The sequence below is a fragment of the Rhinolophus hipposideros genome, assembly GCF_964194185.1.
Source record: "Rhinolophus hipposideros genome assembly, chromosome: 13".
In the NCBI taxonomy this organism is placed as follows: Eukaryota; Metazoa; Chordata; class Mammalia; order Chiroptera; family Rhinolophidae; genus Rhinolophus; species Rhinolophus hipposideros.
Window position 1 is genome coordinate 65,170,630 of NC_138059.1, and position 288,358 is coordinate 65,458,987.

The 288,358-nt window shown below is 39.3% G+C and overlaps 1 protein-coding gene and 1 pseudogene across 14 annotated transcripts; both read right to left on the reverse strand.

The window, feature by feature from the left end:
* Positions 1-49,111: 49,111 nt before the first annotated feature.
* On the reverse strand, positions 49,112-50,627 carry LOC308506570 (small ribosomal subunit protein eS1-like; annotated as a pseudogene). The gene is made up of 2 exons: positions 50,617-50,627; positions 49,112-49,906 (listed from the first exon to the last, which is right to left on the reverse strand). The product of its transcript is annotated as a small ribosomal subunit protein eS1-like (transcript).
* A 14,207-nt stretch (positions 50,628-64,834) lies between these two features.
* On the reverse strand, positions 64,835-222,252 carry EYA1 (EYA transcriptional coactivator and phosphatase 1). 13 transcript variants are annotated; one of them, XM_081070351.1, is made up of 18 exons: positions 222,014-222,199; positions 216,796-216,845; positions 215,109-215,236; positions 195,118-195,195; positions 184,983-185,052; positions 184,512-184,657; positions 180,748-180,870; positions 166,808-166,890; positions 166,213-166,399; positions 138,285-138,424; positions 136,862-136,945; positions 116,683-116,772; positions 89,487-89,545; positions 89,219-89,379; positions 88,091-88,205; positions 87,840-87,961; positions 83,975-84,075; positions 64,835-66,829 (listed from the first exon to the last, which is right to left on the reverse strand). In XM_081070351.1, the coding sequence occupies exons 3-18, from the start codon at positions 215,230-215,232 to the stop codon at positions 66,749-66,751; spliced, it is 1,764 nt and encodes a 587-aa protein (XP_080926477.1). In that variant the 5' UTR covers positions 215,233-215,236; positions 216,796-216,845; positions 222,014-222,199; the 3' UTR covers positions 64,835-66,748. The 13 variants fall into 13 exon arrangements, with proteins under 13 accessions (XP_080926477.1, XP_080926481.1, XP_080926475.1 ...); XM_081070355.1 differs by lacking the exon at positions 215,109-215,236 and having other exon boundaries at positions 180,748-180,885; positions 184,512-184,654; positions 222,014-222,252; XM_081070349.1 differs by lacking the exon at positions 222,014-222,199 and having other exon boundaries at positions 184,512-184,590; positions 216,796-217,056.
* Positions 222,253-288,358: the final 66,106 nt, after the last annotated feature.

Consider the following 288,358-nt stretch of genomic DNA (forward strand, 5'->3'; position numbering starts at 1 on the left):
TCTCTGGGGATAATTACTTTTTAAACATCTGTTCCCTGTAGGTTTTCAACTTCTTCCTCAAGGAGGCCTGTGTGGACCTTCACACTGGGATATTCCCTCTTCTTTATGTTCTTTCAGCACCCCCTACTTCCTCTCTCAGAGATTAGTAGTCCTGCAAGGGACATTTGATTTGGCAATCTGGAGACAGTTTTGCTTGTCACAGCTGGTGGGGTTGCTACTGGTACTCAGTATATAGAGGTCAGGGTTGCTGCCAAACCTCCTGCAATGCATGGGACAGCCGCCCCCACCCCAGAGTTCCCCAGCCCAAAATGCATAGCGCTGCTGTTCAGAAAACCTGCTCTGAATGGCATTGTCTGTTCCATGAGGAGGCCACAGTAGGCACGGCTGCCTCAATCACATCTGTTTTCCTCGCATGTGAACAAGCCCCTGGAAATAAGTATTCAATGAGTGTTTGTTGAATCACTTTTACTTAACTGAATGAATGAACGAATGAAAAAGGATAGCAACCTTTCATTTTAGTGCACTAGCTGTTAAAACAGGTTGGTTTTCAATTGTAAGGATTGGTATTAGGGAATATCGTTTCAAGTGTACAGTCTCACTTTGCTTTTCACAGTTTCGTTGACAGAATTTGTAATAGAGCATTTAAAAATATAGGCAGGTAGGGCAATTCTGGACATGAAAAAATTAATTCTAAGATTAAGGAAAATCTCTGAGCTAGAAACTTGGACCACTGTGTTTGCTCTGCCATTTTCTGAGTTGCTTGTATAAACTGAATGGGGTATCACTGTCAACCTACAGTGCAAGAAACAACTCCATAAGGCATGTGTGTACTGTAGGGGATGTTGAGAATTTTGCTCACAACATTGCATAGTTGTTCTTATTAAGGATTCATGGGAGAAATTGCTCTCTTGTTTCTACTGTGCTTCTAACTTGATATTATCTTAGAAATGTGAATTACAGAATTGATTGTGTTTTAGTTGTGGCATTGGCTACTAAGAAGATTAAATATAAATTTCTGGCTTGTTTTAATCAAACGTATGGGGTATTATGGTATGTTAATTACACTTACAGCTATCTTAGTTTTTAGAACTTTTCCCTTTCCCTTTTCTTTAAGTTTTAATCCCTTCCAATTCCCTCCTTCCTCTCTCCATTCCTCTCTATTGTGCTAAATGTTTTGTAATTTTTTTCAAAAAGGACATTTGGAAAGTAATTTACTTAATCTATAAGTATTTGAGTGCTTCTTTTATTACAATTGTAGCTTTTTTGACAAAGAAGTTTATAGCATGCCTTGAACACACAAAACTGTTAGAGTGGTCATCACAAATAATGACAACCAGTATTTCTATAAGGTTAAGAAATATAAGCATGATATATTCACAACACGCTTTACTTGCTGTTTCTGGACCCTAATCCCAGAAAGCAATCCAAGAGATGCCCTTTACATATCTGAGAAGAGAAAGTGAGAGTAGCATGAGGTCTATAGTAATCAAATCGTCTCACAAGTAATGCAGCCAATTTCCTGTCAACTCAACACATGCCATGGTTTGTCACACATTTTAACTCATTTTAACCTTTCCAGGTTTTCTTAAATTCAGTTGGTTTGGCTGTCCTATACTTACATTATATGTGAATGGTCCACTTGCCCATTTTTTTTTTCAGGGTTCCTGGCCTCAGTTAAAAAAGTAATTACTATTAAAAAATAACTGATTTGAAAATTCAGCACATTGCTGGAAAATTTGGGGGTGGGGCTGGGTTTGGGAACTGACAAGTGAACAAAAACAAAAATCACTTATAATTGAATCACTGAGAGGTCGTGACTGCTATTATTCTGATAAATTCGTTTAGCTGTTTTATCCTATGCATGTGCAAGGGTACGTATTTTTTAATGGAAATGGGGTATTGTACATACTCCTTTGCAGTTTTCGGTGTTCTCTTGTTTGTGATGGTATTATCTTTCCATGTCACTGTACATTGTTCTACATTATTATTTTGCTGGCCGGCTGGTATTCAGTTCTATGGATATATCATAGTTTATTAACCAGTCCAATATAGACATTTAAGTTTTCTCCATTGTAAATATGACTAAATTATGGCACACACACGTGTGTGTGTGTACACACATGCTTTTTAAACAGCTTGACTCTGTGATCCAAAGTCAAAACATTCAATAACTTCAATTTAAAATTTGTTTCAGACATAGGTACCAAATTAATTCCGATGCATCATGATATAAAGGGTAACTTTGTAATAGACATTTACATTAACAACAGTTAAATACATTATTGTAATATTTCGTAGGAAAAGTAATAAATTATTTAAGGAAATTAAACTACTTCATCTGTGTATATAGCATGCATTTATCTAGGCTAGGAGCATGAAGAAAATGGGAAATCTTAATTTCAAACAACATCCGTGTTGTATGTTATAGACCAAGAATTTCAGGTGGACATTTTTCTTTTTTCAAGCAGAATGTAGGGTAAAGAGCTTAGAGATTAAATTTCAGCGAGCAAATTGTTGATCAAAATTAATGTGCCACTTTCAGGGCATAACAATCCAATCTTCTTTCACATACAAGAATTAGGAGGACTATTGCATTTTCACAAATAACTGAAAAAGAGGTTGAGATAAAAGGGATGGTGAGGGAAAAGACAGACAAATCCCTGTAGACATGCCAGATTTACAGGTGGGATTCAAGAGTGCCTGCTGTGTGAAAAAGGCACCATTATAAAGAAACTCTCCTCAAATTACGCGGTCAGAAACAATCAAAAAGGACCCTGATTGAGTACACCCTTTCAGTATTGTCACACTGCCACAGCAAATTAAATTCATTCAGGTTGCCTTCAAGGTATGCGTCACTTAAAAACTTTTTCTTGCCTGTGCTCCCAACCCCCCAGATGAACTAGTCCTCCTGGAAACAAGGGAAGAAAACAATGACTGATTCAAGTTCAGTGCTAAGAAACAGCTAAAATATATTAGAGGAACATTCCAGGTTACGCTGCTGCTGTCTTGGTTTTGGGGTCAGTTTTCTGGTTTGTAGAATTTGGTTAATATCTTACATCTGATGTTCTGGGATAAAGAGCTAATAAGAATGGAGGGACCAAAAAGCATTGTTTTGACGCTATAGAAAGATTGGGGTTTGACTGACACGTGGGTTCCTTTAAATAGGTTTTAGGACCAGGTGTTAAAAAATTTTTCCCTTTGCTTCCAGGAGCACAGGAAGAACCATTTCTACCCCATGCTGAGATTTGTAAGCAAAGGCTCTGGGGGGTTCCTTTGGTTGGGGTCTTTACTACCACTGATTTGCAAAGGGAGAGTGAGGTCAACATATGGGCCTCATTCTGGAAGCTCTGAGTCATTCCGTCTGCCCTCTGCTGTACCTTTTCAACTGTAGTAGCATTTTTCCCGCAGTGTGATGATTAGAACTGCATATCTTCATGCAAGAGGCAGTTCAGTGGTGCCTGTGACCTGGTCCCGTGGGCTTATCCTCTTTGTCCCTATTCTTTACTGCTGGAGAAACCTGTATGCTTTTACAGCATACACTAATAAGAGCATCAACGGGACATTCCTTTTTCTTTTTTTTTTTTTTTTTGGATGACACCAAAATGCATTGCATAAAATGAGCGTGCCATGAAGGGACTCAGCTGTCAAGACTGATTTTTAAATTACCTCTCTGCATACTGTTCTCCTTACAGCAAGACCCATGGCTTTTGGAAAGAATATCAAGCTGTTCAGGCTTTGCTGAACCCGAAAATCTATGTTAAATACGAAACTGAAAAAAAAAAAAAAAAAGAAGAAGAAGAAAGTCTCTTCGTCTAGTCTTTTTGACCTGTGGTTGATTTGCCCTTTTCTTCAGCGAGTCTCCAATGCGGGGAACTAGCCTAAAGGAAACGTGTTTGAAGACTGTGCAGTGTGTGTCTTTATTCCCGTCCTGTGTGTGTGTGTGTGTTATCTGTCCCAGGGCCCCAGGGCTGGAGGGGCCTTCCTGTGCCTCTGAGGTCCGGCTTCTGTTGGAAGGCAGGTATACAAAGCCTCCTTTAACTCGCCCGCCGTGAGCGGTAAGATGAAACATGCCTGCTGATGGTTAACAGATCTGTCCCCTAAGACGCAGCTCCTCACAACATGGCATTTGTTGATTCTGGGTGAAGCTTTCAGGATTTTCGCTCGGTAAAAAGATTTGGCCAGTAGCCCTTCTGTTGATTGTCATATTCCCCAGCCAGAAACGTCAGTTACCAGTGTTCTTTTTTCATCTGTTCATTAAGCCTTTTGTATATTTTCCCTCTGGTTCCTAGGAATTAGTGATGACATGTGTCATTTTCATATCCTTGAACTTCCTTACGGGAGTGAGGATACAATCATTAGCAATTCTACACTTGGTAGAGTTTCAAATGTTTGAGGATATTATTTCTTTTTAACTGAGAAAAAGTGAAAAATCGGTAAATTTTATAGTATGTAGCTCACTTAAATCCTATTTAATACAGAAATAAGAATCAGCGTGGCTATTTATCAGTGAAGTAAGTCCACAAGCTTATTTCCAAAATGCTCATTCTAGGCAATTACTTTGTTCTTTAACAACTTGTTAGAGGTAATAAAATTGGCTGATGTGGGTTTCCTATCTCAGGATCCATCTGAAAATGACAGCTCTATGGGGAATCCTCTTACATCTGTTGGAAATGAGATAAAAAAGGAGTTGGTAGGGGGTGGCTCAGTTGGTGAGAGTCTGTGCTCTTAACAACAAGGTTGCCGGTTCGATCCCCACATGGGCCAGTGTGAGCTGCGCCCTCCACAACTAGATTGAAGCAATTACTTGACATGGAGCTGATGGGTCCCGGAAAAACACACTTAAATTTATAAATAAAAGTTAAAAAAAAAAAAAGGAGTTGGTAGGAAGGCAGAAAACAGAACGGGGCGGGAGCCTCGGCAGTCAACAGAATGGCTGGTCACTTGGTGACTGGTTATAAATAAGCTGCAGTGTGGGAGATGTGCAGAGAGCTGGTTCTGTTGGGTTGTTACTATCTCTGACCATTTTCCCAGATGGCTTCTCCAGCTCTACATCTCAGCCTTTGGTTCTGGGAGCGTCCCTTTCCATACCTGGTCCACTCCAGCTTTGTGCCCCCTTTCAATTGCATGATTGTGGCTCTCCAGAAGCTAGTATTCCATAGAGATTTGAGTCAGCATAGAGCTCTCAAACTGTTCTGTTCTCTCTAGAATGGGGTGGATCGTCTCACCAGAAGCTTCCTGTGTTGTTTGGAGCCACAGAGGGGCCACAAATGGACTTTGTTGTGGAATACCAACCATATTGTATGTATCAGGGCAGTTTCAGAATTGTTCTCTGACTGAGACCGATCTTCAAAGAGAGATCGACAGATGTAAAAATTTAATAGGGATTTAATTAGTGAAAAGATCCAACTCCGCTTCCCCTCACTGAGTTCTTTGTATGTGTCAGGATCTTTATACTCTGTGTACGTTTCCTCATTGTCTCGTATCCTCTTGAGGTAGGGACTACAATTGTTCTTATATATTGGATGAGGGAACCCAGGCTTTGAAAGGTTGCATCACTTTCCCAAGGTTGCACAGCTGGGTAACGAAGGGTAACGAAGTCGTGCCTACCTCTACAACCCTGTGCATTTTTTCTGTTGGTTACACGGCCTCTATTTCCTGCTAAATCGTCTAAACCACTCTCTCACCTTTAATTTCCTGTCGTCCTGCTCTCCCACCAAGCCTCGATTTGCTACTCTACTCCCAAATAGGGGCAACTGATATCTGGGGGGGGGGGGGACCCAAATTATAAAACTATGCAGATTAATCCCACGAATGTTCCTTGCTTCCTACCTCAGCTGGGCCCTCTGCATTACCCATCAATGCTGTTAGAGCTCTTTGGTCAAGCCTACTCCCCACAGAGAACTACCAAACCATTACCCCTGTCCTCCAGCTTCCTTCCGGCCTCCAATCTCAGCAAAGCCTCAAACTTCTGGGAGAAACTGAAGCCATCAGAAAATTTTATCCACCCTACTTACAAGGTGACTTATAGCCTCATCAGTCCTTACCTTCTCATTGCCAGTTTCAGAAAATGAACGGTCCATCCTCCTCCAGGTCAAATCTGTCCCCTGGATCCTTTGAAACCCCTCATCTCTGGGACCTTGTTCCAATAATCAAACTCCTTCAATTCCTCTACCTTTACTCTCTCACTCTTCTCAGACATCTTCCCTTCAACCTAAAACCAAGCTCATGTCTTACCCAATCTATACCCCAAATTAATTTAAAAACAAAACAAAACAAAACAAAAACATAACGCTGTAGCTACTTTCAGGTCTCTTTCCTTTTTCATCCAAACTATGAGAAAAATATACTATGGATCTCTGACATCTACTTTTCCCGTTCTTTCTCCTATAACGTTTAACTTTTGTTCTTACCCCTTGTACTAATCAGGATCCAACCTGGCAAAAATAACCTACTTCCATAATTTGTTACAAAGAAAATGTAACACAAGGAATTGGATTAGGTGGGTGGTGGAGTAACTGAGAAATCAAACAGGATGGATGGTGAGGTATTCCACAGGTGGCGACAGCTGGAAGCCACTACCACCCTTAGAACGGAAGGATAAAGTAAAGATGGTGCTATCAGACTCTGGCCTTGGGATTACCCAGGGAGGCAGGAATCTTGGATTGGTTGACTTTTCCAGTAGGAGCTGAAGCCATTGAGTGGATTCAGCCCATGGACTGCCAGTCATGTCTTTCAAGGTAAAGAGGAGAAGCAGAAATACCTGGCCTCTCTGTTCCCTTTACCCTTTAATCGCTCATCATTAAGAGATTGCCTCTCCCATTGGCTAAACTCAGCCTAGATGGAAACCAGCTGGCATTGGAGCCTGGGAAGGGCAGCCTGCAGGGCCAGACATCTGGGATACCGAGTGAAAGGAAGGGTGAGGAGGGGATCTGAGGGCCAGCAGATCCAGGACCAGCACATCATGCAAGGACAACGGTGGCTTTAGATGCCAAATGCAGGGTCTTTTCAGTTTTTCAATTACCTTTATTTCAGTACTTCTTGTGTGACAGTGGTTGTACTGGTGGTTTCAGTTTTTCAGTTACACTGGTGATTACTCCCTTCTTGGAACTCTAGTTTCTTGGCTTCGAAGAGAGACAGGATCCTCATTCTATTCTGTCTATTCCTTTGTCCTCTTTAGAGACTTCCATGTTCCCATAACTACCACTTAAATATTAACGTGGGTCTTCATCCTCAAGGTGTCAAACTCCCGTGGGTGTTCTAATAATTTTCAAATATGTATCTATAGCCCAGACCTCTCTCCTGAAATAGAGATCTATGTTGCCAACTCTCTGCCTTCGCAAACATTTCAAATTCAAGAACAAAATCAAACTTATCTTTTCTCTACATTTCCATTTCATTCTTCTGTTTTCTATCTCGCTTGATGGAACCACTCCCTGCCTATCTGTTAACAGTTGTGAGTGGTCTGAGATTTTACCCTACTTATAAGCTAATGAGTTTGCCTGCCAGTTTCATGAATGCTGGGTCAGAGACAAAGGACGCTCTTCCAGCACAGCAAACAGCGTGAGCTTCAAGATCATGTAGGTTTCCCTGCCCTCCAAGTCCCACAGAGATAACATGAGGAGAGATTCACGTGGATCCTGTGCCCATGTTGGGTTTGAATCCCTGCTGAGAAACACCAAACCTAGAGTCTCCAGCCTTTTAGAATGAGCTGCAAGCAAACCTGGGCTCTTGTATTCCAGGAGACATTATCTTGTTCTACTGGACAATAAAAACATCTGCTCTTTGCTCTGGGGGGAAAACTAAAAGATAATTTGGACAAAGAAGGGGCTCACTGTTCCGCGAGGAAATTGCTACTTCACTCTGTGCCTTGTTTTCGTGAAGTCTGTCTCCCTTATCCGTTGGCTTCCTGTCCAGCTGAAGAGTTTTACTCACCTTTCAAGGCTTGGCTGCCTCACCTGCCACACACCCTTACCTGTGTGACAGCTTTCCTTCCTCATCATCCTAAGAAATTTGTTCCTTTATTTCAGTACTTCTTGTGTGACAGTGGTTGTACTGGTTTGCCTTCCCATTCAATGGTGAGTGCCGAGAGGGGCCACGCACTGGCTGACATCTTTGAAGCCCTCAGAGGTAGCGCTGTGCTGGGTATCCAGTGGAGTTCAGTGTCATTTCATGGTCTTCAGTGCAGTGCAGTCTGCTGCTTCCACAGCAGTTCCCCTCTTTTGAACAATCAAACATTAGTTCCGTTCCTTCTAAAATGGTCTCTGATGCTAATGAGGTTACCACATCTGTATTTCTAGGACTCAACCTGATATAGAAGGACTAAATTGTGGGGACAATTTTAATGGGATAGATAAGGAAAAAAAAAAGTATAATTACCATTAGTTCTTTTTTAGTACCTACTATGTGGCCCTGTGCTAATACCAGGTAGAAGGTCTACTACTTCTCTGAAGAGAGCTATTCACCTGGTTTTGGTTATTTTACTTTCTTGTCAACAATACTGAAGGATGTACCCATTTTTATTATAAAGATTTCAAAGAGTGAGTTTAGAGTAACCTGCCTTGAATCAAATTTGGATGACATTTCGGGAGATTTTTGCAGCTGGCAAGAAGAGAATCTGGCAAACACGTGTGCGCGCACATTTCAAAATGGCATCCGATCCCATTTTTCATTCTTTGTGCAGAATTCAAATTTGGTCAGGCTTCTTTCCATTTCTGCAAATTCTGGAAATTCCAAAATCATTTTGCTCTAACCTCATTGGAAAAACCATGTAACTACTTTCATAATGATTTGATAACCAGTCAAATATTTTGTCATGCATTTCACATAAAAAGATAAATCCCACTCACTGGAGGATTAATAGAGGAAAAGCATAAAAACCACACTAAATCCCAACAATGGTGACTTTTATGAAATTGCTTTAGGTTTTATAGGCCTCTTATATCAATCTGTTATTCATAAAGCACATTACCTGAATTTTTATTGGTACAATCATTTGGATCGTATGTGTTAGGCAGAGTATTTGAGTCAGGTTCCTGAAAAATTGCTTGATTACTATTCAAACTGATTAAAACTCAGGTTTTGTTTTTAACCAAGAAAATGAATTAGGAACTGAAATTTTTTAATGCTTCATAGTCTGGAGACATGATATATTAAAATCATGCCCTAAAAAAACATGTACTTTTAAAACAGATAGTGAAAGTTCTACATGTGGTTAAGTGTATGGATATTGTTAACTTTTTTTCCCCTAATTCAAGACTATGCAGAGTTTACGCCAAATTTTGAAGTTTGTTTCAGGCTGAGTCTGTGATATTGGCCAATTAATGAGTGAAAATTGAGGTTGCTCATGTGGTCCGATGGATTCAATATGACAGTTTCGATGAAGCTTTATTTCTGACAACTAGTGATTAAATTACATGATTATTTTTGTTTCGCCTGTACACAGATAAATAAGCTGCTTATATACTTTTACAACATTCTAGATGGATTAGCTACTTCCTGACCGGTGTTTCTCACTCCAGATCATCCTATATACAGTGCATTTAGTTTTTTAAGGAAGCTCTGTGAATGAATGAAAGGAAGAGGGGAAAAAGGGGCAGGAAGAAGAAGAGGGAAGTCTGTGCCATGACCAGCTGGGGGAGAGGCAGCCAGCCAGCCAGGACAATTTTGCTTCACTCCACAGCATTTGAAAATAATTGATGTACATTGTTTTTGGAGTTTCATTTGGGCATTAAAAAATAACTTTTCATTTTTTTATCTCCTTTATTTAAAAAAGCCATATCTACCTTTTGCAGAAAATTCAGCTTGTATAAATTAAAACAGAACTGAAAAAAATTGCAAATTATTGTTTTATTTAAAGGAAAAGTATCTTTTTGACATCAATATACATTCTGAGACTCTGGTTATCTCCTAGAGAGAGGTGTTCATAGCTTCAGGTTCCTGTGGGTTGGTTTGTTTTCAGGCCACGCTAAGAAGCTATTTTGAAAATAAGACCTAGCCAGACAATCAGGTGTCTTTTGGAGCAAAAATTAACATAAGACCTGGTCTTATTTTACTATAAGACCTGGTCTTATTTTACTATAAGATCGGGTCTTTAATGTAATATAATATGATGTAACGTAACGTAACATAACACCGGGTCTAATATTAATTTTTGCTCCAAAAGACGCATTAGAGCTGATTGTCCGGCCAGGTCTTATTTTTGGGGAAATACGGTAGCACAGTATTCATCACCAGGGAAACTTACTTAATGAACCTGTAATGGATAAAGACTAATCATTACCACTTTTTAAAGAAACAATTCAAAAACGCCTTTGATAGTAGATAGTTTAATCCTAAGGTATAAAAAGATATAGTATATTGTCTTTTGTGGTTTACGTAATATTACAGACTAAGGCTTTATTTCTTCTTTTATATGTATGTCTGTAAAATTTGCTCTCACATAAAGCTACTCAATGGAAGACTGTTAAATTCCCCAAGACATTTTTACCTGCGATTAAGGTAGTAGTTTCCTCTATGCATGTAGTGCCTTGGGTTAGAACACGTAGGCAAAAGTGTTAGAATGTCCCCCTGTGCGGCCAGATGAGGAACTTAAAACCCTTAATCAGTTTTCATTTTGGTATAAAACTAGAATTCTTCATTAATAATTTGAATATTTAACAATTTATTATAATTAGAAACTCATACTATATAGATACAGACAAAGACTTAAAGAAACACAAATATCAAGGTAAAAATCAGGTTTCTTCTATTGCTCTGTACTTACTTTTTGTGTCAAGCTCGGTTCTAGTCACAGTTTCTTGCCAGATACTTGAGGTTCTCATGATAATTACTACTTTGTAGTTTAGCTGCTGGGTTGGCTTTTTTTTTAATGCTATTTGTTGCTGATACCAGCTAACTAGTCTCTTTGTGGCTAAGAGAGAATTGCTGTCTACATAAAGACTGTCTCTCTCTTTTCTCTCCCTGAAGCTAAAAATATAGATGCTGTAATTATCCTTCTTTCAGCCAGTAACTATCCATGTTTAATTAGTGTGTTCTTCTAGCTTACTCTTTCTTCTTCGTAGTCAGTTAATGTAATGTTGGATAACTTATTCACACAGTTCCTGTAATTCTCTTGTTTTTTAATATCTTTCTTTCTGTTTACTGAATCTGCTGTATTTTTTAATGGGACGTCTATCTAGTCATGCACCCACCTACCCGTATATATCCCACTTTGTTTTAAAAAGAATTTAAGGCGGACTCTTAAGGGGGTATGATATATTTTATCTGAAAATTTTGAAATACAAGTTGAATTTAAGTCAAATAGCTCATTTGCGACAAATTACTTGCCTTGTACTTTCAAGCAAAGTAACAAGATATTTAATGATTCAAACATGAAAGTAAAATCCTTAATAAAGAATGATTTTTTATTGGTAGCAAATCTGACATTTTTCAAGAAGAAAGTGAATAGGTTCCAAATGTAAATAAGGCACTTTTGTTATGTAAATGACAGATATAAAAACACTGGCCTTTTATTTGAAGGAAGTAGAAATTAGAAATTTAAAAAAAATGTTTGAGATCAGTAAATCAGAATAAAGTGATTTAAGAGGGAAAATCACAGCTAAATGGTGATTATTGAAAAGGCAAATGACATTTACAAAAGGAAAATTTCAGTTCTCAGAGGTTAAAAAAAAAAAAAAATCAGCCCAGAGCAGCAGGAGCAGCTTAAAAATGGATGTGTCAGACAATTGTACTTGGCATTTGGGAACATAATGTTTAATCGCTTGCCATGGAAGTAAGCAAATACAGTTGACCCTTGAACAAAGTGAGGTAGGGGCGCTGACCGCCCATCCAGTCGAAAATCTGCACATAACTTTTGACTCCCCTGAAACCTAACTACTAATAGCCTAGTGTTGACTGGAAACCTTACCGATAGCGTAAACAGTTGATTAATACATACTTTGTATGTTGTACGTATTATATACTGTATTCTTACAATACAGTGACTAGAGAAAAGAAAGCATTAAGGAAATCATAAGAGAAAATACATTTATAGTATTTGTTAAAAAAAAAAATCCACATGTAAGTGAACACATAGTTCAAATCTGTGTTGTTCAAGGGTTAATTGTATATCTGTCCGTGAAGAGAATATTGATTAAGTGAAGGTACATAGTACTACAGTTTGAAATGAATAGCTGTTTTCCTCTCTAATCATACCAACAGAGCTTAAAAAAAAAAAAATCCATTAAAGGGATGAATGTAGGTTTAACAGGTAGGAAACGGCTACTGTGCTGGGTATTATGTACACCTAACCAATACATATCTCTTGTTACTACACAGTGTAATTGGTTAGCATAATCTATCATTATCTTTAGAAGAATACATAATTGATTAATATGTATGATGTATAAAATACATGTATAATGTATATGTGCATTCACATACATAATATATAAAAACATATATGGACTATATTATCTAGGACCTGTCAGTATTTTTACCTTCTAGAAGTTTCCTAGGGAAACTGCATTTCAGTAATTCGTTTATGTTCAAAGCAAAAGAAATATTATCTATTTCTGTTTATCACTGGGCACCAACGCAGCTTTGTTCCATTCCGATTAGGCTCCAATAGTATGACCTTCCCTATATGTCAGTCTCCTTCCTTCCCTCAGCCAGAGGCACCCCAGGGCTATGGGTTTGGGGGAGAAGCCCAGAGGAGAAGTGGCTCTGGGGTGGCTCTGGCTGATGGTTTTTCCTGTTGCCAGCCAATCCCAGATTATAATATTTGTGGATCCAAAAGAGAGTAATTGGCAAAACGGAATCCTTCCAGTTCCTGAGGCTGGTGCTATCATCATTTCCTAAAACCATTTAATATTTAGCACCCAGAAAATTGTCCATTAAATTATGACAGAAAAGTAATTCCATACCCTCTCTTTCCAGCCACATTGGCCCCGGATTTAGTCACTGGCACAGTTGAACATAAAATCAGATTGTCTAGAACACATGGAAAAACAGCACTGCACATCTGTGAAGATGACTCTCCTGTCACTTCTCTAAATGGACTTTTCTAAACATGATAAGGAAATCTCTACGGCAGGCAAGTCAAGGAAACGCAAAATGATAACAACAGTAGCTGTTAATTTGTCCACCTCCATTTAATGTTGGTTTAAAATGATGTGAAAATTAGTGGCTTTAACATCGAATTGCCTACAGACAATAGGCTCTTCTTGGCGACCAATGACTCTTTAGTTCGGTTTTTAGTTTTGCTCCCTTGGGACAAGGATATTCTAGTACACCTTCCACAGCTCTTGGCTCATTTAATTTGTGTCAATGCCAACAGTTTTTACTGTAGGCTGTTAGGTCCACCATGCTAATGCCCACCATGCTAATGTCCACCATGCTAGTTAACATGCTTATGTTAACTTTGGTACGATAAATTACAGAAAAGTTGGCAGTAAATGCCTGAAAGTCATTGGTCAGAACCTGTCTTCCAAGGCCTGCTCGCACCAATGGGGAAAGGAGCTCTTTGCCTTTGATTTTTCACACTAACGGAAAGCTAGCGAGTCTGAAAAGATCGTTTCTACCCCCCAATTCCTGGTAAAGGAAGAGGAAACCAGTTGATTTCCTTTAATAATTGGCAATTGGTAAACACATCACAAATGGTGAAAAAGTACAGATAACTAGAGGAGCATTAAAAACTAATAGGCTTGTGTTTCTCTATAAGATTCGCCTATGAGGTATATTACTAGGGAGTATAGGGCACAAGTGTGTGAGGGAAGTTAGAAAGAATCGTCCCAAATTATAAATTTAAGGTTTTTGAAAAACAATGAATAGAAGGAAAATACAAACTGGGATTTGGGTTTTGCAGTCTTCCCTCATCCTCAGATTTTTGCTGAGTATTTTGCCATCCTGGCTCCATCATACGATTCAGGTACAGATTGCTGAGTCAGCGAAGAATGCTGCTTGTACAGTAGAGCCCGGGGAGAAGCCCAGGATACTGCCAGTTCATGGACATTAAACAAGCTTGCATATAAAATAAGAAACCATAACTAATTAACACCAGGCAGGTGGTCTCGATGGAAATTTAAAAATCCAAACTGGGTCCGTGGGGAGTAGCCTTGGCAGATGAAACTGTAACTGAAATGCTCCCCCAAAGATTCGCCAAGTGAGCCTTGAGCCAACTGCCCTTCGAGAAAGCTTCCTGTGCCAGTCATTTCTGGGGAAAAGGAGCCAAGGACAAATGACTGTAGGTCTTAAAATGAGTGTAATTACATTAAGATTTCAAGGCCCTCACCCCCGCCCTCACACAGAGTTTTCATAAATGCCAGCATCATTTTGTGAGAGCAGAAGTGTGACCAGGACGAATGCTGCTCCACATGCATTTTTTAATAGCAGGGAAAACTGGGGCGGGAGGGGCAGGCTAAGCTCTCAACAAAGGAGAGGGTGTGAAGTTTTGCTGGAATGAGCTGGCCTTGAGAGGAGGAAATATTTAGACCCCCACTGAGTGCCAGGGCAAAATCAGATACCAATAAGAATTGAACTATCTAAGTAACAGCCAGAATCGCTCAAGTGTTAGGAGTGAAAAATAAGTTTTACTGTGAGCTGATTGGCAGGAGAAAGAAGGCTGAGAGGGTGAGATGAAATAGAGAAATAAAAGAGAGTTGTCTGAGATGTGATTTCTATCAGATGCCATGATAAGATGACTCAGCAATGTCCCTCTACTTTGCTTTCTTTTCCTCCCTTTCCTTAAAGGGGGGCGATGCCAATTTTGGATGGGCTCTTAGAGATGATCTCGTTCACACCTGCATGCAAGAGCCTGAAGAAGCTGCGGCCGGGAGGGGAGGGGACGTGTCTCATCCAAGGCCACACACTGAATTCTTGAGCAGAACTGTCTGGAAACCTGAGTCTCCGATCTTTCCATTTGTTGCCTTTTCTACCTCAAACAAGCAAATGCCACTAATACGTCCCTTCACTTGACTGGTCTTTCAACTTGAAGGCCAACAGGTGCTGAAGAAAATGGGAATTTGCGTAGCCCTCCTACAGTGGATGGAGCATGCCACAAGAATGCATCTTAACCCGAAGTCCAAGGTTTTTAAGCAGTCAGCACTGCTCTCAACTGAGCCTGGGCTCGGTGGGAAATGGCTCTTTTTAAAAATATTTTCCTTTTTCTGATCATGAAGAAAATCAGTAGACTGATTAGTAGGAACTGGACACTCCAAGACCGTTTAAAAGAAGCATCATTTGTAATCCGACGACTGAGAAATAACCACTGCCGATATTTGGATGTTTCCTTCCAGGTTTTCCTAACATTGTGTTTTATAAGGTGAAGATCACAATACACATACAATTAAAAAAAAATCAACCACGTTGGGTTATAGTTTACATACTGTAAAATGAACCCATTTTCAGGGACTACGTTGAGGATTTGGCAAGTGCAGTGGAAACCCCCTCAGCTCTTCGTCTGTCTAAAAACTCCCTGTTTGACTTGCCTAGACCAGTAGCTGCTCTAACATCCTCCATTGCTCTCTCGGGCTCTTAGGCTTCCTCAGTCTCAAGCTCTGTCTGGATCTGTCTGACTGTCTCTGCGTGGCTTTGTCTCCAGTCCTCCAGAGTTTTTCATAATCTTGATGTTGGGAAATTATTAACACCCTCTATCCCTTCTTTTTCTTCATGGGCTCATGGAGGGAGTGGAGAGGAACAGGAAAGAGGCATCATTATTTCCAAAGATGTTAGTTAGGTATTTTACTCATAAAAGACGTTTTTATCTCTCAGAGGAAGTCTGCCTCTCTATTCTTGCATGCACTATGGAAATTATCTATTTATTTTTTTATGGAAATGATTTAAATATTTTCAATATTTAGTCTTTCCACTAAGAAACCTGGTATGTTTCACCACGGTTTTAGTTCTGTTCCTCACCCCTCCACCCCCCGTCAAATAGCCATTTCTTTTTTTTTTTTTTTAATTTATTGGGGTGACAATTGTTAATGAAATTACATAATTTCAGGTGTACAATTCTGTATTACATCCTCTATAAATCCCATTGTGTGTTCACCACCCAGAGTCAGTTCTCCTTCCATCACCATATATTTGATCCCCCTTATCCTCATCTCCCTCCCCCCACATTTCTTAATTTCCTTCTCACTCCTACATCGTAGACGTACTATTGCCTTTTTCTGAGTTACAATCCTTCCCTTAACACCATTGCAAGTTTCTGTCCAGTAATAATACTAATACTGATGGTAATGATAGAATACAGTGCTTGCAACCGATTACATCACTTAATTCCTCTAGCAGGCTTGTGAGATGGGCCTTGTCATTCTCATGTCAGAGTTGAGGATACTTTTGTTGATAAAGGGTGCAAGCGTTTCTCCCTATTTTGTTATGAATATGTTCATATATCTTAAATATTTTTGCTTTCTTCTTTCTCTTATCCTCTTTATCTTCTAGCATAAAACGTATTACTGGCAGTGAACTTCATAGGACAGTATTTAAGTAGACGAGATATCAAAGGAGAAGCATTAGCCTTAAACAAGGGCTTTGCACCCTCCTCTGAGGAAAAGGTTGGTGTGTGTTCCATTGTAGGAAGGATTGTTGCATCATGGTAGGTAGGGGTATGACTTTGCTATTGTCTTTACTTGAAGGTTAAGTATGATTTTAGGAGATGAACGTGGGTGCCAAGTGAACAAGCGGTGGGCGGAGATGCACTTCTGATGTTTCAGCTTGGCTAGACTGCATCCCAAGCACTGATCTAGAAGTTGCTATTTTATAGACGTGGTTAAAGTCGATAACAGGTGACTTTAATGAGGGAGCTTATCCTCGATAGTGGGTGGGCCTGGTTTAATCAGTTGAAAGGCCTTACGAGCAGAGCTAAGACTTGTCTGAAGAGGAAATTCTGCCTTTGGACGGAGGCGGTCGCCCATACCCCAGACTTTCAGGCTGCCCTTCCTATGGCCAGTCCTATGAATTTCAGACTTCCCTAGGCAGCCTCATAATCTCTAAATATGTTTCTCCTGTTGGTTCTGCTTCTCTGGTTGAGGCATAACTGACACAGGGAGAAGAAACTCGTGCACAGCCAGGGGTTCAGTAAGCGGGACAGATGAGACTAACACCCCACACCCTGCTGCTTCCTTCCTAGCAGACCGCTCAGATGCCTTCCCACTCGGTGTTCTCAGCCCTGCCCTGCCGTCCTGGATCGTGCTTCATCCTGTTTGGCATTCTTTTCTTGAGCCATTGTTTTTCATATATTTGTATTAAAAACGTATATCTTCCCAATAGTTTAGGAGTTAGCTCATGCTCTTCACTTTAACCAACAACTAGTTAGTAATTACTTTATTATTTTTTGTGAATTTATTGCATTGAAGTAGAGAATATGAGATTTTCAGATTCTTAGCTTGAAATCTAAGTTACTACTGTGTGTGTGTGTGTGTGTGTGTGTGTGTGTGTGTGCGCGTGCTTCCATTCATTTCCATTAATTTTATTATAATCATGCATGCTTTTCTACCCCATCTGGTAAGACTCTCATTGGATATGGGTCCTTGAGGAAGTATTTCTCAAATTCATTAGACTGATGGGGACTCTAAGTTTTAAAAAGGAGGGATTTGAGGGGTCTCCTATCCTCAAAAGGCTTTCTCTAGAAAACTGTGTGGGATGAGGGTGTTTGCTGATGGCTGGGAGACAAAGTACTTAAAATGGTTAAGGAATTGATTCTCAACAGATCAGATGCAGTGCCCCCACTTTATAGGAAAGGCATGGTTTTTTATGTCACATTTACCATCTTGAAATGAGATTCCTCGATAATATAACCAACCAGACACACATTAAAAAACAATTTAATACTCCAACTTGAATGTAGTTGAAATGAAAGGAAAGCAGTACAATACACAACACCTATTTCTGAAGGAAACATTTGGGCATGGCTATGTGAGAAAACTTAATGGAGTCAAATGTTTGTCTGGTCTCAGAGTCCCGTGGCATAGGTACAAATGAGAACTGAATAGATGAGTTCCACGGATGGCTTAGATGTAACAAGGAGTGATCAATTAGTGATGTGGTTTACTGATACAGCCACCAATTCTTGGTGGACTCCAGTACCAAATTAATTACAGTTTTTCCCTTGATTTGCATGGTGGTTGAATTTTAGGAAACATACGGGCTATTAAGACAGTGCCAAAATACTCGCTGTTCACATGTGAAATTGAATTAGGTTCCAGGCTCAGAAAATTAAAACAGGTTTTTATAAGCTCCAGAGAGCAGAGAATTTCATTCACCCAGAACCCCTGAACGAGTGGTTAGCACACGGCAGGCATTTAGTTCACATGTGTATGAATGTATGAAAGTTTTTCATCTCTATGAAATTAAGCGGGGCCTTTATAAATCATCCCGGGTGAGTAATCCATTGTGCAGGACCGCTCCAAACACTGCAGAATGACTAGCCGCCATTGCCCATGCTCACTGCAGCCAATAGTGCTTCTAATTATTGTGAGAACCCAAAAAGCTGCCACCGCAAATTTCCAAATTGCCCCTTTGGGTGGTACTGTCGAGAACCACAGAATTAAGTAATGATGGGGGTTCAGTGTTGGTCTATCAGATGCCTGGGAAAACCCACTCCCAGGAATGATTGTTAGCCAGTGGTGTTGGAGCAGCCCTGTTCAAGGGACTGTCTGCTTTGAAGTGTGTGCACAAGTGTGGGGGTAGCTGAAGGTCATAGAGAGCCCCTCAAGGCTTTGGAGAGGGGTGTGTGATACACGGTGCAGCCATTGCCAGCTCACAAAGACTTTTATGTGAATCAGGGAAAAGTGTCCCCCATCAGCAAACCAGTTAGAAAAAGGGTGCTGTCTGCAGCTGGTGAGAGCACGTGGAAGTCACGTGACCTGGCAGGTAGACTGCTTACCTGCATATCAGGTGCCACTCCTGAACTCTTGGCCCCAGAGCATTTTCAGAGGCCTCAACTTGTACACACCTTACTGGGTTTCCACATGAGGCAGAAATCCAGTGTTAAGAGCAAGAGATAAATCTCCCGCTGACTGAATGGACGATTGGCTCAAGGTGAGATAGGCAGCTTTACATTACTCTGGGAAAGTTAATCATAGTTTGGATAAGAGGAGTTACGGGAAAAAAAAAAAAAAAAAAAAAAAAAAAAGAGGAGTTACGAGTACTAAGGGGACTAAGAAAAGAATAAATAGTTGAAAAGACGATCAATGTAATGAATTCCACTGAGACGCCTAGGGACTCACTTCCCCCATACTTTATGTAGTACAGATGGGTAATACTGGTGACTTATTTTAGGTAGATTTTTGTCATGGATGTTTGGAATTTGAGCGTTCAGTGCATTTTGGGGTGACGAAGTCCTGAGGTTTTTGTCAAATTCTACCAGCTAAGTACACACTGAATTGACACGTGTAGGGAAACCTATTTATAGTTTTCTATGGTCATATATATTTTTGTGAGAACAGAGATTCTTGTTCCTATCCAGGAACTCAAATGCCAGGATTAAAGGGCCTCCCTAGTGAGAATGAAACCAGAGAAGTTCTTGAAGGACATCTCCTTAATGCCCCCATAGAACCCACTGACCTATCTTACGTGAAGCATGCCCCTCTCCCCCCCCCCCCCTTTTTAGCCAATGACTCCTCAAGCTGTCAAGATTCTCTCCCAGCCTGACTGGACTAGCATAGAGAAACATTGGCATGTTCTTATTCTTTGTCTCTGGTTTGTTAAGCTCCATGTGGATCAGCCCCTTTGTTTAAACTCTTCATGTCATTGTCAGTTTGTTTCATTTTCTCATGATTTCGTTGGAGGGGAGAATTCCCACTTTGTGACAGCCCACAAGGAGACACTCCAGTACCACCAGGAGGCCTTCTCCCAAACACGGGTAGGGCAAGGACATCTGTAAAGGAACTGCTAAGTCATGCTGTGTAAAAATATAACATTAAAAATCTCAATGGCTTCACAACAAAGCTTATTTGTCTTTCGTACAGGTCCCCTGCAGAGCCAGGCCAATTCTCCAGGGACGTAGTGGTTTAAAATTCTGGGCTATTTCTGTCTTCTGGCACTTCCATCTCAGTGTATTCTCTGATCACCATGGCATGGAAGAGAGTTACGTAGTGCCTCAACCCAGCCATCGAATGCTTTGGCCGAGAAATATGATAGGTCACATCTGCTTACAACTAATTGGTTAGACTTGGGGGACGTGTCCTCAGGTGCCCAGGAGCAGAGAACCAGGTATGAGCGAGCTCCAGTAATGAAGTAACACCTACCATGTGCACCCCTGCAGGTGTGTTAGTGCTGCCATAACAAAAACCACAGACTCGTGGCTTAAACCACAGAAATTTATTTTATCCACAGTTCTTGAGTCCAGGAGGCCAAGGTCACGGTGCCATCGGGTTTTGTTTTTGAGGCTTCAACATTTTCCTAAGTTGCAGGACACAGATGACCTGTGGGTTTGGGTTTGTCCTCATGTGAACAAGTGGGATTCCTTTATTACATGATTTGATGATGGCCGGCTGGATCACACTAGACTCACTAACCAATAACTTGGATGTAGGCTCTCATCATGTCCTCAGACACGATGGAAGATTGGGGACTATTGTTTCTCCTGTTCTCCTACTTCTCCCATCAGCAGCCTGTTTCAATTTTCTTGTGCTTGTCTCTTTTAGTGTTCCCAAGGTAAGCTCGTTCTTGTCCCTCTCCCACAAAGAGGTTTATTTTTTCCTAATGAGTTCCCTCACCCTGAGATTAATACCATATATACACATATATGTATATACTTTATATGTATGTGTATTAGTGTGTGTGTGTTTATGAACCTCATGTGTATCTGTGATTTATACATAAAAAGGGTAAGATTTTTTTCATCTCCCAAGAACCAGTTTTGCCCCTTTATCGCCCCCTTTGAGAATTCACCTTCAAGGGCCAATTCGATGAAATGTGAGTTAGTGAGTGAAATTGTGAGCCTGGTGCCTTTATCCTTCAGGCCTGAGATGCCAGCCAAGCACTCACACGATGGCCTTCCGGGGGGACACAGATCATCCTGTGGGTATAATGCCCACCTTTCATATCTTCAATGAAACAGAGCAGGGATTTGTCATGGTTGAGGATGTGGCCACTTCAAAGAGGTTTGCAGAATTCCTTCTTATGAAATTGATTAGCCGCGTGCTGCAGCGTATGGCAGCTTCTGGCCCTGCAGGAATCGGGGGTTCCTGTGAGAGCGGTGCTGATGGATGGGCCCAGCCATCCAGGGCTTCATGTCTGTGGGCCTTGGTTTCTTCTCATGGTTTCCATCAGGAAGAGCTCTCACTGTGTTTAGTTCAGGCCACGATTTCAGTAACTCCTCAGCATGAAGTGGCCCCATCTCCCAAGGATAGTTGATGCCTAAAGCAATGCAGGATTTTCAAAGCGTATTCATCCAGTTGTTTATATTCGTTTTCATGAAGGAGCTATTCCAGGAGCAAGGCTGCTTCCCTTTATCCTTCTGCCTCGGCTCGTCCCTGCTGCCTCCCATACCATGAGCTCTGTAGAAGGCTCACTCTCCAGTTTTCGTAGGGTCATTACCTGTACTTTTAATCTTTGTGGGCCTGGAACTACCTTTGCAAACACAGAGCAGGGTCTTTTAAGATCGATGTGACTCTCTAACGTCAATACTCTTCTTTCCACCCCTCTGATGTAAGTCCAAGTGCAGGTTTAATGGCGTTTGGGTTTCCTAAAAAGAAGCAGCCCTGTGGTGAATCAGGTGCACGTACCTGTTCTGAGGTCTGGCTGGACTGATTCCCTTACGGTGTGTGTGTGTTGGGGATGGGGTGCGGGGCGTGGGAGGGGACTACAGTATCACACTGTCCATTTGCCGTGATTTACACAGTGCATGGGCTCTGGTGCGAACCCCTGACTGACCACTTCCTGTGAGACCTCAGACGCACACAGAAGCATCTGTGTACTGGCCCCATGCGTTCTTGCTGCCACTTCGTTCTGTCATTATGTGGAGCTTTGATATCAGTTGTTGCCTCATGGGTTTTTGGCATTTGTTACTTCACCACATTCTGAAAACAATCCAGTGGCGCAGGCAGACCGAGGTCCAAGAGATGGGGCAACCAGTGAAAAGGTGAAGGCTTGAACTTCACTCCACCTGATGTCCAAGCTTATCGCCATGACCATTCCATGCCACAAGACATGAGAGCGTCACAGGGCGATGTCACTCTGGCTGGTGTGTTCGTGGTTTAGGTGTGCTGGCGAGGAAGGCTGGGTGGCAAAGGTAGTAGCTTTTCGGCATTTCCTACCTGGGACTAGTGGGTGGAATTTATGTGGGGAGGAAGCATCCTGAGGAGTAAGACGAGAACAGAAGCCCCAGACACAGGAGGGGCTGGGCCTTTGCAGGGACTGGCATGTAATTTGTTTTGACCAAAACTAAGGGTATGGGCAGGGGAGATCCAAATGGAGACATCTGTGGAGTGGATATTCTGGAAGGCTTTGCGTGCCAGAGAAAGAGCTTGTACTTTTATTCAACAGGGCAGTCTGGGAGAGAAAGAGATGCTCAGCGTCCAAACTGGGTAGACCCGAATGCGAATAAGAAGGTGACCACTTCCTCTAGTCACTTGGGGAAGATTGCTCAAATTCGCTGATCTTCAGTTTTCTCATTGATTACTTCACAGAGAATTTGTTCATGCTGGTTTATTGAATGGATGAGGGGCTGCCCCCTATCTTTTATTATCCTTGTGAGCATGACGATAATTCAGGCAAAGCATTGAAACGTACTCGTGAGGAAATGGCAGCTGCAATTGTTCTATTAGGTAAAGAGGAGTCCTTGACGTGGCTGGACAAGGGGGTGGCATGAACAGAGTCTGGCTTTTAGAAGATTAACATGTGTGTCTATGAGGAAGAGGAAATAGTACAAGTAGGGAGATCAGTAGAAAGCCACGGAGTAATACAAGGGAGAGAGAATGAGGGCCTAACGGAAGGGGCCCTGACTGTTGGGGGTGAAGTCAGTGCTGTTAGCTGCCTATGAACAATGGAGAATAAGCCCAGGGAGTCTCTGTGTCAAAGTGTATCAGTGTACCCCTCATATCTTCAGTTCTTTTTAACCCATGGGATGCTTGTAGTCAAGTGGGGTACACTTTCAAGGTGATGCTTTCCCAGACATCAAATGCCTCCACGTTTGCATTCTGTCTTGTACCCGTCAGGACCCAGATTTCCCATTACGCTAATGGAGCGTAAGCCCTACGGGGTTCTCCCATCTCTATGTTTTCTCCAATTCAATGGAAGTCACATAACTATCATGGCTCAATGTTTCTAGTTGGGGAAAAATTCTATGAATGTGTTAGAGCCACTAATCATATAAGTATGACCAAGTGGATCCCCTCAAAAAAGGAGAGTTTATCGCAGCACTTCACTGATATCCTTACAACCAAGCTACCCATACTGCCCACATGGTCCCTTCCGGCTTTGTGGCAGTAGAAATCCACATGTATTATTGGTCATGCACAGTTCCTAGAACCAAAATGGGGATGGTGTCTTTAATCCCTGCCATGTTATTTGTACCCATGTTGTTTGTGCTATCCATCAAGGTTGCATAGTTTTGATGAGAAGAATAAATGCCAAGTAATTGTTTAGATTGACTGTAGAAACGCATCTGTCTTCTTCATGTTGTGGCGTCGCCACTGCATTTCTCTTTGAGGCAGGGACTGGCCTCTCGCCGCTTCAGCTGTTCTGCTCATGACTCAGTCACACAGAGTTCTTTGGGCATAAGCAAGGGTGAGGCTTGTGGGGCAGGCCCAGAGTGCTCTGTGTGCCCATACAATGGGGGGCAGGTTTGCCAATGAGAGGTCAAGTCCTGTGGCATGATGAGGCATGAAATATCAACAGCTGGAATTTTTGCTCCTGAGCCAATTAGGAAGGAGGCAAGGCATGTTAAGACAGGTTTTCGGGTGTGTGTGTGTGTGTGTGTGTGTGTGTGTGTGTGTGTGTGTTAAGACTGGGAATGTAGAAAAGCAGCAGCCTGAGCAAATAAGAGAGGAGAATAAGCATTTACCAGTAAGTCAGGATTCTGACTTGCCGGCTGGAGCTGTGTTCCAACAGCACTTGGATTCCTTTAGCTGAAACCACTTACATGTTATCCTAGACTCTGGAATCCGCAAAGGGAGCTAAAAGATTCCCTGAGTCCATAGCTGTGTGTTCAGAATCCCAAGCCTCTTGTCAGTTCTCCTCCTGACCATTAGTTTTATCAGGTGGTTTATTATTATATTATCAACACTAAGCACTGTAATCAACACCTGACACATAGTAGGTGTTCAGTCACCTAGTAGGTGTTCAGTCCAAATTTTTGACGTAAAAGGTCCCAAAGCCTGGAGTCTTGTCTTGGTTCTCATGACCAAACCCTGTCCTCGTCCTCTGAGCCAGCGTGGATGTCTCTGGCTTCTTTCCCTTGCTTTGCTTTGGACCATTCTTTGATTCCTTGTATTTGCTGCTTCCTCTGGGACTCAGATCTGGTTATCCCAATGGTCTCCCTAGGGCTTGAAGTTCTGCCTCTGAAATACCTCTCCTACAGCTGTTATATGTTGGCTGACTTCAGCTCTTCTCACCCTGCCTGCTCCCCATGGATTTTTAAGTAACTGCCAAATCAGGTCACTGTCAATGGGGGGGATGGGCTGATGGGAATGGCCAGAGCCTGGGGTTAGACAGCCTCACTCCATAGGAAGCTGAGAAGAGCAGGTCCCAGTGGTAAGAGAGAGAGGCCTAGACATGGCAGGTAGACGTGTGTGGAGGCTTAAATTCCTGTGGAAGGCAGTTGGACCTGGGGAGATGGGTGACCAATGAGTGTAAGACCTTTTGATGAAAGACATTTATCCATGACTTCCAAATTAGAGAATACTGTAAATCCTTACTACATGACCTGTCAGAACCTGTGCTATGGGTCCTTCGCAGTGAATACATCTTGGTAAACCAGTCTCTCTTCAATAGGTTAAATAAAGGTCCAACCAAGATTAGTATTGTGAGAGAGAATTAAAGGAGGAGTTCCTAGTCTTCTTTCCCCATTTCCCACCCCACCTCTCTCCACACAGCAGGGCAATATATGAGGATAATTTCCAATGTCTTAGTTGAGGAAGTGAATGAAAACCCTGGGAGAAAGCACTGAGATTTGACTTTATCGCCATTCTACCATCCCCCACCCTGGCAAAGACTAAAGCTCCAGTATTTCTCACTGAGCCCTGGGATGACAGAGGGCTGATTAACATGGCCCTGTGGGTTGGTAAGTAGGATCTGGAGAGTTAACCCAGCACGGCAGGGCATAGGCTGAGTTTCATGCTTTGACCTGGCAATTGCACCCCTAATTGGGCACACAGTTGTACTTTCATGGCATTTAAACACTTTAAAGAAGCCCTACTCAAGACAGAAGGCTACTGTGTGTTTTCCTGAGGGTGTAGTCAGGGAGTAAAGAATGCGGAGGCTCTTTAAGGATAATTAGGCATTTAATTGCACATCTAGACTTCACTGATGGTTTTGCACAAGCATGTGATTATAATTCACTTGAAAGCACTCCATTGATGATAGTCTGTATTCCATTTCTCTACAAAGCAAATTAAGAAGGAAAATATTCAAAACATTTAATTCTGAAGTCCTATTTCTTTAGTTTCTTTTTAGTTCTAATGTTCCTTCAAGTTTCGAGAGAGTTAAAACAACCACCACCACAGGGAATTCCACATCTGACTCTTATAAAATGCATAAAATAGAACGTACATAATTGTGGGTAGTTTACAATTAGAACCTAAGTATAGGACAAATGTGGTATCTCCCACCTAGCGACATTCCCCTTTGTCCTCTCCACCAAGTTTTCAGATGGAGGAATCAAGGCATTGGTGTCGAATCTTTTCCCCAAGTCACTGAGTAGCAGAGACAGATTGGGAATATAAGTTGCCCATGACATCATGTTCTTTTCTAGCGTGAAGCTGGGAGACCAGTGGAACGTGTGTGACTCCACTCCTATTGTACATTTCAGACAGTAAGCAATGGATGACCTCTGAGGCGTGGGTTATACAGAAGTATGGACTCGGATTGTGTGGTCTGATTTCTTTTTCATACTCATCTCCAGGGTAGCAGCACCAAAACATTTCCAGCGAGGATTTTGGAAAGAGAACCCATCCATTTTCTTCATCCTTTCTGCCTTCATGTTTTGCGTACTTAGTAGAGATTCATGTTACTGGAATTTTTGCTTTTAGTCCAAGTTGTGTTCCATACTTTGAAATGTGCATATTTCATTTACCAAAAGCCCCTCAAGTTGTGTTTGTGTCGATACCCCAACACCACCCACGGCTACCGCTCCCCTCATTTTTCACAACTTGGCCATCCTCGGAGCATTCCGTGAGGAGTCCTCTTTAACCTGGTTTTGGCTTAATCTGATGTTGGCTTTATTGCAACAATCAAGAATGTGTCAACCAGAGTAGACATCAACCGAAGAGAAAATCCTGAGGGGTGGTGGAATGCCCAAACCACCACATGAATCTAGAACTGTTTAGCCGTTACTGCTGGTTCATCAGAGGTGGATTTACATTGGGAAGACAACTGAGGCTTAATAGTAATATTAAATGTTGATTATTTTTTTAAATCCCTTCTCATGAAGAAATATGTGGAAACTCAGCCAGATACAGCTGAGTTTGTCAAGAAGTTTTCAATAGGAGGTGTGTATAAAGAATCACCAGTGTGTGTATATGCGTGTGTTGTGTGTGGTGGGTTGGGGCGTGGAGGGGGGGGGGCTTCTTGAAAATGCAGAGATCCAGGCCCTCTGAATCAGAAATTTCAGGGTGGGTCCTAGGCATGTATATTTTCAAAATGTTCCACAGTGATTCTGACGCTTTTGCTGTGAGGAACTATAAGGCAGGGAGAATGGTGTCTGTTCTGGTTCTTCCTGAGCTATGTTTCCTCTTGTCATGGTATTAGGGTGGGAGTCATGGAGTTTGAAGACCTGGATCCAGTTTGGGACGGTACAATTTATTAGAATTTGGGGGAACTTGGCAAGTTGCCCCTAAAGTCTTTCAGCCCCAATGGCCTTACCTGTAAAAGATGAGACAGTCAGAGGGGCTTCGGAGGTTAAGAGAGCATATGCGAGGCCTTTAGCAGTGTCCAGCCACGAGCGAGGCTCATCAAATGGACGATTCCAGTCATTGTTCTGATACACGTGTGCCCTGTCTCCTCTTGTCCATTTCTTTCTGTATCAGAATCCGCAAAATGTTTCACTGGGGTCCTTATTATATCTTGTCAGACAGGCGCTCCACCTTTTTCCTAATGAACAGTGTGAATGTAATAAAGAAGCATGACTTTCCTTAAACATGGTCTGTGAAGTACCTGCTGCCAGTGTTTAGTCTTTGCCCCAGCTCTCCTCTGTCTTGCTCTAACCCCAGCCTCGTTTTGTCAGCCGAGCCACTTCTGATGGGTCTGAGCAGAAGGTTGGTTCTCCCACTGGCAGGAGGTCTGGACATCTTAAAACCCCCCTTGTAACATCATTCTACTTCCCCATGTAGGACAAAGGGTCAGTGAAGATAAGACAACCATGTCATGTTCAAGGACTCTCTGCTCCTGGTGCGGGTGTTTGGGTCTTAATGTTTTGTTTCCCAGCTGTATTGGCGGCCCCTGCATAGCTGCCTTAGCCTGTCCAAAGCTTCGCAGAGCTCTGGGAGCGGGGACTGTGGGTGGCAGGCGGCCCTCTGGCACAGGGATGGCTTGTTTACCATTCTGGTTTCAATTGCCTCTTATGTACCAGTATTTATATGTATAACAAATGGGGGCTGCCTAATTATGTGGTTCTTAGTAGGAATCGAGTCTCTGCTGGAAGCAGCTCCGTCTCTGCCCACTATTTATAGCCTTCATATGTCCCAGATTTTCCAGTTCTGATTTCAAATATTCTATCCCACTGTCTCCAGAAGTACACTTTATGCTTGTCAGACCACATGTCAATTTATGGTTTGCGAAATATAGTCACAGTATTATAACTGCCACCCTAAACACCACATTTTCTGACTGTGAGATTGGAACCCTGCCTTCTAAAAACAAATTGGACATACTTAGGAAGTGCAGAAAAACTTCTTCAAATATTCTTCGTAAGCAATTGACTTGGGGCTTCATCTAAAAATGATGCCGATCTGCAATTAAATGACAATGTACAATAAAGAGCTTGACAGTTGACCTTGAGACAGTGACTTTCTCATGGAATGTGACCAGCAGATAGTAGAATGAACAAATAGGCTGAATGGTTATATGGAAACTTTCACATTACCATAAACTACAGAACTCTGATCTGAAAGTATTGTGCTTCTTTTCAATTATATGTGAAGGCAGAAATTTTTGCTGTATTATGTGAGAAAGGGACAGGCATCTAACACTATTTGGTTCCTCCTTTGTATTGGGCAACATGATGGGCACATTATCTATCTTACTTAAGCCTCAGAAGGACAGTGTGGCGTAGACAGCATAATCTTTCACGTCACACATGGGAGAATGGAGGCTTAGACCAAGCTGCTTGCTAGGGACACTCAGGTGGCAAGCAGTGTACTTAGAATTAGAACTCAGGCCACTGTGACTACAAAGTCTGTTTATTGATCAGGGTTTCTCACATGATTCTTCATTTCCCCCCAGAATGATAGTAGATGCAATTTAGCTAAAATCATTTTCCATTAGCCCCAAGCTCCCCATTATTTGGTTAAAAGATATTTATAATTGATAAATGCCCTGCTGCCTTCCTCACAGCTCCCGATCTCGTGCCTCCTGAGTGCTGGGGCACATGTGTATACGAGGTTGGACAATTAAGTTCACGAACTTGTTGCAATGATGTTGCTAACTTGTTCTGATATCAGAGACATTATTCATTATGAGTTTGTACCAACTGGACACACAGTTAACCAAGTTTACTATTTGGAAGTGCTGAAAAGGCTGCGTGAAAAGTTAGACAACCTGAACTTTTCGCCGACAATTCATGGCTCTTGCATCACGACAATGCGCCAGCTCACACGGCACTGTCTGTGAGGGAGTTTTTAGCCAGTAAACAAATAACTGTATTGGAACACCCTCCCTACTCACCTGATCTGGCCCCCAATGACTTCTTTCTTTACCCAAAAATAAAGGAAATATTGAAAGGAAGATATTTTGATGACATTCCGGACATCAAGGGTAATACGATGATAGCTCTGATGGCCATTTCAGAAAAAGAGTTCCAAAATTGCTTTGAAGGGTGGGCTAGGCGCTGGCGTCAGTGCATAGCTTCCAAAGGGGAGTACTTCGAAGGTGACTGTAGTGATATTCAGCAATGAGGTATGTAGCACTTTTTCTAGGATGAGTTTGTGAACTTAATTGTCCACCCTTGTATGTTTGGGGACATGTGTAGATAAGGATGTTTGCAGGCCATGTGGAGAGATTTCTGTACCCAATCTGTGCCCTCCATTGGCTGTACATGACGGGGCTCAGTCTTTCAGTGTTTAAATCTGGTATTTTCAATGTCACATAGCTAAGCCCTAGTCAATGGAGTTGTACCTCCACATGTCCCAGAAACCAAGGGGCAGCTTCCTCCACTATCTCCCTACCCTACCCTACCCTAGTGACCCCAATGAGGGTCACTAATGGAATCAGTACAAATGGCAGTTGCTGGCTCCAGAAAACCAAAGTCCTTTCAGATATGGCCGCGTCTATGCAGTCTGTGGACAGTGATCTCAGTAACATGCTTATGAACCTAAGGGTGTGATGTGCAGCGTCTGCAAAAGGAATGGCTCTAGGACCTAGGACAGTGCCTGATCCAAATGTGATGCACATTAGATATTGTTGAATAAATGAATGAATTCAGGACTCACTGGTTGTCTTTGAAAACCAATTACAGACAAGTCCATAGGCTGTTACAGCATCTCCTAACCTGGCAGACATAGCACCCAAAGCAGAGAAGAATCTCAGTTGGTGGTGGTGGTGGTGGTGGTCAGAGGTTGTCCTATTTTCAGAGGTCCCCGCATGTTATAGATAGCACGCTACCTGTGAAACCCAAGTACCCCAGCACCTAGCACACTCCTGCCATTTAACAGCCATGTGTTAGTGTAATGTCTGAATTGTGGCTTATCAATGGCTCAGAGTATGAATTGGAATTCTGCTCTTGGTTGTGGGATATCCATAAATAGAAAAAAACTATTGATTAAAAAACAGTGTTGTAGGCCTCATTGTTGAGTGAGCCAAGACTAATAATATGTGTTCTTCATAGTGATAATGACCACCCAATTTATATTTCTGGAAGCTTTGCTTCATGAATAATTTCCTGCCACCTCCCTATGACGGTACATTGAACTGGCTTCTTGGGAAAACTTTGGTAGGATTTAATGCTCATTGCTCTTAAGCTTCTGGAACAATTGAAATAAAGCAAGTTACCATTAGATAATCCAAAACATTCTTGGAGAAACTGGGGCTGCATCTGGATTCAGCTGTTACATCTTTTCATTTGAAAACTAAAAGTATGCCTGCCTCTGGGGGAGAGAAAGAGGAAGAATTTGAGCAGAACGTCCAAGGGAGTGACCCCGATTAATCAGACAAACGTGAGGCACTGCACTGTTTATTTTAGAAGGGGGAAAAAAATCAGACAATAGGGGCCTGCAGCAGTTGTCTTTGCTGAACTGTAAGATAGATTCTTTGAAATAAAAAATCTTAAGTTTTTGCTTTTCAAGGACGGCTGAATGTCTATAAGCAGATTGAAAACCTTTCGCCCCCCCCCCCGTGACATTGTGCTGGTAAACTTTGGGAAGACTTTGGGGCACAGAAGCCTGAGAGTCCAGCAAAGATGGCGAGAAAAGAAACACACACACACAGGCAACGTCCTGTCTTTATTTGCGCTGTATGTGGTATGGTGGGATACATTTTAAAAATCCCTTTGCTAGAGTGAAAGTGAGGAATTGTGGATTAACTCTTCCTAGAAGCTAATTAAACTTTCCCCTTTACTTCCTGGAGAGTGAGCCACATCGTAAGATGAAGTGATTCTTCACCTTGGGTTGGGCTTGACAGCTGCTGAAGGGTAGACACCGTTTGGTTCTGTAGCCAGTGGTCTCGCATAGAGGCAGTCACAGGATGAAGTTCCCTCCTGCTGGTAAACTACTATTCCATCTGGCAAGGAGCTTCGAAGGAAAGAAGGGGACGTGGAGGATGGGTACCAAGGAGGTGGGGCTGTGAGTGTGCCAAGCCGTACGATTCCCGGGCTGACGTCCCTTTTAAATTGGCAGAGTCAAGGTCCCGGGTTTGCATCAATCACTTTCATCACCACAAACCAAAAGATTGGAGGTCAGGGAAGTAGATCCAGTAAGGAATGAAACAAGTGAATTGTGCAAAGGAAAATCGATAACAAAACTGATTTGGTTCTGTGAAAGGGACTGAAAAATGACTTGACGATTTTACTGAAAACTGAATTTCTTATCACCTAATTACCTGTTTCCTCACCATCGTAATAGCTCAAAGCTCTCGCATTGATGCACAAATGACAAATTGTCTAAGATGCTTATTTCTTTTTCGAAGTTGAATTCAAAGATGCCTCTATTAAGTGTAAGGTTTATAAAATACGTGCCTTGCTTGATACTTCTGAACTGGAACGGCAGGTTTTTTTGAAGAGGGGGGCTATGTTAATGATCCGATGGATTCTATTTTAAATTATTCAACAAACAAACAAAGGGCTTTCTTTTCCGATCCAGAAACACTGGCTTTAGATTTACTACACCGTGCTACGTTTGTAGTTTGGTGGGAAAGGAGTTTGGTGGGAAAATCACATAAATTAGGTCCTAGCCTAGCACAATGCTTAGAAGATAGTTGGTGCTCAGTCAGGGTTTGTGGAATAAATGAGAGAATGGCTAGAAGCCTTTAGCATGCATTTAAGGACTAAGCACATCAATTCTCTTGACAGAGCTATGGAACTCCGTCAGCCAGTGGCCTGAGGGAACACTTTACTGTTACACTGTTCCTGAAACAACTCTCGGGGCAGATGCTCATTATAAGACAGGGAATCCACGAGGCCAAGGATCTCAATTTAATGCCTCTTGGGGCCAGTTATCTTTGTTCGGGTCCCTGGCTGCATCCACAGCCCATAACCTTTGCCAGCTGTCACTCGCCAGGGCATGCTCTTTGTCACACAGAGGCCCAGAAAGGAGCCTGTGAGTAGATGAGCTCAGACCCAATAGCGCTGAGGAGAAATAAAGCCAAAGGCAGGAGCTCTTCAGAGAGGTCCGTTGCAACAATGAAATGAAGAACAGTATAGGTTGTAGCCTACTGGACCGAGTGCTGTACCAATGTGTCGTGGTCTATGTGTGCAGTGTCCTGGCAAGGTTGGCTGTACACAGCCTGGCCACATTTGCTGAACATGGACAAGTTCCAGGGCCACGAGTCGAGCAAAATGCTCAACCCACAGAATTCAAAACGGACGTGGGCATATTACAACCACTCACCTCTCCCAGAAACCCCCTTTGGCTAAACCCATATATTTCAGATTATTCCAGCATTACCTAGTAACATTCTTTGAATAATAGACTAGTATATGTTCTCCCTGGCAAGCTGTACCTTGATCTGCATTATCATTTAGGCCCCATCTGAAAACACCATTCATTTAAATAAGCAATAGAGACTGAAATAAAATTCCATTCATGCTTAACTCTCCAATGTGGTTTGGAAATGCTTTCTTCTTCAGCCAGTCTAATGTTACATGCTGGATGGTCTTTTCTTTGACCACCTCATAAAAAAGGGCTCATAAATACTTTTCATGTGTTATTTAAACTAGCGGTACTCCCCGAGGCCCTGCGCTCCTATTTTTTTTTTTTATTTTTTTAATCCTTTGTGTATTTCTGAAGCATTTCTAAACCAGTAGCAGAGGTAAAAGCATATTCTAACTTGAGACGCCCATGTTCTATCACTATCAGGCCACAAATTTCCTTTCCTGATAAAAAGAATTCACTTCTCAGCAAAACGTTGCCTGATTTATATGCTTTCTTTCTAAAAAATAATAATAATAATAATAATCCTTTGTGAGATAAGAATGCCAGAGTTGGAATATACGTGTCTTTTCTTGATGCTTCTGATACCAGAATTGGGAGTTTTCAGCACAAAAGATGTTCTTTGACAACCTGGTCAACAAGAGCTTTATGTGCTCATGATAATCTATTAACTTCTGAATAACGGGGCAGAGAAGATAGAAGAGTAGTTGATGAGGGCATAGTCTTGTTATGCTCAGAATGGCTGGGAGCGAAAATGGTCCATCCAATCTTTCTAGCAGGTTTGGGCGCAGTCACGGCTGCCACTTCACCAGGGCCCGGACTCACATGTTTCTTTTCCCTCGAGTATCTTAGCTCTTTCTTGTGTTTTTATCATGCTTGTCTTTCTCACTCTGAAATCCATTGTGGTTGGCTCTACGGCCACATCCAATTACTCTGTTCTTTATTTCAATGTTACATGAACCCATCATTGCTCCCTACTCTTTCCTTAAGTCATGCAGTTGTAACTCCATTAGTTAGAAAGGAACTGAGACCTCACTGTGTCCTCCTGCCCTCAGTACAGAAATTCTTCCTCCAATATCCCACATAAGTTCCTTCAATACCTGTTTCCATAATCGTAGGAACAAGTGGTTTTCAGCATTACAGGTTGCATACTTCGTGCTCAAACTGTGAGAGACACTGAATCTGGAGTGCATCTTCACTTCTTTGCTGGACTTACCTATAAAGTTTATGAACTCAGGGGAGTTACACCAAATTTTGCTAGACTGGAGGACTTGAAAAATATTAGCTCTGGTGGTTTTTAACTGTATCATTGACAGTCATCCTTCCTTAATTTGTTTGCCCCAATCCATGCAAACAGATGTGACTTCTCTCCAGAATTCATGGGCCCATATTACCCGTTGCCTCCGCAGTCATCCCTACCTGGATTAATTTAACATTTTTTTTTATTCACTTAGAAAATCTTCGTTAGGTGTCAGGTGTGTTCCAGGCACTGTGCTAGGCTCTGGTGGTACAGATGTGAACAAAAGAACACCTTGCTCTTTGGGGTTCACATCTATCGGGATCATAAATATAACATGTCCCATAAGGTCCTCAAATAATACACGTCTAGAAGTTAATCCATTAGCTTATTTCCTTTTGAAACTAACTCTTCACCCCCTGAAATCCTACATCTGTGACTCTCAAAGGGTATTCCCCAGAGAAGCAGCAGTATCTCCTGAGAACTTGTTAGAAATGCAGACTCTCGGGCTCCACTAAGATCTACTGGATTGAAAATTTGGGGGTTGGAGCCCAGAAATCTGTGTTGTAACAAGCCTTCTGGGTGATTCTGATGCCTGCTCAAGTTTGAGAATCACGATATCGCTGCTCAAATTAGAAATTTCATAGCTCCCTTGATTTTTTCAGTCCCTTTTTCTTCCCCAGAGTCTTGTTAATTCTCCTTCAGAAATCTCTTCTGCCATTGAAATCTGCTGGGTTTTAAATGCACACCCTTATGTATTGCCTGATGTAACTTCCTAATTGGTCTCTTAGCCATCATTTACTTTTTCATGGAATTCGTTCTTCATTTGGCCAACACTTAGCTCCCTATGTTACAAATCTTGTCCTACTGCAAAACCAAACCAACCAACCAAAATTTCCTGCTGGTTCCTTCTTGCCTCCTGGATGACATCTAACCTGAGACAGGCAAGTAAGGTCCTGAAATCTGAATGGAACTGGTCTCACAGCCTCACCTACGCAAACTTTGTGCCGTTATTCATGGCTTTTCCCTAATCCCTGAATGCCACATCACACTATCCCCTTTTGTGATTGTCCCTACAAATAACTCTTGATTGTGACGACACAATCGCTCCTCCCTCCTAGCCCCACATTCCTATCCCTGTCTCTTTCCGATGGCGAAACTCGACTGAATTCTTCAAACTTCAAACACTAGACCAAATGTCACCTCCTCTGTGAAGCCTTTTCTGACTTCTTCTGGGATAGTTACTTGTCCCACAGCCCTTTGTTTATTCCTCATGGAAGCATTCTTGTATTCACCATCCTTTAGGATAAATGAGAATGTGAGACCCAGAGAACCTGTGGTTTGTCCAGCTAGACAGAGTAAAAAATTAACCGAGGTCTCCTGGCTACTAGTCCAGGGTATTTTTTTTTCTGCGTGTACAAGATCCTGCTTGGTGTGTTTTAGTGGTGTGGGTAGTGGGCAATTTTTCTTTTCTTGAGACGTTACCAGTGAAATCCAGGAGAGCCTTCACGAGCCCACTTAAAGTGGGAGCCTTTGTTTGTGCTATGTTGAGAGCTGGGGAAATTTGAGAATCATTTTATGCTGCTCGAGTCTCCTGCTGAATTCCCATACTATCAAGATTCTTTTACAACATCTGGCCACTTTACAGGACATTTCATGGAGCAAATCAATTAACATTAAAAATGTTGGGGCTGAGAGAAAATATTTGAATGGTAGAATAGCACTCTCCACATTCCCTACGAGACAGTTGATGGCTGAATTGCACGAAACCTTGTAACTAATTATTTCTATATAACACAACTTAACTCTTAAACATTGTACTTCAGTTCAGATCGGGGATCATCAGATTATTGGGCTATTCCACAAAACATAAAGAGACACCATTGATATGAATACCTTTAGCTTTTCCACTGATTTTTTTCCCTGACAGTGGGGTCTGAGACTAAGATTGTGAGTTGAGAATTTCCCGTTAGCCATTATGGGCCTGGGTGTGGTTGTTTCACGATGGAGTCATTGGCTCCTGGCTACACTGTGCAGGAAAATCTCTGCAGTGGTTGTTGTCAGCACTTGAGCAATGCTTGATGTACTGAAAACATAGAAGCTATTTCCATTAGTGACATTAAATCCTGGTAAATTTACTTCAAATAGTTCAAAACGTTGTTCCCATAGAGCTTCAATAAGTATGTACACACACACACACACACACACACAAGTGAAGTCATTAATTTATCTCCATTTTGAACACATAAACACCACAAGATGCTGACATATCTAAAGTGCTCAGAACAGTGCTTGACACATAGTAGGTGCTTAGTACACTGGTTGTTGAATAAATAAAGGAGTGTGATTAAAGAAGAGATTAAAGAATTTTACAAATTTTGTGATATGTTTAGAAGCACCTAATTTCTCCAATAAAGAAATCCTCGTCTGTAATGAGAGATGATGACACTTCTGCAGGGCTGCTGTAAGAATTAAATGACAAGATATTTACAAAGTGGCTGGATCACTAATTAGCAGTTCTGTGGAATAAAGGTACTGAAGTTGACTCTTGCTTTATTTGTGAAACGGGGCATCAAACGTCCGATTCATGACTCTCCTAGGGTATCAGTGAGGAGCCAGTACATCACAGACGTGAACATACTGAAATGCAGATGTCATCGAGTGTAAAATGCTGTTATCCTGTGCCTTTGGTAAGGGTTGTCAAGCAAATGACCTTCCCACGCACTTCGCCTTATTCTAAGCAAAGGGACGATCTTTAAGTAGAGTGACTTTGAGATCACAAGCCTATCTTGATCACAAGCCTCCATCTTGAATCACCTCTCAAACATAATCAAATGAATTTACCATTAGGGAAGACCTTGTATTTTAAAAAGGTACTTATCCTTTAACATGTAAATAGTGCTGAGAATAGAGGAGATGAGAAGATTCAGTCCTCTCCAAATTTTCTTCTATCCTCTTGGAATCATTTTGGTTCGTGCGTTACATCTAGTTATTTACCGAGCTCTTCCCTCAACCCCTCCCTGGAAGACTCCCCACCACACACCCAGATGTTGAAGGGACAGCTTCAGGCTTTTTCTCCTCCTCCTTCCTTCCCCTGAGCCTTTTCCCATGCTGTGATGGTAAGGTACTATGATCTGCTCAAGATGGGAACATAGTAACTCCAACACAGAGCCTCACAGGTTGGAAGAATTGAGTCAAGCTGCAGGATATTCTAAACATTCCATCGCGTTAATACCTTGTGGGTCTCTGGGGACCTTCCTCTAAATCTCCCCAAACGTTTGCCCGAGTTTGGTTAATCCTCAGTGTAGCCATGGTGAAACGTTCCCACATCGTGGAGGGGGCGTGAATGAAGCCCACACTCAGCCAGGATGCTCGCTGCTCAGAAACCTGGGTGAAAAAAGGACGTGCCTACCCTGACCTCTGCTTTCCCTTAACCCAGGCTGGCAAGCTCAGCTAGCAAACTGGTGGAGCAGGACCCTTGGAGAAGACGGGAAACTTAATTTCAAATCACAAGGAACTTGCAAATAGAACTCGAAACATCCTGCTTTATTTTTCATAGCTGAAAGATTTTCTAGTGGCCAAACAATGGCAAATGGAAAGAATCTGGCTCTAATCTGCTGCTCTCCGTGGCCCCTGTCTAGAATGCACGCCGTGAACAAATTAATAATAAGGTTATTCAGTCAATAGACAGTTACTGAGCATACTACAGGTAGTGTCCTGGGTGTTAGAAAACACACACAAATGTGGACAAAACAAGTATCCCTTGTCCTCAAGGAATTCGGTGTGTAATAATGAAGACAAATAGGCAAGTTATTGACATACCGTAATGTAATCATAGTATACATGTCACGTGTGTAAGTTTGTGAGCTCATTCTTCAACCTTAAAAAAGGACCTTCTTTCTGGAAGCCTCCCCTGAACAACTTTTCCCTAAAATTATTCCTTTGAATTGCCCTAGCATTACATTTGTACCTAGGTGCTACTCTTCTTATCCTGTATTGTGTTTATGCACAGGCATTGTTTTCCTTAGTAATCGCCAAGTCTCTTGAGTATAAACTGTCAGATTTATGTTTATATTCTGAGGATCTAGGACAGACAGGCACTTAATGTTAGTTGAATGAAGGAAGAATGAACAAGTCTTTTTCCACAGGGGCTGCACCAATCTGCAATCCCATCAACAGTGCAGGAGGGTCCCCTTTTCCCCCACAGCCTCGCCAACACTTGTTGTTTGTTTATTCTTTGATGATAGGCATCCTGACAGCATGAGATGTTATCTCATTGTGGTTTCAATTTGCGTTTCTCTGATGATTAGTGGGGTTGAGCATCTTTTCATCTGTCTGTTGGCCATCCGTATATACTCTTTGGAGAAATGTCAGTTCAGGTCCTCTGCCCATTTTTCAATCAGATTGTCTTTTTGGTGTTAAGTTGTATGAGTTCCTTATATATTTTGGATATTAACCCCTTGTTGCGTGTATTATTGGCGAATATTTTCTCCCATTCAGCAAGTTGTATTTTCATTTTGTTGATGGTTTCCTTGCTGTGTAAAAACTCTTTAGCTTGATGTAGTCCCATTTGCTTATTTTTTCTTTTGTTTCCCTTGCCCCAGGAGGCGCGCACACACACACGTACTAAAAACAGTGTGAAAGAGTTTACTACCTATGTTTTCTTCTAAGAGTTTTATGGTTTTGTGTCGTACATTTAAGTCTTTAATCTATTTTGAGTTTGTTCTTGTACATGGTGTAAGAAAGTGAGCCAGTTACACTTTTTTACATGTATCTGTCCAGTTTTCCCAACACCATTTATTGAAGAGACTGTCTTTACCCCCTTGTATAGTCTTGCGTCCTTTGTCATAGATTAATTGGCCATAGAGACGTGGTTTATTTCTGGGCTCTTTATTCTGTTCCATTGTTCTATGTGTCTGTTTTTATGCTAGTACCATGCTGTTTTGATTACTCTGGCCTTGTAGTAAAGCATGATACCTCCAACTTTGTTCTTCTTTTTCAAGGTTGCTTTGGCTATCTGGAGTCTTTAGTCCCATCTAAATTTTAGCATGATTTGTTCTAGTTCTGTGAAAAATGCCATAGTATTTTTAGAGGGATTGCACTGAGTCTTTAGATTGCTTTGGGTAGTATGGACACTTTAATGATGTTAATTCTTCCTATCCACAAGCACGCTATATGCTTCCATTTATTTGTATTTTCTTCAGTTTCTTTCCTCAGTGTCTTACTGAGTGTAGGTCTTTCACCTCTTTAGTTAAATTTATTCCATACTTATTCCAAAAATAATTTGATTATTTTTGATGCAATTGTAAATGGGTCTGTTTTCTTAATTTCTCTTTCTGTTGTGTAAAAATGCAATCGATTTCTGAATATTATTTTTGTAACCTGCTACTTTACTGAATTCATTTATCAGTTCTAATGGAGTTTTGATGGAGTTTTTAGGGTTCTTTCTATACAGTATTATACCATCTGCAAATCATGACATTTTTATTTCTTTCTTTCCAATTTAGAGACCTTTTTATTTCTTTTTCTTGTATGATTAAGATGTACACATTGCCAGTTATAAAAAACTGGACTTATTGGGGTGATCACTTCATAGGTTATGTAAATGTGTTGTATACCTGAAGCTAGCATAGCATTTTATGTCAACTGTAACATTTTATTTTATTGAAAAAAAAATTTAAAAAGTACATTTTATAAAAAAGAATACACAAGTCAAAACTTGGCCATAATATAAGAGATGATGTGCTTTAAAACTGAGCAGTTATGAATCTTTGTTCAATAACTATCACTCGTAGCTAATCAAGTGTCGGGAAGGGAGGGAGGAAGTCTAAATACATAAGAGCTGAACATCTAAAAGGAATTCTCAACTGTATTAATGAGAAGTGTGAATAAGGCAGTACAATGGTTAAAATGGGTTTTTGTTCTTATAATCCATTTCAGTAGATAAACCAAACAAATTTTGGGATTCCTACAGCATTCAAAGTTCAAACATAAACCCATATTGTGTGTGCATGTGATTTGTATTGTTCTTTCATTAACATGACAAACCCGAAAAACACAAGCTTATTCCGTATACTCTCCCCTGTTCCAAATTAGTATCTGTTGGGTAGAATGGGACTACTTTAACTTTCTAACAGTAAATCTTTGGTGCTACCTGAGTCAATCTCATGCTACTTGAGTCTGTAAAACTGGAGGAGAACTTGTAAGTAATTGATGAAAAGATATGAGAAAGAGTAGAAATCACAAAAACGTATATATGAAGCAGAAAAGCCGAGACATGCGTATAAAAATAGGCATAAACAAAGAAAGATGCTATTTGCTGGCATTTAACCAGCAGGATCCAGGTGAATAAATGAATTCCAGAGCCTAAGTGTATGGGTGATGACATAATATTATCCACAGTAGGTAAGCATGCTAGTAAAAGTGTCAGTTCCTTTTCTGGCGCTCCTTGCCAGTCTGGAAGCAGGCTTGCATAAACCTTAGTAACCAAATGTTTAATTTTCCTTCGATGGATGCAGGATACATTTGGAGCCTAGAGTTGCTGCCGCCAACTCTGCTGGGCCCTTCTCATCTTACTAGGCTGGGGAGCTGGCTTCGTAATAGGTTTTTGGCATGGCGGACTCCTGTACCAGATTGGGGGAGGGCATGTGTGCTCTCCCCTGCTGTGAGGATGGTTGGAGCTACTTCATATACTACTGGGATTCCCTTTCAAGGAATATCTTGGACTAAACTGTCTTTTTCTTGATGGACTATGTTTTGGGTCATCCTGTACCAAGGATATAATCATGGGCTATAACATTTTTTGGAGTTGGACTTGGCTGGTAACAACAATGTTTTTGGAAACCTGTTTTCGTTTAGTATCATTTCCTTTTTCCTGTTAAGTACATCATTGGGCTAGAAGGGAAGGACCTTGGAATTTTGGAAATCTTTGTTTTGTGCTGCTGCTCAATTCACATTGGATACCGGAGGAGTAGAGAACTGAAACGCACTCATGACTTCCGTGGTTCTCTCCACTGGAAAGCCAGAATCCATAGCCCGACCTGCCTTAGGTGGTTAGCACAGACATCAAAACAATAGTCATTTAATATTATCATAACATTACATAAGTCAGTTCTTTTCCTTCTAGAATGTGGAGGGATATATGAGAAGCAAAGAAAAATCTGTGACCCCACAACTCATATTTTCCACAGGCCTCCAATTATCCTTTCATTCTTACCAAAATAGGGAGCGTGATGGTAAAAACGTGTGTGAGAATCTGGCAGAGTTTCTGTACGTGCATGTTGTCTCTGGTCTGGTTTCTAAAACCATTTTGGTAATTTGGAAGATTTGTTAGCAAAGAGTCGATTGTTCAACAAGAATTGTCAGTTTAATTCTTAGACAGTTTCTGTGGTCTGTTTACTGGAGTTTTTAAAAAATACAAAACATGCACAACAGGATTCCCGCTTACCTTTTTGGCAAGTGTGTTTGGCATCCTTGTGACAAATTAGCAGTGTCTTTAGAAAACACAAGATTTTTATGATATGAGAGAAACATGATGAAAAGAAATGAAGAAGAGTCTTAAGGAGTAAAATTCATTCTCAGACATAAAGACATAATCTTGTGACCTAACAGGAGATTGCCTTTCCTTTGCTACCAAACGACAGGTAAAATATATTTCATTTATTCAGCATGACAGCAAGCCACACTTTTGGGGAAGCCCAGCCAGGTGTGGGGCCATTCCTTAATGCGCCAGCTGGACCCTTCTACCCAAACCTTGGCCCCAAGCGTTTGTTTCCAATCAATAGGCTTTGCCCTATGTACTGTCAGATGTGCTCTAGGCAAAAGGGCATCACTGAACAATCAAGTTCATCACGTTTTAGCTCCTGCCTTCTCTGAGCCCTTGAGCAGCCTACAAACCCCGCATCACATGGAGACATGTGTATTTATCAAACTCTTTGGGTATACGTAGACCATTCACAAAGCGATGAAAACATCCGGTGTTAAACAACAGCATGAGTGGCATATTTTGCCTGGGGGAGCCAAGGGTCAGAGTACCTGGGCTTTGTAAATAGCTTTTCTCAGCATTGCATTCCATCTCCCTGCCCCAAATGAGTGAACTGACAATGAATAAACCCACACATGCTCACAGTTTTTCCTCTTTCTGTTTCACCGTTTGGTAGATATTGGGACAGATTTGTTGTCCAATATACTTGCCGACCAACACTTTCAGTGCTGACGTGTTTAAGAAAGAATGCTGGTCTCTAATGGGTTTGACTGAAATACCAGTAAATAACACCCCTCCTTCCATAACGTTATTCAGCAGAGAGGAAAATTCGTGTCATCTTTGTCTGCCCTGGAGCCCACGCCAGCGTGCTCACTACCTGGAATATTTCTGTGAAGCGACAGTCAATATCAAGCTTGTGTAAATGGCTTTTAACATCTAATTTCCCACCTTCATCGTAGGGAAGGAGAATCCTATCAATTCTTTTTTGTCTGGAAAAGAATTGTCTCCTCATGAAAGAGAAAGGGGAGAATAATTAAAAGAAAAAACCAAACTCTTAAATAGCACACTGTCCCTTTTTCCCTATTGACGAGAAACTGGCTTCCCAGCTTGTTAATTAACTTGCAAATACAGAAGTTTCCTGGTTATTTGCTCGTGGGTTGTGGAGTTTGTGACTTTAAAGTCAGCCTCACTGGTGAGTGGTTGGACACTGAGCTAATGAGATTTTACTGTTTTGAACAGCTGGTCAAATTTGGAGGCCCCTCGAGCCGAAAGGCAACTGCTGATTTACAAGGCTCCTGTAATATAGGCAGTCTTGGCTGATGCTTTTGTTGTTGATTTAGGCTGGAGCAAAGGTGTAGATTTTGTGATGCCGTAAAACTGTCAAGCGATTGATTTGGGAATATGTAATACCTATAGGTAGCCCCCTACCAGGAGCCGGCATCTTGTGTGGCTCTTATTTGAGCATGTTTTAGGAAGGTTTGGGTTTTTAACGTGGCAACGTGTTTTACAGGGGGAGGGCCTGGATACCTTGACTGATCATAGCTGGGTGGAGCCAAAAAAAGAAGCCTTTGAAAAGCATAACTCCTGTTTGCGCCTTCCCTTCCTTCCTCCCTGCCTTCTTCCCTGGTCGGTAAATGTGTTAAAGCAAATTCCAGAACTCAGATCATGTTACCGCTACATCCATGCATCTCTAAAAAATATGGACATGTTCTTCAAAACATAAACGTCATCACCATTCTGTGGTATTATCTGGTACCCAGTTCATCTTCAGATTTTTTTGGATTGTCTCGGAAGTATCTTCTTCATTTCATCTCTTGTTCATACCAGCCTCCAAACGAAGTCACACATTATGACTTGGTTGTTAAATCTCTCAATCCAGAATAGTCTCCCCTCAGGTAAGTATTTTTATGTCCATTTACAGACAGGACAACTGAGGCTGAAGAGGCATTCCCTAGGGAATGAAGGGAGTGTGTTCCTGTACTGTCTCTGGTTGTTTCCTCCCAAATTCTTGCTGTTGAGCTTGGGTTTATTCCCTCTGGGTATCTTCCTTTCCACCTTACTATTTTATCCTAATTGCACCTTAGTAGAATTTCAGAAGATCAGAGTTTGGCTTGTGTTACATTCATGTTCTATGCGATTGTAGCTTTTTCCGGAATTATTTCAGAGGAAAGAGTGGCAGAATCACAGGAACCATGCAGTGAGCGCCAGAGCCTGGGAATGACGTCCTGCTGTTTTCCTCAGTGGTTTCTAATCAGTTCTATGTGGGAGAAGGGAGGGCTGCTGATAGTAGAAAAATGGGACAAGTTTATTTCTGTTCTTTTCAGTAGTTAGAGATAAGGCTTCAGGATTCAAGCCAGTAGTTGGCCTAGGTAGATATCAGAATATTTAAATTGTGGTGTCACTAGTCCAAGTCCAGAGAATAGAACTTCCTTTCGGGTAGCAGTAAGGGGAGTCCCTTAATTGTCCCCTGACCTTGGTGGAATGGTGGGATCAAAGAAAAACACAGGGAACATTTCCCACGTCCATAAAAACCTACACTTTACCTCTGTTCCTCTGGCCCAGCATTCCATCTCTCCCAGAGGGAATCCTGCCCCAGTCCTGCCCTCATTGGTGCCCTCGCACCCTGCCAGGAATGGGCAGTTTGTTTGAAACCCAGAGGCCAGTGTCTACCTGGCCCGACTGGTGGCTTTGCTGCACTGATGCACTCCCCTCCCCTCCCAGGTACACGCCTCTCCATCCTAGATTCTGAGCCATACCTGAGACCTGACCAGTGCTGGGGCACGCTGCCCTTCGGACTTGAAGTTGGGCTTTCACATCAGATAGGCCCGAATTTGAACCACCGGTTGGCTACTTACTCCCTGTAGCAATTTGTACAAGCCACTCAGCCACTCTGGCCATCATGCTGTGCCTGCTTTCTGATGACAAAAGCAGGGTGGTAAGATCTAGCCTCTTGGGTTAGAGCAGATTTTCTGAATTTTAGTCTCAGTTATCTTAGGGAAATTCTGGTATAAAGTTACTTTTTTTCCCCATTATCTAGGGGACATATATTTCAATTACAGTTGACATACAATATTAGTTTAGGTGTGTAGCATGGTGATTAGACATTTATTTAACTTACGAAATGATCACCCTGATAAATCTAGTGCCCATCTGACACCATACATAGTTAATACCGTATTTCAACTGTATTCCCTATGCTGAACTTTCCATCCCAATGACTATTTTTATAACTGCCAAATTTGTAGTTCTTAGTTGCTTTCACCTTTTTCACCCCTCCTCCTAACTCCCTCCCATCTGGAGATAGTCAATTTGTTCTCTATCTCTGAGTTTGCTTCTGTTGTGTTCATTTATTTTGTTTTTCAGATTTCATACATAAGGGAGATCATATGGTATTTGTGTTTCTCTGTCTGACTTAATTCTCTTAGCATAACACAATGTAGGTCCATCTGTGTTGTTGCAAATGGCAAGGTTTCATTCTTTTTATGGCTGAGTAATACTCCATTGTATGTACACATATGTACCATCTCTTCTTTATCCGATCATCCATTGACGGACACCAGGTTGCTTCCATATCTTGGCTATTGTAAATAATGCTGTAATGAGCATAGGGGAGCGCATATCTTTTCAAATGGGTGTTTTGGGTTTCTTCTGATAAATACCCAGAAGTGAAATTGCTAGGTATTATGGTAGTTCTATTTTTAATTTTTTGAGAAACCTCCATACTGTTTTCCACAGTGACTACATCAATTGACAATCCCACCAACCGTGAACAAGCTTCCTTTTTCTCCTCATCCTCACCAACATTTGTTGTTTATTGATTTATTGATGATAGCCATCTCCCTTCTTTGAATTTCCATTAATTGTTACTTGTGTTTGGTATATTTTCTGTGCTCTTCACTACATCCTGCTTTTCTTATATTCCCAGGTGTCTGTACCTTGTTTCTCTTACTGGGCCATCCACCCTTCAGGGTAGCGTCCTGTCATAGACTTGAACCGAAGCTCCGGCCCGCCTCCTAGTCTGTAGCATAACTCTTTCAAGCACACAGAGTATCCATTTATTAGTGGATGTGTGACTCCTCAAGAGCACTTCAGGAATAGAATAGTATTGATTTCCACTTCATCGCCAGCTTCGACTCATGCTAGTTGGGAGAAGGAATGAACGACAAGGGTTGGCCATAGTTGCACAGTTGCCTACCTCTGCACCATTTTACGACACCTTGCTAGCTTATTTCATTTGTTTGCCTGGGTTTCTTCAGCAAAAGATAATAAAAACGAATGTAGTTGTAGAAAACCCAACTCCTCTTAGTTGTACATGCCACATGCTCCAAACATTCTGAGTGGGTCTCAGTACGTATCAGTTGTTGGTACCTCCCTAGGAAGGCATTTCCTTTGTCCTAGAAACTGTGAGGCTGTTGTAAGCATGTTCTAGAAAGCAAGTGTAAGGCTCTGCTGCACCTGAGCTTCCATTTTTGCTAAGTTTCTTTGCACTCTTGCTGGGTGAACGTGGGTGTGAGAAGTTACGTGAATGGCTCCACCATGGGAAAGGTTAACTAAGGTATTGACTTAGCTTCATTGGAGTCCAGCCCACTCCTCCGTGTCGGTCAGGTGGCTTCCCATAGCTAGGATTGCCCAAGGGCAGAGGGTCTAGAAATCCTCTGACCACCTACCAGCCAAGCCAGGGGAGCCGATGGCCAATGGCCTGGGTGCTCCTGAGCTGTGCTCCAAAGTGGCTACACGGAGTCAGCCGTCAGCCACATTGTGACGTTAGGGTGCAGTCTACTAGACTGACAGGTCAGCCTAAGACTGCAAAGAGTGAGGGTCCAACAGCAAAGTTAGAGGGCATCATTCTGGGACTGCCTTACTTCTGACACCAACTGAAAATTTGGGGGACAGTTCCCCAAACCACCCTCCGGTTGGATAATTCACTAGAAGGACTCACTGAAAGCTTTCTACTCACAGCTCTGGGTTATTACAGGCAGAGGGTAACAATTAGTCAAAGGATATAAATGGCAGAGTCTGGGAAGATCTATTGTCCTCACGGACACGGTACTTTCTGGGTATGGATGTGTGACAACATACCTTGTACATGGGGTACTTCCAACCAGGAGGCTCTCCTGAGCTTCAGTGCCCTGGGTTTTTATTGGGCCTTCATTACCCAGGTGAGATTGATTGATGGCTCATGTGATTGGTCTCAGCCTCCAGGTCAAGAACATGATCTAAAGGCTTCACTCTGAAGCACGTGCTTGGTCTCTTTTAAATGACCACTCCCCCACTTCAAACAACAGCATGTGGCTGCCTCCCCCTACCCCCAAAATCTGGTATGGCCAGCCTCCTCCCTAAACAAAGACCTCCTATCAGGTATGACATCGGTTACCTCCCAGAAGCCAGATCTCTCTCTCTCTGGGCAAGGCCAAGTTCTTTATTAGTGGCTTAGCAAGTTGCTCCACTGTTCCTAGGTCTTTCACCTCTGGGACTCTTTTTCCTGGCAAATCCATTAAAATAAGCCAGCAAACTCGTCACTCTACAACACCTCTCTTTAATCCTCAGCCCCAAACATCATCACTTGCCATATTAAAGTAGTATATCACATCGTAGTAATTCACCTAACATAGTACGTAATACAATGTTGACACTCAATAGACCAGAAGTTCTAGTCTGTGAACCCCTGAAATCCCATCAAAAAGTTTGCAGGTATGTTTGGGTTTGGGTTGAGGTGGTGGGATCAGAGTCTATGTATTTGATCAGATTTCAAAGAGGCCTGTGTTCCTTAAAAGATTGGACCCTCCTGGCCTAGATAAAAGCGAATTCCCTTCCTGCACTTCACCACCGCTGGACTGTTCCGTCATGGGCTCCAGAAGATTTGTTTGCTAAGAGAAGGGGGCAAAGAGGAGACAGTGCCTGGGCTGGCGGCATAAAGGCAGTTTCGCTCTCTTGGTTTACAAGGCCTCTTGGGTTAATACTTAGAAGCATCAAAGCAGGCATTTCTTCTGTCTTTCCTGTGCTCTGCAGGCCAAGAGTTTCTTGTGCTAAAATAAACAACTGGCAGTTTCATTAGACTCCACAGAAGGAAGGAAGAGGTTTATGTTTCATACCTTTTATATTACATAACAACATTACTATGCGACCTTCAATTCTAAAATGTTTAGTTTATTTAAATTTAAAAAATAGTACTAATGCTATAAGTAGAACAAAACGTGTCCAATCCTGAGCATGCAGCCAGTAATATAGCCTCTGAAATAATAAACCACTTACCCGGATGATCAGGGTGTGTGTGTGTGTGTGTATATCACCTTTAGATTTTATCAAGCTGCAAACTGGCTGAGGGGGAAAGGTTCTACTTGTTTTAAACTGTAGGGGAAAAAAGAAACTGACACTTTATTTTGCATTCTTCGAAGCTCTTATATAATCATGGAAATTATGACATTTGTGCCAGCCAAGACTCAACTTCATTTTACTTTACTGAGAAATTTGAAGTCTGATTATAAAGAAACCTGTTTATTTTCAGTTTATTTTGTTCAGTTTTTAAAACATCTTGATTCTTATCAGACAAGGAAACAAGTATTTGATGCAATGTAGTCCTGATTCATTCAGAGGCATTAATTGAGCTCTTCCCAGCACATGCTTCCATCCTAGCTTCCCAGGGGGGATACAAATGTGAAGTGATTACCCTTGAAATGCTTACAGTTTAGTGGGGAAAATTCATGGCTCCCAACACTCACAGCATTTTATTACAATTAAGCAATTTGAATGCCTTTGTTGTGGCTTCTTTCAAAATCCCAATGACTTTTTTTTTTGCAGAAATAGCAAACTTCATATGGAATCTCAAGGGACTCCAAATAGCCAAATATATCTTGACATAGAAGAACAAAGTTGGAGGTCTTACACTTCCTGACTTGAAAACTTAATACAAAGCTAAAGTAATCAAAACAGTGTGGTACTGGCATAAAGACAAAAGCATAAGCCAATGAAATAGCATAGAAAGCCCAGAAATAAACCCTTGCATATATGGTCAAACGATTTTTAAGAAGGGTGCCAAAACCACTCAATGGAGAAAGAACAGTCTTTTCAACAAACGGTGCTGGGGACACTGGATAGCTACAAGCCAAAGAATGAAGTTGGACTCTTACCATACAACAGATACAAAAATCAACTCACTGAATCCAAGACTTAAATGGGAAAGCTAAAACTATAAAACTCTTAGAAGGAAGCAGAGGCAAAGCTTCACGACCTTGGATGTGGTAATGAGACTTTCATGTTCTAGTGGAGACGAACAGTCAAGCTGGAGGCTGAAGTCAGGGGCCTGGGTTTCAACTCAAGACCACTCCCTACCTATGGGATCTTAAGCGTGTGATCTGTCCTCTCTAGCTCTCAGATTTCTCATCTGTCAAAAGATGACAATAGTGGGCGTAGGATAAATGAATGCATGTAAAAGGATTAGCCTGCTGTCTGGCACGTGGTTCACTATCAGTCATTACTATCCACGTTGGGGGAGGGGACAGTGGACTAGTAATAGACTAGGAGTAGGTAATAGAGATAGATATAATAATAGATGTAATAATAGACTAGTTCAGTAGGTAGGTTTTTTTTTATAGATCGTAATTAATTATATGTTATTATTTATAAATGCCTATTACTTTATGATGATTAAATAATACTTTACTTATTTAGAATAACTGGATTCTTTTTTTTTTTACAATTTTTTTTTATTAGTTTCAGGTGCACAAGACAAAGTAATACTTCGATGTTTATCATTTATATCCCTCACACTGTGTGAACCCCCCACCCTCCAAGTAGGTAGGTTTTTGAGTCATATTTTCTAGGTTCAGATCCTTGTTCTACATTTACCACCTCGGTGACGTTGGGCCAATGCTTTGATATTTCTTTCTTTCATTTTTTTTTTTTTTAAACACCACAGACAGGTTTTATTTGTCACCATGAAAAGTCTGAATTTTAAACAGATTCTTGGACTGGGGTCTCTTATCCATCAGCTTGTTCAACTTGAGGCCCTGTCTCACCCCCAGTAGGTTTTCCAGACTGCTTCCTTCACCATGAGGCTTCATGAGTTTCCCCAACTCTAACTTGGGCTTCTTTGGCATTTTGACTTTTCTAACAAAGACATCATGGAGTGGATAAACAGATTGGAAAGCCTTTTCTATGTCTTTTCCAGTGCTGTCTGGAATCAACATACTGACCACTTCTTTCAAGTCATTTGTCTGCACCTCTTGGGTCATGATTTCCATTATCTTCTTCTGGATTTGGTGGACCTGTTGATGCTGAGCAGAAGGTCTTCCAAATCTGATTGTTGCATTTTTTAGTAAAACCAACACAGAATAGACGAAGCAAATAACCATCGGTAGTCTTGACATCAACATGAGCTTCAATCATGGTCATGAGCTTCAATCATGGCCATTTTTTGGCCATGGAGCACTGTTTGTCACGGGTAAGATCCATGCTGTGGAAATGAGTCCAGGCAGTTTTTGCCCTGAACATCCTCAGGCATTGACTTGAATTTTCTAAACGCAACTTAACCATTCTGCAGATCAGCTAGGCTCACTTCAAAAACACAACCTTTGAGACCATCCGATGCAATTTTGGTTCCTTGAGTGCTTGTGACTAGTTTTCCCAACATTTCTTAGATTGAACATAGTGGGTGCTTTCACAGTGTACCAATCTTTCTTAGAAAATGGGTCGGCCCCTTTCTTCGTGGCTCTGGTCTTGCTGCCTTTCTTGAGGCGCTTATTCTTGCTGTTCAGAGCCAAAACGCTGCATTTACGTTTCTATAACTGAGGACTTTTTTCTTTTTTAATCTGAACAATTGCATTAGTAATAGTACTCAACTCAATAGTTGTGAGGTACTCAATAGTTGTGAGGAGCAATTGAAACAATCCTCTTGTCCAACTCTTAGAAAAGTACTTAGCACTGTCCGGTGTTAGTTCCTGCAGCTGCCACTGTGCTTAGTACAGCCTCTGGCAAATAGTATGTGCTCGCTCATACGATGAAATAGTATGCTTCCCTACATGTCGGTATTTAGGAAGTGTGCTTCATGGTATGGGTAAATACCAAAGTGTCAGGAAAAACAGGATAAACAATTAGCCTGTCTCAACGATGTAAGAAAAAAAGATTAAAAAGAAATTTGAAGTATTCCCATGCCTTAGGTGGAAAAATTATGCATAGGTTTACTCTTCCTATGTTGTGTTCTTTTCAAAATATCTACTGCGAGCATGGACCAGACATTATTAAAATGTAGTTATTAAATATGCTGGAAAGAGGGACAACATTCAGTGCTGTGTACTGTCATGTGTGTGACACCTGTGTACTCTGAGCACTGTATTCAGTTCTGTGTACTGTCACCTGTGTACTCTGGCTTCTAGGAATAACTAGCTTCACCGGAACAGTGCAAAGACCTTGAGGAAGTGGTGTGTAGATAATCCTGCTCTTACCTGTCCTGCTCTTACCTGTCTGGCATGTCCGTATGTGCACCTTGCCTCCCAGGGAGTGTGAGGTCACCTTGAAGGGCTGGACTCCACCAGCCAACTCCTCAAGCTCTCCTTCTGTCTAACTGAGGATCTAGCGGGGGTTAGTATGAGAATCAGGCCTACACATAGACGTTCACTGAGTGTATGGTAACAACGTAAATGATACTTATTAGTGATGGAAAGAGAGTTTCCAGCCAGGGCTGTTGCAGTATGGGGCTGGCTGGCCTGCCTGGGCAACCCAGTGCTCGGCCACCCCACAGACTGGGTAGGTGGAAGAGAAGGCAGAGGTCATGGAAAATCAGAAAACGTCACCCCTTAACCTCCAAAGAAGATATGACCTCTTTGCAGTAGTTCTGGTGTTTGAACTGAATCTTGCTAAATGTAGTGATTCAAAAATAGGGAAATTTTATTTATAATTAAACTTCAAAATTATTTTAGATACAAAATGTGCTCGTTGGAAACTTCAGAAAATAAAGACATACTCAAGACGTTAAAATGCTTCAAAATTCTACAAGATTACCACCTTATATGTTAGTATATATTCATCTAAATATTTCATAATGCATGTATATACATAGACTGTACCTTGATTTTTTTCCTTGACTAAAAAATATATTTTGGACAGCTTTCTAAGAGTACAGAGTTCTATGTCATATGTTTAACGGTTGCATAGTATTTCATTGCATAGATATACCTTAGTTTTTTAAAATCGTTTGTAACATGGACTATGTGCTGGACATACAGTGGATAAAACAGACATGATACTTGTTCTCATAAAGCTAAAAGGCTACTAAGGACTTTAAGCAATTAACCATGGACAAGTAAAGTATGCTAAGTGTGATGTGGGTGAGTATTACAGAGGGTTCTCCTGCAGCACAGAGGAAGAAATCCTCAGCTTATAAACTCATTTAAGTATAATTCATAGTGCCTCTGTATTGGCCGTCACACATTCATGTTTTATCGAGGTATAATTGACATATAACATATTAGTCTCAGGTGTACAACATAATTATTTGATAGTTGTATATATTGCAAAATGATCACCACAATAAATCTAGTTAACGTCTAACACCATACACAATTACAAACATTTTTTGGCTTGTGATGAGAACTTGAAAGAACTACTTTCTTAGAAACTTTCAAATAAGCAATATGGTATTATTAACTGTAGTCATCATTATGTATATTGCAGCCTCATGATTTATTTATGTTATAACTGGAAGTTTGTACCTTTTGACATCCTTTACCCATTTTACCCACTCTACATTCCCTGCCTCTGACAACCACCAGGGCGTTCTCTACATCCATGGGCTCAAATTTTGTTTTCTGTTTGTTTTTTTGATTCCACATGTAAGTGAGACCATAAGGAATTTGTCTTTCTCTGTCTGCTTTATTTTACATAGTATAATGCCCTCAAGGTCCATTGCTGTTGTCCCAAATGACAAGATTTCATTATTTTTATGGCTGAGTAATATTCCATTGAATATATGTACCACCTCTTCTTTATCCATTCATCTATTGATGAGCACTTAGGTTACTTCCGTATCTCGACTGTTGTAAATACTGCAGCAACGACCATAGGGGTGCATATTTCTTTTCAAATTGGTGTTTTTCCCAACACCATTTATTGAAGAGACTGTCTTTACCTCATTGTATAGTTTTGCCTCCTTTGTCATGAATTAATTGACCATATAGGCATGGGTTTATTTCTGGGTTCTCTATTCTGATCCATTGATCTATGCATCTCTTTTTATGCCAAATCATGCTGTTTTGATTACTATAGCCTTGTAGTATAATTTGATATCAGGTAGTATGATACCTCCAACTTTGTTCTTCTTTCTCAAGATTGCCTTGGCTGCTTGGGGTCTTTTGTGGTTCCATATAAATTTTAGCATGATTTTTTCTAGTTCTGTGAAAAATGCCATTGATATTTTGATAGGAAGTGCACTGAGTCTGTAGATTGCTTTGAGCAGTATGGACATTTTAATGATGTTAATTCTACTTTCCCTGAGCACAGTATATGCTTCAATTTTTTTTTTGTATCTTCTTCAATTTCTTTCTTTAATGTCTTATAGTTTTCTGAATGCAGGTATGTTACCTCCTTGGTTAAATTTATTTCTAGGTATTTTGTTATTTTTGATGCAATTGTAAATGGGATTTAAAAAAAATTTTTTTTTAGTTTTATTTTATTTATTTATTTTTCATGTAGTTCATCTTTTGGGTTTTTTTGTGTGTGTGGGATTGTTTTTATTTCTCTTTCTGATTGTTCATTATTGGTGTATAAAAATTGAACCAATTTCTGAGTATTAATTTTGTATCCTGATACTTTATTGAATTCATTTGCTAGTTCTAATAGTTTTTAGGTGGACTGTTTAAGGTTCTACATATACTGTGTTTCCCCCAAAATAAGACCTAACCGGAAAATAAGCCCTAGCATGATTTTTCAGGATGACATCCCCTGAACATAAGCCGCAATGTGTCTTTTGGAGCAAAAATTGATATAAGACCTGGTCTTATTTTTGGGGAAACACGGTAATATCATGTCATCTGCAAATAGTTTGACTTCTTTTTTAATTTGGGTGCCTTTTCTTTTCCTGTCTGATTACTATGGGTAGACCTTCCAATTCGATACTATGTTGAATAAAAGTGGTGAAAGTGGACATCCTTGTCTTATTCCTGATCTTGTTTCTGATCGTAAAGCTTTTCACCACTGAGTATGATGTTAGCTGTGGGTTTGTAACATATGCCCTTTATTACGATGAGGTATGTTCCCTGTAACCCCACTTTGCTAATAGTTTTTAAGATCAAAAACTGCTTTGGGGTAAAGTGTCCTAAAAATATATATTAAATTCATCTGGTTTAATGTGTCATTTAAGGCCACTGTTTCATTCTTGATTTTCTGTTTGGATGATCTATCCATTGATGTCAATGGAGTGTTAACATCTCCTATTACTGTATTACTATCTATCTCTCCCTTCATGTTTGTCCGTATTTTCTTTATATATTTAGGGGCTCCTTTGTTGGGTGCATAGATGTTTACAAAAGTTATATCGTCTTAATTGGATTGATCCCTTTATCATTATGTAATACCCTTCTTTGCTTCTTGTTACAGCCCTTATTTTAAAGTCTATTTTATCTGATATAAGTATTGCTACCCCAACTTTTTAATTTCTATTTGCATGAAATATCTTGTTTCATCCCTGCATTTTGTCTGTGTGTGTCTTTCACTATTAAGTGGGTCTCTTGTCAGCAGCCTATGTATGGGTCTGTGTCTTCTGATTGGAGCATTTTGTCCACTTACATTTAAAGTAATTATTGATAGCTATTTAGTTATTGCCATTTTATTAATTGTTTTCTGATTGCTTTTTGTAGTTTTTCTCTGTTCTTATATTCTTGCTGTCTTCTCATATTTTGGTGAATTTCTGGAGTTGTGTTTGGATTGCTTTTCCTTTGTTTCTTGTATTCTCTTTTGAAGATTTTTGGTTTTGGATTACCATGTGCTTCATATATAGCAAGCTATGTTTATACCAGTCTATTTTAAGTTGATGATTGCTTAAGTTCAAACACATTGTAAAATCACTACAATTTTTACTCACCCCCCACGTTTATGTTTGTGTCACTATTTTTCACTTTTGTGTGTGTGTGTGTCCCTTAATTTATTGTTGTAATTACACATGGTCTTCCTACTTTTTCCTTTTAACCTTTGTATTAGCTTTACAGTTGATTTATCCACTGCTTTTACTAAGTGTTTTCCTTTGTCAGTGAGATTTGTTTTCTTTCCTATATTTTCTTATTTATATTTGATCATTTCTACCTAAAGAAGTCCCTTTAACATTTCTTGTAATGCCAGTTTAGTGGTGATGAACTCTTTCACTTTTTTCTTTTCTGGAAAATTATCTCTTTTTGGATGAAATGATCACCTGGCTGGGTAGAATAATCTTGATTGTAGGTCTTTGCTTTTTATTGCTTTGAAAATTTCCTTCCAGTCTCTTCTGGCCTATAAAGTTTCTGTTGAGAATTCAGCTTACAGTCTTATGGGAGTTCCCTTGTACTTAACTGCTTTTCTATTTGTACTTTTCAGAATCTCTCTTTGTCTTTAACTTTTGGCGTTTTAATTATGATATGTCTTGGTGTAGGCCTCTTTGGACTCGTCTTGTTTGAGGCTCTCTCCACTTTCTGGACTTGTATAACCATTTCCTTTGCCAGATTAGGGAAGTTTTCAGCCATTATTTCTTGAAATAGGTTTTCAGTCCCTTACTCTCTTCTCCTTCTGGTATCCCTATGAGGTGAATATTGGTATACTTGTTGTTGTCCCAGAGATGTCTTCAACTAGCCTCATTTTTTAAAATTCTTTTTCCTGTTCTGATGGTGTGTCTTCTGCTAACTTGTTTTCTAGATTGCTGATTTGATCCTCTGCTTCATCTTGTATGCTGTTGACTACCTTTAATGTATTTTTTTCAGTTATTTTATTCTTCATTTCTGCATGGTTCTTTTTTATGGTTTCTATCTCTTTCTTAAGGTTCTCACTCAGTTCATCTATTCTTCCCTTAAGTTCACTGAATATCCTTAAAACAAGTGTTGTGAACTCTGTATCTGGTAGATTGCTTGCCTTCATTTTGTTTAGTTATTTTCCTTGGAGTTTTGTCCTGTTCTTTCATTTGGGACACGTTTCTTTGTCTCCTCAATTTTGGCTGCCCCCATGTCTGTATTATATGTATTAGGTAGATCTGCTATGTCTTCCACTCTTGGCAGAGTGGCCTTGTGTAATAGGTGTCCTGTGGGTCCCAGTGGTGAAATCTCCATGGTCACCTGAGCCCCAGAGGAGTCCCTCATGTCGATTGCATGTGCCCTCCTTTGTAGTTGATCTTTGATTGCTGATGGCACATCAGTGGGTGGGACTGACCACCTGGTAGGAGCCAAAAAGTGATCTGTGGTTGGTGGCTGCCTATGCTGGGCTTAGAATTTCCTGGGACAGGCTATGTGGTGAACCAAGGCTGGCTTCCACAAGTGCCAGGCTTGGAGCCACTTAGCAAGAGGTGCAGGGCATGCTGAGGCCAGCACTGCTTGTTTGGGGTTTGTGGGCTTTTGAGAGATTTTAGAAAAGTCTGCAATGTGAGCTGAGGCAGTTTATGTGGAAAAGCCACTGAAAGAGGTTTGGACTGGGTGCTCCAGTTGGGTTGGGCAGGGTCTCAGAATCACCAGGCTGGGGTGAATGATGTTATCCATGTTAATGGAGAGCTCAGATTTGGTGTCTACCTACTTCTGCAGGCTGCTTGAGGGAAGAGCTCAACAAAGGAGCAGTGGTTTCTACCAGGACTTTTATCCCAGAGATACCTGCCACCTCTGCCTGTCCTGCCCTCACCCCAAAAGTAGTCAATTCAGTTCCTCCCCATGTGTTCCTGGCACTTTTTGAGCTGCTGCCCCTGTACTGGAGCTCCAATTGAGTGAGCTTGTGAGCAAGTAAGTTTATGCATGGGCCCTTTAAGACTAGCACCTAGGTCATTAGAAGCCTGTTGTCTTTCTTGATACAAATCCCACTTGTTTTCACATCCAGATGTTATGGGGATTTCTCTTCCTGAACTGGTGCCCTGGGCTGGGAGCCCAGTGTAGGGCTGGGACCCCTCACTCCTCAGGTGGGGACCTCTGCAGCCAAGGTATCCCTCCTAATTCTTAACCGGCCCACCATGGGTGTAGGACCAGACCATTCTGTGTCTCCACCCCTCCACCAGTCTTAGTGGCAGCTTCTTAATATCCTTAGTTATAGGAATTCTGTTCAGTGAGTCTTCAGGTGGTTTCCAATGATGATTGTTCTAGAACTTAGTTGTAATTTTGATGTGGTCATGGAGGGGGCAAACACAGCATCTACCTACTCTGCCATTTTTACCAGAAGTCTCTGGAGGTACACATTTTAAAAATTAATATTTGAAACATAAGTGTGGGGAAGAAGTTACCAAAACTTTGTATATAGCCAAGCATGGGACCACTGAATTACATGACTTTTAAAAGTATGAGCGATGCTGTCATTTGACCCCTTTTGACCTTTAGGCTCCTACATGAGGCCATTAATTCTGCCAATAATCTCATCAGAGGCCCATTTTAGACATCAATTCTTCCATGAAGTTTTCCTAGATACTCCAGATAGAAGTATTTCCCATTATCTGAATGTTTTCAATTGTGCCCATCATCATATTTTAATCCATCTACAACTTTTTTAAAATTTTGATCCGTAATTTAGAATATTTAAGATTCCTACAACAAAATTTTCACTGTATCAGGATATTTGGCTTCTCTTGAAAACTGGATAACCTGACACCACAGTGAGCCAGCATTCTTACGTTGCGACAACTGGTTAGCACTGGGACACAGCTGTCCATATTGTGGGGCCACACTCTTTTCTGTCTACATGGTCCCTGCCACTTTCTGCTACCTCCTTCCCTCTGAGGAAAAATGCTTAGTGTGGATTATAATATACTTTTTCTCATGTTTTTCTTATAGTGTGTAAATACTTTTCTGTACTTTCGTCACTATCAAAAGAAGGAATTATTTTTTAATGAGAGAGCCCTGGGATTTCTATCATAGGCCTTCGGTCATTCATCCCTTTATATTACTTACTGGCCCCTTGTTCTCATTTGAGTTTGCAACCCTTAGTGAACTTAATCCCGGGCCTTTATGTTCATGGCACATCTTTCTTGCTCTTCCGTGAATTTCTCACAATATGTAGAAAGCACTCCATAAATGGACGTTCAATGTCATGTTTAATTTTTATAGCAATTTTAAGGTTCACTCTCTGAAACTATTTAAGACATTATCCACTTTTCCTCCAGCTATATGCTTTCTCTTTCTCATCTGTGAAACTCCCACCTGTTTTTTAACCATTCAAATGAAATGTCACATTCTCCTAGGACTCTTCCCAAACAAAGCAACCTTTCCAGTCTATCTGTGCCTGAAGCCTTCAGCTCATCCTGCTTCTTACTGGTGAGGTCCAAATCACCCACTCCCTGCCTTTATTTCAGCAGCACCCCGTACCCCACCCTGAGAAACATGAGCGTCTCAGGGCACAGAGCTGTCAGCACCTAGAACAGGGCTGGGGCACCTAGTGGGTCTTCAGTACATGTTGAAAGATTACATGTCAATGGGGACTATTTTTTCAGCATCTAATTTTCTTTAAAGTCTGTTGATGTAAGGCTGTTTGGAGCAGTCTGTTGTTTTTCCTGATTCCTGCATTTTCCTTTGTTTTTCATGGAACACATAGCACTGATTTCCTGTAAAGCTTTGCAAATAAATATCAAGGTCAGGGGCTGGAAGCATTTCTGGAGCTATCACGGCACCTCTTGATTCCACTGGGCCAAGAAATGCTTTCAACCCCAGAGGGCAGAAGTTTTTCAAAACAAGACTGTTCCAATAAGGGCGTGTGCTCCCTCCATCAACTCCTTCCTTTGCCTGCCTGCATTTTAACTACTTTGGGAAGAATGGAAATTGTGCAAAACCTTTGCTGTCTTTGAACCACTAAGTAGACGAGGTGATGGGGCCTGCGGTGATTTCTCGGTGAGAGGTTCCAACAGACAGGAACATGGGGAGGCTGTGAAAGAGGCCCTTCCTGAAGAGCCAGCAGGGCGGGCAAGGCCTCCTCCTGCTCAGGCCCCACTCCTGGCTTCTCCTGGGGGGGGGAAGGGGGGGCGGCTATTTGGAACTTGTGCTCACCGTGACTTTGATCCCTGCAACTGTGGGCAGAGCCTGTCCAGACCTTTTTCACAGCACAGACAGAGCAAGTAGAGGAGGATCCTGTTCAATGGTTTGGCCCTTTTTATGCCCAAGTTGATGCAACAAACCTCCCCCACCCCCCGTCCTTGCCCACAGGCTTTGTCTTGTTTTTTTCTTCTCTTCCTTTTCCTTCCCTCTTCTTCAACACTTGGCTGTTTGTCTGAAGATGGACTCTGTCCTTCTAGAACAAGGGAGTGCAAGGGACACAGGCAAGGGGTCTCGTGTGAAGGACCTTGGAGCAGCCCGTAGGTGCTTGGTCATCTCAAAGAATGCAGAGTCCCTTAAAAGGAGGTAAGAGGAGTGAGTGTTTAGATCCGTGTCCCCCTAATGATGCTACAAAGGCTCTGCCCAGGGATCCTGGAGGTTAGGCCGGGGTCCACGTCCACCCTCCAGGCTACGTTTGGGAGGTTGAGAGTAAGAGCCTTCATAGGGAGTTTAGCTTCTTAATCTCCTTCAGTCAGCCCCTCTTTCCCCATCTGAAATGGGAAAGTGACATTTTCTCAATTATATGTAGAGGGTTTCAGCCTGCTGCTGCACTTTCTAGAACCATCAGGAAAACCAGGTTGTTCTTCTGGCCCCTCCAAACAGCTCACTGCAACGCATGTACACTTTCAATGATGTAGAAAATTAGTTCCAAAGACAGCAAAACCTTCTTCTTCTGGATTAGAAAGATTTAGAATGAACCGACACCTTTTCCCCTTAGCTGTAATCCTCTAATTATACACAACTTGATACATGACTGGATAGAGTCAGATCCTTTCCACTGTGGGAGGGTGGGTGGGGGAGCAAGAGGCTCTGGAAGCCCGCCCACCCACTCGTATCTAGCTCTGTCTCTGGGATACCTGCTATGTCAGTCCCACATTTCTCGCCCCCAGGGCTGCCCTACGACTGACCATCATTACATCTTGCCTGGATTATTATTGCAGCTACCTCCCACATGTTTCCCAGCCTCCAGTTACTCTACATTTCTCATTAATCTGGGGGAGGACTAGGTTTAGGAGCCTACCAGCCTCTTATTTTATTTCATTCAGTCTGTTGAAACTGTCACGTGGCCCTCAATGAGACTTCTGTTTCCCTAGCCAGCACTGATTGCTGTATCCTCTGGGCTTCCGTCATAAGTTCCATCAAAATTCTTTGCAACCTTTTTCCCCCTTGATTGCAGGTGTCCTTGCGACGCAGTGAGGTCCTCATCCCAGTCTCCTTTTTACATAGCTCTGTTTCCCCAATAGACGGCCATCCCTGGGGGACACCCCTTAACACTGGGCAGCAGTCTTCACTCACAGTAGTAACTCCATAGACAACTGAATGGAATTGAGTTGGGTCCTAAGGACCTCAGCAGCATAGATATGGCTAACTGGGAATCCAAATGGATTGGAAAGGAAAGGCCAAGAGCTGGAAAGCATACTTCACAAATTGCCCAGCCTTGCTGGGAGTGATTTGGTGGAGATATTTGTCACATGCCTGCGTCATCCTTAAGAAATGAAATAGCCAGTTTACCAGCAACATGAGTTTATTAAGGAATGGCAGAGAATTACAATTCAGGACCAGCGAGCTCTGGCAAAACCATAGGCAAGTCCAGAGAACAAAAGAGAGGTGCATTTTTGTATAGAGGAAGAGGGGTAGTTGGGAAGGGCTGTTGGAAACAAAATGACCATTGGAAGAAACCTGAAGTTCGAAGTGTGGGGACTTCTCATTGGCTGCTGCATGGCAATTTCTCATTGGCTGGGTCTGTTGCTAGGCAGGAAGGAAAATCTTCCTTCTGCTGGAGTAGAAAAGTAAGTGTCTTCCTGTCAAGAAATGTAAGGGCGTGCCTTTTCCCGTTGGAGTCTGCAAGGTGCAGTGAGTGGTACTGAGTAAGAGCTCCCTCTTCGGGGGCTTCCTGACTCCACTTTAAATGGCCTTTCCTGTTCTTTTTTCACACCTGGTTGCCACAAAGCAATGGCTCTTTACCTTGGCTGCTGCTCAAGACCAACCCAGACAAATTAAATTAGAATTTCCAGAGTAGGGCTCAAGCAGGGGTATTTTTCAAAGCATCCAGGTGATTTCAAAGGGCATTCAATTGAGAACCGCCGGCGTAAGGAAATTAGAACTTGCAGGGGCCTCCGTTCTTTTATGGAGTTACCCAGAGGTCACCACAGAGTCCTGCCAAACAGACAGCAGACAGGGAGGGAGAAAGTGAGGGTGACTGGTGGGTAGTACCAACATGAAACACATTAGGTGGCTTGTCTCCTGTCACACCTGCTACACACCCTGTCATCAGGGGGCCTTGCAGCTTTATGTTCAGCCAGGACAGAAGATGGGGCAGGCCATGGTGTGCTGGTAGAAAAGGGACTTCGATTTCAGCTAACAGGAGGAAATCCATTTTCAGGGTTGTCAGTTCAGTCTAACTATTGTCCCACGCAGCCAACTCCCCCAGTCAAAGTAGCCCACAAACACAGAGCAGAGCCACCATGCAATTGTGTAGTCACACACTCGGTGACTCTGGGGCCTGTGTATTGTTCCCCCACTGGAGAGTTCTCTTGGAAAGGCTTTCCCCTGGCAAAGCATCCGTTTTTCTTCTGTTGCCAATAAAAACCCCCAGTGCTGTTCTTTCTCCTTCTCTTCCTTCTATTGCTTCTGACAGAGTTTGCCAGTTAGCTGAGGTCAGGATTTCCTTTTTACAAACAACCTGCTTTCAGTCAGTGGGGCCAAAGGTTTCCTAAATTACAAACCCTTTCATTTCTTCTGCCACAAGTTATCCTGTCAGTTTGTATAATTGCACAGAATGGAGAGAAATGGAAACTTTCTGAGAGACACTGAAAGAAAGAAGTGCTTTTACTAACTTTTCTCCCTTTGGGTTGTGAAAACACCACCGGGAGCAGATGGACAGGACGAGTCCTGCCGAAGCTTATGTAGCTGCGTGTGGTGTGGGTACATTCCTGAGTCTGGAAAGAAATGTCTTCTTGGCCTTGAATGAACACACAATGTCCGTGGCATCGTCGTCTACATTCTGTTAAGCAAATGGCCTCCTTTATATTCATTTGAATTGGGAAACATCCATGTCATATTCAAATGTTTTGAAAAGCAAATTTAAAAAGTTATTGCAAAATGTATGTGTACTTGACATTTGTAAATGCTGATTGGGAGGCAAATTTTAAACCAACATCTGGAAGGATGCCATAGAATTGAGATGTTAAGGTTTAAAAGGAAAAGCATTGAGACATCACTGGACAATGGTACTACCTGTGGACAGGATGACAAACAGGGCTTGAAAACCGGAAGTGTTGCCTAAGCTCACCCTGGTGGGTAGTAAGAGCAGGGAGGCCGAGGCAGCTTCTATTGGCCAGAATGCTAATGATCTTTTCATGATTCTGTGTCGTACCCAAGAGTTGGTTGGGGCCGTGACTCTGCCTTATTTGGCTATGACCCCTCGAGCAGAGCATTTAACCAGAGTTTTGTAATCTGTAAAATGAAAGGGGCTGCACTAGACAGTACTTAGACCTAACATTTGAAGTCCAGAGCAGTGTAGAATCCTCGCCACGCCGACGGGCTCCAGGCTGTGTGCTAATGAAGGGGCCGGAGTGAAATTTATGTCTCTACCATCCTTTTTCTTTCTCCATGAAGGGGGAGGAGCCTTCTCACAGACAATGAAAGCACCAAGCCTGAAGTTTCACTGTGAGGTGAAGGGCAGCCCTCACCCCTCTCTCTCGGCCACTCTGACCAACACACTGCGTTCCCGTCCCACAATCCCATGGCTCGTCTTCCCTTCCCTTACTCCCGCCCACTCCAGGCCTCTCGTGTTCTCCCCACTGCTCAGGCCACCTTCAGCCTTCAGGTCTCAGCTCAGCCATCAGCTCTTCAGGGAAACGCCTCTTGGCTGCCCCTCTCTCACCCCACCACTAATGCTCATTGAAGCCTGTTTAGTCTCTGTCATTGATACTTTTTCAGTAGCCACTGTCCCCGTGCTTGGGGGAATTGAGTTGGATCCCAAGGACTTCAGCAGCATAGACATGGTCAAGTGGGCATCTGAATGGATTGGGAAGGAAAGGCCAAGAGCTGGGAAGCATACTTCACAAATTGCCCAGCCTTGCTGGGAGGTGATTTGCTGCAGATATCAGAACTAAACCTTTTCATTTTGTTTCCTATACTAGGCCAGAATAATGCAGTGTCCTTACAAACAGTCTGTGCGGCCAAGGAGCTGGTTCTTTAGTTTGGGAGGGGAAAAAAGTGTATGTGAATACTTAGCCAGCATAATAATAGACGACATTGAATAATACGCCAGTGTCCCATGCACTTCACACATATTAACTTACTTTGTCCTTGTAATAACTCTCTTTGTTATCTCCTTTTTACAGATGAGGAAATGAGGGCACAGAGAAGTTAAAAGTGGGTTAGCTAAGCCAGGGGCGCTGATATTAGAACCCAGGCGTTCTGCCTGCTCTTAACTACTAGGCCACACTGTGTTCCAGGGGTGGTGACAGTCCTTGCTTTGGAGGTGCCCACACTCCTCTCATGTCTCACCACGCCCCCCATCTGACCTATTACTGTGTTTCCCTGAAAATAAGACCGGGTCTTATATTAATTTTTGCTCCAAAAGATACATTAAGGTTTATGTTCGGGGTATATCCTCTTGAAAAATCACGCTAGGGCTTATTTTTAGTTGGGTCTTATTTTTGGGGAAACACGGTAGTCCTGTCATCGCTATCATTAAAAATAAGCTCTGCTTTCCATTTCCACGTCCTATCCTGAAGCTGGCCATTGCTCACTAATAACTTGTTGCCCTACTCCTTCTCTTATCCTTCTCCACCTGACAGCCAGAGCTATCTATGGTTTCAGAGAGTCTGTCAGATTGGGTCACAGCCCTGTGAAATCTCTCAGTGGTCTCCCATTCCATTTAGAAGAGCACTCCAAAGCCTTACCATGACTGCAAGTTTTTCCAGTCTCCGTTCCTTTCCCAAGTCATCTCTTCTTGGACCCATGGGCATGCTTTTCACTCTTAGAACACAGTAAGTGACAAAATGTTCCCGAGGACCTTTGCCTCTGTGCTCTGCCCCTGACCTTCACCTGCTGCCTACTTCTTAGCAGTTGGTCTCAGGTCACACATCTGCCCATCCTTTCAAGGGGAGCTCATGCCTTGTCACTTACCCATGTTACCTGTTGTAATTGTGTATGGGGAATGTTTCTGACTGAATGTACCTCTTATTCATTCATTCATTTCTTGTCAGTTCTCACCTGCTCCCCTGTCAACACCATCCTCAGGAGCAAGGACTTGTGGTCCTTAGGACCTAGGACAATGTCCCCCAGGGCGGGGACCCAGTGCATTTATTGAAGGGAATAATAGGAATTGCCCACCAGACTATAGACATTGGATGGAGAAGTTGAAGAGGAGGTACTTACACTGTGTGCCATGGTAGGAAAGGACGGCTGTGCATGGTGGGAAAGGATCCTGAGCGAGGCAGAGAGCATGGGAACTGGGCACGGCGTGGGAGGACTGAGGGTGGAGGGTCGTTATCGGGAAAAGGTAAAGCTCTGAGCAGAGATGAGGCAGGGATGTCTCCAGGCTGTGTGGTCCATTCAAGGACCCAGTTAATGTGTGCTGAGGGTTTGTTCAGAAAGGTACTGAGCAAGAATGTTGGGAAGAAAGGAGACTGTATTTGGAAACTCTAGAATGCCAAGGAGAGAAATCTGGGCTGTAATCTATGATCAACGGGAGGAACCTAAGCATTTCGGCCTGGGGGTGTCAGGGTGCTTTAGAAAATTCATCTTTTGAGGATATGCCTCCATTTTGCCTATTTGCATACTTTAACTGAAACCCTCCACTCCTCACCCCCACCTCTCTCTAAAGAGTTGCTCCAATTTTTTTTCATTCCCAGAGGGTCTGAGCATGCTCAGACCCTTCATGAACCCAGCTGCTGGGCCCGCTGTGTGCCTGTGAAAAACGGACATCGTGGGCCTGATACAAGGGTCAGACAACTGCATGGTTGATGTAACGTGTTTGTAGGCATGACTCTTGTGTGTCTAAGATGAAATCCCAGGAGGAAGCTAGTTGGGCTGTTTTATAGCTCTCTGACAGCGGTTAATCTGGCTGAACTTCAGAGGTGGATATGTTGTGGGCGTTCTTTATTGATAAAACTGCTTTTTATGGCTGTCCCTTGGGTACTTCAGTGGCAAATCTTGCTCTGCCATCCGAGATACTTAATGCTGAGTTCTGTTGGATAGTAGATAAATTTGAGTGAGGGGCCAGTTTATGTCGTTTCAGAGGAAGGAAAGAGCTTTCCCAGTCATCTGTTCTTACAGTGATCAAAGAGACAGCGGTTACGCTTCCACATTAATTAGTTTCCTCAAGGACTGATAAAGCCATCACTATGCATGCTTTATGTAGCTTCCTTGCACTGGACTCAGCCCTGCTATGTCTTATCACCAAGAGATGAAGAAAATACTGACATTCAAGGAGCTTACAGTACTTCACAAATCAATTTTATTAATTTAAACACAAAATGAATGAAGAAAAATTCTGTACACAGTTGTGGGCACAACACACCTTTATACAGTAAGGCCAAGATAAACTTTGTGTTTTCAATTTGCAGAGTACAAAATCCTACAATGAAAAGGCTGAAAAACTGTCAACTTCTGTTTGCTTCAAGCAAAAAAAAAAAAAAAAAAAAAAAGCCATTGTTAAACAATTTGGAGAATTCACAACTGACTAATTCTAGCAGCAACATGAAAATTCAGAAAAGGATAGAGTAGCTCTTTAGCTACTTTGGGTCAAAGCTGGTTTCCCACCCCTCCCCCTTACAATATTAAAGAAAATTCATCCAAAAAGTAGTTTCATGACAATGGAAGGCTTTATAGATGAGAGAAAGAAACTAGTACCCAAACAGACCACTTCTGGAGAAAATTTGTATGGTACAACAAAGGTGACAATTTTTATTTCCCATATTTATGCTTGTCGTGTAATATGTAACATAAATGAAGAGTAACATTGTTTCCTTGGTGATGGTGACCAGGCTATGTCCATTGCCAGCAATGAACATCCTTGGGAGGGTGGCAGAAAACAGGAAACATGAATGTAGGGAGGAATGCAAAGGTTTGCTCATTTCTGGCTATGTGGTAATGTCCTCCTTTTTCTAAACAAGGAAATGCAGACGCTAGAATCTGAGCACATGAAAACTTCGCTTTGCCAGTTTCCAATTCATGAACCATTTTATTAATAAAATATATCTATCATCTGCATTCTTTCTGGGAAAAGAAGCATTTGAATAATCATTTTTTTCCCCAAGTAGTTACATATAATACATTAGTGTTGAAGATGAAAAAGTGAGGTTGCAAGAGGACGTTTTTTCCAAATGACTTAAGACACTGTGTGTTCTTTCCCTAAAGCCCTCCGAACAGCATAAAAAAAAGAACTGATGGGGGAAGGAGGAAATCCTATTGACACTTGACATCCATGCTTTTGGTCTTGACAACATTATCTAAAAAACAACCCATTATCTACATATTTATACCCAGTATACTTGGATAAGGCACTGCACGTGATTTCGTGCACAGACTGCCTCATACTTCACTATCCAGGCATGGCTACCTTTCAATATTTTCTACACAATATGTAAAAGAATCATCCATTATTACAAATTTACACCCCAAATTCTTTCTGTACATGATTGTCTCAGTGATGTACATATTACACGTTTAAATTAGACATACGTTAAACTACTTTGCAATGTGCTAAAAGTCAAAGTACTTGCTGTGTCATGAGGCGAAGGCCTTTCCTCGCTTATTTCGTACGTTCTTGTCTCTTCACTTATTTGATGCCAGAAAGTCTGTCTGAGTGAATGGGATGGTGCACTGGGATTATACCTCCATAAAGCTGTTTCTTTAACAAGTCTGTTCATAAATAAGTACCGATTACCCTGGGTAGGAGACACCGAAAAGTAAACCTTCTTTACAAGCAAATTCCCCCACTGGTATTCAGGAAACACACTTCAGGCTTTATTGTGCAATCAAGTTTGCTGTACTGCAGAAGATGTTTATGTCATCACATTGAAGATGCAAAAAAACCTTAAGCGTTCGCAGGTCCTTTCTTCACAGGTTTGAACCATGTAGTTAATGTGGCAGAGACACATTATACTGTGCTAGAACATTCTCATGGCTTGTTTTCATTGAATTCACAGTACCAGAGGCAACAGCTGTTCTGAAGAAATAGATGTGGTCCTTCATGTACCACAAGGGCAGAGGTGGAGACTGACGGCAGCTGGGCATCAGTATGTCAAGATAGGTAAGTCACGAGTCGGGCGCTGATGCTAGACTCAGGCCTGCAGGACGTGTCTCTGGTCACAGGGCAGCTGTGCGGTTTCAAAGTGCTATGAGGCGGTCACAGGTACTCCAGTTCCAAGGCATGGTGCAGGGCCATGAGGTCCGAGTGACTGGAGACCCTCCAGAAGGGCATGGCGTGCTGCGAAAGGGGACACACAGGTAAGGACGGAGCTCTCCAGCACACGCCCTGACCTCGCCTCTGAAACCCACTCAGGGCTGTGAAGACCACCAGCTAAGGGCTTCCCATCACATCTGTTTAAAACAAAAACTCAAACCTAATCCTCCCCTAATAATACCGGGCTGCATTTTAAAATGTAATCTGGAGTCTGTTTCTTTTAAGAAGGTGATGGGTAGTTTTTAAGTAGATTTACACTGTGACCTTCACGCCAACTCCAAACTTGAAATGAAACACAGCAGCGATGACAGCAACTTTGTCAAAAACAGTTGCCTTTCGAAGGGTGTATCCGGTGGGTTTTTAATGATGGAAGTCTAAGCAGTTTTCCTCAGTTGGTAGTATTTTTACATTTTTCAGAACTTAAGCTACTTCTCGCTCATGAGTAAAATTGTTTTTATTTATTTCCATCAGGCATTCTTATGCATTGACCTTAAAGTGGCTTTACCATCTGGGAAAATTTTAAGTGAACATCTAAGGTGTTTCATTGTTTGTTTTGTTTTTGTAGTTGTTTAATCAATCTAAAAATTTCGTTTTCAATGATGGAAATGTTTACACAACACTTGAATTAACCAGAGGCTGCTTCAATCGTTTAGGATGGAAACATGATTATAACCTGAACTGCTCAAAAGTACTGCAGTAAGCATTTATGCATCCGCAAAATCTTTAAGAGAAAGATAATTATTGTCTTTCCGAGGACAAAATTCTATTTAGCTCTTAGGAAAGCAATTGGGTTTTTATTGCCCCCAAATAATGTTAGAGACCTGAATATAATTTGCAATTATAGTTGTAAGGAATTGTTTAAAAATTCAGACTAATAGAATTTGGCATGGAAGCAGTGAGTGGAATTGAGGGGTTTTGGGGGGAGTATCTATAGGTAACAGTGGAAGCTACTCACTATTTTGCTGTCGATCCCTTATGTGTTATAGTCTGGGAAAGCAAACTGTGAAGTTACTTATTAACAATGTCTCTGTCTTAATCTGCTAAAGCATAGACCATCGTCTAATATCAATTGTAGACCTTTCTGGACTCTAGATCTTTGTAATCCTTCAATAACTAAATAGTCCAGGACCGAGTACTAGACCTCTGTTTTCAAATTTTTAGGATGATCCACTTAGCAACCTTAGACTCTTCAAAAACAGGCTGCACTATTTTGCATTCATCCATTCAGGAATGAACTTGTTAACTTTGCAGAGGATGCAGCAGAAGAGCTGGCCCACCCTGACAGTCACAACCTCCACGTGAGTAGCGGAAATCTACAGTAACCACAAACATTCACCTGTGTTCAAATAGCAGGGGCCAATTCCCTTTCCTGGGGAAACCACTGATAAGAGGAGGTAATAGCTGAGCTAGGTATGAAAGAAGAGCACTGGAGTGGATGTTAGTGTTGGGACAGGGGATAAAGAAGAAAGTCATTGTTAGGATACTGGCCGTGTGTGAGAGAAATATATGGTCAGTGACATGATTGGCTGCAGGAACCAAATGAGGCAGTGTCTGGTAAAACCTATAAAAGGTTTGTCAATGAGAGTTATGATTTATGGACTATTGTGTCAGGCACTGTCCTAAGCCCTTTACCGAGATAGAATAGGCATTATTCTCACTAGTTCATGAAGAAAAAACTGAGGGTTAGAGAAGGAGCAGAGAGATTATAATAATAGCTGGTAAGGAGTAAATGTAAGATTCCCAGCAGGTCTGGTCTGTAGCCTGTTACTGGGATGTCTCCTAACTGGCCTTTTTTGTCCAGCACTATAAATTACAAGCACAGCTCCAAGTACACACAACTCCCTTCCATGCTCTGTTTGGTAAGGGACACTAACACATGTGAGTGACTAGGATACATGCATACATTGGATTTGAAAAATATTGGATGAATCACAGTACAGAAAGCTTTCCTTCTTTTTGTAGAATAGAAATACATGAATTGGAAAACATAGAGCCGTAGAAAGAGATATAAATCCCTTCAAATCCTGCTACCCAGATAATCTCCATACCTATTTTTCCACATTTCATATGTGTACACACTCATCTTTGACATTATGGCTATGTAGTACATGCATACTTCCTTTATGGTGCTTCGTTACACATCACAGATGTTGCATTCTGTACAAATGGAAGGCAAAACCCTCCACCAGCAAACAGATTGCCAGTACTCTGCTGGGGTGGTCGGGAACCGAACCCGCACCTTCTCCGTGGTATGCCAGTATATGCCACTCAGTGTCCTGCTCATGTTACTCCTTAATCACAAGCCCCTGTGTTCAACTGCACAGTGTTCTTTTTCTATTTAAACATCTACTTGACATCTTCTAATATCCCTCTATAGCTAATTAACTTCGGTTTTTAACTTTTGTGTTTATTTTCTCTAATTTCCCAGCAAGTCACTGGCCCCAATGACTGCTTCTCATGTACAACCGAGTAAAAGAGGGTGTAGAGAGTAGTTCTATGGCTCTTCTGTACTGAAAAGAGCGTGTAGAGAGTAGTTCTATGGCTCTTCTGTACTGTTATTTTAGGATGGAACAGATGATGGTATAGGTCTTTGGGATAGCCATCTAGAAACTTTCAGGCCATCTTCATAAATATATAGAAAAATACTAGTGAGAAGTGGAATGCTTTCTTCAGAGTAGGTTAAGTCAGATTCTCTCGCATGCCGAGTATCTGACGTTAAATGTTTCCCACAGACAACACTGAAAGCTCTTGGTGCACTCAGCAGCAGGTACTGCAGAAAATCCAGCTAATGTTTTGGTTAATGTATTACGTATAAATACATGATTAATGTATAAAGTCAGCGTTTAATTCTAAAGTAAACTAAGGACCTGCCAGGGCTGCATGTCTTACCTTTACAGGTATAGGAGCTGATGTCAGCCTAGAGAGGATTTAACTTCAACTGTTTTAGACCACACTCAAAACACGTAACGGAAGGTGAGATTATCCATCGAGATCCCTGAATCACCTTGTTTACTGCCACTGAAATACGGATGGCTTTAGTCTCCCTAAATTCAGTATTAATAAGAACCACATGGCTGAGCAGTCTCTGAAGTGAGTTCAAAGGATGAAATATGCCTGTGGTATATATATTACAGAGAACTCATCACCATGCAGTGATGATGGGGTCATTCATTTGAGCAAAAGTGTAAAATGTTCGAGAATGATAACTGGCAAACCTTAGGTGCATGTGAAAGAGAACAGGCGAGTTCTGGGGACACTCCCCCACAAGGACAGCAACTCCGTCCTCAGCGTTACTTCATAACATGCAGGGTAATGAATGATCCCTGCTATAATCAGCAGTTCCAATCTCACAAAAATCAGTGTCTTCTTCTCTAAGAAATGTATACTTACTATTAAGTGACTGATTATAAGAAGACTGAGTCTAGGGGAGAGTATAGAGGACTCAATCTCAAGTTGACCAATAATTAGAATTAATATCGCTAATAATATTTTCCCCAATAGGCACATATTGATGAGAAGATGTTATGGATCTACAAGAGCTTCCCAGGATAAGTGAATACAAGGTAAATAATTTTTTTTCTGCATTAGTGTTTAGCCTGAAACAAATATGTCTTATATGAAATCAGAGAGTTGGTGGCAAAAGAGTTAAAGCAGGTGCTAGAATGAGGAGACAGTGTTATGCTCTTAAGTCTAATGTTGGTTGCGTGACTTTAAATTATGACATAGCCTCCTTGGAGCTCTAGCTTAGTTATCTGTAAAATGGGCTTTCGGGGAAATGACTCAGGGTTGCCTCTATGTGTAATAAAGTCTATGAATTTATTATAAAATAGTATAAAATAGTCTATAAAGTCTATACTCTATTAGCTATATAAGCCCTATGGCTACAGATTTTTAGTATATAATACATTCATGATATATGCCCTCACGGACAGAACGAGCAGGCAAAGATATATCAGCTAAAACTATTTCCTTATAATGTAAGGCAGTGCGGGATTAAGAATCAAAATGACCTAGCCAGAGCAATCAGGCAAGAAATGAAATGCATCAGAACTGGAAAAGAAGCAAAAGTGTCTATTTTTGGTGACATGATCTTATATAGAGAGAATCCTAATCAATAAATTCAGTAAAGTTGCAGGATACAAAATTAACATAGAAAAATCAGAAGCATTTCTATAAATTATCTGAAAAAGAAATAAAAATATGATCCTATTTACATCAAAAGCAATAGTTGGGAATAAATTTAACCAAGGAGGTGAAAGATCCTTACACTGAAAACTATAAGACATTGATAAATCAAAGACACAAATAAATGGAAAGGTCTCCTGTGATCATGGATTAGAAGAATTAATATTGTTAAATTATTGACACTACCCAAATCCATCTATAGAGTCAATGCAATCTCAAGATTCCAAGGGCATTTTTTTACAGAAGTAGATAAAAATCCTAAAGTTGCTATGGTATCACAAAAGACCCAAATGGCCAAAGTATTCCTGAGAAAGAACGAAGTGGGAAGAATCACACTTCCTGATTTCAAGCTACATTAGAAACCTATGGTAATCAAAACAGTATGGTACTGGCATAAAAACAAACACAAAAACCAATGGAACAGAATTGAGAGCCCAGAAATAAACCCATGCTTGTATGTTCAACTCATATTTGACAAGGGAGCCCAGAATACTCACTGGAGAAAATGTCTTACATAAATGGTGCTGGGCAAATTGGTATTTCACATGTAAAGGAATGAAACTAGACATGTATCTTGCACCACTCACAAAAATTAACCTGAGATGGATAAGATGTAAAGACCAGAAATTGTAAATCTTCTAGAAGAAACATAAGAAAACAGTTCCTTGACAGGGTCTTTGCATGTGACACCTAAAGCACAAGCAACAAAATAAACAAGTGGGCTACATTAAGCTAAAGCTTCTGCACTGCAAAAGAAATGATCAACAAAATGAAAACCTACAGAATGGGAAAAAAATATTTGCAAACTGTATCTGATAAGGGGTCAATAGACAATATATAATGAACTCATAGGACCTGAAAGCAAAACAACAAACAGTCCAATTACAAAATGGGCAAAGGACCTGAATAGTCATTTTTTTCCAAGGAAGACATACAGACGGCCAAAAGCTATGTGAAAAGGCGCTCAACAGCACTATCTGTCAGGCAAATGCAAATCAAAGCCACAATGAGCTGCCTGTCACCTCATGCCTGTTAGAATGGCTATCATCAGAAAGACGAGAGATAACAAATGCTGGTGAGGATGTGGAGAAAAGGAACGCTTATGTACTCCTGATGGAAATATAAATTGGTGCAGCCAATGGACATTCTTCAAAAAATTAACAATAGAACTAGCATGTGATCCAGCAATTCCACTTATGGGTATATATCCAAAGGAAATGAAAATACTATGTGGAAGAGATATCTGAACCCTTATGTTCTTAGCAGCATTTAAAATCCCCAAGACACAGAAACATGCTGAGTGTTCATAGGCAGATGAATGGCTAAAGAAGTTGTGGGTTACATACACATTAGAACATTATTCAGCCTTAAGAATGAAGGGAATCCTGCCATTGGTGACAACATGGACCTTGAGGACATTATGCTTAATTGCTCAATTAAATTAAGTCAGACAGAGAAGGATAAATTTTGTATGATCTCACATACATGCAGAATCTAAAAAAACCAAAACCCAACAACTTCCCCACCCAAAACTCATAGAAAAAGGGATCAAATTTGTGGTTACTAGAGGTGACAGGTAGGAGAATTGGATGAAGGTGGTCAAAAGACACCAACGCCCAGTTATAAGATGTATAACACGACGACTGTAGTTAGCACTGCTATATGGTAGATTTGAAAGTTGACCCTAAGAGTGCTCATCACAAGGGAAAAATCCCTTTCTTTTTGTATCTCTATAAGGTGATGGATGTGAACTAAATTTATTGTGGTAATCATTTCACAATATAAGTCAAGTCCTTATGCTGTGCGCCTTAAATTTATACAGTGCTGTAGGTCAGTTACATCTCAACCAACCAAAAAAGAATCAAAATGATACATTCTGGGAGAAGAGAGCTTTGCTGTAAGCTGGAAAGACTAAGGTAGGCCTGCATTGAATTTGAAGAATGGGTAAAGGTGGTTAGGCATAAGGGAAAGGGATGGGACTCCCAGTCAGAAGATGGTATGTGACAAGGCTAACAGGTGGAATGCACAGAGCATTTAGTGTGGAGGTGATGGGGCTAGAAAGGGGTGTTCATGATAAAGACTAATAGAAGAAGATGTTCCCAGGTAGATGCTTTTGAAATATCTAGCTAGGAAGGAAGAACGTTAAGCAATTTAGTGCGGCACTTAGGGAAGGATGGGTTGGAGGTGGCAGCAGAAAAACTAGGCAGGAGGACAGTGGAAAGGGAGTAAGTACAAAGGATAGGAGACGTTGTGGAGAGAGAAGTCATGTGACTTGCTGATGGTTTGGAGGTAGAGAACAGCAAAGCAAATGTGAACTGGTTTGTGAAAGCTGAAAGCATTTGCTGGTATTGAGATGGGATGACCTGGGATATTACGAGAGCCTATACTAGAGCCCTGGGAATAAAAACACAGCTAACCAGAATATTAACAGAAATGATAGGTGCAATTATGATGTGTGTATGAATCGTTCATTAAGATTAGATAGATCGTGAGAAGTAGGTACCAAGGTCTACACCTTGGGAAGGAGCACATGTTTGGCGGTCATTAGAACAAAAATATTCCCTGAATAATGGGGAAATAATGACACATTCTTTCTGATCCTCCTGCCCATACGTGCACCTTTCCAAATTCCCTTATGTCAGCTTTCCATGTCACTTTTCCTCCTCATCTGACATTTGGCATTTATCCCTTCTGGTTACACATAAAACCAACAACACCAAAAGCTGGGTTCGCGGACACTCGCATGTAAGGGGAGTTATGCTGAATTATTAAAAATCTATTAGTAAAATGTTTCAAAAACATAAGGGCACATAACCTTTGGCCCCGTATTGCATTTCTAGAAATTTAGATACACTTGCCCATGAACAGACCACATAAAGACCATTTACTGCAGACCTGTTTATAATAGTAAATGCTGGAAACCACCTAAATGTTCAGCCCGAGGGCACGCGTTCAATTATATAGCACATCCGCATGATGCATTACTGACAGCCATTTAAAAGAGCTAGAGACACATGTACTGATGTGGAATAACTGCCAGGATGTCCTGTTAAGTGAAAAAAGTGTACAGTTACCATTTGTGTAAAAAAATGAACATATCTATGCTTTCCTATGCATACATTATCTAGAAAATTTGCATATGGAAGTACAAATACCTCCCAAATTGTAAATAAAGAGATCTCAGGAAATAGATTATTCCAAGAACTCAGCATGAAGGTCATTACACAACATTGCTCTTTTTTTTATTTGTATACCTGCTTCGTCTCTAAGCCTAAGTGAGTTTTATAAGCATGGAAGAAAATCTGATTCAAGACCTGGCATATGGAGTATAGTATATGTTCCTTAAGTACTAAATGAATATAATGGCTTTAGAATAATAAAATTCACTATAATCAGTGATAGTGATTTCTCAAATAAAACTAAAAGAAAAATCTTAAAAGCTGCTAGAGAGAAATGACTAGTTATGTACAAGAGAACACCCATAAAATTATGAGCTGATTTTTCAGCGGAAATTGCAGGAAGAAAGTGGCATGATTTATTCAAACTGATGATGGGGAAAATCTGCATAAAAGAATACTGTACCTGGCAAGGTTATAATTCAGAATTGAAGGAGAGATAGTTTCTCAGATAAACAAAACTAAAAGCTTTTCACCACTAAAATAGCATTATAAGAAATGTTAAAGAAACTTCTTTAAGCAGAAAACAAAAAGCCAAAACTAGAAATAAGAAATTAAATCTCACTAGTAAAGAAAAACGTAATACTAGATCAATCACTTATAAAGTTAGTATGAAGGTTAAAAGACGAAAGTGGTAAAATCATATATAGTAACAATACTTGTTATGGGATATACACACAAACACAATGTAAAATGTGACATTAAAACCATAAAATGTGAGGGAAGGGAAGGGAGTAAATATGTAGTGCTTTTCGAATGTGTTCAAACTTAAGTGACCGTCAACTTAAAACGGACTGTTATATACATAGATTATTATCTATAAATCTCATGGTGACCACAAACCAAAAACCTCCAATAGATACACAAAAAAGAAAAAGAAAGCAAAAGAAAGCATTAAAGAAACATTAACTCACAAGGGAGGAAAGCAAGAGAAGAAAGTCACAGAAAAAAAAAATTCGGAGAGTGGAAGTAAGTACATACCTATCAATAATTACTTTACATATAAATTGACTAAATGCTCCAATCAAAAGACATAGGATGGATTTTAAAAATGGACCATATGCTCCAATCAGAAGACACAGACCCATACATATGCTGCCTACAAGAGACTCACTTCATATTGAAAGATGCACAGACTGAAAGTAAAGGGATGGAAAAAATATGTAGCGTGCAAATGGAAACAAAAAGAAAGCTGGGATAGCAATACTTCTATCAAACAAAATTTAAAACAAAGACTGTAACAAGAGACAAAGGGCATTACATAATGAGAAAGGGATCAGTTTAAGACGACGATGTAACACTGCTAGACTTCTATACACCCAACATAGAAGCACCTAAGAACATCCATGAATACTGACATAAAAGGTGAGACTGACAGTATTGCAGTAACAGTAGGGGTCTGTGACATCCCACTTTCCTCAATGGCTAAATCATTTCCACAGAAACTCAACAAGAAGACAGTGGCCTTAAATGACACATTACCAAACAAGATGGACTGAAGAGATACAGAACACTCCATCCAAAACAGAATACACATTCTGTTCAAGTACACATGGAACATTCTTCAGGATAAATCACGTTAGGCCACAAAACAAGTTTCAATAAATTTAAGAAGATTGAAGTCATATCAAACATATTTTCGACCACAACGGTAGGAAACTAGAAATCAATTATAAGAAGAAAACTAGACAAACACAAACATGGGAGGCTAAACAACACACTACTAAACAATCAATGTTCAATGAAGAAATCAAAGAGAAAAATTGTAAAATTACCTCAAGATAAATGAAAATAGAAACACAATGGTCTAAAGTCTATGGGATTCAGCAGAAGCAGTTCTAAGGGTATGTTTATATAGTGATACAGGCCTACCTCAAGATTGAAGAAAAATCTCAAACAAAACAAACTGTATATCTAATGGAACTGGTAAAAGAAAAACAAACAAAAGCCAAAGTTAGTAGATGGAAAGAAATAAAAATCAGGATGGAAAAAAAACCATAAAAATATCACAACTAAGAGCTGGTTCTTTGAAATAATAAACAAAATTGATAAAACATTAGCCAGACTCATCAAGGAAGAAAGAGGGCTCAAATTAAAGAGAGGTTACAATAGACACCACAGAAATACAAAGGATCATAAGAATACTATAAACAATTATATACCAACAAAGTGGACAATGTAGAAGAAATGGATCAATTCCTAGGAACATACAACCTACCAAGATGAATTATGTAGAAATAGAAAATTTGAACAAACCTATTATCAGTAATCAAAAACTCCCAACAAACAAAAGTCCAGGACCAGAAGGCTTCAAAGGAAAATTCTACGAAACACTTAAAGAAGAATTAATTAATACCTATCCTCCTCAAACTATTCCAAAAAATTGAAGAGGGAGGAACTTTTCCAAACTCATTCTATGAGGCCAGTATTGCCCTGATACCAAAACCAGACAGACACTAAAAAGCAAGAAAATTACAAACCAATATCCCTGATGACCATAGATGCAAAAATTCTCTACAAAATATTAGCAAACTAAATTTGATATGTTAAAAGGCTCATACACCCTGAGCAGGTGGGATTTCTTGCAGGGATGAAAGGATGACTCAACATCCACAAATCAATACGATACACCACATCAACAAAATAAAGGATAAAAATCATATGATCACCTCAATAGATGAAGACAAAAAAAAGCATTTGAGAAAATTCAACATCCATTTATGATTAAAAACTCTCAACAAAGTGGGTGTAGAGGGAACATACCTCAACATAATAAAGGGATCAGGAACAAGACAAAGATGCCCACTCTTGCCACTTTTATTCAACATAGTATTGGAAGTCCTAGCCACAGCAATCAGAGAAGAAAAAGAGATAAATGACACCAAATTGGAAAGAGGAAGTAAAACTGTTTAGATGACAGGATACTACATATTGAAAACTTGACTCTACAAAAAACTATTAGAACTAAGAAATGAATTCAGTAAAGTCACAGGATACAAAATTAATAGGCAGAAATATGTTGCATTTCTAAACATTAAAATGAACTATTAGAAATAGAAATCAAGGAAACAATTCCATTTATAATTACGTCAAAAAACATATCTAGGAATAAATTTAGCCAAGGAGATGGAAGACTTGTACTCTGAAAATTGTAAGACACTAATGAAAGAAACTGAAGATGACACAAATAAATTGAAGGATATACTGTGCTCACGGATTGGAAGAATTAACATCATTTCAATGTCCATACTGCTCAAAGCAATCTACGGATTCAATGCAATCCCTATCAAAATACCAATGACATTTTTTCATAGAACTAGAACAAATAATCCTAAAATTTATATGGAACCACCAAAGATCCTGAGTAGCCACAGCATTCTTGAAAAAGAACAAAGGTGGCGGTATCACGCTACCTGATACCAAAATATACTACAAGGCTATAGTATCGAAACAGTATGGTATTGGCATAAAAACAGACACATAAATTAATGGAACAGAATAGACAGCCCAGAAATAAATCCATTATTACATGGTCAATTAATTTACAATAGAGGAAGCAAGAATATACAACGGGGAAAAGACATCTCTTCAATAAATGTTGGGAAAACTGGACAGCTACATTCAAAAAATGGAACGGGGCCACTTTCTTACCCCATATACAAAAATAAACTCAAAATGGATTTAAGAATTAAATGTAAGTATTTAAGGATTAAGTGTAAGGCCAGAAACCATACTACTCCTAGAAGAAAACATACTAGAAAGCTTATGCACAGGGAAGGTAACCATCAACAAAACAAAATGACAACCCACTGAAAGAGAGAATATATTCACAAATGTTTTATCTGACAAGGAGTTAATATCCAAAATATATAAAGAACTTACATAACTCAACATCAGGGGAAAAAAAAAAACAAACAAACCCAATCTGATTTAAAAATGGGCAGAGGACCTGAATAGACAGTTTTCCAAAAAGACATATAGATGGCCAACAGACATGCGAAAAGATGATCAACGTCACTTGTCATTCGGGAAATGCAAATCAAAACCAGAATAAGGTATCACATCACACCTGTCAGATTAGTTATTTGTTGTCTTTTTTTGATAATAGCCAAACAACAAGAGTTGGCAAGGATGTGGAGAAAAGGGAACCCCTGTGCATTGTTGGGATTACAAACTGGTGCAGCCACTATGGAAAACAGTATGGAGGAACCGTCAGTTTTTTCTCTGTTTCTGAGTTTATTTCTATTTTGTTTGCTCTTTTATTGTTCTTTAGATTCCACATGTAAAGTGAGGTCATATAGTATTTGTCTTTCTCAGTCTGACTTATTTCACTTAGCATAATATTCTCTAGGCCCATCCATGTTGTAAATGGTAAGATTTCCTTCTTTTTTAATGGCTAAGTAATACTCCGTTGTATAAATGTACCACAGTTTCTTTATCCAATCGTCTATTGATGGGCATTTCGGTGGTTTCCATATCTTGGCTATTGTGAAGAGCACTGAAATAAACATACGGGTGCATTTATTTTTTTGAATTAGTATTTTGGATTTCTTTGGATAAATACCCAGGAGTGAAATTTCTGGGTCATAAGGTAGTTCCATTTTCAGTTTTTTTGAGGAACCTCCATATTGTTTTCCATAGATGCCGGATCACTGTGCTATACACGTAAAGCTGAGGTAGAATCATATTGAATGTCAACTATAATTAAATATATATATTTAAATATATAAATATATAAAAATATATTTACACACACAGGGTGACAAAAACGTGTACACATTTTAAGAAAGTAAAAATCTTTCTTAAAATGTGTGTACATTTTTTTGGCACCCTCTGTGTATACAGTCACGGATGTAAAGTACAGCATAGGGAATATAGTCAATGGTATTGTAACAGCTCTGAACAATGCCAGAGGGGTCGTAGATTTTGGGGGGTGGTTATCACTTTGTGAGGGGTGTAAATGTCTAATCATTATGTTGTTTTTTGTACACCTGAAACTAATAAAAAATAATAATAAAATTAAAAAAAAAAACAAGTATGGAGGTTCCTCAAAAACCTAAAATAGAACTACCATATGACCCAGCAATTCCCCTGGTGGGTATCTGAAGAAAACAAAAAGAAAAAAATAAAGTCACTGCATTAAAAAAAACCCCTGGTATACAGTACTATGTGCTCATTCCCCAAGTACTCAATGAAAGTAATGGCTTTAAAATAATAAAATCCACTATGATCCCCATCTCATTGAAATAAAACTAAAAGCAAAAAATTGCATTAAATATGTTATCTTTTTAACAAAAGCACCTTATTTGTCTCCTGAATAAGCTTAGAATCGAGCATTAGATTCTCAGCTTCATCTTGGATTTTAATAAGTTTTTAGAGGACATTTAAAATGGATGTTTTTTTGGTGAAGCCTTTGTCATTATTTAGAATCACAGTTGCTTGCCATTTCCCCCCCGATATTATTCATTTTAAGGAGTTCCCTGAGAAATAAATAAGTTTAGTTGTGGAGCTATAAAAAAACAAGGCCAATTGTATTCTAGAAATGAAAACTGTAGGAGACCATTACTTAACATTTTGATTTAAAAAAAAATCCTATGGCTAATTATTTTCACTCAAGGTATGTTGTACAGGGAAACAAAGAATTTTATAGTTAAAAAAAGGCATAGCAGATTTTCACAACAAAAGACACATGTCAAAGAAAGACATTCACAGATGGCTTCCCACATTCTCTCTCTCGTCTTTCTAGGAACAGAGGTGCTCGCAGAAGACTCTTGCAAGAGATCTTTATGGAACAATGTTCTTCTTTTAAATAAACAAAGGTATTTCTAACGTTTTCTCTCTGAAGGGGTGTTTTTTAATGATAAAAATTATAGAATTAGATGAAATTGCTGAGGAAAATCCTGGGAACTATATTGTCAAAAAGAACAAGGATGACAAACCAGACTTCAGTTGTCCAGAACAAAACAGGCAACTGGCAGAATAATCACTGGTTTTCATTTCTGGGATTAAAACAACAACAACAACTACATACTTTAGCAAAAGAACATTATTTAGGGAGATAAAAGACATCTTCACAGGGAAAAGAGTGTTGTACTAGATTTTTACAAGGACATAGGAAATTAAGAGAGACCAGCTAAATGGTTAAAATCAGTTTAGGAGCAATGCAAAATGCTTTGATTTTGAAAAATATTTTAGTGCTCAAGCTGGCAGAACTTCACTGGTTCACTATTTTATTTAATAATCTAAACTGCTTATGAACTATAAATTATGTATCAGATATTCTATTTTTAAAATTTTAATCATAAATATAAAATCAGAGGAAAGAGGATACTAAATAGCTATATCTACTTACTAAAAGGAAAGACATGAATATTACACACTTTAATAATTTAAAAAGCATGAAAATTCCCTTTTGTAAGTCAAATCATATTTAAGATATGTAAATACCATTTATAATTTGAACAAATTTTGTGCTAAATCTCACAGACATAATTGGCTTACAGACTAGTTTGACCACACTTTCTAACTGTGTGAACTTGGCCAAATTATTTACCTTCCTGTGCCTCTTTTTTCTCATCTGTAAATTGGACCTAAGGATTCCTTTCTCATTGATTTACTGTGAGGATTTAATGAGATAATGAGTAGGAAGTACCTAATGGAGGGTCTGGGACATACTAAGGGCTTTATAATTGATAGGAATTCTTGTTCCTTACCATAACGATTATTAATGCACTTATAGCATGGATAACCATCTCTTTATTTCTTTAGCTTGAATTTTTATATGTACGTTTTAAACTGGAATACTGATGAATTTTAGTCTTTCCCCTAAGTTAAATAGTCAATATTCTCTATCTTTGTGTAGAACTCCACTTTAAAGATATTATCTATTGTGACTCATTAGGTCTTTGTCCCTTTAATTATGCACAAAAGTACTGCAATTTTTAAATACTAGTTAACCTAAAAAAAAAGGCTAGACAGAACGTAAGAAATGGGCAGCTTGTCACTCTGGATGATAGATTTGATGACATCTAAATCTTTTGTGCGATCATTTAGGAATCTGAACCTTTGGACAAATCTGTACACTTTACATTCACACATACACAGTCATTTAGCTCCTGGTCACAGTTTTGTCCCAGTTCCCACACATCCCAGGAAATCAAAACAAAAAGTTGAAGCTGGAGTACTCAGTGAAAAAATTCAGAGAGGATGTTCTTTGTAGGCAGCTGCCTACTACTTTTTGGTGTAGGGTGTGTGTGCCCCAAGTAAAAACAACACACAAAGATAAATAGTGGAAACAATTTTACCTGTTCTTCAAAGAGCACAAATACTCTTAGTCCTATGACTACTTTCATTCTAACCTCAGACCACGAATTCCTTTACTTTTTCCATGTTGTGTTCATCCATGCCAACCAAGCACCTAAGGACCATACTGCTCAGACAGGTTTAGGAAGGGACGCACCCACAGAAACCTTGGAGGGGCCCAAAGAATTGCATGTGTTCCTTGCATTTTAAGTCACCACTTTCCTAAGCATCCGTCTGCCTACCACAAGCTGAAAGGCTCCATTTTGGCAATCTTCTCCTGAAACGAAAACTTTCTGGTGAATACTGGAGAGAGAAGGTCCAGTCTGGAAGGCCAACTCCCACCTTTGGCCCTGGGTCACCCGGCAGGAAGTGCTGCTCTTCAGTTCTGCACTGCTCAGAGGAGCAAATCTATTCCAGACCCCTTGAGCCGCTAGGAGATTCTGTCTAGGAATGGCATGGGGATTCCAGAAGCTTCCCAGGAAAAAGACCCGAGTCTGGGTTCCCGCTGGAAATCCTCTTTAACTTTCCAGGGTTGAGTTTTGGGTATTCTACATGTAGTCTGGGAAAGATTTCCTCTTGTGAAGATAGCCCAAAGGGTTAGTGTATATACCTAATGACGATGGTGGTTGGCCATTGGTAAAGTTGGAATGTCAGAACTAGTCGTTACATGACAAATTCTGCTGAGCATCAAGGTCTACTGGATCTGAAGTGTGCGTGGGTACCCACCAGTGCCGATCACACTTGCGGAGCATATAATCCTGGGCACACTGTGGATGTAAGAGTATAAGGGAAAAATCTAATATTTAAAGGACTGGGGTCAGCTTCTATGTTTTTATTGGAATTCAGAGGCACTGAAGGAGAATGATGTCAGCTTTAGACTCTATAACAAGACGGACCATGTGTCCTGCTTAATGCTGCATTTATATTCTGGTGACTTTTTGTGCTACTTCTGGTACATACTAGAATATTCCAGAAAAACTGAATTGTTGCATCTTTTATGGAAATACACAGTAATTTCCATGAGTGTGTGGGGAAGGGAAGGGAAAATTGTTGATTAATCTCATAAAATATTTATAGAGTATGACTGTGTCAAGAGTTAGGGAGTTGTAAAATACTTTGAAGACAGTCTCAAACAACAAACCAAAGCAAAAGAAGATCCCTACCTCTCTGCAGCTCATACTTTCCTGCTGAAAACAGGCACATATACAAATAATTGATTGCACATTTGATATGTGTCAGGCTCTGTTTTATGGACTTTACATATCTTAACTAAATCTAATCTTTAAAATAGCCCAATGAGCGAGGTGCTAGTATTATCCCCACTTAGAGATAAGGAACAAGAAAAAGGTAAGTAACTTGTTCAAAGTCACAGAACTGGTCAGCGGCGGGTCCGGCTCAAGAATCCAAGCTATTTACAACAACTTCTCCAATGAAAGTATAAAAAAAGTACATGCTCCTTCAACTGAACTCTTACAAACAGGAAATAGAAAAGCTGGTGCATGAACTGGAATTTGAAAAGTAAGATGACAGTAGGGCACCCGGAAAAAATACATTCCAAGTGGAGGCAATAGCAGGGAAGAAGTGCTGGAAGCAGCCAAAGGAAGGTCAGCAGACCAACGTGACCCCAAAGTCAGGAGCAAGTGTGGGAAACATGGGAAACGTAGGTTATTACTAGATTGTGAAGACTCTAAGTGCCAGCTTCCGGAATGTGGTCCCCTCATCTTTTCCCCTTTTAAAAATGCTATAAAGTGTGAACACACAATGGGATTTATAGATGATGTAATACAGAATTGTACACCTGAAATCTATGTAATTTCACTAACAATTGTCACCCCAATAAATTAAAAAAAATAAAAATACTATAAGGTACATGAATGAGAAAGCTTTTGCTAAGGGACATGACGGAATGACACTTGAAAAGATGCAGAAGAATAAAAAGAAAAAGAACCATAGACTAGCGACCTCTTGTTGCATCGCTCCCTTCTCCCTTTCCGAGTCTCTCAGGAGAAGCAAGGCGGCGACCTCATGTTCTGATAAAAGAAGGCTCAGCAAAGAGTCCTGTAGGCCAACTCGGGCCACTGGCAGAACCTTTCTGAAGTGATGTGTGGAGGGTTCTTAGGTGGCATCCGGCTCAGGTAACACACGGTTTTAATAACCTGGCCATGTCTGCAGTGGGTGCAGAAAGCGGCATGAGCGTAGCACATGTGGTATCTCTATTCTGGCCTATGGCCACGGCACTAAGCCTTCTTGTCTGCTCCCGAACAGCAAACCAAAGTCTACACTCCATGAAAACCAACCATCCATGACCCCTGGGCTTGCGTACACCCCTCGTCCTAAAGATCACTTTGTATTTAAGTCTACACTGCCCTTTTTCAGTGCTTACGGTTCTGGACACATGCATAATAATGTGGTTCAGAGACACAACTTGTGGGAATGATCCCGCTCTGAGAATCTGGAGGACTCGGGCGAATGCAATGGCACAGGACACAACGTCTGGAACACTCACCTTTTTTGCTCCTTGTTCTTCTTCCACACCATCGCCTATAACGACGTACACCACTTTTCTTCCAAACCTTTGAATTATCCTCTCAAAACAGCTTTCTTTTCCTAATAAACAAAAATAAATGACAACAAATGTCAAGATGGGGTACCCCAGTGCTACAGCGCTGGACTTTGGTTATATGAAATGCTTTTCTCATACTTGTAATTCAACGCTCACCTACTTGTATGACTAGGAGGGTACTTTTGCATGCCATCTGGGTCGCATTTGGAAGAGCACAATACATTAAAATTGTAGGTCGGTTACCCGGGTGTCCCATTTTCTTGGAAACTGACAATTTTAGTACTCTTTTCCCAAGGATTCACTTATTAAACCGCAGTTTGGAGGGGAAAAGGACTGCTTTGCAGTCACACTTTTTCCTACAAGCTGAGATTAAACAAAGGCATGTGATTCTACAACATTTTAAAAATGTTTTCTGATCCATCAAACTCTGAAAATGATGTCTGATTCAAAAGCTGTTGAGAAGCATGAAAATCAACGAAGAAACCACACACTGGAATGAGTTTATCATCCCTTCATTTTCAGGCTGGGATTCTCTTTGGATTCAAGACCACTTCAAAGCCTAATGTGTTTACCTGAAATATTCTTGTAAACCTGTTTCTGAAATAAATGCCGGGTAATTTGGGGCCCTACAGGGAGGTCATGCTTGCCGTACCCAGGCATCTAATGTTCAGTAAAGCACTTTCCTAGAGGAAAAGTGGGTGCAGGTAACAGAATACCTTTATCTATCTATTCTTTCCCATGTCATGACTTGGCTACACTCTCAGGACATCCCTGCTGTTAATGCAGCCATTGTTGCTTCTTAGAGAAGAAACTGCTGTTCCAGGTCCTGGGCTGCCAAGAGGGTCATTTTAATGGACAATGGGGCAGTTTATAGTTTTCAAATGTGAATGGCTGAGCGAGGACTGCCTCTCTTTCAAATAAGGATCAGATATACACGCGAACAAATTGCTTGTTTGCTTAAACAAATGTCTGCTTTATATTTGTATTTTGCACTAAAATCTCTACTTTGCATCTGACCAAACGAAATAGGGCCTGCCTTATTCAAAGGATGTAATTTCAATGCTTCTTTAGTTGCCCACTAAACTGTGAAATATTAAATCACTTTAAGAAACAAATACAAAGTATAGTTTTCACTGCAAAAACATACAACCCAAAACTTGGATGTCATGAAACATTTTCCCTCCTTAGAGGGACATGTTAAGATGTTTTTGCAAAGTTTCCTTTTCCTGGAAAATGGGAAGGTAAACTTAATGTTTTGTAAAGGTGAAGCGATGGACAAAACAATTCCCACGTGTATGCCATCTCCTATAGGCTTCATTGTGAATTTGGGGTCATGTAGACATTTCTCACAATAAAGATTTAAAAACTGAAGCTGAATTTCAGAAGCTGATTTGAGGTCTTATCTGAAGTTTTCATTCTGATAAACCCATTTTTGTTGAAAGGACATCATAGCTCAGCTACGCAAGATACCAGTCATTTGCTCCCAAGGCTTTGCTATTTTGTCTACAAGGAAAATTCCTGGGTTTTCTGCATTGATCATTCTACAGTAAAATTAGCACTAACTATAGGGGTTTTAATCTTAACTTTGCTTATTAAAAATATCATTGAAAGGTATCCTACCTACTTCTGGTTTTGAGATAATTTCTATACCACCACATAATTTGAATTCTAATTTTTACTCTGTGCTGAAAAAAAATAAAAGTCCAATATTACAAACAAAATTCTCATTAAAAAATATTTACTTGATCGTTATTGTAATTTCCTGTCACCCTCACATTTTCAAATTATTTGGGATTAAAGTTCAATATATGGGACATAATACACTGCCTGTTCTTTTGTTCTGTCCTATATTCCTCTTTGGAATTTGTTCTGACTTTATGAATTTGTTCTGAATTTGCACTGATAAACCTTTACCTTGGATCCCTGTTTGCAAAGCACAATATGATTTTTCTTTACTGATACAGAGAGGGTAAACACATGACTGCTATTTTTATGGGACAGGAGAACATTTGAAAATTCTGGCTTTCTCAGGCTACCAGGAATTCTATTCTCTTCTATTTGGTATATTCCTTTCTTTTTATAAGAATTCCCTGGCATTCTGTTCTTGGCCCTTCTCAGGTGTCATCAGTCATTCTCAAATTCCAACTATTTCCACCTTCACAGGGCTATTGGAATATACCATAGGCTCCTCAAACTCAACATTGGTAAGATCAAACCTTTGTCTTTATAATCAACCCTGATTTCCCCACCAGTTAATAGTGTCACCACTGACCCAGTTGCCTAAGGAAACCTTAGTGGCAGCCTTCTTCAGAATAAATTACCATTATTCATATATTTCATTCAACAAACTGAGCACCTACAATGTACTGGGCACTATAGCTACAGTGATCAGCATGAAGACAGACTCAACTATCGAGGATATTATGGTCTCATAAGGAAGTCAGACTATAAACAAATAATTGTATAAGCAATTTGTTAGCAATGATTTAGTAAGTTCTTTGAAGAGGTATAAAAGTGGAGAGTTAGACCTACAGGAAATCCATTTCTGCCCCTTTCTTTAGAGTTGAGCAGCCAAAAACAACCTTCTTCCCACCTACCAGGATACTCCTCCCCCTTCCTCAGGACTCACTAAAATAACATCTCATTAGGGTGACATACAAGGCCATGTATGAGTAGACCCAGGTCTAACTTTTCAGCTTCAGCATTCCATGAACACTGAAGGGCCACTCAAAAGTCCCTCAGAAGGGAACATGTTTTAATTTCTCTGTCCCTTCGTTCTCACTAGCCCGTCGACCTGGTAAACTCGTATTTATCCTTCTATACCCAGCTAGGATGTCATTTCTCCCCTTTGGCTTTCACTGACACTTGACCTCAGCCTTCTCCTGGGTGGGAGTGAATGCTTCCACTTTTTCAATGGTGTGCTCATTCAGGCACTTAGTGGTAGGACCACTTCCCACCCCAAGCATGTGGAAAAGTGTCTGGATCTTGGAATCAGAGCTACCTAGTTTGTCCCTTATCTTTATTAGCTATTAACTTGAACAAATAAGTCTCCAAGCTTCAGTTTCCTCATTTGTAATATGGCAAGGTTGTGAGATCAATTTTAGTATGCAGAATGCTCATTATAGTTCTGGGTATCTAATAAATACTTGATAAATGCTCTTTTATATACTTCTTTATCATTTTCAATTTATTTAGATGTCTTCTTCCCCTGCTAGATAGTGAATTCTCTAAGAACAAGAGTTGTGCCTTCTTTTTTTACCCCACTTTTATTCTGTCTTGATTTATATTCTAACTAAATTTCACATTAGTGTTCTTTCTCCAACTATGTTTCCTTCTTGCAAAAACTTAATCTTTTCTTGTATCCCCATAACAAAAATGGAAACTCAAATGTTTATGCATTTTGAATTAAAATAAAATGAACAAAAATTAGTTCCAGCAATAATTTAAAGACATCTGTGATTACAGTTTTAATTTCTACTTGTACATCTCTATACTATTATTTGTTTTAGCTTATAAGATATTTTTGTTGATGTTGCCTAAAAGAAAAATAAGATAATCCAGAATCGATCCTGGCCAATGTATAATGTTGGCCAGTAGTGAAATTTTCTGATTAAAACTATGTGGATTATGATTTGTATTTCTCTTCATGTCTAGAGCCAATTTTAACAATCAAATTAGTTTAATTATTCTAGTTTTTCTGACACCCAGCATTCTGAAACAATGCCTCATTTACTGCCTTTCATTTTTACCAGCCTGAAGGAGAAGAGTCGATTGTAAAACAAATCAGAACAAAGCAAAAGCAACTCACCTATTTTAGTTGCACTGTAAATATTTTCTATTGGAAATACAATTCCTAATCCATAGAGCAGGACTTTCGCCAATGCCGGGATAAGCTGAGTAGTTGTTACTAAAATATTCACACAATTCGTCCTATGAGAACAGAGAGAAAGAAAAAAAAAAAAAAAAAGACTGTTGAAAAATAAATCTCGAAAATGAATGAGCACAAGCAGAGCCCGTTTTCCAGCAAAGGCACCACAAAGTGACTTGGGGAGAGCTTACCGGGAATGAATGAGCGTGAGTGCTTTCAAGGCCAGGGTCAGCCAGGAATCTGTCAGGGCTTCGATCTCAGCCCTCAGCTGCAGCCAGGCTTCCCTCTTGGCCGGACCCAGCAGCCCTGTGGATTTAAAAGCACAAACTACTTCCTTACCGACGTGTCTATTTACCTTTATCAATCATAAACATCCAATGCCACTGCTACTACCACCCTCAAGCTTTATAGTACACCACGTAACTTTCCACATAGTAGCATTCATTTGATAAATCTTTATTTAGTACTGTAGGAAAACACCTATGAGTTTGCCTTCCTAGCATCCCTCTTTCTGGTTAGAGAAGGCATCTCTTCTTCTTGGGGAGCCTCCTTGCACCCACTCCTCTAACCATGTAGTTTGGGCAGAGCTGACCCTCCCTTCTGGCTGCCAGGGTAGGCGTATGACCATGGCTTGGCCACTGCAAGTCTGTCTTGGAACTTTCACTGGATCTGTTGGGGACGACATTTTCCCACCCAATGGAGGTACTAAATGGGTAAAATATACACCCGGATCTACCAGGGGTCCTTTTGCCACCTTCTGAGAGGCAGTGATCTAGAATGACTCCTATCCAAAAGAAATCCTAGGCAAAAGATTCCCAGTGGTATGATTTGAGCCTCTGATTTGAACTTCTGCTGGAAACCAACACCCCTCCTTCCCAAACTTTTCATTATTAAGCCAATATATTCCCTCTTGTGTGAAAGCCATTTGGAACCACAGTGAAAAGATCCAAACTAATACAAATATCTGCTCAGTAGAAGGAGCTTTATGAGCCATCTCAAGTCATTTGGGCGAGGGTTGTTCAACCCACTGCACTGGAAGGACAAGTGGAGGTCACAGAGGTGAAGGGACTCACTCCAGCTCCCGCCTCTACTGGTAAATAAGGGGGCCAGGCCTAAACTCGTCTAACCAGGACTGCTGGCCCTAGGCTAACATTTTTGTCACTAAATTACGTAGAATAAATCACTGGTTCGATGACGCTATCCTAAAAAATGGCTATGATATCCAAAAACGTGTCACAGAAGAGTGTGTGGTCCTTTGAGAATTTTACCTAGACACTGTCTTAACTAACCCAGTGTGATTATTGGTGACAGTCACTTGCCTCCGACATTATTCTTGTAAGTGTTGTATATCTCTTTTACTCGTCTGTAGCGGAAAGCCAACTTTCTCATCCAGTCTACACCGCCCCGCACGCCGGTTGCCAAGCATAAATTAGCGCTGGTGGCCGCAGCAGGAAAGCCATCTGTTCCAAAGTTATATGTGCTATTTAGATGCAAGAGAAGCCCAAAGTTAAACCAAAGTTCATCTTAATTAGCTGAGCTGTTAAACTATAAAATGGACACAACCACTTTGTGTGGCTATGGGCTCACCTCAGGTCCTGGCCATTATCATCTGAAGAGACATCGTCTATATGAACTTGGTCACATTCCTGAAATGCAATTAAAATGATACATGTCAGTTTTCAAAAATCATTTCCTTTTATTATTATTTTTTTTAAAACCACACACGGCTATTTAAATCCCCCAAACCCCCCACCCCTAACTTTAATTGGACTGGTTTCCAACTATGTCAATCAGTAGGTGGCAGTCTTGTTAAAAATGACATTTTTTACCTACTTCAGGTCCTCTTTTAATAATATCAGAAACGAGCAATGTCATTAAGGACTACTGTGATTCGGCTTCAGAAAACACATTTTTGTGTTTAGAAAGGAAAGTGATTGAAAACAATTAGCATATGTGTCCCATAAACCTCAGGTACCTGAAGACATCATGCTGCTCCAAGCTGATTCAGTCAAGGCCTCGGCATAACTGAAACCAGACATTTCGGTAAACGGAACATGCTAGAAAAATTAAACCTGATGCTAACTGCCAATGAAATTATGACCTCTGATTGCTGTCGAGCCACACACCAACACAGCCTGAGGCCAGTGTGCCGACGAGCCCAGACAAAAAATCTGTTACTGGTTTGCCATTGATTTGAGAGATGTGAGTTTTATTCTCTCTCTCTCTCTCTCTCTCTCTCTCTCTCTCTCTCTCTCTCTCTCTCAGGAAAAAAGCATGGAAGACCTCAAAACCCAAATAGAAACAATCAAACCATGCCTTGTTTTAAATTTTGTTTACTTTATTACCCTTTTTTTGTTTGTTTATTTCATTATTGTTACATCTTCAAGTACTGGGTTTACGAGTTTATTTTAGAATACTGTTATTTGAACAGACCTGATTTGGACATCGCAAACCATGTGTAAACTGTTTAGAAGAGGAGACTGTAATGGTGGGCTAATGCTACATTGGACCGAGTTCACGTTTTTGCACCTGTTAGCATCTGAGCACCCTGTTTCTTACCTCTGGGTCCCCAGTCCCTGGCATAGTCGTGAGAAGAGCAGATCTCACAGAACTCAATAGAGCAGAACCCAACAAACATTTGTTGCACAAATGAAGGCACATTCATTTGGAGACGTCCAAGGTCTCCAATCCAGAAACAAGTAACATACACTTGGCATGTTTTAATATTTCCGTCATGATTCTTCTCTTTTCAGTCAGGCTCCAGATATCCTAGAAGCCTCTATGATATGTATTTCCATTAAAAGTTTTAGTTAAAAAAAAAAAAATTAGTAAAAGAAATTTCCAGGCACGCATCCTCTATATTTTCAAAGGTCCTTCTGATGAACGCTCTGGTCATATTTCCTATAGAGTTCATTTTATAAAATCCAACCTATGCCTATGGCACTTAACGTTCAATTTGTAACAAAGATGACACACGTCAAGCACCACCGTCAGAAGGTGTATTTTTATGTTCCTGGTTCCTTCCGAACAAATTCTTTTCTCTCCATGGATTTGTGAGGAAGGGAGCAGGAGATAGAAGTGGAAAGAAACTCAAACCAGCTGTTGCCTAACAGAATTAAAATCCTGACCCCCAACCTCTTCTCTAAAGCATCTATTTTCCAGGCAACCCTCTCCCAGCAAGCAGCAAGTTCCAAGGAGGAAAAGACTTTGACCTTGTAACCCTCTCCTGCTCTCCCGAGGTCCATAACCTCAGATAAGAAAAAAGGAAAAGCAAGTCCAGGAGGCCTCACGGGTGGACGGTGAATTTCACATTTTAAGAACAGGTCATTCCTGGAAAACATGTTTGGGAACTTCTCAGCGGTTTTCATTCGATGGTAGTTCAGAAGACAAACGCTAGTTGTGTTGTTTTTTGACAACATACTTTTTTCTGGGTTTACAGAGTTATTAAACCATCAGGAAGAATTTCTGCCATTTAAATATACGGTGACGGAAGGAGAACTGACTCTGGGTGGTGAACACACAATGTGATATATAGATGATGTACTACAGAATTGTACACCTGAAACCTATGTACCTTTCTAACCATTGTCACCCCAATAAAGTTTAATTAAAATAACAAGCAAAACAAAAGAATTTCTGCCATGTATCGAGTCAGAAATACAATTTTTTATGTTGTTGGTAAATGACTACCTTTAGCATGTCTGGTTAGCGTTAAAAAAAAACACACACAACAAAAGTGAACCTCAGAAAACCTCCCTCAAACAAACAAACAAAACCAAAATGCCATGGTGATTTTTCTCTCTTGGGAAAAAGAACAGAGAGGAGGAGGTAACTGAGGAATTAGAAGGGGAAAAGGTATGTTAAAAAGAATTTAATCCAAGGAATCTGAATTGACCTCAAGTTACAGGGTTGACTCTAGGAGTGGGGAGAATTCCTTGGAAAAGCAGGCTAAGAGGCTTTTCTTAAGCTAATGAAGCAGTAAATACCCATTACTAACAGAGAAGTCAGTTATCTAACAAACTGTGAGTCCACGGCTGCTGCTGTCCTGCCCTGTCCTGTGTTTCTTTTCTCCTGCTAGCCTGATTTGAGGCTTTCTGGCCCTGGGCTGAGGCCCTCGCTTGAAGAATTGTTTAGGATCTTGGTCAACTCTAATTAAGTACCAAAGGCTCCAAGGTTTTTACCTGCAGACACCAAACCCACCTCACAGGGATTTGATTAATGCACAGTTTGGTGTGGTGGCAACAAGGAAATCCTATGTCTGTATCAGGAGAATTTTTGTTAGAATGATTTTAATGGGAACTTAGATGCCAAAATCAGGAGCGTTTTGAAAAGGTCTAATTAGCACCTCAGGAATTTAAAAAAGTCATTAAAATGTCAGTGTAAAATGTGTTTTGGGAATTGTTGCCCCTTTTACTTAACAATAAAAAGATACCATATTGCACAAATTTCGAATCCATAACATACATACTGAAGATTCATTACCCATAAGTCTTTGTATGAGTTTACGAATAATGGTATAAATGTTTTGGGAAGTCTGCTGTGTTTTTTAAAAATCTTAATGAGAAAACATGCTTACCTACAGAAAGTTTTAATTCCTCAAAAATGGAGAATATGAAGAGCATATATATTTCACAGCAGAACTGAGTAGGTATATTCGCTCTCAAATTAGAAACTGCAGATCCCTACGTCTGATAGCCGGAAATCCTATTTCCTCCATGTTGATATCCCCTTCTCCCACTTTGCAGAAGGCATCTTGCTTTCTTTGTTTCTCGTAAGAGCCTAATTTTAGGTTGTTATCTTTGCTTTCTGGACCTGGGTGTTTTTCAGTTGCCACGTTTGTTTTAAACCCAGCAAATTAGATAACAGAGGGAGGGGAGCCGAAGGGGGTTGGCCACTAGAACAACAATGAAGTTTAAAGCCTCCCGGGAAGAATCTACAGACGCAGAAGACAAGAATGGAAGCTTCCCATCATTTCAGGAGCCAAACATAGTCCTAAAAACGGTACTTGGTACTTAAGACACGGATTGCAGAGAACATACAGAATTCCAGGGGAAAATGCATTTTTCTTCTCAAAAGACTGAATGTGCTGAAAATGTACTTTTGAAATAAACTTCCCAAAGTTTCAGGATAGGGTTTGAAGGAGCTCAAGTCATTACTGAATCCCAGTCTGAGGGCCCTTCACATGGCTCGCGGCCACCACTGCCAGTTTACTCACTGAAGCATAGGTTATGCCTTAATCTGTCCTCTTATGGCTTGAGATGCCCAAAGGACCCCTAATGTGTTTGGGTGTCTGGCCTGGGGCCCCATTTGGGGCAGAAGTAGTAGTTCCCTTGAGTGGCTAGTAGATTTTGCACACAGCACCCATCCGAACTGGTCATTTACTAACTCATGTATCTGATTATTTATGAAGGGGCTACTACGTTCTAGGTGCTTTTTTAAATGCTAAGGACATAACAATGTTTTGTTTAACAGACAAAAATCCTTCCCACTTTGTACCTGACAGTTTAGTGGGGCAGACACCCAAACAAGAAAATATGCAAAAAGTACAATATGTCAGATATTGATAAATGCTAAAGAGAGAAAAAAAAAAGTACAGCAGGCAAGGGTAATAGGCACTGCTGTGTCGTTATCTGGGGAAAGGCCCTTGCAGGCCAAGGAAAGAGCAAGTACAAAGGCCCTGAGGCAGGAAAACCTCCTGTGCTGGAGGATGAGGCAAGAGGGAGGAGCCGGAGGAGAGTCAGTTACTGGGGGAGCAGATGACAGCAAGGAGCTGGCTCTGGAAGTCACCTCAAGGTATGAGTCCTTGCCCTCAAGGCACTTACAGTTTAGCAGGAAAGACTGAAGTTAATTAACTAACTGCACAGGTGATAAATTATAGTTGTGGCACGTACTGTAGACCCTTCCTGGAACCCAAAGGAACACACTCCTGCTGAATGGCAGAACTTTTTAGTCCAAGAGGGTGGTGGAGGTCTGAAAACCTGAAATTATATGTTGCTACATCAGGGAGGGACAGCACGGCCCATCATTTAGCCTTATTGCTTCTGTGATGAAAGCAATAAAGGAAATAAAGAGATAAACGGTGGACTACTAGAGATGGTTCCCAATCACTGAAGCTGTGGTAATAGAAACAAAATAGAGCTTTTTGACCCCAGACTGTCAATGCCAGACCTCTACTTCTGATGGCTGTGGGGTGGGAGACGGTGGCACTTTTTGGGCAAATCATCCTTTTCTCTAGGAAATAGCCCAGACTCAGAGATTCAGTGCAACTCTGGAATTAGTGAGCAGGTCCTAGAGAGAGATGAGAGAGAAGGCTCTGAAAGACAGTTTTCTTTACCTCCCAAATTACAGATGAGAGGCTGGGCCAGGTGGTGGATAGGGAACCAAAGGCAGGAAAAGAGTTATTTTTTATTACCAGCCTTCCAAAGGGACATCAAAATCCACAACTTTTTTTTTTGCATAAAGACTCCTGTATCGAGTCGACAGTAGAGGAATATATACTTAATGCTTCTTTCACCAGTTTTCACAGACACAGCGCAAGGAGACCCGAGGAGGAGTCACTGTGATGATCCATCACTAGGAAACGTTTACAATTAATTACCGAACTTAGATCCAGCCTTTGGCCCACTGTTCCCATCCTGAGGTTGGGCCCTCCCCATCTGGAAGTCTTAAAGCACCAGATACACACCACATATTAGCACTCCATCACTGAATTGTCCTCTGCTGACACTGTGTGTCTCCTCCTTCCCCTAAGAGATGGCAAACGGTGTCAGCAAGAGTCCTTTCTTACACTTCCGTGGAGTTCCCACAGAGGCAGGCACATGGTTCTCCCACTCACACAGACACCTATTTGTTGTTGAGCTAAATCATGTTACTTATTTGCGATGAAAACAAAATAGTATTTCATGTTATAACCCATTGTATAGATGAAAAACGAAGACTCAGCCAAGTTGAATACCGAAAGGTAAGTGCTATGACACTGGGCCTTGGATCCCCTGATTCACTGTTCCTTTCCAGGCTCCCTCAAATTCACACGATGTACACAACTGTCCACTCTCGACAACTGCCGTGACCGAAGTCCTCTGTGGCTCTTCAGTTGTTGTCTGAACAACTGAAGAGCCACTGTCAATGCCTAGAGGGCTCTGGCTCTAACACGTGTCCTTCCCTTCATCTGCCCTAGCCCTCCCCATGCCCAGTAGGAGTGATCCCTGCCCCTTGCAGCCTGGAGCCTGGATGGGAGACCCCCCACCCCATCCTCTCGTACAGGCCCCAGCCCTTCATCTCACCACCAGGACTTGAAATGATTGGCACTTCACAGGCAAACCCTTCTGGATGGAGAGCTATGGTGGTAACTGGGTCTTTGGCAGGGGAAGAGGGCACACAGTGCAACCGTACGTGGTGAGAGCACAGGTATTACCCTGACTTGGACACAGCGTGTCCAAAGTAGGAGATCTGAGGCTCAGGAACAAAGGGCGTGGCCATAGTCACCACAGAGGAGATGAATGAGGGCAGATGGTGACATGCAGGGGTGCAGCTCACAGTGTTACCCGCACACCTCCTCCCTACACAACAGACTCCTACAACATCTTTCCCATAAGCACCACACACCAAACAGCCTGAGTTTCCCCTCACCTGGCCGCGCTTATGTATGGCCTGTGCTTCACAGAGGAGCAACATATATAAAATCAGCAAGCTTCAGTCACTTCTGCCCCTCCGTTCAGACATCCACGCACTCACGGGGCTGGATTAGAAAATGCTCACATGGATGCCTGGGGAAAACGGCCAACATGTGGAGCAGCCGAACAGAACACCAGCTCTGGGGTGGGGAGTAGGAAGCAAGCCCCATGGGGCAGGACCTCCCCGCCATGCGGGAAAGGCAGCTCACTGTCAGAACTCTCGTTGCACTGTTCTTCTGCCTTTTTGGTCCCTTCTGTCATTATATTTGGCATTGCAACTCACACTTACCTTTTTCTAATGCATCATCATCTCTGGCCTTCCCAGGCGGGGCCACAGTCACGTTGTTTTGGACTAAGCCCCGGGAATAACTCCGATTTTGTACAAGGACTCATATGCAAAATATTAAGTTATGGCAGAATTTTTCTGCAAATATTTATTCTGCTTTGATACCGTAGTGGTTGTACTTTTCCCTCAAGACTTTCACTTGTGCCATGATTATGTAAAAATATACCCTACCATTCAAGTGAATTTAAGAAAATTAATACAAAGAATTAAGACAGTTACAATGGGGCTCACTCCCTGTGCCAAGCTCAGTGACGTCACAGCCAGGGCACTGAGGCACTATACCTCTGAACACGACACTAGAAACATAAACTCCACGTAAACTTGAAGTCTTTGAATAAACAGAGACTCTAAGATGACTTTGAGGCTGGCTGCATGTCATGAAAGGGAACAATATGAAAATGTTACTAACACGTCTTGGGAGACGTTGAGTTACACAAACCCAAATTCTGCTGACCAAGGCTGTATTTGCTCCATTTTCCAAATTTACCACGAGAAAGTTAACACCATGCTGCCAACTAATTGTTTCAATACCTTCCTTTACAAAGTAAAAATGGAAGGAAAAAAAAAAAGAGTCGCTAGAGAGTGAGCTATTTTCCTTGTGTCTCTATCAGTGTCTATTGAGACCAGCTGGAGTTGGCCACAGAGGAGGAAATGACGGTTGGTTCCCTGTCCCCTCCTAGCTGTCATCGTGCAATTATATCCAGCCCACCCCCCTCCCCCCCACTCTGACCCCCCACCACTGAACAATATAGATACTTGCCTCACATATTAGACATCTCCAAGTTACTAGAAAGAAGTTTTCCTTTTATTTCTAAACAACAACAACAAAAAATGATTCATCATATAGAATACAGGAATATTTCCTGTATGTTAGAGGCAAGCTCACAGATTGTCTGAAAGCTTTGGTAAGGCATCAGCACATCCTTTAAAAAGGGAAAGGGGGTGGGAAGACATCCTTGTGGGTCTGGCCACACTACCCTCTTTCTCACAGACAATCTGTACTGTTCAGATGGCATTAGAGTGACCACTATTTGAGTGACAGAGGTTTCAAGGGACTGATTTCCATAGCGGGTTTGGGAAATAACTCCCGTCTCCCTAGATATTTTTTTTTATAACTTCTTTGGAAAAATAAGGTAAAATGGATCGTCCCGACAGATTCTCTGTGATTCAGAAATTCTACATAAGGGGAAAGGGCGGGGGCGAGGGGTGGGTGGTGGTTAAGAAACAAGCCACTTGATTGGAAAGATGGGAAAAATCAGGCTTCGAATCACTGACAATTAGATTCAGTACATCGGTCTTTGAAGTTAAGAAACTCTGTCCATGAGTTAGGACATCTGCAGAAACCCCGTTTCTACTTGCACATTTCTCTCTGCAAAATGGAGGCTGTTCAATCAATGCACTGTGTGTTTATACTGACTGATGTGGAATGATACCATTACAACGCGCTTTCTAAAGGTATGTCCGGACCCTCACTGTTCTTTCAGAGATGTAATGAAGAGCTTACGTGATGCTGTACCCTCGTGCCCAGCTGCAAGCCTGCCTCCGGGGCAGTGTGGAAAGGCAGGGGGTGCAGCGCACAGCCCCTCAACGGTGGCATTTGGCTGGGCTGGCAGGACCTGTCATACTTGGTTACCCACCACAATGCTTCCTTGAAGAAGAAACGCGTGCAGGTTACCTGTGGCGAAGGCACAGGAGATGAAGAACAAAGGGAGTTTTTGAAATCTGCCTCATTTATTTTGTTTGCCAATTTGGGGAAAAGTTAAGGAATTAAAACCTACCTGGACAAATTTATCTTGAAATTCCCACTCGAAACTATCTACTCAGCACACACAACGGAGCCAACATGTATTAGAAATCAGTATTTACGTAACGCTATTTGTTTTGATAGGAATAAGATGACACAATTATAGAAGCCAATGGGGTGGGGGGGATATTTTTCAAATCTTAGAAACTGATTAAGAGGAGTTTTAACATCTATTCTTGAGATTTAGTAATAAGATCCAACTTGTGGAGACACACACTGTTTTTAATTATGACTTCTTACTCACAAAGTGGTATTTTAATATATTTAATGTTACAATATCCTGTAGGGATTATCTAAACGAGAGAGATATTTTACTAGAATTATGTTTATATTAGCTAGACCCAGGTATTATACTTGCACTCAAAAACCAAGATGTGAATGACAGCAATTTCAACAAAGGTAAGATATTAGCTATTTCAATCTGATTCTGCTTAGACGGGTATTCATAAAATATTTAGACAATAAAATCTTTACTGAAAGTAACTGAAGACAGCATATATTCAGGCAAAAGATAAATTGAAGTGCTTCAGCTCTGTCGTCATCTATGCACAAAGTTATGATAAATATTTAGGATCACTAAATAAAACTTGACAGGACTCTTAAAGCTTATTAATAATTAAGAAAAGATGTTTTTAAAATTTTTAGTATTTTCTTATAATGTTAATTCCTTTTAAAATTTGCTCATTGAAAAGAAGACGTCATGGTAAAGCCATTTTTTGCATGTTGCTTCAAGAATTCCAGAGGAATTACATGAAGATAGTTCCTTCTTAGCAAGCGGCACAGTGTTAAAAAGTATGATTTGTCAGTGTCACACTGCTTGGAGTCCTTCTTTCTCACCATGAATGCCTTCTTTACCACACAATTATATTAAATGTATCTGTCTTTATTCACACTCTCAACCTTAGGGTGAGGAAAAGACAGTCGTATTAATGAAAGCCAGAAAGAACTAAAAGTAAGCATTTAAAACAAAAAGGGCTTATTCAAAATGGTTCAACGAAGTGCCTCTAAAAGTAACGGATTAATTGATAATTGTGGCATGTGTTACATTTGATCTAATGATACCAACACTTTACAATTCTCTTCATTTTTAAAAAAGGTAAGTATACAGTGAATACCTGATATCTAATGCTATGAGATCCATCTTTTACTGTTTATGTTTTGTGCAACAATAGCTCAATTAATTTCAGGGTGCTCTACACCCCCTACCACATGGTTAATATACACAGAAAGCTTATGCCCAAATGCATAGCTTCATTTATGGGTCAGCTGACGTAAGAAGATATGGCCTTTTACAAATTTGTATAGAAACCAGTGAAATTGCTACTACTTTCAAATACGAAATAGGGCTGTGCGTTGTTAGTATTTGTGTCTGAGAATAGGTCAAACTGTAGTATACAATTTTATCATACCAATATATTTTTAATTGTATCACATATTTAAAATAAAGTATTAAAGTAAAATATTAAAGACCAGCATAATTACAAAATAACTCGCAACCTTAAAAAACAGAAAACTCAGCACATATCTAATATAAACATCATTCTTCTAAATGTCAAGTCAGAACCGCTCTTAAGAATAAGCCTTTGATTTACTGCTGAAGTCGTTTCTCAGTTTTCCATGGGTTTGCTCATCATTTTGGGGAACATAATTTGTCACTGGCAACGGTGTTCTTTGTAACTCCTGTCACCTTTCTTTTAGATCTATTATTCCTGCTGAGCGTATCTACTAAAGAAGAATTTTTCATAGTGACACCAACTCTAGTCTTGCTGTGAATAATCACAGTCTCATAAAAAAATCATTCTTTTTATTGCAAACTTGCTGCCAGACACATGGAAAAATACCCAAACCAGGAAACCTTTTATCCTTTTCTGCACTCGCTTTCCTTTAACCCTCCCTGCCATTTGAGGAAAAATGAATCATATACTAATTTATTCACAAAGTGTTTAACAAGAAGTTTCAATGTATACAGACTATTTCTATTTTGACTACATATAAAACAATGAACTAAAGCTGTTATATTGAATAGGTCATATTTTTCAGAGAGGTTGCTTTTCTGGAACAATTTCTCACTCTAGAATTAAATATTTGTGACAAATAAAAGTTCCAGTTTATCAGAATTCCACGTCTATCGATTCCTCTTTATTTAACTGCAAACCTCCTGTCAATACAATTTTCAAAGAAATAGTTGAATGTAACCTGCTTTTTAAGCGACTTTTTCCTTTTTTCAGGGGTGGGGAGTGAAATTGGAAAGTTTGAAAGAGATCAGTTTATGAACTTTAGTTAACTTGTATCACACAGCCAGATGAATTTATAACGGTAAGAAATACTCAATTTTGTCTAAAAGAATGTGTAGCTCAGAATGACATCCTTAGTTAATAAACTAATAAAAATTCTCCAAGTCCGTTTCCTCTGCCGTATAATTATCACTGACTCTGGAGAGAAAGGTATGCAGCACCCGACACAAGCACTTAAAGAAAAAAAAGTTTGCCTTGAGCTGCATACAGGAAGGTTCCATCATCACCTCCCCTCACTGTCAGCCCCTCATGGGGAAGTGAGGACCTCGGAGGGGGCATTTGTTTACTTAAAATGTTCTCTTCTCTTCCAAGTATCGGTAGGTCTGAAATTCTACCCCCTGAAATCATTCCTTTTGAATCTTCTTTTATAAAACAAAGACTGCAGGTAATGGGAAATTAAGCTCCATTACTTTTGGTGTGAACTGTCCTATCTGATACATTTCCTCCAGCATGGGGAGGTCTGATGTGCCCCCAAAACATTGAGTGTCAGTCGGGGAAGAGGAGAAGGAGTGGATGGCTGGAAGGAAAAATCTGGTCCATACTCATATTCTCACTCCCTCTAAAACCACGCTTTTCTCCATGGTTTAATTTTTACAGCAACAAATAATTATGTTTGGATTATTTACATGTTATTTAGAAAAGTGCTATATTATATACCATTAATACAGCATTAATATTATGTTTTATGTTAACTGTGGAAATAGATTTAGACAATACGTAGGACACACGTTCTGTCTTCTTTCATTCATTTTGTCGTACATTCAACTAATAATGACTGGCCACCCATTTACATATACACAAGGCACCAAGCACACAAAAATACATGAGATGCAGATTTTTCCAGTAAGGTTTTATAAACATGGGGGAGGGCTGGAGAGAGAAGGCACAGGTAAGCGTCACCATAATTTTCTCTCAAGGAAGGAACTAAACGTTTTGCAAAGCCATGAGAATGGAAAATGGAATGCATCACGCTGCAAAGTCCTCCTTTCAACCCCTCCTTTGTGTCCCCTTCAGGTGCATTTTTCTCAAAGTGGGTTTCGCTGTACCAGGAAATACAGTATTTCTGTTTCTGTCTGTCTCTGCCTTTTAACCAGAAGGTCTTCAACAGATGCTTTAGAAAAATTAAATTGGAAACACTTAATACATCCCAATGCAATGGAGCACTCCAAGGATTCTATTGTGAGCCTTAACCTTGCCGATGCAATGTCGTGTCTGCCTGTCTAGCCTTCACATCCCATTGCAAACTGCATCCTCCTGCCAGGCTAGGCTCCTAGCCTGGCTTCCATGTCCCTCCTTTCTCCAGACAACAGTTTACTACTTGCTAGAGTGCCTTCTCGCTCCTTTTTCTCCTGTGAGGGCGATGTTCTCTGCTACCCATTAATTGGTTTCTTTACTTTTTCAACCCCAGATGCATGCTCTGTAACCAACTATCTGAATAATGGCAGTGACAATTATTGAGAACCTACTATGTGTCAGGCATTGCACCAGGTGTATTACATGTTATTTCCAATGCTCCCCAAAACTCTCCATTTGAGGGATAAGGAAATGAAGACATCTGTAGACAACTTCTGTGTATCCCACCGAATGATAAACTCTTTGAAGGAAAAGAGAACTTCTCATGTGTCTTTTTCTCCCTTTCTGTTCTCTAAACAGAATTCGATGTCTGTCTATTTATTTTCTATGTGGACTAAGTCCATAGATGATACTGAATGAAACCTTCCAGATTATCTGACTGACAGAATTTAGTTATGAAAGAATGGATGACCCAATCAGAAGTTAATCGATAATGTTACTACATTACGTTGCTGAAGTGTTAAATAGCAGTTTTAGGAAAATATATTTATTTCGTTGGATTATGAAATGATACATACTCATGTAGAAAATTCATGTAAATCAGAAAAGTACGTAAAATAAATTTCAATTCCATCCCTCAGAAGTCACCACTGTTAACATTCTGCCCTGACCCTTCTGAACCTCATATCGACTGACTTCATTGTTCCGTTTCTCACGTTCTTTGCAGAGCTTACGTTTTAGTAGGGTAGGGAACACACAATGCAGAAGCAGGTAAGATCCGACACATGTTTTATAGCCTCTGTTTCCCTACACTCATCAACATGTAAAAAAGATCTTTTTATGTCAACTAATCATCTATATTATCTTTTACATTGCTGTATACAATTCCATTTTCTGCACATTTCATATGTCTTTTAACCAAGCAGTGGCTGATAGTTTCCAATATTTTATTGGGCTATTAACGTTTGTAGAGCAACAACTGTCAATCCTCCTTACAATTCTATTCTGAGCATCTAGAAAACGTTTGGTGCACAGCACAGCCATTGCTTAATAAGTGTTTAAGTAAACGATCTCTGTCCTGAACCAACTCGACATGTTCATGACATTCAATTATCTCCCTAGGCTACACTGTATTTCCCTCAACTGATAGTTTTAATCACTCAGATCTCTGAGCCTTCTTCATTCTGTTCGTGATGCTGAGAACCCTCTTCTCTAAAGCCCACCCCCTACAGCTCTGTTGATTCCTGCCAATCATTCGACGGCAGTGTCCAATCACCCTCGTCTTTCTGAGGACTCCTCCTTACACTGAGCTCACGTGATGTTAAGCCTCTTGAGAACAAGACCATCATCTTGTGTACTGTCATTTCTAAAAACAGCGTTACAAAGGTCATTTGTTTCTTACCTCAACTTAAATGGTTATACATTTTCTCTTGGATTGTGGGAAAGCCCTTGTCCACTTCCCTAAGGCCGTGGCTGGTTATGAGGAGTGACATCAGCGCATGACCATTTGAACAGGTATGTGATTATCAGCAGAATGGATTATGCATTTTTGTCACTTAGAATTTAATTTTCCTTATATTTCAAAGAAAGTAAATGTTATGATTACCACTTTTAAAAAAGAGAAAATATTCTTATTTCACTGCCTACATGACATTCTCACCAATGTGCTAAACACTACCTTTCAACTGTTAATTTTCCAAGCCACTTACTTTGTTTGCTTGGTAGAAATGTCGTAGCTACAAGTCCAGTAGGATTGCATTAATATTCCCATCAACGAAAAAGGATGGCATCTTGGACATAAGAGTGCCCATTCCCTTTCTGACAAAACGCCAATCCCCGAAGATCATTCTTAGACGGTAATTTTCGAGGAGGCAAAGTAATTTACAACGTAATGATCAAAACCAGCATCTTCTCCCCCTGCCTGGCCCTCCACCTGCCTTACAACGGGGCGCGCCGTGAGCAGCCAGAAGAACCCAGGGTTTAGACAGCGTTTCTTTCGAAGTGCTGTTAGCATAGCGAACTGAACTGAGTCCAGATAGAGGCTCTATTGTAACTGCACAGAAACGGGAGAAGTCTCCAGGGGCCACAATTTAAACACATTTGGGGGAAGTTGAAGTTACAGGCTTTCTCTTGCACTAGTCAATTAAAAAAAAAAAAAAAAGAATTCCTTTCTCGACTAAGCAAACTTCCTACGAAGGTAACCGAATAAAACCTGGTTTTACAAAGTAGGGACTCTCTCCCAGATTGAAGATTAGTGAGCACCTGTCAAAATCAAGAATCTAAATGAAAGGTCTGTCATATGTGACACCAGCAGGTCAGTTTCACGGGATTTTTAAATAAACTGACAGACATCCAGCCAACTATCTGAAAGCTGGACAGGCATTTATTTCTCTTCAACAAGAAGGGGAAGGTAATTCTGTTGGGTGAAGGCCCACTGTGTGGCAGATAGTGGCCTGGGCTCCAGACTCTTGTCGTCTCCTAACTGCTCAGTGCCCGGTGCCATCTGAAGCTGGGTAGCTTGGCTGTGTGGAGGACACACACGAGTCAGAGCAAGGACTGAACTCAGGTCGCTCCATCCCTGAAGCCCCACCTCTTTCCTCAGACCACACGGCCTCCCAGCTGCTTCACCCATGGAATGAAGAGACACACTAGGGCAAAACTAGGAAGACAGCTTGTGGGGAGGGGAATGACCAGTTTGTTAGAATGACCACTTTCGCTTTACGTGAGTCCTTTAAATTTTGGAATCAGCAGTCTTCAAGATACACTTAGATTCTGTGTTTCCACAGGAAAAGTTCACCAAGGGACCCCTGCTCTGAGATCACTTTTCTTTTTCATTCAATACATTCCTCCTGGGAATCTTAACCAATTTCCAGCTCATTCCTCTTTTCTGAGCTCCAGACCTGCACTCACAGCTGCTCACTGCAGCCCACCTGGATGTCCAATGCACGCTTCACATTCAACGTCTCAAAACCAAATTTAGCGTCTTCCTTCCAAAGCCAGCTAATGTTATAGATTTCCTTTTTTTATGGCTACTTTACTGCTCAAACCAGAAACTAACACTCTTGCTTCCCTACCCCCTATGCTGAATCCATTTCTGCTCCTGCATTCTGTTCCTGCAAATCAACCCTGGTGGTTTTTCACCCAGATTATTATTCACTGACTCCACAGGCACGCAAACCGTTCTATAAGGATTATCCTTGACCTTCACTATGAAATCTGACTTCCCTAGCCAAGTGTGCAAAGCTTTTTAGGATCTTGTTCCAGTCTCCCTTTCTTATCTCATAACTGCTCTGGGTGTGCTCTGTATTTTACACCTACTCAAACTCCGTTCCTGAAGGCCACGCTCTGTCACACCAAAGATCTGTTTCTTGGGAAGCCATTTCTCTAACACTCGCAGCCTTGCCACCTCGCCCCCAGGCTGGGTGAGACGCCCTACCCTTGGAACCACTGCTGCCCTATGTATCTCTATCACTCTGGCGACCATCCTGTGATATAACTGTTCTTCTGCTTTGTCTCCATCAGGCATCTGGGCCCCTGGAGGGCAGTGAGTATGTCTTATCTCTTCTCCTCAATGCCTAGCAGAGCGTCCAGAATGGAGCCAACAGGAGTAAATTGACAGCACAGAGCTTTTTTTCTCTGTAATGTAGGGGCTGCTAGAATAATCTTTCTGTTGTTCCACAACAGGAATTTATAAACACATGTCTGTCTGTCCACTGCCTGCCTGCCTATCTAAGTTACCGCCCTCCCTCCCAACTTTTTCAAAACAGATTGCAGGTTGCTTGAGTAACTGCCGTTGGTAAGACATGGTGAGAAACAAAGCTTTCAAAGCACACGCCAGAGAAAACCCTGTTACTGGGCTCTGGGACATCACATCTATGTGTGACAGCCCTAAGATGCTGCTACTTCCGTCAAGCGGCTGAGAGGAATCACTGTCATGTGACACAACCAGAGAGGTTTTAGTGCAATGACATTGGTAACAGGAAGCCCTTGTTTCGACCTTAGCTTTCCTGTCACCTGACCAGGTGGCTTTGGGCAAAGGCCACTTCCCTTCCATGGCCCACAGGTGTCAACTGAGATGCGGAGGTGGAATCCAGTGTCCACAGAGAATCCAAGTCCACGCTTTTTTACTGATGTGAGTAGAGTTGCTCCAAAGCCGGTTTCACCAAGAAGGACCAGCAGCAGGAGCCAGTCATTGTGAGGGCCCCGCTGCCAGGGGAGGCGTCACCCAGGGAGGGGCCCCTCGGCTCAGCTGAGAGACTTTGGTTCCATGGGGCAGATGCCACCTGCAAGGTCCATCCTTCTGAACACTAGCCAGACGTGGATAAGGAGAGGGAAACTCAGTACAACCCAAGAAACACGTGTCTTTTTGACACGATGCCAACATCCTTCTTTCCTATGAAGGAACAGCACTGTGTGATGGAAGCCAGACACGGGAGCTACTTCACTGCCAACAGTCACCCCCCAACCCCTCGCAAAACTGCGAGTGGGAGGAGGATGTGAATGAAGAAAGCAAGAGAAGGACTCTGTGATGTGCCTGGAACCATCTGTACTTGCAACCTGAAGATGGGCTGATGTTCTTGCTATTTCTGGTGTGATTCTGTTGGAAGTCTACATGGGAATATAGGCTGCACCCCATTATCTGTCTCATACCCTTCATTTCCTAAGCCCTCACCCCCTCTTCTTCTGCACAGCCCTACTGCCCAGGGTTTTGCATCAGACGGCACTCCATAAACAATAACAAGCTCGCACTTCCGCATTGCTTCCTGAGTGGCCAGGCTAGTTCTGTGCACATAACGTACTGAGTCCTCACCCTGACCCCAGCAGGTGAGTACTTTCATCACCCCATTATACAAACTGCAAACTGAGGCACAGAGGGGTCCCTCTTGTGTGAATAAATTCATGAGTTCAACCTCTGCTACGTCTAGAACTGTAACATATTTTGTTTCCTCGAAAATAAGATCGGGTCTTATATTAATTTTTGCTCCAAAAGACACATTAGGGTGTATTTTCAGGGGATGTCTTATTTTTTTCATGTATAACAATCTACATTTATTCAAATACAGTCATGTCATCTTCTTCTGGAACATCGTCATAACGTACTAAATGCGTCCGTCTGGCTGACAATCTTAACTGGGGTTAAGATCTTTTGGGGTAGGTCTTATTTTTGAGGAAACACAGTAACAAACCACATAAATCATGAGTCAAGGTGGAATAATCATGGTTACATTCAATCACTATGTAATTATAGGACATCTTAACTGCAGAAAATAAAAATATAAACAAAATTCATAGTTTACTTAATGGTAGTATTATCCCAGTAGCCAGAGATAAATCTTTTTTTTATTGTAAAATTATGTATTATTTGTAACATTTTTAATGTAGAAAACTTTTTATCTTCTAGGTGCTCATTAGCGTCATTGACAACCTGTGTTCTTTCCAAATCCAACAGCCACTTGTCTGTCTTCATCTCACTCAACTCCAGCAGCATCGGACATAGTGCTACACTAATTCCTTGCTCCTGAAACACTGTTCTCTGGGATTCTGAAATTCCTCGTGCTTTTCCACCTACTTCATTGTCTATTCCTTACAGCTCTCTTGCAAGCTCTTCTGTCTTGGTTCTATTTCTAATTGTCTAATGTCTAATTAGACACCCTAGACTTCTAATTGAGTGTCGAATGCCCAATCTGAGGCCTTTTTTTCTCCTTTGTGATGTTATCAGTCTCATGTCTTGGTGACTCCCCAAATTGTAACTTCACATATGCCTCCTTCCTCTGAGATCCAAACCCACGTGAACATAATCTCGACTTGGATGTAGAGCACGTGTTTCAATCATAATATGCTCAGTGCAGAACACATGAGTACAACTCCTCCCTGACTCTTCCTCTCCGATAATGTGATCCCCCTCCCCCAACTCGTCGCTCAGGTCACAGCCTAGCGGCCATCCCTGATTCCGTTCTCTCCCACATCTGAGCCGCTAGCAATCCTGCAACTTCTTACTGGGTCCAGAACTGCTATGGCCTGAGCCCCAAGCTCCCTGGCTGGCTGCAGCCATCGCCTCATTGGTCTCCTTGTTCCACTCTTGCCTCAGGCCTCACAGGATAACCAGACTGATCTTTTAAAAATGCAAATGCTAGTCTGTCATGTCCATGCTTAAAACTCTCTCATGTCTTCCCACTGCTATTAGGAAACAAATCCTACTTTTTTACCACAGTCTATAAAGCTCTTCATGATCTGGACCCCGACACACTCCCCCACCACCCCTTTCACTCTGTCCCAAGCACATCGGTCTTATTTCTTGAAGGCACAGAACACGCATTCCCACCTCAGGGCATTTGCACTTGCTATTCAGCTGCTTCCCTCCCCACTTCCTGGGTTCCTCATAAGTGTCCTCTCCTCAGACACCTTTTCCTGAACATCTCAGATAAAGATGATCCACTCCAATCCATGCTTTATCCATTACTGTTTGACTTTGTTCATAGCACTTATCTCTACCTGAAATTAATTTATCCACAGTGTTTATTTCCTACTTCCCCTCCAGAGTGCTAACTCTAGGAGGAGAGTCACCTTGACTCAATCAGCACTGTATCCTCAGCAGCTGGAACTGAGCCTGGCCCTTAACAGTTAGTCAATAAATATTTATTGACTATTGAATGAAAGACAGAAGCAACAAGGTATAAAGAGATTACAAAATGCTACGAGCATCTACGTTTTGGAATATCACAAACAGCATTTATAACTTCATCCAGACTGGCAAATTTTTATATACAGAGGGTGCCAAAAAAATGTCTACACATTTTAAGAAAGAAAAAAAAAACCTGTTAAAATTGTAACACTCAGTATATACCAATAACAAAAGATGAATACGAGTCATATGTATACATTTTTTGGCACCCCTGGTATTTACCTCTAGTTATTTTTTTAATGTCAGAGGTGCTAAACTCAGGGTCATATTGTATGATTTATTTTGTAAATTGCTGGTTTTAAACTTCAAGTTATATCATGGTAGCTTTAAAAAGTATATTTCCCTCCAGTTTTTCTTAATATGCCGTCATTTAAAAAAAATAATTTTTTTTTTAAAGATCACTATTAGGTTCACAGCAAAATGGGGCAGAAAGTACAGAGAGTTCCCATATGTGCCCTGCCCCCACACTGCCCAGCCTCCCCCTTACTGCCATCTCACACCAGAGTGGGTACATTCGTGACAATCAACGAACCTGTACTAACATGTCATTATCACTCAAAGCCCATCATTTCCATTAGGGTTCACTCTTGGTGTCGTACATTCTCTGAGTTCTGACAAATGTGCTCACGTAATGTACGAGTATATTCACCATATGGGATCAGACACAGTAGTTTCACTGCCCTAAACATTTCCTTGTTCTCCAACCTACTTATCTCTCTCTGCCCGCAAGCCCTGGCAACCACTGATCTAAAAAGATCTAAAACTCTCTCCACAGTTTTACCATTTCCAGAATGTCAAATACTTGGAATCATACAGGATGTAGCCTTTTCAGTCAACATGCCATAAATTTTAACATTAACGCTGTGTTGTATTGTACAGCCTATTTTTTTAAAACTTGAAATGAACCACAAATACTTGTATATATTTAATAATCTTAAAACAATTTTCCATGAGGATGTACTGCATTTCATTATTAATCTATGTTTTGATATTTGAATTATTTCTATGGGTTAGCAATAAAACACACTATGTAGGAGATACAGCGTGGGGTTGAGTGGGATTCTAGAAAGTGTTGGACCTGGGTTAGAATCTGCCACTCAGTAGCTGTGCACCCTTAGACAAGTTTAGTTTTCACTACCCTAAGCTTCTCTCGGCTCCTCCATAAAATGGAGATGATAATGGTGCTTCTATCATAGGAATGTCAGGGTATTAAGTGGAGTGATATATGCAGAACACTGAAGACAAGTGCTCACTGAATGCGTATTACTATTGTATCAAGTATCTATCTACAACTCTCTTCTTAAAATATAAGCTACAAGTGGCATTAGTAAAAGGATCAGGACATTAAGGTTTGAACACATCCTATCAAACCACTTTTCGGACAACTTGTACGAGTTCTATCAGGAGTGTACAGAAGTGTTCATCCTACTGCACTGTAGACCGTATTACTGATTTTACGTCATTGCCACTTTGATGACCAAGAGGCTGATCACGTACTCTTTGACATTTCTTTTTTTTCTTCTTTTTCTTTTTTAAATTTATTGGGGTGACAATTGTTAGTAAAGTTACATAGATTTCAGGTGTGCAATTCTGTATTACATCATCTATAAATCCCACTGTGTGTTCACCACCCAGAGTCAGTTCTCCTCCCATCACCATATATTTGATCCCCCTTACCGTCATCTCCCCCCCCCACCCCCTTACCCTCTGGTAACTCTTTGACATTTCTGATTAGTAGAAGTGAAATCTCATTTCCTTTCGTTCCGTACGCTGACAATTTGAATGCTTTTCTCTTGTGAACTGTCTGTCCTTTGCTCATTTCTTCGAGGAAGTCATTTCTTTGTTACTTTATGTGTTGTAACAATATTAATTCCTTATTTTATTAGTTATAATTGTTTTGTATTTTAATATTATCTAGGGCTTTCAAAAATAGTATTTGTTGTCTTCCCTGATTACAAAAGAAATAAATATATGTTATAGAGACTTAGGAATACGCAGAAAAGTACAAATAGGAAAATAATAAAACCTCAAATCCCAGACAGAATTAATGTTAAAATTCTAGAATATGTCTTTCCATGTTTTTTGCCCCTCCTTTTATTTATTATTCAATATATATTTACTAGGTGCCTTCTAAGGGCCACTGTGATAGAGAGAAAATAGTGAATATATTATACATAGGACATGCAATTTTTTAAAATCGAGAGCAAACTATATGTGTATGTATACTCCTTAAAATATTACTTTTCAAAAATTAACTTTTTTACTGAAAAAAAGTGTGTATTACAGCTTGATGAATTTTCACAAACAGGACATACTCATGCAATCAGCACCAGGCTAAGAAAAAAAATGATGAGAATTCCATTATTTGGAAATATTTATTATAAATACTTTTCTTTATCTTATTAGTAAAAATTCCTGGATGGATAATTAGGCCAAATGGTATCACCCTTTCTTAAGGCTTTTGATGCTTGTTGCCAAATGGCTATCCGAAAAATTCCTGTAAGCAATGTGAGATCCCCTTTGGTCTACTCATATTTTCTGTGTACATTTTATTCTTTCATATTTTAACTCGCCTGTTTCAGCATATAAATTGAATAATCCATTCCTGCACTGTTATTTTGTTTGGTTTCATTTAACACCTGCAATATTTTTCTACAAGTTGAATCTGTGTGTAAGCTATCTCTTCTGGAATGACATACTGTGTTTCCCCGAAAATAAGACTTGGTATTATATTATATTATATTATATTATATTATATTATAGCCGGTCTTATATTAATTTTTGCTCCAAAAAACTCATTAGAGCTGATGTTCCAGCTAGGTCTTATTTTCAGGGAAACATGGTAGTTAGTCCAATGTCAAAGTTAGGCCAAAATAAATGTTCATAATATTGTAGAATTATATAGTATTTAACATTTTGTAATTATATTCAACATTTGGTTTTATAATTATATTTAACATTTATGTTTGACATTTGATTAAGCTGGATGTTATTACCACTCTTTGTCAAAAATTTTCTAGGCATTTTTGCCTATTTACCCCTTCAAATAGACTGTAGAATAATTTTTTCATATTACAGAAAAGGAAATCTCATTTATTCAAATCTTCCTTTATAGCTCTCAATAAGATGGCATCGTTTTATACATATATTTCTTACAAATATTTCTGAAGTAGATTACTTTTTATCTTTCCTTTTTATTTTCTTTTTGTCTTATAGTTACTGCTGTTTTAAAATTATAATTTAATTAAAATTTCTACATGAAGGCCTATATCAGAAGGCTACTGACTTAATTTAATTCTATAACCTTTCACTTTTCTGAAACCTACTGTAAATTCTAAGACTATTCCAATAGATTTTCTTCAGCTTTCTATGTATATCAAATCTCTGCAAAACCCAATAATTTTAATCTCTTTCATTTCATTAATCACAATTTATTCCTTATTGCACTGCTCCAAACTCCTAGAACAATGCTGGATAATAGTGCCTACAGAGGGCATTCTTATTTTTGTTTCCATGTGCATGACAATTGGCTTCGGTTATTTTACCGTTAAGAACAATGCTGGCTGTTGGTATTAGGTAAATATCTTTTATTCTGTTAAACAGCTATCTATTTGGACTGAACTTTCTGATGAACATCAGAATTAATTCAGTCTCTGAATATATTTTATATTTCTTTATTTTACGTGAGATAAAATCAAGGTGACAATCTTGTAAAAAGTGATAAAGAAACAGAAACACTTAACATTATTCATTACTAATGATAATGAATAAAATATGGGTATTGCTTCTTTTTGGCTATCAGTCACAATATAATTAAATACACATTTATTATGTCTAAAAATCATTTGTTGCTTGAAAACCTTATTTTGCAACCTACACTGGGGGTGTTGATGTTATTTTTGTTAACTAAGGAAATGGACAAAGCCAAGCAACCTAACTTAAAAATAGGGAGACAAAGTCAACTCTCGTCTTCCATGTGGAAGGAAACAGAAATTGATAATCCAGTCTATTCTATTCTAACAGATGAGAGTTCGATCTAACAAATATTCATTTAATGGTCAACATGTATAAGGTGATATTCTGGGTGTTATAGAGGATTTAAAACATTTAAAACATTTAAATGTTAAATGGTTAAAACAAAATGTGATCTTTCACATTTGCTAAATTTATCAGGAGACAATAAGTAAGTACACAATAGTCTATGGACTGAGATGAAAATAGCAATGGAGTTATATATACACATGTATATATCCATGGATACATTTATGTTTGCAATATAAGTACTGATATGCCCCACATGTTCATGTAGCTAGTCTTGGCTTGTGGAAAGGATGGAAAGCAGAAAACAGCTCCAGCTCTTCCTGAAGTGTTTTCTTTGCAAGTATCCCCGAGACCCTTCCTTAGGCAGCAGGGAGCCACAGCTTCCAGCAGCCATACCACAGCTGAACCCTGGGCATCAGAGTTTCTTCTTGTTTATTTACAGAGACTAAAGCACCTTCTAGGTGAATTATGTTTTCTAACTAAAAAAAAAAAAAAAAAGTCAACTTCTGTATTAGTTTAAAATGTTTGCACTTTTGAAAGCATGAGCATTAGGTCAGTATAGAATGCTTCACTGGAAATGGAAGCTATTTGTCATTGGCGTGACTAGTATTTTAAAGAAAGATTTTTTTTTCCTAGCTAAAAATAAATGTATAAACAAGAGACAGTAAAACAATTAACAGATGATAACCTAAGTTTTACAGGAAGAAAATATCATTGCAAATTTAAAGATTGAATTAAAAAAAGGGGCAAACTAATTTCTTTGCTTTACAAAAAAAAAAAGACAAAAAAAGACATGATTATAGCTGACTTCCTTTAAGCTATGTCATTCCTCAGAGACTGTCCACAGCTCTTTGGCTTGGCCGTTGACTCATCAAACTCAGGCTCTACGGAGATCAGAACCTTCTGTCCCAGGCCTTTTCTTAACAGAAAAGAAGAAAACAAGGGGCTACAGGAGCAGGTACTTAAAAGAGACCTGGGACAGGAGTCTACATATCGAAGGCCCAAGAAAGGGCGAGAGTCTTCACATCCTAAATCCTGACACCAGACCATCCTCTGGTCTGTCCCAACTAACCAACTCCCAGAGCACTTGATCAGGTGAATGTGGTGTATACACCACCTTCCCTGGCCTGGGTCTCACAGAACACAAGAGAAGGGTTCCTGCTACTTCCCAACCCTGGTCCCTGCAGGGAGGGAGTGTGGCCTGAGAGCAGGCTCTTAGAGACTACCATGTCAATGACACCGATAAGAATGACCACCATATCACCAGGGAAATGGCATTATTAGACAGAAAGAGAGAATACAACATAAGCGTACACTTGATTTCATCCATCAAGATATCCATCTGGATGAAATAGTTTCCTCTAGCTGTGGAAACAAAATCTAGCAGGAGAACTGACCAACGGCAAGTTAAACTGAAACATTTATCGTACGCTGAAGGTCTTTCCTCACTCTGTTTGCAGACTGCCTTTCAATAAAAATCCAACAGAAAGAACTCTTTCTCCATTCAGTCAGAAAGAGTCCTACTTTACTACAGACGCTGAAAACACACACACACACACACACACACACACAAAAATAACCCTCCAGTTCCATACTGTCATTCATAAAAAATGACTTCCACATAAGTATCATCGTATCGCACACAGAGACCTTTCGGTAAAATGATATGCAGGACGTTAGTCAGACTTAGAAATAGGAAAGGTCTCCAGTTTAGCAGTACACTGTGGAAGTAAAGTCTAAATCCTTCTTTCTGCTGGGGGAAAATATTATTTCCTTTGATAATTGTGTCTCCCTGCCACTCATGTTCCTTAATATGTCAAACATTTTTATTGGTAAAAAAAAAAAAAAAAAGAATAAAAGAAAAAAAGAAAATTTCTCCTTTGAATTTTTTCCTGCAGTGTTAACAAAATTATTGAAACATTGCTTTTATTAAAAAATGTCACTAAATGAGATGACAAATAGACTTTTAAAACTCAAAATGGTCAACGTTTTTATTTCTTAAAGTTTAATTAAGATATTTTTAGATGATGATTCTATCCTAAATTTCCTAAAGAATACCCTAATAATCATTTTAGGCACATACTTTGATAACACAAGGATTGTTACTGGAAGTCAGTCCCTCACATAGTGTATTTCATTATTCAGAATCTCTTAGAAGCCAAAGCTGTGAACTAACCAAATCATACAGAGGGGTAGCTGGCAAAAAAAGTTAAGATTTTTTTTTTAAAAATGAGGCTAAATATCAACAATGAGAGCTCAGAAATCACATTGAAAGCTAACTAACAGATTGTTAATCTCCTTGAAATTACTTGTATCGCTGATCTTAAAAAGCTAAAAACATGTCATTTAAATAAATATTCATGTCCCTACCACAGCACATTGCTAACTGGAGTGTGAAATCAGGCATTACCACATCATTGCTGCTTGATGAGATAATTCTGGTTTTCTTAGGAGCATTATGCCAATACATTTATTTTTGCCAGGAAATAATTTCACTTTTTATTTTGAAAGAAACTAATATTTGCAATGACCAGTCCCAGGTTGGTTGAATTACAAAACTATAAACTCAAAGATGGAAAGAAGTACAAGAACCAATTTATTTTCAGAATATGCAAATTTAGATCAAGTAAACAATTTCCAAAGACAGAGCCTAAATGAATCTTTCCTTTATACTTTTGCTGATACCTTTATGTTCTTCTCGAGTAAAATGACTGAAAATCAACTTTTGTAAGGTTATAAGCTTAAATAATTTTTCTACTGTTGCTTTTTATGTTTGGTTATATTATACCTTCATTCTCTTTCCCCTTTACTTCTCCTAAGAAACAGTCCTCATACCCAAGAACAGGATCTGATATTTCAGTTACTGTGGAGACCCCTTAGTTATTCTTTTCGTTTTTTTCTTTTTAAATTTGGATTTATAGAAGAACTACATCACCTCTCTCCGTAAACCAGAACTTTCAATGTATACTTTTGTGTCAGATACTCTCTCTGTACAGTTTAGCATAAATAATGTCAGTAAACAAATAAAACTCTGGCTGCATGACATCAAAACTGAGTTTGGAAGTTTTTCAGTTTATGTTATACTTGCCTACCTCTCCCTTGTCACCACACAGTTTTGGCACTGTATAGACAAGCATTGGCATTTTTAAGAAGGTAGAGTTTAAACACAATAGCAAATTACTGCTAATTTCTTCTTGATGGGTGCTATTAACACCTATTAACATCAATAAGAGCAACAGGTTGTACTTAAGACAAAATATCAGCCTAGTTTGTATCATTAGAAACAAATGGAAACTTACGAAAGGAATTTGAACATGCTAGTAAAATAAGAAATTTTTTTGTGCTGTTCTCTTACGAAGTGAATCACAACCACAAATCAGAAACAGCTTGTGAAAATAAGTATGATTATTAAGCTTTTCTAAAGGCAATTCTGAACTTGTCACTCACTTGGAATATTTCTACCTTAAAACACACTAATGCCTCACACGTAACTTCCTTAAGGAAAGCAAACACTTGAAAACGCAAAAAACTTTTGTATTTTACTCTCACTATAAAAATAAATATTTCAGTAAGGAATGGCAAAAAAAAAAAAAAAAAAAAAAAGCACATTTAAATAATTTCATTGCACTGGAAGTTGCCAATTCGTCTGTGAGTGGTTTCACTGCAGATGAAAAGAAATCAAAATACAGGACAGATGTTGAACAAACCGCATTTAAGTTCTGTCACACACTGGCATTTTTCGAATGATTTTGGCTCTTCTATTAAGTAAGGTGCATTTTGCTTGATTTTGAAAAGGGAAACATCAGGAAATATTTAAAGGCCAATTGCTGCCAATTAACTTTGATCAGTAAAAGTTCTATTTGAATCTTTCAGACTCTTCTCCTGTCTGAAATAACAGACTTGTATAAAATCTAGCAAAACAACAACTTGATGACTAATGCCTGTTAGCAGCCCTACCACAAGCGTGCTTAACAGCAGGATTTAAATAAACAACTGTCTCTATTAAGAAGGGAGTGAAGTGTAGTTATAGTCGTTTTCTCAGAATGGAGATAGGGAGAACAATATTCCTTATTCTTAAGGAACGCTGCCTGCCGAGATCATCGGGTGTCATGGCCGACCCCACATTTAACTAGCCATCTTACACAAGTTTCCCCCCCCCAATTATAATGAACAAATAAAATTAGCAGCAGTTTGACATAAGAAATCCTTGTGACCAGAGGCCTGACTAAAATGTCACCCAACCAACTGGGCCAGCCAGAGAGGAGAGCACCAACCCAGCATATGACAGTCTGACCCGGGCAGCCTATGCAAGGATCACAAATTCGGTTGGGTTCTAAAGGCAATCCATTTCAACAGTGATTATAGAACTGAGAAATCCGTAGCTTCTGCTAATCAACAGTTGCGTGTTTAAGATTCTTGACATCCAGTTTTAATCCTTATCAACAGTCACGTGGAATCTAACCTTGAAACACGACAGCCCAAGTAAAGCAAAGCAATACCACGAAGGCAAAATGCATTACCACATAATCGATAATGACTTTAGCTCATTATTCCAACTATGTATTAGAAAAACAATATCCCATTATTATAAGACCAATCATTTGCTTTCAGACGTGCAATGTGAAGCATGTATAAAATAACTGAACTTACTTCTAAATCGTTAAAAAATAGATGTGTGTCTGCCAAGTTGAAAATCATTTCTTCCATGCGCAATCCAAGGGAAACTGAAGTAGGTGGATCCTAAAGGAAGAATTTTACAGGTCAAAAATGTATAGACTTCAGGTTACATGAAATACAGTGTCACAGTGAGACGGAGTCAGTGTCCGGAAAAACCAAAAGTGACCCATTGGGTGGCTTGAGCTCCAGTTGCTTTTGGTGTGCATGATTTATTCTGTAGCGAACTTCAGTGACTCATTTTATTTAAAAAGTGCCCCCTGATATTTTTGGCACTTTGCATAAAAGAAGAAACAACTTGCTGCTTAAAGCATAACAAAAATGTAAAATCTAGGGTTACTTAGACATATAAAATTGAGGAAATTCAGCTTCATACATCTGTTTTAGGAGCACAAAAATCAATGAATCAAGAAGACATTGTTCATGTTATACCAAAACCCATTAAAAGTGTCTAAAAGCATTGTCCCAAATATCAGAAAATAGATACAAATGGGTTGATTTCAGAGGGGCAATAAATACTAATTTTACTGCAGATGATAACTATCCTTTTTATTTATTTATTCAGACGGCCTGTCAATTTTCAGAACACTTGAAGTGGGAAGTGATGGTCATTCTGACCACCTGGCACCAGGCCCAGCTCAGGGAGCTGATCCTGACATTCCTGTGACACTATCCAGTCATCAAACAGCCAGTACCATACAAGAGGGAAGTACCAGCATTCTGAGGTGTCTGGTGACTTCTACCCAACGTTTCACACAACCCACATTCTGATGACATTTACTGGCACTGAGTTGAAATCGGGGGAATATGGGTATATTTGCAGGTTTTTATGGTGTTACTGCATTTGTAATGTATCAAACCCGAGGAAGCAACATGGTTCATAGTTCATATCCTGCATAATTAGTGAAGAAAGAAAAAAATTCCATAGAGGAAGTATTCGAGTATGTGAGTTTTTCAAAGTTGTACTGGCGTTCTAATAACAATATGAACTTTCACAGGCACAACATTTTATATTTTTCCAAAGGACGACAATTTCTGATATACTCTTTTATTATTACGGTCAACTTTTGGAAGAAGTACAGAAACTACCTGTCTCATCACTTAATCAGGGAAATAGTAACTAGAGGAATTCTTCATTCACATAGGCCACCCATCGGGCTAGGGGTGCTTTGTGTGTCACCGGCTTTTGAGTCTTACAGTCAAGAACATTAAATCCAGAGAAAATAAGATTCTTGCTGTCTCATAGTATCCAACATAAACCATGTATGTTTTCTCTATTGTCTTCATTCCAAAGTTTAAGCCTTGCCTGTGTCTTACGATCTACTCACCACGTAGCCACAATCTATCATGCCCTTAAGTATTTACCTCAAGGGCCACCTCCTCATTGGGAAATAGCAGGAAGTGCCAGAGAAGAGCCCCTGTCCCCGAGCTCAGGTCTTATCCTTGTTTTCTCACTTTGGTGTTCTAGCATCATCGAAGAAATCAACAGGCCAGATGGCAAACGTATTGTTTTCATAATAGAGTAAAAAAACTCTTAGAATAAAAATATTTTCATTTGACACAAATTCTTAATCTGCCACGATTATACATGGCAGGGGCCTGAGATGGAGGTGGCAATGGAGATTCAACCCTGCTAGCCCCTCCCACCAACACCATAAGCCACACCCCCACCGCCAGCCCCGCCCACCCCACTAGCCCCAGGGACACTTTGTCAGCGCAGCCCAGGGTCTACTTTTCAAAAATCCCAGATAAGGAGCAGAGCGGGGGTTTGGGAAAATATGGCAGGATGGCATCACTGGTCTCAATTCCTCTTCTGCCTAGGCCTTCTCTGCCAGCTGACTGACAGTGGGAAGGACGCAGAGAACACAGCATCGCCAAAAGTCGGGGGTTCGATTGGCAAAGGGTTTATAAGAGGGCAGAGAGCAAAAAACGACATAGAGGCCAAGTGAATGTGTAAGAGCCGCCTGGAAAGGACGGATGAAAACACTTCCCTCAACTTTCCTGTGTGATGATTCAGACTCCTTAGCATTCTCAAATTGGCCCTGTTTAAAACCACCTAAGATCTATAAAATGTCATAGGTTGAGAAGAATTAAAACAGTTTACAAATAAGTAAAGAAAAACTCTCACTGAATCTTGGTTTTACAGGAAATTGCTCCCTCACTTGAATTCTAAGTACCAGAAAGGGTGCTGGAAAAAGCCACTGCTGGAATATCCCCTTGAGCAGAATTAACCAGCCGGGGGAGTTGAAACAGCTGTTTCTAAAACAAAACACCTGAGGAAGGTGTTTACTCCCTCTAGTTCAGGCCAATAAAAATACACTGACTTGTCTCATAACCAGGTCAATGAATCTTTTTATGTGGCAAGGCAGAAGAGACCACATTTATTTAATAGCTAATTCTGGAATTTATGTGCCATGGTATTGTTACTTTTGAGCAAGTATTATTTCTCCTTCCTATGGTTGCTTATTGATAGCTCCATCAAAAGAATCACTCCATTGTTTGTTAATATATAGCATACTTGAACTGTTCTTCATAAATTAGAGTAATGGCTTGCTAGTTGGAATACTAATAAATTTTAAAGGCTTGTTCAGTCTTGTGGTCAAATACGACACAGATGTTGGCCTTATTTACCTTTTAATGTTTTTTTTTTCTTTTGTTATTAGCTTTCATGCCTTAACAGTTTTTCTACCTGCCACTCCACGGTTATTGTTATGAAATATTTACTGCACTAAAAGAACAGTTTAAGAGTTAACTGGAATGAGAGAATTTTAGAATAGGAGGGAGCTGTAGTAGACAAGGCAGTGTTTCTCAAACTTTTGTTTTGAACCACAATGCACAGTAAAAAAAAACAACACATATTTTACACCACGATCTAGTAATCTCCGCCCCCCCCCTCCCACACACACACACAGTTGAAATAATGTAAGTTTAGCAAAAGAAGATTTTCCTCACTGTGTGGGGTATACTCTGATATTTTCCATTTCCTAGCCCACCAAAACGTCGCAGTCCAGTTTGAAAAGCTGAGCCCTCGAAAACACCTACTTCTGATCTGAGAGATAGGAAAACAGTGTGTCAGCTTTGGTGATTGGCTTGTGGTAACGAGGCTGGCAGGGTGCAAAGCCATCTCACCCACAGCAGTTTACCTGAGAGGACACCAGCAGAAGAGCAGACAGAGACACTTGTGCACAGCTGTGCTCACGCATTCTAACGCTGGGGCTCTCATATCCAGGCTCGATTTTCGTTTCCTCTTCTAATAATCTTTTCATGCCTTTCACATTTAAAAAATAGGTCTGGTACAAGTCAAATGTGACAACAACTTACACTGAACGGATAATAAATGAGTCATAGCTTGATGGCTTATTTTGGCATATTTAGAAGAAGAAAGAAAAAAACACATTTTTAAGGCCACTGAGACATTAAAATCACCACGTCTTTGGCTTAACCTTACTGTTCTTGCGCTTCACAGTAACGAATTCCAGAGCTGCAGTTCGGATATGGTTGCTTTCAAAACATCATGTTTTGCTATATCCCTTTTGAAAAATTATAAAACTTTGCCTCCACCTCAAAGAGGCTTTAAGTAAACCTGTTTGCCAAATATTTCCATTCTTCTCTGAACATGACCCCTCTGCGGCACTTGCCACCAGTGTCTGATCTCTTCTTGACATTTCTCCTTCTCTGGTGCCTGTCACATCACCCATCTTTTCTGGGCCTCTTCCTAGAATCTGACTGTCCATGACCTATCCCTTAAATGATGCTGGGCCCTGGCACTCTTTGCAGCCATCCCTCGTTCTATTCACCCTGCCGTACAGAGCCCGGCACGGTTGTGACTTCTCCCACCACCCCACTCCCCTCTATTAAATTAGATCTCAATGATTTACCCACATACCAACAACCTACTGGGCATTTCTCCTTGGATGCCCCGCAGAGCACCTGACACTCAGTGTGCTGCAAACTGGAGTCCTCGTATTTCCCCTGGAAACCTGTTGTTTTCCTTCTTTGGGAGAATGGCACCCTCCCAGCCCAAACCTTGGCATTATTCTAAACAGCCTCTTTTGACCCCCACAGCAAATCAATCTCGACATCTGGCCACTTGGACCTGGACTTCACGCCTTCTTTATATTCACCACCCTTTATTTTTGCCCCAGTCATGTGTCTCCTTTGTAGAAATTCACGTTAGGCTCCCTCACTAGCTCTATACGTGGGGTCTCACCATGCCCCTTCCGTTCTCCTGTCTCTTTTTAGGGAACATCCCAAAACCTCAACAAGTACAAAAGGCCCCCAAAGTGTCTGACTCTTGCTAAACTCCCCAACATAGGACTTATGTCTAGTTTCTCTTAACTATTTTTTTAAATCATGAAATCTTTTCTTCAAAAGATAACTAGGCAGAGGACTGATGTAAAAGTGAAGTGGCTCTCATGGAAGTTCCCACCCAAGACCATAACGAAAACTGGGGCACACAGTCAGTCTGCACTGTTACCCACATTCATCTACCGAGGTGCTCAAGCCTGCACGCTCGCGTCCAGCGTCTCTGCACAGCTTCTCCTGCTACCCCTAAGGCAGTCCGTGTGTCCTCCTCCCTGATGCTTCCCAGCCAGGCTCACGGGCTGCTGCGTCCCACAGCCCTGTGCGTTGTCTTAAGCGGGGCGCAGCTACACCCCTACATCCTATCTCTGCATCCTTGGGACCTAGCGCAACGCCAGGCACAGGGGTTTTTTCCCAAAGCCAGGTGGAGGAATAAATGAGTGAAAAGCAATACACAGAGAGTATTTCAAATAATTCCAAGGAAGAAACAATAAAATATGAATTTTTATCTTTAATTAGTTGTTAGTGTTCAGTGTCGGTAAAACGACAAACAAATCAAAGAGAAAATCCTAGATACCTACCTTAGGAAAAACAAATGGACATCTGAATGCTAAACTCATTTTATCTATCGAACATAGTGTTACATATGTTCATGAGCAATGCCTGATGAATTTGTACCTGGTTAAACAGCAGTGCATTCTTGGAATACTTGCTTATAAAACCTTACTCATCTACTTAATGAAGTGGAAAATATCAGCAGAAGATCAGCGTACAATTATTTATATTTTGAAATTCAATAGTGGCATGCATTGCATCATTCTGCAAAGTATATTCTTTCGTGTTCTGCAATTTAGTTCCTTTGTAAAAATTGAATAGTAGAGTGAAGAGGCTCAAAGAGAAAATACAGTCAACTGCTTTATCATCTACATTGCTTAATTAAGAAACAGTGTAAATTTACTGTAGCTTTTATGCCCAGAAAATTCTACTAGTGGAGACCTTCTCGAGCTGTTTCTTAGCCAAACTAAAATAAACACATCCAACACCACACCACACACACACACACACAAGAATGAATTTAATCCTGCTCCTAAATTATTTTGACATGATATTGAATTGCAAATGTATTCTTAAATTAATGAAAATAAAGTAAAAGAACTTGTTGCAATGCTAGGCTGTTGTGGGCTAAACCAAGACGATTATTTCTATTGAACAGAAAGCAACATCGGGTAGAAAAATTAAACACCTATGAAATCTGCTGAGGGTACACTCAGGCCTAAAACAATTGTTTTGCTTTTATCCTTCATCAAGTTATCTTTAACTTTCCTGTTGCCTCAAGATCATTTTCTCTTGCTTCTAGAACACAGAACTGCCCACAGAGAGAGTAATGTTATTATCGTCCTATACCGAGATCACCAGTATCAACCATCCTTACTTAGTTCATTGTCATTCTTTTCCTGTGTCTTTTTTTCCCTCCAGCCTGATCACTGCTGTTATACTAGATATTCATGTCATGAAAATGTTTTAAAAGAAAAAAAAAAAAAAAGAAATTCTAAATAAAATCAGCACATAGAAATGCTGGAATGCCATTAAATTCAATCTCTAGAGAGACTTATGTCCACCGGGGTTGAACTCACAGGTTAAAAATCCATAATCTAGTTTGAAGTGAATAAAAGGGTGTCTGTAAATACATGTGGACACTGGTACACTGTTACACTAGGATATTGTCTCTTGTTGCCCTGTTTTGTTTCCTAGATGAGCTAGAGCATTCGATAAACGTGAAGCGTCATTAAAAATGCATTTTTTAGTAAGCCTGACCCATAGCAATTAGAAATCTGACTTTGCCAAGACTCAACCACCAGATGAGGAAACTGTTACTCCTGCAGGGCGGTTCAATTGGCTTCACACTTCCGTCTGGTAATTCTCTTAGGATGACAAGTTATGAAACTGAGCTTAATGACGAAGCTGTCCAGCTCATCTCTCCACTGGACTAGGTCCAATACTAGTCCCCACACAAGGAATTATTAACAGGGGCACTCTTCTGCTACTTGGCATAGACATTTTAAAAGTTTCTTCTAAAATAATTGTGCTCATAACCTGCAGGCAAAGAACTGTTGCATGCTGGGCAGAGCACCAAAAAAATGCACGCTCTCATCACGGTCATGCTACAGGCTTTACTTAGATGAATTACACTACATCTAAAAATTTCTGGTCTTCAGGGTCCCAATTAACAGAGTGAAAAGGCAGCCTATGAAATGGAAGAAAATATCTGCAACTCATATATTCGATAAGAAGCTAATATTCGGAATGTAAAGGAACTCTTACAACTCAACAACAGCAACAAAAATCTAACTGAAAAATGGGCAAAGGACCTAGATGGATATTTCCCTAAAGAAGACAATATAAATGGTCAACAGGCACATGAAAAGATGCCCAGTATCATTATTCATTAGGGAAATAAATCAAAATCACAATGAGATACCACCTGACACCCATTAGGATTGCTACTATCAAAAAACCCCAAAACTAAACAGAAAATAATAAGTGTTGATGAGGCTATGGAGAAATTGGAACCCTTCTGTTCTGACGGGAATGTGAAATGGTCCAGCTGCTACGGAAAAGTGTGGCAGTGCTCAAAAAAATTAGGCATACAATTATTATGTTATCCCACAATCCTACTTCTGGGTATATACTCAAAATAATTGAAAGCAGGGTCTCCAAAAGATATTTGTACACCCATGTGCATAGCAGCCTTATTCACAATAGCTAACAAGGTAGAGACAACCCAAGTGTCCACTGACAGACGAACAAACAAAATGCAGTATATGCATACAATGAACCATTATTCAGCCTTAAAAAGGAAGGAAATTCTGACACATGCTATACCATAAATAAACCCTGAAGTGATTATGCAAAATGAAATGAGCCACTCACAAAAAGACAAATACTGTATGATTTTACTTGTATGAAGTATTTAGAGTTGTCAAAATCATAGAGACAAAACGTTGAATGGTGGTTGCCAGGTGCTGTGGGGAGGAGAGAACGGGGAGTTGTTCAATGGCTAGACTTTCAGTTTTGCAAGATGGAAAGTGTTCTGGAGATCGGTTGCACAACAATGTGAATGTATTTAACACGATGGAACTGTACCCTTAAAAATTGCTAAGAAAGTCAAGTTTATATTAAGTATATTTTATCATAATTTAAAATAAAAATGAGTGAGAATTAGAGAAAGGTAACTGTTGATTAGGCATACAATATTAGGAAATTACTATTAATTTTGCTAGATTGCTAAGATACTGAGTATTAGCTACTATTTATATTCTAAAAAAAAAAATTAATGGAGTCCTAAATACCTACTGAAATATATACAAATGAAATAATATGGTATCTGGGATATGCTTTGAAAAATAATCCTAGGACAGAGCAGGGTAGGGGAAGGCTGTGGATAAGGATACAGACACAATAAGATTAAACAGGACTTGATAATTGTTAAAGCTGGGAGAGGTCAAACTGGGTGTCCTTATCCTACTATTCCATCTACTTTTGTATATGTTTAGACGTTTCTATAATTCAATTTTTTTAAATATATAAAAAATATTCACCAAGACAAGACTGGTTGTCTTTTGGTGGTAAAACCATGGATTAAAAATATTCCTTTTGACAATTTAAAGCCCCCTCAAATCATACTTTTAAAATGCCCCCCCCCAAAAAAAAGGAAGAAAATTAAGTCAAAATTATAAAAGCCGTGCAAAGTTCCTCAGCATTTCACCGATTGTTGAAAAGAAAGTGTGACGACTTGCTCGGTAATCTGCACCCAGACTTAAGTGAAACTTAGAATATACACAAGAATTGATGTCAGACCCTGCTTTGCCTGTATGAACGCAACTAATGTGTATCCTATAGGATGTTCTTTTCTGGAAAACCAGAGGAACTTCAACATTTGTATTGAAGCCTCAGGACCTATGTCTCATACATTCAGGAACAGCAGTTCGCACAGCAGTGTTGACCAGCTGCAAAGGACACTTCCCCGAGTCATTTAAGAAGAGCAGTAATCCTAGACACACCTCACTTAGGGCCTCTGGCCTTTATTTTTTGGTTGTACAGCTCTTGTGGATCCTGATCTGTTATTCTGGTCCACAATGCTAGTGTAATCGTTTGACATCCTATTATGGACTATTTCTTACTAGTTCAATGATTGGAGCTACTAAAAAATGCTTGTCATGAGTAATACAGCAAGACTTCTGAGTGTCATTATTTCTCTGGAGATTCTGCGGTTTCCCTCTTTGTGGATTTAGAGTAGCATTAGTTCAGAATAGTTTGCCCCAACGAAGAACTGCTGTTGAAGATCCATTCATTTCCTACCAAAATCCTCCTTTATTAATTTATAAACTCACAGGGAGCAGGAATTACAGCTAGGTATCTACTACAATACGACTATGTATGAAGTCAGACAATTAAGTTCGCAAACTCATCCTAGAAAACGTTCTGCATACCTCATTGCTGAATATCACTATGGTCACCTTTGAAGTACTCCCCTTGGGAAGCTTTGCCCCAACACCTGTACCTAGTCCACCCTTCAAAGCAATTTTAAACTCTTTTTATGGAATGGCCATCAGAGCTCTCATCGTATTACCCTTCATGTCTTGAATGTCATCAAAATGTCTTCCTTTCAACATTCCCTTTATCTTTGGGTAAAGAAAGAAGTCATTGGGGGCCAGATCAGGTGAGTAGGGAGGGTGTTCCAATACAGTTACTTGTTAACTGGCTAAAAACTCCCTCACAGACAGTGCCGTGTGAGCTGGTGCATTGTCGTGATGCAAGGGCCATGAATTGTTGGCGAAAAGTTCAGGTCGTCTAATTTTTTCACGCAGCCTTTTCAGCACTTCCAAATAGTAAACTTGGTGAACTGTTTGTCCAGTTGGTACAAATTCATAATGAATAATCCCTCTGATATCAAAAAAAACGATATTAGCAACATCGTTTTGACTTTTTATTTGGACTGACGGAAATTTTTTGGTAGTGGAGAATTGGCTGACTTCCATTGTACACTTTGATGCTTTGTTTCAGGGTCTCGTTGGTAATCACATGTTTCATCACCAATGATAACACACGGCCCCAAACCTCATCTGGCCTCTCCAAAATATTTTGGCAAACTTCCACTCTCCTTTGCTTTTGTTCATCGGTGAACTCCTTCGGGACCATTTTTGCACATATCTTCCTCATGCCAAGATTTTCAGTTAAGATTTTCCTAACTGTTTATCTATGTTTACTTGGTCTGCTATGCTTCTCACAGTCAGCCAACAATTCTGACGCACAATTCGATGAATTTTTGCGATGTTTTCGTCAGCTCTGCTCTTTACTGGCTGCGCTGACCTCTCTTCATCAGTGACGCATTCTCTCCTCTTAGAAAAACATTTAGTCCATTTGTACACTGCTGTTTTCTTCATGGCATATCCCCATAAACTTGGACTAATATGTCCCTGATTTCACTTCCACTCTTGCCAAGTTTACCAAGAAATTTAATGTTTGTTCATTGCTCTAATTCAAGTTCAGACATCCTTGCGATGGCACACAAAAACACGCAACAATAATGAATGCCACTCAGCAAGACACCTCCACATGTCAACACGAACACAGCTGTGAGACACTGATGTACCCTGGTTTCATACCAGGTTATGAAACCTTACTGAGCTGTTTGTACAGTGCTGCCAATGTAAGCGCATAGTGGCAAGTTCGCAAACTTAATTGTCAGACCTTGTAAAACGCCAAATATTAACATTAGATCTTATGTAGTCCAAAAAGAACTGTAAGTTATTCGAGTTTTACTATAAGGACAACTAAAAATAGCACCAAATGCTAATAAGGAAGCAATATCTCTTTATTGCTCAGATAAACCAGTAAAGCATTAAAAGAAAAAGTTGTTCCTATTTTTAATGTAGCTCTGGTTCCTATTTACACGCCCTTGCACATTCTGCTCTTTTATTCCCTTTCTTTTACCATCTTATTTTTCTAAATTGAAATAGCAAAAAAATTTAATGGTTAAATAAACCAAGCAAACACATAAGGCAGTATAAATTTGTCCAATTTAAATTCTTTATGCTGAGACCTTTAAGAAAGATTTTAATACCCAAGTTAGTGTTCTAATTTTAGACAGCTCCAGAATTCTGAATTAGTAATTCAGAATTCTACAAAGTATGTATGGTGTTGGGAATTTGTTTTCCTGAGAGCCCCCCACATTAATTTTGCTTTAAAATTTTTATCTATTACTGTTTTCAATTTATAAGTATGTTTTAAATATATGATAAATGTCTTTTGCCTCTCCAGTTGAATATGTACCCCATTACACCTGTGAGATGAAACCACAAGGTTGCCAGTCAATTCCTCGACTCCCACAAGGGATGGTGGTCTGTGCCCCGCAACTAAGATTGAACACGGCACCTTGAGCTGAGTTGGCGCTGAGCTCCCAGATGGCTCAGTTAGTTGGAGCTCATCCTCTCAACCACAAGGTTGCTGGTTCGACTCCCACAAGGAATGGTGGGCTGTGCCCCCTGCAACCAGAAACGGATACTGGACCTGGAGCTGAGCTGCACCCTCCACAACTAAGACTGAAAGGACAACAACTTGAAGCTGAACGGCACCCTCCACAACTAAGATTGATAGGACAACAACTTGACTTGGAAAAAAGTCCTGGAAGTACACATTGTTCTGCAATACTGTCCTGTTCCCCTTCCCCAATAAAATCTTTTTTAAAAAAATGCTATTTAAAGAATTAATGTTAGTCTAGAAAGTGTTACTAGATGATGGTTCAACTCTTTCAGAAAGTGCAACATTCTGAATGTGTGGAAAAAAGATAAGGTTTCTAAATTCTAGCTGCCTTGATCCTTTGTGGGCAGCTAAAGTCTCCAGTGACAAGCAATTCCTGAGTTGTGGTGACCCAGGTGTGGTACTAACACTGTGGGCAGGTTTATGAGGATTTGTTTGTCAATGTGAAAATCTTGTAAAGTATGCTCAGATCAACAACAAATCTTTGGGTGGTTATCAATCAAATGCAAGACAAAAAAAAAAACAACACAAAAAGCAAACCCATTTGGGACCCTTTCAAGAATTCCTCATTTAGAATGCTAATATTACAGCCACAAACAGGGCCTGCGTGTCATTTAAAATAAATCCTCCCCATTCAAGAGCTTTTGTTTTGGAGAAAACAAAGCTGAAAAACAAGAATGGGAACTCAGAGGGCTTATTTTCAAGGCCCCATGCTGGTTGCTCACAAGGAAAAGGATTAAAGATAAGATTAGAAAAGTAGCTCCCTTATCTGAGAGAAGAAAAGAAATATATGCTAAAATGTTGTTTCTTTCCAAAAATATTAGGAGTGTTATATAAATGATATGGACAAACTTTGAAACCCAAATGTTCCACTGATTACCTTCCACCTCTCTAAAGTTATCAATGCCATCAATGAAATATTAGTTTTTTACAATTGTATAAGGTTCTGTCACTGAACAGCTGCTACGAAATGCCAAATTTTAGGAGATGGGTGTAGTTCTGATGCCAATTAAGAAATAATCTGGAATACCATGAGAGAGTGTAGACACATGGAATGTAAATCACGGTTGAGCTACTGGCTGATTAAAAAAAAAAAAAATCCAAACTTGTGGGGAGGCTAATCAGGTCATTTTGACTGATTAGATATGTGACAATTGACTGCTTTAATTTTCTCCTTACTTAAGAGACTCCCTTTCAACATCATGAAAATAATAGCCAAGTTGAGAGTCAGAGAAAGAACCTTACCACTCCAAAGATTAGTTGTGATTGTGGAGAAAACCCAGTGAGCCCCAAACATGGGACAACTGCCAAAAAGGGGTACAAAGAGGGAGGAAGAAGAAAGTCGGAGCAACCTGGCCAAATTGGCCTCCACTCATAGGGGCCCACGCAGTGCCAACGGAAAGGCTAAACAGCTAAATCCAATCAGAAGACCTATCTAGGTTTCATTTGTAACCAGTCTCCTATCTCTCTCTCCTTCCTAGGGTTACATTTTCTTAGGCCTTTATTATTTCCTACCAGGAACACTGCAATAATCTCCTTTGTTATCGGATTAATCTTCCAAATTGTACACTTCCAGCATGTCACTCCACCGTTTTAATATTGCTTATGGCATCCCCATGCCTGCAGCTCAAAACCCTGGCACTCAGTGCTCCCTGCAGCCCTCCTTGGAGGGCAATGGGCCAAACAGAAGATTCGATTATAGTCCTGGTGTGCGCAGTGAACAGATTTGTGTCCTTGGGCCAATCATTTCAGTGTTCGGAGCCACGGTTTCCTCAGGGAAAAAAGAAGGCACTAATTGGATCATAAATGGTAGATAGTATCAACTGGAAAAGCTGAAAGAAGAAGCGATATTTTCATTCCTGCTTCAACACATTTTCTGCTGCCCATCTCCTACAAGTCTGATCCTCTAAATATACTTTATAGACAGACATGCAGCCCTTTTGCCTATCATTTCCCTGCGTAGTTATGCTCTGAATTTCCTTCTCCCTCTCTGCTACCTGGACCAATGCAATATGCAGTATTGCCCCCTCTCCCCTGAACCCCCAAAGTAAGCAATAACAGTGCTATTTATGGAATGCCTCTGGGTATCTTTCCAGGTGCTTTGCAACACTCTTCCAACAGCTCTGAGATGACTTCCATCTTCTAGATGGGAAGGTTACGATGGAACAAGTTAGACTCAGATGTAGGTGCTTCTCCTGAGGCCACAGAGCAAGGACGCCCAGAGCTGGCAGAGGCAGGCCAGTGTGATGGTCGTCCACTGCAGGCCCATTCACATGGATGGGTAAGAAAAATAAGGTTTTATTCAAGAAGGTTGCAGGAACATACATTTCAGTTATATGCAGCAGGTCCTCGAATAATGTCGTTTCATTACAATGTTGAGAAATTTTCGGCTGGGCCACTGTCTGTGTGGAGTGTGTGTGGTCTCCCCGTGTCTGTGGGTTTTCTCGGGGTAAACTGGTATCCTCCCACATCCCAGTAATGTCCACGTGAGGTGAATGGACATGACTCCATTGTCCCTGTCTGAGTGGGTACGGGTGTGAGTGGCCCTGCGATGGAAGGGCGTCCTGTCCAGGTGGGTCCCACCTTGTGCCCTGAGCTGCCGGAACAGGTTCCTGCCACGTGCAACCCTGAGCTGGAATACGTGGGGTGGAAAACAGTTATCTTACTTGTTTTTTGGAATCTTTCTTAAATGTCTGTATGGTTGACATTTATTTCAATGTTTAAAAGTGTTTGGGTCTTTAGAAGTTTGGTGATGTTTCTGAGACCAGAAATACACAGTAGGAATTGAACGCTTGTTTCTATGAATTAGCCTATGGGTAAATTGGTCCATTCCGCAGTTTCCAAGAACCTATGGATGACGTAACTGAGGTCTTGCTGTATCACTGCCAGTTGGGAGAAGGAGCTGGTGGTTAAAGGAAAGAAGGCAACTGTCGGGATGAGAGCAAAGAAAAGGGAATGAGAAGGCTCTTGTAACTGAACAGCCCTGATCGTTGAAAGCATTGTGTTTTTGATTTGAGAGTTCAGATGCCCCGCTATTCCACAGTATCCACAAGTTATACTTGGGACCATAAATTATCTCATCATTTTGATCTGACTTGGCACTGATATATGAAAGAAGAAAATAAAACCAGGGAACAGTCCTTTGCGATTGAACTGGCCACTCGGCACTCGTCAGCACACCTGTCACTCAGGCCATGCCCTGCTGGGGTGGCCACGGCTACCACGAGGCTTGGGAAGTGTGCTGTGCGTCTCTTTCTGGTCAAATGGTTCTTAGCTGAGAACTATGGCTTTCGCGCTACCTGTCCACCACAATCCATCCTCTGTTTCTTCCTGAGGACACAGCAAGACTCCCTTTCCCTGCCTCCCCGGCCCTGGGCTGTATTAGCAGAGGTGTGCGCCCCTTCTCAGCCTGGCTTAGAAGCCTTCCATTCATACCCTCATTGCTTGTTCTCTGTGTGGGCTAGAAAGTAGAGCCTTCTTTCCTGTGACTGATCACAGGAGCCTCAGAAGCTTCCTGGGGAGATGGTACACCCTTACCTGCCTGACCACACTTTGCCCAGACCAAGCAACCTGGAAGACCCACTGAGACCATTAAGTAACAGGTAAATTCCTATCACGTTGGGCCTACGTGTCCCAGCCATTTCACTCACCCTAACAAATTCATGTGCTGACATGTGCTTCACTGGGACCCCAGCGGCCGACACATGGTGCCTGCACCCAGCTTACTGACTGGTTGGGCACAGAGTGTCCTGGTGCCCTGAAGCCAGGGTTAAAACTAATTAAAACCAAGTTAAGAGCCTGATCTAGGCAGAGACATGCAAACCGCTTCTCTAAAGGGATGGAAAATAAATATTTTAGGCTTTGTGCCGGCTGTCTACAATCTCTGAGACACATTCTTTCTCTTCTTTTTAAATAACTCTTGAAAAACGTAAAAGGCACTCTCAGCTTGCCCTACAAAAGCAAGCCATGAACCAGATTTGGCCTCCAGGATATGGTCTGTCATTCTCTGAACTAGATCTCTGCTCTAGATTTTTAAAAACCAAAGGAAGAATAATATTCCATGACACGTGACAATTACGTGAAAGTCAAATTCGGGAACTATAAATAAAGTTTTATTGGCATTCGGCCACATTTGTTTGTTGACGTATTGTCTGTGGCTGTGTTAGCTGAGGAGTTAAGACAGGCAGCTGGCCCCTCACAGAAGAGGCCTGCCAATCCGTGGTCTGGAAGTTCCCCAAGATCGGTCATTCTGTTTAAATGACCAGAGCCTTCACAGTCCGAGAAGGACACGGGGTGTCTGGATGCTTTGGTGCCACGTGAAGAGTTTAGCATCTTCACCAGCCACCGTAGAAGGTAAACCCTCAAATGATTCTGGAGTTTAATGTTGCCCCCTAAAAAAGGGTAAGCAATCCTTACTGGCTAACTGGGGTGTTCGGATGAAATGGGCTTGGTAAAGTGCTTCCGAATTTTTCTTTCATCAGTGAACTAACGACAGTATTAAACTAACTAGGAAGGTTTAGTTGATCTAAAGTTGCTGTGACAATTCCGCCCCTCGCAGATGCCCGGTGTGTTATGAAACCAGTGCTCAGACAGCAGCTATAAGACCAACAGGTGACATATATGCCGCTGTTCTTATTAAGCTATTGCTATTACTAAGGTGCGGTGCTGGGCCCTTCAAATTCGTGGCACAACTGAAATCTTTCTTTTCCCCCCAGCTTTATTGAAATATAGTTGGCACAACTTAATTCTTAAGACAATTCTGCAAGTCAAGTAGCCAGCTTTATGGATGAGGAAACTTGAGGCTCAGTAGGAATAAATAATTTGCCGAAGGTTAAAAAAAACACACACACACAAAAACCCTGAAAAGTCAGAGCTTGGATATGAGTCTAGTGCGATGTGGATTCACATCTGAGGCCCTTTCTATTACAGCGCACTATAAGGTGTGTCACATACCAGCATTTCATAAATGGAAGACACTACCACACATTGCCACTAGGTCAGATTCAAGTTTTTTACTGTCAAGGTTCAAATACATTAAAACATAATTAATATTTAATTGTATGCCATTCATAGTGCTCAATGTTCTACACATTTGGTCTCTAACCTCTTCTAAGCCTGTTTCCTCATCTATAAAAGGCTTAGTAATAGTAGTTTCGGAGCGCTAATGTTGAATTAAATGAGTACTTGGGCACATAGGAAATTCTTGGTGAGCAGGGCCTACAATGAAAAATGCTAAGTTTTATGTTGTCCTGAGTACTCATGTTTAGGTTTCTGTGTAAAATGAGGAGTGTACTTTTAAGACCTATTTTAGCCCAAATTCATATGATACAGTAAAAGGAAAGTATCGGAGCAGTAAAGCCATTGGCTATAGCTATCTCGGGGAGTCCTCCCACAGGAGGGGTGTCACGTTTGGGGCATCAGCATGACACTTACTTGCAATAGAAGTTTGAAGTGTGTGCTTTGATATGACAACTGGATTTTGTTGTCTATTTTAAGAGCATTCAATGAAAGAAAAATCAAGACTCATTTTCTTCAGATTTAGTTTAAAAGCAACTTCTAAAAATGCATTAAGCAAAGAAAGTGGGGACAGATATTGTTAACAACAACCTCATTTACAGTACCACCCATGGACTTTATTTTCCGGCTGATGTGCTGTGTCTTTTCCTTAGCCGAACCTGCACTGTACCTACCACCCTCTTTCAGTTCCCATCACCTTTGTTATAAAACAACACTTCCTGCTAACACCCAACAGGCCTGCTTCCCAGAGCTAGGATTACGCAGGAGGTGGGACATTCTCAAACTTTTTTTGGGTACATATTGCTGTAATATGCCCTAATTTTGCATTATATCAAGCAGATCCTGTATCCCCTTACTGAATGGCCGACTCATTGAGGTGCCTAAGCTGCTGTGACTAAGCTACTCAAGTATCTGGTTCCAATAGACACAGAACAGCTATCACATTGTCAGGCATTCCTGTCGTTCCGTGCCTGTAGAGTAAGGTCCAGCCGTCCACGCTCCTCTGGACAATCCTGGGAAACACCATGAAATCTGTGCTCCCACAAAGAAGGCTGGCCCCTGAGCTGCTTTAAGACTTCTCTCCTCAGTCTCGGGGGAACGAACCAAGGGGATACAGGGTGCTCTGATCAGTTTGCTTATTATTATTTTTAGGAAGAATCCTTGTTGAACTGCGGATATTTTACAAGGTCTCATCATCAGATTTGAGAGCCAATTCTGCCTGACTCTCAAGTTCTCCAATGAAGACAACATGAAGCCAGCGTTCTGGCATGCTTCAGGCTAGGATTCAACATCCTTACCAACTATGTCTTCCAAACCTATCTGGACAACGAGACAACAGGCTGACCTTGAGCAGCCAGCACAAAGAAGGTGCTTGATAACCGGTTCGGAAGCAATCAAGCTAAGAGTGTTTGTGGAGCTGGTGACCCTGAGCTGGGCACCGTCGCCTCTAACTCTAATATCTGCAGCCCTGACCACTGCCCCGTGTCCCGGGCTCACCTGCTAACTGCCTCCTTTGCTGGTCCAACAAGATGTCTAACAGGCATCTCAGACTGGTCAAACACCAAACTTTCCATTTCCCCTCCATGGCAACATTCTCGTATGACTTCTTCCGGTTGCTCAGGACCAACACCTGGGAATGGTCTTTCCATTCCTCCCTTTGACTTATTGCCCTCCAGCCCAATCCACATCATCTCCAGATCCAATTTCTCTACCTGCAACAGAATCTAGAATCCAACCAGTTCTTTCCATTTCTACTGCTAGCGCATCAGATCACTGCTGCCCTCTACGCCATTCTCCCATTCCTTTTCCTCTACCATTAATTCTCTACCATTGCCAAAGTAATCTAAAAATCTAAGTCAGATCTTGCCATGTCCTCCCTTGAAGTCCTCGAATGACTTCGTATGGCACGTACACTGAGATCAACTCTCTGGACTATGGCTGGGAGGCCCTTTACCCTCATCTCTCTTGACTGGCATCTCCATCACTAAGCTGGGCCACACTGGCCTCCTTGTCCCTCACGCATCAAGCCCTTTTGTGCCTCTGCACTTGCTGTTTCCTCCGCCGAGAACATGACCCATTGGCCTCTTCAGGTTTCCGACCTCAGGCTCAAAGTCTTACTCAGGAAGACCTTCCGTAACTAGGCATTCTGAATTTGCTCCCCTCCTCAACCCCCATCAACTTATAAATGAAGGATAAGCTTACATTGACATATCTCAAATCACCCATGCTTTAAAGAAAATGTAATTGTGGCTTTTGAGAATTATATGAGATGAAATGTTTTATCACGTGCCCTAGTATGAGAAAATTAAACTAACAAACAAAATACTATTTGATAAAGCCTTCAAATACTAACGGTTGACATTTTTTAAAAGAACACTCATGGTATTTGTACTGTTTTGGTTAGACATTGCGAGACTCTGAATGAAAAAGTCTAGGGAGTGAGCAGTTTCTAAGTTAGGTGTGAATTCCACGTGTAAACCGGTAATTTATGGTCAAAGATTGATGGGAGGTCGGTAGATCATAGGATGTTCATCACCTCCCTCTAAGTTGGCTCCTTTCAATGGCTATAGAGAACTGATGAAAACAACACCCTCTGAATCAATTTGCCTCTTACTAAGGAAGCTTTTAAAGACTTGAGAATTTCTGGATGGTTTTCAAATGCTGGTTTTCTAAGTGAATGCTTTTTCCAACACTTGTGTGTTTTCTTCCTTAGAAGACAGCTTTCTTCCTTAGAAGTTAATTATAGGGACATTACGATGGTTCCATTAAGATCTTCAAGAATCTTCCTACTAGCTACATGTTGATATTTCAGTGATTAATCTTTAATTAGTTTTTCAGCCGTTTTTGTAAAAACAAGACTATCACTATTGTTAGTGATAAAAAAGTTTTAGTATTGATATTAAAAAAAAAAACACAAAAAACAGCACAGCTGAGGAGGACTCCTTATTGTGCTAACCACACAGTAGAGACTTCCTTTAAATGACTGGTTCTATGGCTTTATTTTTGTAATTTGAATTTTTGTTAATTGTCTTCTAATAGAACATGTGTTTAACAATAAGATGGGACATATCTTGTCTTTTAAATACCTTACTTCTGAACAGAAATTCAAAGTGGTGGAATATTCTTACTCTTACAAATGTGCGTTTTCCAGCCTTTTTTTTGTTTTGTTTTGGTTTTTTTTTGATTAGGCAAATCTTTAGGGTTATGAGAAGGGAAGTTGTACTGTGAAGTTCAATTGATAATTCCCCTACTTTTATCTCTAGACTACACCTACATAGTGGTACTCAATTCTATTTATTGAAACAAAGAATAATTGGATAAAATCTGTAATGACAGCATGCACATTTTATGGGTATTGATTTTAACACTAAATTGTGATAAATCCCTGGAGCCACCAGACATAAGAATTCCGTTCCCAAGGCTTTAAACCAATAGCTTCAAGAATCTAAGATGTGTAGTATTATTTCTTTAAAGATTAAATATATATACATATATATATATATGTGTGTGTATGTATATCATATTCACAGAACAATTTCAGAAATTACCTATAGCCACTTTAAATAACATGATTTTTGTGTGGGAAAGGTTTATCAATCCATCAAGCAATGTAGCAAAAAGAATTTCCAAAGTTTTGGGAAATTCAGATGCAGAACATTGAAACTGAAGGTCTACTCATGGAAGGTGGTCTACAATATCATTTTCTTCCTACGACACCAGGTAAGTATTGTAACAACTCCAACATAAATGTATTGGTCCTATCGTCACCCTGAGGCCCAATTTCACATACCATTCAAAAAAATTTAGCCCTGTAGCAAAGGGACTTATAAAAACACTCATAACAGGTGCTTTGAAAACAAAATACTAACACTGCTCATCACTAAAGACAATAGCATGTGGCATATTTCCTCCATTGAACATGCTGTGAATAAAAGGAATAAAAAGGACATGGCAAATAAAAACATACAACCTAAAAGATCTACCTGCGTCATCTATACATGTTAATATTTCATCCTAGAACAGCACTCAATCACTTTTATTAATCAGAGTCCAAAATAACAATGAATTTAATTGCAAAAAGTTTATCTCACTTGGAAGAACCTAACAAAAATCTCCTTTTGCTCATTTACGAATTTTTGCCTTACTTATATATTTGACTATATCAAAAACTCAAGTTATTTTACTTTTATATTTTAAATTTATTATTTAAAGTTAAACCACATTCCCATTTGAACTAAACATTCAATTCTAGGCTTATTTACTCCAAAGAAAAAAACAAATGCCTTTTGGTACTCACCCTCCCATATCTGTTGGCGTAGGACCCAGTAAGCAAGGAATGGAAAACAATGATTGTCTCATCCAAATCCCAGATGAACACTCTCTGCAAAGAAAGAACCAAATCAATGTGTATTTCCCAAGGTTGAGAAACCTGTTATTCAGTTCACTTTAACATGAAGTGGGAGACAAATGAAAAATTTGAATTTACTATTTTTTTTAAATACAGCTGTTCCAGAGAGTATCCCCCAGTTTTTCTCTAGATATAACCTTGGATGAAATATCAATAGAAGAGAATACATTAGCAATATCACTATAAATATAGGAAAGAAATAATAATGTATGTCCTTTTTACTTCTTGAGTAGATTATCTGTCTCAGTTCTGAAGAAATGAAAAATGAGCTAAAGCTAGTCTTTTTATAACTTCTGGCTCACTCAATCAAAAATCATTCAGTTTTTATCTTCTAAACACTGCTGTCTGTCCATTAAAAAGTGTTAAAACAGCTATTCTTACATTTTATTCTTATTGAGGCAAGTATTAAAAAATTGTACACAAAAACTAAAACTTTATATCATCTATTCACCTTATATTACATACTGGGCTGTTATCAAATGGATGGGTTATGTATTGTTCCTACCAATTTTTCTTCAGATTTCATAGCTAACAATTTAAGCAGACACACCTGCTCTTGACACACTTCGGGATATTTGGAATAGGAGTTGAAGAACTCATTTTAAAAAGGTCGTTGAGATACGACAAAAGGCCTCAAGTCTGCTTTTCTTCTTCCAATTTCTACTCAGACCAGTACATAGTCATACATAGTCATATAGGTTCTGCTGAAAATTTTCCTCTTTTCGGCCCAAATAATCATGTTTTCCACCATCAGATTTTACTTTGGCAAAAACCCCCAGAAACTTAATTGCAATGGATTCAAGGCTAAGAAATCTACCACCCTTTAAGGTTTTATTTAATCCCTCCTGCTTTTGAACTCCACCAAAACATGTTTCATAAGATGATGACCATTTCAGTTCAGAATATTCCAGGTTTGCCTTTCTTAACATACACAAGTGTGTTTTTAATTTCAAAGTGGATTTTATTAAGCATTTTTAGTACAACACTTACTTGAAATGGCAATGATAGAGCAGTTCAAGAGAATTTTGTTCCAGCCAAGTTATATAATTTACTACATTTCCTCAGAGAGAACTAAACAGATGCTTTACTATCCAGTTAAATGGAACAGAAAAAATACACATAATTGCTTTACCTATAATTAACATGGAAGAGAGAAACTAATGCTTTACTTCTAGTTAAAATGGACAAAGAAAGCAGTAGAAAAAAAGCATTTGGACACCTTGATCACTGCCATTTACGTTGCAGGTATACAGAACCACCATTTAGCTGCTAACATGCCTTAGGATTTATTCCAGTGTGGGTAGTAACATACCTCAAGATCAGAATCCGGGGGAGGAGAAGGATTATTGTTTCTTCGGCCCCGACCACGTGACTTCCCATCTGAACCTCGACGTAATCGATCAGAGTCCGAATCTTTAATGGGTGTCGATGGGCTGTGGATTGTACTGTACTCTGTAGAAATACAGGAAGGAATTTCATGTCTTGGTTCTGGCACCATGGTGCCCCAGCTAACCTTGTTGTAATTCACAGGGAAGAGTAGAACCCATTTCATTCTGCTCAGATTCTCCATGATCTTTTACTTGCATTGGTAAATCATTTATGAGCTGTTTGATGCCCAGACTTGTTTGGAAAGGATGTGTAATCAGAAATGACTAAAATTCAACTGAAGGTGGGAGACAACAGGTTGTACTAAGTTGCCTAAATTTTCTTTGTGGTTCCTTATGCTCAGACAGTGTTCCCCCACCCCCCCCTTCTGCATTTGTTTCTTTGACTCCACAAACAGTGTCTGGCCATACTGAGAGAGGTTCACACATTTGCCTTATAGGCAGCTCTCCCACCTACAGAAATGGCTCCTGTTTCATGGGGAAAAAATGAAAAGTCAGCTCTGGAGCAGGGAAAGCTAAATCACTAGGCAGATTTTTCTCTGAAAATTAAAAAATCTCCATTTTCTCCTTCATTTCATGTGAGAACAGAGAGCAGGCAAAATAAGGAGAGATATATGGGCGATACCCATACTCTGTGCGGCATTCATCACAGGTTCTTCCTGTGTCTTTGTCTCTTTGAACCAAAAATCCGAAACCAGAAAGCGCATTAAAATTACTCATCTGGGTAACTCAGAGAAACCACAGAAATAATCAGATAGAAACCACAAAATAAAGAACAACCCCCAACCAGCTCAGAGGAATGGCTGGGCAGTAGTTGTGGAGTTGGGGAGAGACTCCTACCCTATTTCCAGAATGAACAAAAAACCATTTATGCTCACTCTCTAGGTACGTTTTTTTCTCAATCTATCCAGTTCACACATCAGACAATTTCTACCTCTCCAAATTCCAGATATGCGTGTGCTGGCTCTTTCCCCACAACTCTTCTCTAGATTTCTCTACTAGATGTGGGTTGGAATCTCTCAATCTGATATGAGAAATGATTATTCTGAGACATCGTTGATGTTACATTTCACCAAACAGAAAACTACCGAAGACCTAGTAGGCTTTATTGTTGTACTATCAGCCCCAACTCCACCAACTGTCAAATCACGTGGTCTCAGTATTACCTCCATGTTTAAACCTTATGAATCAGGGAATATAGGAATGGACTTTCACAGAGTAATTTTGTTTCTGAATCACATGAAACAGCTCTTTATCTCCTGTTTAACTTTAAAACCTAAATAGATGCCAGCACTTTTAGATGGGGCTTTTGTGTGTCCTCTGCCATAGTAATCAAGAAAGCAAACTTATATAAACTAGTCATGTGATCCTTGTGCCCAGAAACCACTTCAATGGGCTTACAAGCCTGTTAACTAAACCTATTATGGGCAGGAAGTCCCAAACAACTCCACTCAATGGGTCCCTGTTTGTTATTTGCATGCATTTTTAAGCTAACTCATCCCGTAAAACTGTGAGACTACAATGCTGGCTGGTCCAAGTTAAGCATTCTCGAAATCTACATTAGATCCCTCTTCTTGCAGAGGCAGATAAGTGGCATCCTGTCCTCAAGTTGTTTCAAACCAAGCATGTCTATTCCACACTCTGTAGAGAACCAGGAGGTCCAAACGAATATAATTTTTAAAGAGTCCAGTCAATTCAAAGCTATGTTTTGAAGAAAAAGTCTTGACCTTTATCTTTAAATATTCTGCAATCTACATCTCCATGCAGAACCTGGGCAGCCACCATTTGAGATAGAACAAAAGCCAATCTCTTGAATAGCTTCAAAACAGAGCATTTACTTGGTAACCCGCACAGCTGGCACCTAATTTGACCTGTACCTCAAGTACTTGAACAGAAAGTCTATCTTGCATTGTGAGTGCTCCAGCTTTCAGAAATTCGTGTTTGAGAAGCAGGTAAAGGACATCAAACAATGTATCGTATCACATTATGTCTTTTGACTTGACTTCCCAATAGCTTAGGTTAACTTTGTCCTTAAAGTTTATCTTAGCCTAGATTTCCTCTCATTGTTGCCCATTCCTTTATTGTTTGTGTTTATTTTTCTACCCCAGTTTTAAAAACCCAATTAAATCTGTAAGAGTGGATTCCATCTCAATTTTTTTGGAAATGAAAAAGCTAATTGATTACTCACTTCTGGAACTACCCACTCCAAAAAAAAAAAAAAAGAAAAAAATTCCAAAGAGTAAAGTATACAGGTAGATTTTAAAATCATCTTATCTAAAGTTTTCCCAGGTAGATAAAAAGCCCTAAAAAATGAACATCTGACACCTTTAAATGTTAAAATACACACACAATTTACAGGCCTCAAGATCTTAGAAGGAAGATGAAAGTTAAATGATGCAAACTAGTTTTAATAAATCTCTTCCTCTTTGTTCTATGAGGTGGAATTAAATGCATCTACTCTCCTAACCAGCTTTCCTGACTCTAACTTCTCCTTTCTTCTACCATGCAAAACAGCTTAACAAATAATTTAATCTTCTAATCCACTGACATCTCATGTTTCATTAAAATCCTCTCCCAACTGTTCAATGTTACCCCCACTGAGATAATGGATGTGAAAGTTCTCAGCAGAACATTCATTTCCTTTAACAAATGTTGACTGAATGCCCACACACTTCTGGGCACTGTACTAGGAGCCTGAAGCAGGATGATGGACCAAAGAGACATGGTTCCTGCCTTCCTGGAGCTCAAAATTTAGAGAAAGGCACTGATTCATGACAAAAAAAAATGAGAGATTACACAACAGTATGAAAAGAGTTGTCACATGGGAAAGGTAGAATGCTAGGAGGTCACACAGGAAGTCCATATAACTCAGATTTACGGGGTTACAGCGGCTGCTTCCTGCAGATGGAGGACACTCACCCGTAAGCAAAGGAATGTAAATGCGCATCGGGGAGGCACATTAGCATTGGGAAGGTGCAAAGAGATATGAAGAACTGAAAAGAAAAAATTAATCTGACCTGAATCTATAGAGGAAGAGTGCAGAGATGAGGCTGGGGGCAGGCAAAGAATTCAACAAGGGAGTGATGTAATCAAATTTCCATTTGCCATAAAGGACTCTAACTCAGTGTGGCCAGGGGTACGGACACAAGTGAAGACTGAGAAAGGAAGACCAGCCAGGGGATAAGTCAGTAATCCAGGTTAGGAGTATGAGGGGGGGAGGGAGAGTTACAGATTTGAGTGTCATTCGCAGGCAAAATTAGTAACCAACTGGGTAAGGAAGGAGGAGGAAGTAAGGATGATGTCAGGCCAGTGGTTTGGCAATTGGGCAGATTATATACTACTACAAGGTATAGGATTAAGGAGAAAGAAAGGATTATAGGGAAGAGGGTAGGTGAGAATGGAGATTCCACGTTGGACGTGTTGAACTGGAAGAGTCTGTGGCACCCATGACCAGCAGGCTGCCAGACTGTTCTGAAGCTCAGGAAAGGAATAGGCTTGGTGTAGGTTCGGGAATTGGCACCATAAAGAATTAAAGAAATGGGTGTAATTAAAAACATGCAGTATGTGCAGAAGGGATGGGCAGACAAAGACGAGTGGGGTCTGAGGAGAAAAACCAAGGTCAGTGCATCGCAGAGGAAAGAGTATGTCAGGAAGGAAAGAGGATGATCAACAGCTTCAGATCAGTAAGAGCTAAGGATCTGAGAGTACTTTACAATCAAAGAGGTCTCTGGGATAGCTGGCCAAAGTATAGATTGGAGAATTATTTGGGAGATAATTTGGTGGGATGAAAATGAGACAGAAGGTAGAAGGGTAAGCAGGGTTAAAATTCCTAAAATGTTACTGATGACCCTATAATGGCTAAATCCAAACATCATTTTTGTCCTCAATCGTTATCTGACCTCTCTGTCGTTATGCTGACCACTCAATCCTTTCCACCATGTACACAGTAGAACTTGACTTCCTCTTTCTTCTGCTTCTCATCCTACCACTCACATTATTCCTTCTCAGGGTCTTTGGAGACCTCGTCCTCTGCCCAAAGCTGAAATGTTTGTGTTCTCTGCATTAATGACACTCAAAGTGCTGATCTTAGGACATAAGGAGTTTGCTTCAGGATGTTAATCAATGCAATGCTTCCTTCATTGAAACTCTTGCCAAGATTAGAAGCACAGAATCAGCTAAAGACACATGTGCTGAGTGATGCAGTTGATTACATTCTGAAGCAAATCTCTTATGTTATCATGGGCTAACAATAAACAATTAGTGGACAGGCAGCCAGTGCACCTATTCTGAATAGCAGTTCACTGAGTTTTCTAGTCCTCTTATCTCCCTATAAGCTCTCAGTGGTTGGTAGTATCTGTATGAAGAATTTCAATGATAACCTTCAGGTTAATGATTCTAAAGCTTTACCTCCTGATCTCTAGACCTGAATACCCCACTGTTTGCTACACTTCTCTGGGTAAATATCCCATGGACAAGCACACCTAAAGTTGTCCCAAATTGAATCCTCCTTCTTTGGTAACAAGTCTGATTAAGGATATCAACATCTACCCAGTTTTCCAGCCACATCAAATCAACACTAAACTCTGTGGCTTTTATCTCCTAAATACTTTGGTTCTAAGTTCAGGCTCTCATCACCCCTTGTCTCAATTCTTGCAACAGGCTTTTTTCCAAGTCTGCTACCCACAGCCTTTCAACTATCATCTGTACCACAGTGTTAGAGAACTTAAACACCCTGGAAAGCTCCAAACTCCTGAAATGGAACAGGAAGGGCAGTGTAGATTTTAGGAAACTGAGTCAGGGACTCAACTGCCACGTTTCCAATCTTCATCTCGCTACTTATTAGTAGCATGGCTTTGTGCAAGTTATTTACCTTTTCTATGACTCAATTTCATTGTCTATGACATGGGAATAAATGCAATAAAATAAAACTAATAGACAGTAAAGGTACTTAGAACCATGCGTGTAGGTACTATGATGTAGCTACCTTGGAAAAAAGAAAAGTCCCGCTAAGTCACTCTCTGACAGCCTTCCCTCTAACTGCTGTCTCCCCTTCATGGTCTGCACATCGGATAGATACATCTACTTCAGTTCTCTGCAAGTGCCATGCTGTTTCATGACTTCTCATACTGTCTCCTTTTCTTAGAATGCCTTTCCTCAACTCGACTCCCTTCCTTGACCTGTCTGTGAAATTCCTACAGAAATCCCTAAAGATCAAGTTCAAGTATCTTCCTTGTGAATTCTCCATTGAAACCTTGGTCCCTCCTTTATAATTACATTTATCTCCATTATAGGGTTATATAATCTTTGCAATTATTTATGTTCACAATGGATAATACATAATTTGGTTGAATTATTTTGAGCAAATGTCCAGCAGTCTTGCTCTTGGAGGGCAAAATCTGGTGGCATTCACTTTGTATTCTGAGAGCACAGTAAGGGTCTACAGCACAAAGTAGACATTAAAAAAAAAATCAACGACTGAAAGAAAGGGTTTCTCAAGTTTAGCTTTTACTCTATTAAATCTATGAAGGTTATCTAATTATTTCTATTAGCTAGTCAAAATATTTTCAAATGGGAAATGGCAGTAATTATTTTTAAGGCTTACGTAAAAGTTAATTTTATATATGCAATCATAAAATGCTAAAATCTACATATCATTAAAATTCTACACTTTACTTGTAAATACTGCCAAAGTGTTCCATAAATCCTTGAATATGAAAACGAAAAACAGAGAACTGGAACTCAGAAGATTCCATCTAGTTTTTCTTGGTGCCTCTTGTTCCTTTCAGCTCACAAGCCCTACTTGAGTCTCAGGGAAGTTACCTCCATATTTCTTAATCCTCAGTCTCCTGGTTTGTCAGACTGAGAGCACAGCCTAGATTACTTAGCTTTAAAGTCCTATTATGTATGGAGGTAGAACATTTACCAAATCTTCCTACCGTGTTTCCCCGAAAATAAGACCTAGCCGGAAAATAAGCTCTAGCATGATTTTTCAGGAGGATATCCCCTGAGCATAAGCCCTAATGCGTCTTTTGGAGCAAAAATTAGTATAAGACCTGGTCTTATTTCTGGGGAAACACGGTAGCTGTTAGTCTCTCCCTTTTTAATAGTCACCTTCAAACTGATCTATGTAGAATACCTTGGGCGATTCCAACCCTCAGAAACCATCAGGGTGTACTGCCTACAGTATCTAGTCCAAATTCCTAATCCGGTTTTATGTCTCATGTCTCCCTCAACATGTTAGCTAATTTCATATACATAGTGCCAACTACTTTTCTAAAGGATCATGGCAATTCAAATTGTGTCAGTTTTTCCACAGCCTTACCCACATCATGGTTGTCATTGTTTTAAAGAAGTCATTAATAATTTGACTTCTTTATAATGAAATTGAGTCATAGAAAAGGTAAATAATTTGCTATTTTATGAGATGTAGAATAAGATTGCATGCTTTTAATTTGGAGGTACTGGAGATGCATATATATATATTTTGTGTATATATATATATATATATATATATATACACACACACATAAATATATTAGATTGGTGCAAAAGTAATTGCAATTTTTGCAATTATTTTTATCCCTTTAAACTGCAATTACTTTTGCACCAGCCTTATATATATGTGTGTGTATATATATGTGTGTGTGTATATATATGCACATACATATATACATATATGATACATATATGTATACACACACATATATATGTTTAAAAATTATATTCCCCTCTATGAACTGTCCAAATTCTTTGCCAAATTTTTAATATTCCTTTACTAATACAGGTATGGGGTATAGGGGTACTCACATCCTACCAAGTTCAAAATCTGCCTATAACATTTGACTCCCCCAAAACTTAACTATTAATGGCCTACGGTAGTGTTGACTGGAAGCCTTACCGATAATAAAGAGTTGATTAACACATATTTTGTATGTTGCACATAATGTTGTGTCTACTGTATTTTCACAATAAAGTAGGCTAGACAATCATGAGGAAGAGAACATACAATGACACTATCTATTGAAAGAAATCCACGTATAAAGGCAGCCACACAGTTCAAACCCGTGTTGTTCAAGGGTCAACAGTATGTACGTTTCAATCCTTTTCAGATTTCCAGACATTTTTCCAAGTCTGACAGTTCCTCAAACCACGCTGCCATTGCCTTAAATTATGCTTTCCTTCACGCATGATGCTTTTGATTTTTACGTAGTCCTGCTGTACAGCAGGAAGGCCTGGGTGAAGATTTAGGGATAAGCGTTCACATTTATTGTAAGGGTAGTAGGGAATCTCTGATCTAACTCTACGCTCTTGGGCCGACCTCTGCCAGAGGTAGTTGGGAAGGGAGCAGGACACAGGGATCCTGCAGGCCCCCTGCTTTGGGAGGGCTCCTTACTGGTTTCTAACTAACTGAGGTGAAACACTCCTCCTCTGAAACAGAATGAAGTAACCGGACTCCCTGCTGAGGGGAAGCTCTTATCACTTGTACAACGTTGGGTGGAGGCCAGGGCAGCTACCATCTCTGGCTGCTCCCTGGACCTATGCTACGACAATATCCATTACAAAAGGAAGTGCAGAGCTTTTGAGGAAATCCTTATAAAGATTATCTGAATTCAGTGAATATGAGACCTGGTAATCAATAATTAAATAGTCTATTTGCTGCTGTGGTGGACTCCGATAAAAAGAACAAAGTATATTCCTTCCCTAAAAGCAGAATTATCATGTTTGAGACTCAAGACTTAAGTACATGAGGCAATTATACATGTACAATTATACATGAAGAAGATACCAGACAGAAATCGACACCCAGGTACCCCTGAACTTTGAGACTCTGGAGATCAGAATAAATGTATGCCAAAGTCATCTTAAAAGGTAGCATATCAAGTCAAAATCAGGAAGATTGAAAGAGAGAATGGAGAGAGCTTAATTCTGATTCAAAGAGAAAACAATGCTATGGTTCCCTTGGTATTCCCCATAGGAGTTGCAGCAAGCTTGAAGCTACTGGCCAAAAGAATCATATACACCCATGGGGTCTATCTGTTTATAATTTTAAAAATTTGTTTTTTATGGGCAGAGAGGGGAAACTGCTCTGTAAAAGCTGAGTTCATCCCTTTAAGGTAAATAAATGAGATTGCATCTGATTCCATGGACGGGTTCTATACTCATGCACACAGTGAAAACCACATAGAATCACAATTATCCAGAAAGTCTGTCAACCAGCTGCACTGTGAGAAGCAAAGGTGGTTAAACCGACGTGTAAGATAGCAGGGTATGGGTCACAGGTACATGGCAACTCGCCCGCACTATTTCACACTAATTTTAATTCTTGTTTTTTGTAGCGGGTGGAAGTCTGTGCACATTAATGCAAGGAGTCAGAAATCTTTGTCTAGAGTCAGATAGTAAATAACTTAGGCTGTGGGCCATAGGGTCTCAGCTGCAGTGACAACTCTGCTGTTACAGCACAAAAGCAACCACAGACAATAAGTGAATAAAGCAGTTTCAATAAAATTTTATTTACAAAACAGGTCTGGCTTGCGAGAGCACAGAACTGTATTTCTTAAAGTAACTCTGTATTTTATGCAACTCCATGGTGACTCTGAGATTCAAGGAAGTGACTGTCACCTGATTTCTCTGGGTCATAACCATGTCTTCAAAACTGTAACATTACATGTTAAAATTGTGCAGTAAAGATAACAAGTGAAAATGTTGCTGAACTAAGGAGAACAAGATCCAAAACAAGGTGCTAATGTTTTTTTAATTGATACTAAGTAGAAAAGGAATTTCATAGGTACTTTCTAAAAGGCGCTATCCCACGTGGCCAGGGAGCAGAGTCACCATGATATCAAAATATATCTACCTTGAATATGCCTACAAGGCAAGAAGGGAATAAGACTTTGTTTTTCTCATGGTAACTTGACATGCATGATAGAGATTCTCTTCAAGTGGATACAGGCACCAGACACAACAATCTGGGGTGTGACTTGTGAGCTCATCTTAACAGAATGGCTAGGTACAGGCAACCCACACAGCGAAACTGCTGTAAGACGGGCACTGCTCCAGGCCTGTGGCCTTGGGGACACTTGTTACTGGTCTCTTGGTAGTTGACCGAACCTGGAGGACACAACTGACAAATTCCACAAGCAGCTAAGTACCCTAGTGACACTGGATGATCAGCAAAGCTGTGTTTCTGAGCAAAGAAAAATTCAAAGGCCGTTCAGGCTGTTCACTCTGCAGGAACATTAGGACATTGAGGTGAAAAGGCATTAAATGGAAAAGGGCACGGACACTTAAGATTTTCCGTGACTACAAGTGACCTCTAACAGCTGCATCTGCCAAGATGCCTTTCAGGCCCACCTTCAGCCCTCTGGCAACGGTTTGGAAAATAGAGTTTGCTCTCCTGCAAGGCAGTGAGAGGCAGCAGCGGCCAGGGTTCAACCCCTATAATCAGAGAGCTTCAGAGTTGATAACTGAAATTCCTATTATTCTCAAAACGCTAAAGAAATTCCAGTGGTGGCTCAAATCTCTTGCTTGAATTCTCCTGTGACAGAATGCAATACCATAGAAACCAAATGCTCACAACAGAGCATGTATGTATATGCACCCATTCATTCAGCTAACTTGCTTTTTTTCCCCAATAAAAGGGGAATAGTACTGGAAAACGTCTTTACTAAGATCTTCCTATAGTGTTTTTTAAAAACAATCTTTGACACAAATCAATTGAAAGCAGCTACAAAATAGCTCATCTTCTCCTTGTACTGGATGGAACTGCTTCAGTGCTCGAGTTCTAGGAATGAATGAGGAGGGTTTTCTTATGTTGTTTTTTTCTTTTATATAATGGTCATTAATGCCCCATCTATACTGATGATGGATGACAACCTCAGGTATTGCCGAGTTGCACTTTTCCCCATCCTCCCCTTCTTCTCACTGCGATTTGTGGAATTCTGACTCAGGAGACCCCATTAAAGAAGTTTTTGGTCATAAAGGTTTCTAAATAGCTCTGATGCATTGTCTGCTTCCTTTCTAAGAATGTTCCTGTACCTCCATCTCTGTGAATCCGTGAAGATGGCAACTTCTGTTTGGATTCAGTCTTTCTCTCTTAAACTTCTGAAAGACAGGTAAACATGCAAAGCTTCTTTCTCAGGGAGTTACATCTCCAGCCACTGTCCTTGGTCTGCTGACTGCTATTAATCAGATTTAACCAGTACCTGAGGCAAAGGCCAACTTCATGGACATGTGACCTATGCCATCACATAGGGCCTTGTGCTCAGATAGACCCAGAATTTGGATTAATGCTCTGCTGTGCTGTCTGGAAATTCTTTATGAACAAGAGGCCCATGTTTTTTTTCATTTTGCACATGAATTATGCAGCCGGTCCTGCCTGTGGTATCACCAACAAATCCCTGAGCTGCTGAAGCATAGCCAAGGATTGTGCAGTAAGACGGAGCACCCACAGAGACGTGGGGTGGGGGTAGGAATAAAAAACACAGAGCACCTACTATGTGCCAGGCAATGACCCAGCAGAGTAGGATGGCAGTTCCTGTCCTTGTAGCAGCTCGGTGTCACCTGTATCTGTTACGTACCAGGGTGTCACAAGCAATAGGAGACAGCTTTCCACTCAGAGGGGAACTCTAAGTAGAGTCCAACTCTACCTCCCAGCCACAAGCGAGAAACCTGGCTTCTCATTCACTGAGAAAATCGAAGCGTCCACTGTCTCCAGTCTCTCTGCTGGGTACACCCACCAAAGAGGACCTTTCTTGCTCAGTCTGCCTTCTGTCTTGTGATGGATGCGCTTTCTGTGCTCCCAAGGCCAGCCCCTCATCTGGGCATGAGATCGCAGTCCCCTCTCACCTTCCCCAGTAGCCAGTGTTCTCTTTCTTCTGGACCACTTGCTGCTATGCATACCGGCCAGATACATTTCTTGTCTAAAATATACTCCCAACTTCCCTCATGTTTCTGCGCCACTTCTCAATTACCTTGTAGTATACAGCAAAATTAACTACAAGAACTGTGACTATTTGTGTCTAATCTTCCTTTCCTCCCATTCTCCTTCGAACCCACTCCAATTATGCTATTTTCTCCAGAACCCCATCCACATTCCCCTTTGTCAAGATCATCAATGACCAGCTGTCTGTCAAATCCAATGGTCAAATCTCAAATGCCATTTTTCTCAAACGTTCACCAGCATCACACACAGCCCATCACTCTTTCCTTCTGCAACACTACTTCTCCCTCTGGGAGGCCTCCTTCTGAGTTGCAAGGCCCCGTACTCAGTGCTTGGCCCTCTCTCCTTCTGTGCTGACACTTGCTGGTCTGATCCACTCATCCAAGCACATAAGGTTTCAATGGTATTTGTGTTCCCCCATATCGGTCAACTGCAAATGCGCTTTTCCAGCTGTTTGGGCCAAAAGACTTGATGTCACCCATGCCCCCTCTCTTCTCAAGGCTCACATTCAATCTAATGACAAATCTTAGTAGCTCTCCTTCCTAATCTTCTCTCAAATGTGACCACCTGACCCCCTCACCCAACACCTGAGCCGTCCACCCCTACCACCCAGCCCTGCTGCCTGTCACCTGGACCACTGAAACCATCTTCTAGGTGATCACCCAGTCCCCCTTCTTGCCCTGAAATAGCTTCTTTTCTGCCCAACAACCAGATAGACTCTTTTTCAACATAATGACATCTTGTCACTTTTCTGCTTAAACACTTGTCACCTCATTCACAATGAAATCCCAAGTCCTCCTCACTGCCAGCGTGACCTGGTCTCTGTACCCCCCTCTCCTGCTCTCTACCCCCGCCCCCCCCCCATATGCGCCAACCACACAGGCTTCTTGTCACTCTCTCAACCCACCAAGCAGTCCCACCTCCCGGCCTTGGGAATGGCTGGTTCCTCTCCCGGGACACTCCCCAGATATCAAGGTGAGTCTCTCCTCACCATTTCGGGTGTCGGCTGAAATGTCACCTTGCCAGACCACTCTTCTGAAACAGTTCTCTTGCCCTAACTCTACATAATTTCACGCCTCTAGGCACTTCTGAGTGCCAGATGCATTTTACAGTTACTTGTCCTCTAGAACGTAAGCTCCCTGAGGACAGAGACTTCGTTTTGTTCATTGCTGAGTCCCCTGCATCTAGAACAGTGCCTAGAACATACCAGGGCCTCAGTAAGGACTGGTCAGGTGAGCTAAGAACCTGGCATGTGACATCCCTGGTTCACAGTATACACACGCTCACCAATAACTTCCAGATGAAACTCCATTTAACCACTCTCTTCAGGGATGTGTCCTAGGTAAAAACTTATCCATGTTCTTCGCGCTTGTTCAGGGAGGAGCTGACAGGAGAACGCAAACGCACCTGGCTCCTTAGTCCATATTCTGGGCTCAGTTTACTTCACAGAGTGCAGAAGTAGGAGCAGACCTTACCCCTCACAGAAAGAGAAAAGTGGGGCCACGTTAGGGCTGAGACACACGGGGTGGAGAGAACACGGCTTCCTCCAGGCTTTGGGACCGTTGATACCCCAGATATACTCAGAGATGCATTAGTGCCGCCATTCAACAGGTGAAAAAGTGAAATTAATAAAAATTAAGGGCTGCCAGCCAGCATGCACCAGCGCCAGGACTGAAGCCAGGCCTCCTGGCTCTGAAGCCCCTCACTCCATCCGCCTCCTCCTGCCTCACACACTTGACTGGACTGGACTTGACACCCTTCAGAGAGAAAGTCACTTCTCTGAGCCGTAAGTCTTGCTTGGCAGGGATAAGAACCAAGGTAGCTGGTGCAGCTTCCGATGGGCACCTACTGGGGCAGGTGGATGTCCACCACTCCTGGAGGTTTGGGGACCAGAGGAAAGGAGCTGCCCACAACCAAGGCTTAGCTGCCTGGATTACAGAACCTTCACGGACTCCAGAAACGTGACCTTGCCTCTCAATGTTTGGGAAATAACCCGCCTGCAGAGGGGCGTAGGTCTTGCCAATTCTGCTCCATCCCTACATCCTTCTGATTTACAAAGACAGAACATGGAAAACTGAGTAGTTCAAATGTCATCCCTGCGGACAGCATAACCCACAAATTCAGACGGTCGGATCTGCATCTACTTCAGGACAGGGCTGGTCACTTGTCATTTATAGATTTATCTGGACATTATCTGAACCTTCGTATCTTCAACAGTAAAATGGGGACAGCACCATTGTGAAGAGTATGTAAGACAATGCGCGATCAAGTATTTTGTACAAACGTGTGTCGTCATGTGAAATGAATTGTCCAAAGTCACCTCTCTGGCCTCAATTATTTTATTCATAAAGAGGATCATAAAGTGAGCTTCCAGCTCAAAAATGCTTTCATCCTTTAGTGAAATGGAAATGTAGTTTAACTCTGTTCTGATGGAATAATACCTTATTATCAAGCCCATTTAAAAGAGTCTCTTTTTCTAGCCTTGAATCAACTTTCCTTCTTTATCCTCTGTTCCTTGGTCATTCGTAGCTTTCAATGCTGATGATAAATTTCACCTCCTTGGTTACTTTCTTCTCCAAATACTTTACATTAAGACATCTCTGTTCCTGCATTCTACCTGAGTACTTTGCTGTATCTTCTAGCGTAACATTTATTTTTTTTTTCATTCAACCTTTCTCTTTATTAAGTTTGGCTGTTCATATGGTGTAACACTCCTTGAGGACAGAACACCACCCTCTCGCTCTTGGTATCACTACAGAAACCCACAGAAACTTCCTAAGTAAGAGACGCTCAATGAACAGCTAACAAAAAGGTGGCGAGCATGGTCCAACCCCATTCACATATGGCAGATGAAACCGTGCTGTCTCTGCCTTTCCTTCAATTAGGGAACAGTGTAACACAACTTAATAGCACAATTAAGGAATAAATCTCAAGAGACATGCTCTTCCTTAGGAACCTCTATCAATATCAAAGCTGAGTCAAGGGAGGTAATTAGATGCACAAATGGACAGAAAAAGACGCTTTAGGGAAAACGGTAAATGGGAAACTGGAAAAGAAAGAGGCTCTACAAAAAGAAAGTTCTTGGAATGCTTCAAGGGAGAACATTTAAAATGTTGTCAGGGATGGAAAGTAAAATAAACTGCAGAAGTAGTAAACAATGTCAGTGGTGGAGAAAATGAGTTCTTATGTTTGGGAGGTATCTTACAATGGGCAATGGCCTTTTTAAATATAAATTAGCTGAACTGAAACTAATAAGAAGCCTATTAATTAGGGCAGTTTTGGGACTTTGAGCAGAGAGAAGAAAAGATGGAGACGTGTGTGCTCTTGGGATGCTATACTCATGAGAACCCTGGAAAACTTTCTCTGCACATTATTAACCAAAATGGTGAGGTTTACAAAATTGTGGTTATAATTAATTTTCATGTCATTTGCAAAACAAGTGCTTCCTGAGCATGGAATGGTTGTGGTGAATCTTTTTTCTGGCACTTACTATTTTTGAATAGGCATTTTAATTCTTAATTTTATTTTCTGAACAATTTACATCCTACCTTTCTCTCAAAAAGGTTTAAGATATCCCACCAAATATACACACGATGACTATATAGCAATCTTTTAAGGACATGAATGAGTATATAAGAAGAAAAACTGAGGTGGGAAGGATAAGATAAAGCCAGGGGAGAGAGTGATCAGCACAGGTCAGCTTTTGCCCAAAGACCACACTCAATGCAGGCAAAGGCAGCAACCGTTCGGTGACACATGGGGCGCCTGAGATGAGACAAAGTGAGTTCTGTGCAGAAACACAGGTGTTTGTAGTACAGACACGAGACCGAAGTGCTTCCCAGGACTGCTGATGGAGGATGTTGTGTGATGCCCAGAACATAGCCTCATGGTCAATAAAATAGCAAGTTTCACAGCCTCCTTCCTTCTAAGGCTGATCACAACTGGCTTCATACTCAGTAAGTGCAGAGCCCTGGGGTCAGACGTCCTGCTTATTTTAAGCGTAAAACTGAAAATATCTAGGAGAAGAGGGCCGTTACTTATCCTTGTGGCAACTGACAGATGCAAGTTTCTCCTTGAGTTTTAAGCACCAAGGAGGTAAGAGGTTATACTAATGGGTCACTTGGAGAGGAGCGATGGTTGGTTGTTTTGTTGAATGGAGACCCAGAGCTTTACTAAGTTAGCTATGCTGAGAACAGGAATGACGTTTCATTTAAAAACTAAGACCTCTAACCAGGGAAAGCCACAGTCCTGAGAAAAGGCCCATGATACTCCTCAAAAAGCTTCTTGGGGTCCATGTAGACCTACGAAGTAAGGGGTCATCAAGCCTTCAAAGTTACATACCACAGAGTGTGACCAAGATAATTTTATACAGGGAGATTTTTTAAAGTGAGAGCTATCAGTAGTGTCAAAAAACAAAACAAAACAAAAACAAACCTCTCAAGGACTAGAATAAATTATTACATTGAATTTTATTAGAGTCACAGTGAATCTAATAAAGGAATTTTGATAGCTTCACGCTATCAGCCATAATAAACCAAAGACAAGTAAACGTGTTGACTAGTCTCCCAGAGTTAACCAGAAGCCAGAGAGGAATAAACATTAATCGAATCAATTTTAGAGAATCTCTTTGACTTTTCTATCTGTATTCCATAATTGTTAGCTCCCTTCCACACAATAACTAATTGAGGTCTCCCAGGTAAATGAATTTCCTCAGTCAAAATGTAGTAACTTAATGAATACAGCTTTCTCATCCCTGGAATATGGCCATTATCCACTTTCCAGTGGACAACCTCATAGAAACGTCCATCATCCTTCTCACACATCTCAACCTCACACATCATAAACCTCTGGTTTAAATCCCCCCCTGTCATTCTATGGAAAGGAAACTGGTGACTGTACTTCGGGGACTTTAGTTTCAGAAACAACCAACGTGCACAATACACTAGAATATAATCTTCAAGAGGGAGATGACACTGGCCTCCTGAGGCCAGGGATCTTAAGTTTCTTGTCACCTCCTACATCTCCAGCAGCGAGCCCAGTGCCTAGCACACAGCCAGTCTTTATAAACATCTGCTGAAGACGTGAGTGGAAGAGATGAACATTTGAATGACGGGTATGTGTCAGTCACTTGGCTAACCTTATACCTAATTTCATACTCCCATTCACTCTATGCACAAGAGTGGCGTTATCCACACTTTATAGAAAACGGACACCAAAGAGCTAAGTGACCGGCACAGAGTAAATGACAGAACCCAGGTTAGCCTCGCTGCAAGTCCCTGACCACCACTTCAGTTTCTCTCCATTGTACTCCGGGAAAGTGTGGTGCCCAAGAGACGTTCAGAGATACTCCCCGTGGGCGTGGGGCGGGGGCGGGGGGAGTGGTGTCCACTGTACATTATATTCAATGCCCAGTAAATCTCACTGTATCAAAGCATTAGAAAAGACTTAAAGTAAAAAAAACCCTGATAACTGCACCCCAACTCCTTGTGTCCCGAACTGATCCTACTTTAGGACTCATTAAAGGACATCCAGCTCTATCGTTGGAAGACGGTGCTGCACAGAGCAGCATGGGAAAGCCCACACTACATCATACTGTCTCCCAAGATTGTCACCCAGTGTGCCATCAAGAGATGCCACTAGTGATGATACCAGGCACTGCTGCTTTGGGAAAATGTAATCTTTCTGGATTCCTTATTCATAATCGCTGAAGCGTAGGTCTCAGGTAGAAAAACTCATAAGGTCATGTCTCAATTTAAAATTCAGTTTCCCTATTACCCAGTTGCTTCACGCTACAATTACTCAGGGGGATCTGTCGTGACAAGAGAGTAGTCAATTTACAAATCAGCTGTGTTCCCAATACTTTTAAGTCAGCTGTTTGAAACTCAGAAGGTGTTTTCTCACAGAAACAACGGTAGACATGATTTCCAAACCAATCCATGATTATCAAGCCAATCAGTAATCCAGGAAAATACTGCACATATGCAATGTAAAATATTAGAACACTGTACTTGAACAGCTACATGAAAATGAAAAACAGTCATGTTTTTCTCAAATTACTGAGGAAAATGCAATTTTAATTTTGTCAAGAGGTACGTTGTGAGGTTTCTACAGGGGTCATATAAATATTTTGAAAGCATTGGAAGGTAATCATACTGGATTAAGATGCTTACTGTCCCTTTAAAATGGATGGTTTCCCTTTTCCTTCGTACAAGAATATCATTATCCCTCTACTTAGCCATCAGTTATCAGCTCATCAGTGGTGAGCTATGAGTGTAGACATAAAGAAAAAAGAATTTAGCAAGGTAGAGAATGAATCCCTCGGTGGGGAAGAGGAGGGGCTGGTAAAGAGACATTGTGGAAAACTGTTTCCAAAACAAGTCCATGACAGATAATTATTAAATGGATAAAAGGGGAGTAGGGATGGAGCAGATTTAAGAAAGTGGAAGGTAAGAAAGAAAGTGTGCAATCGGTTATTGCATTATTCAAGCTATCCACAAACTGATATTATAATTCAGGGAATATTACAGTACAAGATAACCTTGACTATGCTACATAGCACGTCTCTGTAATTTCACATTTACGTTATTTTAGCAGCAAATAGAGCTCATTCAAACATTTAATACATATTTAACTGAATACCTCCTAGTATATGCCTTTGTTGGGTGCCATGAACGGTGAAAGAAAATGAATTCCATATAGCTAGCTACATTTCACAGCTCTTTGTTTACATTTTTGTTTTTCTGCTTGTTTGAAACTTCACACACAGGAGATTCAAGAAGCAGCTTACTTTCCTGAATAAGAATGCAAGTTAGAAGCCCAGTTTCTGGAAGTGAAAGCTCAGTGCTACCACTGACCTCTCCTTACCTTCCTCATCTGTAAAATGGGAATAACGGCCACACTTCCTGTCTCGTGGAGTTGGGTGAAAATGAGATAAGCTGCTGAATGAACAGTGCTTAGAACAATGTCTGGCACACAGCAAGAGCTCAAAAAATATCAGCCACCATTATTATATTTGTATATAAAATCCACACCAAAAATACTTATTGAGTTTTTCTCTATATATTGTTAAGTGAAAAACAGTAGGCTAAAGAATAGGATGTATGGTGTTCTACTTTAGGGAAAAAAATAATAAGTACATATACTTGAATGTGGAAAAAAAGTGACCAGGGCAGGTGATACACACAAACACACACACACACACACACACACACACACACACACACACACACTCCGGGGGTGCCAAAAAAATGTATACACGTGACACTTTGGTCAATATGGCTCAAGCAGTAGTTCACCGTAATCAGAAGTGTCTGGAAGCTGAGGGTAACCACCTGAGCACCTCTTGTAATTGCAGAAGTCAAACGTGACTTGTAGTCATCTTTTGTTATCAGTATATATTGAGAATTACCATTTTAATAGTTTTTTACTTTCTTAAAATGTGTATACTTTTTTTTGACACCCTCTGTATATATTTATATAAGCAAAGTTTATCCTTGGAAGGATACACAAGAAACTGCTGAGAGAAACCATGTACAGAGATGAAGGGAATTTTATTCTTCTCTGTAAATCCTTATGTACTTTTATAATTTTGACCCATGCTCTATGTTAGCATCCAGTAAATTAAAAAAAATGCATTAAATTTAAATTGTTTTGGCTCCCAAGCCATTAATTCATCAATCTTTATTTAAAAGTCTATCTCAAACTCATCTATTACACCATCCAATCCCAATTAAATGAAACGAAGGGATGGCAAACACAGATTACTCTCTTCCCAACCATCTCCAATTAAAAAATGGAATCAATAAATGCTGATGTCCTCCCACTTAAACGAGGGAACTTATTACATTGATTTGTGTTGGTGCCAGGAGATGCATAATGCTTTACAGAAACAATGAATCAATTAGCTACAAAAGAAGATAAAATAATAAAGATTTAGGAGGGTTAGTAAACGAATTGAATTAGCACAATAACATATGCCTTCCTATTTTGATTATTTATAAACAAATCATATGTTTTATATACATAGAAGAAAGAATTACATACTGGAATCCAATGTATTAGGTGGATGTTATCAAACAAGACTTCTGGCCAACTAACTGAGAAAAATTACTCAAACATGTAAAGAGGCTCCAAATGGGTAAATGCTAAAACACTGAAATTTTTACTTCTTGGAGACACAGTTCAAATTCAAATGTAAGAAAATTCATTTTTATTATATTCCTGACAACATAAAACAAAGAGTGAACTTTATTTCCAAGAATTGTATAAGCTCTTTAACACTGTATATGCTCTGAGGAGAAAAAAAAAAAAACACCCAAAAAAACCCAAATGCCATCAAGACAAAGCAACCCAACAACCCCAAACACACATCTGTTTTGCTTTCTCACATCTTAATAGCCTGGCTATTTTAGATACAAATATTTGTTTTGCTGACAAATGTTTCCAAAATGTCAGTGAAAATCGTTTCACTTAAATAGTTTATTTTTGAGCTGAACAAACTGCAAACTTCTCCAAGGTCCACGAAGCATCTGTGCAAATGAGTAAGTATGGCCTCAAGATTTTCAAAACCACTCACTCGGCAAAACATAGGACTCAGAGTTCATGCTGTTGCAAACCTCTCAGGATATCTACAGTGCACACACAGAGGCATGTTAGGTAGTATAGACGTGGCACAAATTCCTCACATTTATAGGGAAGCCGGCTGGCCGTTTAGTTTTTCATCCTGTCACACTGAATTCCTGTGAGAGCTCAGAGTCCTGCAACTTTGCACAAGAATGTTCCCGTTTTTCAGGCGCTTTGCTCTACTTTCGGGTGCCTTGGCAAGGATCAAAGCAGCAGAGGGAACAAATGGTTTCCCATGCATATTGAATTCCCTCTTATACTGATTTTTCCTCTGTCACTTGAAATTCAATATTGGCAAGATTCCCGTGCATCACCTTAACCAGTAAATCGTCTGAGTGCAGTCAGAGCATGAAAAGGTAGATTTCAACATCAAGTTTTTTGTAAGGAATTCAAATGAACAAATCCTTCAAAAAATTAACTTTTGTATGGCATTTGTACTAAAACTCATTCCTAATAAATAAATAGCTAGCTTTGATTTTACATTAACCGGAAATGTTTTATTTATCATTTACTCTGTTATTTCTCCCTGGTTAGTTGTATTGTTTTAAAACATAATAACAATCTTATAAGTGAACAGTCCTTTCATAAGAATTTGGCTTCAAAGTTCTTCATTAACCTTATAATACCTAACATTCAGTATTTAAGAACTGTGTGTCTAGTTTTCCTCGTCTGTAAAATGGGAACAAATAGTATTTACCTCATGGGTATAAGACTGCAAGTAATGTCAAGTTCTGAACACAATTGTATTTTTACTATGCATCATTATTAGGATAGCTGTCATAATTATTATAAGATGTTCTAAGAGGTTTGGGACAAGAAATATGTTTTCAAGTCAAATTATTTAAATATAGCATAGTAACTGGATCACAAATGAGTGTTCATATTTTGATTATATGTATATCACGTGATTAAAGAAAATCAAAAATGGCTTACAGCATAGAGAATAATGTTGCAACAACTATGTATAGTGCCAGGTTGGAACCAGCCTACTCGGGGGATCGCTGCATACATTATATAAATGTCTCACCACTATGCTGTACACCTGAAACTAATAAAATACTGAATATCAACTGTAACTGAAAAAGTAAATAATTTTTAAAAATGGCTTAAGTACTCTTTTGAGAAAAGTCAATTAAAAAACTCCTTCATGACAATTACTCTCAAGTGGTTAAATTATTTTACCACTTTTTGAAACCAATGTGTTATGTTGGTAATAATATGCCTTAAGATTTTAGGGTTCAGTACAAGGAAATAACATACTCTTTATATGTTAATGGCTAAGAAATGATAACATGTGAGTTTAGATATTAGAACAAAAGGAAAACATCCTAAAAATGTCATTTTCTTTATATGTTTTTAGACATAGAAGAAAATCATTGACTTTGTAAAAAAGAATTGTTTTAAAAAGTTTTTTGAATTTAAAAGAAATTTTTCTTTTCAAAATTGGAAAGAAATTTAAAATGAAATCCATCGTTGAAAAATTAAAGTAATCCTGGATTCAATTTTGATACTCTTACAGTCTTAAATTTTATTAAGAAAAAAAAAAAGAGTTGACACTGACCAAAATTTTCTTTCATAGATAGTGGAATTTAAATGTACCATTCTGAGAAAATAAACATGTTCTCTAATAATACAGTTACTTAAATGGAAAGATATGAATAACTGGACTATTGTCACAAATGGTACTTATTGTACACCATCAAATAAATGTCTAAGAGTTTTCTCACAGAGATACGAGAAAAAAACAGGATTGCTAGATGGGAAGGAGTGGGGATGAGGGAGAAGGTGAGGGGATTAGAAAGCACAAATCGGTAGCCACAGTATAGCCACAGGGTATGAAAGACAGTTTGGGGAATGTAATCAATAAAGCTGTAAAGATTTTGTAGGGTATCAGATGGGAACTTGTCTTATTAGGGAGACCACTTCATGGCCTTTGTAGATGCCTGATCACTGCTCTGTACACTTGAAGCTGAAGCTGAATAATATGGAATGTCAACTATAATTTAACATATACATATACATATAGTCATGGGATATAGAGTACAGCATGGGGAATAGAGTCAATGGAATTTTAACAGCTACATGCAATGTCAGAGGGGTAGTAGATTGGGGGAGGGGAGTTATCACTGTGAGGGGTGTAAATGTCTAACTATTACATTGTTTTGTACCCCTGAAACTAATAAAAAATGCATATATACATCTTTAAAAGGAAGGGTTTCAATGATAATGAAAATAAAAATATTTTGAACTAAATTAAAATTTTAAAAAGTATCTACCAAACTTTATGGGACTCAACAAACATTGCTTAGAGGAAACTTTATAGCATTGAATATGTATGTTAGAAAAGAAGAAAGATTTAAAATCAATAATCTAAGCTTCAAGACTTTGAAAACCAGAAGAAGGGCAAATTAAATCAAATTAATCAAAAGACAAAATAAAGCAGAAAAGGCAATAAAACTGAGACTAGAAATAACAATAGAGAAAAATCAATGAAACCAAAAATTGGCTCTTTGACAAGATTAATGAAATTGATAAACCTATAGCTAGGCAAACCAAGACAAAAAGAGAAAAGATGCAAATATTAGTATCAAAATTGAAAGGAAGGCCATCACTACCAACTGCATAGACATTAAAAGGATAATAAAAAATATTATGAACTCCAAATTACATATAGTCTAGGATATACGGACCATTCCCTAAAAGACAATCTACTAAAATTCACACAAGGAGAAACGATAATCCTAATAGGCCTAATCTATTAAAGACACCGAATCAATAATAATTAACCTTCCAAAATAGAAAGCACCAGGCATAGATGGGTTCACTGGTGATTTCTATCAAATATTTAGGGAAAAAATAATACTTATTTTCCACAACCTATTCCATAAAACAGATGCAGAGGAAATGTTTACTAACTTAGTCTATGAGGTCTGCATTACCCTAATACCAAAACCAGACAAAGACATTACAAGAAATAAAAACTACAGACCAATTTAGCTCATGAACATAGGTGCAAAGATCTTTAACACAATATTAGCAAAACGGAATTTTGCTAATATTTTGTATAAGAAGAATTATGCACCATGACCAAGTGGGATTTATTCCAGGTATGAAAAGCTGGCTCAATTTTTGAAAAACAATTAATGTAATCCATTATATCAACAGGCTAAAGAGGAAAAAGTGTTAAGATCATATCAACAGATGCATAAAAAGCATTTCATACAATCCAACACCCATTCCTGATACAACAAACTCTCAGCAAACTATGATAGGGAGAACTTCCTCAGAGTGATTTAAAAAAAATCTACAAAGAACCTACAGCTAACATCATACTTAGTGGTGAGAAAGCAGATGTTTTCTCCCTAAGACTTTCTCCCTAAGAGGCTGCCTCCTCTCACCACAACTATTCAATGCTACACTGCAAGTCCTAACTAATGCAACATGACAAGAAAGGAAATAAAAGGTATTCAGATTGGGAAGGAAGATATAAAAGTCTTTGTTCACTGACGGCATGATTGTCTATGTAAACAAACAAACAAACAAATACCACCACCAAAGAATCAACAACAACAACAACAAAACCTCCTGGAACTAATAAGTGATTATAGAAATATTGAAGGAGACAAGAATAATATTCCGAAATCAACTGGTTTCCTATGTACATGCAATGAACAGTTGGAATTTGAAATTAAAAACACCACACAATTTACATTAGCACCCAAAACCAGAAATCTAAAAAAATAAGTGTAAGATTTATGTAAGGAAAACTACAAAACTGAGGAGAAAAATAAAAATCTAAATGAATGAAGAGAGAGTCCATGTACATGGGTAGAAAGATTCAATATTATCAAGGTTCACTCTTGTCTATTCTTCCTAACCTGCTCTGTAGATTCAATGCAGTCCCCAAACAAAACCCCAGTGAGGTTCCTTTGTAGACATTGATAACTTGATTCTATAGTTTACATGGAAAAGGTAAAGACCCACAATAGCCAACACAATACTGAAGAATAAAGTCAGAGGACTGATACTATCCAACTAAAGACTTTAACTATAAAACAGTAGTAATCAAGACACTGTGGTATTGGCAAAGAAAAAAAAAAGCCAATAGATCAATGCAACAGAATAGGGAGCCCAGAAACAGACGCACACAAATATAGTCACAACTGATGTTTGACAAAGATTAAAGGCAACTGAATTGCTCCATTAACTGTGGAGCAAAAATAGGCTTTTCAACACAACAAGTGATGTTACAACCGGTCATCCGCAGGCAAAAAGTGAATCTAGACACTGATCTTATACTTTTCACAAAAATTAACTCAAAACAGATCAGAGTACTAATGTGAAATGCAAAATTATGAAACTTTTAGATCGTAACAGGAGAAAACCTATGGCACGGCAATTAGTTTTTAGATATAAAAGCATGTTTCATGAAAGAAAAAAATCATGTTGGACTTAACTCGAATTGAAAACCACTTTGCGAAAGATATTGTTAAGAGAATGAAAAGACAAGCCACAGATTGGGAGAAAGTTCTTTGCAAAACACCTATCTGATAAGGGACTTGTATCCAAAACATACTAAGGACTCTAAAAACTCAACAAGAAGACGACAAACAACCTGATTAAAAAGTGGGCAAAAGTCTGAATGGACACCTCACCAAAGAAGATATACACATGGCGAATAAGCATATTAAAAGTACTCATCATATTTTTTCATTAGAGAAATGCAAATTCAAACAACTAGATACCACTGCACACCTACTAGAATGGCCAAAATCTGAAACAATGACAACACCAAATGCTGACAAGGATGTGGAGCAACAGGAACTCTCATTCATTGCTGGGGGGAACACAACATGGTACAGCCCCTTTGGAAGACAATTTGGCAGTTTCTCATGAAACTAAATACATTATTACCATGCAATCTAGGGATCATATCCCTAGATATTTATCCAAATGAACTGAAAAATTATGTCCATATAAAACCTGCACACAAATGTTTATAGTAGTTTTGTTATTTATAATTGCCAAAATTGGAAGCAACCAAAATGTCCCCCAGTTGAAAGGGAGGAGGTTGGCATTGCTAGGTGAACAGTAAGCATGATTTTCTTGAATCCCATAAACAAATTAAAATGTTGCTGAATGACCAGGCAAATCTCACTGTATTTCTCAAGGTAGATGGATTCTTACATATCTCCAGATGATGTAAATTTTATTTTAAGATAGTCAAAACATAACTCACAAATTCATTTTAAAAAAACAAATGCAAAGGATTTGAAAGTTGCTAAGAGAGTAGATCTTAAAAGTTCTCATTACAAGAAAAAATCTGTAACTGTGTAGTCATGAATGTTAACTAGATTTATTGTAGTACTCATTTCACAATATATGCAAATATTGAATAATTATGCTGTATATCTGAAACTAATGTGTCAATTATATCTCGACAAAAATGAACAAGAATGAATGCAAATGCACTATTTTTAGTTTTTTAAGTGAATTAAAAATTGGAGAATAAATTTCCATATTCAAGGTATGTTGTATTATTATATTACATATGCCTATCTAAAGGAGAATACAGCTTTCAATAAATAGTTATAAACACATCAAAATAATTTTTGAGCTTAAGATTCATGAGGAGGTACATGTTTATAAGTAATACTGCATAGTATCATGGATTTAAAAGATACCTATTCTTCATATAATTTTTAAATGCCCAATATAAAAACAAATGAGTGCTTACATGTTTGCCCTGAAAAAACCTTACAAAGTTATTTTTATATGTTCATTATGCCATAACAATTCTATAAACAATAGAAAAACAAATCTTAAAATATGGGAGAAGGACTACATGTATTATGTACGCATCATCTACACTGCACAATTCCACGAAACTGAAAGGCAGAATTCTGGTCACACACAAATTCAGACAATGCTTAAGAGTCTAACTTTCTGGCATTAGAAAGTACTGACTTTAAATTAAAAGGAAAAACACTTCAAATTATTTTAACAAAAAATGGGCATTATTGTAACTATTTTTATTTCTATCTCAAAACAAAAACATTAGGTTATATGTAATTAATAATTTCTTCTAATTCTTTAATAAATTTATGTACTTTATCAACCAAACTTCCATTTCTTCAAGGACAAGTCTATAATTTTATATAAGACTAGTAAGAAAGGAAAGTTAACGCCAGAAAATTGAGGCTGAATCCACAGTCTTACCACAAATGTAAAACAAAACAAAACAAAAAATCCAGACTAAATATTCCTTAAATTTTTTAAGTAATCCACATTTCTTTTCCAATGTGGAAACTCACTGAACTTTCCACTTTCAACTATGTAATACAACAAAGGCTTATCCATACACATTCATTTTAGTGGGAAGAGGTGAATATAAGAAATCTGAAAAATATTTTCTCCCCAGTTCAATACATTCCAATTCTGTAGCATTAAAGATACCAAAATTGAAAAAAGTACCTAAAACACTAAGCATTTATTCAAATAAAACCTAAAATAGATTATAAATTCTTAAAATAAAATCACATCTATACCTTTTGAACATGATAATTTTGCACTGTTTTCCACGTGGCATGGCTTTGTGCTCAGTTATTCCTACTTTGATATCGCATTCCTTTTTATAAATAAAATTTCCTTAGAACAAAGTCAAATTTCAGAGACAAACTTTTATATGACGAAATGGTCTTTTCTAAAAAGCTCTAATCAACCTCAATTTAAGAAACATAATTAAGCTACCAGTTTGTTTTATACTGTACTCTTTACAACCCAAATGCCAGGAATTAAGTAAAATTATTCTCTTGTCTCCTTTTCTCATTTTTATTCCACAGACCCTAAAGAGTTTTTCTACTTCTCATTCACATAGCTGTCTTCATTTCCAAACTCCTTTTAGTCCTCAAGATTTTGCATGGCCCAGAGGGTTCATGAGAAAACTCAAGATCTGCCTAAAGTTGGGAGAAGCCTTTGTCTTTCCTCCTGCTGCCTATGTGAAGTTTATGGAAGTAGGGATGAAAATTCTACAATAACTTCTACCATAAATTCAGTATCTTCTATAACAAAGTTTACCTTGAGTGATATTACACAGATGTGGAATGTAAAAGACAGAAGAGACATGAGTGAAAAAATATCTATCAAGCTAGTTTTTTTAAAAGTAAATGAAATATGACGATCAAAGATAAAAATGTTTAGAGTTGAGATGTGCAGCAGAAAGAAGGCGTATTTGCAGTTAGTTGGAACACAAGTTTATGGATGATGTACTTCCTACTCTAGAATAAAACAGTATATTTAAGAGAAAGGGTAGAACACTAAAAACTGAAAGATTTTTTTTGGGGGGTTGCCTGCTAATAGTTATGAAATAAACCTACAGTCAAAATTTAAATTAGCATCTATTATATAAAACTTTCCCCCCATGATTTAGGATAACCACCTAGAATGAACACTCTAGGATCACAATATCATAGGATTAAGTCTTTCTCAATGTCAGACCATGTGAACCTGAGTTGCAGCAACAGAGTAGACTTTGGCTCTAGGAGTAAAGGGCAAAGGAAGAAAACTCTCTGACTCTTGGTGGAAAATAGCTCACCTCATAATCCATGAAAGGAGAGATTATGTTTAAAAAATGTGAAGACAAGGATGTGAGAAGTACAAGAGAAAATATAAGAAACTTAGGGAAGGATCAGTTCAGGAAATTAAGCATGCAACCTTAGGAGTTCCAGAAAGAACTAATAAAGGGGAAGAACTAGGAAAACTTCCCATCAAGGACCCATCAAGGGTTGTGCAGAAGTGTGGAAAACGCCCATGCTCAGGCCTATAGTTAGGAAATCCACGTGAGTGGGAAGGGATCTGCAGGGGTCTCGCTATTTTTCATAACCAACTGTTTGATGCTATTTGTTTTTTGGAAAAACATTAACGATTTAATGATGATAAACATTAAACTCAAGGTGATGTCACTTATTTTCATATTCAAGATGTCAGCAAGTTATAATTATAGTTAGTAAAGCTAAATATTTAGAATTATGCATCTAAAAACTGTACCTACCTTGAAAATTGTATACACTTATAACTAAATAAAACCTCTATTTCATGTGCTTTTGAAATGTACACACTTTGTACTAAAAATTTGAAACAAAGTCAATGCCACGACCACATTGTTTGACTTCTATGTAGGACTTGTGCAAATCTGCCCAAACTGTGCAACCACTGCATGAATATATGACTGTAGAAAAATGCATTGAAACCACTAGAAATAGAGCCTGCAGGACTAATAAAATGCACGTCATTACCTGCTGCGGGATCTGTAACGGCTTGGCTGGTGATGCCAGATGGTGGTTCCTGGAGTTGGTAGGTGGCATTCGTGGAAGGCGTGGCTGGGCTGGTGTTACTGCTCGTCATGTAATGTGCTGGATACGGTGAGCTGTTGTAATATTGTGCATACTGACCCTGGCCGAAGCTGGGGTAAGATGGATAGTCCTACCAAATCAAATCACACGAGAACCATCGGTCAGAATACAGGCTGCTTAATTCTCCCTCTTCAAAGTACAGCGGCACATGTGTGTGTGTTTCTGTGTTTCCTCTGAAGTTAAATAGGAACACACAGGCATACATTGGCCGATATGCTCAGGCTCGCAAACAAAGAGCTGATACACATTTCCTATTGCTTTTAGGCCATGTTGTATTACTAGGTAAAATTAAAGCAATCTGAAAATCAGACAACTCACCCTATAAGACTGCTAAAAAGATTTTTAAAAGGAAAAAAAAAAAAACTATGAAAGGCTTAGGAAAGCTCTCACAGTGTACTAGAAGCAGATCTTTTTTATGTAAGAACATCATCTGTTGCATTTTTTAAATTTCAGAAGTTAAATTGGCTTTTAAAATTACCTGCTGTGAACTGTTAAATCCGGAGGAATTTGTGAGCGAATTATTTCCTGTATATAATCCTGACGACGTTGTAAAACTGCTACCTAAAACAAAATGAAAAGAAATACATTGAAGAAGCCACCTAGAATCATGTGCCTATAGGAAATTATTACTTAGATTAAACAGAGCTGGAGTTCATTGCAAACGCATTTGGTTTCTCTTCAAAACCAGAATCCATTGCCATGGCTAAAATTTCATTTTCTTGAAATGGCTGACAATTTTAGTTTCACTATATTACAAAGGATGAAACAGCAGAGAGGTTTAAATTTCTGAGGACATTAATAACACATATAAACTACAAAGTTATACATTTGTGCCAAAAGATGAGACACTGAACTTTCCATTTTCATTTGCAAAACACAACAGGATTTTTCATATATGATATTAAGTATGCTGAATGTAAAAGGACGGGACCCAATGAGATGATCTTTAAAGTTCTTGCAAACTCAAAACCTGTGATGCTTCTTCCAAGAAATGGAAGTGTTCTCAGACTTGTACTTGTCCTCCCAATGGAGCACCCCAAAAATTAATTATTTCGTTTCACAGGCGAGAATGAACGGCAGTCCTTGAAGTATTTGATAAAACAAAGCTCAGAGAGGAACATGATCAATGTTTTAAGGATTACATGTGCTCTCTAGGTGGCATTCTATTTGCTGAATGGCTACATGTGTTTGACAACAAACAGCAGGCACTGTGCCGGATCCAAACCTACGACGTCCTTCGCTTCATTTACTATCTTACTGCTAAACTACTAGGCAAAAGCATGATGATCATATTGGTGAAGATTTTTTAAAAGACAAGATCAGGAATTGGCAAATGTGTAAAAGATGTCATTCACACATTCAAAATGGATACTAAAAAGGCACAACATTTCTGTTGTGCTGTTTGGTCAATGATTAAGAAATTTGTAGGGACGGCCCGCCAGTGGCTCAGGCGGTTGGAGCTCCATGCTCTTAACTCCGAAGGCTGCCAGTTCGATTCCCACATGGGCCAGTGGGCTCTCAACCACAAGGTTGCCGGTTCAACTTCTCGAGTCCCGCAAGGGATGGTGGGCTGTGCCCCCTGCAACTAGCAACAGGCAACTGGACCTGGAGCTGAGCTGCACCCTCCACAACTAAGACTGAAAGGACAACAACTTGACTTGGAAAAAAAAGTCCTGGAAGTACACACTGTTCCCCAATAAAGTCCTGTTCCCTTTCCCCAATAAAATCTTAAAAAAAAAAAAAAAAGAAAGAAATTTGTATACCATTTAACCTAGCAATTTTACTGCAGACATTTACTCTAAAAAAAAAAAAAAAAAAAAAAAAAAAAAAAAAGATTTATACAAAGAGATAGTTATCAAAGATGTTCTTCAGTGTTATTCCTAATAACAGAACTTCGCAGAAACATCGTCACATTTTTCATAGGTGTGAATCAGATAATCCAACACTATGAAGCTATTGAAATTGTATTATGTTATAATGACGTTTAATGACATGGGAAAAAACATGTCATACTATTTCGTTCAAGTAAACACTAAAACAAAAGTACGTTTTGTAATCTCATTGAAAATATCGTTAAAAGCATGAAACAATTTTTAAAAGCACAAAAATCTCAGAAATATCATCTGTGGAGAGGTACAATCATGGGTCACATAATATTCACGAAGCCAATATACCTTTAAACATGTTCTACTCAGAACCTGCATTGCTTCTGTAAATGGAGAAACCATTTTTAAAAAAATAAAAATTTTATGGCAAATGAGTGGTATAGGCAGTAAATGTGTTGGCAGCTCAAGGAGGAAGTCTTCAGTATGAATTAGCTATTCACAGAGGCCTTTGGGTATGATGTGGCAGTTCATATATGCCAATTATTTACTTGCTACTGAACATTTAAGTACTGGCTTAAGAGTCAGAAAACAAAGTTTCCAGTTCATCACTTATAAGTTGTTTGGACTTTGGACAAATCACCTAATCACTCTAAGATATAATTTCCCTACTTCATAGGGTTTCTTAAACAGATCAAATGAGGTAATGTTTTGCAAAGCACAGTGAACAATCTCCAGTATCAACAAAAGTTAGGAACTGTTATTGCTTATTCCAGAAAACATTTCTAAAATTCTCCACTGTATTTACGTATCTTTTCTTTCTTTTTACTTTCCCAAACTAGTTCAATAGGACTTAATCTCTCTGCATCTCTAAAATTATTTTTCTACTTTCTTATCAAGCATCTCTGAACTTTGAAAATCTGACTCAAGGATTTGTTGTTTTCCTAAAGGAGGGAAAATGTTTCCTAAGATTGTTTCAAATTTAGTTATCACACGGACTCATATCTGAGGTTTGTTCATTTGTATCTTTCAGGAATTCCAGCTGTTCAAAGTTCCCAGAACACCTATGACAGACAAGCAGAGAGTTCTCACACTCCTAGGACTTATTCTACTACAAACAGTGGGCTCTTGATACACAAATAAATCTCCATATTAATGTTCATTTTCACGTGCCAATCTCATCCCTCTTAATTTTACTGAATATGGCTCATGGTGATAGTTAGATGGGGATAAAAGGATGACTAAAACACAGTCTTGGAGGACGTCAGAGGACTTATCAAGATAACATTAGATTTGTTTTGTTTTTTTTAAATATCGGCTCTCATGGGTATATGACTCATTCTTTATGTATTTACATATCAGTGAACAAGTAATATGGATATTATATATAAAGCGAACTTATAATGAACATTTAAAAAATTCCTTGTAAAAAAAAGGTAAATTTCTTTCGGACAAGTGTGTGAATAGCAATGCTTTTTAAGACTTTATTATATAGGAAAAATTACTTTGAGTTATGACTTGTTCCTTTCATTTCAATGATACAATTTTAGGTTATGACTTGCTACTTTCATTTCTACTGCACATTTCTGAATAATAAATATTGACCTCAATAATCCCTCACCGCCAAGAAAATGAGTAAAATAAAGAAAATGTATTTTAAAAGTGGATGTTTTCATTCCATAAGTTATTCCTTGGAACAAAGCAGACGGGACCGTGGAAGCTATATTGGCACATACAGGCCACAGAGGTATGACCAAGTAAATCACAGTTCAGTACTCCAAATGGTACCCAAGTGACTTCCCAGACTTAATGCTACTTCCAAAACTGCACATTAGCTGGAACTCAGCATAAGTTAGACTCATTTGCTGGCCACTGCAGGCTGAACTCCTATCCATTTAATATGAAGCAGGCGTTAAATGGCACTCCAGCGGCCTAGGAGACTTGATGCAACTTCTAAAAGGATCTAACTGAGTTCAGGGGGAGGTGTATGTAGGAGAGAATCAGGCTCAGGCAATAGTAATCGTTCACCACCAGCCAGGTCCGCAGGGTTGCCCCATCTTCCTTCCCATGGGACGGAGGCACAGAGCACTGTTCGTGTCTATGCCAGCCTGCTCTGATGGGTTCCTGCCCACCTTCTGACCCGCTCCAGTTCCTTCTCCACACAGGCAGTACAATACATTCTCTACTGTGTACCTCTGAGGCTTCTCACTCCCCTGCTTAAAAAAAGGAACTGTTAGCTGCCCTCAGGATAAAATTCAAACTCCTTACCAGGGTTTCTTTCTTAGGCACAGGCCGGGTCCAGTTTATCTCCTGGACTGTATGGATTCTTCTCAGTAACCCCAACCCACTCAGATACACATTTCAGCCCAACACGAGTGAAGCAGCACGTGTTTTTCTCTTAAGGCGACTCCCTGCCTCTCTAACTTCCTCCCATCAGATCCTGGCTAATTTCTCATCAACTTCAAAATTCAGCATGAACTAGTAACCCCTTTTCTCAAAAAAACCTCCCCTGAATTATTCCACTCTTCTCCTCTTTGCTCCTAAGCCTGGATTACCAAATCAATGAACCTATCTATCTATCTATCTATCTATCTATCTATCTATCTATCTATCTATCTCTGTGACATGTATATATTATATACATTATTTATTTACATATATACCCATGACTTACTAATCGGTATTTTAAGCTAATTCACACTAATTAACAATTAATCCGTTAACCCCAAATGATTTAAATTAATTCATATGTAAATCAAATTTAATTATATTTAATCATATATTTATATATTTAATTATTACGTAATAATTATATTTAATTATATAATAATAAATATATTTAAATTAAATTGTATTAAATTAATTCATCCTTTCCCTAAGGAATAGGCTAAAAAGAAACCTTAGAGCTACGTAAATAATTGGATATCTGTAGTCAACCCAGACAAACATGCCCAGAATACAAACTGTAACAACACTCAAATGAGATAACATCGATTGATGTTAGGAGTATGCTTCCCTTTTACAGGCTCATCCATACTCCATAACAATGCAATGTTATAGGGAATATTAATATTTCCATTTGGCATATAAGGAAACAGCAGGTTAAGATGATATAGCTTCCATTGGGTGGAAGTGAAGGTCAAACGTAGTTAAGAGTCGGCACAATGCTCTCTCATGGCCTCTTACCTATTCTATATTGCTTTATAGGATGTTCTGAAATTCATTAACGTGTTCTCTTCTGTAGGATGAAGAACAATATATTGGAGGCAAAATACCAGTGACAAGAATGAAAGTACTTAAAAGTTATTGAGTGATACCTGAGCCAGGCCCAAATAAAGTATTTTACATGTCATTGCTCGCTGCGCCGTCACAAGCCCCCATGAGGTAGGCACCATTATATCCCATTTTACAGAAGAACAAACTACCAAGTTATGAGCAACTGTGGCAGACGTGGGATTCAATCCCAGGCTATCTGGCTCCAGTGTCGAAGCTCTTAATCTCCACAGGAGACTGCATCTCAAAGTAACTAAGGGATTTTTCATTTTCATTTTTACCAACGTATTAAATGCCAACTAACTGCCAGATTCATGAGGAAGTATTATTGAAAGACACGTACCTGGGCCTCTCCTTAGACACAGGAATCACTTACTGAGGTGGAAGGTGGAGGGGAGAAGGGGTATGACCTGAAAATCCACAGGTTTCCCAAACACCTGTAATGCCTGAGTTTTAGTACCACTGTGTGTTAATACCAATTTAGTAGGTGTTTTAGCAATGGCTTCAACAACACATAAGCAGTGTAAGCTTTCTTTTGCCACTGAGAAAGTAATCACACTCATCAAGCATTTACAGAATGGAAGCTTCTGAGAGACTGTTTTGGGTATTTTGGGTCCTTCAGCAGGGGTAAAGCTCACAGGGGGCAGAGGGTCCCACTCTGACAGCTGATCTTATGCAAATCTGGTGCCATACTAGCAGGGGAATTTTACTAAAGTTTAGAACACCACACCACAAAGCAAAGGCAAAATGGCAGCTTGGAGTGTCACTGCTACACCCACTTCCTGCTCTGAGAAGGCTCAGCAGGACAGGCCCATTTGTGTAGAAGGACACCGTCTACCAGGTTGGAACATGGACACCGTAGAGCAGAAAGGGCAAAACATGACCAGGAAAAAAAAGACCTTCTTCCATTAGGACCGATCCAAATGAGTTTGTTTGATTTACAGGAGTCTTCACTTATAACTTTAGGTCATGAGTCCATCCCTTGAGAAAGTTTAAACACTCTCTCTCTCTCTCTCTCTCTCTCTCTCTCTCTCAGACAACACAAAGAAACATCCACTTGCATCACGTTCGTGGGCACCATACATTGTGACACGGAGCTGCTCAGTGAATGAAATGACAACACCTGGTTAGGTTGGAAAGGAAAGCACAACCATGCACAGAAGAGGGCAAGAAGTAACCTTGGCAGAGGGTGAGCAGAAACTATCCAAAGATCAGACAGCAAATGGTTTATCGGGAACTGCATGGGGTGGGGGTGGGGGAGACTCAAGGTAGGTGGCAGAAGTCTCTCGATCATTTTTTAAAGGAAATAACAACAATTTAGGATAACAAATGACATTCTTCAACTGAAAAACCCAACAATCTGAATGTTGAACATACCATGAATATACCAATATGGACATATTGGAACACAGAACATGTTATGCTTCTGATTTCCCTTTTAAGAATTGGAGAGGTGGGGAGGAGCTATTATAAATACAAGGGTATGTATGTTTTTGTCACTGGGTCTGGAGATGGGGGCTGGGGAGAAGAGCTGGGATGATGGTGCAGGGAGGAGAATATGCTGACCACTCCATTATTTCAGGGAGGGTCACTGCTATCCTGGAAACTCATCTTATTCTTGCTCCTCTAATTTAATGTTTCACTCTATCAGTCCCCATTTCCCATCCTTCAAGGCTCATGTTCTGTCTTTCCAATAAGCTTTCACGACTCTTCCTCTGCACTGATCTCACCTTCTGGAAACTCCAGCTCAGTCATAACTGATATCATCATTTACCTCTTCATTGAACAGTACTAAACAAGCCTTCATTAGCCTTGTTTTCATCCTGATCATGTTTCATCCTGAACATGAACTTACGTTCCTTAAATTCCTGTGTTATATTTATCCTGCTGCCTCACAAAGAGAAGAATAAGCTGTGTCTGATTCAGACCTTTGAAGGGTTTCATCTAGGTTCAAGCAGGAGAGAGCACTGGTGTTTGAGTTTTTTTTTTTTTTTAATTTTAAAAAAAGGAATTCATTGGCTCATAAATTTGGAAAGTCTAACGTTGCATATAGCAAGGATGGATTTAGGAATTCAAATGATGTTATCAGGTCTCTGTCTTGCCATCTCATAATTATGTCTTCTTTTGCTGGTGTTTGAAAATTTCAATCTTGTGTGGTGAATGACAAAAGAGTCCAGTGAGAATGATTTCCATAAAGAACTGGGTGTATATTCTCCTCAAAGTATTCCCAAAAATCCAGAAGGAGGAAAGTCTCCCAAACTCTTTTTATGAGGCCACTGTCACCCTGATCCCCAAATCAGACAAAGACATTATAAAAAAAGAAAACTACAGGTCATCATCCCTAATGAACATAGATGCAAAGATCCTCAACAAAATATTAGCAAACAAAATTCAGCAATACATTAAGAAGATCATACCCTACTATCAAGTGGGATTCACTCCTGATATCAAGGTTGGTTCAATATTTGTAAATCAATTAATGTGATACACCACATTAACAAAATGAAAAGTAAAAATCATATGGTCATATCAATAGATGCAGAAAAAGCTTTTGACAGAATCCAACAGCGATTTATGAAAAAAACTCTGAAGAAAGCAGGACTAAAGGGATCGTATCTCAACACAATAAAGGTTGTATACAATCAACCCACAGCTAACACCATACTCAATGGGGAAAAGCTAAAACCATTTCCCTTAAGATCAGGAACAAGACAAGGTTGCCCACTTTCTCCACTTTTATTCAGCATAATCCTGGAAGTTCTAGCCACAGCAATCAGACAAGAAAAAGAAATAAAAGGCATCCAAGTTGGTAAGGAGGAAGTAAAATTGTCATTATGTGCAGATGACATGATTCTATATAGAGAGAACCCCAAAGACTCCATCCAAAAACCATTATAACTCATAAATGAATTTAATAAAGTAGCAGGATACAACACTAATATTCAGAAATCAGTTGCATTTGTATACACCAATAATAAACTCTCAGAAGGAGAAATTAAGAAAACAGTCCCATTTACAATTGCTTCAAAAATTATAAAACACTTAGGAATAAATTTAAGTAAAGAAGTAAAAGACCTGTCCTCAGAAAATTATAAGACAATGAAAAGAGAAATTAAAGAAAATATAAATAGACGGAAACACATACCATGCTCATGGATAAGAAGAATACAGTTAAAATATCTATACTGCCTAAGACAATATATAGATTCAATGCAATTCCTATCAAACTACGAAAGACATGTTTCACAGAAATAGAACATATAATCCTAAAATTTATATGGAACCATAAAAGACCCTGAATAGCCACGGCAATCTTGAGAAATAAGAACAAAGCAGGAAGTATCATGCTATCTGACATCAAATCATACTACAAGGCTATAGTAATCAAAACAGCATGGTACTGGCATAAAAACAGACACATAGATCAATGGAACAGAATAGAGAGCCCAGAAATAAATCCACATCTATACAGTCATTTAATCCACAACAATGGAAGCAAGAAGTTACATTGGAGTAAAGACAGCCTGTTCAATAAATGGTGCTGGGAAACCTGGACAGACACATGCAAAAAAAATGAAGCTGGACCACCTCCTTATACCATACACAAGAATAAATTCAAAATGGATTAAAGACATAAATATAAGACCTGAAACCATAAAAGAAAATATAACATGCAAATTTGTAGACCTTACCCTTAGTAATATTTTTACTGGTATTTCCCCTTGGGCAAGGGAAGTAAGAGAAAAAATAAACATATGGGATTATATCAAACTAAAAATATGGTTTCACAGCAAAAGAAACCATCAATAAAACAAAAAGCATCCTACTGAATGGGAGAAGATATTTGTCAATGATACATCTGATAAGGGGTTAATATCCAAAATTTATAAAAACTCATTCAACTCAACACCAAAAAAACAAACAACCCAATTAAAAAATGGGCAGGGATGAAGAGACATTTTTCTAAAGAGGACATACAGATGTCAAACAGGCATATGAGAAAATATTCAACCTCACTAGTCATTAGAGAAATACAAATAAAAACCACAATGAGATATCACCACACTCCAGTCAGAATGGCTATCATCAATAAATCAACAAACAACAAGTGCTGGTGAAGATGTGGAGAAAAGGGATCCAGCCGAGTTTTAAATCAAATAAAATTTTAAATGGAGCATCATGGATTTTGGACAGTGTATAAGAACCTCACTGATCTCAGATATGAGGACCACTGGACCCGAGATGGTACAAGGAGTTCACATCCATGTACCACACGGACACCCTAATAGAACATTGACTTTGGTACAGGTACAGGCCTCCTAAAAGGCTACTGTTAGCTCAGATCTTGGCATATCACGGGTATATTAATGAAAATATAAGTCTTGCTTACATATGAAAGATTTCAAATTCAGAAGGCAATAACATCCTAGGTTTTTGTGGTACATTTATATTTCAGTATTTCTACAGCTGTTGTCTCAGGTTATTTTCAAGATCAGTATGTGTGGTAGCTGAGGCAGACATCCTTGTCATTTTCCAATAGGCAGAGAGAATGGTGATTTCCTTGTTCAAGGATACTTGGTTGGGGAATGACCATTATCTCCACCCCTACCGGATCACTGTTTTCCACTCTACCACTCCAAATCCGCCTTTTAGATGTTCAGAGTCAGGAACATTAAAGGAGGATTAAATATTATGAAAAGTGGTATTAAGTTTGGTTATATGGACACAAAGGGTAGAGACAATAGCACCAGAGTAATTTAGTAAATACATTTAGACTCAAACTATCTCACTTTGGAAAGACTTCTTCACCGTTACTGACTTTTTAGGCTAGTACATAGTTTTAAAAGTAAATTACGTAACGCCACCCAGGGATTGTGTATCACAAAGATTCTGCTTTCTTCTTGTCACTGGCAGGGGTTCCTACAGAGAAAGGGTGATGGTCTTGTCAACCGTAACAAACAAGAAACAGTCTTGCTGGAAGACTCCGTGGGCCACCCAGTTCTATAGGTGCTAAGCAACTGTAGTTTAAAAATAAACCAACCCCTCAAAACTTTCATTAATAAATCCCTGCTCCTTTTTCATAGTGAAGAAGAACGCAGTCTCTGTTGCTTTATAACATGATTTAAAATGTTAAATCGAAATTTTGTGTATGGTTTAACCTGGAGAACACTGCCCAGCTATAACTTCAAAAAACTTCAAAAAAAAAAAAAAAAGGTAACGTGTAGGTCAAAGGTCTACTTCACAGAGAACAAGGACTCACATTAAAAAACAGAATCCCAGCCAACATAAGAATGCTGGAACCTGCTGGGGCCTGTCTGTACTTCCCATGCTTTAGAGCGTTTTCTAGCACTTACTGGGCAAGCAGGATGCTATGTGTCCCTCGCGTATTTTCACAGAAGTCCATTTGCTTTCCTTCCCTGGCCTCTTTGCCATGGGCTATGTCCATCATCAGGCGCGATCTCTGTGGCAGAAGTTAGCGCAGCTCCCCAGGGAAAGACCTCTGAAGGCCAGATGGGCTATTTAAAACCAAAGTTTCCCCCTTTCTTACAAGAAGGATTTTTATGACCAAGTTTTCCTTTCTAGCCCAGTAATAATTTGTTACGTTCTAAAGAGAATGCTTCACTTAGGTAACACGAACTGCAAAATCTTTACATTTCTCTCTCTTGATTCATTTCTATATATTTTAACTAAAAAATAACTCAAATGGACAATAACATTGGTATTGATCATTGATTAATTATTGCTATAACTAGATTTCCCAAGATTTCCATACAATTTTGAACACTTGTCACTTGAACTATCACACGGTCCCAAAAGAACTGAAATGGAATATTACTTAAAAAATATCAACTTATGCACACACACACACAAACTCTAGAATGCAAAAAAAGGCACCAACTAAATAAATGCAAGTAGACTGGCAAAGCAGTGATGGAGGAATTTTAAACATTAGTGCAAGTCGCAATAGCTATTCTCCAGTTCCAACTTTATCATGTCATTTTATGCCAGAAAATGCAAATCTCAAATGCTTAATCACTGCACATTATAAAATGGTTTAATATATACTTTCTGATCTGAAAACTGGACGTTTTGGAGTTTGGCATTTTTTTGTTTCGAAAAGTACCATTTCTGTAGATAATGAAAAACAGTACATTTTGCTAAGCACTTTTGAGGTTCTAAATGACTGATAAACTGACACATTTCAGCTTGTACTTGAAAACCTGTGGATAGGCAGACAAAAGGAAGTAAAGGTGATGTCCCATTAGATTATTATTCGATCACCCCCACTTCCTATCCAACCCCAGTAACTGGGGTGCAGAGAGAGGCGGAGGTGTGTGCCCTTCCATGCCCCGCTAACAACCTCTGCCCTTCATTTATTGTCACTCTTCATCGGTTTGAACCCAATCTCTTTAGCAGATCAAACAACATTATACAGAAAGAGGGAGTTAGCATTTGTGTTATTTTCTTCTCTAAGTGAGAGCAATACAGTCTAAAGGAAAATAAACGAAGTGGCGTTTCCAGAGCCCACTGGGTCTCGTGCATGAGCGTGTGTGTCTCCCCTCCCATTTATCATGGCAAATCCAGACCCTTCCTTCATCACGCAATTCCGTGATGCCGCCACAAGGGAAGGCTGGTTTGCGCATACCACGAGAAGAAACTAACCCAGATTTTCATTATGCCAAATTCATTTCTGCAAATGAAGAGAACTAGAGTCCTTATGAATCTTAATTTCTCACTGTCGTTGTGCCATTGGCCTCTCCACTTCTAACATTTGTGTATTTTAGACATGCTACTAGATAGTGGAGATGAAAATACAAGTTAAGATGATCACTACCTTCCAACCTTCTAGAAGCAATGGAACTAAGTTATTATGGAAAGTTGGGTTTTCTTCAAGGCTGAAGCTTCAGCAGTGAAGGGACTCGACATCATTTCAGTTGTTTTTAGTGTGAAAATGTTTTGCACTTCCTGACCTCAAACAGATTGCTAAACAAAATTTCATTTTCTTCATATGATTCAGCCTCAAAACGATGAACACAATTTCTTGTTTTCTGTGGTGGATGGGGGGGTGGGGGTGGAGTAAATGGATGGTGATGCCAGCAACTGGTCTGGAACTTGCATTTTTCAAAAATTATAACTAAAAGCTTGATTTCAAGTCAGATGCCTGTTTACATTAAAGGAGAATAAAAGTTGCTTATAACAAAGTGGGCAGATAGTCTGTGCAACTGGTCAATAAATCAAAGCTGGAAGCAGATTTTCCTAAGTGCTTTTCTTGTCCTTACTACACATACATATGCACACACACTCCTGCTTCATTCTTGCTGTCAGTACTCTTTGATTGGCGAGTAGCATTGAAAACACTATCTCCACTATTTGCACCGTTGACCCAGGGGTCTCCAGGCACCTTTTGTCAGTCCACACTCTCCCATTCAGCTAACTTATTTGCATAAGGTTTGTCAATGGTGTGTGAAGAAAAACCCCCCTCACCTCATTCTTAAACTTCCAGAAACAGTGAGGCTGACCTTGGGAGCAGAAAGATGTCAAAAACTAACAGCAAGGATTTCCCTTCCTCGGGGTGAACTCTATAGTTGTCTATGAAGAAAAACATTTTGTCTTTCTCGGTGAAACTTAAGTTCTAATCTTTCACTGGATGTACAAAAAGAGATAAAGCAGAAAGAATTTTCTAGCAATCTTGCAGCAAAGGTGAAAGCAATCAGATTTCCCAGTACCCGAGGTTTTACTTCACCAGCTTTTAGTGTTAGTGCCTGATGAGATTGATGAAAGCAAAAATAACTGCTATTAATTAAAAATAACAGAACTTGGAGGATTTTAAAAATAATCTTAGACATTAAATACATTTTTATATTAAAAAAGATGTACTGAAAAGATACTCTAAGGTCAAAATAGACTCCCACAACTGGGCACACAAAATCATTTAATAATGGTAAAGTGTTTTTCATAACATATTTAATATTTAAGAAATGCATATTAAACAGAATCTAATTATTTATCCAAATTTGGCCATAAGGAATCTATAGTATATCATTATCCATCATTATATTGGCCAGTTAAGTTTCAAGTTCATAGCATATTATCTGGCTTATTTGTGGAAATCACATTTTATCCAATAACCTAAAATTGAGTGAAGTGCCATTATAGAAATACCCATCTGAAATAATAACTCAGTCATAGAAAACGGGTTGTTAGAATCCCTCTGGAAAGGTCATTCAGCAAAGGGCCACACAAAAACACAAAAAAGTCTTAGATAAGTCCCAGATGCAATGAAACCTATGGGTACCAAAGCAATGCTAAATTTGAAGCTATACATGTCCTTCTTTCTTTTTTCAATAAAGAAGTTTTTTTTCCCCTCTCCAAATTAACTTTCTTTTCCCCTCCTTCCTTTCCAGTCTTCTCTCTATTATAACACTATACTTATACTCAGATAGCTGGTTAGTTCTCTTAGGCACTATTTCTACTGCGTAAGCTTTCAATCTGAGAGGATAGAAAGAAAAACAGGACTCTCAAGTCAACTGTTCCTTATACTCTCCAAGGTGCAGGACCAGTGTTTCCCCATAATCCTTCCTGGACTGACAATTGAGCAAAACACATAGGTCCTTGTATTATGTGTAGTCTACAGTTTCAAAACCAGAACCCAGGGACTGGTTCCTGGAAGCACTATCTTAAAGCTGTATGGAGTGTATGTCCATTTCATCTCCTGGTCTTTGGTCGATCCTTTCGTTAACACATATCACATATTCTATTACTAGAGCTGTGTCTGACCACAACGAGAACAAGAGAAGTTTTTAGCATATCATTCCTCAACCTGTTACATCTTGACATTTGGTTTCTTTCATTCCTTTTATAACTAATAGAAGCCAACGCAGAAAGCTTCAATTTCACAAAGAATCTTAGAGCTTTTCTTTTTTCTTTTTCTTTTTTTTTTAAAATTTATTGGGGTGACAATTGTTAGTGGAATTACGTAGATTTCAGGTGTACAATTCTGTATGACATCATCTATAAATCCCACTGCGTGTTCACCACCCAGAGTCAGTTCTCCTTCCATCACCATATATTTGATCCCCCTTACCCTTTCAATGGTGTGTGAAGAAAAACCCCCCTCATCTCATTCTCTAACCCCTTGATGTTAGCATTGTGGAAAATTTAGGCCTGGAGAGTAGCTAAGTGAAGAGCCAAAGTAGGTATGAGGAACGGGGCCTCTAAGCCCAGTCCACTTTCCGCCATCACCTGACGTGTACAGAAGACATCCGATTCTAGTTTTAGAACGTACCTACATACAGGGTTAATGAAAAGAGCGACGACAGACCTTGCATCTGGTAGCTGTATGGCGCTTGTCCAGGTTGAGGTGTACCGAAGCTTGTGCCATAGCTGAGAAATCCTGTCTGTCCAGGTGACTGAGACTGTGACAATCCACCTTCAGTCTTGATGCCTGCCCACAATGCACCTAAATCAGTTAGTGATAGCTTATCTATCTGTTCATTTTTAAAAGCTGGTAAATACACAAACACATTCCCACCACTGTTGACTCCCCAATATTATCTCAGTAATCAAGGGGATATGTGCTGAGCGTGACACCCCCTGACCGACGACTTCGATTAAAAAACAAAAAAAAAAACCAAACAACACCAAACAGGATTATTAGATTTGAATGCCTATTCACATTGTTCTTTCTTGTTTTCCTGCATTCCATTTTCTATAAAATTTAATACCAGTGACATTATTTCTGTACTTAGTTTCAAGAGTTTAAGATCATCTCCTCGATAGTCAAGAAATAGCCATAGCTAACTTGAACTAAATTATTCCAAAACTTGCCATGCTGATGAGTGTCAGAATCAAAACCTTTTTTTTCTAAAAAGTGATTAATTAGAGTCTCTAGCCTCACAGCATTTTTTCCCTTTGTTTCTTTTTTCCTTACTTTTTCTACCACAAAGCTAGTTTGAGTACACACTCATTTTGAAGTCAGAGGAAGCAATATCGGGCACAGAACTAAGCAACACAATGGGAAAACCTTCTCCCATATTCAGATCCTCTCAGAAAGTACGGACAAAAAAAGCAGAATATTAAGAATTGAATCCTGTAGACCAGCACAGTAAATTATAAACAAGTGAAGTTGACTAATTGTTCCCTTTTTGTCCCTTGCAGTTTCAATTATCTATTTAAATATAATTGTTTAAAGTATAGCCTAAAGTACACTTTTGTTTTATCACATTGCAATATAAAAATAATGTATATGTGCTCCCCCCCAATACTCCCTCAAGTGCCAGGTTAACGTCCTGATTTTAGTATTTGGGTCTGGCAGCATTATGTAGAGGGCTCGGCCCTGAATCCTAAGTAAAGACAGTCATGAAAGTTAACAACTGTCCTTAATTTTCACAGAGGGAGCGGAGGACAATTTCTGCCAAGGAAATTCACATTTTGAAATAATTTTACTTTGCACTTAAGATAAACAGTATCTTTGGGATCTAGAATACACAGTAGTCTCACTGTTTATTTCCATTTTAGGGGAATTTCATCAGTAGAATGAAGTTAGGTAACTTTCCTAAGGCAGTGGAAGAATCTGACTCTTGGCCGAGAGAGAGCCTTCTCTAATTCTTGGAGTGTCTCTAAATAACCTCATAATGGCCTTAAAACTGAAGCCTTGACACAACCTTAACATTTTAAAACATGTAATTTTCCCTGGATAGGCAACCCCACACCAATGAATAACCCAAACTTATAAGGGGTCCCTGGAAAAACAATTGCCCCGACGGTGATTTGATGGCTCTCGAACCTATCTTTCCTCCTCTCTCTCCATTTGATAAGGATATGCTTCCAGTCTCTACCTGGACCACCTCTGTTTTTAGCCTGGAGGTTCAGGATGGGTATCTTTGTGATAAGAACAGGTAAGGAAAAGCAGGAAGAGGTAGAAAACACCCATCAAGACAGCCACACCTGTTTCCGTGGCTTCTACCCACAAGCCCGCAAACTCATCTCACTGAAAAACTCAAAGCAGATCTGGTGAAGAACAGTATGAGCTCTTCTTCTCCACTGATCTAGTGTTCTTACTACGAAAAGAATTGCCTATCTTTTCTTACATGGTCTTAATAAAAAGTCAGGGGTAGCAATCCTTAGAGAAAATCTTTTAAGGCTACTGGGACCTTGACCATCAGCAATTAAAAATCCTCAACTATGTGCTCTTCCTTCATGAGAAAGCAGTGGGGAGAAGGCTGCCATATTTTTTGATACACTGACCCAAGAACAAATAGAATGTCTGGTCAGACGCACTGGGGTGGGGGGGAGGGGAGACGGGGAGCATCTCCTTGTACTCAAGTCCCCAAAAGAGAAGAAAGAAGGTGATAATGGAAAATGCTTAGGCTTGAGAATTATTCTCAGAAGATTTATAAGGATGGAAGGCCTTTACAATGAACCTTACACTTACCACCTACCCTGTCACATTACAATCTCTGTTCTCACTCTCCTAGCTCTAATTTCAGAACTTCTGCTCACCTCACCCTCCTGAAACAACTATGGCAGAAAACAGGGACATTTGCTAATAGTTTAGGACGGGAGGAGTCCCTACCCCACAGCACAGAGGTTGGCAAAGGGCTCTGCCATGACTAAATGAACAAGAGAAGAGCTGTGAGAGTGGCACCCAAGGCAGTAAGAGGGATGGCACCTTCCCACAGCAGCACTGGCAGGTCTACGGCACTTTAGTATTGTTTGTACTGCAAAATGCACTTCAACTTCAAATGATCAGCCTACAAATACATTTTGAGAATATAAATTGGGGAACCCTTAACTCATACTATGGAATTAAAGCTACACCATCCAAATCATAGATTCCGCCCCCTCTTTTAGCAGAATAGTTTAAAACTTAATTATATATAAATTCAATCTATTATTATTTTGCTAATATTATTTTGAGAAACCTTAACTAAAAGTTATGGAAATGAAGAGAATAGTAGAAAGTCTATTTTATGGATGCTGTTAAAATCGGGTTAGTTTTGAAATAAAACTATCAAGGGTGAAGTCATAATACAATTTAGATTTTGATTTCTATTTATTCTATAAGAAATTTATATATGGTCGATTTGGTTTGGGGTAAAGGAAGAAAATTAAAGGAATGAAATAATTTACATTTTAATTATTAAGGACATGCTTCAAAAACTACATTGGTTCTTTCAATAGACTACAGAAAAGAATAGCACAAAACAACAGAAGCAGAGACATAATTAGATCACAAAACATAATTCTTATATTCTATCAGTCCTTTCCTCCAATGTTCACGTATTGTTTTCTTTATCATTAGGTTTTATGTTTTTTTAATAAAATGCCAATAATTCGTATTTTTCTACTCAAGCTGTAACTTGTGGAAAATTACAATTGATTTGAAGCAAAGGTATTTTGAAAGTCTAAATCTCTTTAAAACTAAACTTTGGGGTTTTGTTGTACTTATTTTTAGCTAACAGGTATTGACCCTGTAACAATTGAGTTAAATTATACCCAGATAAAGCTAATCTCCAGGAGGGAAGAACAAATGGGGAGGTGAGCTTTAAATGTTTCCTGATTTGCCTCTTTAAAGTGCAGCCCAATTCGAGATATGTAGATCGCTCTTCCTACTGGTTGATAATGCTGAAATTTGATAATACCACCACCCTCAAGTTTAGGGTTTGTTGGATTCCGCTTGTACTCTCTTAATCATAGTGAGGCATCTGATAAATAGGAAATGCATCTTTACCCCAAAAGACTTTATTCACAGAAGTTTTATCACAAATATGCACCAAAATACTTTGGATTCCAGAGCCAAGTGCTCAAATGGCAAATTAAGAGCTGAGATATAAATGGAATAAACTGAGAGCAAGAGAGCCTATGAACCATGCAATCTATTTGCCACCTCTGACCTCAAGATAAGTAGCCACCAGTTCTCACAATGCTCATTAAGAAACAATCACATTAAGAATGTGGACGGAAAAGGTGACAGGGCTTCCTAAAGTGGCCCAAGATGACAATCTTTCAGTACCACTCCTGTGAGACTTTCACACATAAGGGGTATGCCCACTAGATAATGGCCCCATAAAGTAGCAGACTCACCATATGAGGAAATTCCGTACGGCTGTCCCGGCTGTGGGTATGTGGCATACGCTGTCGCTTGTTGCATTCCTGTGGTAAACTGTGTTTGCCCATATGCAGCCATAGTTTGTGAGGAAGGGGTAGGGAGAATATGTGGGTATGCTCTGCTATTTGTCAGAAATGACAGAAAATGAAAGCCCATGCATTAGATGGAAACATGCAAGGTCATTGATTCACAAGCATATCACAAATTCCAGTAAAAAGACTGTCTCTTAAAGCACAACTTTCAAATAGAAGATACCAAGTGCTGAAAGCCTTCAGTGTCTCTACTAGATAAGGCCCAGAATAAATTTGCATAAAAACATTTAAGTCGCTATGAAACGCACTTGAGTTTAAATTAAGATGTAACAAGTTGGCACAAGGCATGACTTAAAATAAGGCAAAAGACTACTCAGAAAAGCTACTGATTGATTAAGAGAAAATACATCTTACTTGGAAGGATAGATCTGTGGTGGGGAGAACTGGTGAGTTGGTCTTGGGCTGAAGCTACTGCTCCCAATTGCTGGAAAAAAAAGCACAAAATAACGCACAATAATCAAAGCAAAATACAACACTAAGTATACAGCAGAGATACAGTTTGAATTACAGGCTGACAAGATGAAATGGCAGCTATTCGATCTTTATGACCTGCAGAAATGGGAATTGCATACAGTCGACCTAACAGGAAGTGGAACTATATTAAGAAACCTATAGGAACTGATTAAGTGGTTCTAATTTAATATGAACTCTTAGAAAACATAGTCGCAATCTTCTTAAGTACCTGTCAGCATGATGTGATGGATTTTACAGCGGCATGCTAGCCGAGTACACAGAGTCCTGCTACTGTCTGGAGAGATGCTAAAAGTGGAGTTGAATTGCAGGGCTGGGCAGGACCCAAAGGTCACCTGGCCTATTGTTTCTGCTCCACGGGAGCGCACACACCTGAGACTATATTACCAAGAAACAGGGTCTAATCTTCTCTCTGGTGAATAGAAATAGGACAGGCCCTCATCTGCCTGCACCGATTTAGCAATGTTTTTTGTTTGTTTGTTTGTTTGTTTATTTGTTTTAGTAAAAATGCATTCCTATAACTATCTGAAATTTCTCAACTTGCAAACTACGCCTGTTTTTTCTCGTGCTGAGTGGGTGCTCCTTTGCCTTCAGTGCTCAACTTCAGTGTTCTTGTCAAAAAGTTGTTTTTTAAGAGATCATGAAAGCACTCAAGCAGAATTTTGTTTGTTTTAAGTCCCATACACTTAATTCAGTGTGGCTCAGAAATGCACTAAACTCTCCTATCACACGTTCTTTTATGCTCACACTGAACTAAAGAAGCAGAAATCCATTTGTGCTAACATTAGGCCTTAAAATGGTCGTTTTCAGCTTCTTTTACTGTAAATAAGAGCTATTTTTGTACATATATATCTATACACATTTATATTTATATATATATACACAGATATATAATACATACATATATGACATATACATGTATATATATATATATATATATATATATATATATATATATATATATATATATATATATATATAATTTTATTATTTTTCCCCCTCAAACTCTCCCTATCCTCGGTCTACGATGTATATTCTTTGGGTACAATTGTTACAAAATGTAATATATTTATTTCTTCTTCACTAATAATCCCTGTCTCCAGAGGCTCTATTATGTATTAACCGTATTCTACATTAAAACCCCTTAAAAGGTTCCATGCGCTCAAAGTTTCATGCATTGTTACATGACGTCACCTCAGTACATTTACGCTTCTCAAATGTACTTTGCTAGCTTGTGGCTGGGAGAACAGTGGCGGGGTCGAACCAGAATCACAAAACCCATGACTAACCCTTTCCTGATAAAACGCACAGGCCCAACCCAGTGACAATACAATAGATCCAGATTGTCACCGCTCATTCCGGCTGTCAGACTCCAACCATCTGGCAGTCAGTTTGGCAGAGACAGAGTCCTTATTAAAGGGATGGCAGGTCACCTCAGCTGTGTCCCTCAGCCTTTGGGCACATGATGAGTCACTGCTCTGTTCCAGGTACTGAGTTTGGTGCTGCAGACGCACAGACAAGTTCTGTCTGTCACACGTCGGGAGATGACACACAAGTAGCCACGAGAGGATTAAATACTGCAGTTTATAGAAAGGAGGGATTAATGACAGAACACTCTGACCACCAGGGACTACCCCTTGCCCAGGTCATCTGTGATTACAACCTCTTCTCCTCCCCTTTTCTAAGCCCGAACCGAGACCAAGGGCAAAGTAGAAATTCTCCTACAGAGATGCTGGAGAAGCAATATCTTCCTTGCAGAATCTTAGTTGAAAATAAGTTTTAAAAAAGGAAAACTGAAGGAAAAAAACCAACTGGTGCCTGATGACAGGAACAAGAGAAATCCCTTTTGCTGTTTTCTAGCTCTGTCCCCGTGTTTTTCAAATTGTGGGTCAGATCCCACAGCAAGATCACAAACTCAACTTAACAGGTTACACCCAGCAATGTTTTTTACAAATAGAATAACAGCCTAGAAAAAGATACCAGGGTTATCACACAGGGTATGGTAAATTCTGCAAAGTTTTGGCACAGAGTATATGCCTAGTACGTGTGTATACATGAAGAAAGATTTGGAAGGCTTCAAGTAAGCACAGCTCCTAGAGTCAAAATTTAATTTCAGCTCAGATTCAAGTTCTAAGTCATCTGCATGGTATTGGTCAAGTTCCTTGATCCCTCTAAGCCTTGATATGTTTTCTATAAGACGATGGCAGTAATACTACCTGTAGGATCGTTGTGAAGACTAGATGAAATAATTGACAAACTATGTAACACAATGTCTGTGTAATAAAGGTTTCTCTTCTCAGATGCCCAGATTCCCACTCTCTGTCCCAAATTTGCCTTTCCTTCTGTATTTTTAATTCTACTCAATGTACAGCGTCACCATCTGTTCAGCCAAATGCTTCAAAGCAGATTCTTTGCCTCAATTTACATATGGGGATAGAAATTAAGTAACACATCCAAGCGAATAAATGGGAGAGCTGGTATTTGAACCCATGGCTGCCTGACTCTTTTCATCAAAATATACTCTCTCTTGACATCCTACACAGAAACTAGAAACCTCAAAATCATCTCATTCTTTCCCCCTTCTATTTGATGACCCTCTCAAGTCACCCATCCAAAATGCAGAAATTTGCCTGTGGAGCTTCCGGCATCCTCCATTCCGTCTCCCTTCCCGGTCCAAGTCCTCAGTAGGTCTCAGCTGAACGAAGGCAACAGCCAACTAGCTACCGTCCTTGCATTCCACCCACCGCCCTTTGACTCTCACTACTGCGACCACAGTGCTCATACTTCAATGGAAATTTCTTCATGATCATTCTCCAGCTTGCAATCTCTTGACTGAGCTCACACTGGCCCTAGGAAAAATTCCAAATTCCTTGGCAGAGCACACAAACAGTATCAAGCTTCCACCCTGCCCTGGGCTCAGTGTCAGGGGGCCTCCCTGGATGTGAGGACTCCCCACATAGGTCCCCACATTTTCATGTCTGTTGCAGCTGTTCCTCACACCAGACCTTCTGCCTTATAATGCTCTTCTTTCCTCTGTTTGACAAACACTTCTCCATTGGGGCTAAAACATCTTTTCTCTTTAGGATAATGGCTTCCTTCTCTGGACTTTCTTCCAAAGTTACAAATAGTGGCAAGCCAGTATCACAGCTAGCACATGCAGCCTAAAGATGTTGGTTTCCTCTGCTAACCATGAGCTTCCGGGACCAAAAACCTTGTACTCTGCCTCGTCTCAGCCCCTGACAGGGCCTTGCAGGTGATAAGTAATCAATAAACAATATTTGTTCAGTGAGAATGTGAGATTTAGGTCATAAACAAAGTAGATTTTTAAAAAATCACAGTGACTTGAAGAATGGTTAAATTATTTTATTTATACACATACAGAATAAACCTGATTCAGCTCTTTGGGAACTGGAGTAAATAGTATCTTATGAAATAAATGTGAATAAGAGCCTGCAATGCTGCCCTAGTGTCTTCTGGCTACTTACCTAACTACGTGTACCTAAAATTATTGAATATTTAACGCCATATAATAAGACGTATCTTTGGGGCTTTCTCTAAATCCAAACCCATGCAATCTCTCTGCGGCCTAAAAACTCTTCCATTGTACATCTCAAGCATTTTTCCCCTGAATTGCCTAAAACACCTTGAATTTTTTAAACAATAATTTAGGAATTCAGATTAATTTTAATTTCCTGGGACCAGAATAACCTAACGCAAAAAGAATGTCCCCAGGTCATTTAGCAAGGTGAGCAAAATGGTTAACTTACATTAGTCACCTGCAAGTTACATATGCCTGAGACTTGGGAATGTATGGACCTCTGACACCAAACGGTCTTAGCACGTTTACTTCCTATTACTATTCCATTCTTTCTCTTACTTCTAAAACGTAAGCTGAAGAAGCTCCCCAAATCTTGTAGGAAGGGCAAGGTGAAACCAAGACAAATAACAGTCACAAGCTTGGGAATCCACAGAGAAGATCAATAGAAATCTCACTTAGCAAGTTCTCAGCTCCCTCCCCCCTCCCCCACCACAGCTCCCATCTTATTAATGTCCATCCCCATGACTCAGCCAAACAATTAAGTCAAAAGCATAGAAGTAAGTTTTGATTCTTCTCTTTCCCTCATACCCTTTTATCACAAGTCAAGCCAGCTCTCCCTTCAAAAATATATTCTAAATCTGGCAACGTCTCACTTCCTGTGTCTACCACTGTGTTCCAACCAGCAACGCTGTGGCCACCAGAGAATGGAATGGCAGTCAGGACAACCCCTCCCCCCCAGCACCCTCCCCGTCCTTCCCTCTCTCCTCCACTCCTTTCCCCCAACAGAATCTGGCACATTTCATCCTGCCTTGGTGGCTCTCCTGAGAAGGGCATGGGCTGACACAGTGCTCTTTCTTCTGAACCAGGGAAAGGCTAATCTCCCTGCTTCCACTTACCCCCTGCCCACTCTTCTCCCATAGAGCATTTTCCACACAATGGTGATCTCTTAAAAACATAAATTAAATAATGTCACAAGGACCGCCCCAACCCCTTCCCTCATTTCTAAGTCCTATGATCCTATTATATTTAGATTAACCCAAACTTATTCCCTCACTGCAACAACATCTGTACTCAGATGCCCTCTCCTCATAGAAGCCTTCCCTCTGAAAGGGCTCTCCACCTACTCTTCACTGGTTTCTTTGATGTGCTTTCATTTTCTTCACAGAACTGGTCACTATTTATTAACAACGATCACTTACCTGTCACTGCCCCTTTTTCCCACAAGAATGAAAAGCCCATGAGGCAGGGAACCTAGTCTACTTTTTCACTGCTATTTTCTCTGCCTAGAACACTGCCTGACAAATAGTAGGCATTCAATACATAACTGTTAAATGAATGAATCAGACCCAAAAAGTTACATCTTTTTATGAACAATTTTAAAACCTTAAGGAAAACATATTTGGCACACAAGTATCTCCTCCTCTAGAAGCATTCCTGTTTCTATTTCCAGGTTCCAAATACCCCCAAGACATCAACTTTGTATGATCGGTATCACAGAGGGCATTTTATTTAACAAATTAGTAACACATTTAGGCTTTATGGAAGTGGCGGCAGCAGGAGGCAATGACATTTTGGGATCCCTGAAAACACATTATTTTCAACCCCCAATTGATTTTAACATGTAAATCATTAAAATACTGCTTTTCATTGCTAAATAGCAAATGACGACCGCCTCCCTCGCTTTTAAAAACCTAATAAATACCCTTGCAATTTGTAACTCAGCCACATGCCTTGGAAAACCCAATCCTTCTCCTCCTCTCTCCCCACGCCAGGATACCTGGAAGAGTGAGCCTCCCGCCTCCTTCATGCTTTGACATGCTAGGGTTCCTTGAAAGACAGGGGTAGAGCTATCTATGACCAATGTCAGAATGCCTCTGTTTCTTCTTTATCCTTGCTCTTTCCTTAACACACCCAGGGTAGTCAGGACGTAAATTTTTAAGCCATCATGGAGAAGGAAACAGGAGTGGTGACCACGGATACAAAAATCATCTTGGAGTTAAATGCTTGAAGACTGCTTTCTCCAGCCTCCTCTTTCTCTGACAAACCCTAAGTCCTGTTCACAGCCACTTTAGCCTGCCATGGTTTATGGAAGGAAGGAAGGAAGGCAAGCAGGAGAAAAGGAGAGGAGAAAAGAGAGAAAGAAAAAGGACATGAAAAGAACGTCCAGCCCAGCTTCCTGATCCCATCCCCCAGCTCACCTAATCCTTTCCTCTGCATCCAACACAGAGAACCAATCTATGGACGACAAGATCCTCTACAGCTTCAGTCTCTTCACCAAACTCTCCCTCCACCTCAGATTAGCCCTTCTCCAAGGCCCTTGCTCTCCTGCATATCTTTCCCAAGTAGAAGCTGCTCATTCTCTCAGATTCCAGACACCACACAAAGACCTGAACACCCATCCTTACTGTTGCTTTTTCCAAACCATTGCTTTCCTGCTCTCCCACAAAGCCCTTCCTTCTCTGAGATTCGTGACAGCCCTTTCCACAATGGCCCACCTCCTGGACACTGCCTTGCATTTATCGAAAACTTCAGTATTTGAATGTATCCCCTGACAAGTTCCAACATTATCTGGGGTTATGCATTTAACAGGTTTCTCATCCTGTCTAGCCCTCAACGCTGGCCTTTTACTTCAACCATCAAGCTCAGGGTCACATGCTGGACCTTCTCTCCCATTCCACACTCTCAAACCGCAATAGCACAGACCAATTCAGTTGGTTACTTAACAAACGTTTACTGACCATCACCACCTGCTCCATTCGATGGTGGCCACTGGGACTGTGAGTGTGAACGAGACAAACAGAATCTCTCTTCTTATATGGCTACAGCTTAGTAGCAGGAAGGACGATGAGAAGTAGTTTTACAAGGGGTGATGAGGGCCGAGGAAGGGCAAGTATAGAGAACTACTACTTCCAGAAGCATGGGGTGGAGGCCTCGCTGGGTTTTGAGATTAAGAAAGGAACATCTGTTTCTAGAATTTTCGTTCCTTTATTTCCATCTCATTTGTTCTCCAGCCGCATCAAGAGAGGCAGGACCCCTAACATCCTTATCTTCCCTCAATTTATTCTCCCCTACCTTTGCTTTCTTTCTACTTATCCTAGATCCGTGAGTTGTATTTTAAACCATTCTTTTACTGATACTTTCAGTTCTCTTCTCTCCATATTTTCTCATGCCCAACCTGAAAAATCCTCAACCCTGAATCGAGAGAAATGTCTTTTTACCCAGACAGCTGAGCTCTCGCAGAGAAAAATTTGTTTGGACCTTCAGCTCAGCTGTCAATCCACCTTTAGGTTTCCAGGCAGCCTCATGCTTCCCGATTCCTCATGGCCTCTGTTTCAATCTTCTGCTTCTCTTCGAGCTCATAAGCCTATCACTACTCTCATTTTGTCTCACTTCAGAGGAAAAAGTAGGAACTTCCTCAATTTACTGCCTCCCCTGCCATTTCAAACTCATCTGCATTATTTCCATTCCATCTTCCCTGAGGTTTTTGTGGAAAAGTTCTTTCTTTTCTAGGCTGATCCTCTTCTCTTCTGGATTTAAGCTACTGCTGTCCCATTAGAGACTTCCCTCCATCAATTATCCCCACTTTCTGCCTATAACTTTAACCTCTACCTCTGTCAAGTTTGCGCTGGCAGCAAAACACCCCTGACCTTCTCAATGCCATCCTCAACCCTCTTTCTAATCTCTACCTTCTCTCCTTCTTAAACACTTACGTACTTGAAAGACATTTTTCCCTTCCCTGTCACCACCTCCTCACCATATTCATGAACCCATTCAGTAAACGTTATCAGCACCTACGTAATATATGCTAGGAACTATGTTGGAGACGCAGACAGGGCATGTGGGCCAGTGGATACAAAGGGAAGTAAAGCCCACCCATCCACAGAAACTGCTGTACGCTAAATCCATTGATGTTTTCATTGTTAAATGTTTTGTTTTTGACATAATTTGCCACTTGCACAAAAGTAGAAAAACTTCCCGCAGTATCCTTTACCCAAATTCCCCAAATGCTAACATTTTATTACATGAGTTTTATCCTCTATTCTCATTCTCCCTCCCTGCCTCCCTTTCTCCCTCTCTGTAAATATCTCACAGATATGATGTCCCTTTACTAATACTTTAGTGTATATTCCTTCAAAACAAGGAATTCCTTTACCACAGTTATTAATATCAGGAAAAACAGCAACATAATACTATTATCTCTAGCTACTTTCAAAAAACTTAATTATCTCGTTGCAGTATGTGATTTTTAACTTGCACTTGAAAATTATTCCTATTTAAAAAGTATGTTCTATATATGCATGGTAATAAAAAAATTTGGAAAAAAAAATTAAAACGATATCCCACCATCCAGAGAGAGCCATCATTAATTTTTGTGCATACAACACAAAGGTGCATATATCTACCCATGCACGCCTTTTTTAAAAAAAGAAACAAAACTGTCATAATGAACACACTATTCCTTGTACTCTGCTTTTCACTTACTATAGTTAACGTTTTCTCATGTCATTAATTTTTCAAAAATATATTTTTAAAAGCTGTTTATGAAATCTATCACATAGACAGAGCTTCCCTGAAATTCCTCCCCACTTTCAAATCCACTTCAACACTCTTCCTTCCCCAATCACCTTTGTTCTCATTTGATCCCCTGCCTGTCTCTTATATATTGGTTTTCCCTGGGTTCTGTCTTCAACCCTGTTATACTCTCTGTACACTTTCAGAATTTCCATTCCAGATCTTTCCTGATCTCCAACAGCTTCAGGTGGATGTTACCTCCCAATCCACAGGCCCCAAACTGAAGCCACCACCTTTCTTTCTCAGTCATGCTTGCCTTGCATTCCCTCACTCTGATCTTCTCTCTGTGCCCACTCATTCCCCATGCTCGTTGGTTACTAAGACCATAAATTCTATTTCATAAATATGTTTTCATCTGTCACCTTCCCACACCCATTGTCAGTACCTGATCTCAGGTCTGCAGCATTTCTTGCCCAAATTAATGTAAAAAAAAAAAAAAATCTCTGACTGGTGTCTCCACTTCCATTCACCAGCCTTCCCTCCATCCTGCCCCAGTCATGATTCTGTCTGTGACTCTGATCGTGCAACCCCCTTCCCCTGATGCCTCCCACTGCGCTCTGGATGAAACACAAATACCATCCAGACACTCATGCCTCTTTAAACTCTAGCTCCTGCCTCCCTTCCACCATGTCGCTCACTGCTTACACAGTACACACCGAGAATGGTGAACCAGTAACAGTTCCTCTGAGTTCTTTGTCTCCTTCCATGGAATACTCCACCTGTCCATCTCCCTTTCCCCAGTTCTACGTGTGCTGTATTCCCACTTATTTTTAAAGGCTGAGTGCAGGCACCTCCTCCAGGAAGCCTTCCCTGACCACCCCATCCCAACCCAATCTTTGTTGGGTCTTCCTGGGTTTCTTGGGTGTCCCTGGGCTTCCCTCTGCCATTATCAAACTATTGTGAAGGTCTACTCATATTTTCACTTTGTTAAGCCCCAAACCAGGACCATTCTCATACATATTTGAAGCCATAATAACACAAAGCACATTGCCTGGCGTGAAGTCAAATTCTGTACGTGTTTTACAAAAGAACTAATGGCTATAACACCCTTTGTTATTTCCTTATTGCTTCCATCTGGTATCATTAGCATAAAAGTTAGCCATTTGCATTTCATTACATATCTATGAATAATTCCTTTTAATTGTGGTATGTATTAAATAAATGATCTTGAGAGCTAGATTAAATCGATCACAAATTTTTGTTAAGTATAGCATTCCCATTGAGAGGTTTTATAAACACAGCGGACAATATGAAAATGGTTAAACATTTAAGAGTTACATCTGAGAGAAATAACTTTTAATTGAAACAGTCCAAGCTGGGTAATTTGACAAATTTATAATCACATCCTCACAGTTAATTTACTATCACAATCACTTTATCAGTAATTTCGTTATCACAGATGTGACATTCGAATATTTTGTGTGTTGGAGGCAGACGTTTTTAATATGAAAGAGATTAAAAACTAACTTGAGGATTTAAAGCTGCTTTACAAATCTATTTAATTTAGATCTATAATTGATATGACAGTTACTTGGGAGGTCTGTGTAGGGGGTATTAGAAGCTAACTTTTGGCTCCCTGAGTCTGAATGATTGGGAAAATCATACAAATGAGAGAAAAAGGGCAGGAGTTATTAATATAATAAAGATAATTTAGCAGAAGAAAAAGAACAATGCCGCTTTTGAGTTTATCTCCTTACAGGACACCAATATTTTCAGCAAACACTTTTTCATACTTAATAAAAACATCAGAATGTGACTCTGAGACAAGCTGCATTATATATAATACACACATATATACCATACATGTGCATGTACACACATATATATATATACATATTTGTAGAGATAAATAAACTAGGAAAATAATGTTTTGTATTAATGTAAAAAAATCTAATATTTCTTCCTTACCTGAACCTGAGAAATTGTCTAAAGACCCGTCTGCTGTTGTTGAAACTATTTCACTGCTGCTCATTGGCTCTGTTTTAACTATAAAAATAAACAACATGTATCATATACCCAATTAATAGTTATTCAAAAGGCAAGGTAGAGAAGATGCAACATTTAAATACATTACATAGAAAAATCATTTCCAAAATCAGTCATTTTGTACTTGAACATAACTCAGATTAAAATTCCTATTAGGTTGGTGCACAAATAATTACAGTTTTTGCAATTATTTTTAACCTTTTAAACCGCAATTACTTGTGCACCAACCTAGTAGAATCTTTTCAAAAAACATTCACATGGTAAGTATTTTCTCCCTAAGGAAACAATCTATTGTGACAAGTTACCCTTTAAAAGAATTGCTTTAAACTAAAAGTAGTCAAATTCATTGTTACCTTACACATTTACTGAATTGCTGATTAATAAATAACATCTTAATATTTGTAAAACGTGGATGTGAAGTTGTTTCCTTGGTAGCCATTTGGCCAAACAGAGTCAAAATGACAGAATAAAAAACTTGAAAAAGTGGGAAATGACGCCATTGGGTTTTCATGATGCTCAAGATCAGGTGTGTGTGAACACACACACACGTGCACACATGCACTTTCTCGGTGACCCAGCATGGCTAAAACACAGAGTACTCAATTTGATGCATTACTACCAGCCAGCCATGTCTGGCTGCCAATTTGTCAGTATCCAAGGTACATGTTGTACCCAAAACACACTAAATGTAAATGAAGCAGAAATGTGTCCATTTCAAAATAATACTGATAGCAGTCAGTTTGTGGGAAACACATATGACCTTTGAGAAAGTCCCTTGGGGCTGCAAAATAAAAACATTTAGATTTATGCTACAGGTTCTCCAAGGCAACTCACTTGACTGCAATGATGATACTATTGCACCCCTATCAAATAGATAAGCCAGACCACCTTACAACATTTGTCATTTCTCCTAGGTTCAGCTTATTTTTAAGTGAAGAGAAAGCATTACTGTCTTCCCTAGAAACTACAAGTGATACTGTCATCAGAATTTGCCTAGCCTACTTCGTGGAAGTTCTCTGTCCCCATTAGTAGGTTTTCAGAGAGAATGCAATGATATTTTAGAGGCTACCCCAAAATCAACAACGTGCTTTCCAAAATGAAAGCCCTAATGAGAGAACATTTGGGGAGGCTTCTCTCACAAATACTTTCTGCAATGGGAAAGGGTGATGGAGAACATGCAGGTTTCTGTTCTCTCAACATCGCCAATCTCTTAGAAATGCCAGGCAAAGGACTAATTCACCCTCCTGAGCCTTCAAAACTTTCACTAATGCATAATGAGTGGCTTTAAAATAGGCATTATGAATAGTTGCAGCAGATAATCCCTTTCAAAAAATTAATTATTTAGACTGTAGCAAAGTTGAAAAATAAAACCAGCGAGACTAATGGGAATCACTCCAACTGCTTGCTTTAATGTAGACCAAACAATAGCATAACTAAAGTTTTCACTTTCCCGCCACTTGTTTGGGGTTAGAAGACTTAGTTCATGCTAATCAATTCTGACATAAGCCTGTGTTTCCCTTCTCTCTTCACACCTCCTCCAGGCAAGCTAATCATCTTCTCTTTATAAACCAGTATACCGCCATCGAGTTAGGGAAGCAGGTATGCCACCGAAAGTTTCCCATTCAGTTGTCCACATCCTATTTTAACTTCCTTAAAAAAAACACCTCATACAATGCCCTGTATGTAGAAAGCAATAGCTCTGTTTCACTCTGTCCTGGACAGATGACCACTGAGATTCTGAACACAGAATCACATACCACATGCCTAGCAAAAGATCAGAAGTAGACCCACAGGGCACAGGTCATGTAAAGTGCCTACTATGTGTCAGATTCTTCACAGATGTTATGATTCATCCTTTTAAACCATCCTATAAGTAGGTCTCAGAACACAACTCACACTCCCCAGTTAGATACCGTCTTCTTGTTTCACATGCAAAAAAACTGAAACCAGAGGGGATAGGCGTCTGCCCAGAGTCACAGGAAGTGGCAGAAATGGGATTTGAGTTGGGGTGTTTTTGATTCCAAGGCTTGAAGATATGGCAATAAGGGGCACTTCCCAATAATTAGAGCTACTCTGTGACAGAGCAAGGCAACTGAGTGGCAGTGTCACTCAGTTGCCATCCTCCTGGTGAGTCAGCACTTCCAGGCCAGTGAACTGGTTAGAAGATCTCCAGTAGAAGCTGAACTGTCTGGGAAAGACAGTGAAGAATACATTTTCCACGGCATGGGACGTTAAGCCCAGATTGCTTCTAACTCTTTGCAAATACAAGGTCTATGATTCTGTAGACTGGACCATAAAATGACTTGGTGAAAGCCCGACTATATCAAAACCCCTCCTGTACCCCTAGAACCTACCCCAGCTATTCTCCATATGATCGGCTTAATCAAATGTAGCTTTCACTCCCAAAAGACACATTCAATTATACTTGAACTGCCACTAAAAATAGGCAAAAAGAATAGGAAGGAAAGAGGAAACTTTTTTTTCTTTTAGGCCCCAAGTACACTGCTTTTTGCCATTGTTCCAATGTACCCATCTATACACTAAGGAATAAAGACTCTCTTTTGCTAATGAATCCATTTTTTTTTTTTTAAAGACTCACTGTTGAAGAGAAGAGGATGTACATAAGGTAACTACCAGGATATTCATGATTTTATCAGTTGCTGTAATTGAATACTTTGATCACCAGGGACCTTAGGCTAAAGAGACTGGTGATTTATTGTGATGGAAAATAGTTTCTGAATGAAAGCCAAATGAACAGAGATCACTTCTGGCTTTGTTGTTGCCAAGCAGACAACCACCAGAAAGTTAAAGACAAGAAAAATCCTTCGTAAAAAACTCTACCCTTTGCCCCTAGTGCCACCATGCTTATAATATGCTGTAGATATAATAGAGCACTTTTCAAGGTTTTGAAATGAAAACACTTTTTTTTAAAGTCTTAGAGATTGAACCTACTTGTCACATCTGAGAACAATTATGTCATCTAAACCACCTATCTGGAAAGAAAGATCTGTGAATGATCTGTTGCTCTCTTCCAAATAATCGTAGAATTCTTTTATCTCCACCATATTTATTCCTTTATCACATGCCTTTAGACTATGAGAAAACAGAATTTTTTATTCTCTTTTGCCCCCACTCATGGGTATTTTTTTCTACCACGCCAAGTTTCCCATCTTCCATCAGATACGTAAGGGCTTATTATCCTTTAAAAATATTCACCCTTTTAATGTCCCTGATACCTCCCCTCCCCTCCCCAACTCTTTCACTTGGCCATGCACTGTAGGCCTGAGCTACACTGGGCAACTTGTGACTCTCCAGAGGTACCACAAACATCCCATCGATCAATGCCTTTGAGCTTTGGTTTTGGACTCAGAGAATCCAGTTACCTGCCGTAAGCCTTTCTAAAAGTTCCTTGATCTCTTCAACCTTAATCATCTCATATACACAAATTTAAAAATGATGCCTCTGTTCCAGGAATGCAATAATTCATAAAAATGTATGTAAAGTACCTGGGATGAAGTAGGAGCTGAAATTATATTTGTCATCATCATTAGTCCTAGCAGCATTCTATTTCTGCTACACTGAATGCCTTAATCCTGGGAACAATATGCAATACAGAGTTGAAAGCACTGACTCTGGAATTACCAAATGAACCTCAGTCTAGCTTTGCCATTAACAGTATGAACCTGGAAGAGTTATTCAACTTCTGCATGCCTCAGCTTTCTCATCTGTAAGTGGGGATAATATACTCCTGAGCAGATAAAAAAAGAAAAATGCTTATCAATCATTTAGCACTGTGCTAGGTGCAGAGGCGATATTTTTATAGTCATTCTATCATTACAGTGTCTCTTTAACCAAGAGAAACCCAAGTCTTTCTTAGGGGACAAGATCTATTATAACCTTCACCTTAAAGATAAGCTTACTCTTTAAAAGCAAATTAGAGGAATCTAAAGTGACTTGTGTAAGATCAACCCTGAGGCTATTGCCTCAGGAGAGCCCAAATCAAATCAAGGTAACTTGGCTGTAACTCAAGAAGGCAGGACTAAACCATGATTCAGAAAACGGATACTTTGGTCATTACAATCAGTGTATGTTCTTTCTGAAGAAACAGGGTAGCGGGAGGAAGGTGGTGCACGTGGCAACGGTGATCGGCGATTCCAGGAGAAAAAGGTGGGCATCTTTCTCCAGCACTGTTTAAAGGGAATATACTGAAACTGGCCCATGAAAAAGACACCTGTCTTCCTTCACCTTAAATTGAAATGGAGACACCTATCAGACCACTGGAGCAGGTGACATTAGCTTCCAAAATCACCCAACTAACCCAACACACCCTGAGTGTGCACACCAAGCAACTTTTAGCTACACTTCCAATGTTGTGGTCATATAAATCAGTCAGGAAGACGACGGGCTCAGCAGGGGAGAAAAGTATTCAGTCCATTTGATCAGTTACATTTCTCACTGGGTGTTAAGAGGACAGTTAAAGCAAGTTCACCCCCAAATGACAGCTCTGCCTGCTGGAGCGGAAGCCTGCCTCAGTGTTCTGAAGAATTCACCCAGGACGGCACTAGCCTGAGTGAGGGTGAGTAGCAGATACCCCTCAAGCAGGCGCTAAGCTCACCTCTTAACTTTTCCTCCAACTCTAACTGTCCAGCTTGTCTTTGTGTGCCACATGCTTGGTCTTCCTTTCTATTTTGCTTCCCGCTGTGAATGCGCAAGCACTTTAAAAATCCAGCTCACCATTCTTCTACTACCCTATGATCTTGTCATCTCTTCTGTCTCAATGAAACGTGCCTTCCTTCCACTTTGATTCTTAAATGGTTCAGCAACACCACTGGCCAGCACTGTGTTACCTCCAAGAAATGTCACCTTTTACCTTTTCCACATGCTCACTTCTGTCGGACTGGCTCATCAGGACATCCTGCACAATCCCCTATCCATTCTTCCACTCCAGCTTCCCCAGCCCAGTCTGGAATCTGGAGCTGCCACCCGAGAAGCCTGGGTTGTCTCACTTTTCCAAGCTATCTTTTTTGCCAAGCTCAAATCCCGGGATGGGCATTCTCCAGCTGTTCACTTTTCGGCCGCTGTTCTGGATGACCACGATCCGCAAGCTGACCGACTCCATGAAAACGCATGCTTCCATATTCTTTTGAACAACCCTGTTGCTTGAGAAGCCCCCTGTTCCATTTCTTGAGCCTGAAAGTTTCCATGGAGTCTTTCCCACTTCCTTCAAGCCCTTGAACCACATCTCATCTGCCATCACCAACTGTTTTATAAAGAATGAAGCTGCATTGAATCTTTCAGTTGTCCTCCTGCAACATTTCCCAGTTTCCCACTGGTTAATCTCAGTGGAGGCTGCCTTTCCTTTAGTAAAGTTAACCTCTACAGCTTTGTCCTTAGTGCCACTTCCACACCTCTTTTACAACAATACTCCATTGTTTCATTATTTGGTCTCTCAACATCCTCAATCATCCCATCCAAAGAGGCTGCTTCCCTTCCACCTACAAAAACAGACGGGTGTCCCTTCATATTTATGTTTTCTCTCCACCATGATACTTCTCTTCCTTCTTTCATCACCAAGTTTCCTGAAAATGTGTTTCAAATGCTTATCTACTGTCTCTTTAATCCTTTGCACCATCCCATTTTACCCTGTTTCCCCGAAAATAAAACCGGGTTTTGTATTAATTTTTGTTCTAAACGACACAGTAGGGCTTATGTTCAAGGGATGTCATCCTGAAAAATCATGCTAGGGCTTCTTTTCCGGTCACGTCTTATTTTCCGGGAAACATGGTATTGAAAGGACTTTCCAAATCTCCCAATTCAAACTTTGCTCAACCCTGATTTTCTTTCATTCTTCTGTGGAGTGGAACACTTCTGACATTTTTCTCAGCACTGATCAACACAAGAAAGCAATTATTTCCCTCTTTCTTCCTTCTATGGGTCTATTTCTCTGATTTTTCTTACTTGGTTGACCCCGTGGTTTTTGAGTTCTACCCCCTCTTACCTGTCTGAATTTTCTCTCACAATTGTTTCTTTCCTGGGCCACACATTTTTTAAAATCACTTTCATGTAACTGACTCTCCCGAATCTCTGTCCACATGCACATCTGTCTCCTAGGGACCAATCCCCACATCCCAGTGATGCAATGCCCTGCCCAGACCAGGTCAAACTCAATCTGCACAAACATAAAATCATTACCTTAGCCCTCTGTCATGGTCACATTCCCTAGACTGGAAGTTTATTTTCACCCTGATTTCTCTCAGCTCTTCTTTCTCTACACCCTAGGACCAAGTCTACTCTAATTTTTCACAACCATCTTCTTTCTAACTTCACAGTCACTATACCTCAGTTATCTTATGGCTCTTCTCTTGTGAAAACGGGCAAATGTGCCTTTCAGCTACTACTTTAAGTAGAAATATTTATCTTTCCATAGCCTAGATTTGAGAGTCACTCCTGGCTCGGAGATTTTCAGTAAGGTCCCTGTTTTCTCCCGAATTCAGTTACCATTCCTTAATCACGTTTTTAATGTCCTCTACCACCAACCTTTTCTTCTTCTTCTTCTTCTTCTTTTTTTTTTTTTGCTTTACTTTCCAATTCTCCCATCACACACTTCGTATCTGTGTAACAACTAGTAACTTATAAGAACTCAAGAGTGTCTCAAAATACACGGTCACATGTAGTTGTCCTACCTTTCCCGTGTAACACGGTTATCTCCATTGCACAGGTAAACAACCACGTGTACCTATATATAGTCAACATTTAAACCAACCTGGTCTACCAAGACATTTGTTTAATGCTGCCTCATATCCACAGTACAGCAGTGCCTTTCCCTCTGGCATCAAATGTTCTACAAAACTTCCATCTGACAAAATCCCACAGCTCCTTCAAGGTCAACTAAAGTCCCACCTGCTTTGTTAAGTTCTGCCTGATTTGTTACTCAGGGGTGATGGTTTTTTTCCTTGAGCTACTGAATCTGAGCTTTTATCTCCTTCAAAACATATATCCTATTCTGCCTCATTTTACATTTCCCAATCTTATCCATTTTAATATATTATAAATTTGTTCACAGGAGAGTCAGCATTGTTTTATATCCCTCCAGATCTTAACACAATGCTTAATACATAGTTGGAACTCAACAGCCATTGAGGGAATAGATGAAGGTAAAAATGTACAGCTGACTTAAAAACCAGATTATAACTGACTTTATGGTCCTGGGCACATTGCATAGGGCTATTAAAAACTGTATATGTTCAAACATAACATAATGTTTTATTCCTCCCAAATTATCACTCAGTCAATGTATGTGCCGGTTCTTATAAAGACTCTGACTTACAGGACACGTGTCTGTTATGTTATTCTGAACAAACAAAGTGTTCTTTGGAGAAGACACATTAGCATAAAGTAAAATCAATCGTTGGAGCGTTTGTATGTTTAGAGAGGACCCTGCCTAAATCAGCAAAAAGAGAGGTAAATACAACACAGAGATTTAATAATTCATGGGGCACGACCACCCAAAGGCAAGTATTAGAAATTGCTGTAAATAAGCCCTAAAAGAACCCATTAAAAAGCTACACTGCACGTGATTATGCTGTAGATAACCAATATAAACCTAGAAGACAAAAGAAAAGCACAAGCATTGTAATGTTGTGTTATCGTTTGGACTCAATGAATATGTCACTCACAGATTCAATGAGTACTCTTTCTCAAGCCAAGAGGCAAAAGTGGACACGTATGTTTTTAAAACTATGTCAAATGACTCAGAGAGTGTCATCAAAGGATACCAAAGGCATATGTGAAGAGAAGGAATAAAATTACTGCAGGAAATATGAAAGTGGAAAACAGCAATATTCCTCAGTTTACATGTTCCATGTTATATCTTCTTTTAAAGATGTACAATTGAATTAATAAATTAAATATAAGTAGCCGCATAACTATTTCTTCTTTATCTAACAGTGGGTATATCCTTGAACCTAATGTATTCTCTTTGGTCAGTTCCCATTTGGAAAATGAGCCATCCTTTTATATTTGGATTGGCTCTATAGCCTGGCATGGCTAATTATTATCTCTCCAAAGTTTTAAAGTTGAAGCCATCCCCTTTTTCTTAAAAGAGGGTGGAAAAACTATAGCTCTTCAAAAGAGCACATCTGGTACAACCTTATGAAAACCACGTCAACACGTCTAAACCAAATTTGAACTTAAGGGTATATATACGTGGCCAACAAGAAATGTGTCAATTTCAAAACTGGTTATTCCCAGGAAGTATAGCCTATTGGAGTGGCATTTTGCAATGACTGTAGAGGTCTAGACTAGTCGATTTTTTTTTTTTTGGTCAAAGAAATGATATGTGGTAAATGATGACGGCTCCTTTGAAATGTCTCTTGCAAGTCCACTTTCCCTGTTTTGCAACTCTCATTCTTGCCACACTAGCTCAGGTTCCTAACACACAAAATCTGGGAAGATTACATGAGGCTCCGTAAGGCTGCTCATCTCTCCCCCAATCCACTCTCTTCTTGAAATTGCTGCCAGATTAATACCTAAAACACTTTCACCGTATCAATCCCTTGGTCAAAATATTCAGTGGCTTTTCTATTGGCTCCAGGATGAAGTCCAAATTCCTTAGCCTAGTATTCAGGGTCCTCCCCTGCTTGGCTCTACCGGATCCTTCCAAACTTATCTACTATCAATTCCTTCTTCAGCTATAACTGGTTTCCTCACAGTCTCCAGAACTATCCTACCTTTGTTCCTACTGCTCCTTCATTTAGAATGCATTCCATCTCTTCTCAACCTATTCAAATTCTACCCATTTCCCAACACTCAGCTCAGATTCCATCTCCTTCTTGAAGCCTGGCCAGACCTCAGGGAGCTGAAGAGCTTTTTTTTTCTGAATTCTGAGAGCACTTTTGTTTGGATCAGTGGCTTCTAACCTTCTTGAGAATGAAGCCCTCTTTCTAACACCAAAATATTTCAGGACCCAAATGATAGTCCAGTTTGAATCTGTTGATTGAGAAAGTGCATAATGACAAAAGCCTACTGCAAATTTTCAGACAAGAAAATCCATCCTTAAAAAAAAACATAACAGAACAGCTACATGTAAAACAGAGTTTAATTGATATGTGGCCTATTCATTTCCTCATCCTACAAAGATTCTGCACAGAAGAATTCGCTGACCTTTGGTACTAGTTCTGTACCTTCTGGGGATCTCCCAGCTACAGATTAAAAATCCACGTCTTCATAATTTAATCGACATACTGTGACCTTTAATGTTTGCCAAATTTTCAAAAAGTCTTGTCTCCCTCAACCAGACTGTGGTAGATTCTTCACATACAGTAAAAACTAAATAAATGGTTCCTTCCTAGGACACGTTAAGTATTTTAGGTTCACTTTTTTCACTAATATGTTCTTGTAAAATTTTTTATAAGTACAGAAAAGTTAAAAGAATTATACAGTGAATATCTATAAACCTACCATCTAGATTCCGCAATTAACAGATTACTATATTTACTTTTCCATATCTATTCCTCATAAAACCATCTTATTTTTTCATGCATTTCCAAATAAGTTACAGATGTAAAACATTCCTACCACCAATGAGAGTTCATATTTGTTTATAGATCTTTTTTACGTAAAATGTATATATAATTAAATGCACAAAACTTAAATGTGCTATTGGGTGACTTTAAACAGATGTCTACCTTTAGATTCCAAAGGGGATCTAAATATTTTTAGGTTGTTATTATAATGGAAGCAAGGCACAGCAGGGTGAAAAGTCTGCTCCGATTTGAGAACTAAAGTAGCAATATAACATTCTCAGTTTTGGACATAGGCAACACTGAAGTAGAATTTTAGCTTGGAAAAGTAAAGTTTTTAAAGTAGTTTATGTTTATTGAGCACTTACTACATGGCAGGCATTGTGTTAAGCTCGTTACAAGCAATGGAGGGTTCGCTCCTCGTGGCCAGTTTATGAGCAATTTATTGCAATTATCACATTTCAAAGAGGAGGAAACTGCAGCTTAGAGATGCTTAAAAACTAACCTAAGGTCACACAGCTAGTTTCAAATTTCTTTGATTACCATACCTTTTATGAAACCACTGAACAGTCAAACGTTTTCTGATCCTTCATCATTGCTCAGATGGAGATCTGAACAATCAGTGAAAGGCACAACAATAGCAAAGTGCCAGAATGCCTGGGTTTTGAATAGAAAGTGTACCGGTGTGTGCTGCAAATTAGCGGATGATAAAATCAACGATAGCATGTGCAGACTGGAAGCAGATGAGCCAGCTTGGACTCAGAACCTATCAATGTGAAAAAACAGTCCACTTGACTAAAACGTAATCAACCTACCAAATTTACATCTCAGGTCACACACCCTTTTCTCATCTCTTCCCTTTCTTCAGCAACTCCCAGGAGCACCCAGACAAAACCCTACCCGTGTTGTGTATTAATTGAGCATCTACTTACTGAGTCCCCCAGGTACTCACAGTACCTGCAAAGGCTATGAGGCGATGGGAGGTTGTCTCAGAGGAGGAGGAGGAATAGCCTCTCCTCCCATGAGACACTACAGTAGCCAGTCCCAGTGGAGATGTTTTTATAAATATAACATTTATTATCACTTAATAATAGCTACAATTTTTGAGCGTATAGATGCTAATGACTGTATTTAGTATTTTAGATAGACTAATTGTCATAACACCTGTGATAAAGGTGAGACCCCCCCCCCCCATTTTACAATGGAGAAAGCAGAGGTTCAGAGGCTCTAGATGGTGATGGTGATAACAATGACAGCCAATGGATATTAAAAACTTCCTAAGAGCCACACACTGTTGTGTTTTTCCAACTCATGGACCCATCCTCACAACCCTCTCTAAGTAGGTACTCTCATTATCTTCCTTGTACAGACCAGGAAGTAGAGGCACAGAGCTGATGAGTAATTATTTAGCATCACACTGACTAACTGGTAAGTGGCAGAGCTGACAGCCTGACTTCAGAAGCCTCTCCCACCCCCCTGTTCTGTTGCCACTCGAAATCCACAGGTCAGTTACATGGTTAGTAAACAGTTGAATTGTGATTTACTAGCTCAGGTTAGTGTGAGTGTGAAATTCATGTTCTCACTATCATGCAACTCTGCTTTCCTATGTTTTTAAGATTACTCGTTCCCTACATTCCTGAAGGCAAGTATTGGACGTAAATTTATGCTGAGAGAAATAATGATATATATGAAAGTACATAATTTCAGATAAAAATACCCTCATGACTTCTCACCCGGAGTCTCCTCACCACCCACGACAGCTTCAAAATACCGCCCAACTATACTTCAGAAACACAGATGCAATTACATCACTCTCCTCTTTCCAAGCCGTCAAGCTGCCCAGCTCTTGCAGCACTGAATGCAAACTCCTGAACCTCATACATCGTCCGCTTTGGGTGACTCAGCTCCATCTCTGTGCACTTTGCACACGTCTGTCAACACACACACACACACACACACACACACACGGGATTAGGATGTTTTTGCTACAGCTGGGCAATCCATGCTCGCTCTTCCTTCCTGGCTGGGCACCCACTGTTTTTCTACCTCTCCTTCAAGACTCAGTTTAAGCATTACCAGCATGCAGAAACCAACCTCCGTTCTCAGTCACCTGAATCCTGATTAAGTGCCACAGCTCCAATGCAGTGGTCCTCATCCTCAAGTATGGTGGTCAGCTGACTACAGGTCTGCAAATCACCGGAGACTATGAACTTCTCCGGGCAACAATGGTATTTGAGCCAATTTCTAGACACAACCACTTAATAAACATTTCTTGAATGAATTAGCAATGCAATGGTGGATATACAGTGTGATATATATTCTTCTGTATCTTATGCATATATATAATCTCATGTGTTAAACACATATATATTCTTTTCTCTGCAGCTTACCTACATCATTGCTCCTGCAATTTTTCTCCACCTTAAAAACGTTTACCTCCAATCATGACTCTTTCTTATTGTGTAAGGATACTCAACCTAAGTGTACTAACTGCCTGATCTTTGTAACATTCAGTTCTTTCTTGGACTGTGTGGAAGTTGCTTCATCGTTGCTAAATACTGTTCGGTTCAACAGCTGAAGTTTTCGTTTATGAAACAGTTAGGAGCATAGGACAGACGTAGGTCAGTTACTACAGGTCAAATTCAGATGGTGGGTGTTCTCTGCCCGGATGGACTACTGTATGACCCGGTCTGCGACATGATCATTTTCAAATATTTGAAAAATGGGCTTGAGATACTTATTCAATTTTGCAATGCTTTGTAAATAAAATTAAGGAGTCTCTTCTCTTGTAATTGTTCACCTGTATTATTTGCTTAGTAATATGGGGCATTCATTCAACAAGTATTTGTTGACTGCCAAATCATGGGCAAGACTTCTGCTAGAGCTGAGGACATAATAATAGGTCTGTCCCTGCCCTGAAGGAATCTAGAGACCCTACCAGGTAAAACACACATATACATAGACGCTTCCTTCACTGGGTCATAATCTTAGACAAGGTAACAAAAAATGTTTAAGGCAGGTCAATTATTTGAGTAAGAACCAAGCTTCGGGGCTGTTGGGGAGTCCATGTCCTAGAGTGTGAAAGATGTGGGCTTTGAAATCAGCCTCCAGTGTCTTTGAAAGTGCATCTCCAACACGGTGTAAACACAGACGAGTCACTTAAACTCTTTAAAATGAGATGCATAAAAGTCACCCTGACTTTTCTGGAGGATAAAATAACTAGAGGGCATAAGCTATGTGTTCAGTAAATAGTGGGGGCCCTGTCAGTTCAGCTTATATGCTTTCTTTTGCTAAAAAGTATTCTTTCCATGAAAAATTCCCCTTAATCACTCATGGATGCAATGATAAAATAGGTAAGCATTTTAGATATTGATTCATTTTATGTAAGAAAAAAAACAATGTTTGCAATTTGTGTTATGGGAGTAATAAAACATACCTTCTTGGAATATGTTTGGTAGAGTTTGTCTACCTTTTTTGGTGTAATGGGATATTGGAGGAATGAAATAAAACTGAAAAATCTGCAAAACGGCAAATTACCAGGAACATAATCATAATAAGCTTTCACTTATACACAATTGTGGGTCCTAAAACTTAATATCAGTGAAAAGCGAATCCTTGATTCACTTCTCAAACATGGGTTTTGTTTTCTGGTCATTCTCAGTGATGACCAGCAGAAAACTTTTTTGCTACCCTAAGTGAAAATGGAAAATTTTTAATTACGTGCATATTTTTTATATTACATTGTATGTTTGGACCCAAAGAGAGGAGAATGAATTCCTCTTAGACCTTCTCAAAGTAAGCAAAGAAAACACACATGCACATACACGTGCACACACACACACCACTTTATCTGTATACTGCTCACCCAAAAATATCCTTCACCATCGCAAGAAATTATGAATTACTTACAGTAAGGAATCCATGACCGAAGGGATAAGAATTCGCCTAAACACTAGCACTCAATAAAGGTTCACTTATGTCCCTGGAAGGAATCAGAAGATTTTTCCCAGAAGATAGGATGCTCTTAGAGAAATGGGCCACTGTTTGTACCCAAGTTCTGGCCCACCTCGGGGAGAGACGCTACAGAACTGTGATTCTCTGAATTATCAGGTATTGGGAGGAGGTGAAAACTGTCTATATCTAGTCATTAGTTCATCAAGAAACCTGGCTCCTAGAAACTCTGAGCCTAGTTCCAGGCAATAAGCATTGGTGTCCCTATTCTTACAGTGGGAGGTACAGTCAGCTATGTATGCCAGGCTCGAGTATGTGTGCCAACGTACGAGGCCCTCCACTCTCTACCCCTTCATTTCTCTGACTGGCCTCTTACACACTCTGTCATTCTCTCTCCTCCAGCCACACTGAGCAGCTTGCTGTTCCTAGAACATACGCCGCAGGTCCCTCACTGTCGCCTTTGGCGACTGCTCTTCCTACGGAGCCCCACAAATACCACTTAACCTTCTTCAAGTTTGGCTTCGTTAATGTCACCCAGTTCTCAAAGCCAAGAGAAATATGACCAGAGTTATCATGTACTTAAAAATACTTTCTGAGGTAGAAAAGGTATATTTGAACAGTAGCAAAACTGCAGCTACTTTTTAGATTTTTACTGTAATTCAGCTCCAATCCAAATGTGCACATAAGAATGACGTATAATGAAGAGCAGAGATGACTTCCCATCTCCGTTGGAGCACAGAGAGGCTGAATATAGATGGCTGGCCGACAGAATTATAATTAAGTCTAAAGCTTTGAAAACTGGTAAGAGACAACTGCCCTAAAAGTTAACCTACTGATGGATTGTGTTGTGCCCGTGTGACATCAGAATGGAATCTCACACACACAAGGACTTACAAACCAGAGCCCTCCTACTGAAGTTTTTTTGTCATCAAAGCATCTGCCATTGGTCCTTTTACAGCTCTTCTGTTTGCTAGAGAATGGTGTCCTCGAGTCATGAAGATACCAGTATGGCAGAGAAGCACCGATGTTTAGTATGAAGGTATCAGAAAGAGCACTGGCAGGGGATGGAGTCCACTTTTATTATTCTTCACAGAATAATAAAGGCATTTTAAAATCCAGCCTCTGGACTCAAAACTTGATTCAAATACCAGGTCAGATACCCGCTGTGCCAATTATAAACCATATACTTTTCAACTTGTCATTTATTATAACTTTCGAAGACTCATTTTCTTGGTGTAAAATAGGGATCAGTACTATAGAAATGACTACTACTTACGAGTTCTACGAGTTAATACATAACAGAGCATTTAGTATGTTCCAAATGTGCTACAAGTTTTCCTTATCCTCACAGCAAGGCTGACTGAGTTCTGCTATTATCCCATTTTACAGATGAGGAAACTGAACCACACGAAAGCTAATTTGCCTGAGCTCACCGCTAGTAAATGGAGCTGGGATTCAAACACGGTCTCTTACACACGATGTTGGCAATCTCAAAGGAATTTTCTGAAGATTAATGAGATAAATGATGGGTTCTGGTCAGCATAATGACTAATAATAAGTTATTTATAAAAATTAGTCATTATTATTAATTAGCAACAGGCATGCGATAATTATTCTCATACACTATACAGGCAAATATTAAATCCTAACAAACTATTTTGTTCCTCCTGGCTTTTGCTAAAGAACAATTTAGAAGAGGCTAATCCTGTGGCTACAGACAAACTCTAAAAATGTCATTTAGAAAAACTCCTTTACTCACAATGTCCCTTTAATCTTCCAGAAACTAAATCAGGTGCAGAACACAAACAACAATACAATTGGATTACCATTTTTCTATTGACAACAGAATATCTGACCACAAATATATAAATATAGTCTTGAAACTACAGCCTCAAACCATAATTTTATACACATTCACTCTAGTTTACATATTTCTCATAAATAAGATTTCTTTATCACACTCTAGTTGGATATAACTATTTTACTAAATTAAAATTACAGTGAGAAAAACAACCTCAGATCACTTGTATGTGTTCTAAGCTTTGGAGAAATGATAAAAATAACTTTAAAATAACTTCAGATAATATAAATTTGTAAAACTGAATTAACCTATGATCCTAAAATATGCAATACACAATTAAATAAATCTTAAGATGCAGAAAGTGAAGCCACCTAATTCAAGATCGTATCTCTTATCCTCTTGGAAATCTGATAGGCCAATTCAAAATTACTATTTGAATTACCACCAGAATTCCTGAAACCCTATTTGTAGTGAAGATTTCAATTGCATCTGGTTTTATGCCCCTGAAAGGCAAATTCATCTGCCTTAAGACAAGTTTAAGCTTCTTCTTGAGTCTGAATCTACATTTTCAATAGAGAAAACAGAATTAGAGCTCTTAGTTCCGCTTGCTTCACCTCTCTTCGGCCCTTCCCCACTCCTCACCCCCAGACAACCCAAAATAAACACTCAAACCAGCAATATATGAACTGACCAATCTTGGGATCCCATGGACTTGAGAAAACCAGAAAAAACAAAGATGGAAAGAATCACTGCTTTGCAAACAAGGCCTTAATTAGGTACGTAAATAACAATCCTTTTACTGCTGTAGCCCTGAGTCCTCTGACGGAAGGTTCCCCCACGACTTCTCACACCTACACAGTACAAACATCAACACTACAGCCTCTCCCAAATTTTGAGGCTTGAACACCCACACATTGCGAATGCTCTCAGATCTGACACTTTAATACTTACCTGAAAAAGGCATCACTACCAAAAAGGCTGTCTTAAAAATTATGCTTTGACAATCACTCTAATAAGAAATTCCTATTCCACCCTGTCCTGAAAGACTAACTTCCCCAAAGACTAGGAAAAACGGTTAAAAGAAAAACCACAATTGGTGTTGTCATAACCATCCATTAGTCTCCTCCAGGTCAACCTTTAATTGTTCAACAGTAACTAAAACATTATTCACTTGGAAACATAGCACTTCTAATAGTGCTTTCCTGAATGCAAGTCAAGCATTCCTTTATGCTACTATTTTATCTTTTTACCTGTTTATGTTTTATAATTCTAAGATTTATAAACTGGGTGGAACCAACAGTTAACTGCAACAATAACAATTCACAGAGAGGTTGGACTCGAATATGAAAAATATGAATAGCTGAAACTTTTGAAACATGAAACAGTCAAACAACTCTTCTAACTAAAGAACATTTCATCTAGGAAATGAAAAAAGCACAATATGGGAGGCTGTAGCTCAGTCTCTTTCTGTCTTTATCCCTTAGATGAACCATAAAAATAGGCACTAGCCTGTGAGTACAGAACCTACAAACACTGAGTCTTATGATAATTTGGCAGCAGACTTAAGAAGAAACTTAATATTCTCTGCCTCTCCATTCCATTCCCTTCTTGTTTGTTCTTCAGATGAAGTTATGGTTTTTGATACAGGAGATTTTCATGTTTTCTTAGCCTCATTAGAGGGACAAGTGGTGGCAGGAAGTGAAAAATGGCTAAGTGAGAGAAGACAATCTATATAAATGTGGGCAAAGCCAACAACTGTGTAAACTAACTGGAAGTTTTGTTGACCTAATTAAGGAGACCAGCTTCAATTGGGCTGCAGTGAAGTCGCTGAAATATAAATCATGGCATATATAGCTAGAAATATTTGTTAGGGAGCTAGGGGAGGTGATTGATATTTTAAGCAATCTTTGAAATTTTAATGAGTTTCTTGTTTTTCAGTCTTCTAATTCATTGGTAAACACCACTGATTTCAACATAAATAAGATTTTCAAAGAAGGAATAGGAAAATCTATAACGATTATATCCCAGAGAAGCTTGTCAGATATTATGACTTGGCTAATTTTAAGCTTAACTCCTCTAGTGGTGACTGAGAAGAATGAAACCAACACATTATGGAACATAGAGGTAGCATGATAAATTGAATCACAAACTTAATAATAATCCAGAACTCTCTGAGACTGTTTGCATCAAAACATGTGACATGGATGGTGAAGAAAGTTCGAGTCCATATTTTCAAAGTATATACTAAAATAAAACTGAGTATCCCAGTAGATTGACTACAATGCCATTAATTTTTTGGATAATTTATACTGGTATCTTCTAACTTCACTTTCTAACTACTATAACCCTTGCAAAGTATACCACTAAGAATGCCTGAAAACAGAGTGAGAGGAGTAACTGTGTAAATGCCTGAAACTGGCCTGAAAAATTCACTTCTAAGACATAAGACAGATTTTTTTTTTTTTTTTAGGATATGGAATAATTTCTAAGCATTTTCCAAATTGAGTGGCTCAGCAAATTATACAATTATGTAAAATATTTTTATTTTGAATTTAGTTATGCAAAAATGTTACAAAATATATATTCTTGAACATGAACAGGACATCAGCTGTTAAATGTAAATACTCAGAAATATAGTACCACTCCCTTAAAAAACAAACCACGCATCAATTCACACAATGCCATCCCCGGGGGGGGGGGGGGGGCAGTCCCCAACCCAAACTCGGTTTCAATACAAATGGGTCTTATTTTGTTGGAGACGATTTGCCAGTAAATGATGACAACATGAAACGTCTTAACCCTGTTTCATTCCTTCACATATAAGAAAACTGACTACCATTATCTCATACTTACTCCTACCAATATGTATTGGTGTACTCTAGTAAGCAAAACAATGTAAGATACTTAGCCTTCTTTATTTTTAAGTTACTTTACGTGACTGTCTTATTTGGCCTTTTCAGTGATGAGAAGGATTGTCAGACGTCTGCACCTCTGCTCCCCTTGGACGCCCCTGTCAGTGGCTGCCTGCACAACACTGGTGTGGACCCACCGGCCCAGGGACCTGCAGTGATTTGCACCACTGCACACACCCAGGCTCCACCGTGCAAGCCCAGCGTCCACCTGAAGCCAAATTCCAGAGGAGAGGAAAAAACGACTGCTTGCTTTTTTATTTGCTCTATAAAATCCACTTAAGCACTCGAATTGCTTTCCTTTAAATAATTTAAATTTCGTTTTGATCACCTATCAAAATGGGAAGACAAGTTTCAGGTGAAACGGAACCTTATCCAGAGAATAGTTTTTTTTGCCAAATCAGCAGTTTCTTACTTTTGACAGTGCCCCTCTTTCATAAACACTGGAAATGAAAGTATTTATTCAAAAAGGAAAATACAGTCTATTTACATGTTAAAAACAATCACTGTTGGTATAAAAATTAAGATGTCTCATATGAGAAACAACGGGTTTTGTAATTTTTAGCATAAATTTCGTAACTACTGGTTTTAAAAGCCTTCACGTATACATATTGGAATACTCCACCAAACACACACTTTAACGGCATTTGCTTTTGTTTATTTTTAAGAATGGTGATAAAAGATCACCATGGTGATTGGGGAACGATGGTTCAGTGTTTTGTTTATGGATTGAATTCTAACCACGGATAATTCATTGAATTTCTAGTGAAACTTATGCTCTAAGTTCATCAAGGTCCAGAGGTTTACTAGGAAATAAGTAAAAACATCATCTGTGAAGTAATTTTTCAATAAGCTAACATAGAAATAAAGACAGTGCAACATGTAACATAGCTTTCCATATGCTCAAGTTTTAAAAATATACACAGTACCTAAATAAATGTGAATAACAGCTTAATATATATATGTGGGTATATGTATGTGTATATAGTCTTGCTTACATGTTTAGGCTTAGGGATGTGTGGATTAAAGTAGGTATTTCTATTTACATAAACTATACATAAATATTCATGTATTAATTTTACAAAAAAAAGAAGTATGATAGTGCTATGTTTAAAGTATACTATTTAACCTTTAAGACAGCAACTCAATATTTTGTGTCTCCCAAATGAGGACGTATATTTGTAAACACCAAATATACTTTTCTGTCGTTTCTTTTTTTACTTATTTATAACTTAATGGCCAAAGCCACAAGAACAGTAGGCACACAAATTATTTTACTGGTATTCAGAAACAATCCAGTCCAACGCTACATTTAAATAACTGTTTCAATGTAACAAACGGTTATACTTAGTAACACACGGAAAAGTTACCATAAAGGAAACAACTCCACATTTTCATTACTCATGAAACAAAACAATGCAAACTGACACTGTGCTGTGCAGAATGGTGGACAAGGAGATAAAACACACTCACACATTAAAAGTGTTCCACACAGGCCACATGTATAATATGGATATATAGGCATCTATGCAAAATAAAACCAGTCTATGTCGTGTTATAAAAACCTAGGCACGTGCAGCTCCTCACTAAGGATGCAAACTGATTACCTAAAGAGGAAATAGAACAGCAGTTTCATGACTTTGACAACTGAACTCATAACCACCTAATAACAAAGTGTACACTGATGAAGAAACAAGGTGCAAAGTAAACAGTGACAAGGCAGACACTCACCTTCGGTGCCATTGGGAGTCATGGAATTACTATTTATATGAGAGTTATCGAGTTTGGGGCCACTGGGGGATTCACTACTACCACTCAGACGGCTATGTGGGCTGGTGAGATCCTGCATTTCCATAGACCTAAAGACAAGAAGCCTTCCGTTGGATCGTTGTACCAAATTCATGACACCACCATTTAATGCGCTAACGACTTCACACCTTCTTTGAAACACAGTCACATAAAAGTCCCATTGTATCTACTTTCTGAGACTCCAAATAGTTCATCTCACATTTTACCTGCAGTCATCCTTTCCTAACATGCAGTATAGAAAGGTGTCACTTGCCTTACCTATCCAGCCAAACCGACATTCCCAAGGAGCTTTTCCAATCTTTTTCTCTGATACAGCTCAAGTCACAGATGTAATAAGACAATGACATCGATTTTAATTTTTTTTAAAAAATCACTAATACTTCTTTTTTATTAAAGAAACATTATTTTTCTCAAAAAAAAAAGACAGATACGTAAACAGGTATGACAGGAAAAAAAAATCACTTTTCTTAGGAATCTGTTTCATCTAATAAATTAGCAGTAGGTACTTCCTTATAATTTACCACCCAATTGTAATTTAATGGGTCTCCAAACCAAATAAAACACTTGAAGCCTATAGTCTAGTGACAGGGAATGAGACAGTCCTGATGCATGTGTTTACTCTGGCAAACTGCTTAATTGTTCCTCTGTTTCCCTTGAAACAAATGCAGCATTAAAACGTTATGATGTCGGCTCACTTGTTTGCTTTGTGGATTACATACAGCCTGCCCAATTGAAAAGGGATCAGGGCAACAACACACAGTGAGTCCCTGCAGTATTAGCACTCAGAATATCTCAACTGTCACTCACTCAGGGCAACAATTCTGCTGCAACGCTCTGGTTATGCATTTTTACCAGATACAAACGGTTAAATCCCCCCCTGAAAGTTCTTGAGCGTCAACACTTATTCTATAAAAGGTACAGAAGCTACTACTCATGTTCACAATTGTACAACTATCCATGTATGGTTCCTATTCTCTTAATGAAGAGAGGAGAGGATTTACTTAAAGTGGCTAAAAACGAACCTAGATACGTTTTGGTTTCGAAGTTTTGAAAATCTAAGGCCCATTCACTTTATTTTAAATGTATGTGTGTTGTTTTTTTTTTGAAGGGGAGAGGGTATTTAATATTACATGTATGAAGTGAAGACTGTTTGCTCCTCAGCCTCACCAGGCCAATAAAAGCGAATTATTTTAATTTGGATGCACTTACTGACTGTAAATACTAGTTTTTAGAATAGCTTAATATGAACCATTTTGCTTCTAAAGTGAATTGTTACTTCCCCAGCTCTTCTGCGTTCAAACTAGAAATGGCTTAAAATCCAAATTCTGTCTCCTCATTCTCATTACACATTCAGGTTTCTGAACTCCAGAAACTACAGCCCATAATCATTTTCAAGCCTAGGCTCCTCTTCCCTTTCTACTCAAAATGTTTTACAAGCGCGCGCACGCACACACACACACACACACACACGAACACACACAAATTGCTAAGTAATTTCCAACCCAGGCTGCTGCTATTAATAGAAATAATTAAGAAATACTAGACAAAAATAGATATGGGTCAGAGAGAGGTAATCTCCGAAAATGTCAAATATCAACAATATCCTTACCTGCAACTTGAGGAAACAGCAACATCTGAACTGGTTGGAGATGTTTGCACCTGTGATCGGGGTAAAAAATTAGAAGCTGTTGTTAACTCTGCTTCAGTGTCAACTGTGGATTATACAGAGCACATGGCTGAAAACGACAATGCTCTCTTTTAACCAAAAGAGAAAAAGGAGGATACTGCAGCAGTGAAAGGCATATTGTCTTTAAGTTGAGGTCTCTGCCGCTGTTTCCTCCTGCAGGTCTACCCTTCTCCTCCCCTTGTCAGGGGGGAAAGGCAGCCAAATGACTGGATAGTGATTCATCACTAGCCTATGACAGCTGCAAACAGGATCACCCCTCCCCCAATCAACATGCAAAGCAGCCTTGCCCAGGCAGCTCGGAAAAGGTGCTTGGAAAACAGAAAAGAAAAAAATCGCTATTAGCAAAATGAGTGTTTCACAGCAGCAGTTCAAGCAGTCACTTTCCAGCATCCTCTGAAGAGCTTTCATCTTCTACTATCACCAGCTGAAACGGAGTTCCCGCCCACCCCTTTGACTCCCCACAGTTTCTTAACCTTATCACGATGGTTTTCTCTTATATTGACTAGTTGTCATTTAACATTCACGGAAACAGCTTCCGGGCAACGTCCAGGTCATGCTGGACTAACTATACACGGCAAAGGCAAGTTTTCACACCCCAAGTCCCATCACGGAGCTGTGTGCTCACTGACCCACAAACATTTAAAGTTTGGTGCATGCTTATTCCTCACTGCCTGGTAAAATAGGAAAAGCAGTTAGCTTTTTGTTTACTTTTCCATCTTGGAAACCCTGAAAAGGAATGGATAGCTTAATAATAATAATCAATATCCCAGTTAGCCAGCCTTTGGGTGTCTTTTGTCTCCAGACAAACCTGTATTTCGGGACTTCACTGAACAACTAATTTAACAAGCTTGCAGGCTTTGCTAGTCACTGCCTCCAGAGGCAGCACAAACTGCCAGCAGGTGATAAGCTCAGGTGAAGGTGGTCTTGCAAGCTCAGGCTAATCACGCTTTACAGTAACGAGTATTCTGCACAGTGTTTAAAATGACTCAAAATTCCCAATCTTTGATGTGCATTTTCATTCAACCTGAACTGACATCAATCAGGGTTACAGAACAAAGATGAGAAGTGAAGCATCTCAAATAGCATTAATGTTATCCAAGCAAATATCTTCTACTGAGTCCTGTTATTTTTTAATTATGATTTATGAAATTAAGAACTCCTACCTTTTGGCAAGAATAAGGCACTGCTGAAGTCTAAATATCTTGGTGCAATGTTACCTGAAATTTCTAGGTGTGCTTTCCTACAATACGGGTAGGATGAAAAAATAATTTTTGAGATGCTTGAGCATTAAATGAAAATGTAATTTTAATGCCTGTAGATATGTCATTTTGTGATGACAATCTTCTGTAATTTTTGTTAAAATTAATGTTCTCACACAAGATTAAATGTTTTCCTTTAGAAACTGCAGCAATATACCTCAAGGATAAATTTTTTTTCTTTATTTCCACTTTTATACACCTGGAATAAATTATAGGTGAGAACTAACTTAGTTTTAAGAACTCTCTTGGCTTGACTATGTGAAAGAGTATGTAAAACACACTTTCTGTTCAATGTTAAAATACATTCCTATTCTAACATGAGCTACATAGTATAATCTTGGACACGTAATTTTAGTTTCATTGTATAGTTTGAAAGTCTGATTATATTTATATTTGAGCTTAACCTATCATTTAAATTTCAAAACCAAACTGTTAATTAAAAAGTGAACTTCAAAATAATTCTAATACATTTTCTCACTGACAAAATAATGTATTTTCACAACATATTTCTTTTATGCTGACTCGACTCAGTTTCTACTGTACTTTTTATACACTACAATTTTTGAAAGTCCACATCCATGATCTTCGTTTCATTAAGTATACTTCAGATATATTCTTTTGTGTCTCAAGGATTATTTAAACCATGTGTTGTGTGTTACTGTATTTAAAAATGACTCTTTAATCAAAATAACTTTAAAACAACTAATCCTCACTTAGGCTGGTCAGCTGAATCCACATCGTGGTCCAGGAAAAATAAATCTACTCTCAAGAATGCCAATGCAGACAACAATTAGACACAGATGTGAGCAAAATTAGTTACAGTTTACAAAATGCTACACTTCACATGCTTTTAGTTTTTTATGTGTAGTACAAGATTACAATGCAGTAAAGAAACATACTCTTATAATGACTTATCTAAAAAGAACACCTATTTCTGATCGGTGTTGATTTTTCTCTTATGTCTGACAATATCTCTGGAAGTTTCTGTGCTTTCAAGGTCTAAAACCATAACGGGTTTCAAAAATAATTAGGCATATTTTCATTCAAAAGAGAAAAAAATATTTCATGGTTTTCAGAAAAAGGCGCTCAGTCAGCTCACATTTTCTGCTTTACGTCATTAAACTTAATTTGTTTCTTGTCTTCTCCTAATCTGGTCTTTTTAACTCAAATGCTCCTATGAGTACAAAAAAATATTTCCCATAACATTATAAATGGCCATTTTAGATTACAAAGAAGTCATTTCCCTTTAATGCTTTTTAAACCTCTTTGTATAGTATACCCATAGTAGCATACTGACAGAGTTGTGAAAATGCAGAGAGAAAAAAAGATAACCGAACTTCTTAGAATTTAAATTCGAGAATCCTAAACTAGTAACTTTGACTTCTGATTAGTTAATGAGGTCTTTTAAGTTTGCCTTTTTTCTAATTAAATTTATAATTCTTCCCAGATGTAACTTTTGTTGATGTTCAATTTGTCTCTCTCATTTTGTTAAACCTCACATAGTACTTCGCCAATCCATTGAATAGCCACATTAAATCTGTTAATACCACGCTCTTCAACCCCAGAAATTATTTCCAGAAGGCACACTTGCTTTGAGAGATCATCAAACAAGACTTAAGGTACACATTTTATCACATTTTCCCTACCACAGAGCTCAGGATACAGAGCAAAATGCATGACGTTTGCACTGTTTATTATACTTTGCTAAATGACAAATCAAAAGCATCTGACAGAAGATCATGTATGAAAGCCAAAAAGTTAATAATGTTCTGTGAAAAGTAAACTGTAAATGGAAAGGGACTCTAAATCTCAGCAGCACAGAGCAAATAAAATGTAGGTACTTGTCTAAATTATGGGTTTTCCACAGGCTTTTCTGCTTGCTAGAAGCAATTTTTATAAAATGACTATAATTTTAAACTTTCTTTTTTTCAAACTAAAAAGAAAATTTCAAAGTGAAAGTACTGAACTTATCTAAATAAATAGAGTTGGCAGGAGAGCGAGTTTTGCCCAACCACAGATCAACCTGAGTACTCCCAAATTTGAAAGACAATGGCAATTTTCTAATCAGAACGTATTTTATAGGGGGGGGGGGGAAATGTGCCTTAGGCATAAATCTGCTTTTTAATCAGAACATATTCTTGCTAAAATTCTTCTCAGTCAATATTTCGACCGAGGTGTCCATGCTGTCATAAAAACCTAAATCTAAAATTGACATAAACTTTTGTGAAGAGATGGATGCCTTTTAAATGTTAACACTTCCTTCCGTATCAGTGTCCCTAACATGACTGCTTTAATGCTATTACTGATTTTTAATAGAATATACTGTATTCCTTTTTGAAGTATGTCATTTAAAGAGAATGACAAAATAAGAGTTCCCTCGAACACAAAAACACGTATTTAAATGACACTGATGCTACCTATAGCTTTAAAGGATTGTTTTCAAAAATAGCACTTTTTGAAATAGTTGAATGAAATACTTTTGATATCTGATTAAATGGAAGAAGTGGTTTTATTCTCGATGCACGTGTTTTTCTTCTTTCCAAAGTTTTCTGATAAATTTTTGCATTCAAATGAAAATTTTCTTTTGAGAAAATCATTTATCATGTCTACGAACCTCATATAGCAGCTGACTTCCCTTTGGCACTCTAAAATTTCAACAGTCGTTCAGTTAGGCTTCTCTGTCACCGCGAAGAATTTCCAGGATTGAAAATCCATGGCTGCTTGCTCACTGACTGAACACTTTGGGCCTTGGGAGAACTCAAGCAGTGAGCAAGTCAAATATCAAATATTTGATAATGCCAAAAAGCATGACTATTCCTGTACCATTGTTCTCAAATCCAAAAGGTGGGCAGAAACATTCCCAGAAGCCTAAAATAAAACCTACTCTGAAAGACACATTACAAAAAAACAACCCCAAACCTATAAAACTACACTATATGCTTATACCGTCTTTTTGTTACCCCTTGTCATTTTGAGAAATGAAACATAAAAACGCTTGTCTAAATTCAATGACAGCTCTGAACTTACTGAATTCTTGCAAACGCTATGCTTAAATGTGTTCAAAAACTCCTTCCAAGACATAGAAGCTCATGAGTCATTAGCAACTCATAGACTGAACAACAAATATTGTAAGTGGTAATTCAAAAGTTTAAGAATCTAGAATCTTGTTTTTTTTTTTTTTTTTTTTTTTAATTTCAAGGTCCAGTCAAGTCCCATAAAGTGTCAGTAAGTGAAAAACACATCAATTTGGCAAGTGTTTATTATTTTACCTTTTGAAGATGAGCCTGTTTAATATAATGCTAGGGGAAATTTGTTTACTGAAGCAAAAAGATTTCCTTCCTTAAAAAGTGGTATCTACTTTTGTTATCTGTTGCCCTTTCAAAACGTTAATTCCTTCCTTCTTTTCTCAGATCAACCTAGTGTGTAGGGAAAGTTATCTGCCGGTTGCAATGAATACATCTATGTAGCTACATAAGTATCTATCTATCCGGCTTTATTCAGTATCGCAAATAGTTGAAGTTTGTGCAGCAACTCAGAAAAGAGACACGAAGTCATCTCTCTCCAAGACTATAGCCATGCGTCGTTCTATTTACTGATACAGATCACAACAAAAGTAATTGCTAACCATTAATTTGTCATGATCTCTTAATGATGCTAATCGCTGAGATGCTTTGGGGGTGAAGAATTAATACTTTGACGCTGGGCCCCTGCGGCTCAGAAAGGACGAGGGACAAAGTGTCATCGTCTTCCCCCAGGCTGTCCTGTTTTCCTTTGCAAGGAAACCAAAACAAGACGAAAAGCGCCCCCGGTATCTGGAGCTTCGCCCCCAGGACAGCGGTTGCCAGTCACCACAATTTCTCAAACAGTCAGCTTGTACTTACAGCGCTCACATCGGCTGCGTCCACCCGTGTAACGCGCTCCTGCGACTTGTCTGGGTTAGCAAAGCTCCACGCCTGACATAGTTTTGCTCCTGGAGAAGGGCGCGCGGGAGGCTGCGGGGAGCGCGTCTGCAGGGCTGAGGCCGGCCGCGGGGACCGCCGCCTGGCCGCTGCTGCAGGCTCGGGCTGCCGGGCGACTGAGCGACAACGCGTGCCCCAGGAACAAAACCGCCACAGTGGCCGGCCACAGGAAGGCTGAAAGTCGGAAGTGGCACCGGCGAGTTTCTACCTCGCCCCAAACTGGGAGCCATCAGCTCCCACCGTGGCGTTTAGAGACCGTTTGGAGCCAGGCGCTCTGGCCCCACCGAAGCGCAGCAGCTGATAGCATCTGAGCACCCTAGACAAAGAAACAGCAGAATCGCATCCCTCGGTTTGTTTGCGCAGCCTTGTAGGTCTGCCCGTGGAGCCTCGGGGCTTTTTTTTTTTTTTTTTTTTTTTGGGGGGTTGTTGTTGTTTTTGCAACGCCAACCACAGCTATTCTCTTGTCCCAACCTTATTGGTTTAAATGCAACAATTGGAAGGAGCACTGCTCGGGCTGACTCAACCTTGCTGCTTTAAAAAAAAAAAAAAAAATTTATTATGTAAATGAACGCGCCCCATGCTATCAGAATAAACAGCTGTGTGCGGAGAACTTCTCGGAGACACTGTCAACACACATCTCTGGCTGCAGCAGCTACCAATTACGAGCTTTGGGGAGTAGTTAGTTACACGTTATCTTTTATACTTTTCCAAAAGGTTTTTTTTTTTTTTTTTTTTTCCAGGCCCTGAAACTTGGGGAAGTGATACTTTTCAAAAAAAAAAAAAAATTTTTTTTCCGAATGTACCAACTGACAGGTCTGGGGAAGATAAAAAAAAAAAAAAATAGAATGGCCATTTCCACATTAAGTACGCAAAGGGAGGTTTTAAGCAAACGTGTAAGCTGTTATCAGTTTAACAATGGAAGCCTGAATGATGATTCTGCACTGGTTTCTAGAATGGCAAGTTTTACCTGAACAACGTTTGTGGATGGGAACCAGCTAATATTTCAGTGTTAATACTTTAAAATGATTTGGGGGAAAAAGGTTTATTTTATCTAGAACTCTTTCTTTACAGTCTGTTCTTTTTTAAAAAAAAAAAAATTTGAACTCAACTCGGAATCTATGCATGATAATCTATAACACCTGGAGAGTTGAGCTATTCAGCTTATGACTAAATCACAGCTCCAGTTTAAGTTATTTACTTACTGTCCTATTTTAGGCAAATAAATGACTTCAGTTTTAGATTGATGACTTTACTATTTTATCGATCTCAAATATTTAAAGAAGGCATCACTTATGTGACTGGTTATTATATTTCTGTTTGCCAGCCCTCTACCACAGTTCAAGTAACAATGTTTATTTGTGATACTACTCACTCATCATAACCAATTTTGTACTCTAAAATCTTTATACTCATTGGATTGTCCTTAAAACTGTTTTGTCACGACCCATAATACTATTCTATGTATCTGGGCTTTTTATTAGTAATAAAAAGCATCTTTTCATTAAGGCTCTTGCCTTGATATGCAAAAACATTTTAAAAATCACAGTAATTGCTTAAATAATTTTAAAATACATTTCCAGATCATCAACTAATAAATCAGACAGACACAGCCTTACCTTATCTTTGCTAATTTGTAAAAAAGCACCATTCTGAGGCAAACAAAACACAAAGCTTCTAATGACCAAAATTCAATATGGACCGCCCCAGCCCCCGGAAAGGATGCCAATCTGAATTCCTCAGAAAAGAACGCTTTGTCAAACCCAAGAGACAGCTCAAACTGCAAACTCACCTAGGATTTCATTTTGTATGGTAGCGGCAAGGAATCATGGGCTAGTCATCTACCATATTTGGGAAGCCGGGTCAAAAATCAGTTGATTGCTATTGGATCTGTTCATATATGCAGCAGAAATAGAATTACGTTACCACCTACAGCACTTTCTCAGACCAGAAGTCTCACTTATTCAATATACTAAAGTATATATGCAGAAAATAAAATTCAGCACGTAATGGAGGTTTCTAGAGCTGTGAGGAAATGTAATGTTACACTAACTCAATCTATATCATACAGTAACTGCTTTTGCTATCATATTTATTTCTAAGCTCCATAAAATATAAAATTGGAGGTTCTGGTTGGAGAATTTAACCCTATTTGAAACTTCACATTAAACTATTGTACCCATGCTTCCCCTAATTTAAAATTATTTTAGACATAAAGGGTACAATATTATTTTTCTGATCCATGAAAGAGTATATTGGCAAATCCAGAAGACACAAACTACATGAAGTCAGAACCAGAGGGATATCATGTAAAGTATCTGACTTTTATACAGAATTGCCTACATTGTAATAAAATTTATTACATTCATTTTTATATTGAAACTGAATTATTTTTGTTTATATAACCAAACAACATACCATGACAGAAACAATGTATGCAATTAGGAAGAAAATTATGAAAAGCATGATGAATGTAATGTGACCACTAATTGACATGATATAGGTCATGCTTCATAATTATATAACGAAGAGCTAAGTCATTGGCTAAAAGAAACATCTATGTGCACATATAGCACTTTTAACTGGTTTCCTTCCCTAAATTAAAATTAAGTGGATTAAAAACAATCACGTGCTTATCCACAAATTGCCTGTTACTACTTTGGATATCAAATATGTAATAATTATCATACAACTTACACCTAAAATATAGCCCAAATGTAAGCCATTACTAATAAGACACAATTGACAGTGCACTGTTAACTTCCAATTTCTAAATTTTCACCAACTATAATTGCATACTTAACCACTAACTTTAAGGACCAGGTGTTCCCTAAATAAAGTCATATACATTACAACAGAAATTGGAAAAATTTGCTGAAATTTTGCCATTAGTAAAGACAGGTAATAGTAGAAAACATTACTATATGATAGTTCCTGCAGGAATTTCAACCCATAAACATGAATAGGAGTAAAAATTTTTCTAATATGTTTTTTTCTTACTGAAACAAAATTACATATATAATTTTACCTGGTAAAGGAAAACACTTGAAATACTCAACTGTAACAAAATGTCTGAATACCCTCAAAGAGACATACCTTTCATATACTGTATCTCCAAACAGGTTTTATCTTACAGAGCAAGCTGTTGCCTAGATATGTGCCTGGTTACATAAAAGCCTGTAATTTTGATAGAAATGGTTTGTGCTTGTCAATTAACAGAGAATTTTAAATAAAGGCACAATTACAAAAGTAAACACAAGTGCCTAATTTTAAAAAATTCAAAGGCAGATATACGGGATTCATTAAAACAACCAAAAAGGTAACTGGGAACTTTGCTAAAAAAAAATAAAAAAAAAAATGGGTAAACAGTCGATGCCACCAACTTAAATATAACAAACACTGAGAAAACAAAGGATAGAACACGACTGTCCCTCTCCCTATTCTATTCATTCACAATCATAAAGTTCTTGAGTAGTTGTGACATTTCCAATAGAAGCTATACTCAAAAGTTCTTTTTCTTCCATTTGTGTTTGCTTTTAAGTAATTTCCAAATTAAGCATGCATGCTATTACCTGGTCCGATGTAGACCATCTCTTATCTCTCTGTTTCTCCCATTCATACGGGATTATTTCTCAAAAATACTAGGCTGGTACATGGCACAACAGAATTAGCGCTTAACGACCAATGGTTTTTCTTCAAAAGCAGCATCCGAGGTATTATTTCTGCCACATTATTCAAACCAGTATTATCTGCAACTAAGTCCACATTTGCCATTCAGACTGTTCAAAGTGGAACGGCAAACAGAATATTCCAAAATACTGTACGTCTAGTCCTTCTGTTTCCAGGTAGCTCTAACTTCTTGTGGTCTTGGACATTGTACTGTTAGGTTGGTGCAAAAGTTATTGTGGTTTTTGCAACTGCTTTTAACCTTGTAGATTGCAATTACTTTTGCACCAACCCACTACATTTCTGGCTGTTTTATGGAACCCTTGGAACAGTGTGTCTGGAGAGCTGACATTAGGATCCTTGCTGGCATCTGGAGTGGTCACTCCCATGACCTCCTCTTTCCCCACTGGCACGAGACCTACAATGAGAGCCCTGCTCCCAGAAGCCTTCTGCTGAAACGCAACCAAGTAAAACATCCTCTATTTATTTTAAGAATGATATTAAATCCGCCAAACTGAATGTCGACCAGCATTGTGCTAAATGTTTTCCATTCAGACTCCAACGTGAATAGCTTTTAACAGTAAATTTAAGGAGGCAATTACTAACTAGTCACTGTACCACGGAAAATTATTTTAATAAATATTGCAGCCTTTATACCAACACAATATGGAAATATGACCTATGTCCTGGCCCCTTAATAAGCACATTGGTTATTATTCATACATATGAGTAATAACCATTTATTTATGTAGGGTGGAAAATGTGTTATCGTATGTAGTAATGACTGCCCATAGGATGTGTTTTTTTTTAATTATTACTCTTAATAAAACTTGGAGCAACATTTCCTGAAACCAATCATGATAATGAGGGCAGCAGTAGATTTTTAAGCAAAGAGAATGGGATGATAGAGGTACTTAAAAAAATACGACATATTAGGTTTTTTATTTTTAAATCAACTGATTTTCCAAAGTGGCAAACAGAGTTACTTTTTTCTACTTTCTGCCAAAAATGTGTAAATAATTGGGCTAGGAAGCATATGCTTAATCTCAGCAATATGCTATTTTGCTTTCTCACATGGTAAAATGGATTTCTGTTGACATGAAGCAACTTAGAAAACCCAGGTTGTCTCCTCTTCAGCCTCTTTTTCCCCCCAAGCCCTGGGCAAAACCAATCTTGTCAGCACCTCCCAATACATGTAAGAGGATCTGGAAACTTGCTTTGTGTTTTCCAGGTTTCATGACAGCTGAGTTCACAGTTTTTAAATTCTCCAGAAACAGTGAATATCACATGGAAGAAGGAAGGGAATGATCATTTATTGAGTGCTTACTATGTGCCAGGCACTGTGCTGGGCTTTTGATATTCCTCCTTCATTTATTTTAACAAATAATGTCCCAGCTTATCTGTATGGGTCCTAAAATTGGTTTCTAAAAAATATGTCATCCTCCTCCTTTCCCCTCCCCCCAACTGTTTTGGGATCTGCCTCATTTCTCCAGCAGCATCCAAGTTACCAGGAAATGGCAGACGGAACACTGGGGTATTCATACATCCTGGTTACAATATCATTTTGGAGCAAGCTGAGACCCAACAAGGTTAAAAAGTCCAGAAAGGTATGTGATATATTGAAACAATATATACCAAGACGATATATTCAATATAGAATAGACATAAGCACGATACAACATCAGCTTATTTACAAACACATTTGCAAGTTAGTTCACAGATTCAAAACTAAAAGCACATTCAATGGTCGACAGGGAAAAATAGCGATGAATCCTTAAACTTGAAATGATCAAACCAGGAGGTGGATACTTTTTCTCATTATTTATATAACAAAAAGGTGAACTATCTTGCTACAGTAGGGATTATAAATATTCCCAACTTTTTCTTTATAATAAAAAAGAGAAGCTGAAAGTCCGAGTTCACAACAAGCAGTTATACGGACAACTTGTTTCACAGTTCTGTTCATGTCTTCCCTTTTGAATTACTTAATTTCAGTTACCCAGTGTGCTATGCTTTGATCTTAATAGCTATTACATCATAAACACTTGATTTGTTCACCTAGGAAATAATTACATCCAAAAGGCCCTCCAAGTCTCCTTAGGCATTGGGAGGTCCATTTCAGGTATTCTGAATCAAGAAGCTCTATTACTGTAACAAAGGAAATGCCAAGAAGAGGAAAAATAAAAAACCAAAACCTAATAACCTATAGGATTTTTTTCCTCCTTCAAGCAGCATTAACTTTTCCCCCCTCCAGTCTCCCAATCGAAAAAAAAAAAAAAAAAGTAACCTCTAAAGCTGTTTTAGACAGAAGGTCAGAATTCAAAGGATTGGTAACTTAATCCACAGTGTGCTGCAATCACAGCACTATTGGAAACACAACCAGAAGCACCATCATTCTAGATGTTTTTATTAAGCAATGTCAATAGGTATACAACCTGGAGACCTCCCTACTGTAAAGATTCATACTTGCAGGCGATCAAGTTGCCTTGGGTTCTTGAATTTTACTTTACAAAGCAGTACAGTAAGGAAAAAATAGACTCCGGTGAATACAAGGGAAATCAACAGCTTCAGTTTGTTCAAATACTGAGAGGCCCTTCTTAGGGTCAACTGTTAATAAAGATAAAAGTGTTTTAGTCTTCTAGATGCTTACAAATAATGAGAATTCTTATTTCAGATGGTTTAATATTTGGAGTATTATACTGATTTTTTTATTTTATTTTAAACGTGTGGTTCATGTTTTTTAAAAAATTGGAAGCCTGGAAGTGTCCCCAGCTTCTTTCAGGGATTCCGTTTTAATATCACCAACAATCTGGTTTGCCTGAATTGCAGCGTCCAACAAAGGCAAGGATCCAGGGTTTTGTGAATTTGTCTATTTTAAATGTGTGCGATTCTTCAAAGCAACGCCCTTGATAGGGAATTAAAGGCTGGTGGCTTGTTTTTGTAATCAATGCAAGGAAAAACAAATAGTTTACCAAAAGGTCACAGAGCCGGGAGAGGGGACCTCTCCCACACGGTCATCAGTGACAGGCCCTGCTGAAAGATCCACAGGCCCCCATTAGCTCCAGCCTCCTGGGAGAACAGCTCCCTCGCCTTCCTGCCCTTGCCTGAGGACGATCCCCTTCCCCAGCAGAGAGGGTGGAGAGGGGTAAAGAGAAGGTGAAGGAGAGACGAGACAAAAAGAAGGCGGAAAAAAAGAATGATGGTCCTCAGTCATCACAAAACCAGCTCCAGGGTCCCAGGCCTCTTTCAAAGAACATGGGTCTATGACTTAGAAATTCTAAAGGAATAAGATAATGTGGTTGGAGTTTATATGTTTTACCTGTACAGTACCACTGCTAGTGTACCCATCTCTTTGGAGATGCACTGTATTTGATAAATTTAAAAACCGTTTTTTATAAAAGGAATGGCCTAACTCACCAAACATAAATGAATTCATGATTAATTATTGAAGACTATTTGAAAGGAGAACCCACATCTCTCAGCTCTGCGTGTACAATTTCCCCAAATCATGCCTATTACCAACCAATGAACAACCTATATTTGAAAAAGAAAAACCAGATATTTTAAATGAGATATTTCACATGAAGACTTTCCTGAATAAGCATAGGGTAACCCGGGTTTCCTTCTCTCATTTTTCTATACTTTTGGATTTTATGTCTATGAGTGTTCAAGGTTTACACATTGTCTTTTTCCTCAAATGTGTAGAATTATTAAAATATATAGTCAGGGGTACCACTTACTAGACTAAGATGAATGCATCAGAGACTCGAGTTCTAATTCTGGCTTCAGCATGCGTATTCTCGGAGCCCGTTGTTAGCGCGTTACTCATATAGTACTTTCAATTTGTCATCTGTAAGCAGGTTAACTAGAAAGGGATGTAAGGAGGTGACACACCTTTCCAAAATGGCATAGGGATAAAAATGTCTGCTACTACAATGAAACTCCCATGGACATTAAAATAGCAACAGAAAATTGAACTTCAAATCAGTTTAACTAAATAAGTGTAGAATGAGTGCCCAGACAGGGTATCACAAGTTTCCAGCTTGGTATACAAAATAGATGCTCAATAAATGTTATTTAAATTAATGAATACACGCATACTTGACTACTTGATGGGACGTGGCTCTGGTTTGTAAAACAGAAATGATTCCCCTGCATTTCCTTTGCTTCTATGTTTTCTTTTGTTTACTTTACGTTGTTATATTTGCCCACATACCCCCATTGGGAACTCTAAAGTTGGTTATTATCACCATGGGAAGTTAATGTCCTTTTCATGTTCAAAACATATTTAAAATACTTTTATGGAACAAGATGGACTCATGGAAACTGCTAGGAATTTGCCATCCTGACAACAGGGAATCATAACCAAACTCGTATGGAAATTAAAAAATTGAAAGAGATCTAAAATCACTGTATTTACATGATATGTGTGCTTAGGGTTTCCAGGTGGGAATTCCCACCCATTTTCAGGAATTTTTTTGCTTTCCTGTTCCCGAATCCCGAAAAAAGTTGGTCAGAAAATGGGCTCCTTGAACCCAGGTGGTTGATAGTATCGGCCATCACTTTGTGGAAACAAGTCATCGTGGAGAAGAGAAAACAGTTTATAGCTCGGGATTCGAGAATGGGAAAGCGGAAAAAAATGCCTGAGAACGGGCAGGAATTCCTGCCTGGAAACCCTATGTACGCTTGAGTGTGACAGAAAAGTGGAATAAGAAGTTATGGTTCAGTAAAATAAAAGCTATCATACACTATATTTTAGTTGTATCCATCATATTCCTCCTGAAGTACTCTGCTACAGCAATTCATATTTCTCTTTTACATTCTTAATGAAAAATCCAGAAAACATTAATAAAAAAATGTAAAAGGATACACAATAGAATGACAGTATCTTTAAACAAACCCTACATCTCCTGCCTTTAGACATACCTCATTGTAAATGTAGCCACAATACTGTCATCTACAAATTTTGCAGCTTTTAGGCTATTCAGAAATCTAACCAAGCTAGTTAGTTGGCCTGTCAACCAGCCAATCATTCAGCAAATATTTATCATATATCTAGTATGTTCCAGGTACTGTGGCACTAGGAGATATAGCAGTAAACATTACAGACAGAATTCCTGCTTATCATCTGTGCATAAAAGTGTGAATAAAACACAGCCAACTGAACAGATGGATTCATTTTTGCTTTCTCTACAAATCCCACTAGAGCAACCATGAATGGATTTTTTTTAAAGCATCAGTCCCAGAGAACAAAGAGGACAGGTAATAAGAAAACAGTGATAAATTTTGGAAGTGAAAGAACAAGCAGACCATTAGTAACGGATTGAAAAGATCTGAGAAAGCTGAATCCAAAGTTGGCAATGAGGAAAGCTGAAAAGTGGTCCGACTGACACCAGCAAAGCCCCCCATGTCTCAGCAATGGGTGGTACCAGGTACTTCCAGAACTGGAAGTAAAGGAAGGCTAAAAAATGGATGTTTGGGTACAGGTCAGTATAAGAAACAGATTCCTTTTGCCACTCCACATCATCAAATAGATAGGCTGAAGGAGAAGGCCTGTAGAATATGTTGAGGAACGGGCACCCTACTCAAAACAGGTAGGTTGAGTTTCCTGAATGCTGAATGCTGGGACGCACTGAAATCTGGGAAAATGGCCTCCACTCCCCTTCACCATCCTTTTCTCCATTAGAATTCCTAGAACACTGGCTGCTAGACCAAGGTTATCCAGGCAGGAGCCTAAAAGAGCCTTCATTATGAGTTGTGACCAGCCCAAGAGATAGACTTAAAATACTTAAACCTGAGTGTCTCTCAAGGAAAGAACCCAGCCTAATCGCCACACAGTAAAAACCATGGACTATAAGTCCTCACACATCAATCAATTTTAAGGTGCCCACTTTTACAGATAAGCCAAATGTCAAGGATCATCTATCTGTGTCTGAGGAAAGCCTCTACCAAGAAATGTAGAAATCAACTGAACAGAGAAAAGCAACTTGCAGGAAACAGAGATTAGGCAAAGCAAGAAAAACAAGAACAAACTCTCATTAATATCCCCGGAGATATAAGATACAGCAGCCATGACACAAGATAGGAAAATAACAATAATGATTTTTTTTTTTAAAGAGGAACATCCAGCAACAAAAAAAGAGCCCTGAGAAAAAAAACGTAGGATAACAGAAACATGTAATTCAGTAATGTTTGAAAAATAAAACAGAGGAAGTTTCCCAGAGAATAGAGCAAAATAAATGAAAAACAGCAGAGAAAATATGACAAGAAAATAAAAAGCTGTAAGAAAATATGGTCCATAATCCAAACAACTGGAATTTCAGAAAGAGAGCAGAGAAAAGGAAGGGTAAAATTTAAATAAAAAAATTCTAAAATACTTCTTGGGGCATGACTTTTCAGATTGAAAGAGCTCAATGAGTACCCAACAAAATGGATTTTAGAAAAAGACCCATACCACACCATTGAATATGGTTGAGAAATTTCTAAACACTTACAAAAAGGGTAGCTTATATAAGTTTCTACAGAGAAAAAGAAAAAACAAACAAACAAACAAACCCAGATCGGATCCATTACAAAGCATGGGTCATGACTTCAGACTTCTTAATTGGAACATGTATTTCACAAACTTTATATAGGAGAAAAACTGAAGATATTTAAAGGAAGATGTTTGCAGGAATGTCAAGTCTCAAAAAATGTATTTCCCAAATATCCTTTCTCAGGAAGCTAAAAGAGGCTATGTCCCATTACAGGGTGGGAGCAAACCTCCTTTAGGAAATAAATAAACCAAATAGGAGAGAGAAGACTCTAATCCCTGGTGTTGGCAGCGGTAAAGGGGATTTCTAGCATTGATGGCTCTGCACCAGGCAGCCCAGAGTGGACAAGCTCAGGAGGCACAAGGGAAGTTTACAAGATGAAAAAATTGAATAGTTGATGCATCTGGACATATGGGAAGGAGCACTAAATAATCGAAGGAGTGTGAAATTGAATTGTGAAAAGGAATCATATTAGAGTATCACATGCTGCTGCTGTAAAGAGCACACATGTAGATGCAGCCATTTATACAATCACTTGACTTTTAACATTATGTACATCTAATAATTTTGATTAAAATAAGAATAGAAAAATAGACATTTTCTTGCTTCCGTGTGTGTGTGTATCAGTTATTGACAAGTAATATTTTCAGGTAAAATTTCGTAGAGGGGGGCATGGGGAAATGGTGGGTGCTGTATTAGCTAGCCAGGGAAAGCCTCTTTGAAGAAGTGTCCTTTAAGTTGAGACATAAATGATGAAAAGGTGACAGACTTATAAAAAATTGGAGGGAGGGGAGTGTGGTCTACACATAAAAAACGTTCGAAGGGAACAAGCTTGGCAAGTAGGAAGGAAGAAAGAAAGGAGTATGGAGGATAGTGGACAAGAAGGAAAGGACAGGACCAGGGCTGGATGTGGAGCGTGGGCTGTTGTAGCTACTAGGTGACGAGTTGGGATTTTATTCTAGGTGTAACAGGAAGTGACTAGAGGTGTTTTTTGTTTGCTTGCTTTTATTTGTTTTGGAGCAGAAAAGTGACACTAAGAAAGTCCCCGCTGGTCACTGTGTGTAGGAGACTAGAACAAACACAGAGGCAGGGGGCGGGGGGCAAAGGAGGGGGCTGTCGCAATGGCCCAGGTGAGACGTGGTGGTACTCCAGGATATTATGGGGAGATGATATGTAGTCAGATTTAGGGCCTGGTTTGGAATTAGATCCAACAGGACGTGTAGATTGGATGTGGGTTTGAGGCAAAGAAAGAAATTAAGGAAGACTCCAGTCTCTCCGCACAAACAATAAACACCACTGATGGGACTTTCATCTCCATTCATTTCTTCTTTCTGCTTTTTTGCTCAGACAATAACATGGCATAAACCCAAAGAGCCTGAATAACCAGAATCTGCGTCTTTGCTGAAAGTTAACTGAAAGTGTAACACAAAAGGGCTAAGAAACCTGATGAATTCAATAGAGGCCATTTGTGAAAATGAGGGTGTCACAGATAGGTCGCTTGATAGGAGGCCATGGTGAGGACAAAAGACTTGAAGAGAAGGAACAAGCACGAAGCTGGACAGGACCACACAGACCAGCCACACCTGTGCCCACCATCGGGCATGGTTGACAGTGACCAAACAGGACAAACATCCCACGTGGGCCCGAGACAATACTCAGCACAGCACGTGTACCTGAGGCAGGATGGTACATGAATGAGGTCGGGACACTCAGACCACCCCGGGAAGCAGGCTGAGGGCTGGAGCCTCCAGAACTATCAAGGCTGACATCCAGAAGGACCACAGGTTTACCTACGAGATTCTGTTACTTTGAAATAGTCACGTTTAAAGACTTTTATTGTTGTTGTGAGGTTTTTGTGTTGCGACTACGTACCTGGCAGCAGGATGCAATTGGTTGTGGAAAAAAAAATTAACTTTGATTTCACATCTGAGTTGTGCACAAACGATAACAGCACTGCCCTAACAGACAGCTTCTGTGCTCCAAACCCATCGGATCCACCTGCCAGACCATCGTCACAAAATGTAAAGCACATCATATTTCTCATTTTAAAATCCTTCATAAATTTGAGAGTGAAGTTCAAAGTCATCCGCTGATCACAGCACCCCTGGACAATCCCGCGCAAGCCGCCCCCTGCAGCCTGAGGTCCTAATGTGCTGCATATCCTCCTACCTTATAGCCTTTCTGACGCATGAATAATTCCCAAACCTGACCTACGGTGCGTGCCTTTGTACTGTTTCCAGCCCGTCACGTCCATCAGAGTTCAGCTCGGTGTTACCCAGGCCACACAGCTCTCATAATCTTACCCCTCTTGAGTGTGGCCAGCCAGCTTTCCCATAAACACGTCGAATTCAATCTCCACTAAAGTAAACTCTTACTCTGAGCCCTAAAGCAGCTTCTCTCTTTCACTTGGGGCACAACCCATAACCCAAACTGGAAACCGAAAGGTTTTCTTTGACTCTTTCTTCTCCACATCCAAATCCAGTGCCAGGTCCAGCTGATGCCACCTTCACATATCCTGCACTCAGACTCCTGGTGTCTTGCCCAGTTTCCGTTGTCCAGCTCAGGTAGCTCAGCCGGCCCCACTGCCTCCAGCGTTCTCTTCCATCCAGGCTGCGGCAAGCGTGGATTTCGTGCACTGTAATTCTAATTACATCACTGCAAATCATTCAGCAGCTACCCCTCCAGCATCAAAGATGAGAGACCAAATCTAGAAACAGCTTGCAAGGCTCCCCGTCATTTAGGTGCCATCCAGGACCATCTGCCTTTCCTTTATGCTCTCGCTTTGAACTGCCTGTGGTTCCTCTGGACACACAGGCTTTTTTCTCAAGATGCTTGTACTCATGTTGTCCACACCACTTGAAGTGTCCTTGAAACTTGCGGTTAGATACCACATTAAAAGAAAGCAAATTAGGGCCTTGGTGTACCTTGTGATACATGTCAGTGGAAACAAACACAGAAGGAAAGAGCCTTCTTCTTTCTGCACTTCCTGTGTCTGCATGAACCACCCACCCCTTTCACCTCAGTCTACACGCATGCCCAAGTCTTCCCACGGCAACAGGATGTATTAGGTTGTTGGTGCAAAAGTTAAAAGGCTAACAATGCAAAAAACGCAATCACTTGTGCACGAACCTAATAAAACTTCCCTCAGCTTCTTGTGCTATCTTACACTCTCCTGGAAAGAGAGCATACAAGGTCCCTGGAAACCTGGGAGGAGAAGGTAGGAGGAGACTATACACGGGGCAAGCAGTGGCCTAGGACACGGCACATGCAAATAATCACAGGAGCAACTGGATTGGCAAGGCTTGGGGTTGTGGAAAGGCAGCCAGAAACTACAATTCATTTTTATCATGGCTAAATTTGTTTCACTGCAGTAGAACCACCAGCTCTTGTTCAATGTATCCTATGCCCTTATCTCTAAAGACTGGGTTCTACAGCTGTACCAGCCATGCAGACAATATTAGTGCTTTGGTTCTAAAATTGCTTGGACCATTTCCTTCCTTGCTAGTCCTCTTAGCGGAACGTAAAGATATTCCAACATATGCCCCCTCACACTCACACTCACACACACAGACAGCCCCCATCACACACGCTCTGGTGTGCAAACACCATTTATAATTGTCACCCTCCATGTGTCATGTGGGGATTTATTGGTGTTTTAGTTAACAGGTTGATTCCAGGCTCTTATAATAGAAAAAGCACTTTGTATACACAACATGGGCACAGATCCAGCATAATGTCTTTAAAGCCCGGGGCACTTTAAAATTTGTTTTACATCAAGCTAATCATGTTCTGAATCTACATTTTCATTATATATTACAACCATCCTTATTTTTACTAATGACATACACGATGAGAAGAAACAGAATGCATATATTAAGGCTACCGTCTGATCTTCCTCTTGTTAGAGTAAAATTAGACATTTTAAGTAGAACTACAGATGAATTACAAAATATTTATGAAGGGCTCTTATAATAAAAATGAAGAAATCAAAACCAGATGAAAGTAGATAAAAGCTTTGTTTTCATAATTAAAATTATATTACAGTGAATTGAAGTAATTCTCGTGCAATGGTAACAAATTACTCTGTTGAATATCGAACTACTTTGCATTACAAGTTGCTAAAATATACACAAATTTATGACTGAAAAATATCTCAAGGTTCCCTACCCTAACAGACATAAATGCAGTTAAAAGGATCAAGTATACCAACTGGGTCCCAATGGTTAAAGGAATATCAGAGGTAAAATACCCACATTTTAAGTACATTAAATTTAAATTTATATTCAATTCACATGTATTTCGGCACCCAATTACATTTTATGCTACAAGGATTTCTTTGAAGTTCTTTAAAGTTGCAATTTATCTCCTTTAGAGAGGTATGGATTAATAGGAAACAGATAAGCAATGTTTATATTTTAAAGGGCAGGGCATTTTTCTCCTTTACTACTAAAGGATATATATTCTTATTTCTTCAGTAACTACATAGAAAAAAAGCAGAGTTGGTGATTAAATAGGGCATCTATATAGCATGGGGAGTCAAACTAGATAAATCTAGACAAAATTTTGCTCTGGTTACTCATGAAGTCAGACTGTGTGTCTGCAAGGTCACCTTGGTTATGGACTTCTATGATTTGGTCCCACAAACTTTCTAAATTCATCAAATCCCTGCTTCAATCCCTGCTTCAATCAAATCCCTGCTTTAGGTTATAGTACAGAGTAAACGGAGGTCTCATGGAAAGTATGCACATTGCTAGGCTCTCAAGAAGATTCTCTAGCAAAGGAATAATTTTAATTCTTAGTACTATGACAGTAGAAAATTTACATCAGTCCACATTTTGGAAGAATGACATCTAAATGGATGTGGCATGTCAGAGCAACAAGAACGGAAAAGGTGATTTTAAAAAAGATTCAATGCTTTCAATAATGTTATTAACCAATTACCTTAGTAGAAAAATTTCTAATGCTATAATTTTGGGGGGAGGTTGCACTTTTGCTTAAGTAACTTTTCTCAGTTACATTGTTTTCTAAGAGCACATTTTTTTCATTCATAACCAATTTTTAAAATATTACCTTATTTAAGGTAATATTTAATAATATTTAACATTTAAATATTAAAATTTTAAAATATTTAATATTTAAATATTATCTTATTTAATATTTTCTTATTTAAGAAAATGCAAATTAAAATAGCATACCATTTCAAATTCCCAGCTCAGCCAAAATTATAAATTCCGCGAATTCCAAATGGTGGTGAAATTGGAGCAAAAGAAATTCTTATCCACTTTAGGATAAAGTGTTTTGAAAAGGAGTTTGAAAAGGTATACCAATTTTGTTAAAGGTAAGGATACCCTTGCACCCAGCAATTTCATTTCTATTTCCTATAGAAATTCCTACACATGAGCACAAAGAAAAGTACACAAAAACATCCACCGCAACATTGATTCAAATAGTTAATTTTTTTTTAATTACAAAAAGAAGAAACAATTTGAATTTCCATCACCAAGAGAATCAATTTTAAAATAGTGGTATACTCTCCATTCTATGGCGGTAAAACAAATGAATTAGGTGCCAAAAAAGTATACACATTTTAAGAAAGGAAAAAACTATTAACATTGTAATACTCAATATATACCAATAACAAAAGATGAATACAAGTTATGTTTGACTTCTGCAGTGACAAGAGGTGCTCAGAGTGGTTCCCTTCAGCGTCCAGACACTTTTGATTATGGCGAACTTCTGCTTGAGCAACATTGACCCAAGTGTCCACTTGTGTACATTTTTTTGGCATCCCCAGTATGTATATGTGTGTGTGTATTTGTATGTATGTCTATGCACACATACATACATACATACATACTTGAGGCAGTAAAGCAAGCTTACGGATGTAACAGATTATAGACTACTTTTTACTTAAGTTTCAAAACATGCGGTAATGTGAGTTGTGTGTAGATACAGATTTGTAATGAAAATATAAACACAGGAATGAGAAGAATGAACACCAAATTCAGAATAACAGTCATTTCTTGGGAAGGAAGAAAGGAGAGTGAAAATGACAAAAACTCACAATGGGATTCAACTGCTTCTTTTGTTACTTTTTGGGGGGGAAAAAGAAAATGATGTTTGAACATCACAGGACAAAAATGTTACATTTTCATTTTCTCTATGTGGATGTATACAGCTATTAATTCTTATTTCTAATTTTTAGTGTATATAAATTACTTCCAATTATAAAGAGCAAAACAATTACCTCTTCACCCCAATACATATTACTAGAACATTTGTTACCCAGCTTACATCACTTTTTAAAATTCACTGCATCTCAGAGGTAGCAACTACAATTTTTCATATCCATCATCTTCTCCAGATCTTTGAGTGTGTCCAATTTCCCAACCTCAGTAAGAGAAAAACTTAGACCTCTAATGATCGTTTTCATGTTTGCAGACATTATCGCCCTGCATGTATTTTAAATTGGTGTGTCTGTTCCCTCATTGAAACAGTTTTAGGAAGGTTTATTTAAAGAGCTTAACCTCCCATAGAGATTTCTTCTGTTCTAAGCATTGTAAGATCCAGCGGGGGTGGGGGGGAGGGGCTGACTTACCCTTCCCCAGATCCCACTGCCCATTCACGTTGGCACTTCCTAGCTGGGCCCCACCCTGGGTTGCTTTCTCTGACCAGCTGAAGCCAGGTTGGGACCCATCCCCGGAAGGCTGTTCTGGCAGTACCCATCTCCTCTCTTGGAATGTAAGCTTCCTGAAAGCAGCAAGTATATTCTGGTTTTACCAACTCAAGGCCTTAGTGCGGTCATATATTTGTTTGATAAATGCTTGTTGAATGACTAAATGAACGAAAAGCTGTAACAACACCAGCATCAATCTTTTCCCACTAGGATTCTTCTTCTTCTTTTTTTTTTTTTTTTAATTTTTATTTATTTAAGTGTGTTTTTCCAGGACCCATCAGCTCCAAGTCAAGTAGTTGTCTCAATCTAGTTGTGGGGGACGCAGCTCACAATGGCCCATGTGGGGATCGAACCGGCAACCTTGTTGTTAAGAACATGGTGTTCTAACCAACTGAGCTAACCGGCCGCCCCAGGATTATTCTTTAGACAGTGCTTTTGTGTCTTAGAAAGATGAAGGGCAAAAATCAACATTGAATCCTTCTCTTAGGAAATGGCAGTGCTCTCTCAGGGAGAAACACAACTTACTCTTGAATCCAAGGAACATCAATTACAGTGCTTTGATCTGAAAATAAAGAGATCCCAGAATGGCATGTGCAGTGACACAGTGATTTTTAAGTAGGTATTCCACACTCATATCAGCCTGTGCAAGTAGGCCGTCACAGGTTTAAAATACTAAAACATGATCCAAAAGATTTTTTGAACTTACTCTTAGGAATTGGAGAATGAAGGTAATGGCGTTCTAGATAGAACGTTAGTGCTTACTTCATTTCTAATATACACGTAAATTAAGAATTGTTTTTTAATGAAAACGACTAGGAACATATTCAAAAGCAGACAGACAGCAGGCAAGTGATCACCTCCATCTGATAGAACAAACACCCTCGAACCCTAAAGGAATAAGGGTCCACCTCATGCTAGCCATTGTGGAAAACAGGAACTGGGAGAAATGTAAGTACAGAGGAAGAAAAGAGTTAACAGAAGGAGCAGAACAATAAACATGTTACCTGTTTCAAGAGCTATTGACTAAATAGCAAAATCTGGAGTTGACTTTTGCTTTATGTATAAGGCACTTTCCACATGTAATCTCATTGAAGGCGCCCAACAGTCCCGTTATTAGAAAGATCAGGTGACATGAATGTTCTACAGATGAGGAAACTGAGGTTCAGATCGGCTGAGGACAAAGGGACAGTGTCAGAAGTGATACGTAAATCCAATATTTTTTACTTTTAATTTCAACCCTTTTCAAAATACGGCACTGTAATTTTTCCTCAGTTAATTTCCCTCCGTTAAAAAAAATGCATCTAAGTGAATGTAGTGGCACTGGAATTTAGAAAATCTTGAAATTCTGCTATAATTGAATAATATCTATCTGGGCTATACTTAGCATTTTACTTCTGATTGCATAAATATTCATAGAGAAACACCTAAGAGGAATATTCAAAGTGCCGAGCGGTGTGGTTCTTATTAACACTAATAGAGATCAGGTTGGATAAATTCCTATTTAATGTTTTGAAAATCTGTCCCTGACATCTCACCATTTGGGTAGCTATAAAATACACTCCTGCTTATTTGGGTTTTGCAGTGAAAAATACGCCTACCTGTATTGCTCTCACACCACTTAGAAAGATTTTCTGTGTTCGGTAACGCTAATTCTCTCAATTAGGTCAAATTATTCAGTCACACTTCTTTAGTTTCTTTAATTTTACCAGTTTCTCTAAATCTTTGAGTCTCACAAATCTAGAAACTTCCATGGTTTCTGAGATCGGCTGTGTCTCCAAGACCAGGCTCAACACCCACGACGTGGTTGGCCAACTCTAATGCTTTTGGAAGCAAGGAGTATGAGTGAATGAAAAATCGGAATGGGGGCCACAGTGCAGTGCAAGCTCTCACGAGTGGGTCATTTGCTGCTCAACCCCAGTGGGCTATGGTCATGCCGGAACATGGATTCGCTGTTACTGAACCTCCTGAGTTTTTGAGAGAAGCCCGGAATCCATATTTTTTCCTAGAAAGTTTCCAATCTCTAAATGGTGTAATTAAAAATAATTTTTTAAAAGTAAAGCAGGGATTAGTTTATTTAAGCAGAGGGGTAGGAAGAAGCGGGCTACTCCATAGACAGAGCCGCCTAAAAATAATTTTTAAAATAGTGTATGGAACAACATTGTCTGGAGCAAACAGCATTTGGCGGTTATGTGGGTTTTAAGTTTTCAACTGCTAATTCAGTTTTCTATTCTAACAAACAGAACGGGTGACCCAAAGTCACCAAGCTTTATACTGTTGGTGCCGATTTCAGCAGGAAACACTGTTTTCCTTCATTGGTTACAATACAATTCCTAGGCAGATTTAGGGGAAAAACAGGTTGATATCAGAATTCAAACGTTAGAGACCTTCCGAATGAATACGGCGGAAGAAGTTGCTTGCTCATCCAACATAAGTGAATGTTGATGGAAAGCCAAGAATAAGGAATTTTTAAAAGGAAGAGATGTAACCTTCTTCTATCTTGTAACAATCTGATATGAAGATTCAAAAAATAACAAAAACTTTCATTCTTATTCAGACACTTAGTATCATCTTAGTGACTAATGGCTTTGTGAAATGATTCTTAACATGAAACTTATTGGGCAGATGAGGGTTCCCTCAATTCATGTCAGTAAACATCTTTTGGTCCCTCACGTGGGTCACCTGTGCCACATGCCGAGAGTACAGATGGAGGAGCTATGTTTCCAGCCCTCGTAGAGCGCATGATCTAATAGGCAACCAGACGTAGGATGCGATTGAGTTATTTGAAGACTGCTAGGGAAGAAGACTTAGGGGCAGGGGGCATAAAAGAAGGGGAGTGTGACAGCCAGTGAGGACTTTCTGCAGGCAATGATGGAACTGAATACTGAAGAATGAATTTGGGTAAACTAGGAACGATGAATGATACAGCATTTGTGAAGAGATGGCAGATGGAAACAATGCAGTGTCTTTGTCAATGTACAAGCAAGGAGCCATTGACAACATTTAAGAAAAGGACGACATTCCCATCTATTTTAAATACATCATTAGGGTGGGCTGCATGAAGGATAGAATTAAGAGAGAGAAACAAGGGGCAGAAACACCACTTAAGAGGCTATAGCTGTGGTCCAGTTGAGAAATAAGGACTTAAACTAGAGAAAACAGAGGTAAGGGCCTTTGAGAGAAAAGGGAGAGACCTGAAACATATTGGGAAGGTGAATTGTTGATACTGAATGATGTATATGATAGTAGAGCTGAGGGAAACCAACACCAATGACTCACAGATTTCTACCTGTGCGTCCCAGTGTAGAGAATGATAGCATTCAAAGGATAAAGAGGAACAGGTGACACATTTAGCTTGGATGCTTTAAGTCTGAAGTACCTGTGGGATATTCAGGTGGAGATTTTCAGTTGTCTAAATCATAGGGGATAAGGTGTGAGCTGGAAATAACTTCTGAGAATTCTCAGAAACCAGGTGGTGGTTAAAGCATGAGAGCAGCAGAAAACATTTAGGGCGAGTGTGTAATGAGAAGAACAGGGGCTGGCGATAAAAGCCTGTGGCAACATAACACAGACAAGGAGTCAATCAGAAAAGTGGATGAACTCACAGAAGACGTGATCAGGCTTCAAGGGAAGAAGTGCTATCGCACAGGGATTCGCCAGGAATTGTGCTAAACCTGTACACTGTCTACAATCCCAAAAGTTAGTTACCCTTGTGGTGTACTCTTCTAATGGAGAAAATGGAACTACCCAAAATGGTAGAGTATCTTGTTCAAAGTCAGTCTGGAATGAAGACACCTGCAACTCAAACCTTGTCTTGCCATATTTCAAAGACTGAACAATTTCTATTTGATCATGGTGCCAGTGATGCCCCCAAAATCATACAGCAAAGTGATCCAGGAAGTTACGGATTGAACAGTGTCCATGGGATTTGCAACGGGAAGGCCACTGGTAACCACAGCGAGAAACATTTTACTGAAATGGTGGGGAGTCAGGAAGGAAGTTAGCAAATGTACAAAACTCTTGTAAAGAAACTTGGTTACATTGATAGGAAAAAGCAGCAGAGAGGGGTGTGGGTTACACAGGGAGGGTGCCCATAGTTACTAGGTTGTCTGTTAAAAATTTTACCATTATTATAATGGCGAATGCTATAGTTAAACACACAGACAGAAAGATGGTCCAGAAACCTTTCTGGAACTATAACTCCACTGAACATCCCCACTTAGCTTCAATCTCAGCTACTTAGGACTAGGAAAAAGAGAGAATGACAATACTATCCAATCTTCTAATTCATGCTGCATTTAACAAACAAAAATGCAGAACTGCTGTGACAATCTACGATGCTGAATTTCTATCACACGTGTTTGGGAAAAGGAAGTGAGCAGGTCTTTCTTGGCAGAGTAGCTCAGATAAGAGGAAGTATATTTTAATAAGCATGAGGATGACGGTCAAAATCAGCTTGGAAAGGAACTAAATTATGTAAGTCAAGTCTTACGCAGACTGGTCATTGTTATCAAACATCATGCTGACAACTTCACAGCGTCCAGCTAGTCCCATGGATGTGGGAAGCCAGCCAGTTCCTACACACGAGACCCTCTGTAGACTAAAATATGTAGCACACTCCTCTCACCCCTCCACACCAGGATGCCTGTCAATCTGCTTCATCTCAGGACATTGCCCTGACAACCAAGTCACAAAAACAACCACCACTAACAAACAAAAACCAAAACCAAACAAACAAACTAAACAAAATAAAAGAAAAGGGAGAACAGAAAAACAACAAAGTTTCTTCCGCCTCCCCTTCCCTTTTTTATAGCGGGGGAAAAAAATTCTGCCAGGAAACTCTCACGATCATTTCATTCTTTTTATTCTAACAGGATGTATCATTCAGTATAGTAGGCTTACTTGTTTGTCTTTTACTTTAGTATTTGAACATATTATAAATATTTAAAAATATAGCAAATGCTATTTAATTATGTTGTTAAATCTCTGCTTTAGAGCAAAAATGTCAGGATATGTGTTCTCTCCTCTATTAATTATTAACAACAATAAAAAAAAAAAACAGCTTCACATTGTGCAGGTTAAATGAGACCTGCAATGCATTGGAAATCCCCTTTAATGAGATGTATTAAACACCCTGCATTTAACCACAAGCACTTGGCAAGATTTTCAGAAAGTGAGTATTTTCAGAAGTGAGATACTGTATTACTTAAGCAGCTCTTATCAAAGAGCGTCAGTCTAGAACTTTCACAATCTCTTACTGAGTTTGGTGTTTTTCCTGCCCATCTTTATTGAAGTATAATTGACATATAAAAATATTTATATTTAAGGTGTATGACTGAATGTTTTTATATACCTATGCATTGTGAAATAATTGCCACAATCAAGCTCACTAAGATATCCATCATCTCTCATAGCTACCATTTGTGTGTGTGTGTGGGGGGGGGGTGAAAACACTTAAGAGCTATCCACTTAGCAAATTTCAATCACACCATATTACTATTGTTAACTATAGTTGCATTGCTGTACATTAGATCTCCAGAAATTATTTATCTTGAATAACTGAAACTTTGAATTTGTAACTGCACTGTGGATTTTAGAATTGCTTGTTCTACTTCTAAAAGCCACTGGGATTTTGAAAGGGGTTGCTTTGAATCCATAGATCACTTTGAGTAGTATGGGCATTTTACCAACATTAATTTTTCCAATCTAGGACTTGGGATGCCTTTCAATTTATCTGCATCTTCTTCAATTTCCTCCATCAATGATCTATAATTTTCAATGTATAAGTCTTTCACTTTGGTTACATTTATTCCTAAGTAGTTTATTCTTTTTATTGCTATTATGAATGGACTGTTTTCTTAATTTTCTTTTTGGATAATTTGTTGCTTGCGTATAGAAATGTGACTGATTTTTTAATGTTGATTTGGTATCCTTCAATTTTACTCAATTTGTTTTAGTTCTAACAGTTTTTCGGTGGAATCTTTCGGGTTTTCTACATATATCACCCACAAACAGATGTGGTGTAAGTTAGGTTGTTTGAGATCTTTCCTCTTTTTTAATGTAGGCATGTATTGCTATAAACTTTCCTCTTGGTGCTGCTTTTGCTGCATCCCGCAAATTTTAGTGTTTTTGTTTTGTTTTGTCTCAAGATACTTTTTAAATCCTCTTTTGATATCCTCTTTGACCTGCTGGTTGTTTAAAACTGTGTTGTTTAGTTTAACACTGTGTTGTTTAGTGGTCCCATTTTCCTTATTCTTTGTATGTCAGGTAATTTTGGATTATATCTTTGGTAGTTTGACTATTGTGTTGTGAAATTCGGGGTCCTGGGAGAGTGTTGATTTTTTAGTTAGTTTCAGACTGCAAGTTCTAGCTTACCTTTTGTTGTGCATTTTCCCATTTGCTTACTGTTACTGATTTCTAGTTCCATTCCATTGTGGTCAGATAAGATACTTGGAATAATTTTGTTCTTGTTAAATTTGTTAAGATTTGTTTGTGACATAAAATGTGATCTATCCTGGAGAATGTTCTGTGTGTGCTTGAGAAGAATGTGTAATCTTCTGCTGTTAGGTGGAAAGTTCTGGACATATCTGTTAGGTCCATTTGTTTTCTAGTGTTGTTCAAATTAGCTGTTGGGCTTGGCTTTTGAAGGTCAAACAAATCAATACTAAGAAAATTCCTCAAAGATACTAATACCTGGAAAAGACTGATTCCAAAAATATCTGCTGGCCCATGTATGAGTGACAGATTCATACTAAAATCTTTTTGAAGCCAACTTTGGTACAAATTCTAATCAATTGGTGTCCAGTCCTTGTGGAGCTTTTGTGGTGTCCACCAGACTCATTTACACTCTAACGCCAATACTTCAATTTGAAACCTTGAAGATCTCTAGGTATATATTCAATTCTCTGCATTGCCCAGTCAATCCTTCTATTTACTATAGTTAACTGTATTTCATATATATCTTTTCACTAGTTTGACACTCAATTTTTTTGTAGCATCATTGAATGTATAGAGGGTGCTAAAAATGTATACACACTTTAATAAAGGAATAAACTATTAAAATTGTAATACTCAATATATACCGATAACAAAAGATGAATACAAGTCATGTTTGACTTCTGCAATTATAAGAGGTGCTCAAAGTGGTTACCTCCCGTGTCCAGACACTTCTGATTACGGTGAACTACTGCATGAGCAATGTTGACCAAAGTGTCCGCTTGTATATATTTTTTTGGCACCCCCGGGTAGTTTGAATACAATTGAATTTATCTGATTTTTTTTTTTTTTGGCATTTAGTGATATATCATAGTGTGTTTTTTCCTTTACATTTTTAATGTAGTGATTTATATTTGATAGATTTCCTTATGTTAAACCATTCTTAAATCCCTGGAACAAACCTCATGTGATAATGGTATATTATGCCTTTAACACACTACTAGACTTTATTTGCTAATCAAATTCCTTTAAAGATTTGGAAATCTTGCATTTACAAGTGAAATCAGTCAGCTTGCACTTTTAAAAATTTAGATTGTGATATTAATCTTAAACTGTTTCATAAAATAAATAGGAGAGATTACCGTCTTTTTATATGATGTTAAATAATTTTTAAATTATAGGAATTATACTTTCTTTAAAGACAGAGCCACCAACTGTGGTGCCTTTTCTTTTCAGTTATATTTCTAAACCAATTTCTCTTAACCTCTCCTTTTAGACTCCACTGGATAAAAATGCTGGACCTTTTGAGAGTCCCATAGATCCCCTATGCTCTGTTTTTTGCTAATCTCTTATCTTCCAGTCTTTCAGATTGAATGATATCAATCTATTTCAAGTTCACTTATTCTTTCCTCTGTCATTCCTATCCTGCTATTGAGTCAACACAGTAATATTTTTAAATTTCAGATATTCTATTTTTCAGTTTTTAAATTTCTATTTGTTCTGTTTTTAGTGTTTCTGTTACATTGTTGAGAACTTGTATCTTTCTAGTCATTGCAACAGTTTTTACCTCATGTAGCATAGTTACAACAGCTTCTCTAAAATCTTTGATTATTCTAATATCTCAACTTAGAGTTAGAATTTATTGGTTGTCTTTTTACTTGAGAAATGGTCCCATTTTCCTTATTCTTAGTATGTCAGGTAATTTTGGATTATATTTTTGGTAGTTTGACTATTGTGTTGTGAAATTTTGGGTCCTGGGAGAGTGTTGATTTTTTAGTTAGTTTCAGACTGCAAGTTCTAGCTTACCTTTTGTTGGTGGTGGTCCCGAAGTCAGTTTAGGTTTCAAAGCCTTTGCTATGCTCCTTTGGTACTTCCCCATATGTGAGCCCCTCAGGGGCTAGTCTGGGAATTGGACAGTTGTTTACATAGTAGTGCAATTCTCAAAGCCTTTTCTGGGTTCCTTTTGGTCTGTTCCAGGCATGGAGAGCTCAGGTGTGAGCCCAGAATGTTTGCCAGTTCATACACAGAATTAGAGTGCCTGCTTTTCCAACTTCTTCCTTTCTGGGATCCCACCACACTACAACTCTCAGGGATCTCTTTTATCTATACTTTGGCTGAAAAACAAAGTTTCTCTCAAAACTACATCGGCAGCTTCTTGACAGGGGCCTAACCAAGAGGCAAAGCAGAAAGATTTAAGTGAGAAAAAACAACAACAGGGATTTCCCCCTCACTTTTCAGTCTACGGGGGTCTGTTTGCCCAGTTCCTCTGGACAGAAAGACAGGGTTTCTCTGCGCTGAGTGGTCTGCACCTTCTACTCCCATAGCTATGCAACTGGGGCTGCCATCAGGAGAGGGAGGGATGGACAAAGAGACAAAAAGAAAAACTCCTAAAGATTTTACTTCCACACTTTGTCTGGCCAGAAAGATTTTTTTTTTTTTTTCCATTCTTGCTTCCCGTATCTCTGCAGCTACACAACCATGACTGGAGAGTCACCCTCAAGTTATAGCCATGAGAAGAAAGAGAAAACATTTAAGACTCACTCCTATATAATGCGCTTCTTAACTTTTGGCCTTCCTCTCCAATGTTCCTGCATTTATTTACTTTTCAGAGTTCTATTTGGCTGCTCTTTGTATTTTGTCCAGAGTTTCTCTTGTAATCAGTGGGAGAGATAGGCCAGAGGGGGCCTACACCATCTTGGTTGTCCTTGGAAGTAATGATGCCTTTTAAAACACAGAACTTGATTTATCTTTCCAACCTGCTGTAGGGTTTTTGGTCTTTTCAGGGTTTTAGTGTCTTCTTGAGTCAATATTTTTAGTTCATATTTTACTAGAAAATCATTCATTTCTTCTAAATTTTCAAATGTATTGTCATAGATTAATCAAAAGAAAAATGTTTTTTTAAGTCTATCTCTTCCATGTATGTAGTTATATCTCCTCATCATTTAATGGGGCATATCTTTGCTTTAACTCCATTTGCAAAAAATCAGGCATAGGAAAAGTTTTTCTACTTTACTTGTCTTTTCAAAGAGCACATTTCAATTTATTCTTTTTATTTCTTTAACTACAATCTTTATTAATTACTTAACTCCCAAAATCTTTTGTTTATTTTGTTAGTTTCTTGTTACTACAACTAAATAATTTATTTCATACTCTTTTTAGAATAAAATCACTTAATGCTATAAATTTCTCTCCAAAACATACCAGTATATGAATATTACACAGGTCTTTCTTTTTCTTTTCTTTATTTTTTTGTCTTCATCAGACAGTATTTTTTTTCCTTATTAAATGTATTGGAGTGATATTAGTTAGTAAAATTATATAGGTTTCAAGTGTACAATTCTATAATATATCATCTATCTATTAAACTGTGTGTTCACCACCCAATGTCAAGTCTCCCTCCATCACCATATGTTTGACCCCCTTTATCCTCTTCTACTACTCCCTTTCCCCTTACCCTCTGGGTAACCACTAAACTGTTGTCTTAACACAGGTTTTGCTATGAAGTATTCTTATAGTATGGTGGTTGAGAATCTAGGTTCTTTGGATTGCAACTCTTATCCCTTTTTGTATTCCCCTGGGCAGGTTACTTAATGGTTTCAAGCCTCAGTCTTCACCTGTGAAATGGGGATAATGATATACATAACTTCTAAGATTATTCTAAAGATTGAGATCCTCCAGATAAAAGGGCTTAACTGTGCTTGCATTGAGTAAGCATTCAATAATTGCTGGTGTTACTACTACTACAGCTACTACTACTACTACTACTACTACTTTCTGAATAATTTTTACTTTCAATTTCATTTCCTCTTTGTGTTACTGGATATTTAAAAATTGATTTCTTAATTTCTAACACTTAAGAGTTTTTTTTGGTCTTCTTTTAATTATCTGTGTCTAGTTTTATTAGGTAAGGATCAGATATTACAACAGAGCAAATGTTGAAAATCCTAATTATTTTACTCTTAAAGTTTTTTTGGGATGACCAAATATATAATATTTTGTAAGTATTTCATAAAAATTAAAAATGTAAAAAGGCTTCTATAAATGTATATATTCTACTAATTCATGCTTATAGACTGTATAATTCACAGAATCTAGTTATTTGCTAATTATTTTTATTTTTTAGATTTGTCAAATTCTGAAGAAAGTTTATTAAAGTCTCCCATTGTCGTTGGGTTTAATAAACATCTTATATTTCTAGAATTTTTCCCCTTATATACTTGAATATTATGTCATAAGAGCAACTTTGCTTTATTAGATCTCTGAGGTATGGCAAAATTTCCAAGAATTTACCTTATAATTTCCATCTATTTTTGCCCTAGGTTATGAGATTCTTCTCCCACTTGGTCTTTCAAACCACTGATGAGGTACCTCGAAGTGGCCATTTTCTTTTCAATTTACCTGTTTTTTTCTTTAATGATAATAAAGGCTTTTAGTTCCAAAAGGTTTTTTTCTATGCTCCAAATGCAATTCTGACATTCTTTTTGCTTTTTTATTAATGTTCTACTTCATTGGAATCCACCTGTCATAGATTCCAACTTGCTGGTCTCCCCTCAGTTTACTGAACCCCTCTTAAATTAATTAGAGTATTTCTTTGTCTGCGATGGTTTTTGTCTTCCCACATCATCCACATAAGCCAGACTATTAAGGTCTCTTACGTAGAGACAAATGAGTGAACACTGGACATCAATGCTATTTAACACTGGATGTCAATGCTATTTATGTTCTTGAGGGCTAGCCAATCATTGCTCCCTGTTAAGCAGTGGAAGACAGTCTCTGTGCCCAGGTTGGCCTGGAGTAAGTAATGGTCTTTTCCCCAACCTCAGGATCTATGTGTTATTATGCCCAGCAGTGTAGGTTCCCTCCATGTTCTGCACAATTGAGAACAACCTGAAGCAAATGAGCAGGTTACTACCTCTTGGGTTCCCTCAGAGAACCACAATTTGTGATCTAATTCCCCAGATGCTAATGACAAGGATACCCTCTGCCATTGGTAACCTTGCTCTCTCTCGGATTCATGGAGTGAATCTCTCGGATTATTAGCAACAAAAAGCTACAAGTGGGAGTTGGGAGTAATCCCTGGCTACACAAAAAATTTCATTCACAGTAGTAATAGAAATGACAAGATAACCACAGAACAAATTTAACATGACATAAAAAATATGGGGCTTTATAAAGAAAATAATAAACTATCTTTACATGTTATAGTCCCAAACATATGAATAAATATACCATGTTCAAAGATGGGAAGGCTCAATATCCTAAAATTATTTTTAAAAATGTAAAATGTTAACATATAAAATAATGCAATTCAAAACAAAGTGTCTGGGCTGCTGGTGGTTATAGTTACCATGAAGCTGGGGAGAAGACTCTTGGAATAGGACACGATAAAATACCACAGATATCTCTGTTCTGCTGAGATTCAGCTAGTTTTCTTGAATAAACAGCCTCCTGATTATTGCAACCACAACAAAAAAAAGAAAGCAAAGTGTCTCAATTGGGGGTGATAAACTAGGTAAAATTATATCAGAGTTCATATGAACATTTTAAATATTCAAGAATATCCCTCAAAATTTTCAACTGAAGGTTGAGGTAGGACCTGATTTTCCAGATAATAAAAGTTACTATAAGGTTACTCTCATTAAAAAAGTAAGCTTTTGGTATAGGAGTATACACAGAAAATAGTGGGACATAAAAGAAAAACCCAAAATTGATCCAAGTATAAATGGATAATAATTTATGATAAAGGTGGAATTTCAATTCAGTAGAGAACGTGGAATTTCATAAATAGTGCAAGCATCATTGACTGGAAAAAAAAGTAAAATTTTGCTTGCATCCTCTATAGAAAAATTGATTCCAGATGAATGAGCAATTCAAGCATAAATAACAACAAAAAAATAATTAGAATGAAAGGCAGGATACCATTTGTATAATTTCAACTGGGTGAGATTTTAAATGATTAACATCAGTGAGGACATAAAGATTTTAAATTTCATATGACAAAAAGCAGCATAACTGAAGTCAATGATAGGCTGGGAAAATATTAGGTTGATGCAAAATTAATTGCGGTTTTTGTAATTATTTTTAAACTTTTAAACCGTAATTACCTTTGTACCAACCTAATATTTGACAGAAATTGGGCTAATCATCCTAAACAAGCAAAACTCCCCATATTATTTAGAAAAAGAAAAGAAACCCAATTGAAAATTGTTCAAAGAAAATGAACAAATGGCAGCGGAGGGACTCTGAGTGGCCAATAAACATCTGAAAAGAAATGCATCATTACCAGCAAACCGAAGAAACTGAGCCCCAAATAAGTGCAGTAGGAGTAACAGGCAGTGTTGGTAGAGTTGTGAAGAAATGGAAATTCACATATGCTGTTAGTGGGAGTGAAAATGCCACAACATCTTGGAAACGTAAATTGGTACGATTTATTAAAACAAACTTTGTAGAGTTTGCATGTGCTGTGACCAGCAATCTCACTTTTGAGAATGTATCCTATTGAAATAAAAAGGACTACTATGTAAGGACTTTCATTGCATCATTTTGGGAATGGGAAAAATGGAATGTACTTGACCATCTACCAGTAGAGAAATAAATGGATACACTATAGGCACTAAAGAATGGCAAGCTGCTTCTCTAAAGAATAAGGTAGAACCAGACCTATAAACCTGAAGGGGTATCTATTGTGAAAGAGAAAACAAGTTGCAAAGTAATGTGCATACTATGATACCATTTTTGAAAACAAGAAGAAAAGCTTATAGATAATATATGTTTGGAAAAGCATTGAGAACGGTAATGAAAGTATACAGGCTGTTGGCACTGGTGAAGAGAATGGGAATGGAAGGGGACAGAGGAAAGGTTATTAACTCTTTCTTTAAATATGTTAGTATTGTTTCGCTTTTTAAAGTACATACTTGATTTTTGTGACTTTAATAAAACATTTTAAAAAACTGGACTTGTTTGGGGAACCAATTGCAAGTCAATTTGACTACAGCTCAGTGATTGAGAAAGAAAGAAGCTCTGTGAGGTCAGATTGAAAATGGCGGTGGGGTGCAGATTATGAAGAACTAACATATTTCAGTTCTATTCAGGAATCTTTTGTGTTTACGAAAGAAGGTGACATAATAAGAAATGTGCTTTAAGATTTGCTTTAAAAAGGAGTAACATTTCAGAATGGAACTAGGAGATTTTGGAGGTGTTCCTCATAGCGTTATTTAAAAGTCCCAGCAAGAAGAGGAAGGGGAAATATGGGAATAGCATTTTTCAAATTACTGGTCACAACCTATTAATGGATCTTGAACTGACTTGAAAGGCTTGCTATTAACATTTTTGAAAAACGAAATAGATTATAAAATGTTACAGACCATCAACCCTAATAAGGGTAAATAATCATTCCCTGAATATTTTTAGGCACATAGATATTCACACATACAAGTGTGTTTGTACCAGATTGTGATGAAATTTCCAACTCTGGATTGCAGTTCAAAAAGTTTAAATAAAAATCACTGCTCTTAGAGGTAAAACTGACAGAACATATCAACAGACAGACTGAAAACTAAAAGAAGAGAGGCTCAAACAATGTTCAGGTTCAGAGTGTAGAAAAGGAAAGGATAATACACTTCATGTTATTTTACATAGCCACAGCCACTTCCAGGACTCCACCTCTTTAAAGTCTACTCTAAGATACCTGAAAAAAATCGGATCCAGGACAATTCTCACAAATAAGACCAGTATACTGGTGCCGACATGGTACCATACCAGGCATTCCAGGAATGCAAATGGCTATAAATAGGTCCCCCCTCTTCCAGGACCTAATATTCTATCATTAGTTTCCCTTTTCTGAATCATTGTCCATTCCAGGCCAGCTCTTTTTTCTTTTCTTTCTTTTCTTTCTTTCTCTCTCTTTCTTTTTACTTTTTTTAAAAGTGAGATTACATTTAGAAAAATGGTTCCTTAAGCCATCCCCACTCTCAACCCCACTCTGTTCTCTCCTCTCCAACCTTCTTCCGGGTAGCTATCTCCTTTTTATTAAAATGATTGCATTACCATTGGTTAATAACATTACATAATTTTCAGGTGTAAAAGATTATAATTCAACACCAGTATACTCTATTGCGTGTTCCCCACCTGAAGTCTAGTTTCCTTGCCTTACCATATATTTGACCCTCTTCCCCCACTTCATCTTTCCCCCCTCATTTTCCATCTGACTTATTTCACTTAGCATGATACTCTCAAGAGCCATCCATGTTGTCGCAAATGGCAGTATTTCATATTTTTTATGGCTGAGTAGTATTCCATGGTGTGTGTGTATATGTGTGTGTGTGTCACATAATCTTTATCCAATCATTTGTCAGGAGGCACTTAGGTCGTTTCCATGTCTTGGCTATTGTAAATAATGCTGCAATGAAACGAGGGGTAGCTGTCTCTTTAACATCGGGGAATGTGGGCCAGCCAGAATTAGAGACTGAAGCCCTCTCTCCTTTGAGCCTGTTCCAATATAGCTTCCTACAAGATTGTTATTAACGCTTCATCCCATTACTAGTTTACATGGTAGTCTCTCTCTTCCAGCATATAAGGTCTTTGAACGTAGGATATGTTTTGTTTATTTTGTTTTTTAAATTTGTATTTCCCTATCACCTAGCATGTCTGTGTTTCCCCGGAAATAAGACCTCACCGGAAAACAAGCCCTAGCATGATTTTTCAGGAGGACATCCCCTGAACATAAGCCCTAATGCGTCTTTTGGAGCAAAAATTAATATAAGACCTGGTCTTATTTTGGGGGAAACACTGTATGTCTGGTACACAGCTGGAAAAACAATTAGAATGGGTAAATAAATGAATACATGCTAAGTTACTCTCTAAATTCTAACTCTTTGCATATCTTACAAGCCTTGACTTCATAAATGTCCATCTTTCCTGTATCGTAAACTTCTATCATCTAGATCTTTCCCCTCATTATTCAATAATCCTGTATAAACATTCCATATACCCCTTAACAAAATGAAGAAGAGGAAGGAGAAGGAGAAGGAAAAGGAGATGAAACCACCAACAAAATTTTGCTCAAAATTTTAAGCTATTTCCTTCATTCTTATCACAGACAAACTTTCTGGAAAACTCATCACATTTTGCTACTTCCCCTTTCTCAACTTGTATTCACTCCTCAACTCTTAAAATATGGTTTCCCTGATCAAACCTTTAGCTCCAACTATAATTAACACGAAATACAGATGATAGAGGAACACAGTAAAATACAGCATGCAGATGCAATCAGCAAAACCCAGACTGTGGCAACATCGACACAACAAATGACTTGATTTCTTTAGTAACTAATAGCACTAAATGAAGAGAGAGAAGTCACAATAGATTTTTAAAATATTAATTTCAATTTGTGGACTTTTTTGGATTCAAGCTTTTAAAAAGCAATTCATAACATTTATGCAAAATTCTGGAAAATGGCAATTATATAAATTAAATATAACAGGATATTTGACGATACAAATAAATTATTATTCATTGATTTTAGGTACCAACTATAGTATGATAATTATACAGAGAGTTGCCCAAAAAAATGTGTACACATTTTAAGAAAGGAAAAAACTGTATTAAAATTGTAACACTCAATATATACCGAGAACAAAAGATGAATACAAGTCATGTGTATACATGTTTTGGACATCCCCAGTATATATGTATATACTTAAATGATCTTATCTTTCAGTGATACATGCTGAAATATCATTGTTCAAAACAATGTCATAGGTGAAAGAGCCATACTTTAATTCTACAGGATGAAAGAAGGACCGAAATGGAAAGCTGTTTTGACAAAGGTAGTAGTTTGGAGATTCGGAAGTAGAAGAGAACACGATGAACAAAAAGTCAAAGAGATCATCTTTCAAATGCCAATACAAGTGTGTCCTGTGTCCTTGGGAGTCTTCAGCTGTACGGTGATGGTGATGACAGCCCAAGCTGGTGCCCAGGCCAGCAGCCTGCCTCTCTGTCACAGAAACTACTCCCTCTCCTACGTTAGCAACTCCTATTGCTCCTGGATATTCTGCAAGGGTTTGAGTGCCTTCCATATGCTCAGGATATTATCCCACTTCTGCTTTTCATTTTACTTTATACCAATTGTTCTTAACCTTTTTTGGGTCATGAACTCCTTTGGGAATCCAATGAAAGGCATGGACCGTTTCCCAGGGTAAAATGCCCATAAACACCTAGGCACAAAATTTGGCATGCCATTTATTTTACTGCATTGGAAATTTACTTCAAATATGCAGACTATAAAACAATCTTCGTGTTACTAATTTTAAAAATAGCCATTTTGACTATTAACAATGAAAAACACAACTTGTACCTGCAAATAAAAAGCAATCAAATTGTGTTCCAAAGCAAATCTCCATGCTGCTGATTCGCTTGACGGCTATGGTGTGATTGTGATGCGGCTCGTGATTTCATCTTTCTGTCATCTTTGGATACTCAACTGATTTTGAATGTCTGTTTAGCTAATAACGAGTGCTCAGCATCTTGCTTCTGAAGGTAAGCAGCAAGAAAAGAATCATTGTGCTTTGTTTGCTCTGTGTGTTGAGGGTGTCGCAAGCTGGGTTTCCTAGATAGTGGAATCAAGGATGATTAGCACACGGTATGTTTACTAGGGAGCACGATTGGGATTACCACTCGTGGAAGAGCAGGGAGGAAAGCAGGATGGGCAGAGAAAGAGGATGATTGCGAGGTCACCTCCAAAATCCTTGCCCGCCCCAAGGGGAAGGCCTTGAAGAGTTACCCTGAGTTGGTGCTGGAAGCCCGGCCACTGTATTTACCTATCAGTTAGTCCTTGGATGCAGGCTACCCCAGGGAAAGGTGTGCCCTCAGGCTAGGCTGTGCTTTTCTGCCAAAGCAATTTCTGAAGAGAACTGATAGCTAAGGAGTACTTTCCAGCAGCAGTGACAGCAGCGATCCCAGAAGCTGGGGAGCAAGTCCTTCCTTCTTAAAGGGGGGTCTGGGAGGCACACGACAGGGCCCACTGCAGGAGGCTTCCATCCTGAAACACCAGGATTCTCCAAGACTCCCCAAACTGGATTCTTGTCCCATCGTCCCCTGCATGCCCAAGGGTGCACTGCTATCTTTGACAAGGTTTGCAGTCTTTCTAATTCGGCTGCAGAGAAATGGCCAGAGCTTTTATCACACTCGTCTTCAGCCTATAGATACTTTCCCAGCACTAAACATTTCCCATGCAAACCCACCTGCAATCCCCTCCCCCAGAGAGGCTAGTGAGCCAAAACAGTTTCCTCAGCCTGCGTTGTTAGAGTTCCCTCAGATTCTTGAATCAAAATATTTACCTCAAACACGTATGTCAAAATGTTGCACAAAGTAAGCCAATCTGTGTTGGAACTCTGTCTGGTCAGATATTCTGAAAGCAGCCTCCCTTTTTACTCTGAGTCTATGAAATGTGCATTTGATGGCTCGTTGCTTTGTAGCCTTCATCTCTGGAATACCGGTAAACTTCCTAAGAAGTTCAGAAGAACTTCAGGTATTCCGAAGAATAGAGAAAGCCCTTATACTGTGTTTCCATTTATGAACAAATATCTGGAAAAGACAGTGATGTAAATCTGTAGCTTTTGATTCCCAAGTAAAATGATTAGATGATGAAAACAAGAAAATCTGGCATGTTCTGGAGCATTGTAGATACTCCATTTATTTGTAGAAGATCCATATTTTGTATCACCAACAATTTACAGAATAGGAATTCTTGTTTGATGGCATCGGTATGCACATAACAGAAGAAAACCAGAGACATTGGGTATTCTGAGAATTACCCAGTTTTATCCAGTGGTACCGTAAAGGGAATTAGAGAAATATCAGTGGTTCTTAGTAGGCAATATCTTTGACAAAGGGACCACCTCACTTTTCTCCCTCGCTTCTTTAATCATATCCAGAGCTCTTAAAGTTTTCACTAATTTTCCCTCCTTTTCTTTGGACACAAAGCAACCAAGTTTCGGTATATTAACAACAAAGTTAATAATTATTGAGGTCCTTCCATATGCCACACACAATTCTAAGTGTTTGCCTGCATTATTTCAATCCATTCTCACAATAACCCAACGGAGTGCGTGCTATTATTATTTCCATTTTACAGATTCCCATTTTTACAGATGAGGAAATTGATACCAAATGATGTGAATATAGCTAGCCTAAACTCGCACACCTAGCAACTGGGTGGCTTCCATTCAAAACACGCTGCTGCTCAACTCCAGAATCTGCACATCTTTTGGAGACAAATGTTAGTTTGGGAGTCATCCCAACGTTTTAAAATTGAGCTTTGCCCTCATCAAAGCATTCTACCTTGCCTGGTATGCTGTCAGGGCCACACACACAAGCTGCTGCTTTTCTCCCTTGGCTTCACGCTTCCATAGACAGGATGTGGCCACACGGCAGCCCTGGGACACATGCAGCATGTTCAGCAACGGAAGTAGAACCGAAGAGAGCGGAGTCCTGTCTTACCATCCTGACGTTTTTCAGTGAAAGCCAGAGCCTCCAGAAACAAAGCCAAATTTCTAGAATCTTTTGGTTTAATCTCTCTATATAGGCTACTATTCTCCATAACACAAGGTGGGGATAATGACAAACACACGTGGCTTGAATATGTACATTTTATACCCATCTGAAGTGAGTGTTACTTATTCCTTGCTTGTCTAGATCCATTCTCTGCTGTTCTCCTCCCTCTCTCGCGCCTCGGGAGGCTGCTTTCTTCAGACTCTATCCCCCAGGCTGCCAGGCCGACAGGCTTCACCTGACCCCGGGCAATTGGAAGCCCCACAGGAGGATGGTCAGTTGGCTGAAGGAGAGAAAGAGTGGGGTATGTCTTCCCTACCAGCCCAGCTTTGTGCTGTGGTTCTGCCAGAGCCCCTCCTCTCCATGGTGCCAGGGCTCTCAGGACATCCCAGAGTTGCCAGTGTCTTGGAGCCCCACCTCCTTATTGGTTTCCTCAACCTCACCTACATCTGTGTAAACAGCTCCTCAATTAAATGCACTTCAGTTGTAGCATCTGAGTGGAACGCTGTGTTCTGCTGGGACTCTCACAGAGCTAGAATAAAAGAGGACAAAGCGACTAATAAAAATATTTGAGATGTAAGAGAAAGATCAATGATGTTTTGAAATAAGAGGAAGAAAGTAAAATAGCAATTTGGGAAGCCTAGTGCATAAGCCCCTTCAAGCCCACTTTTGTGAGGTTAGAACCCCTTCTCTATACCATCTTCCTGGGGGAGCTAGACCCAGTCTCATGCTTTCCGGTGTCATGTGTAATCTTGTACTAAAAGTGTGGTCCTTGGACTGGCGGCCTTAGTATCACCTGAGATCTGGTTAGAAACGCAGTCTCTCAGGTCCACTCCAGACCTACTGAAACAGTTTCTGTATTTTAAAATGCCTCATTATTCACAGAAAAATTTGAAAAACACTAGATACACATGATGAATCTGAGTTGTATATCTTTAGTCCAGTGGTTCTCAACCAGAGGCAATGTTTGGCACTTAGGGGACACTTGTTAATGTTTGGACACATTTCCGATTATCATAACTGGGAAGTGTTATGCTGCTAAACAGCCTACAATGTACCAGATGGCCCTCTATAACAGAGACTCATCCAGCCCCAAAAGCCAGTCATGCCAATAATACCAGGAAACAGTTGTCCCTGACCCATATTTCTGACTGCCTGAACGGTCTCTCTGTCTCGATATCTAGAGATAACTGAAGTTACATTCTTTTTCCAATCACCGTCATCATTCCCAGACCTAAGTCAGCCTCTAAGCCTCTATCAGTGCTCCTGAAGCTGGAAAACTGGAAGTCATCCTGAATGCATCCCATTACCTCAACCAATTGCTCAGAAAATCTTGTCACTTCTACCTCCTGTGATACCACTTTCATGTCCTCCATCTTTCTTGCCCCACCTGCTACTGTAGCCTTTGAGCTAGATTCTCTGCCTCTTGGCTCTCGTTGGGTGGGTCCAGCTTTCACAGTGATACGCAGGTGACTTCCCTAAGACGACATGGGATCCTCGTTTTCCTACCTAAAATGTTATTCTGGTCCCCAACACTTAGTGTTGACGTTACAAAATGGCGTCCCCTGGATAAATTCACTGGGTTCGCACAGTGTTTTTCAAATTGGGAAATGGCACATAAAATTCTACCTTTTCAGCTTCTCTTAAAAAATTACAAAGTGGATCAATCGTGAGCCCAGAGTGTCATAAATTGCTTCTGCTACTCTCTTTATGGGTCATGAGCTCTTCAGTTTGCCCTCAATCCCATCCTACTTGTACCCATTTTGTTGCCTGATCCCATAAGCACATTGGTTTACAAATCAGTATCTAAAAGCCTTAAATTTAACCTATAATACTGATAGCACCAACTGGTCCTAATTCACCTTTCCATGTTGTCCTCCTCTACTCCCCACACAAAAGAGCTATGTAAAAAAAAAAACCGAAAAACAAAAAACAAAACTACACTGTTAGGAATATTCAAACATAGGCATTATCTCAGAAAATTGGGTAAGTTATATTCTTTCATTTATTTAGCAAATATTCATTGAATGCCCTATTAGAGGCCAGGCATTGCTCCAGTGTAGGGGATACAGAAAAAAACTATGCAAAGACAAAGTGCCTCCTCTCATGAAACTCAGCTTTTAGTAGGAGAGACAAAAACAAATATCTATGTCCCAGGGTGATGAGTGTCGCGAAGAAAAACGAAGTAGGGATGAGGATCAAGAGTAAAGATGATGGGGAGGGAAGTGTTTGTTTTATACGGGGTCATCAGGGAAGGCCTCTCTGATAACACTTGCCAGAGAGCTAAAGTAGGTGGGGAAGAGCAGGTGAAGGCCTTGAGGTTTGAATGTGCTTCTGCAGTCAGCAACTGCAAGGTCATTGCCGCTGGAGAGAAGTAAGCAACGGTGAAGGTGGGGGATGGTGGGAGGTTATATGACCAGATGACCAGCTGGGGTTTCAAATTAGGTGGAGCTTTGTAGCCATGATGGGGACTTTTTTCTTTACCCAGAGTGAAATAGAAACCATTGCAGGGTTTTGGGTAGAATCATGGCATAATGATTCCTTTTAAAAGGATCACTGTAGCTGCTGTGTGGAAAATATACTTTAGCGTCGTAAGGAGGCCAGTTCGGGAGCTGTTATTACAATAGTCTGTTATACTATTATTTGAAAATATACATGCTATCAATAACATATATTTTATTATTTTTATAATACATCACATGCGTCCTGCCATCTCAGCTTAAGATACAGCACAAATCACACCAGAAGAATATTAATTACATATTGAAGAGACTTGGTAGGAGAACCTATGCCTTGAATTGACATTTATTATCATAGCATTAACTGAAAAGTTGCTCCATTGTAAAAAATGCTTTGCCTTTGAGACTCTCAATCTTCTTTTCATAAAGATTGTCAAAATGATATCATGTCTCAGACTTGCTTCAATTAGGGTGGAAGGTGACAGCTGAAACAAGATTGGCTATGAGTTGGAAATTGTTGAAGCTGGAAGATGGTTACCTGGGTCATGCATTATACTATTCTATTTTTGTATATTCTGAAATTTTCCATGAAAGTTTTTAAAATCAGCATTTAAGATATTACTAATAGTAACATTTTAATAAAAGATTGTTCAAAAACTAATTTAAATGAATACTTTCCTAGTTCCATATTTTTTTCTATATGTAAAATTTCAGCTATATTTGGTAAACACATAATGATAGAAAAATCCTCTAAGATGGACTATAAACTATATTAGGAGGATCAACAAAAACTGGAAGTAGAATACTAAAATGTCGGACAGCAATTCTCTTGTCTATTTTTCAGACATAGTAATTTTAATCCTTATTATTGCAGCTTTTAAGGGGGCTAAAAACTTATTCCCATTAAGGCGGGCTATATATAGTATCCCAAATGTACTTAATAAATTGCACCTTCCTTGAAAAGAAAAGGTGATGGATTGAAAAATGTTTAGCTCAACCATGCATAATTGATAGGTTCCCTAGTGCAAATAAGTGTCTAATAAATAATTAAATTTAATCTCATTATAAGAGTTTTCATGATGGGATAATTTAATTAAATGAAAGCCAAAAGGGTTTCTAAGGGTTGAAAGATGCTAATGTTGCTATATTTGGCTAATGGTCTGGGGATGCTATAGTGAAGAAAGTAATTCACATGGGTGCATGCATTATTTAATGAATCCCTCTGAGATGGAAGAAAGGACAGATCAATGATAACTTGTCATTTTATCATTGCTTACAAGGCACATTTAAACAACCAAGGATATGTTAAAGGTAGAAAACATGCACAAAATTAACAATCCTTTGAAAAGACAAAGTTGCTATATTTGTAATATTACACGGAAAGTTCTTATTAAAACACACATTTTCTATACACCCTTATTTCTACCTTTTATCTATGACTAAAGTGAAAATAAATAAAATCTCATAAGCTGATGTACAGTCAGGTCAGATCTGGCTCTAAGTGAAAGTAATAATGGCTACAGCATGTATATCTGATACTAAAAAATTGATAGCTGAGTCATGAGGGACCCATTAACAAGCTTTCTGAGCGAGCAGAGTTTTGTGCTTCAGGTCTCCAGAAGCACTTAGCCAGACTAGAACAGTAAAATTGTAGTCTAAGCAGTTATCTGTTACAGGTGATCAGTGATGAATTAATATGAATGGGGAAAGGCATCATTCTTCTATCAGATGTTATTTTTAAAAGCATCATTTTGCAAGAGGCAAAGGTGCAAACAGCACAAAATTTGAGCCAGGTGGTCCTGGCAGATTTTTTTTCCCCCCTACCAATAACATGGCAAAGAGCAATTGGTAGACAAGGCACACTCTTGAGTTTTAAAAAGTTAAACATAACTTCAATGGGTGACTATGTCCAAATTTGCATTTGGAACACCGTAGAGCTAACCCATTGGCTTCCAAACACGAGGGCTGGCCCGTCCCTTGAAACCTGAATCATGGGGCTCTCCGACTCTTGGGAAAGAGGCACCTTGTTTACAGGGAAACTCCTCATTTGCAGGAGGGACATGGAGATGGATGAGCAGTAGTCCCTACACCACTCCCCAGGGGTGATCAATGAGTTCCTTTAATGTTGGTGCTGTGGCAAGGAATCTCATTGAAACCTGAAAGAATTTTTCTCCTGGGGAGGAATTTATCAGAGAAATACAGAATTGTGAACACTAATACAGAGGGTGCCAACAAAATGTACACACATTTTAAGAACGAAAAAAACTGTATTAAAATTGTCATACTCAATATATACTGATGACAAAACAGGAATACAAGTCACGTTTGACTTCTGCAATGACAAGAGGTGCTCAAAGGGGTTCCCATCACAGTAATTTTAACACAGTTGTGTTTCCTTTCTTAAAAAGTGTATACATTTTGTTGGCACCCTCTCTATATGTAGACATCTGGTCCCGCTATTTCATTTTATGATGAGGAAACTGAAGTCCAAAAAGACTGACTTGCTCAAGGCCACCCAACTGTTTAGTGGCAGAACTCACTCAAAAATCCAGGTTTTCTGAGTACCAGTGTAGAGGGGTTTTTTTGTTTGTTTTTTGTTTTTTTACTATGTCAACTTGCCAAAAATAATCTTTTAAAATGATGGTGACATAATAGTGTTTCTCAAAATTGATATCCATCAGTACAAGCCCAACTGTGTGTGTGGTGGGGAGGGGTGGTCTGCGGATGGAAAAGTTCTAAAAGGTCAAGGAAATAAATGATGCAGTGCGTTGAAGGGCTGTTTGATGGTGGCGGCGGTCAACCGTAGGTTACACAAATACAGTGAATTGGCTTTATCCAGCTCTTCACTTGGCCTCCTCCATACTTCCGCCCTTCTCGCTAACCTTCAATTAAGACATATGGGATGTCAGAAAGGTACCTGAAACTGAACTAATGTGCTCTCGACAGCTGCTGCCACTGCACCTGCAAAATGAACAATGGGCTGTGTTGTCCATGCATATACTTGTGAGCAAAGGGTGAGGGGGCACAGGGATGACACGGGGCAAAGAGTATCCTAAGATTTGAAAAGCCCTGGCATCAATAGTCTAGGTACGTTGGGTAGTGTTGGGACAAGTGATTATCTGTAACTATCAAATTTTGAAAGAGATATATTTTTGTGCAGTGGTCAAATACCTCCTTTCAGATATTTTAAATCTGAAAGTGGTTTCACGTAATGAAAAGATGAGAATTCTCTATCCGGAAATGTATTATGCAATAAACATCCTTTCTTGTGAATGACTCAAAAACCCAAAAATGGTTCCTTTGCTATGATAAGGAAGCTTTCCAGTTTTATGTTTGTTTCTTTTACAGAGGGTCAGTTCTAATCTGCTGATCTTTACTGGGGAGAGTCAGCAGTTGTGTGGGACAACTTTCCCAATCTATTCTCCCTCTGGAGACACGAAGGGTTTTATTCTCTAGGACCACTGTCCCTTCCAAAACGGTTACATTGATGACTGGTCCTTGGTAATTGGAATGGAATCCAGGTGGCAGAATACGAGCTGCCTTTGTTCCTCAAAGCATAGAAAGCACAGTCCCTTAGGCAGACTCACTCCCAATCTGGTCATAACTGGGGTTTTTGTCTTTGGCTGTGGTTGTCCGAGCATTCTTAGGGAAAGGAATTTACGCACAGACACGTAGCTTTACTAGAAACAATACTATAAGACAACTATGAGGTTAAGTAAAAACTCTAAACTCAGAGACCTGCAGAAACACATGCAAGATCACAGAAACAAACGGTGAAATAGGGACCTAAATCCTTTTTTAAAAAATGTAAAGTACTTCTTGTTCCCTTCACTATAGGATGCTAGCAAATACTGTTATTTGGGAAAACATTATATTTTCATATTGTTGTGGTGGGAAAGGGGTAAACGTGGGGGAGAGGAGGGGTGTTTTTGCTATCAATCCAAAGTTTAGAGCTCTTCTTACAGGACAAAACGAGGTTGACAAAAGTGTTCTTAAAGACTGGCTTTGAATCTGGTGACGATAGCATACTGTCTTAAACATCCGGAATATTTCCCCAAACAACAACAGTACAAATAGGACTGATACTCATTTCAATGTCTTAGAGTGTGGCTCTCTCTATTGTTCTTGAAATGATTTTATCTTTGTATTCTCTGATCTGTCCCATTCTAATGGAATATTATTTGGTTTTACTCTTCAAATTTGCAAGGGAAATCCATAATTAAATTGATTTTTATTTCTTTACGATAGCCAAATAATAGTAATCGTTTTCAAGAAATATATACTATTTCATGTCTTTTGTGTTTAGTTTCTCCCATTTTTCTTCACGTTGCAGACTGTACCTCTGCATGTTGGATTAGTGATCCATGATAGATGACAAATAAGGTAAGGAAAGGGACAAATGTCTCTTTAGTTTGGCGATTTCATTTAATGTGATTCAAACACACAATACCTCTATTTTAAAATGTTGAATGAAATCATTTTTTTAACCCTATGAGAGTATATCCACACCGTTTTTCATAAAATAGTTAGCAGAAAACTATAGAAGATTCTTGATTCAAAGGGACACATTCCAGAATATGTATAAGTAAAACCTGAAAAGAACTGAATAGATACAGGGCTTGCCTAGCAAGTTAGGATCCCTTCCTATGGTGAACTGTTTTTACTTTGCTCCCCTAACTTTTGCTAATGCTTCTATTTCTTTTGAAACGTTAGGCTGATGTTAAACAACATTTCTTATCTCTAGAAAAACTGTCTCCTTCTTATAGAAGTGTCAAGCTTCCTGCTATTTTCAAATATAAAAGAAAAACATTTGATGAAAGTATCTAAAAGACACCCACCACCTGCTATAGGTGCTTTCTGAGTCCCACACCCATTCCAGGCCCAAGGATTTTTCAATAATAGAATATTGCCAAGGGAATGTACTTCCTGGGAATCACATGAGCAATCAAATTTCCTACAACCATTACAGTAAGAGCCATGATTTCTAATTCACATAGTTACTAGTACAACATACGTAGGTCCTCACAACTCAACATTCGGTGATTCAGGTAGTAGTGATGATTTATGAAGTGGGCATGGTTGATGTGCCTAAAATGATAATTCTAATCTTGCAATTGAAATGTCCTCAAATGCTTTGCCTAAAAAGGATCTTGCGTTTTTACACCCATGAACACACATCATATATGGTATATTTATATGAAGATGTGAGTTCCCCTAAATTCAAATTCCCCTACATTCAAGACTCATGTATTTATATGAAGATGTAAGTTCCCCTAAATTTAAGACTCACTTTAATAAAGCATGAAGTGCATTCAAATAAAAATGTATTAGAGACAGCGCTATTCTGACTGGGAACGTTTACCTCAGCAAAATGGCGGAAAAGGTGAGAGTTATCTCATCGGCACAGCTGCAGAAGTGTATGTTTGCTGTCTGTACATTTTGTCCCCTCTGCTCTATGTGATCGATGCTAGTTCCCCTTGAACTTTCTGCCTACTAAGGGTTTTCATTTTAATTTGTATACGGTGAGACGTCTTTTGTGACATTCAGCAGTCTGTCCTGACCCTGGCCTGAAGGATGGCTTCCTATGGCCTGTCAGGTAACTCATGCCTTTAGAGGCCTTTAACTGGAAGCAATGACATTCAGGCTTTCAGTAGAAACCATGGCCAAAACTCTTAGCGAAAACTCTGCAGAACTCCAAAGAGGAAAAGAGAGCTTCTTGAGTCACGTTCTACACTGTTTCTAGGAAAATGCACACTTTAAAAATTTCTTAAACAGGGAGAGGTTGAGAAAGCAAACAATAAAATTTGAAATAGTAAAATACAATTTGTAAAATTAAAATGCTAATGAATGTTACAAATCTAAAAACATTGCCATTCTTATTTTTCAATAACGCTACAACATTTTCACATTACTTTTAATTATGACATGTTCTGAAATGTGACTCAATAGCCCTCCCACAACACACGCACCACAGGCAAAGTGTCTTCTGTGTACAACCGATTAGTGGGAAAGCTCATGTGAGATGCTTAATATCCATAAGTACCTGATTCCTTACCAGATTTGAATATTCTTGGACCACAGAAACGTACCTTCTTCAAAAAAGTAAGTTCTCTACTAAATCCTTAATGTATTCATGTGTGTGTGTGTGTGTGTGAATGTGTGTGCATGTGTGAGTGTGTGTGCACATGTATGAGTGTTCATGTGTGTGAGTGTAGGCGAATGTACTTGTTGCTTCAGTGTCGGTGGGCTCATGTCTCAATGGTCTAGCCTAAACAAGCATATTTCTGGAATAGAATGAGAGGACAATATTCCAGGGAACCAACAGACTGTAAACGAAGGGCAAAGAATCCAAAAAGAGAAGTTCTGAGATAACTTCCGGCTGGATGTCCAAAGGCCTGGGAGGGCAGAAAGGGTGACAAGGTCCTGAATGAAGCCATAGAGACTACATGAGGCTGAATTGGATATGCTACAACTTCATATTTATTTTTTGCTGGGATGTTTGGATTAGGGGAGTGAGATTAAGGAAAGAAATACTATATCAGCTATTCTGCTTGATATTTTACAATGTTGACCAACAAGACTTTGCATTTATAAGTTAATGAAATACTACAGTATGGCTTACACGGCTGTAGGTAACTGCCTTATTTAATCATAGAATACAAAACATAGCTCTTAATAATGTGCTCTTGCAACTTCTAAGAGAACTTTTAATCGCAATCTGCTCATTCGCACAGGGGACAGTAACAAGAAAAACAGAATGATCATTTACATGTGAAGCATCCTCCCATTTGAATTGCTGAACAAGGATGGGAACCAGCAGTGGATGGCGAGACAGAAGATGGACACGGTGTGCTTGATGCACAGAGTCTACCATTTGCCAAGGAATCTTACCAGGGAAGTGTCACTGGAGTTCAGCTGAGAGAAAGACTTGGGCGGTGGGGGATGGGGAGGAAGGTGTGCAGGAAACCACCAATGAGGACAACAGAAAGACGTTCCCTGCTGCCTCCTGGCTCCCCAGCCTGTTCTAACAGGAGGGCTGACCTCAGGGAGCAGCGGTTCTTTCTTTGCCTTGCTTTTGGGGGGATACAGTTGACGTCTTGATTGGTTTCCTTGTCCTTTTATACCCCACTCCTACTACTTAAACAACCAGGTCTGCAAAACAGAGATTGGGTTCACTGAAAACCAAAAGCTTTCATAATATAAAAGAACAATAACTTCCCATTTTGCTTTATAAATGAACAATATTGATTCCCAAATCTAACCTCCTTTCATATTGCAGTGGTTGAACTCTTAATTATTACGAGTTGTTTGGTTTTCTTTTCCCCAAAATAAAAAGCTGTTTTTGAGAAAATGACTTTTTGGGTACCACTGACATGTTAGTCCTACTTAAAATACAGAATTTATACATTAACCCTGAAGATTCCTAAATGAGAAAAGAAAAAATGAAACAAAACAAAACAAAAGAGGAAGGAGACTCAGAATGAGAAATCTGAAGCCATGGACCTAAAATTTGCATGAAATGGAACGTCGCATAATAGTATAAATCATGATTACAACTTGCAAGATACACGAGTATATGATTTCTAACAGAATATTAAGCTGGTCTGCTTTGAAGTACTCTTTCCTGCCCCTTCTTCAGCGTGACTGATGTAAACTTAGAAGTGGTTTTGGAGCCATGATTTTTGTCCTTTGGAAACAATGCAATTCCCCACCCCACCCCGACCCCCATCTCTTGTTGGATATTGAAGTTGGCCTTGACGTTGCTCAGAAGGGAGTTTCCACAAGGCCAGCCCTGATGGATTATAGCAGCTTCTGGATGCTTTCCTTCCTGCATCGTTTGCTTAGCTTATTCTATGGTCTCCCCTGCTGTTTCATGCCCTGGTTGTAGTTTTGTTTTATGGATTTTCTTTTAAATGATAAAGATTAAAATCAAGAGAGAATAAATTCCTAGCGTTGAAATATACCGAAATAAAGAGACATGGGATTTCTAAGAGCTTCGTCCATTCAGAGCAACGGATTAGAGACGGAATTGTCTTTATTTCTCTCATTGCCTCATTGAAGGTGTCTGAATAAATAACAAATTTTTCTCACCTTGTTGGGGGCTAAAATTGTGTCTTCGTTTACCCCTTATATAATGCCTAGTGAAGTCATTGATTTAAAAATTTATAATATGTCAAGTGTTTTATCCACGCTCCCATTATTTTTTTCCCCCCATCTTTATTTTTTTTCTTGCTTTCTGCCATTATAGTTTCTGGCACATATTTGGCTAAATAGAATGCCAGGTACAGTTAAATATATGTGCTATAAAAAAAACAAAATAAAACAACCCAAACCAGAGAAATCCAGTGCATCTCAAAGATCTTTTTTAGAGCTGAAATATAATTTATATTTATAGTAGTATAATTTATATTTTCAGAAAAGCATCATGGGGATGAGTCTCTATTGGCTTGTAGCCATGTTTCCATTGAATCAATCAGTTGACGTAGAACAGCATATTTTTGGCTCATAGGAGAAAGTATTATACCACTGATTGATACACTGAAATGGATTGCCCAGAAAAGGCTTTGTTTAGTAGGATATGTTTTTTTTGGAGGGGGAGGATTACGGTGAGGTATGGATAAACATACATTAGTGGGGAGAGGGTGTTAGTAAAATGTATTTAATATAACATCAGCTGCTGCTCTAAAACATTCATACTTGCCTATGTTGTGTGGCAATGATGAATTAAAACACACACACACACATACACATACGCACACACCACACACAAAACCCTAATGAAATGCCAGAATAAGATTGATGCAATAGTTACAAAACTAAAACTATCTCATGAATCTAAAATGAACAGAGCACTTCCTTTGTACAGAAAAAAAAAAATTAGTAATGCAAAATACTACACAAATAAAATCGATCTTCAAGGCTTACACTTTCAAATGGTCACTTCTATCTAAATGCAGAAAAATCTGGGACAACTGCTATGTACAGAGCAACATAAACTACACAAACTTTCCTAGAATGAGATCCTGCTGTAGCCAATTCAACTCCACTGGCTCGTCTAGTTACCTCAATCTGAATAAGAAACGCTGTTCAATTTCACAAAGAACATCTGTTTTTCATTTGAGGTACATTCAAGTGTTCATTAAAGTGTCCTAACTGCTCTTTTCTTTTTCGATTTCACAATGGCTTTCCTTTCTAATACCATTGCAAGTTCAGCATGTGACTTAAAAAGCCTCAGCGTCATTGTGGCATTTCCTTTGAAAAATGCCAGGAGAAACAAGGGAGAAAGCTGAAATCCCAAAGTTTAATAACATTTTACTACCATTCACCTTTTCCATACTTCCTAGGGGTGTTTATTTTCTACAATTATTCAACTAGACTTCACTGAACCTGAATGCCCCAGAGGCCCTCAACTCCTGTCTGCAGGGAGGCCCAGGAAAACTGAGCTTGAAAGTGAGTTATTAGTATTAGTCCCTTTGATGGAAGTATTTGGTCACCTTCTATAGGAGGAGAAATCAGTTCAAAATAGTTTAAATGCAGTGCTTCAGATGGCTTCATTCTGCCAAATCCATTTCAATATGTAATTTATTGTGAAGGTCAAAGTTATCAATTTTCAAACATTTCCTTTGTTTTCTTGAAAGTGTTAGCCCCCGTTGAAATTAACAAATGAACTTGGGCACTTATTTCCTTAAAAAAATAGGAAATATTTTATAGACTTATCGGGCAGATCTGTCAGATGTTCACCAATAAATTACATCTAAATATAACTGAAACCATTTTCATTTTAGTATTATAAATGATGAAAGATATCTAATCACCCAAGTACACATTTAAGTTGATTTGGAAAAGAATGTATTTTAAGCACACTTTAGAAATGTTGATAAATACATCTCTGGATGTATTTAATAATACAAAATTCTTAAATACAATTTAAATATTTAAATAATACAAAGTATTTAAATACAAGCTATTTAAAATACTAAATCTTTGTATTTTAGATAATGTTGAGTTGAGTTATAATAATATTCCATATTGGTAAGCACCTGGTAATAAGAGAAATGTCCAATTATCTTGTGACTAAAAAAAACATCATGAATCCCAGTATGAGATAGATCTTTGTTGAAGATCACTTGCCTGATATGATGAGCTATTCAAAATGTTATACAGATGGACAAACAAAGCCTGACTCTTATCGGGCTCTCAATAAACACTAGGACTTCAAAAATATTTACTGAATATCAGGGAGGCAAAGGTGATGAGTCAAGAATCTATCATTCTACTTCATGGAAGGACTCAAGTACATCCTAGTAGCATTTCTGATTTCCCGCCCAATTTGTCCTTTGGGGATAATTTTTCGCCCAACTTTTCTGAGATATAACACTGTAGAAGTGTCAGATAAACAACACGATGATTTGTTACATTTATAGACTGTGAATGGGATATTTAGCAGAAAGAGGACAGTTCTCATATGTGTACCAATGCTACTACATTATTCCTAGTGGTAACAAGGTGAACTATACATATAGCAATTATTAAGATTTTTCCAAATACGTGGTTTTTGTTTTTGTTTCTATTTTATTTTTTTGATCATTTGGACAAAAACCACATTTTAGTGCTAGTAAGAATAACTTGCAAATACCCAGGAAGCAATGCTTTGTTGGTATGGCCTGAGACACAATATAAATTTGAAAGAAATAAATACAGTTTTCTTAAAATTTATGAATCCTATAGTAAAAACTTTAACTCACAGGTTTTATTTTCTCCGCGAGCCCCAAAATAACTATCTTTTATCTAACAACTTGGGTGCCAACAAATCTGCTCAGTCTTTTACATGTATTATTTCACTTGATCCTTCCCGTAAGGGAGATATCGTTAAGATCATTTTTATCCTCATGCTACAGCTTCAGGAGAGTCATGTCCAGAGAGCTTCATACATTGTCCAGAGTCACACATTACCAGTCAATGGCAAGGCTGGAAGTCTGAATTTACAACCTGCTAACTGTACTTGAGTACAAAACTACGCCAAAAATCCAGTAGGACAATAAAGTAAATTAGGTATGAATAATGAGAAACCTACATTAAAACCTTGAAAAAGAGAGGAGATAAGAATAAGATGAAAGTCATGAATTAATTCTGTTCAGAACAATGCCCTGCGTCATCATCCCTATTTGGGCTAAAAACATCCAGTTGAGTCATGCCTAGAAATAACCCGCGGTAAATAATTCATTCCCTTAGGGGAGGCTGGAGCCAGCTCATCTGGGACGCTGGCCAAGGGGTTGTTATCCCTGAAACCAACTGGGGCCAGGGCTGTAAAGATTCCTGGAGTAGCCAGACATGGAGTAGCCAAACCTAAGAACTGAGTCTTGTTGAGTGCAGAATCAAAAGCTAACAAAGTCACTTTGAGATCAAGCCCCAAAGGGGAAGTGGGAGAATGTAAAGAACAACCAGAAGACAGGTAATGAGGAATAAACTGGAAGAGAACAGGAAGCAGAAGCAAAACCTGCAGAGCCTACGAAGGTGGGACAAGAGAACTTGGTTTTCATTAAGTGGATAAAGCCTTGGCAGAGTCAAAGTAGACACCCCAAATATCTAGGATAGAAGAGGAATTTTTAATCAGCTTTGACAGTTATGGACATCTTAGAACGTGATGTCTGAATGGTCCACTCACTAGTATTAACTCAGACACTAGACAAGAAATCTATTCATCCCAACGTGCTGTGTATGGATTGTATTCTCAGTCCTCCATTAAGGGAAAGAGAAAGGGAGAAAGATATAGTTCTTGTTCCTTTGGTTTACCTTCTGGTTAGCGAGGGGAGAAAACTCTCCTTGTCTCCCTTCCTCAAACTTTGTAATCGCTCAGTGAGCATCTCTCTCACTTGACCCCCAGAGAGATGGCGTCAACTCACACTTCCTTTGAAATGTCTCTTGAACCCAATCCCTTCTTTTACGTCCTAACCCTTTCCATCACTCCAGTCTGGGCCCCCAAGCCTAGATTAGCAATTTCTAATGTTGCTCTTTCGTGGATAAATAATTCCATGGGATATTTAGAGGCATCACTCTGCCAGTCTCAATATCCCCTCAAGAAAAGGTCTCAGGGTTAGAAAAGTGTAGGAAACACAGGGTTAAACATAATTAAACAAGAGTGTCTTCAACGAGGAAGTGCTCGAGGCTTTTCAAATACGCTAATTTGGATTGTACTTCCCCAAGAACACACACTATAACCTATTTAACCACAGTCCCTTCTTTTGAGGAAACTCAGAACAACACTTTGGGAAACATGGGCCTGTGCTACTGAAACAGATTCCAGAAGGTATATTCCTTACTCCCCTCTCCAAAACACTCCACACATTTCTGCCATATTGTTTTTCTAAAGATTTTATTTTGCGTGTATCATCCACCTAATTACAACTTCCAGCGGTTCCTCTATGACCATTTTCTGAAGTCTAAATTTGGAAACCTGTCAAGATAGGACCCCTCCATTCAACTAGTCTGATCTACTCATATTTCCTAGATTTTCCAGCCTTCACACATTTGTGTGCTATTTATATTGCATGGAATACAATTCTGACTATTCCATTAGTCTTGGTTTTAAATAAAACAGACACAAATTTTCTTTCATGGAGCTTACCTTCAAATAAGAAGAGAGACATAAAAAGAAACAAGGGAAATACGTAGTACATTACATGCTGATCAATACAATAGAAACAACAGTTCCGCACTGCAACATAAAAAGCTGCAATTTACATGGGGACAGGGGCAAGGAAAGGTTCACCAAGAAAATGCCATGTTAGCAAAGACCACAAACTAAACAGGGAACAAGCCATGGGGATGTTGGAGTGAAAGAACTTTCTAGAAAATGGCAATATCAAATGCATAGCCCCTGAGTGGGAGTATGTTTGGTGGGTGTGGGGACAGAGCCCCAGAGAGCAGTTTCCAGGCTTTCAGCCTCACATGGAAAGGTGCTGGCTCAGGTAGTAGATGACCATCAGCTGTGACTAGTTGTCCATTGGCTGTTACCGGTTAGCCATTAACCACTGATATAACTGCCGTGGCTAAGCTAGCAAAGTGGGTGGTGTAGTGGTGGCGTGGTGGAGTGTGGATTGCAGATTGTAGAGAGGAGGATTGCAGTTAGCAAGTGAGGTTGGCTGGCAGAGAAAAGTGGACGGCGGGTTGCAGATCCTGTGGCTCCTGCCTCCTGTGTCTCCAACCCAGCCACCAGTGAGACTATAATGGTATGACTGCCCCATCTATGGCTCCGTGGGTGTTCCTCTTTGGCTTCGCCATATCCTGCATTTTTATGTGGGGAGCGGGCTAGAGACCCCACATGACGCTCTGCGTGACAGTGAGTCTGAAGAAGAACAGAGAGGACAGCATGGCTGAAGCAGAGTTAGTAAGGGGAGGTGATGTGGGAGAGGTTCACGGGGCCAGATCATCCAACGTCTATGACTGTGAGTGAGGTGAGAAGCCATGGGGGCTTCTGAGCAGAGGAATCGCAATATTGGACCTGCATTGTAGGCAGTCACTTCTGCCCCTGCACAATAGACTAAAGCAGATACAGCAGGGAGTTCAGAGGCAATTTCAACAGCCCAGCTGCGGAACGGTGGTAGCTTGTACCAGAGTCATAGCAGTGCAGTTGCTGAGAACTGGTTGATAGGTCTCTACATGGACCCAACTGATTTTGCCAATGGATTGGATATGGGGTGTGAAGGGAAAAGCAGAGTCAAGAATAACTCCAAGATTTGGGGTCCTAATCAACTGAAGGATAGCGTTATCGTTAAATGTATATTTAAATATTTACAGGCCTATTACTCACTCCCAATAATATTAATAATTTTCCAGATATTATTTTAGTTGCAAGTTGAAACCTTGAGAGATGATATGCTGTAGCACCTAGCACACACTGTCACACGTGTACTTACTCCAGTGTTTCCTAAATAATCACAACAATGAAATATGTGTAAGTAATAAAGCATTTCAGCTTTCTGCAAACCTGTCTCTCAAAGAACATTCTTTGCACATTACCTCGGTGATAAGAGGATTTCAGCAGAAGGAAAAGTTTTATACAATTAGATAACTTATGGCATTAATTCAACCTGAAAAGCTATTCACATACAGTTCTCTTAGAGAAAGACAAGTGGAATAACACAGACTTCTTATGAAAAGGAAAATTAGAGGTTACTTAGAAGGTTGCCAAGGAAATGAGGTCCTTCAGAAGTGTGGCTACAATGCTTCACCATGAATGTCTTACATTTTAACTATGGAGTTGTCCAGCTTCTAACCAAATACAGGTAGATGTCAGATGTTATTGATCTGGATAAATCAACAAGACAGAGGAAAAAAACGGTTTGGTGATCAGGAAGGTTTTACTAAATTGGCACAATAAAATATAAGAGGTGAGTGTAATTTCTAGAAAAACTGTGTGTGCAATTAAAAGGCTAAATATACTTTTAAAAGCAGTTCAAGTTTTCTTAAAACAATTTTACCAAAGCAAGCAACATTTAATAAAAAAGTGTGCATATATACAAACATATATATATATTTACTCCATAGTATGTATATACTCGTATGTACACACACACACACACACACACACACACACACACCCCTCTTCCCTTTTGAGACTCACGAAAAACTTCACAGTTTTAAAAATGTGGAAAATGCAACTTTTAAGTAAGCAAATTTCTCCAGACTTATGCTTTTCATCTTTCAATTCCTGTCCACCATTCAAGACTCCAGGAAGCCTTCTTAGATTTTTCCGCCCACAGTGGTTCTCCTGTGAACCACTCTGTTCACACATTTCCACTCACATGATCCATAATCACAGTTGCCCATGACATCTCTTGCATGGCAATGCTGTACTTCTAACCTGCTTTTATGGTTTGTCATTTCGGTGTTGAACCTGGGCTATCCAAATGAATTGGGAGCTTCTTGAGGGCAGAGTACCTGTGGCTTATTCTTTAGTAGATAACAGGTAGTGGTCTAGGGCCATTATGATGCTTTCTTGAATATACAAATTGATCCATAAATAATTGGGAATATTTATTCATTTTCTTCTTTTTAGTTATTAAAATGATCTATTGGAACATACACTTAATAAAAGTCAGTCTGAAAATCAAGAGTTTATCTTTGGGATAAAATCATATATGGAAAAGTTTCAGTCACTTAAACAAAAATTCCGAAAGACAAATAAAAGCTAGTAAGTTAAACTGGAAGACTGTTCAGACTCTTCTACTTTTTCCTAACCACGTTTGGATATTTTCCATGTTGCTTAAGTCTCAAATATGTACGAAGGTCGGACAATTAAGTTTGAGAACTTTCCACTGTGTGAGTGCATGGTGGAAAGTTCGAGAACTCAATTGTCTGACCTTAATATATAACCATAATTAAAAAGAATGTATTTAGTGTCATCCTGTAAAGAGGACCTACTCAATTCTCTGGAGAGGTCCGATAGGCATTGCCTGTAGTATCAGATACTAAGAAAAATCTCCTGACTTAGGGCCTTCTCTCTGCAACATTCAACCCCCTTCAATAGTGCATAGATTCAAACACACCAACAGTATAAAGGCAGTGTCCTGTAATGGCAGTTTTGGTACCGTCTGCCCACTCCATTGTCAGGAGTTTCCATCAAACTTCAAACCTTGGTGGATTTTCAAGTGTCTAAATATATAAATGTATTTCTCCCATATCACCCAGATCACTTAAACTGTAGTCCTCTAAATCTTTTGCTACGTATTGTCAAAAGTATTGGCATTTAATGAAGCCTTTCTAAATTGCACTACAATAAACCTGGAGGGTTATAGGAATCGTTTGGCAAACAATGGAAACACCTGAATATTCCAAAGTCTTGACCATAGAACCCAAGCATCTTACATGATATGAGATTATGTCCATGAGGATAGCTTATAAACTATAAAACTCTAGGGAAACACAAGATCAGATGACACAGCCCTCAGACTACCCAATGCAAGATTTACATTTCATTTATGCGTATTTACAGTAAGTAAAACTAAAAAAACACACACATATATCTTTTAAATAACCCATTGCAAGAAACATACCCTAAGAGAGCGCCATTGTTTATTTGCCTGATGTGTATATGGTACACTCAGACATGCCATCGCCCTTCCTTAACGGTACCATTTAGTACAAACAGAGAAATAATTTGTTTAGCTATATAATCAGAAGGGACTGCACACAATAAAAGAAAGCATTCTGGTTTTTAAATGAATAAAAATTGATTGTGTCCCTATAAAAACTAAATTGGCAGAGTGTTAACTGCATTTCACATAAACATCTGTAGCGGGCTGCGTCTCTTCGCTGAGCTGTAATGCAATATGGGACACTTAGGAATAAATGCATCCTCCAGATGAGTTCAGAGAGATTTTCTAAAAGCGCCTGATGAGATTGGAAAAATCGGATTAGTCAGGACTGCTAATGACACTTAAAACAAAGGGAAATCTTTAAACAAAATTATTTTGCACTTCTCTCTTGATAAATTATATGCAAATTAGTGTTGATTGAAAATTGTTTGCCTCGAAGGTGAATTCACACTAAGAAAGATGAGGTTGTCTTGCCTCAAACACAGTACCCTTTCATCAGGGGGACTTTAAAATTAACTACATTATCTCGTTTTTGTAAACCGTTTCGATAAAATGATGATGGTGTTAGAGACATTTATATTTCATCTTTAGTACATTCCTGAGTTTTGTAATTATGATATGCATGGTTTTGCATTATGCTTAGTTCCAGATGTGTGTAGATGTGTGTATGTGTGTACATTTACGGTGCATATGCTTTATATATAGGATATATACATATATACACATATTTATATATATACATGCATATACACACTACATACTTAAACAGTTTTCCATTTTATCAGCTACCAAAGTTTTCCATTTTTTCAGTCTATTAGTTTGAGGAAAAGCTGTTGTTGTAGTCAGTGTTTCTTTTGGCGAGGGTGGGGGGTTGGTGGTAGTTTCATTCTTATCACAATTTTTTTAACCCTTTCCTGGTAGTTCCAGTGGATATTTTTGTGTTATTTATCCCCTCTACTAAAATATCAATGTACTGTGTTAGAAAGAGCAGAGTTCATATTCTAGCTCTCCCTGGTGCCAGCTTTCAAACCAGGAACAAATTTATGAAGGTACAGCTTTCTAACCAGGAACCTAAGGCTTATCCTTGACGTCTCCATTTCCCCATCTGTAAAATATGTGAGATAATGCATAGCTCTTTAAAACATGTAAAATTATGCATAGATCATAACCAAAATCACTTGATCACAATCAAATGGTCTTTAGTGAATTAAATAAATTAATTTAGATAATATATTTATAATGTAATAAATGACCCACTTAAGTAAAGTACATTCAAACATTTACTACCATAAACATAACATTGTGCTGGGCATTGAAGAATGCTACAGACATTAAGTCACAACTCTTGTCCCCAAGGATCTTAAGATCTCATGGAAGAATTACAGACACTTAAAATATTTAATAAGATTAAAAGGAGTGACATAGGCAGGAAGTACTGTCAGAGTTGATCAATGCAGAGGGAATGATGGGTGATGACTTCATGAAGGATGTGAGGGCTGTTACAGCGATTCCTGGAATGTGGGGATTGTGCCTGGATGGAGAGAAAGGAGGGGGTCACCGAGTGGAGGGCCATGGAGAAAGTGGAATAAGCACAGCACACACAGGGTGTGGGGACAGAGCCAGGAGTGCAGTTTCCAGGCTCTCGGTAGAAAGGTGCTGGCTCAGGTAGTAAATGGCCATCAACTGTGATTGGATGGCCATTCGCTGTGGCTGGTTGGCCGTCAGCTGTAACCAGTGAGCCATTGGCTACTAATATAACTGCTGTGGCTACAGTAGCAGGAAATGGGGGCTAGCAATAAGATGGTGGCTGAACTAGCAAGAGCGGATTGCAGTTAGCACGGAAGAGTGCGGGTTACAGATTGCAGAGAAGCGGACGGCAGATGGCGGATAGTGTGGCTCCTGCTTCCTGTGTCTCCAACCCAGCTGCCAATGAGAATATAGTGGTATGACTCCCCTATCTATGGCTCCATGGATGTTCCTTTTTGGCCTCACCATGTCCTGCGTTCTTATGTGGGGAGCGGGAGCTGAGACCCCACATGCCACCCTACATGACACAGGGATATGGCTGAGACTGGCTTAGTCATAGTGAGAACTCTGGGCAGAAAGTGAACATTGAGAGATAGATCTCTGGCTGCAGCTTATGTGACAATGTGGCAAAACTTGCAAGGAAGGGTCAAATCTGTATATTGAGGGTTGGAGAATATCTTCATGGATCTTACTGATCTGAGCAGTTAATAAACCTAGAGTTTGGGAGAAAAACCTTGAGGAAGAAAGGATTGTCCAGAACAGGCAATGAGTCAAACTCCGAAGACAAAGGTGAATGATTTGGATACAGGGTCTCTACGCAGTCCCTGAATTGAGGAAGCCAGTGGAGGCCTAGATAACTCTCTGAAGCTGAATCTCAAAAAGGTCAACACCTTTTTCCTCACTCAATGTGTGAGGAAGCCCGCAAGCTGGGACTAGAATCCATAATGCTTAACCACCTCTTTCTAGCTCTTTTCCCGAGCACCACCTATCAAGTTCCTTGCTTCCCCCTGCAATTAGCTGCTTTACTCTTTGAGCTTGTTTGGCCACCAATGAGTGGAAAGGTACTTACACCAGCTTCTATAAGCTGGAGAAGGGGATACACAATAAACTTCGGAGTGGCTCTTCCAAGCTGAAGTTTGACAGACAGTTATGTATTAGTCGGCATGCTGGTCATCCAGGCTGGTGTCCCAGGACACACCTTGAGTGCTGTTAAATGTTTTACATTTGACCATGACGCTGGGACCTGTATTTCAGGGTAAATTCCTATTTTCCAATTAATTCATTCAATAAATACTCATCGGACTCCTCCATCATTTCTTGCCTTTATGGAATTATTTGGCTTGCCATTCATTCTGGGGTTAGGGGCATGAAAGTAGAGTTGTAAAGCTTAATGGGCCATGTCAGTCCTTCCCATAACAAATATTAACTCAGTGGCAAGAACATTTGTTTATTTATTCCACAAATATTCACTAAGCACCTGTAGGTACTAAAGGAAGTAGAGAGAAAATGTTATTCTTAATGAGCAGATCTCAGCTCCTCCACTAAACTAACAGTGTGCCTTAGCTCCAATTATGAATACACTCATCTCACAGGATAATTATGAGGACTAAATGAGTTCAAACACATAAAATGCCTAAAACATGGCCGGGCATATATTAACTCCTTCATAAATGTTAATTATTATGATTACTTTTAGAGACGGGGTAAGCCAGATCAAAGATGTCTTCTAGTGGTAGAGAGACACTTGTGTAGAACTTTAAAGTGTTAGTAGGCAAATTTTCTGTTTAGAAGAAACAGGAGAAGGTCATTGGAGGCAGATTAAAATAGCCTGTGAAAATAATGGAGGTATGAGGCAAGAAGATAGGGGCTGTTCGTTCTGGCTGGTGCCTGGAAATTTGGAAGTAGGAGCCAAATTACAAAAGGCGCATTATGCTAAGCTAAGAGGTTTGAATTTTATATTTAAAGCTATTGGGAGCCACGGGAAAATTTTTATGATGGGAGTCTGATATGATCAGTTTTGTGCTTTAGGAAGATCATTCTGGCAGTGGTGATAGAAAAATCATTTTGGAAGTTATTTGAATAAGAAGAGCAGGAAGTGACAAGGGCATGAACTAAGGCAGGGCTTGTGCAAATGAAGATGAGCAAACATAATCAAGAGGAGTTTATATCAAGTTTATATGACTTAATAACTAATTAGATGTGGGAAATGGGTGAGGGACAAGTACAGGAAGACAACAGTTCCTAGTCTTGGGCAACTATATCAAAGACAGGCCATTTTTTGAGATGGGAAAGACTAAATATGCAACAGGCTTAGGGGTAGGGATGATGAGTCCAGGTTCAGACCTGCTGAGTCTAAAATGTGGGCTATGCAGGTAAGGATGTGCGATAGGCATCTGGATATGAAGTTGGAGCTCCTACATCAAGCTCCTATTGGTCGTCTCTACCTGGATGTCACTCGAGATACAAATTTTTGAGTCCTGGGTTTTTTAATTGTAGTTAACAACCTGAATATGGACAAAGTTGCCCAAGGAGAGTATACAGAGAATACAGGAATGTCATAAATGAGAGAGAAAGAAAAAAAGAACCAAATCCACGTGGTACAAGCTCCTGTTAAGTTCCCTAAAGGTGGAGAGAACAAATTAAGAGCTGGTCCTCTCTCCAGACACACACACGCTCAGGAGGAGCCCACTTAAACCCATATGTAGACCGTTTTACAGAGCCAGTTATATTGATTATGAAAATTACACTCTTTCTGACACCCATCAAAACCACAGGTAAGTCTCAAAACAGACCCAAGTAAATACACACATAGGAGATAAAAAAAAATAAAGGAACATCCCAGATTTGGGGCTGAGTAATGGGGAATTGTAATATCCCAGTCATAAACAGGAATTTAGATACAACATAGTGAGTAATAAAGTTACAGCTAGCTACACCTGTAATTTGCTTTGGGGTCACCTACATAGAGAAGACAGTTAAAAACCCCCAAGTCAGCCTGGGTGGTTAATTTCTAGCTCTTCCCACTGACACACCAATGGAGCAAGTCTAGTGTGCAAAGAGCCCCCACCATAGCTTTCCATTTACGGAGCTGAAATAACATAGTATGATTTGTACACATAGAATGAGAAAGCATACTGGCTTCTAAGTCAGGCATTTCTGGATTCAAAATCCAGCTCCTCTACTTACTAACTATGAGATTATGGACAAGTTACTGCATTTGTTTATGTATCATCTTTCTAATATTTAATGCAATATAAAAATATAGCCACTTATAGCTTGTTGTGAGTGAGAATTAAGTTAGATACATTATGATAGCTAATATTTATCTCTTAGTACAAGCAAGGCAACGTACTAAGCTCTTTACATGTACTGTCTTTTTAATTCTCACAATAGCTCTCTGGGGGAATAGACTGAACCATTAATCGATGGGTCTCATGGGAAAAATATACTTTCTTTTCAAGACATTTGAATCCTGAGGCAAAGGAACTGTTTCCTAGACAATAAGATTCCAAGATAACAGAATCTTAGTTTTGTGTTTTATAAGCTACTGTACCATATGCATGTGACCTCTTCCAAGTTTAACTAGAAAGTGATTGCGATATAAGCCTGTATCTCAGAAATCTGCAAGAAATATGCAACTTCGGGTTCTGCTTCTTTACCTGAGGGCAGCTGTAAGACAATGTGGGCCGTTTTCCAGAGCAAGTTGTACTGATTATGAAAGTCAAATGTTTCCTGGTGTTCATCAAAAATTTCGAACCAGTAGATTCTCAATGTATGCTTTCTTGAACATTAACTTAGGTATTCTGGTAGGTATTGTGTTACGGGTTCCACACGCATGAACTCAGTTTATCTTGACAACACCACCATGTGGTTGATACTATTATTATCATGATTTTACAAATAAGCAAAGTGAGATGCTCGAGATTACCTGACAGAAATCACAGGACTAATACATAGAGTAGGGACAAGTGTACCCCATTGAACATGTCCCGGCCAACAGTGATGTCATAATGCTTGCTCTCTGAAATACTTTTCTCTATGTGTATGACAGTTCACTTTTTAGTCTCCCATGCTTTTACACTTACAACCAAATGTTGTGAGCCAGTACAGGGCACTCAACTGTGTACTCTCCACTAGTGAGAATTAATGCAGCAAGGGGAAATACTGTCACCCAATCAGCTACCTACTAGACTGTTCTGGATGGGCTACTTACACTAGGATCTGCCACAAAGAAACAGAAGAAAGAATTAGCATATTAGGTATTAAAATACAAGTTCAGAAAAATGGTCCAATATAGAGAGGCAATAATGAACAAGCCCTGTGACATCATGTAGCCTGGGATAATTAGTCAACAGTTCTATGACTCTTAGTGGAAAAAAACTCTATGCCCAGAGACAGTTCAGAGATTTGAAGAAAATGAAAGGATTATTTTTACTGTATACTATGCATCTGCAAGAGAACTGTGCTATAATGATTACACACAAACCTACATAGTGCTGATTCAATTAGCACTCATATATCCAAGAACACTTCCCTCCATGCCCACCGTCCAAACTACACTGGCTGTGTACACGCAGCATTTGCCCTGACATGTTGCTGAATGATATTATTCTAACTTCTTTTGGGTCCACCTTCAAACCCTAAAAGTTCAGAGACCCCTTCGTAAAGATATCTTAATATCTAATTTAATTTTTGCCCTTATGTAAAACAATTAAAAAACAACAACATTAGGAATGTTAACATTTTAGAGAGCAAGTGGATAGCTTTCCAGAGCATTTCTACCAATACCAATAAGATTAACTATTGGTTTTCTCTAGGAAGATGAGATACACAATCTCACAATTTGACTCCAAAAGCCTCTCTCTATGTGACCTATATTCCTACATATGTGACAAAACTGTATTTTCAATAAATACAGTTTATTTGACTAAATGAATGGTTGGTTTGCTACAAGTATTAATTTCCAAGGAGATGAACAGGAAGTGGTTGTGCTCATTCCACCCACTTTATGGTCAGGTGACCTCTGTTACAACTTAGGTGACCGATGGGCAGAACACGAGTCATCTTCAGATCATAGAATGAAAGCCCCATATCCTTTCTAACAAAAGAGACATGGTTCATGAGCAGGATAAGTCAGAATGAGAGTAGAGGTAGGTTTCCAGGATTGGACCCAAACACGAGCCTGCTAAGGAAAGACATGTGGGGACACAAGTTCCGGAGAGATTAGTTCAAGAGCAGAAAGCACATACTGAAATTAAGTACCATTTGTCAAGAAGAGGACACATGATTTCAGACCAAAAAGGAGAAGAGAGAGGGACCAAGGGAGATTTGGGTACTAAGGATATTGAACACAGTATTGAGAATTTAGTCAACTATTAAGATGTAAGAACAGGAGGTGCTGCCACACAAGACGGGTATTAGGGGGGAACCAATTGATACCAAGGCAAGAGAAGACCTAACTTGGGCTCTGGAAATGAGCATCCTTACGTGTTTCTTGCCCAAAGCACTAAATCTACACAGAGAAGTTGGAAAGGTAGGAGACAGCATTATACCTCTGAATTGAGCCCCTTAGACAGCACTATACCCTTAACCATGGAGGGCCGATTGAAACTGCCCCATCAACTAGATTTCACATCGTGGGAGGTAGTGATAGTAAAACTACCTTTAGAAAAATATTCCTCAAGATGGTCGTTACCAATCTATTTGTGGAAAATATGTAGTTTTAAGTGCAATTTTAAAATGTAATTTTTTTTTTCCAAGAGCTAGAGATGTTAATTCAAACCATGTGTGAAATCGGAGAGAAATGGAACTCAAATCAGACTCTATCAAAAAAGGTCTATGAGTTTTCACAAGATAATTAACCTAATGTTTTAACATTGCCAGTAGTAAGATAGCTTTTGTTTTATTTTCGTTTAGTTTTTAATGTGTTGGTGTGTTTTGAGAGATTGTGAATGTGCTTTCAGAATCTAGCTGAGTGTAGCAGTTAAAAACCCACCATCATCATCCATTCCTTTTACTTTTAAAACTCCCACTCCATATTACCTCTTTTACCATTCATTACTATACTGAATAATTTGTTCTGGGAAAAGAGATTGGATTTTAAGCTTTGCCTAGTAATTTAATAGAAGTTGAAATTGGTAGCTGAAATGGAGACTTTCTATTAACAGAAAAGCAAAGACTGACTAGCCAATGAAATACTTTTTAAGAAAAACTATCAGTTAAGTAAAATGTAAAATTAGGCTTACCCTTAGTATATGCTGAAGACAAAATGATATTTTTGTCTGGCTTGATATCTAATGGCAGTAAGAATGGAAGCATTACGAACTGATTTTTTAAAAGTAATGGCATTAATTAATATCAATTAGGTTCTTATTTTCTAGATGTGTATTTCACTTTAAGATTTTTCTTGTCATCACAAATCATTTTAAACTTTTCAGAAATTAACAAATGTGAGCGCTATAGGTCTTCATTCTGCATCATAACCTCCTCTCTGCTCATTTTTCACTCATTTCCTCTCTACAACTACTTACAAGGAGAATACGATTGACTAAAATGGATAACCAGTCTCAGACATAAGGACTTGGTAAATATGTTTGTTTCAGAAAGCAATTGGCATTCTTTCTGAAAAGAATTATGTGTAACATTTAAATCACTATTTTGTAATGTTATTTATTAAACATTCACATGCCCTCCAGTTCAAACACTTTTTAAAAAATATCCCCTGCCTCAAGAAAATCCCATATTGAGATACATGATAAAATGTAGCTCTGTCTTTGTTGCAAATGTGGATAAGAAGACAGGTGACTAGCAATTCATCACACTCAGCATAAATGTTACAAACCATCTTTTGAATTAGGATGACAGCAGCTATCTTCAGGACTGATGGTTAGTTCTGACGATCCTGCTGCATCTTTCATCTGCCTGATGCTTGTTCAGAGTCAACCACTGCCATTCTGGTTGCTGTCAGCAGGATTATTTGCCCCAGGCTTTCAGAAGGTGAAAGCCATGCTAAAATATCTCACATTATACGTCGGTGGGAGGGAGTGGGTTCTTTATAAAATGTCCCTCCCATGCCACTTGCAGCACTGAGTATATATTCCAACTCCTGCAACAGTCCTCGAAAGCCAACTAGCACCTGTATCGCTCTGCACTTGGTAGGACTAGCACACTGTGACGTCTCATTATTGGTGATTCTGTCTGACTGTGTGTATTCCACAGAGTGGAGTGCTGACGGGCCCAAATCATGTGCTTCCTCCACCACAAAAGGCAGCAGTCCCCTTTCTCTTCTGTCACTCCCTCAACACGAGGCCCTCCACCTGTTTGGCGTCTTCAGCCTCCCCAACTTGCAATCCACCTAAATATATCTTGCTTTAAACTATTGCTAAAGGGCTGCCTGTCATCATCCCGATCCATTCTTTAAAAAGTCTGAAATATAAGCTACGGTAAAGTATGAAAAGGCCAGAAGTACCTCTTCAAAAGCCCTCTCCGCATGTGCTCTGTGACTTGCGTGACATGTCACTAGGGCTATTTCACGACTGACATTACCAAATAGTAGAAGAGCGTTTGTTCTCAACTATGCCTCATTGTGTGCATTTCTACACTATTCAGAGTAACCTGCTTTGTGCAGTTCACATTTATAGGAAAAGTTCTATCTAATTGCATTCAATTAAACTGTAGTTATTTATGCCCATTGAATGCTGATATACACAAAGGGAACAAGAAAGATGTCCATAGAGGACCTCACCAGAATAGAAATTACAATCAGTTGACTATTGGATTCACTATAAAATTATAACCGATTAAATGTATAAATTAAAATGGAATTATATTTCTCTAATGCTTTTTTAACTCCCTTAAAATGATTTGACAAGTAAGCAAAGAGGATGAACTAAAAGTATGCGAAGGAAGAAATGCAAACAGTCAATAAACAGAAAACAAATGTTCATTTGCATTAGTCATCAGAGAAATGCACACTATAATACTACTCTCATCCATTAAACTGGGAAGAATTTAAACCATATTTTTAATGTAGTGAAGGCACAGTGAAATTATAGATATTTTTGTTCACTGATGACAGTAATGTAAATTGATAAATGGTTCTGGAAAATTATTTGGCACTATGTTTTAATAGCTATGTTTAAAGGGTACATGATTTTGGATCTACTAATCACACATCTGGAATAATTCCTAATGTATACATGTCCACCGTGGTAATAAGCATAATCACACAAATGTAAAATCACCAAAATATCCAAACAATAGAAAAAAATGTTTTTAAACATTTTGTATAAATATATTAAATATTATCCTGTCATTTAATATTACGTCTTCAGAGAGTATTTAATTATATGGGGAAATACTGCAATGTAAAGAATAGGAGCAGAAAATAAAACTATAAGTGATATGAAACAAATTTGTAGATTATGTACGTGCACGCGTGAGCATGCGCTCACCCACCACCACCACCACCAGAAAGAAATATGTGAAACATCAACCTGGTTATGGGTTTATGAGGAATAGTTTTTGTTTATTTTTCTAAATTTCCTTTTCGTTTTTACTCTTATAATGAGGGTTCCTCTTTAAAAATCATTTGTACATATCTTTACCTTTCACCAGAGAAGATAGCAATTACGTGGTTCCTCATCTGGAGGAACCCTCATTATAAGAGTAAAAGAGTAATTTTCTATTCATCATCTGGAAAATTATCCATTGGTGAAGGGGACACATCTTGATTAACTACCTTTTCTGATTTACGAAGTTTTTAGTCTTCTAACATTAAGTCACAAGAGATCAGTTCACCAATAATTACCATATGTACCGAGGGTACTTTATGTTAGGTCATGGACTTGAGCTGGACTCACTACACCTTTTAATTATAGACTTCTATTCTGTTAAAGCTGGATCCAGTCTCTGGAAATTGTAAACCCCGAGTATCCAAATTGCCATTTTCAGGGTAGGGAGTAAACACCTTGCTCTAGCTGAATGTATTGATATTTTCACTTTAAAAAATATAAGAGAGACTAGAGGATACAAACAAAAAGTTGTTTTAAAACACAGAAAAAATATACGGAAGTTTAAAAAACACTTAGCAATGGTATTCAACCCTGGCTACACATTCAAATCACTTGGCAACTTTTAAAAACTTTTAAAAAACTACTGATATTCAGGTCAAAACCCTTAAACTTTAACTTGCTTGGTCTGGGGTGGACCATGGACTTTGGAATTTTTCTTTTGACGTTTCTAAAGATATTGATGATAAAATCACAGTGGTACTTCCTGACACTTTCAGCATTCATTATTTGGACAAGCATTCACTAATTTTTTATCTTTTCACCTAAATCCTTTTTGTAATCATAAGGACTCCTTAGAGTCTGTTATCTGGCAGGGTCAGATGATGCTTTGTTCATTATCAACCATATTCCATCAACCACCATGAACTTCTGAATACACTACTACAGAAAGCTATTAGGTATTACATGCTCCTTTAGTTGACTCAAAATGCATTCCGTTCTTGGTGATGGACTGGATATGGATGATGGAAAAAGAAAGTGGTATTAAGGAAGACTGTAAGGTTGAGAGATTAGCAACTAGGAGTCACATCTGAAGATAAAGAACATTGGAGGAGACACAGGCTTGGAGGAAAAACTCGAGTCCAGTTTTGTACCTTTTTGAGTTTGAAATGCTATTATGACATCCAAAATGAGAATGTGAAAGAAACAACCAGATAATGTGTATGAAGCACAGAGGCAAGAGGATTTCACCATATTGGTAAGAGTATGAGGAAGTGATGACTCACGGTCTCCAAATAAATAGGGAGGGAACGGAAGATGAGAAAGACCTGGTATGTAGACAGACACTGGAGCCAACAGATTGGCTCACAAGCTTCCAGAAAGTATTTGAGGCAAATTCAATGCAATCAGGGTAAAACAAACAAACACAAAATAGAGAGACTTATTACTGGCATTGCAATATCGTCTTCCGTTTTCACTCGCCTCACATGTGACATCACTTTCTCCTGGCCGCCATTACACTGGTTTCTCACGCCTGTCATGGTTGAGGGGATCACACATACAGTCTCGGAGAGTGGCGGCACTCTCCCCTCTCTATTTCTGTATACACGTTCCGGATGTGCTCACTTAGTGTCTAAATGTTGCTCTGTCACTCACGTGGTCATTGTCCATTGCTTACTTGAGGACTGGAATTGGTGAGACTGGTTTCTAATCCTGGTTCTGTGGATTAGATAGGTGGGGAGCCTATCATCTATAAAATTGCTAAATTGATATCTCAATGGTATCCTCAAGATTTAAGATTCAAAACCAACAAAAGAACAA

Bases quoted from the DNA above. Each gene is read 5' to 3' on its own strand.
- EYA1 (XM_081070347.1), bottom strand. From the start codon at position 215,232: ATGGAAATGCAGGATCTCACCAGCCCACATAGCCGTCTGAGTGGTAGT. The intron at 195,196-215,108 runs GTGAGTGTCTGC...TTATTTTTATAG, and splicing joins GACTCCCAATGGCACCGAAG to TTAAAACAGAGCCAATGAGC. The intron at 116,773-136,861 runs GTGAGTACCAAA...TTCTTCCTTTAG, and splicing joins ACGCCAACAGATATGGGAGG to GATCCACCTACTTCAGTTTC.